This window comes from Apis cerana, linkage group LG14 (assembly GCF_029169275.1).
Source record: "Apis cerana isolate GH-2021 linkage group LG14, AcerK_1.0, whole genome shotgun sequence".
NCBI lineage: Eukaryota > Metazoa > Arthropoda > Insecta > Hymenoptera > Apidae > Apis > Apis cerana.
Genome location: NC_083865.1, coordinates 1315001 through 1552556, shown reverse-complemented (window position 1 = coordinate 1552556; position 237556 = coordinate 1315001). Strand labels below are relative to the sequence as shown.

At 17.8% G+C, this 237556-nt stretch overlaps 3 protein-coding genes and 2 long non-coding RNA genes across 23 annotated transcripts; 4 read left to right on the top strand and 1 right to left on the bottom strand.

The window, feature by feature from the left end:
• The first annotated feature begins 34454 nt into the window (after positions 1 to 34454).
• On the top strand, positions 34455 to 35523 carry LOC133667227 (uncharacterized). Its single transcript, XR_009832529.1, has 2 exons — positions 34455 to 34988; positions 35152 to 35523. It is a non-coding gene; the product is annotated as an uncharacterized LOC133667227 (long non-coding RNA).
• A 20543-nt stretch (positions 35524 to 56066) lies between these two features.
• LOC108004399 (peptidyl-prolyl cis-trans isomerase-like 1) lies at positions 56067 to 155047 on the bottom strand. Of its 9 annotated transcripts, XR_009832709.1 has the most exons (7): positions 154699 to 154859; positions 149989 to 150100; positions 144994 to 145127; positions 143583 to 143672; positions 116153 to 116260; positions 57280 to 58860; positions 56067 to 57167 (listed from the first exon to the last, which is right to left on the bottom strand). XR_009832709.1 is itself a non-coding variant. In XM_062085191.1 (6 exons), exons 2-6 carry the CDS (start codon positions 150057 to 150059, stop codon positions 58814 to 58816), a joined length of 450 nt encoding a protein of 149 aa, XP_061941175.1. In that variant the 5' UTR covers positions 150060 to 150100; positions 154906 to 155047; the 3' UTR covers positions 56067 to 58813. The 9 variants fall into 9 exon arrangements, 8 of the variants coding, with proteins under 8 accessions (XP_061941175.1, XP_061941174.1, XP_061941172.1 ...); XM_062085191.1 differs by lacking the exon at positions 154699 to 154859 and adding an exon at positions 154906 to 155047 and having other exon boundaries at positions 56067 to 58860; XM_062085190.1 differs by having other exon boundaries at positions 56067 to 58860.
• A 157-nt stretch (positions 155048 to 155204) lies between these two features.
• On the top strand, positions 155205 to 212312 carry LOC108004409 (activin receptor type-1). 11 transcript variants are annotated; one of them, XM_062085175.1, is made up of 8 exons: positions 204199 to 204285; positions 204394 to 204505; positions 204771 to 204952; positions 205036 to 205276; positions 205377 to 205648; positions 207596 to 208236; positions 210447 to 210678; positions 211222 to 212312. In XM_062085175.1, the coding sequence occupies exons 1-8, from the start codon at positions 204277 to 204279 to the stop codon at positions 211357 to 211359; spliced, it is 1827 nt and encodes a 608-aa protein (XP_061941159.1). In that variant the 5' UTR covers positions 204199 to 204276; the 3' UTR covers positions 211360 to 212312. The 11 variants fall into 11 exon arrangements, with proteins under 11 accessions (XP_061941161.1, XP_061941166.1, XP_061941163.1 ...); XM_062085176.1 differs by having other exon boundaries at positions 204200 to 204285; positions 204394 to 204481; XM_062085178.1 differs by having other exon boundaries at positions 204214 to 204289.
• Positions 168351 to 172082, top strand: LOC114576790 (uncharacterized). Its single transcript, XR_003696219.2, has 2 exons — positions 168351 to 171364; positions 171479 to 172082. It is a non-coding gene; the product is annotated as an uncharacterized LOC114576790 (long non-coding RNA).
• LOC108004426 (uncharacterized) lies at positions 190503 to 199477 on the top strand. Its single transcript, XM_062085113.1, is given in 5 exon segments — positions 190503 to 190543; positions 198907 to 199106; positions 199109 to 199233; positions 199236 to 199389; positions 199392 to 199477. Coding segments are annotated over 5 exon segments (606 nt in total).
• Positions 212313 to 237556: the final 25244 nt, after the last annotated feature.

The following is a 237556-nucleotide window of genomic DNA, read 5'->3' as shown; positions in this document are numbered from 1 at the left end:
CCTGATTTATAACATTTCTATTGAATATAAAAATGGAGAAATTTTTTGAGACATCTGATTTATTGTTAAAAATCTTCTAAAAACTTTCATTTAAAAATAACTTTATATACTCGTATTATAAATCTTCATGTTTCACTCACGAGGTTTCAAGATCGGATGACCTAGTACGCATACAACACTGTTTTTTATTTATAATATGAATGTGATATTCATTGAATTAATGATTAATTTTTTCATGTATCAACATAATCATGTAAAATGGACTAAGTAACAAAAAAATTAATACGTAATTAATATTTAACAATTTAATTTTACTTACTTTGGATCTTCTCTTTGCATATCCATACGTGGAATTTCTCTTCTACAAAAATTCTATAAATAAAATAATTTTACTTTTCATTTAAAAAATGGAAGATCAATTCGAATATTATTTTTTAACATTTCATATTTACTTTTTAAATCTTATAATATATGTTTGAAATATTGAAATATTAAAATATCCTTCTTCTTCTATACAATAATATTCTTGTTATAGAATTCTTCTTATTTTTTTCATTAATCTTTCGTTTTATATTTCAATTTTTATTTACAAAGCCTTTTTAATTGATTTTTATCTTATATGTCAAAATTATTTCAGATAATTTTATATATAGAAATCTTCATATGAGCTCTTTAGTTAACAAGTGAATTAAATCTTTTTTCTTAATATTATAGAAATTGGAAATTTTCGTATAATATCGTACAAATGAAATAACACAATGTAACTTTATTGTAATTAGATAAATTGAAAGAATATGTCATTATAAAATTTAAAATATTATTAATTTTAAAATTTAAAATTTAAAATTTAAAATAAAATTTATATTTTTTTTATTAATAGTAAACAAATAGTAACGTAACGAATAATGAAGTATCACTATTGCATTGATGTGATACTCTTTTATGAGAAAATGACTTACGCCATAATATAATGCTAATATTACGCTATTAATATATTAATAATATATTAATATGATTATTAATATGATTATAATATGATTATAATATATATTAATATATTAATAATCATAAGTTATACAAATGTTATTTTATTTATTTATTTTATTTACAAATGCACTACAAGTTTGCTATATACTATATATTAAAGAAACTTATTCGTTACTGGATTCTTCTCCAATTATACTGGTCTTTATGAAAAAATACATGATGAATTGGAGGGATAAATTTCAATAAATCTAACATGTCCTTCTTTTTGACCGCAGAAATAGGATATATAGATGGATATAAATTTTCCTGCATTATATTTTTCAACTGCAATTGCCTGCCACACCGAACATACTAAATATGTAATATTTCAAACTTAACATCCTAGATATAGAAATCTTAGTTATATCTTTATATCTTTAATTATATCTTTATACTTTATAAAAAATATTAAACTTTTCCGTGTTCATAGTGTAATCATTGAATGATGTGCTAATTTACAGTTTATAGTATTTTTCTTACGCTTTGTTATTGACCGTTCTAACTGTTTAATTGAAAAAATATTAAGAACTTCTTTTCTTCGTTACAATATCATCACTTTGCACTAATTTTAACAGAGACAAAGCTATTTTTACATTACGATTTTGTCCAGTACAAGAATCATTATAAATAATTATCTTATGCTTATTACCAGCAGCAGATTTAATATATTTAACTAAACACATATTTTTTGCGATTTTCTAAATGCTAATGTTTCATCCCAAATATAAAAGATATATATCTTTTATTTTCACGTAAATCATGAATACTGGGATTATATACATACGTATTTCTTTTATAGTACGCATCAAAAACTGTTATTTGAACAATTGAGAAATTGAAAATGGTAATGGTTTCTCTAAATCAATATTATATACATAAATATTATTTGAACATTGCATTTTTTTATATCCTCTTTCATAGAATTACATCTGCTTTTCGTAAATGTAATTCATATTCATCTTTAAATTTTTTAATAGCGTTTTAATCATTTTCTGCATCTACTTCAATTTTATTTTCATTACATCTTTTGCATGTATTTTTCTATAGTACTTTAAAATAAAGATTAAAATGCGCATTAAATATATGATGATACATATATTCTTTTACTATATTTAGTATGTTTAATTCATTTTTCTTTATACAACATATACATTTTTCGAATATTGAGATTTTCATTTAGATATTATCAGTTTGGATTGTGTTCATGTGTGTAATGAGATATATTAGTAGGAAAACTTTAAATATGATAACTTTAAATATTTTTGCTGAATTTACGGACGGATTTGGTGCTTTATCTCTATCGTCATTTCCAGTAAATTTACTTTCTGCATGTTTTTTTAGCTTTGTTCATGCATTCCTTACTGACATCAAAAGTTTGCAAAAAATATTTCTTACATAAAAATGGTAGAGTCACCAATATTGTTATAATACGTATAAACAATATACGTTATTGTTACTTTTCATACATTTACTTTCATTTCGTGATTGTCTTCTTTTTATAGATACAGTTTATATACATCCACAGATATGCATTTTGTTCTTCAAAAAATCTTATTTTCAAAAATTATAGAAAACTCTTCTGTGTTTTTTCATCAACTTTGTTTATACATATTTTCTGGCATCCATAATCTTTTGTTTTCAAACTTTTTTGCAACTATATTATAGTTCCGGTTTATATATTCTATACTCGAATTACGAAGTTGTTTTGCAACATTCCTAGCTCAAGCATCAGTATTTCTTATTCTTTTCCAACTTTTTGTAAGATTTGCATTAACATTTATTGGAGCAAATATAATATAACACAATATTATATTATAACTAATATAGAACCTAATAAGATACTAAACAATTCTAAAAGTTAATAAAAATATGATAATAACTTTTATGATGAATAAATACGAAACGATTATGGCATATACATGTACTAATTTCCTTTAAATTAGACATTAACAGTAGAGTAAGTTCTGTGGAATAATGAAGTAAATCCAAGAGAACTTATGCTATTGTTTAAGATATTTTTACAATCATTTCATTGACATTTTTAATAAAATTGATTTGTTTTTTATTAATATAAAATAAAATATATACAAGATAATGTATTAAGTAAAACAAGTATTCTTAATATTTACTATTTTTGTAAAAATTCCATGTTTCGTAATTTTGGACTTATGTCATTTGTCTACTAAAGAGCTCATATATAGTTGATGATTTATCTCTAAAGATCTAGATAAAATCATCTTATTGATTCTCCAATAGACGGATCCACTTATTATTAAATTTTTTATTCAAAATTTTTTTACGTTATCATAAAAATGAATCAATGTCCCATCGTGCATAAATCATAACTTCTATATTAAATTTAAATTAACTTCTGTAAGAAAAAAAATTTTTTAAAAATATTAAATAATAATTAATAATAATGCATATGCTTTTCAGATATATTGATAAGGAATGTAGTTCTATTAATTTATCATCCAATATATTCAGTCAATTTTACGTTCACTAAAAATTGTTTTTTTCAAGTATATAATGTGAATTTTCATTTACATATATTAGATCGTATCACATAAAATTGTTTTTATTAATTGGGAGAAAAACAATACATTTTAAAAACTATAATCTTTATTCAAAATATGAATCATTGGCTTAATGATCTTTTGCCAATGAGATTGCAATTAACATATTCCATTTTTATAAAAGTTCATGATTTTAATGTGAAAAAATTCTTTGAATGCTGTAACTTCTTAAATATTTTATTTTTTAAAATTATAAATAGTGAAACAAGTGATTGATGAAATATTTGGTGATTATGATGGATGGATTAAGATTTCATATTTTAATTCAGCTAATTTTTGTAGAGTGATTTGTGATGTATGCAGTCGAATGTTGTGATGCAAAAGAATAAGTCTATGTCTATTGACTAATGCGGCTTGTTTCATAATCAATTTCTGATGCATGATAACAATTTGGCAGTAAGATGCTGTTATAATATTTGCTTTTTTTTAATTAAAATTTAGGATTTTATGTCGCATTAACTTTTAAAAGTTAATAGCAATATCATAGAATAAGCAAATAATTATATTATTTGATTTATCAATTTATCCTTAATAAAGTCAATTAAATCTTGCATTTTCTTGTCTTCTAAGTTGTTTTTGGATATGGTTTCTAATTTGTACTTATTATAGAAAAAATTGTATTTGATACAATGGAGAATTAAATATTCAATGGATACAATGGATACAATAGAATCACATTTCTCGCATTGAGAAATTGACATTTTTTTAGTCTGTAAAAGTATATAACCCTGAAATATCAAATTTTTATTGTGGAAATAGCAACTTGTTCTCTTCTTCTCAAGACAAAGATCGTCTTCTTATCTTCAAAGAACATCGCAGATACTCTTGATATGATTAAAAGCCTTTTGTTTTTATTCATCTTTCATCTTCATTGAGAGTTTTTTTCTGTTTTTTGTTATTAGATTATTATGGTATGGGAATTAGCTGCTTTCTTAGTCGCTTGATCTGCTTTATTATTGCCAGTTATTTCTGCATGGTTAATTATTTCTACATAGCTATAGATTCAGATTTGAATTATAATTTCGTTATTTGATTCTGAATTTTTGATAACTGTTGTTTGAAATTAGTGAGTATGATTTTTTGATAAATTTTGTCGAGATTTTAAAAGCTTGATAAATGAAGTTCTGCAATATAGATTGTTATTATCTGGAAGTTTTGTTTTGATATAGAATTCTATGGAATAAACTACATGTGTAGTAACATAACATGTGCCTATGTTTGTTTTTGATCTATCTGTATAGATTTGTTCATCCAAATATAATTTATACTCATTTATTATTATTATTATTATTATTTTTATTTCGTAATCTCGATGTCAATCAAGATATCAAAAATTTCCGCTGTTACTGTTCAGAATATTTCCGACGGTGTGTCGTTTTTTACATAGTTTTTTAGCGTCAAGTCTATTTCAATATGGATATAACTTTCAAAGAGGAACCGTGAATGATTTTCATAAGCTGAAGAAATTTTAGTTACTTATAATTCTTCTTGGTATTTATGGATTTTATAATAAAAAAGTTTCGGAGATTCCCGATATTTTGTATATTTATTAATCATTGAGAAAAAAATATTTAAATATGTCGACTTATTATGTGTAGATTTTAGTTGCCGAGTTAAACTGAGAAGCTTTCTTCTAAAATGTAGGATTGGTTCTTTTAATTGTTTCTTTTAGTGCTATAGATAGGATTAGTTTTAAATGCAGAAATTATTCTTAAATGTTGCATTGTGAATGGGATCCAATGTATTGTTTGTTAATTCATAAATGAATTAAATAATCTAATTTGGGTCTAATGATTGATTTGTATGTATCCATTAAAGTTTGCTTGTATTTGCTAAGAATTTGTTATTATTTTAAGAATGCTAAATCGAAAATTGCAATCTTTTTTAAGCATTGAAATATGTATCTGCGATAAGAATTTGTAAAAACTTAATTCTAAAATTTTGAGTTAACTTCTTCAAGCTCAAAATTTTCTAGATAGAATTTAATTTTTGATCAATTATGTTATCTATAGAAGATGATAAATTTTGTATAATAAATTTTTAATAGTGAAAAATTTAAATTCTAATCTTTTTGACAAATCTAGAATATTGTTTAACAAATCTTATGGAATTCTTTATATTATATTTAGTGTTTTGCTTTCATATAAGATGGTAAGATCATTTGTAAATAAATATGCTTTAATTGGAATTAATTGTAATTTTATTTATCGCTAATATAAATAATAAAAAAAGTGTAATACTCAGTATAGATCTTTAAGATACGTTATTTTTTTATTCTATTTCATTTTCTGATAAGATATTATTTAATTTTACTCTTAAATTTCTTGTTTTGAGGAAGTTTTTAATAAAAATAAAAATGTTTCCTCGCAGATTTAAAAGTTCTAGAATTTTAATAATTTTCTTTCTATATATCATGTCATAAACCTTTTCAATATCCATTGAAATTAAAATTATATATTATTTATTCAATAAGTTATCGTATTAGTGATTTAATGTTTATTAATTGATCTAATATGGAATGAAAAAATCTGAATCCACTTTGATGGAAAAATTATGTTATTTGTTTTTAGGATCCATTTAAGTCATCAATTAATTAATTTTTCTATAAATTTGCATAATATATTTGTAATATGTTATATTATATTGTATATTTGTAATATATTTGTAATATAGATATAAATATAGTATATTTGTAACATAGATCTGTAGCTATCTGATAATGATTTTTTCGAGATTTAACAATTGATATTACTATAGCTTCTTTTCAGGAAGCTGGAAATATTCTGTTATTCCAAATAAAGTTAAAGATTTTAAATATTCATTTCCATTTTCTGATCTAATTTAATGATCAATATATTTAATATTTTGTTTGGATCAGAACTAGTATTTTTAAATTTCTTAATGATATTAACTAATTCCTTAGTTCTAAAAAGTTTATTTATTGTCGTCAATATTGTTCTTGATAATAGGATATAGAATTAATATAGTATGTTTTATTAATAAGAAATTCACTATTGTAATTTGAATTGCTGGAGTTATTGACAAATGCTTCAATTAATAAATTAGAAGTTTCTTTATTGTTTAAAATTATTGAATTATTTGGTCTGGTTAATATGATGGGTTTAGATCAAATAATTTCTTGAATAGCTTTTACTTTGTTCCACAATTCTTTTAAAGTTCCATAATGTTATTAAGGGATACTTAGAAATTTGTCCATGATTGTTCTTTAAGTTGGTGTATGGTTTTCCTTGCTATTTTATATTTTTTAAATATAATTAGATTTTCTGGAATTCTATGTTTTTTATACATATTAAAAGGCTCCGCTTAGTCTTTTTAATCGTAGCTTTATATTCATCATTCCACTAAGGTATTTTGTGCATTTTTATTAGTTCGGGTTGTTTTAAGAATTGATCAGCTGATATTTTTAAGATTTTTTTAAGAGATTAATTTTCAATTAGATTATCAATTAGATCTTATTAAATGTTATAGTCGAGATAAATATCTCATGGAGATGATTTTAAATCAATTAATCGTCGATATTCATTCTAATTGGCCAATTTTCCAATCAAGGGATATCAAGAAATTCATTTTGATTGTTGTTTTAGTAATAATTGGAAAATGATCACTGTGATATAAATCCGAGAGTGTACTAGTTTCATATTTATAGGCAATATTTGAGCTACATAAAGTAGATTAATTGTATTAAATGATCCACTGGAAAGACTAAAGACTAAGGAAAGACTATGTTGGTTTACTATCATTCAATAGAATTATGATCAAGTATAATTTTTTCTCATATTTTTTCTCTTACATTGATTTGATTGATTTTTTTTTTCAAATCGATTTGAACAAAGAATTGTAACTATTAAAGTTTTCTAAAATAATAAAAAATTTTGATAACTTGAATTTTGTTAAAAAGAGAAAAAAGAATTTATTAAAGAGTTTTTAATCAATGTAGCTACTCCTCCATTAGCATTTTGCGAATTTTGTAACAAAAATATTATTAAAACAGTCTTTTATTTGTATTGTTTGATTTGGTTTGAAATTTCTTTCTTGTAAACAAATTATATCTGATTGATATTAATGATATTTATAATTAATATAATATATTAATTATAGTTGAAATGAAGTCAGTCGAGGAGAGACATCATTTAGATTTATGTAAAATAATTATTGACATATTAATTTTATTTATTTATTAATATATAATATTAATATTAATTTATTTGTGATAATAAATATGAATCATTATTCGATATTCGATTCGTAATCAATCGATACACGGGAAGGGAAAGAAGATGTTGATGTTTGCTATCAATAGAATTAATATTCAATTTTTTAATTGTTCTGTGAATTCTGTTTTTGATACTATGATGAATTTGGATCAGATTTATTAGATAGTGGATAGTTTCATTCAGGATTATTTATTTTATTTTCGACAGGTTCTATCATTTCATTTATGTTATTGATTCTAGAAATTTTTTTACATTTGATAGTTTTGATTATAGGCATATCATATTATCAATCTTGGATAGAAAAAAGTTAATGTTTTATACTATCTTATTTTCTGTGGTGTTGGAATCTACTGATGTTTCTATAGAGAAAGAGTATAGAGAGTATAGAAGAGTCTTTTGTTTATTATAATAGTATTACAGTTTGTTAAGAAATTTCAGTATGAATCACTGTATAATATTGTTACGAAAATTATTTGTGAAATTTGCATTTATATTACTTGTTTTGGGTTTATGTGTTTTTGTTACTGTTTGGTGTTATTGCTTAGTAATATTATCACATTGATTCGTTACATGATTCTCTTATTTACATATGAAACATGAAATTTTGTTTGTAGATGCGAATATTCTATATTGTGTTAATAATATAATATAATAATAAAGAATTATTCTTTTTACAATATATAATACATACAGTCACTATAATTTTTTCGATCGTAATGATGATTTTAGCATTTATTTAGGATTTTCATTAGTATTCAATCATTGTCCACATTGTGTATAATTCGATTAGAATATTCATTTCTCATGTTGTTATAATTCTTTTCAAAAATGAATTTCTACTTTTTAAAGTTTTATGTAATAAGCACATTTTCCGCAATTTTTGTTCCTGTGACAGTTGATACGGTACTTACTTTTCCAATTTTTTCACTTTACCCATTACACTCAAATGTCTAAAAATTATCATTGGAAATAATTCTGCAGATGTTTGTTTGTGGATTAATTTTCACTTTAGCTTTCAGATTATCTTTAATATAGATTTTGGTATATCTCGGAGTTCATTTTTAGAGATTCTCATTTCTATATCTGAATTTTTAAACATCGAACAGTTCTCTCATTGATAGAATCTTTTCTCAAAGTTAATATTTCGATGTTTCAGCCATACTGTGATCCATATTAAACTCATACAAAGAATAATATTTTAAATTAAAAATAGTTAAATTAATACAAAAAAAAATTTATTACACAAAGAAAATATAAAAGGATAACGTAAAAATATACTAAACAAAATATAAGTTAAGCAAAGTTTAGAAGTCGCAGTTGATCCTCATTTATTCCAAAATTGACAATTTCATATGATACAATCTAATAGATATTATATTAAATATTATTTCGTGATGATGTGATAAACGTGACTTCGTAAAATAGTATTATAATATATATTATAATATTCCTGAATAATATTTGTTTAGTAAATTGTATTTTTAATATATTTCTTTCGTACTTCTGTAGTAAACAATTTTTTGCTAAATTATTGTGGAATTAATTTTTACATTTTTTTGCTGATAAAAGTGTAATTTTTCTTCAATATTTATCATGCGAAAGATTGAACATTATCTTTTTTTTATTTTTCTCGTGTTTTAGGTTATCTAGAATTTAAGTTATTTTCCATATTCAAAACATTATTTCCTCTATATCAAATTTGTTAGTTTTCAGTCTTTTTACGTTCGTTTAATACAAGCATATAATCGTTGGAATATTTTTTCATTCAATGAAATAAAAAATTATCTATATATTTTTTTGATATAATGATTTTCATCCGTAAATTTTGATCATGTCATTTTTTTATAAGAATACACTTATATAAATTTATATAAATTTATACAAATATTTATAGAAATTATACATAATATTTACAAATATTTATAATGCTTTTTATGACATATTGTTTTTCTTCTGGATTTATACTATTTTTTTTTTAATAAAATAATATTTTGTTTTTATAAGAAAAATATATGAAACTATATGAAAAATTTGTTGAAAATATATCTTAATGATTCAAGTTCGGCACATTTTACTTTTTTCATTTTTCTTTTTTTAAACTTTATTTTATCAAAATTATTTTAGCATTAACATAAAATTTTATGAATTTTATTCCTTAACATTTATTCATTAATTTATTCGTAAGTAAGATTTTAAACAAAAGCATCATTCGTATACAAATGTACAATCTAATACTTAATAAATAATTACAATACTTAATAAATAAATGATTTAATTATTCAAATATTGAATAGATGATACAAGCTGATACTATAAGAACAATGCTGTTTTTGATAAAAGAATTTGAAAGATCTTTTGAATTATATATTTCCTAGAAACAATTCAACATAGCTAATGTCAATATGGTTTTAGAACTTAAGGCCATATTTTTTAACCATGCTAATTTCAACGATATTCGATATCATTCTTAAGAAGAATTGTAACATTTCAGTTTTCTGGCACTGTATATATATCCTTCTCATTCTAGGAATTTTTCTTAAATTGAAAATGTCACTCAATTCAAATCCACAGCATTATTGTCGCTTCACCTAAGACCCGCAATCTAGTGAGATGAACATAAGGGACTTTAGAAAATACGAGCATTTTGGGAAAACTTTTTGAACAGAATTGTTTGGAACTTTTTAAACTTCAAATTGTTTAAACATCAGAACTATTTCAACTTTAGAACTATTTGAATCTCAAAATTCTCTCGAAATCGGAACTTTAAAAACTTATGAATTTAGTGACAAACGCAAACATTCATTAGCATATAAACTTTGCTATTGATTGAATAGAATTTTGTTGATAGCGAGCAATAAGTTAATTGTAAATAATTGTTAAAAAAAAATAAATATAATTGTGAGTAATTCTTAATAATTGTAATTGTAAATAATTATGTAAATAATTAAATATGATCATTTTTGTGCAAAATATCATATAAAAAAATTATGAATAAATTGGAAAATTTTTGTATAATTTTTATATAAAAGAAATTATTATATTCATATAATGTAAGAATGTTTGTGATATATATAAGTAGAAAAATAAAAATAAAATCAGAAAAATTTTGAAACTTAAAATTAATAATAAATTTGTTAACGAAAATATTTTAACAATGGCAACATAAGTTTATATCTGCTTTCTTTTTCATATCTTTTATTAAAGTTTATTTTATCAATTCTTAACATATTCTATTCCACGAACTATTCATTAATATATTCATTCATGCGCGAAATAAGATTTAATAAATAACACAATGTGAAATTGAATTATATATGCAAGAATATATTGTATACATGTTTTGTTATGTCTGCTTATAGAAAAAAATAAAATGAAAAACGAAAAGAGATTAGAAGAAATTTTGAAAGATCAAAAGAATAAAAATAAAAAAATATCTTTGCGATGATAACGCGAATCTAGTCCATTTTTTTATTAAACTTTTATTATTATTTCTTATTTATTACTATTATTTTTTATTTATTTTATTCAAGTCATTCAATAATTAACATTATAACAATTTACTCGTTAATTTCGATTGTTTCTTCGAAATAAAATTGTTATCAAAAATTAATACAATAGAAGAATTATCTTTGAACTGAAATTATCTTTGAAGTGAAAAAATTGATGGAACATGCATACTAATATTTTATATTATTATATTCAATTTTATAAAGTGCAAAAGAAATTTTGTGAAATAAAAAAGATAAGAATAATAATCTCTTATCATAACATTTTAAATTTGCTATTAATACTTAGTTTATCTTTTGCATATATTAAAAATGATAAAAAAATATGAAATATGAATGAAATAAAAAGAAACGTTCATGAATTGTGATTATTGTAATTATAATTATTGAATTGTAATTATTGTATTGTAATTATTTAATTTTTATTAATGAAAGATAGAAATAGAATTAAATGAAAGTTTTAAATAGAAATTATAAAACAAAATTTTTCAAAAGAAATTCCAAAAATTCCAAAAATAATAATATATATAATATACAATTTTAAATCATAATGCTTTACGTGGATAATGCTTTGGAAAAAGAAATGAATTTCATTTTAGTATGTTTATTTAAAAGATTATTTTTAAATCATTAACAATAGAATTGTAAGCAATGACTTAGTACAAAAATACAGAAAAAATGTGATGTTTAATATACAATACTGAACAAAAATGATAGCACAATATATAATTCCAATACATACACTATTGAAATAATAAATTTTTATCAATTTATTTTGCATGTTTCTTTTCAATACCTTACTTGTTTATATATCAAAATAGAGATAAAATATAGAATTTGTATATAAAAATATCTGTAACAGTTATTTTATATCTGAATAAAAATATTTCCATATATTTGAAAATTTATGTTTTCAAATACTATATTATTATAGAAATTGTATAATTTTCGTTTTAATAAATAAAGATCATTTTTATAGTCATTATATATTATTTTCTATCAATGCGAAAAGTTGAAGTGATTAATTCAAAAAAAAAAAAAAAATTTAAACGTTAAAAATGCATAGAAATGATGGGATATGTTATCATCAGGCATCGGAAAATTAATATTTCTTGGAATACTATGTTTATAATGAATGCTAAATTTATTTTAATAGATATTTTAATAAATATTTTAAAAGATAATTTAAAAAAGAATGTAGAAAAATTAAATATCGGATTTTCTGAATAAAATTCTCTTACTTATATGAATATAAATTCAGCAATGAATCGTATATAATATACTATATATTTTAGATATATTTTTTCAAACTTTTCAAAGGTTTAACTTTAATCCAATAAAAAATTTATGGCAGGAATTAAAAAAAATGTTAAAACATAATATTTCTAATAAATTATAATTGAAATAAGCAATATTAAAAAAATAATATAAAATTACTAAAACTCCATTGAATTCATAAAATTCCAATAAACTGTAAAAAATAAAACGAAGAGGACATGTGACAAAATATTAATTTAACATATATTTATTATAAATGTGCGAATACTTTTGTTGTAAAATGACTATTACAAATATTTTTATATATTTCAAGTTTTATATTTTATTTATATATCTCTATTTCAATTTATACTATAAAATAATACTATAAATAAGTTTTGAAAATAAAAATATATGCAAAATAAATTGAATAATTATTTCAATATTTATAAATGTTTATATTTATTTATATTAGAATTGCATATTTTTGCCAATATCATTGCCAATATTTTTGTCCAGCACTATATTAATAAAATATATTTGATATTTTTTAAATTCACAGAAATTCCAAATAATAAAATTCTATTTAATAATTTGAAAGCTTTATTTCCTTCTGAATTTCTTCCTTTATTTATTCCTTCTGAAACTAATATTATTGTAAAATAATTTAATAAATATTATAATATATAATATTATAATTTAATAAATATTATAAATAATATTATATTATATAAATTAAACATTAAATAGGCATGTGACATTAATGATTCGATCTTCACTAGAAAATTAATCGATCTATGATAATGATTCACACAATTTTCCACACAAAACTTTGTAGAAACTTGACATCGATATTGACAGTATATAATTAATCATAATTCTTTGTTGTTTTTTAAAATTATTGTTGTTTAAAATTATAGTTGAAATTTAGGCTATGATAGAAAATATTCTTGAACAATTATCATTAGATGAATCATGAAAAAAAAAAATATCATGAGAATAAAATATTTAACGAATAAACAAAATCGTCAGATATACACAGAAATTTATAAAAAAATTAACACATAATATGTCCTTACAATACAAATTACATTATACTTATATGTATATAACATGTATATAATATAATAATCAATAAAGTTGTGATATAATAACTTTTAGAACTTTTAGAATTTTAATATATATAAATATTTTCGACGAACTCGATGTTGGTGAAATCATGACGATAAAAACATTGACAATTAACTCTTATTTGAGACATTCACATGAAAAAAATTTGCAATGAATGCGAATATTTTATATCGCTTATAGATCAATCCATAAATCAATTGCGATTTTTTTCAATTTTTTTAATTCAATCACTAAAATGATTTAAGAATGACTAAGATATAATAATAATCAGTTGATTTGCTAGCCAAAATTCATTGATCTATATTTGTTAATTTGTGTGTATATAATTCAAATTACTTTGAAGGATTACTTTTTATCGAAAAAATCTAATTCAAGATATAAAAAATTTTCAAAAAAATCTAATTCAAAATATAAAAAATTTTCAAAAAATCTAATTCAAGATATAAAAAATTTTCGAAAAAATCTGATTCAAAATACAAACAATTTTTTTAATTTAAACAATTTCAGTATATGCAGTTTTTATGGATATTTATAGATATTTATATGTGCTTTTTTAATGCGAAATTATTGAAAAATCAAATTATGTGCAAAAAAATTTTCAATTTTTCTAATTTAAAATTTTATAGAGATGAATTTTGATTTGTCTCTGTATATTTTAGATTAAATGTAATACAACGATTTAATTATTGTTTTAAATCAAATATGCAATGTCAAATACAATAGATTTCCTAATTTGTTTCAAATGTTAAAAATAAGCAGCACAAATATATTATACAATAAATTTTTCAGCAGCAGATATCAAAATTATTTCCAATTACGATTTTTTTTAATGATTGAAAATTATTAATCATTCATTATTAAAGATAATGATAAATTCAAAAATTTTTAACGTTTTGATACATAATATTTTTTCGTAAAAACAGCATATATAAAATATTGTTTATATAAATGAATGAAGAAATGTTATGAAACATTATACTTTTGTAATTAAGTTATTTAATTTTACTCTCTTTATACATATTTTTTTTTTAAATATCTTTTATATATTTCAAAAGGATAGAAAATTAAGAAATGGCAATTATGGAAAAAAAAGTAAAAAATAGAAATTCCAAATAAGGATGAGTTGGAAGTTATTTCAGAAATTTAGGAATCAAATAAGATTTCTTCTGATATTGTTAAACATGAATTCGAAACCACAAACGATAGCAATACTACCAAATATTTTTTTGTATATCCATTTTTGCAGAAGTTACTAATATAAATATCTTAATAATATAATAGCATATTTCAATTTTACAGTTATATTAAAACTTATTTTGAAGAACTTTTCATCAACTTTTTGTAAATATATTTTTGACACCATTAAACTATTTTAGATTTATATCTATGGTTACACGTATATTATTACATATTGACTATTGTCCACATTATATATAATATTATATAATAATGTAATGGAAAACACTATAATCAAGAAATTTTTCAAGATGCAGAAAAGGCCAAATTCAAAGGCAATCATTACAGATTTTTCACACAAGATATTTTACACGAAAAACTCGATAAACAATTAATAAAGATTTATTAAATAAATTTTTTTTTCTTTTTGTTTTTAATAAAAATTACTTTTAACTACTTAATTAATAATTTAATAAATACTTAAAAATAATTTTTTTTTAACCTTTAAAATAAATATAGTAATTGTCATTTAAAATTATCACTCAAATCACAAGATGAATAGTTTATAAGAAATATATTTTCATTTAAATTTTCATGTAATATTTTCATCTAAAATATTATAAGTAAAAAATTGTTTATAAATTGTTGTAAATAAAAATAGACTAAAAAGCATAAATATTGTGATTTGCACATAATGGATATTTTAATATGACAAATATTTTATTAATATCTATATAAAATAAACAGTTTCATAAATTTAATACTTTCTCTTATTTATCAATTTGCTATCTATTGTTTCATATATTTTAATAATTAGAAGCAATTATTATCAACAAAGCAATAATTATAAAAAATGTGAAATTATAATTTTATATTATAAAATTAAAAAAAAATTATTGAAAAGTGCTTAACAGAAATATAAATATTATATAATATATCATTAAAACATATAAAATTATATGATTATGTTATAAATTAAAAATGAAATTAAATAAAATATTAAATGAATAAGATGAATATTGGATTATTAAAAAAATTAAATTAAATTCTAATTTTAATAATAACAATTTAAAAAATATTAAAATCTATTATTATACTCGAAATTAATAATATATCTGTAAACATTGTAGGAAAAAATAAATTTTTTTCACGATACTAAATTATCATCTATTTTTCGTGTCAATTTAACACACTTTTTATATAGATATTATTAGAATATTATATAAAAGATATTATTATTCTATCATTAATAAAAAAATTGATCTAAATTTGTAATTTTTATTTTTTTAACATGAAATATATGGATGAGGATGTTTTAATTAATTTAATCATCTCAAATAAGTATTAAATTGTATATTTTATGAAAATTGTAAGAATTGTAATTGGAATTTATATAGAATTTAAACGACTTCATAAAGTTACATTTCATAAAGTTACGATAAAGTTACTTTTAAAGTATTTTTACGAAATACTAAAGTATTTTTACGAATAGATTTAAAAGATTTCAAAATCTATTTTGATTTTTTTAATGTATGATCTATTTTCGCAAATTAATAGTGTATCAAATTCTGAATAAATATATATATTTTAATTTAGTTTAAAATAGAGAGATAGAAATATTAATAAAATAATTTTTAATTCAAATTTATATGAAAACTAAATAAATAATATCTTTTAATTTCAATATAGAATTTTTAATTTATAACATATAAGAAAAATAATCTTAGTCCTCTTGCATAGAAGAAAAAAAATTTTTTTATAATATTTAGCACTTAAAATCTGTTACAAGAATATCATGTGACAAATATTAATTAATTAATAAACCTGAAATAATTCTAAATTATATTGCAAATAAATAAATCATATAAGTTAATATTTTTTCATATTACTTTTTGCGAAAATTTATAAAATGATGAAATAAATTAATTTTTGAAAAAGAGATATGTATTATTAACTTATACAACTTAATTTTGAACTTAATTTTATTACAGGTAAAGTTTTCGATTGAAAAAATCATCACAAATTATTGTTTTTACATAAGTTATTCTTGTTTACAGTACATCTCTGACTATTGAACGCAGAAAATTTAATAAAAACATTCATTCATTATTAAATTTTTAAAAGATTATCAACTCAGAAAAGCTTTATGCACCTATGATATAAACCCATGTAAAACTCATGAATTTCTAAAAAAAATATAGTAATGAGTTATTGTGACGCAATAGACTTATTTCCTTAACTAATATATATATATATTATATATTTATTTATATAGATTTATTATGTAATATATATATATATATATATATATGAATTATCAATATCAGAGAATTTTCCCTTAATTACAAACATTTATCTTGCAATCAGTTAATATACGTGTAATATAAAAAAAAATAAATTATTGATAAATTTTTCTTAAATATTTTTAAAATGTTTAATGAATATTTAACTAATGCTAATACATTTTTTCAATTTTAATTTATAATTTTAATTTAAATAATAAAGGATAAAAAAAGGATAAAATTAAAATAGCAAAAAAACATATTTCAAATTTTTCACTTCATTTAAAATCCATTATGTTAGAATATATTATTCATTTTTTCAGATCGAAAATATTTAAATTATAAAATATTTATCTCAGATTTAGATATTCAAAAAACATAGAACATTTTGTTTTTTTACTTAATGTCTTAAAAAAGAATAAAATATGGTAATTAATAAACAGAAAAATACAGAAATTTAATTTATATAATTTTATATATAATATATAAATTTTATATATAATTTTCATATAAATCAAAAATATTCTTTATTTATTAAAAATTAAAATTTGAATATTTTTTATTTGATAAAAGGCATGCAAAAGATCTTTATAATCAAAACTTCTTATTTCCATAACATAATACAAGCGAAATTTGTAACACATTAAACATGGGTTTCTAATTTTCATAATAATAATATTAATATTATCTATATTTGAAATCATTATATCAAAAAGAATATTAAAAAATTCTATTATATTGTAAGTATGGAAAATATTAAAAATACCATGACAAAATAATATCATTTCATAATTATAAAATCAGTAAAAAAATTTTAATTTTTTTATATTATAAATTATTGAACCAAAAATATATGAATACATATTAAAATAATATTAAAAAAAATAATATTTTCCTAAAAAACAACCGTTAAATTTTTTTTTGCTTTCGTTAAATATGGAAATAAAAAAAAATGTCATTTCTCTGTTTTATAATTATAATAATTATAATATTTATTTAATGAAAATAGTGAGAAATCAATATGTTTTGTTAATATAAATATCAACAATCGCAGAATTTTCCTCACTTGTTTTAATATTTTATTTTTTAGATAAAATATGACTAATTTATAGTATAATCATCTGAATTCAATTCATTACATTTGAAACCGAAATGCAAAAACAAACATTAAGACAGAAAAAAATAGAAGAATAATCCGAACTGGAATTATTTAAAATTTGAAATTACCATTTCAATCGTTTTTAAAAGTATGCTGAATTCGTTAAAAATAGTAAGCCATTAAATATATTACATTTAAAAAAGAAGAAAATTAAATTAATCTTCATATGATTATTTAACTCAGCGATAACGTATCCAAAATGAAGAAATATTTATCCATACATCAGAAATAATAGAAAGAATAAAAGAAATGTTTACATCATTATAACATCAAAAAAAAATCTTATTATTGGTACAGTAATAAAATATGAGATAATCAATATAAATATAAACATAATATAATAATATATATATTATAATAATAACTATAAATAATAAAGTGAATATATTTAAAATGATGAATATACTTCAAAAAAAAATAAACTTTGGTCAATATTATAAATAATAAAAATAATGATTTCGAATTTTTATATAAAAAAATTTTATTTAATACATGAAAGTGTTTATGCAATATGGAAATAAGATTTTTTAAAAATCTTATCTACAGATAACACCTTTTAACATTAATATTTTCAGTTACACATGCCACAATTGCGTATAATGTCATATGAATTCATGCATTTTATCTAATACTTTATCTGATAATGCAATTAATAGGTTAAAATGTAAAAATGATAAAATAAATGTAAGATTAGTAAAATATTTATTAATCTAAAATTTTATTAATCTTCAAAATTTTAATATGGCTTCAAAAAATTCAACGGATATTGTATATAATACTTGAGAATGATCAAGAATAGAGGCATCGTTTTATTTTATTTACATGATTAATTTCTGCTATCTCTCAAGTCGAATTTTAACGAATTTAATCTATTCTTAGCAATATATTCATCGCCTAATCTGTGTAATTTTTTATAGAAATTACGAAGACAATTGTCATCTGGCAACTGTCGAATATCAAATAAAATATATATATATATATAATACATACAACTAATCCACATACTTAGTTGATATCAAATTTTGATTTTCACATCCTAATTGAATCATAAATCAGTAATAAAAAATGTAATTTATAGCATTTTTCAACATATATATATATATATATGTTGTATTGTGAAAAAGCTCTTTTATTTAATAATATATTCATAAGAAATATGAAATTAAACCTATTTTAGATTATCCTACATGATTAAATATTTAATATGTAATTATAAATTTTATATATTACAAAGATTATTATATTGAAAATATAATAATTTAAATAATTTTTTAATCGAGATGAAAAGATGAATATTGAAAATATATATAAAATATATTAGATAATTGAACTTGTAAAAATTGCAATGATTACAATATATTTACTTATTGGACAACTTATTGGCGATTTTTTTAGTTTGGTTCTAATGCAAAACGGAAATATTTGATATAAAATAAAAACAGAATTACGTCTTTTTTATAATTTTGAATATTTCAAATAAAAAAATAGATATACAGTATCTATTTTCGGCAAATATTTTCGGCAAATATACATTTAATGTAAAAAACTGAGAATTTATAAATACATACAAATAGGAATATTCTGAAAAGTAAAAAATAATTAATATGCATCAGAGTTTTATTAAAAAATAACAAACTTATAGTTTTAAATAAAAAAAAGAATTAATATTATAATAATAAAATTATATACTTACCATATTTATATTATTATATATACTACATACCTGAAATTAAAAAACTTCGTATATGTTCTATTAAAAATCACAATCTTATTTATTTTTTCTTCATGTTTCTAAATGGAATTCTGTAATAGATAGTATATATATATATACACATATACTTCCAATATTAGCATTAAAAATTCTAAAAATAAAATAATTTTATATTATTATAAAATAAAAAATCATTTCATAATTTGTAATATTATTATTAATGTCATATACTTACTTTTTAAATTTTTTAATAATTTCATTTAAAATATTTTATCTTCGCTTATATAATGATATGCTTTTCATAAAATTTATTTTATTATATATTATATAACGACGAAATTTTTTTGATTATATATTATAATTATTTCTCTTCATCCATTTTTTTTTAATTATTTATAATCAATCAGAAACATCGATTTGAAATCATTATTTGAACATTACAAAATAAATTAAAGAAAGATATATTTTTAATTTACAGGAATATTCAAATATATCATAAATATGAGAATCATTCTAAGATAAGTTTTATTTTTCAATTAACAAATAAATAAAAATTACTTAGAAGAGAGGTGAATTTACAAGCATTGTAAATTTTTTAAAGATGGAAAATCTGTCTAAGATGATTATCTTTTTATTTTTTAGCAACATTTGTACATATTTGAATCCAGTTTTAAATTATTATCGTATCAATCGTATAATAATAATATAGGATAGTAATAATAATTTTTTAATTTTAAATTTTAGTAATAATATGTGAATTTTTTCAATATCAAAAATAAAATTTTTAATACTTTTTCAAAACATTTTACGTAATATTTATTATAGTATATAACATAATAATAGTCATTAATAACTAATTTCTTTCTCACTATTAATATATTAATTGAATAAATAAATAAAAATATTTATTCAACAATAACATGAATTATTTTTCATTTAATAGTATACTAGTTGATTGTTCTCCACTTATTTGCTAAATTTATTAAAAATTTATAACATTTGTTCTTTCCAAAATTATTCCGATTGAGTTATATATGTTATTATATATTAAAAAACATAGATATAACATAAACATAGATAAACATAGAATAAATAAATTTTATTAATATGTTACTATATGTTAAGAAACTTTTCTTTTGAATATTTTTTTTCATTTCTTTCAATTTAAATATCATTACAAAATCATGTTAGTTAAAATACAAGAAGCAATAAATAAAACTATACAGAAAAAATACAGAATAAAATTAATCAATCAAATTTATAAAATCATTTAACACATCTAAATTATATTTATTAATAATTAACTTATAAATAGATAGTCTAATTTGAAGAAACTTGTTTATTTATGAACTAAATATATTGGTAATAAAAGAATAAAAATTCTTTGTCACAGATGCAGAATCTTGTCTTTTGAATTATTTAAAAATTTTAACAAAAATATGCTGTGAATTAACTACTATCCAGATTAGAGAATTGGTATATCAATATTCTATATATTTAAAAAAAAAGTAGAATAAAAAATATTAAGCAAACAAATATTGACTAGTTTAAAAAGTTATTAAAAAAAGGATATTATATTGATAATAACATAACATTTATGTTGACGATAAAATAAATCAACAATATAATTTTGATCTGAAAAAATAATTAATAAAATAATATTAATGTTATTCTTTTTTATTATATTATCATTTTATTATTCAATACAATTAGTTTATAAATAAATAAGAAATAAAAAATACATTTTTTTAAAAACAAAAAGAAACACATAAATATAGAAGAAAATTATTATTATGTACACTTACAATTAAGATAGTTAATTTTTCAATGTTATCAATTAAAAATAAAATAGTTTTTTTATATCTTGTTTGAAATAAAAATATTATTTTCAAATCGGCTCTACTAGAAAAATAATAAAGAAAGAAAAATAATAAATTCATTTAAAATAAAAGTAAAATATAAAATATATCGTTACATAAAAAATAATTTTTAACAATTTAAAATATTTAAAATATGTTATAGAACCAAGGAAATATCAAAATTAATATTTAACTTTTGTAAAATATTTTAATTATTTACCATAAATTTTTTAATATTTTTTAATATTCTTTAATATTCTTGTGATCATAAAATTACAAGTAATTTTATTTTTTTATTATTTAAATAATTATATAATATACGATAAATATATATCTATAAATAAATAATTTATATATTTTTTATTAATTAAAAGATATATAAAAGATATATTTACATTCAACACATTCATATATATATATATTAGATGTACAAGTTCTTTCCTCTTTTTTTTCCAAATTCAAGATTTTATTATATAAATCAGATACAAGATTACGTTTCAAAGTATTCACTCTCATTCTCTAATCTTTTCTCATCTGGTAAATTATAAATTCCATGCCTGAAGAATAAGCTACTTGCTAGTTATAAAGTCATTAATACATTTTCAGATATTTTCTTCCAAATTGAAATGCTTCCCCGACAATTGATATTGCAAATTCCGAAAAAGATGGTCTGACGGAATCAGATCTGGAGACTATGCCCACGTAGTAAAACTTCCCATCCCAACGTATAAATTATGTCTCACGTTTCTTTTGCAACGTATGACCGAACATCGTTCTCTTTTTTATGTCAAGTCTTTTTTTGTCCAATAAACGGCCGTTTCTGTTTTAGTTGATCATATAAATTCATTAATTGATTTTGATAATATTCGACAGTTGTCCTTCCAGGTAAAAACAGTTCACAATGAATGATTCCTCGGAAATCCCACATAGACAACAAAATTTTTTGCAATGTAAATTCAGTTTTGCTACTAAAATCGACAATTCTCCGGAATTAACCTATGATTTCTATCGTTTGGAATATTGTTATATGAGAGTGAGTTTTCATCGCCAGTAACAATTTTGCGCAGAAAACTTTATACCGTAAAAACAAGGTAATACAAATCTCGATTCTGTTTTTCTTATTCATTTCATTTAATTCATTCTATCAATCTATTTCAGATCTATTGTTCTAATTTCTGAATCTTACTTAATTGATTGTTTCAATCGGATAGATACTGCTTGTCTGGTGATTCCCAATCTTTTTGTCAATTCTTTCTCTTTTGTCAATTCTTCTTGCGTCTGAATTGGATTTTCGTTGAACAATTCCTTTAATTCATTATCATCAAAATTCGTAAATGCACCTGAACGATTGTCGTCTTTTAAATTAAGATTTTCAGCTTTAAATACCATTTTTTGCATGTTTTATAAAATAATTCCCATTATTTACATGTTTTGTAAAATACATTATTCCCAGTGCCGCATAAATCATTTCAGTAACTTCAACAGCTGATTTCTTAAGCTGGAATGTAAAATAAGCAGTGATGCAAATAATGTTTCTCGCACGCCATTGCTTGAAATTATTATATATTATTATATAATTATTATATAATAGGACTGGAAACTTTTAGAGCACTTATCACAACTTTTTTTAAAAACAAAAAAATGCTCTTTCAGATGGCATCACAAACGAGAAGTAATTCGAATTCAATCAGAAGTTATGATCGTAGAAAAAACGAGGAAAGAACTTATTTGCATATCATATATATATATATATATATATAACATTAGTATAATTTTGGATAAAATATATATATATATATATATATATTTTATCCAAAATTATACTAATGTTATACATCTTTATAATTGTTTATATTATTTAAATAATTATATTTAAATAATTTGTGAGAAGAGATCAATTTCGCTAAAAATATTCCATAATCCTTTTTTTTTCAAATGCACCAGAAAAAATTTCGATCACATTAAATTATTTTTTTTATTCGTTCGAAAATATTCAAAAAATTTCTTTTTATTATGCAATCTATACTTTTTTCTCACATGAATATTAAATATTTATTTTCGTGTAAATATAATTTCATCCATAAATAATATATGCTCAGTGTTTTATTTCAATGATATTATTTTGAGACTTTCTATGAATAATCTGCTAAAGTTAATTCTTGTGAACTTATTAGCAACAAAATTCTTTTTCTTTTAATATTTATTATGCAAAAGAATGTTCAATCATTTGCCTTTTTTCTTTTTCTTTCATATTAATATTTAAATTATTTTATACTTTTCGTATTGTTTTCTTGATAATTTCAGATATTTTTTATTTTTTCATTACATTAGTCATATGTATATTAATTATTCAATTAAGCATTAAAATATTTCTTCATTGATATTTAATGAGATGGAAAATCTACATATAAATTCTTCTTACTTTATATCAGTTCGCTTTCTCATAAACTTAAACGAACATATTTCCATAAAAATAAATATTTTATAATAAAAGAAAAATAATAAAACAATAATAATATTAACATAATAATAATAAATAATAATTAATAACAATAGCTAAATCAATAACTAAGAAATTAAAAAATAAATAACAATAATAATAATTAAAAATAATAAACCATAATTTCTCAATGCCTTTTTTTTTATAATTAATATTCTTTGGATTTTGTTTACAAAATTGATTTTTGATTTGAATTGTTATGAATTAGTTTTTGATTTTGTTTTTATAAGATTTTGTTTTTGTAATAAATGTATGAAGATATGTGAAAAATTCATAGAAAAAGAATTTAGCAATGATAATACGAGTTTTCATTATAAATTTTTATCAAAATTACTTCATTAGGTTATTCTATTCTATTAACTTTATTTCTCAATACTTATTCATTACATGAAATATAATATAAGATTGTTAGCAACAGTGATGAGTGAAACATAATATATAAGTGTATATATATATATATCCAAAGATGTATTTATATATTCTTGTGTAAAAATAAAATAAAAGAAAAAAAAAGAGAAATTTTAAAATAGTGGATTAATTAAAAAAATACTTTTATAAAGATAATACAAAAAGTATATGATAATCTAACAAATATTTCGAGAAAATAATTTAGGTATCAACAACAGAATTTTGATATATATAACAAAATATTAATATTAAAATATATGACAAATATTATATATAAATATATAAACAAATATGAATTGCAATATTTTGCGACGTACGGAAAGAAAAGAAAAAAAATAAATATGTACAATATAAGTATAAATAATTATAAATATAAATATAATTAAAAATAATATGAAATCGCTTGCAGTTTTAAGTAAAAAAATTAATATCGTAATAATATAATTTATAGATTGGATGGTATTTATATTTAAATTATATTTATATTAAAAAACTTCATACATATTTCATTTAAAAACTATTTTACTTTCATTTATTTTGTATTTATTTTATGTATTTTGCTATAAAAATAAAATAAATATGGAATTTTATTATAAAAAAAAAAAATATATTCTCAATTCTCAACAGCATCAAACATTTCAAAAACATTCTAAAATTATAATAATTTTATTATTAATTTATAATTTTATTAATAAATTATTAATATAATAATTTTATTATTATATATAATAATTTACTATAAAACAAAAAAATGAAAGATTATTTTGTTTTAATTTTTTTTTATTTCATATTTACTTTTTAAATTTTATAATGAATGTTTCAAATATAGTCCATCTTCGTTTATATATTTTTTTCTTCAAATTTTTTCTATTTCGATTACTTAGATTATTCTATTAGATTCTATTTAGATTATTCTATTAGATTGTTTCTCTTCATAGCAACATATTTTTCGATTATATTCGATCAATTAAAATCTATAGTATAGCATAAGCATTAAGAAAAAAAAAAATACATTTTTAATTTAAATAAGAATATTCGCAAAAAACACATCGCAAATTTTGTATCATTTTAAAATAATAATTTTGTACAATCGTATTTTAACTAACGAATGAGAAAAAAAATATACATTAACCAAAAGTGATAAAATGTTCAAAATAATTTTTATTTTTGTTAATTAAAAAATATAATATAATACACTTTTTTTTATTTTTTCAATATATAAAGCATAATACAAAAAAATTATATTATTTTTGTATTTGATTTTTATAACGAGTAATATCAATTCTTCTTGTAAAAATATTACATAATCATCTCTTCTTTACGCACCATCAAAAATTGTGATCCTATTATTGTATTATTATTTTTTTTCATTACTTTTATTCAAAAATATTTTTAAAAATTTCTTTTTATCATGCAGTATTTTCTTGTTATATAAATAATGGGTATTAAATATTCCACTTTCGCGTGAATATGGTTTCGTCCATAAATAATATATATTAATATTTGTAAAAGTATCTTAATGATACTTGTTTTTTATTTATTTCTTAGAGCTAATTCTTAAACTCGATACCAACAAAAAGAATGAAATCTTTTTTCTTTTCTTTAATATTTGTTAATAGAAAGTATGATAAACTTTGTCTTTTTCTTCTTTCTTTGGTAATGGTATTTGAATAATTTTTTATTTCTCAATATTTTTTTACCTTTTTTAATAATTATTAATTAATTATAATTACTTTTTTTATTTGTACAAATTTTTTATTTGTACATGTTATATGATAGTCTCGATCTTTTTATTTTCTTATATTAATTATATTATATTAATTGTATATTTGGCGAAAATATATTAATTATTCAACGGAATATTTTGTTCCATTGGAATATTTTTTCATTTGATATTTGATGAAATGGAAAATCTATGTATAAATTCTTCTTATTTCATTTCTTTTTTCTTATAAATAATAAATCCATTATTTCCGCAAAAAATAAATAAATATTGTATAATGTAAAAAATTAAAAAAAAACAATAATAATAATTGATTAAAATATAATAATTAAATAATAATTAAGTAAATAAATTGACTAAATAATAAACTAATAAAAAACATTAAATAACATTAATTAAAAATAATGAATCATGTTCTCTCAATGTCTTTTTTTTTATTTTCATAATTTATATTATTTGGATTTTATTTATAAAATTAATTATGATTATTGATTATGAATTAATTTTTTTTATTTTTTTATAATATACAATAAAATATATAAAAATATATAAAAATAATATTTGCTGATAAAATATTTTAGCAACAATGATATAAGTTGCGTGCATTCTGGTGTTTTTTTATTTTGTAAAATTTTTATATCAATTATTTCAGCATTAATTCTACAAAATTTATTCAATATCTGTTTATCACAGAAAATGCGAAAATGCGTGTATTTTTATATAAAAAAATAAATTAAAAAAGTAAAAATGAAAAGAAATAAGATAAAAATTTGTGAAACAGCAATTAATTAAAAAAATATATTTATAATGATAATGTGAATCTCGTATCGTTATATATATTAAACTTTATTCAAATCATTCCAATATATTTCATATTATAATAGCTTATTCATTAATTTATTCTTCGAAATAACATTTTATTAAAAATAAAACTATTAAAAGTATATATTAGTATATACTTTTAGTATATATAGTAGTATAAAAGTATATATTATATATTTATATATTTATATTTATAAATATGAAATATTTCTTATTAAGATTATTATTTTACAAAATTTGCTCGAAGGAATCAATGTTATTGTGACTAGCATTATGCATTTTTTATTTCAATACTTATTTTATTTATAATATGTGATTATAAAATTAGTGAAATTATTAATATAATTTTAATTCTGAAAATGTCATTAAAATTATAGAATAATATGAATGTATTGAAAAAGATTTTTTGTTTCTGTCATTTGATTCATATAAGATTTTTATGTATTAGTCAAGAAAATTTGCAATACAAACATCATAAATATTTACAAGAAATAGTTTAAATTTTTAAACTTTTTAAATTTTCATATCAAGCAAATAAAAATAGTGCATACTAACCAAATATTATAGTTAAATCATTTTCTATGTACAATTTTTTGCATCAATAATAAATTTATTAATACATGCATTCAGTTCTTATTTTGTAAAGTTTTTTTAAATTATAGAAAAAAATTCTTTTATTAAGAAAATTAAAATAGTTAATTTGCATTCAATTTTTATATAAGTTATTGGTACAAGGAAAAAATTGCTAATATTACTTATATTTTTTATTATAGAATCTTATAAGTGAATTTTCAATTTAATATTTTCTTATATATTTTTATTTTGATTTAAAGTTTTTTTAAAATCGTTTTTGAAAACCTGAAAAAAAATGCAAGAAAAGAAAAAATTCTAAGTTTCTCCTTCAAATTTAAAAATAAGTTAATCTTATCCATATTTTACAAATTAGATTTTAGAAGTACCAATAATTGTAATTATAATAAGAAATATTACAAATATTACAAATTATCAAATAAAATAATATATATAGATTTAGAACTAATATAAAGTTTGATTAAATATAAAATATAATATGTAAGAATTAAAAATTATTTCAAATGATTATAATATTGATACAACAAATTTTATATCTTATGCTACACAGTAAAATTTTACATTAGATTATATTTTTTAATGTCTTCAGTCACATGATTTTTATATATAGTATAATTATTAAGAATTTTTTATTAGCTATTGAATTTTTCTGTTATGAAGTAGCAACAGAAGAAACAAACATTTTCGTCTATATTTAAAATTTTTTTAAAAAACTTTTAGGAGAATTTTGCAATTATGATATTTTAAATCTATTATTGTTAATTTTAAATCCATGTAATTAAAAAAGATTCCTAAAATTCAAAATAATTTTTTATCAAAAAAAACTTTTAATATATTGTTATTTATGTCTTTTGCTCAATCTTAAAAATCTGACTCGTTTTTTTTTCAAAAATGTTTTTGAATTAGAAGATAAATATAAAAATAAATAAATAAAATATTTCTCAAAAATTTTAAAAATTTAATCAAATGATATTGAAAAATTTTATATAATTGAATTACAATATGTTGAAAATTGAAGTTTACAATTTATATAATTTTCAAATTATTATTAACATAGCTAAAAATAAATTTTTGTAATTTCTATTCTTCTTATTCTAATTCTTATATTTAAAATTCAATAATTTAGTAAAAAAAATAGTAAGTTTTATTTATAAAAGAAATTGTATTTCAACTTTTAAATTTTTTCTTTAAAATAAACCAATTAAATTATAAATAGAATAAAATAATAATTACTAATAATTTAAAAAAAAATCTTACAAAATTAATATTTAAAAAAAAGCATAATATTAATATTATTTAATATTAATACTTTACGAGTATTTTGTGTCTCTAAAATGTTACTGTTACGAATTTTTAAATTATATGTTTTTATTATAATTTTTAATTTTGTCAAGTATTATATTTACATTTTGTTTTTGTATATTTAGTTTGTATTTATATATAATATATGTGTTATTTGCAAATGATAGTAAATGAAATATAAGAAGTGGCTTTTTCCCACAAAACAAAAACTTAAGATTTATACATATATAAATATTTATAACAATTTTTATAGTTCTATAGTCAGAAAACAAAAAATTAATTTATAAAAGAAATTATATTCAATTCATCAAAATAAGCAAATATAATTATCAACAACCGAAAAAGTCATGATAAAAAAATTTAATCGAAATTACAATATTCGAGTTACTTATAATAGTTTAACAATAAGAATCTCACAAAAATGTATTGATATCAAATTAAAAATTTATAGATGTAAAAAAAAATTTCAAAAAATATAATTTTTTTAAACAAGTGTTTGAACGAATCAAAATATAAAATTTAATTTCAGCCAATTATTAATTTTCCGCAATATTAACTTTCAACTCAATATATATTGAATATAATATTCTAATACAAATACGATTAAATACATTGAATATTGTCTATCTAGATATTATTAATATAATTATATATATTCATTGGTAATTATTAAGTAACCGTTAATGATATTTCACTATTTACAAAATGTCCTATATAAAATTTCGATAATAGATATTATAAATAAATAGAACTTTCAAAAATATGTATGTATTTATATGTGTATATGAAATATAATATATATGCGAGACATTTGGAAAATTAGATTTTAGAAATCATATTCTAACAATATGTTGGAATGCCATTCTTGAATTCCTTTTTTAAATCATGTTGATAATGAATATAACAAAAATATAAGTATAATATAATATAAATATAACAAAAAAAAATCGATTATATATTCTGGTAAATTTATCAGTTATAAGAATATAATATGTAGATATTGTCTATGCAAACTTATGTATATATCATCAACTTTTGTCTTTGTAGATAATTGAAACGAAATCGACATATTTGAATCAAAAAATTAAAATTTGTATTCGAAATATGCAATAATAATGCAATAAAATACGAAATAATTAAATATATGAAATTATGTTCCATCAAGAATTTATAAAAATTTGCAAAATTGAAATTAAATAAAGTTCAAAAATTATAAAAATTAATCTTATAAGAATAATATTATAAAACAAGAAATAGTATATATAAAATTTATAAATAAAGAAATAAATAAATAAGAAATTACTGCGAATAAAAAATGTAAATAACAAAATAAAGAACGTTTGAAGCAGTTACCGGAAAAAATTTTAAAAAGTGAAAAAATTTTATAAAACTCATTTACCAAATTTAAGTAAAACTAAAAAGTAAAACTTAATTAATGTACCAACGTACAATGTACAACGTATAATATGTTACTCAAAACAAATTAAGTAGGGAAAAAATGAGACAAGATACTATTATCTGGATGCAATATGGAATTATATATCCAATGTTTCAAAATTTATTAGGCAATGAAATTATTGAATAGAAATTTTGAATACTTGTTTGCAAAAAATTAAATATTTTTATTTTTGTATACAAGTATATATATTTATAATTTTTAAATAGTTTTTAGAGGTTTCTTTAACGTATCGTAATGAAAGTAATCTAAAAAATAGGATTGTTGTTTTTACATTTATTTTTAATACAATGAAAGAAAATGATATATATTTTTATATTTATAAATATAATTTTATAAAAAATTTTGCTGTAATTTAAATAAAATAAATAAATATCTGATTAATTTCAATAGTTTATAAGAAATATCATGATCGTTGACAGCATCAAAAATATTGACATTTATTATTCGAAAATAGTAATATTATTCTTTAAGTTTTAAACGTCTATATTTATATTAGATAAATTAAAAAAAATCAATGATTAAAACAATCTATATAAGGAAATGAATCAAAAAATAATGCACGCAACATTTATGGTAGCATAAACAAGATTACAAAAATTTAGCTATTATTTTAGATGAAACAATAAAAAGTTGGAAAAGCGAAAAATAAAATTACTTTCTTTAAGTAAAAAAAAAAAAAAAAATTTTCTATCTTTTCGAAACTGTTTTTATGTGATAATAATTTAAGTAAAAAACAATATATAAATATTAGATTAATTGCAATAAATACTGATAATATGTTTGAATTATATACTGATAATATATTCAAAAATTATTTGATATAATAATAAAAATAATTAAATTGGCATATAAAATTTTCTGATTGATTCATTTTATAATTAAAATAATATTGATTTCATTTTATAATAATTTTCTAAATATTAATATTACAAATAATATTGAATAATCTTTGCTATAATAATTGTGACACAATGACAGATTTAATTAATTATATGATGTAATCATAAGGAATTTTATCATTTTTCTTTCAATATATTCTTGAAGTAATATTGTTATATTTATTGTTATATATTGTTATATTTAAATATATGCTTCCCAACTTGTTATTATATCTCTTCAGAACTGTTTCAGTAGATTCAACTGATAATTAAGACTAGATAAAAAAGATTATTAGTAATTTTTATTTTGTTTTATAATATAGAAAAGCTTTTACTAGCTTTGATAATATACATTCGAAGTTGTTATTATAATGAAATATATCTTCGTGATATTATTCTTTATATGTAAATTAATTTTTAAAATATTTCTGTATAATAATGTTTGTTATTCTTTCAATTTTTTTACAAATAGATTATTTCAATTAGAAGAAAGTCTCTAGATCATAATGTTATTATCAACTAAACATAATATCTAACATTGAACATAATATCTTAAATGTCCTAATGTTGTTTTAAAATTAATTTAAGATTAACTAGAAAAATATGTTTCCTAATTTCAACAAACCAGTGTTATATTTTTTTTTAATGATTAAAAATTTTATTTTTATTTAATTAACATACAATATTATTAATGTAATGATTAACATTAGCAATATTTTTTTGTAATTTATTGACAATAGTTCTTTTTCTTGGATTTATAATTAATATATATCTGATTTGATCAATATATCTTTTTCTTTTAAATAATTCACTTCATAAGCTGTGATTTTATAATACTATATACAATATTTTTACATTATCTTCATTTTGCAGTAGAAATGAAATATTTATCTTGAACCTTATGTGTTGCTATTGTAAATTTTGTAATTTGATAATTGTATTTCTTTTTGAATTTCTCTTTTTGATATTTCATAATTAATCATTATTAATTCTCTTCGACAAATTAAATAATTTGTGAGTATTGTAAATCAAGAATCAAGTAAATCTGTTATCTGTATTACTCGTGAAATTGCATTTTGTTTTAAATGTATGCATCACATAAAATATCAACTTTTTAATTATTTATTGGATTGTTTATCGAGTGATTCTTCCATTATTTCTATTTCGTCTATTTTCTCATGCTTTTGCAATAAATTTGCGTATTATTCATCTTAATAATTTTAAGTTGAATCTTCAGATAGAATCTGTATTATAATTATAAAATTTGTATAAAAAAAAAATCTCAGATTATCAACAAAGTTAAATCAAAGAAGTTAAAAATCAAATATTGATTTAATAGATTTTATTTTTTATTTATTGATGGATTTTATCCTTTATTTATTGCGAGATTAGCAACTGAAAAATATATCATCATGAAGCTAAAGAAATTTCTATATATCATATTGATCATTTAATCAAAGAAAATAGTGATGCATAACATGCAATAACATCGGTGATATCTTGAAATAAATTTATTTTCTTGGGATTTTGAATGCAAACTTTATTGCATTAAACTTTGAAAATGATTTAGATCCTTAGAAACTATTTTTAAACCAAAAGAAGATATTTTTTTCTATGGTATGGAGCATTAAGAATTACAACAATCCAAAATTAGTGAGGATCTCAACATCTCGTATAGATTTAGAAGTATTTTATCTTCAAGATTTTGAAATTACATTAAATTTTGTTACACATTTAAAATATTTAAAATTAAATAATTAAGTATTAATCTCTTTCCACTCAAAATGTCAAAAGAATGATATTTCAAAATCATGTTTCCATTGTGTCTTCTATGAAATTTTTCTAGAAATATTATGTCGATTGAAACTTGATTTTATAATGATATCAATAACTTTGAGTTTAATTAAAAACATATAACATTTATAGAAATGATAAATATAATTTCGATATTCATTAATCTTTATAGATAACAGTAATTTCATTACTGAGATATGTGCATAACTTCATTTAATCATTTTTAATCACTTTCATTCTCGTGTATGTAAAATATTTTATTATTTTTTCAGAAATCTATTGATATAAAACTATTATCATCAAATTAATTATCTTTAATCAATAATTTTAATTAATGTATAAAACATTACGAATATATTAAAATTTTATTATCATCTTAAAACATAAATATTTTTTAGATCTTTAATTAAATAAAAAACTTTTCCAATACCAGCTCAATAAAAATTTTGTAAATAAACATGGTAAATACATAGCATAAATTATTTCTTTTTTTTTTATATTCATATTTCATATGATTTTGTATATTAATTTATAAAGTAGTAATTTATAGAATAATTTATAGAATATTAATTAGAATATTAAGAATTCGTTAAGATTTTACTTTTTTAAAAAAGAAATGAAAACATCAATTAATTGAAAACTTCTGTATAAAATTCTATTTATTCCTAATATTATTTTTTAATATTATTAAACTAAAATTAATTATTTAATAATTGTTTAAAGTCATATAACAATTTTGTAAAAAATTGTTATTATCCAGAAAAATAATAGCTATTTTTTATATTTTTATATTTCTTTTTTTATATTTTCTAAATATTAATAAAAAAATTTATCCCCCCTCTCTCCCCTTAACGTTATAATTATAATTTTAAAATTAATAAAATCAAAAAATTTTCATCGTCTAATTAACACTCGATTAATAATAGATCATCAATTAGAATCTTCAAGATTTTCATTGTATATAACATATATTTCATTGAGTATAACATATCACATTAATCGCATTACATTTATCACATTAAATTAAAGAAAAATCTTACTGATAAATATCGCGTTTTATTTTATATGCGTGAGTCGCGACTGAATCGGTAAAATCGTCAACAAAATTATGACATTAGATATATTAGATATATGTCATATCTAGAAATATAAAAATATAGAATATGTTTTATATAAATTAAAGTAAAAAATACAGATTTTTTATATTAAATTAATTAATTTTTATATTATTTTAATTTTTATATTAAATTAAATTAATTTTTATATTAAAATAAAGATTTTGTAGATTTATACTAATAATAAGAATAAAATTTTATTCTCTCCAATCAATTATAAATATTCAACATTTCATAAACAATTATAAATGAATTGGTAATATCAATACATTTCATGAATGCGTATCGTTCACACATATCAATATTGCCAACTTTTAATAAAGCTAAAAGGTTGGCAACCTAACGAAACTAACCTGTTATTTGTTGTTTATTTTCTGCATGTATGTCTCACAACTAAATCGGTAAAATCATCAATAAAATTATAAAATTATCGATGGAAATATGTTTTGTAAATTAATAAAAATTTTATAAATATATGGTAATATAATTTTCATTCTTATTTCTCTGCACTTATCTTGATACATTTATTATACAACTTTATTCTTTTAATAAAGTTCTACAACTATTTAACTAAATAATAAGTTCTATAGATAAACAATTTCTTACAATTGTTTATTAATAATAATTTTTCATCGTTTTAGAAATACATAGATTTATATGAAGCAATTTACATAAGACATAACTTTTTATGTCTATTTGAATGCAGGATCCGGTGCAAAAAACAATTAGTTTGCATAAATCAGTGATAGTGACAACATCTACAATTCACAATTTATTCGCATTATAAAAAAAAATTATTCTTACAAAAATACAAGAGAACAATAAATAATGAGAAATATTGATAAGATTAAGTAGAATTTAATATACTACTTTTTTTATTTTAATTTGATTATTTTTTTATTTTGATAATTACTTTATTTTAGTTTATTTCATTTTATTTTTTATTTTAAAATAAAACTATATTAATATTTATAACTACTGAATAAATAATAAAAATGAATGAGAAAGAAACATTTATATGACTTTTTTTATATTTAAAGAAAATTTCTTTTTTTTTTTTTGATAAGCATAATTTTTGTACCCTGTTATAACTTAGATTAATTTTTTTCAAGAAATAGTAATAAAAAAAGAAATAAAAGAAGAAAAAACAATATTATTTGATTTTGCAGCGTTACAGACAAACAAATATACATATTATCTTTATTATTTCCACACTCGTTTCATTATCTGTTTTTTAATCTTTCATTTCATTTAATATATTCACTAGACATTTTGTTCTTTTCAATTTTTTGTATTGAATTATTTCAGATTTGAACAATTTCCCTGCTATTGTTTTATAACTCCCACTATGAATGTATCGATTCTCCAATTATTAACGATTACATGTTTTTCTATTGTTTGCTTGATTGCAAATGTATAATACATGTATAATGATATAAATTCCTAATCATCATTCTTTAAGAATCAGACCCAAGAGTGGAAAGAGCTTCTCGTGAGTCTAATATATATAACAATATAGATTTTTACAGTCTCAACATTAAGTGTAATGAAGAAAAACTTAAAAATGAAAAGAAGAATCTCATATGACTTGCTGAGATCTACTTTATTGTTTGAGTGAGAATTTATTTTCTTTTTATATATTACGAAGAAATATTTCTGTTTTGATTAATAGAATGTTGAAAGATTTTCAATCATCATTTTCAGAAATAAAATTAAAATATATTTTTTATTTTCTTTAATATTTTCGATTGTGTGGTTTTTATTTTCTTTATGTATGTGATAGTTATTGTCTAGAATAGAGTTCCATATATCTAAATTGATTTAATTAATTAATGAAACATTTAAACTTATTAATTTGAACTTCGATTTTCTTTTAATAGCCAATATAGTTGGTCTATTATTTTTTTGTTTTATCATCTTTCTAGATGAGTTTTCTATCTAAAATTCAACATATTTAATATATTCTTTTATAGAAATTATTTTTTTACTAATTTTTATTTTAAGAAAAATTTATTGAATGTAGAATATACTTATATATTTTTGAATAGATTAATTTTAATTTTCTTTTCATTTATTCAGTTTATGAATTTTTATTAATCATTTAACTGATTCTATGATATTATTTTTTTTACTATTATTGTGTTATCAATAAAAATGCTGTTTTTGTTCAAATTTGATATATCTGTTATGTATAACGGATATAAGATCGATCCAAGTATATATAAAAAAAAAATAATAATAAATAAATATCACTTGCTATAAGAAATATGCTTATTCTTTAAAGATACAAAATAATTAATAATTGATAACATAATTGCAAAGAAAATAATCAAAAAATAAATCGAAAATATAAAATAAAATTTTTTTCACATGAAACTTTGTTTTTAAAAAGAAAATTGATTTTAAATTTTCATCAAATATATTTGATTATGCTTTCATCTAACATATCTTACTGTACTTTATCTCGATTTAAATTTAAATTGTATTGGATATTGTATTATATAAATAACAGAATATTAACTTATGATAAATTTAATTATTATAGAAATTATTGAAAATATTTTGTTCTACAGAATAAAAAATTGCATTTTACAAACTAAATTTGAATATTTTTTACTTTTTAATTGTATAATTGTCTTTCAAATTAGATTAGTCATATTCTTGATTAATAGTTTGATTAAATTAAATTCTTTTAATTTCACATTATTACTTATATATCAAATCCGTTGTTTTTTTTTTTCGAAGAAATTATAAGTTTTGATTACTTCAAAGAAAGAATTAGTTTTATGTTCAATTAATTAAAATAGCAGAAAACATTCACAGAAATTTAATTCTATAGTAGAACACAATTGTGTATTCGACATAACATATAATATTTTTAACAATTTCTATACAAAATGATTTTTTCATTTTAAAAAAGTAAACAAATAATAAATGGCATTATAATAGAATTTCATCAGATTTCAAAAAGATTCCAAAAAACTCTTATATTTAATAATCTACAATGATTTTAGAAATTAGCTGAAAAAATAATTCTCATCAAACAGTGATTCAATATTTAAATAAAAAATAAAATAAAGTATAGTAATATGTTTTAAATGAGAAGAACAAAAATCAACAAATGATTAAGTTTCGTGTAAAAAAATAAATATTGTTTATTTTTTTGTTTGACTGTACATTATGTACATACAAAATAATGTACATAATGATGCACATTAATTTAAAATAAAGGAAAAAATAAAAAAGTAAGAATGAACAAATGATACCATATGCAAAATTTAAAATCCAGCCTAAAAATATATTTGATTTTGTATCTGGTTTTTTTTTCACATTTGACAAAATTACACGATTTTATGGATTAATCCAATATAAAGAAATAAAGAATAATATAAAATAAAGAATAATAATTGATCTGAACAATAATATAATCTATGATCTAACATTTAAAAAACTAATATTATCATTATGATAATGGATTTTACATATTTAGAAAACAAAACCTAATTTTAGTATCAAATATATAATGAACAAGTAAAGGATGTTTCAAAATTTAAATTTAAACTACATAAATCTTACAATACATAAGTAAAATTTAATAATAATGATTAATAATATTGTATGGTATATCCTGTTAAATATCTTGCACTTTTTTTTATTACTTCATTTTAATAATCTGTTTATAAATATTAAATCTATCAAATGTCAAAATTATAAAGAGGATGCAGTTTTATGAAATTATGCAAGAAAATTCGACGAAAAACTTGATTTTTTGCAATCGACATTAGATTTTGAAGAATATTTAATGTAGAAATGAAATAATTTGATAATCAAATAAAAAAATTTAAGACATTGTTTAAAACAGATAAAAATCAACAATAAAACGCGATTTATTCTTAAGTCAAAATCAAAGTTAATTTACAAGAACTATAAATCTAAAAAAATAGTCGAAAAAAATTTTTTAATGCATTAAATAAACGCGGAAAACGAAAAAGAAAAGAAAAGAATAATGAAGAAGTTTGGATAATAAAAAATTAAAATTTTAAAATCGAAATTATACAAATCAGATCACTTCTAAATGGATGCATAAAATAATATCTTCAACAAAAAAAATTAAAAAATGGATATTAAGAAATATATATGAAGAAAGTTTAAAAAGTAAAAGAGAAAAATTATTATTATTGAAAATTTTTAGCGATTTATGTAGATGCCGATTTATAAACACAATATGAAATAATTCAAAACAAATAATAAAAAATATTTTTTTTATATAAAAATTAAAGTAGTAAAAAGAAATTGTTATTCGATTAAAGAAGCATTTAAAATAATAATCTGACAAAGTGAAATTATAATATTTATTAAATTATACTATAAATTATTAGCATGTTTAAACGAAATAATCGAAAATTTTCATGAAAATGAATTGCGTTTCTAATGAAATATATTTCATTAGAAATGAATATTGAAATGAAAATTTTATAAATCTTTATCTTTTTTATAATCTATGATATATTTATCTTTTAAAATTTTGTAATTTATAAAAATGTTAAAAGAAAAGTTTTTAAATTATTAATATATATTGAAAATTATTAAGGATAGAAAAAATAGGATAATAAAGAAATATGATGAAGAAATATGCAAAAGTATATAATGCTATTATCAATATTATATTATATAAATATAACAATTAATTATATAATAAAATTTAATCTATCTATTTTACACACTAAAATAAGATTCTTTAAAAATTTATTATATTTGTAGAGTAGAAATTGTCTCTCAAAAAATAGCAAGTAAAACAAATTCAAAGAAAAAAATCCAGAACATAAATGGATTTAAAATTTTAAAATAAATGAATTTAATAATTAATATATCAAAACAAGAATATGGTAATATTTCAAAAATGTATTATTTATTAAACACATATAAATATAATTTACATTAAAATGATTTTGTAAAAAAAACATGGCTTATAATATAATTGAAGATTTTTCATAAATTGTGAACTATCAGATGAGATAAGTATTGATTTATTGTTAATAACGAAATATACGTATATAACTAAAATAAAAAAATTAAAGAATTTTTTCAATAATTTTTTCATTAAAAAATTTTTTATCCCTATTTTATTTGTCTTAAAATAATTATTTTTATTTAAAGGTTTAAAAATTATTTTTAAAATAATATTAATATTGAGAGATTAATTTTATGTTAACAAATAGCAAATTATTGGTTTATATTTATTGCTCTAATACTACAAAATATTAACAGGTCAATGGTAATACAAAATGCATTAATATTATATAATTGCATTATAAATGCATTAATTAATTGTTTAAATAAACAATAAGGAACATGATATAAACATATTTATTCGTTTCGTTCGCATTGAAATTCTCCAAAGAACAATGTAACAATGATATTTTATTTATAGCTAATTAAATATCTATCAATTTCATGTTAATTTTTTTAATTATTTTATTCAATATTCATAAGATCATAAATAATTTAAATAAAACAAATAAAAATAAATATATAACTTCAATCAAAATAGTTTTTAATGGGCAAATATTTCATTGTGCAATATTATTTATAGGCATCATTCATAGAAAATGCAAGACTTTAAAAACATTCAAGAATCAAAAATAGAAATAAAAAAAAAAAGAAGAAAAGAATTAAGAAGAAAAAGAAATATATAAAAAGGCATAAAAAGAAAAGAGTTTCCGAAAAAAACATCTGTTTAAACTTATAATCCCATTCCTTTATATTTAGTATATAGTTTCATATATAATTTTATTTTATAATAGGACTTTAAAATTGTCCCTCATAAAAATGTCCCTCACAAGCTTTTAAAACCAAAAATCATCGAAAATTATAATTTCAGCATAATTTAACATTTTATTTTTTATCAATATTTGGTATTTTCAACATCTATTTCTTCAAAAATATCACTTCTAATTAATTTATTTGATTTACGTTTGGTGCACGTTTTCAATTTATTCGAAGCATTTTCTAACCTAATTATTCTTTTCATTTTTGTTTGAGAATTTGTAGATTTTCTTTACATTTACTCTAGAATATGACTAATAGCTTGGAAATGATCAAGTTATATCAATAAGATATAACTATTTAGAGAATATGTGAAATATTTTACTAGTGATAAATGATAAGTAATCATTAAAGAATGAAGATTTTGTTTTTGATCTGGCTATGGAATGTAAAAGCAATTATACTTTTTTGATATTGTATTTTATAAAAATTATATATATTAGATTAATTAATTTAAAATTATTAATTAGATTATTAATAATTAATTTAGATTAATTAATTGAAAATATATTGATATGACGCATAATTTCTACTTCAAAATTCTGACTACTATATATATAATAGTAAACATCTGATGAGCATTTAATGAATGAGTTAGAATTTTAAATTCTATTCTATTTTCTATCGATTAATTATTTCCACATTTATTTTGATCTAGAGAAATTCAATCAAAGAAACCAAATAATAAATGATTTTTTTTAAATAACAAAATAATAAATTTTTATTTTAATTAAATCATTCTTAAAATCTGATTAAAATGCAGAATTATATGAAAACAAGAAAATAATTTTGAATTAAATACTTCAATATTAACTTTAGAATTGAAGAAATCGAAAAGAAAATATATGGAGAGTTTATCAAGTTTATCAAGTTTTATACGATATTTATAAAATATAAATCGATTTATTTTCATGTTTATTTTCATTTTTTCTTCTCTATCAGAATAAATTTTATTAAAAACAATGATCCAACAATTGTAATCTTTCCTTGTCAAAGTTAAAAAATCGAAAGTTTATTAAAAAATTTATTTGTTAAGAAAATTTCCAAAATTAATAAGAGAAGAACATAATAATTTGAAAAAATTAATATTAAATTTTATTTCCACAAATGTCTGTCAAGTAATTTTAATCCAACAATGAATAAGAAATCATGTAAAAATTGAATTCTATTTCAAAATGAATAAGTTAAATAAATAAATAAATAAAAGATATAATTTTAAACAATCTTAGATGTCTAAGACGCAAATATAATAAGAGAACGTATAGAATTAATTTGTTTGAAAAAAGTTATCTTCATGAAAAAGAAGTAAAGAACAAATTTCATTCAGTTATAACATTGCTTTGTTTAAAGAAAATAAAATTATAATAAAAAATATTATAAGTGAATTTTATATTGAAAACAAAATTATTTTCTGATTTATCATCAGTAAAAAAAATTATTTTATTGCAAAAATTATATACATTTAATAATATTTAATTATTAAAAATATAGTATATAAATATGGTATATAAATAGAGAATTAACAAAAATAAAAATTCAAAATATGGCTTGATAATATTTTGTTTTTTCGAAATATTGGCAGAAAAGTGACATACTCAGCATATTAAAAAATATCTTCTTTCCATCCATAATAATTCCCTACATTCGAAATTATTTATACTAATTAGAAGAATGAATTCGTAATACATGCTGTATTAATTTTTAAAACTAAAAGCATTAGTGATGATTATCATTGACAAATGAATATTTTCAATTTTGAGAAATAGATCATAAAAAAATTATTCCCAAATTTATTTTAATAGTGTAGTCATGATGTTTGTCTTGATATATCATTCTCTATAAATAAATAAACTACTATCAAAAAAATGATAAGTAATGATAGAATAATTTATTCAATACGAATATTGTTCCAACAAAATAAATAAAAGTGAAATTTTTCAATTAATACAATGATATAAATCTATTGAAAAAAAGTTATAAAATAGATAAGATTATAAAATTGTATAAATTATATAAATGTAAATAAATTACAATGTTATAAGATGTATGTTATAAGATTATTTCCTTACATGTAATTTAAATTCTATTGAATTAGTATGGGCAAATGAATAAAATGAAAATAAAAATATAAAAAATAAAATAATTCTTTCATTTAATAAATTTTTATTCTTAAGAAACTTTTAAAAAACAATAAAATAAATAACAGCAAATGAGTGAAAAAATTTTTATAAATATATATATATAATAGAGAAAAATTATTAGGAAAAAATAATATAATAATAATTACTATAAGAATTACTATAGATAATTTTAATAGATAATATATATCTATTAAATAATTTTATAGATAATTAATACTATAGATCTCAAAATACATGATTATTGTTTTAGAATTAAAATGATAACAAACTTAAAAAGAAAAATAGCCCAGAAGATTTTTAGGATAAAAACATAATATATTCTGCTAATAGTTGAAATTCTGAATCTATATCTATAACAATGCATTCGAATTGCACTTTCTATCACGTAATTAATTTGTAAATGTGATAAATTCAGACAATAATAAAAATACGAATGTAATTTTCTGACTCATCGGCAACTTACAATTTCCAAATAATATATATAAATGAATGTAACGATAATCGCTTATTTCCTCATAAGTAATTATTCATAAATAAGTCAAAAATTTTTATTGAAATTTTATAATAAATTTTTAAAAAATTAAAAGAAATGAGCTATTTTTTAAAAATTATCTTTTATTTCTAGTCTTTTTGCTTTTGATCAAATCATTATTCTTAAGAAACTTTGTTTAATTCTAATTTGATGTATTTATTGACTAGTTTTTTTTTTTAATTGTATTTCTATTCTAATTTTATTCTCAAAGCTTTATGATATATATGGTTTTTGATATTATTTTTGAGACTAAATTAAACTAATTATTTGATTGATTGAGAAAACTAATTGATATCATAAATGCTATAATAAGTTTATAAATAAAAATACATTTTATTGCCATAAACAAATACTATTATTTTTTTATCTATATCATTAAAATTATTATATTATCATATTTATTATATTAGTAATTATTATATTAATAATATTATTGAATTTAAATATTTATATGTATTTATAAATTTTCAAAAATTTTTAAATTATAATATCTAACATATACGACAAATATTATTAACAATTGCATAACGAATTTATATTGAATAGAATATTTACGATTATTTTATTATTTAATTGAAAAAAATATATAAGATGATTTGAATATATGTGTTGCATAAATGTGTTGCTTATTATGAGTTTATAAATTTATGCATATGAGTTTATGTAATTTTATGCACAAAAAATATATAAAAATACAGTATAATAATCATATAAAAATATATGAGATACAGTAGCTTGATGAAAAATGAAATTAAATTAAAATTTTGTAAAAAATTATCTTGTATGCAGTATTTTTAAATTATTTATTCTAGTTTCAAAATTGCTAATATTGGATTAATATTGGATGACATAAATAAGAAATAAATAAAATTATTATAAGCTATCATTTAATGATACATCTGTGAATCCTCAAAAAAAAAATCCTTCTTAAAAAAAAATTGAATGATACCAAAATTGCCGGAATTACGCTATCTTCTTTATCTCTAAAAGTGACTGAATTCTCTTGCAGCGAATTTCGCAGAAAGAGAATATATGATGCGATTATTCCCATTATCATTTCTAAACTACATAAAATCAAATCTATATCAAATTAGATTTCCGCCAAAGCCAAGCATTGCATTATATAAAATTAAAAATTTTTTAATAAATAGAATTATTTTGTCTTCTGAATAGTTTTTATTATTTGAATGAATAAATTTTTTTTAAAATTTATAGTTTCTAGATATTAGTTTAAATAATAAAAATGTTTTCGAATCTCAATTCTCAATCTCAATTTCGAATATATTTATTTCTTCGATTTTTCGAATATTTATATATATATATTTATTTATTATCATTTCGAATAAAATGATTAAGAAGAAAAAAGCAAATATTCAAATACTTTTTTTGAAAGTTTTTAAAAAAAATGTACTACTAGTTAAAAACACACTATTGGATAAAAGAAAATTTAAAATTGATTTTTTATATGTATATTGATATATTGATAAAAAAAGCTATATATATTAGATTTATTAGATATATTAGATTGATTTTAATATTATATGATATATATTAGATATATTAGATAGATTTTAATATTGAATATTAATATATAATATTAAATATTTTCTTAATATTGATAATATTCATTTATTTTTGGATATTTCGTCCTTCTATTGTTTTATATTATTTTGTTTATTTATTCATTGTTTTCATGTAATAATCCATTTATACATTAGCAATCTATTTTCTAGCAATATTAGCAACGGATAAAAATAAATAAAATCAGTTATAACAATTTTGTTATAATTATAATAATTTTATAAATTACAAAAATATTCGTAGATTTTTTCTTATATACATTTTTATATATTCTTATATATAATAATTTATATACTTTATATATTTATTTTGATGATAATTTATACTTTCGCAGATGAATAAAAATAATAAAAAACCTGTCGTTATTTTTTTAGTTATTAAAGATAAAAAAAATAAATTCACATTTAAAAAAATTTTAGAATGATATGAAATTTTAATAATGGACTTCAAAAAGATTTATTATAAATAAATAAAAAAATGATAAAAATTTTAAGCAAATCTGATACATCCAGAAAAACATTGATAAAAGATGATAAAATGAAAATTTGGCAAATAAAAAAGATTCTTTTTTATTAACTTTTTTTTTATTAAAATATGAAAAAAAATTTTAATTTTAATACATGATTGTCAAAATCAGATTCCAATAGATTAAAAACAAATTAAAAAATTATATAGCAAACAAGAAGCATTCATTAATATAAAACATATAAAAAGAAAACGTTATTTGCTAAATAGCATTTTATAAAGGATTAAATAATCCGATAAATTTATAATAATAAATAGGAAGAAATAAAAAAAAATATAATATAAATCATTCAATTGTTTCAAGAAACAAATATGCAAATGTTAATACTATCATAATGTTTTAGGATTGCTTTTTAAAAAACTATGCTAACTGAAAAAATTATTTTGAAAAAATTAATAAAATAATAATACATATTAATTATATTAATATTTTACACAATATAGAAAGACAGCAGACATCTTCTTGAATATGTTAAACTTATATATATATATAAGAAACAAATTAAGAACTTTAAACAAATATAACAAAAAAAATCAATAAATATTCTTGAACTTTCCCGAATTCGTAAGAGCATATAAAAGAATGTGTATGTGTGTTTGTTAATGATGTTTATTTGCGAAGAAACACCTATAGGATGCTATATGACCGTTAAATGAGGACAAACAGTAGAAATTCAAAAAAAAATCTGAAACATTTAACTCAAAAGAAACATTAACGTCTGTAAAATATTATGTGACCTTTAGATGAACGTTAGAACGAACGTTAAAAATTTGAAAAAAATCTAGAACGTTTGACTCAAAACCAATGAAAACGGATATTCAAGGAAAAGATATATGGAATATATATGAGCGCAAATAAAAATACGAATGTGATTTATTACATGATTATTACATGATTATTATGATTACGAATTAAGAACTATTTTCGGTTTATAATTACAAGCAAGATTTATAGAAATTGCAAGATATAATATACCGAATTGCTATTATTATTCAGAAATAATTTTTGAATAAAATTCTATTTCTATAATAATATTATAATCAATGATAATCAAGAAATATATATGATGAAAAAAAATGTAGATATGTTAGCTTTTATTTTCCAACAAAATAATAATTTCAAGCACAGTTCGAAAATAGCAGATAATTTTTGTAATAAAAATAAGAAATAATATAGAATAATATAGAATAATCTAGAAAAATTCGATAGATTATTTTCATTTCATATTAATAAATTTCAATCCAATTGAAAATCGATAGACATTTCTTTGAAAAACAAATTTCTTTGAATGATAGAAAGATATTTCGGAAAAAGAAGTATAAAAAAGACAAATTTTTAGAAAATATTGCTACAAGAATATATTTATATTTTTCTATACAAATATAGAAAATTTAGATAATATATCAAAATAATTAAAAACTATTACAAATAATAACAAACAAACAAAAATAGTATTAAAATTAATAAAACATATAAATATAGATTATAATAAATATAAAAATCTAAAATTAAATTTTTATCCATTTAATTTCTTCAATTATTTTATTATTTTGAATAAACTATTATTTTATTCTTGAGTAATTTTTTTGTTTTTGTGACAATTTAATATTTTCATATTCATAAAATAATCATTAATATTTTCAAATAAATTTTTGTTTTTTATAAATCATAAAGTTTTACGCATATTTTATTTAAATTTAAAATTTTTTTTCTGTATCATTGTATTTCCTTCCAAAACAGAATAATTGTTTATTTTAGGAACATACTAATGTCTTTAATTTTGATATATATATTAAGAATATGATTCTGAATAACTTTTTTTTATAAATCGATATTTAATCAGTGTTTAATAAGTTAGTTTTTAAAATAATTGCAATAAATGATTGCTATTATTACATTAAATATTGCATATATATGTGTATATAATATAATCATCATTTATTTATAATTTTTACAAATATATCATAGTATTGCTATTCAAAATATATAACTGATTTTAAAAAGTTATAAAAAAATAAAAATATAAATAAATATAAGTATAATAATATTAGCTTATATTTTAAATACTTTATCCTAAACAATAGACAAATAGTGATTGTATAGACTATATAGCTGATATAGACATCATATATTGTCATGAATTCATGCATATATATGAAATCGATATATTTATTTAATATATCACTTTTATATTATAATATCACTTTTTATAAATATCACAAAAATTGTAATTGTAATCAAGAAAAAGTTACTCAGAATTTTGACAATACATGTTAAAATTAAGATCATCAGCATGATTTTTCCTTAAAATAAATAATTATTCAAAAATATAATTTATTTATTTAACTTCATAAATTCTATATGGGAATAGTAAATAAATTTGCTATTTAATCATTTACTTATTTTTATTATCAATCTGTATAAATTCGAAAATTAATATATACATAAAATTATGAAAAATGAAGCTTTTAATCTTTAATAACTTGTTATTATAAAAATTAATTTTATTAAAGATTTAACAAAAAATTAGTTAATAAACACAATAAAATCAATTTTTATTAATATTGAACATTTATATTATTATATATAATAATATTATATATTATATATTAATATATATATATTAATATTTTATAAAATTTATAAAAAAAATTGTAATTATTATATAGTTATGTAATTTCAAATATTACAAATAATTTATTATTTTTTATCAGAAATATCAAATACATTTGTAAAAAACATTTATATTATTTATATTTTTACTAATGTTTATTCTTTAAATTTTACAAAATAATATAAAAAGTATTAATATGAAATTTGTAATTATTATAAAAAATTTTTATATCCAGTAATAATTTACGATAAATATTTACAAAAAAATACTATTCTTATTTCAATGATTTTTTAATATGTCATGAGATCATCACAATGTTTATTATATATATATCATATCATCACAACAGTCGTTTTCATTAAAAAATTATTAACAAAAATAATTTAAATTGCATAACTTAGATAATTAACATAGTTAATTTTTTACTAAAAAATTAAATATAATCTAAATTAATATAATATAAATTAATAAATTTTTGTTTGACATCAATAATTTTATATTTTAATTCTAAAATTAATTTTATCTCAATCCAAATTAAATAAAATTAAATAAAAACTCATTTAAATATTAAATTTAATAATTTAATTATTAATAATTTAATAGATTTGAATTTTCTTAATCTAATTATTATTAAGACGGTTAACCATCAATTTTCCATCCTAATAAATTTGATTAAAATTAATTTGATTAAACTTTAACCTAACTTAAATTATTTAAAAAAAAAGTTTCAGTTAATGAACAACAATCACTAAATAAAATCTTTATAACACTATCAGGTATAATTATCGAATAGATATTAAAAAAACATCAAGATCAGAGAGTAATATCTTTTTATAAATAATTGTTATAAATTAAATATTTTTTATTAATTTATTCTAATAGTTTTCTTAATAAAATGTTCATTTACTATCTTAAATTATTATAAAAAAAGATAAAAAGTTTCTTTTCCATTGAAAGTTTTATTTATAATTATTATAACAGAATATTATAATATATATTATAATAATATGAGTTTTGGGGCAAAAAAAATATACATAATATTCTAAACTTCATGTTATTCAAAAATTTTCTATATTTAAAATAATATATAAATAATCTATACAGAAATGTTAAATAATTACAATAATATTGAATTCAATTTAATAATTTCTTTAGAAAATTTGTATATTTAATTATTTCTTTAAAAATTTTTAATTAAATAACTATAATAATTCTAATTTATTTTGATATTATTTATATTCATATATATATATATATATATATATATTTATTTATTTATTTATTTATTATATTTCATATATTATAAATATATTTTTAAATAAAAATTTTTAAACTTGTTATTGAATAACTTATACTATAAATTACAAAACTATTATAATGTGCAAAGATTTTTTTTTAAAAATTAAATAAATTAAAATAAAAATGATATAATAAAAAAACATTATATATTTTTTATTTAAAATGTATTAGTTCAAATTTTAATTATCTATCATGAAATAATAAAATTATATAAAAATAAAATTATGATTTCCAATTATATAAAATTATAAAATAAAATGTAATAAATATTTGCAATTTAGAAAGAGGTCACAAATTAGTAAATATATATATATATATATACATATATAATATATTATATACATATGTATGTATGTATATAATATGTATATATATATTATATATATAAAATATATTGTATATATTATATATTATATATATATATTAATATATAATATAAATTAAATTCTATAGTTCTGATTTTTTCATATTTTTCCATTTTATTTTATAAATTCAATATGTAATGTATTATATAATATATATAGTATATTATGTAGTTCAATTAAATCATTACTGTCAATTGCTTATTATATAGAAATCAATAAAAAGATATATACGTATCAATTTAAATATAAGAAATTTAAAAATTTAAATTTATTGAAAAAATTACATAGAAATTAGAATTATTATATAAAAATTACTATATAAGAATTAAATAAAATTAAATAAAATAATATTGAAAATATGATTAAAAAATTAAAATTAAAAAATTAAAACTTAATTAAAATGGAATATAAAATAAAATTAATAGTTATAAAATTTAAATAGAAAAGTGATAATACAATCATTTTGATGTAAAAAAAGAAAATTACATTCTATTATTATAATAGTATGAAATATTTAAATAATTTGCACAGCAATTTATATAAAATAAATATTTTTCTTTAATCCATGTATATATTAATAATAATTATATATTAATAATAAATAATAATGATTACTAAATATTTATATAAAAATATCTAAAAATTACATCAAGAAATTTAAATCTTATTGAACTGAATAAATAGAGTTTATTTTTTATATTTTAATATGAAACTTCTTCTTTCATTTAATGAAAAAATATGTATAAAAAATATAAACACTAAAAAAATTAAAGTAATTACAATTAATTAATTAGAACACATTTTATAAAATAATAATAATTAAAATATTAATAAGATTATTAAGTTTTATGAAATATAGTGCTGATTTTATGATTTGAATTCAATTAATTCAAGAAATATTACAATTTATTATATATAAATCATAATTTTATCATTAAATTTTGATCATTTAATTCATCATTTTATTTAAGTTTCATCAATTGAAAATACATATTATCCTTATTTTATATTATTTTTTAAATAAATAATAAATAGATTTAAATATTTTCTTTTTTATATTAATTATAGACATTGATTCTATAACTCACTATGTATAAATAAATGTATAAATAACTGCTTTCATAACAATTATAAATATTTTATAAAATACTAGCTTCTTAAGTTATTAATTTTTTATTATAATTATAAGTATTTGATAAATTAAATATTATAAATTAAATATTATAAGTTATTTGATAAATGTAGCATATTTTCACTTTATCACATAACATTAGTTAATTAAAATTATTTAAACATAAAAATATTTTGATATTTATAAATGACAATTTTATATTATGAATATTTTTCACTACTTTAATTATCATCAAAAATATATATAGCAAAAAATATTAATAAGTATATTTTCATAAAAATATTTTAATAATTTTTTGTGAAAATATTTTAATTAATTATTAATTACTATTATAATATTATAATATTATAATATTCTACAATATTCTAAATATTGTTATTAATCTTTTATTATAAAACATTTGAGTTATTAATATGAAAAATACAAATAATTAATATAATAAAAAATAATTCATAATTTATTAATAATTTTTTTAAATATCAAAATAATTAAGGATATAAAATTATTTTTATACAATAATAAATTTATTGTAAAAATAAATTAACTTATTTCTGTAAATTTATGAAATTTTTCAAAATTTTAAATTAACATTTATTTATTTATTTTTTAACATTTACAAGTCATCAAAGAAATCACATAATCACTTAAAAGTTAATTAATTTCGGTAATTAATCTTTATTAAAAGGAGTAATTTATATTTAAATTAATAATATTAATAAAAATTATAATATTAAAAATAATTAAAAGTTAATAATTATAGTTATAATTTCTATTATAAAAAACTTCATAAAAAATTATAAAAAATTTTGCATGCTATTTTTAAAATATAAAAAAGATAACTTTATGTGATGAAATTCATCATAAACATAAAGTTATTTATTGTAAATTTAATATTATACTAACAAAATATGGTAGTAATTTTATATTGAAATATTTAAAAAAATATTATTTAATAAATGTTTAAAAAATATATAATTTAATGTCTCTGAATTATTTCCTTCAATATATATGTATATTATACATATATATATGTATATACATATATATACATAATATTATGTATATTTATATATATTTTTTATATATATTTTATATATATTATTTTATATTATCTTTTAATAATATTCTACAATAATATCCTTTTATAATTCTTTAATATTTTTTAAATAATTTTTTTTAATAATTCTTTCAATAATCTTTTAATAGTATGTTATATTAATCTAATAATATTATTTTAAAATAATACAAAATTGTTTAATTTACTTTATATTTTATGTAATTCATAATTAATTTAATTGTATGTGTACCTTTATTAATTTCTTGTAAATACTCCAACGTTCATTTATACGTACGTTTATTTATAATTACAATATTGCAATTAATTTAAATTTTTGTATATTTTTTAACGCAAAAATATTAGAATCTAACCACAATGTTCAACTAGTTCAACGTGCAAAGCTAATAGTGGCACTTGGAAAAGCCACATGAGTTAAATACTCTCTTCTATTGTTTATTGACATGCGATATATAGAATCTTGAAATATGATATTTCCAAACAATGTGCATGCTTATTATTATGAATATTGAATTTAAAATTATAAAAAAATTTATATTGTTTCAATATATCTCTTAAATTTTTTGACATTATAAACTATTATGTTTTTATAAAAAATTTAAAAATTATAAAAATACATTATACAAAAAATACAAAAAATATCCCATATTTTACTTCGAAAGATATATTACTAATTATAATACGCGTATTATATCTATATGTTATCATTTATGATAGTGTATTGTAAATAAGTTAAAATACGATAATATATATAATCAATATAAATTAATATAATTTAAATAATATAATGTAATTAAAATATTTATATATTGTTATATTATATAATATGTAATATATAATATTATATAATAATATAATATTTAACATAAATATCAGTATATTATAAAAACAATAATTAGTATATTATAAAAGAATAATAATTAATATAAAAATAACATTTAATATATTTATATTAGTAATTTAAAATGACTTATTTTCAAATAATTTGATGTTATTGTTAATGTAATCGATCAAATGAATAATAATTTTCAAATGACTTGATTGTTAATATAACCAACCAAATAAATAACATTTGCATAATTAATTTTAATTAGAATTACTAGAATATTACTTTTATTATCTTTTAAAGAGATCATATCCTTTTTTTTTGTTCCGATTTTTTTTATACTTTTTTTTATTTTATATATTCTATTTTTCTTTTCTTTGTACAATATTCTCTTTTGTTAGTTAAAAATATTTATATTAATTATTATCTTTTTATCAATTATTATTTATTCAATTTTCAAGAAATTGATCTTAAGTTAATTAAGATCAATGCTTTCAAAATAGTAAATTTAAAATTTTAGATTTTTAATTATATTAATAAAATTTCATGCTTTTAACAGAAATCAATTTTTATAGATAAAAAAATTTTATACTTTTTATGCAATAGCTAAGGTTAAATTTCTAATGTGGCATTTACATTTTATTAACTCAAAAAATATGAAACTGAAGAATATATAATCTTTATCATGATTTTTTTTACATTACATAATTATTAATATGTTTATACTATTACGAATTAAAAATTGTTTTATTTTTTATTTATAAATATTTAGTTTTACTTGAACAATTGAATATTTAAATATATTTTTTTTTCAGAAATTTTATTTATGTAATAAATATAATGTAATAAATATAAATGATTATTGATGGGTGTCAATAGATACTATATTTGAATATTTTTATATATACCATTTTCTTTATGAAAAAATTCTTTATATTTTTAATTTTCCATAAATTTTTAGTTTTAATATATTAATATATCTTATAATTATTTATGAATTACTTATAAATTCAAAAATATTATTATTTCAAAATATTAATATAATAATATTTTGCATATATTAGATTTCAAATGTCATTAGGATTTCCCAAATTTTAAAAAAAATCATTATTTCCTATATTACAAATATTTCAAAATATTATTGATTAATTCAAAATAAATTAATTATTTCAAAATATAATCATTTCATCAATATTATTCTTAATGATTTATATTTACTGATATAATAAAATTATTAATAATATTTTTCATTATCTCTTATTTTACAATGAAAATATTTTTAATAATTTTATAAATATTATAAAAGTTAGTTGTTATTATATTTTTTGTAAATATTTATTTTTATATTATATTATTATTATTTACAATGAGGTTTTCTCATTATATTTATTTTTTTCTATAAAAAATATGAAAAATATCAAAATGTTTTTAAATCACAAGTAATTTTATATGTAATTTTTACATTTTAATAATCTAATTATTCCAATTTTTCCAATTGAAATCAGTAAATAAAAAAAATAAATCTAAATTGTTATTAGCTATAATATAATATTTTATAATTTTAATATATTATAATTGTGTATTATATATAGTTAATGAAATTATTTACATTTTGAATATTTATATTATATTTTTTAGATATAATATATGATATATAAATTGATATTTCTTGTTGAAGAAATTATATTTAGAAGTTCAAAATTAGAAATTGTATTTCTCAGACATTTTTCTTTATTAACTTTGTTTATTAAACTTCTGAAATTTTATAATAACTATGAAATTGTATAATAAAATTTTTGATGTTTTGTTACATTCATAAATATTTATTTATATATATGTATAATCTAAACTGTACACTTTATTGAATTTAATAATAATTTGAATATTATTTATCTTTGTTATATTAGAATTTTTTTATTTATATTGTAGAAAAGAATCTTATATTTTTTTGAGTTATAAAAGACTAGAATATAATATTTTGTATTGTAGATAATTAATATAAAATTTCAAATAAAAATTTCAAATAAATCTAATAATAATTTATATCATATAATAATAATGAAGAAGCTTATTATTAAGAATCAAATAATTGTATTTAATATTACTTATAATATTTTTTTTAATGATTGTTATGTTTAACATTATAATTTAAATTTATTTTGAGAATAAAACAAAATATCTTTTTAAATTTAAATAAATGAAATCATAATTTTGATAATTTTAATAATTTTCTAATAATTGTTTCTTATCTTTTTACAAACTTTTATTTATAAATTATAGTTATTTTAAAAGCATTTTTTAAAAGTATAGCATTTTTTGCAATATAATATTTAAAATAATGTCATTAAAATCTAGGAATTTGTTATTTTATTGCGTATAATTTATAATTGCTTCTTTACTATAAAATTATAATTTTCAATTTCACATACATAATAATAATAATTTTTTATTAAAATCAGATATAAAAACAAATTATAAAAACAGAAATATTGTATTATAATATTATATTATAATATATATTATTCTAAATAATTTTTTTAAAGTTGTTGAATATTTTTTTGTTTTCTTATAATAAGAATAACTTTATATAATATTTTTAGCAATAATAGATTTTATCTTGTCTTTTTTTTTTTTTTTTAAGATCTTATTATTTAAGCTCAATAGATAACATGTTTTGACTAATATATTTTATATTTATTTCATGTTTTTTATCTTTATTAATTATTTTTTAAATTTCTTAAATTTTATTCTTGCTAATTTTTTTTTCTTTTTTTTTAGTTTGATTTTAATCAACACTACTAATTTATTATTTAATATTTATTATTATAATTTATAATTTATTATATTCTTAATTATAATAAATTATTATTATAATATATTATTGTTATAATTAGATATATTTTAATTATAGATTAAAAATACTAATATAGTTATAATATATCAAAATATACAAATTTTATATAAAACATATCTGAAAAATATTCAAAATATAAACAAAATATAAACATAATATAAAATTTTATATTTGGAGTCTACTTCTTTCTTTATTATCTCATCAAATTTGACTACCTTTATTTTTAATTTTATTTATTAATTTAATTTATAATATATTTACATTATTAAAGAGCCAATAGTGCAATAAAGAACTATTATACATGAAAACAATGATGTGATATTTATGTTATAATAATATCTTGCAAAAAAGGTTAGACAATCTAGAAAATCGAAAAATTAAAACAAACAAATAAAACAAACAAATAGAATGAATTATTTCTAATATGTTTAATCTTATTCTTCATTAGTGTAATAATTTGGTTAAAAGAATGATTAAAAAATTGGTTTAAAGAATGAAATCATCTCTTTAAATAAATTCAAAATTTTTTTGTGAAATATTTTAAGAACATATTTTAAAGTTTTATCAAAAAATTTAAATAAAAATTGCATCATTTTATTGTGCCTATTACATTTTTATATAACAAAATTATATAAAAAAATTTTTTAAAAAATTTAATTTTCAATTATCTTCATTCTGATTTCATTTCTAAATATTCTTTTACTATATATATTTTTAAATTTTTTTAAATAAATATATTTTTAAAAATTTCTAATTTAATTTGCAATTAGAACAAAATATATATATATATATTATAACAGTTTTTATTAATAAAATGAATATTTAAACATTTACATTTTCTTTTTTATTTTTACATATAAAATATCATATGTTATATAAATAACAAATGATAAAACCAATAAATATAATGATATATAATTGATATAATAATAATATTATAGAATAATATTGCTTTATATTCCTATATATTGCTATAATTGCTAATTTTATAGAAATATTTAAAACAAAAATAGTCACCTATTACGTATATTTCATAAAATTTAATGTTTCACTATACTATAACTTAGTAAAAAAAATTTTGTACACAATTTATATATATTAAAAAAATATAAAAAACCGAATATCATATTATACGTAATATGTATGTAATCATAGTATACGTAATCATTTTATATGATTTTTCATATAATTTAAATTAAAATATTTTCTAAATTAACATTTTTTTATCTAAAAATAGATCAATACATATTTATTATTATAGAAAACAATATATTAAGTCGAATCATAAATAATTTTTTTTTATTAGATACTTATTTTGCTTTTATAACATTAATGATAATTTGCTTAAATAATAAAGTTATATTAATTTATTACATATTCACTATTATGTATGATCTTTTCCCAATTTCTTGACAACTTATCAATTCTTGTAAAATGTGATTAGTTTGAATTAAAAGAAATTTTTGACAGCTTGACTGACTTGCTCTTCAGAATTGAAAGTTTTTTCATTCAAAAAGTTTTACAAGAAACAGAAAAAGTTATAGTTTATTGGGACAAAATCCAGAAAATAAGATGGATGTAATAAAACTGATCATCCAAGTTCAAGAATTATCTTAAGTTGCTCTTGCTACATATGGTCACTCATTGGTATGTAAAAGAATGATGTTTTTGCAATTGATGAGTGCATGACGCTTTTCATAGAATTTTTCTTTCACTCTTTGCAGCTGTTAAATATATATATCCGCAGTAATATTCAATTTGACTTCAAAAACTCGTAATTATATCTCGACAATCCTATCACATACACAATAAATCTTTTTTCCATAGATGTTTGTTTTCAGATCTGGTAGGAATGGTTGATTTATTTTTTATCACCTGTTATAATCCTGTTTAAAAAAACTCGATTTTTACTTGTGATAGCAGACTTATAGTAATTGATATAATAATTGACATGCGATCTTTTTTATTCCATTCACTAAGATTATGAAGTATTCATACTTCTAACTTGCTAACTTTTCCTAATTTTTTCAAGTGACGGCAAACAGTTGATTGTGATGTATTCAATCTTCCTGCTTTAACCTCTTTTGTTGATTGACGTGAATTTTGCTCCAATATTGTCTTTAAAAGGTTTTCGTCAAGATCGGAAGGACGTTCTGCTCTCGGTTCATTCTTAAATCATCTCCAGAATGAAATTTGACAAACCAATTTCTAACTTTCAGGTTACTTATTAGACTTTCACTATATACAGTGCATATTTTTTTAACTGTCGCTTTAACATTATTTCTTTGTTTAAATTCTCAAAATACATGTATTTTTTTACTTTTTTAGGTATTTTTTATGAACAACATAAATTCACATGATTCACTTTTTCTTTTAGGGGTTATGAACAACAATTTAATGAAACATGCATCACACAAAATAGTTGTTAGAAGACTAACTGAACCCTTATTTATTTAGTAAAAACAAAAACTCGTTTGTCCCGGTGACTTATAGTGAGTAGATATGAACATGGATTCTATTTAACTGAATCGGAAATTATTTATGACTCAATGTAATACTATATTTGTTAATATAATAAGAATTATATGATTTCAAAGAAAAAAAATTAAATCTTATATGAAAAAAAAATTTACTTATCCTAAAATTTAAAATATCGATTTATATTTCTGTTATGTTTAGATGATAATTTGCTTTATAGTAATAGTAGAATAGTAGTAATATAGTAATAGTAGAATATGTATATGCTATGTTTTAATATAAACATCAAAGTTTATTTTTTATTATTTTAAAATGTATTTAAGATTAATGTTTAAAACTGTAACTGATTATAATACATTAAAAACTATGTATTAAAAAAGATTTATTGCTTTAAATTCAAAGATGTTTGAAAAAACTTATCTGAAAATTTACTTTTGAGATCAAACAGATTATAATTAAAAATATAATAAGAACATACATGATGTATTTAGCTTCTTGTGGATAACATTAAATAATTCGTATTGATATTACAGAAATTGATTGAATTACAGCACAAATGCAAAATGAACAATTATTAAATGAAATAAATTAGATAAAAGTTTATCTAACGTTTAACGTTTAATCACGTTTCATTATTAAAACATTGCCTAATATGATTTATTTGTTCAAATCAACTCCCACAAGAATTATTAACAATCGGGAAAATCAAAATTTTTTATGTCAAAAATATTTCACATATTTTATAACATATATAACATATAGAATAATTCTATGTTAGATATTCTATATAGATAGTATTCTATATACTAATTTATAAAATATACGGCGGAAATAATTATAATTTTCTTAAATTATAATAATGGCATAAAAGGATGAAGTATCAGTTTACCTGAAATCATAACGATTAAAAAGTGATCGTTTGAGATGTCTTTTGTTCCTTATCTAAAAGTAAGATATCTTAGTTTAGCAAGCTGCTATATTTAAATTATTTTTTATTATAATATCCTTTATTTCTTTTGAAGAAGAAAAAGAGTCATCTCTGCGAACAATGGTCTTATCGGGTTGCCAATTCACTCGAATGGAATTTTATTGGTCCATTATCTAAAAAAATAAAAATATTTTTAAATCTAAATAGATTTGCAAGGTTTATTGGTTTAACAAATAATCTTGATAAAATGAATTTAAGTACAGGTGAAGTCTTTCAGAGAATATTTAAAAGAATTGTTATATATAACAATCAAATTTTTTTTATCTCTAAAAATAAAAAGATGCATGAGCAGAACTTACAAAAATGATGATACAGATTAATAATATTGTTAATAAGAAAATACTATTCTTCAGCATTATTTTATATGCTGAAGAATATGTAAAATGATATATAAATGAATATGTACTTGAATGATCAATTTAGAAAAGAAATTAAAAAGTTATGAAATTATTTAACTAATATAAAGAAAGCATATAATAGAAAACAAATTTCATAGGATAAGAAAAATCTATTATCAAAGGCAAAATATTGGTCAATCTATCTATCTATAAAATAGATACAATTCTGATAAACTATAATGACGGTTGGATCTAGATCGAGATAGAAATAATATATTTTCGACCAATCATCGAAAATCTATGGAAATCTATAGAAATTGATAATTTATGTCCTGCCCAGATCCTAATGACATGAATAGTCGCTAATTAAAAACAATCCCACTATAGATTCCAATAAGAATGTTCAACTGTTTAAATAAGAAATAAATTATATATCTTTAAGCAAAAATTAAAAGCAAAAATAGTCGTAAAAAAAAAATAGAATAAAAAGAATTAAGGATTATAAACCAATAATAATCTATTAATAATGATGAAGACATAATGATGAACATGATGTAGATAAAATTTCTAAAGATAAAAAAACAAGAAATATATTTAAATTAGACAAATGTTATAATATTTCAAATCTTTATATCCATGAAATATTATATATATATTATTAAAGCGTTTGATTCGATTTTATATAATATCAGAGATACGTTTAAAGTCATAAAAATGCCTATTAAGAATTGAATATAATAAATATATGTGATTCAATAATTCTGAATCAGACACAATACAATTCAAATTAGAAAATCTCAGGCAAGGAGATCGATTGTCATCCATAATTTTTACCATAATCGTCAATTGATTCTTAAGATTTTTGTCTTCTGATACTGGGATTAATAAATAACAAATTATGTTAAATTTGATTTATATATATTTAAATTAAAATTATGAAATCTTTCATGATTGTCATACATAATAAACAAATATGCACACAAAAAAGTTGTGAATAGACGAAAAGAGTGATTTATTTAAAATTCGAAACTATTATCATTGAGCAGAAAAAACAAATATAAATATTTTAATGTTCTATGTACACTAGAAGGTTAAACAATAACTTATCTGAAAGTACAGAGGCGGATAAACTTATGAAAATATCATGAAACTATTTATATATATAGCTATTTGCCTTGAAAGTAATGGTTTCATCGAGGCTGCACGTGGAAAATATAACATTAAGTGAATAGAGATTAATTTATTTTATAGGATTTTATAATTCTATAATAAATAATAAGAAATTTTTGCACATATCATTTCGATAATAATTCTTCAAGTAAATATAAATTATGAATACATAAATATTTATTTATTTTTATTATTATTATTTTGCACAATATATAACTTTATGGAATATTATGGAATAATTCCTTGAAAATATTATAATAATAAATAAATAATTTATAATTTTTTTTGCTTTGGAATAAAAATTAAAAATATCAATTCATCGAGAACTTTTACACAATTATATTAATTTTTAATTAATATAATTATTTTAATTATTTTATCATTATTAAATAGAAATATATAATATCATTATTAAATAGAAATTAATTTTTTAATAGCAATTTTGAAATCATATATAACAATAAATAATTTTTTTTGAAAATAATAATGTAAATTAACAAATAACAATTATATTTTTTATATTTTCTTTTAATTATTATTAAAAATGATTAATAATCATTATATTTTTGAAGTAACGGATTTAATGACTTCCCTTAATTATTATTATATTATTATAATTTTAAAAATTCAATAATAAAAAATTTTCATGGTTATAATAATTTATTTAGTGCTTAAACATTAATTAATGATATATTTCAATTAACAATTGAACATTATAGCATGATTAACGTTTCACTAAAAAAGAATTCATTCTATTAGTTGGAGTAAATTTTCACATTTATTCTAAATTTCATTTTAATACATTATGAAAATATTTTAGTAACAAAAAAATTATTAAGAACATCATTAATTCTTTATTAGATAATTATATAATTATAATTTTGTATAAATCAAATTTTTCAAAATCACGACAAATCAATAATTGAAAATATCAATAATTTTGTCCAATAAAGTAACGTGAATATTAATTTTGAAAGCCGAAATATTATCGAAAGTGAAGAAGTATGTGGAAGAAGGAAGTGTTGACAACAAAAATGTTGATTGAAGAGAAAATTTTATTGAAAACGCATTTGTTGCTGAAAGAGATGATTAAAATAACGGAATAAAAAATGAAAATGGATCGACGTCATATCTAACGAACTGCGACTATACCCAAAACTTAGTGAGCCATACCCAATTTAGTGAAAATATGTTGATGCCATCGCGTTGAATACACGAAATTAATTTTACATGGATACTTTCACATTTTTTACAAATATTAAATACATTGATGTGAGTCGGTTTTAATAACTTACTTCATAATGATAAATCATGCAAGCAAAATTTGTTATTTAATCACAATAATTCACCAACAAAATAAAATATGTCGTCATTGAAATGAACCAAAGTAAAAAAGTCGCTATCGAATATAATGAAAACTATAACAATTTATGACCTTGCAATCGTTAAAATTGCTCTATAAATTCAATGCAGTAATAAACCACAATTTGATCAATTATTTATTCATATTGGTGCTTTTCATATTATGATGGCTGTTTTCAAGCAATAAATAAATCCATCAATAACTGTGGCATTATGGACATCATGGTTAAGGCTAAGATGCTTGCTAACGGATCGATTAATAGTTTTATACTGGCAAGCATTTCAATACTTGGCAATGCAAGTGTTTACATTCAATTATAAGAAGCTGATATTAAAATTATTTACTACGTATGTAAAATCGATTATGACAAATGTAACGACTCGATGTTCTTACACTGATGTTATAATTATAATGCTGGCAAATATGAAAGCAATGAAAAAAAGTTTTTAAATTTCAATGAAAGTTAGGTAGGCAATCATCAGCGATTCATTAATATTGCACAGCTATATCATATCAGCGATTCATATATTGCACAGACTTTAGAGTACAAACTAAGCGAAGCGCTGTCAATCTTTCACGTAATATAGACTGCAATTACAATCCAGCATTTTTCCAAAAAAGATAAAAATATTTTTGCTAAGTAATTTGGGAAGTTACATATAAAGTTTTGTGGAAATGAATAATTTATCAAAAGTTCGCGAACAAGTTTTCGAAAATATCGAGGAATTCATCTGTTGAATTTATGGATTCAAAGTTATAAACAACATTATTCAAACTTGAATCACAATATTTTTGAAGACTTACAAAATGATGATATATTTTGATTAAAAAAGCAAGACTGATAGTTCAATATCTTTACCATGCAAAATGAAATTGCATCCATATTTTTTATAAGTTTGGTAGATTGCGAAAATTTGAGCCCACGTGCATTTAAAAATTTCAATCAAAGCATCTTTCCTTGACTATGATTAGAAAGAAGAAAATGATAAATACGACTTCAAATATTTTAATAATGAGCATTCGTCTAAACCGTAACAATTGAATCAGATAAATTAGCAATATTTTTATAAACAATTTTAATTATTAATTTATTATTAACTTTATTATACATTAATTTAATCAAGTAATATTTCATTAATAATGTATTAATTAATATTAATGATAAATAATTAATTGTAAATCATCTTTGACAGTGTAATATAAGCTAATTTATAATTGATTGTCACATTTTTTGAATTTTTATTACTTAGTCTGTACTAGAAAACTTTTTTATATATATTTTTTGCATATGAATAATCCATAATTATTATATCTATTTACAGATGATGATGAAAAGATTATAGGGAATTGCAAAAGCTATTCTAATAGCGAATCGGAGACATGATAAATGCATACCGAATCAGTTTAAAGATGATTAAAAACTATCTTTTTATTTTAAATGACATCGATTTTATATATCTTATATTTAATATTTATTTATGTTTATATTATTTTATTTATTTCATTGTTCAACAATCATTAAAGCGTAAAATGCATATTGCGCAGAATAACTTTATATATTTATATGATAATTTATTATAATAATACTTGACATAACAGTTTAAATAAAAAAACAATCAGTTTACTATATGATGAGAAAAAGATTGTCAAGTGATATAGTGAAAATTGATCGCGGTACGATAACTATTACGATAACTATGTATCGTAAACGCACCACATCTTTGACTATCATCATTGACGGTCTTTCACTCGATATACAATTAGTTGATTATTTTTTTTTGTTTAAACTATCATGCTAACTATTAATTACTCAAATTTCAGTTTTTGCAATATGAACTTAATGATTGTTTATACATGTTTATATAAATAGCTGACGCTTAACGATTCACGTTTCAATTAGCTAATTATATTTTATTTTTGGATTATTTTCAACATTAATAATTAACGCATAAATTTTCAGCTTTGGAGGTTTATCTTTTTTTTAATTATTAATTATTAATTTACATGCGTGGTGTGCCGCAGCTGATATTCACGAGACTACATTATAATGTCATTATTTATCAAATAAATAAAAATCAATTTTGGCACTTTTTTGGTCATAAAAATCTATTACTGAATCCGGGACTATAATTATTTATAATTATTTAAAATAATACTGAAAATAATTGTTTATAAACCAACTTTTATATGAGTGTATTTTAATTATTTACAATTAACCGATTTATTTAATTTTTCCTTTTTTTTTAAATGTTTAATATGTATAAATATTAGAATTCTTTTACGTCCGATATATAAAAATTTTAGAATCAAATATAGTATCAAATTTGAATTTTATGCTCTTTTTATTAATTATATTGTAATTATATATTATTTATTTTCCCATAAAGAAGTGATATTGTTCTTCTTCTAATGTGTTAATATTAAGAGGAGCATTTACTTAAAACCATAAATGATTGAAATATTTGATTTCACAATCATTAATAAGTTATAAGAATAACATACATGCAAGAAATTGATTTTCTTATTTTTTATGTTATTATTAATTTGATTAGAATATATAATATAAAAAAATTATTATTTAATCTTAATATTCGATAACAAACAACTCAAAATCATGTTCTTAATAGACTAATTAATTAAAAATTCAAAAGTATTTATATTACAATGATATCTTTTTTAAAAATAAAGAAGTATATTGATTAATAATAAAAGATTGAGAGCATTACTCTTCTCAAAATAATTCTCCAATGAGTATAGTACAATTTTATATATAATATTATATTTTTCATTATTTAATTTAATATATTTTTTTTTATAATTTTATATAGTTTAGTTTAACATCAGTATTAATTTAGTGCTAATTTATTAATCTAATTTTTTTTATTTTAATATTTTTATACAGCTTAGTTTAATGTTAATTTAATACTTTAGTTATTGTTAATTATTTATGATTTATTTATTTTATGATTAATTTATTTTTAATTTATTGTTAATGTAATATTGTAATTTTAGTATTGAAATTAAATGTTTTTTTTTTAAATTAAATATATTAAATATAATATTATGAAGTATAGAATATGCAAAATTTTATTAAAAAATATGGAAAATACTAATAATGGAAATTTTCTCCATTTATTCTTCATATTAAGCAAATTGTCGCATATACTATCTATTCAAAAATATACCTATTCATAAGTGAAATTTGAAGACAAGTTTTAAAACTAAAAAAAGAATATTTATTTAAAAAGTAATATAGAGTGATTGAGAAGTTGCATTATTTAAAAAAAAAACAATAATAAGAAAAATTGTTAAAAAATTGCTTATATATAAAAAAAAACACTAACTTTACGAAAATTATTCTCTGTATCCGCGAAAAAATGAATTTTTCAGCAAAAAATTTTCTAGTAAAAAACGATTTTATATTTTTTTTAAAAAATATAAAGTTTATATAGAAAAAAATATTAATTGAAAATATAATAATAATTGAAAAATAATGTTATAAATTGAAAAGAAATGTTTGAAAACAATAGGATTATTATAGAAGAACAGAAAAATATTATATACATTGATAAATATTATATACATATGAAACATAAATAAATAATATGATCTGCTTTAGCAAAGTAAAAACAATCCAGATATTTCGAATTCTTCTCATCAGCTAATAATTTCATATTTGTAAAAAGAATGAATTTGTGTAAGTGTTATCTTAATTTTTAAAAAGATAGCACAAAAGATATTATATGATATTATATTACATTATATTATTTTATATTATATTATATTATATTATTATATTAATTATATTATATTATATTATTATATTATATTATGTGGATTTCATGAATGTTACAAACTGTCAAAAATGAATACAAAAAATATTGCTATCTAATATTTTATCAAATTTGGGAAAAAAGCCATATTTATCAAAAAAAAAAATTCATTCTTATATTTATCAACACATTATCATGCAAATAAATAAAGCAAAAATTATTAATTAAGTTCAATTTACTTTCTCATCTTGTTTACTTTCCAGATTTGATTCTCTCAGATTATTTATTTCCAAAAAAAAAAAATAATTTTTTGTTTATTTATTATTATTATTAAAAGATTTTCATTAAATGATGTATTGCTTGCAATAAACAACTAATTTGAAAATCTTCAAGAAACGGATTTTATGAGATAGAATAAAAACTTATCTAGAATATTGCGGAATGAATTGTATATTAATGGAGATTATAAAAAATAAAAAAAAATTTTTTAAAAAATATATATTTTAATTTTTCAAAGCACAAACTTTTCAAATGATTCAATAATTTTAATATTAAATTAAATAATATTATAAACAATATGAAATCATGAAAAAGGAATTAAACAATAATAATAAAATAATAAAGCTCATATTTCAAATATAATTAGAAGTTATATCAAAATGATGAAAAGTTAATTAAAAAATAACTCCTTTATTAATTGCAATAATTTATACTTCAAATTTTTGTTTACACTGATGAATCAATTAGAACAGTCAAAAATATTCAAAAATAAAATTCTAATCTGATTAAAATCTGAAAAAAAAATGTCAATTATCTCCAGACAAAAAAAAAACTGATCTCCAATTTTTGGTAGAAAATTTAAGAAAGAAAATAAAATGATTATAAAAGATATTCTTTATGATTTTTCATTGCAAATCTAATACTTCAAAAAGTGTTGAAGAATCTGAGATACAAATGGAAAAAAAGCAATAGGTTTAGAAGAAAGTAATTTTGAGAAATTATTTATATATTATATTTAATTCCATAATTATAATGGATAAGTTTATTATTTGACAATAAATCACTTCATAAATATGCAAAGATTGATCAAATAATTAATTAGAAAAAAATATTTTCCATACAAATTTTATAAGAAAAAATGAATTATATAAGATTATTGAAAAATATTATATTTATATACATTTAAATTTATATATATTTATATACAATATTTATATTATATACATTTGAAAAATATAAAAATCATATAAAAATAATAGATAAAATAATAAAATTACAAAATCATATATATTTCGATTTCTGTCTTATATAAATTTAATTCAATTGAACTGATTTGGGAATAAATCAAATATAATTAGAAAAGAATTCATGAAATTAACATATTAACTTTAAATAATTGAATTAGAAAAATGACATATGATGCAATAGGACATTGAGTTTAATTGAAAAAATTAAAAAAATCCAAAATTAATATTAGAATAAAGATGTTAGAAAAAATTATTAATATTAATATTAAATATTTAGAATAATGATTATATAATAATAATTTCTGATAATAATATTAAGAAGATAAGAATAACAATATTAATATAATTTCTGATACATAAATTAAGTAAAAAAATTTTTTATAAAAGTTAAGATAAAAGTTTTAAGATAAAAATTTTCTCAATTTGTTAGTTAAATTTTGTTAATAAATAATATTTAATATTCAAATAGTTACGTCAATTTTAAAATTATTCATTCCATCTTACAGTACAAATATTTCCTCTTTTCATTATATTCGAATTAATAGATAGAATTAATAGATGTTTTTTTATCAATAGATATGCGTGACATTAAATTAATTCAAGCAATCTGCATTCTATCTAAATTCATATAAACATATTTTTAAACATATATTTCACTTAATTTCAAATTCATTTTTCCATTACTAAAAATGTTTCATTCTATTGGAGATGGACTCTTATATGCTGATCAATGTATTCTGTTGTACGAATAACTGATTTGAGCATATATTTTTTTCGAATGTTCTGAATCGATTTTGTCTCATTTCAATTAATAATAACTAGACAAAATTTACATCTTACTTTTATAGAAAATAAATGCTCACTATATAAAATATCACCATCTAAACAAGAAATAATATTTCTTTATTTATGAAATAATTCTTCAAATCTGTTTTATCTACAAAAACTAGTATTTAAACAATACATTTTAATATAATAAATTTAATGTAAGAAATTGTTACAAGCAGTTATCTAAAATTAATATTAAATATTATTAAAATAATTTTTATATGGGAATTCTCTAGAAAGAAATGAATTAAATATATAACTGATAAAAATAATCATTTAATGATCATCATTAGAGAATCTCAAATATATAATCCTCGAATCTATAAGAATTTTTATTTTTTTAAATTCATAAATAAAATACAAATGAATTTGGAACAATGTTGTATTATCAAATTCAATTCATGAAATTCAACAAAAGCAACAAAACATTTCAAGTTAAAGACAATTTATAAAGATACATTATGTCTACTTATATAAATTTTCAAAGAAAACCACAACGAACAATGTTATAGATGCTCTTTTACATCAAAAAATGATAATAATATAAGTCCAATTATAATAGTCATAATCAATAATAATTCAAATATGCCATAAGTATATTATGTGAGAGGAACTGAGAATATGATTAAGAAATACATAAAAGCCATGTAAATGAAATATAAATTAAAGATTACTAACTAATAAAAAAAACTAAACTAATAGAAAAATAAATTATATAAAATTATAAAATATAATTTTTGTTTTATTTATCATTAAAAAATAAAAATATAATAAAGAATACAGTAAATTTATTTTTATATATAAAAAAGCATTACAAAAAAAAAAATAAATTTAAATTATGATTTTTATGCTAGTTGAGAAAATAATGGAATTTAATGAAATTTTTTAATGGAATTCAAATACTAAAAAATATTCAAAATAGAAAGCTTTCAGTAGATTCCAAAAGTAATTGAAATATTTAAAAAACAAGATATTATAAATAAAAAAATTATTCTTAAAATTTTATTTATAGTTATAAGAGCAACTGATGACAGATAAAAAGAAAAATTTTAAATTTTCAGAGAATATTATAATTCTTGTAATTTTTTAATGCCATTTTTTAATTCTCTATAAAGAAAAACGAGTGATCTTATCTTTTGTGTCTTTTAGGAAATTGATTCTATATCTCAGAATAATTGTGCAGAGAAAATACTTATCTGTTATTCTTTTACATGAATTCTTTATAGTGGCGCATCCACAAATCTAAGTTTATCTAGAGATTAGTTCTTAATCTCATAAAGTTATACTTAAATCAATTGGAGCCAAGCTCACGTCAATACTTGGAAACACAATTGCAAAAAAATTGAAAATGATATATTTTCTACATCAAAATCTGAATCTAATAATGAAGATATTAATTTATAATCGAATATTATATATATCATATATATTATGATAATAAAAATATGAAAATATGTTGTTCTTAAACGTTATTATTGCGAATATGAAATAGTGAATTGTCAGAAAAAAATATAGTATTTTCGCCAGAAAATAGCTAGATAAATGTGCTCTCATTTTGTTCTCTATCTCTATTACTATATTGTCATTATCAGCCGAGAATGGTGATAAAGAATGCCAATAGATATTAAGATAGTGAAATAAAACGGTTTCGCATAGTCTCTCGATCCAAGTATCAATTAAAAACTGTAAACAAACTTTATTTTCTTACTTTTATCTACTATCGCTGATTAAATGAGATTCTTATTAAACGCACTTTTACAATCTTAAAAAATTTTTATAATTAATGTCTTGAAATTTATAATTAAAGAAATTAATTTTAATTTTACTTTAACATTTCAAAAAAATATGATATAAATAGATGACCTTAAAAATATTCTCAGCATATTAATTCAAAAAATATATTTATATATTATACTAAACACTTCTCTATTAAACTAAACTATTATCCATACTAAACACTTTTCTATATTACTTTTTCCATACTAAACAATCATGAAATTTTTTTCATATTGTCACGAATAAGATATTCAAATAAATAAAATTATTAGATCACTTATATAATTTAATTTAATGCTATGTATATTTAATTATGAAATTTTTTTTCTCATTAGCTAATAATTATTCATATTAAAATGAAAAATGAATTTGTTGAAAATGCTGTCTATGCTAATTTTTAAAGAGAAAAAAAAATAAATATCATGGAGAAATAAATACTATAAACATCAAGAAATGAATGCAAAAAATATCGTTAATATTTTATTAAATACAATAATAATAAACGAGTAACGATCCTCATCATTCAATTCAATTAAATGAATCACTTGAAATATATCAAGGAAAAATATATGATAAATTGACAATTAAGGAATAAAATATTTTATATTTATAAATTATATATATATATTTTTGCAAATATGTGAAAATTTATGTTACAAAAAAATTTATTAATATAATTAATAAATAAAAAATAAAAATCAAAACAAAAAAAAATACAAGCAAAAAAACTTATAATGCGGATTAAATTGCATAATATATATATATATATATATATTGCCATATTAGATATATCAATTAAATCAATTAAATTATATAGAATTATATAGAATTGGTATATAGAATTAATATGGACTGAAATAAATACATCAATACATTAATGCTGTCATAAACAAAATTATTATTAATATATGAAAAATATTAAAAAAAAATATTAGAATAACATAATATTAAAAAGAATGTAATATCTTAAATCATTGTTAAGAAAGTAAACACCAATTAAGTAATTTTACCAATAAACCAAATTTCTTTTTGTATTATTAAATTTTTGTAACATTTATTGCTCGAATAATGTAATTCTGTGTAAACAGCAGAATCTACTAAACTATAATTATATATTAATAGTTTTTTTAAATAAATATCTGTTAAATAAAACTATTTGTTTGAAATTTTATTATATAGATTGATATGTATATATATATATAAATTTTATCATATAGATTGATTGATAACAAAAACAGAAGATTCTTCCAATTCAAAAAATAGTTTTTTTCAAAAAATTAATAATATAAGAAAATTTATTTATTTTATATTTATATAAAATTATATTTATTTCAATTTCAACATTTCGATTTTAATTTTAAAAATTAAAATTATGTTATTATCATTTTTGCATGCATTTTAATGTCAATTAAAAATACAAAGGAAAAAAATATATACTTATATGCAAAATCTGTAATTTTGAAAATTGAAAAAAAAAAGATCTTGGAAAAAATGTTCTTTGCAAAGTTTTGAGAATATCACAGAAATTCTGAAAAATATTTTTTATATTATCACAATTGAAGCAGATATTAGCTATTTTTAGATGGCTATCTTCTATTATTATTAATTCATTTTCTTAATTTTATAAATTGTATAAAAGATTATAACACATTGTTAATATTAGAAAAATATATGAATCAATCGCGTGGATTTGATGCTTTTTTAATTATATATCAATAACAATGATAATATCGAAACTCATATGATTCCTGATAATCATCTCTGAAATCATATCTCTAAGAAAAGCATAAAAAAAATGTAATATAAATGACAATAAATTATAAAATTGTTAAAAAATTTTGCAATTTTAATCTTTTTTTCAAAAATTTGGTCAAGTCATTAAATATGTATAAAAAAATCATTATTATTTTATTTAATTCTCTGAAGATTTATTGATTTGAATTAATTTCAATTTCATTTTTTTTTCATCTCAATAATATTTTTAGTAATTCATGATATATATTTTCAATATTCTTTCATGCATAATGCTGCACTATTACATTTCATTAATTCGAGAATTTTAAAATTTTATACATGAATGGTAAATCAGTAGAACCAATATTATATTTATCATTACTTAATACTAACTACAAATTTAAGTTAGATTTCTTTTCTTTTTAAAATAAGCATCACGTTTATATTGACTCGATAAATAACTTTCACAAACTAAAAATTCACACAATTTAACTTTAAATATAATAGTTTTGACTATTATAAAAATATTATAGGTTGACAATTAAGCAAAGTAAATAAAGAAATTGAATGTAAGAACGAATTCAAAATATGTGAGATATGCGATTTAAGATATATTGGAGAGAAAATAAAAAAAAGATTGTAAAATTGAAGATTTCAGTAATTATTTTATTATATTATTTATTGTATTCATATTTATTATATTTATTCTTAATTTTACTTTTTTATATTTCTTTATTTATACTTCTTTATTTTTTATATTTTATTATTTTTTTAGTTATGAAAGTTATATCGACATTTACCATTAAGTTAATATTGTAAATTTTATGCGAATCAAATTGATGATTGATTAGTAAAATTATATTAAATACCGTATGCATTTCAATTTAAAAAATTTTCTATCATATAAAAGAGTAAATGTCATATAAAAGACTAAATTCATACAAAATGAAGAAATATATCCATATTGTATGTAAAATGAAGCAATATTGCAATAAAAAATAATAATAATAATAATTATAATATTAAAATTATTAATAATAATAATTAATAATATTAATAATATTTATCCTAAATGTTTGAAAATGTCAACATTATTTGCGAAATTTCGAAACAGAAATTTTAATTTACAAAATGATAAGAAATTGGAAAATTTGTCTTTTTTTAAAGACAATGATTTGACAGTAAATATAAATAATCCGTATGTTCGACTCTATTTGCGAGATTTATAAATGTTATATATAGAGAAATTTTTCATATAATATAATTTTTGTTCTTCCCACACGCGGACTTCTATTAAGCTTAAACAAAGAACAGTGTTATCTGAGAAGACTCTCTAAAAACTTAGCCGACATTTATAATTGTATATTTCTAACGTCCTTTAGACGAACTGAATTGATCTTAATGATATATTCCAGACGCGGCTAATTCAAAGACAAATAATATTGCTCTGGTTCGAGGAATATCGAGAATCTATAAAAGAAATGTACTGATCAGTTGCTGTTTATCGTGAGAACTTTGTAAACAAATCACCACTCAAATAAGGAAATTCTCGAATTTGGTTGGGTATCGCGAAACGGGCAATAGTGATATTATTGGTATGTTCCACCGAGAAACTGTGATTCTGCCAATTGAATCAAAAAGGGATTTTTCTGAAGGTATAAATATCACTTGCTAAGATCTTATTGTGAACAGGTTGTAATCCAACCCCCAGATACAATTAATTTTGTTCTAACATTTCATTGTGCTCTGATCGTGAAACACGATTATCTGCTGCAACTTTGTGAAAGACCTTTTTCTCTAATAGACACTGCTTCACACGTGTAACCATTAATGCAGTCCATTCATTTTTAAGAAGCGTACCATTTGTTACGATATCTGTCGAATAAGTATCCACTAAAACCAATACTACAATATTATCATTGCAGGTGCAAACATAGTATATAATTGAAGAGATTTCAGAAATGTTTAGTATATTATTTCAGAAAGTAAGAATACTTTAAAAAAATTAGGAAATTTTTTTTTGCGAAAATGAATCCAACATTTTTTCAATACAGAGAATTGAACAACAGGATTTTTGTATACAATTCGTTACTTGTTAACATGACATGAAATTCTTTTTCAATTGTTTATTGACAAGTAATGAAAAATAGCTTACATATGATAATCTAAAACGAAAATTATAATCGTTATCTCGAATTAAAATAATCAGAAAAACTTTGAAATCGAATATTCAAGGCAATAAAATGTTATTCTAAATGATGAAATTTAAATAGAATTATTCATTTTGAATTTTTAAAATTTTAAATATTAATTGACTAAATTAATTAAATTAAATATCATTAATATTATCATATTATGAACAATTTAAATGCTTGAATATTTTAATTGCATAAAAATACAATAGAAAAAAAATATATTTTACGTTTCAAAAATTATATGATAAAAAATTAGAAAATTTGATTGTGAAACTTTACAGCATCCGCCATATTTTTCCATTATTATTTTATCTGATGATTTCTTCAGATACCTATACAGCACATATATATATATATTATGTTATTTAAATTATTTTACTTTTTTATTTAATTAATTTGCTTATTTATTTTTGACAAGATTTATTCTTTAATATGTTTTTTATTAATTTATTAGGTTTGATGATTTAGATTCTTCAAATGATGTATAATCGTAAATCAATTTTTTGCAAAATAGTCTTTATCATTTTCTGAAGTAATAGTTTGACAATTCTATAGGAATAGCAATTTTATCTATTTAATTTTTGTTTTGTAGTTTTAGAACAGATTTTTAGTCAATATTTATTGCAATAGTTTGAAAATCATTCCATTGATACGGATGCATATTACACTTTCTTTTTCACAAAAAAAGCCATTTGAAACAAGCGAAAAATTTATAAATAAGCAAAAATATAATCTAGATAAATTTCTAGAATATTTATATTATTATATTTTTTTATAATAATAAATATAATATAAAATATGAAAAATAATAGATTAACAGAACAACAAATTTATACATCACAATTATATATAACTTTTTTTAAAAATTTGTTAAATTAAATTTAATAAATTTTATTAAACATTTTTTAAATTTTCTATGTAATTAATATTGTATAATACTATATTGTATTTATATAATGTAAATATTTATTTATTCATGTATATATTATTCAATTCGCGATATCTATTAACTTACCTAATTATCATTTTTAAAATTGTCATTTATGAATGAAATAATCTTTTTCTTTATCTTTTCTTGAGCTTTATAAGAGCATGCTCGAGAGATAACAAAGAAAAAAATATTAATATTAATAAACTATTAATAATCCAAAACCTGTATCTAACAATTATTATATATATATTTATAATATTTTAAACAAGAATTTTTTTCTCATTTTTATCAGAAAAATCTTTGTTATGATTCATATAGATCCTATATTTAGAATATTGCCAAGTGAGGATTAAATACTAATTATTAATATTATTTTTTTATCGATATATATATATCAAATAAAATTAAATGATATATTTTTAATGCTATTTGTTAATACATAATAATAAAGACATCTATTAGAAATTATATCATTAAGCGACATTTATTGAAAACAATAAATAATAATTGAATATATAAAATATATAAAATTGAATACAAAATCTTTTGATTTTATTTCCTTTTTAAATTTGTAGTATTCAATATAAATAATACTTTCTATTCATAAAATAAAGCCCCTATATTATTTTCATATAAGTCTATAACACTATTTTAAAATTTTTAAAATATCGGAATTAAATTATGAAGCAAAAGCAAATGCATTAAATGGTAAAGCAGAAAACGAGAAAGAAAAACAAATCAAACAGATTTTCATAATTCTTATTTTTAAATGTATCATAATTTAACTGAAATTTTATTTTATTATTTTGATTTTATAATTTTTATTATTTTATTATTTTATGATTTCAGTTACTTTCAGAATTTTCTGATAGCGAAATATTTTTTATTAAAAAAGAAATTTATCTTAATTATTTAAGATCTGGTTAAGAATTATCTAAGTAGTTTAAAGGTCATTATTAAACATTTAGAAAAGCAATTGGCTAAAAAACTAAATTCTAAAATAAATTTTTTTTTTCAAATTTTTTTCTGAAGCATTATCTTATATCACTTATATGAAACTCAAAAAAAGAATATTTCAGAAATTATCGAAATATAATATCAATGAGCTAAATAAAAACTAATTGAGAATATGTTATTTACAAAAGATTATTTAACATTATGAAATAAGATGAATAGAAGTGAAACTTTCTTAGATTATTTTATCGGGTTTTTTAAATGATAGTAAAATGATATTACAAAAAACATATCCAGCAAAAATATAATATATTTCATTTGCAAATAGAGATATAATAACTTTTGATCAAAATATACAAACAAACATTTATTGATGATGAAAAATCAGATTCTGATATTTTTTTAATATTGTTTACAATATTGTTTATATTTGCAAGAAATTATTAGAAAAAAACAAAATCAAATTTAATTTACAATTACATAAAAATATACAAATATAATAAACTAAATAGCTTAAATATTGAAAAATAAATATACAAGTACTTGTTTTTTTTAATAAAATTACAGATGACAAGATTTTTACATCCATATAGACTTACATTAAATATGATTTATGTAATAAATATGCAATATAATTTTATTCATCTTATCTACAAAGCACCAATTAAAGATTTCAATAATAATGATATTAGAACAAGAAATTAATGAAATCTATTTTTAAAATGATCAACATTACATATATGGACATATTTTTGTACTTATACAAATTCCTAATATAAAAGTAGTAAATGCATAATATAGGAGAAAAATAAAATATGAAAAAATGTAAGATTATAATTCAACAGGATTTCTATACATAATTAAAACTACTACTGTATCCAAAATTTAGATTTAATAATACAATGAATTCTATTTATGTGAATTCCATTTATATGAAAGAATCTGATTATCCAAACTCTAAATAAGTTCTTATCATTTGGCATAACATCATTCCACTTTCATGAATATCTTTGCAATATAATAAAATTAAAAATATAAATTAATTATTCAGAAAGTTATTATATATGCAAATTTTTTTTAAATCTATAATATATGATACATTATTAATTTAATAATGAGATAAAAAAGAGATATATATGTTATCTAAGAGATATATATGTTATCTAAATTTCTACACATTAAAGATTATTGCATAAATAAAAATAATTATAAAATTTAAATATATCATGAATTACAATCAATTGAGGAAAATAGTGAATAAAATAAATGTCATATTATTCATTTTCAAAGATAAAATCATAAATGATATAAACAATATTTCTTTTATTTACTTTATTTATTTATTTTTTATATTAATTAAAAAATAGAAAACATACATTGATAGCAAAATTCCACTAATAATTCTAATTAATTCAAAAAATTTTAAAATACTGTCAATAATCGAATTAATCTAATAAATCTAATATAAATCTGCATCTTATTGCAAGGTATTTTCCATCTATTTATGATAAAACGAAAAGAAAATATTCAAATATTCAAGTAAATATGTTGTATATACAAAAAGTCATAAAATATTAAATATTCCAAAATCTGCAATGTTGGATTGTGTCTTTTTGTTTTAAAAATTTTCATACAAAATATTATTATATTGTTACTAAAATTACTATTATATATTATATTTATATATGAATGCTTAATGTTATTTATAGAAATATTTAATGTGTAATTATTTCTTAATAAATTTATTAAGAAATTATAAATATCTTGTTTTAAAAATAAAAAATAAAAAATTTATTGCTATTAGCAATTTATATCATAAAAATTTAACTCATAATAAAATTTTATAATAGGAAAAAGAATATTGAAAATTAGAAAAGCTTTTATCAAAGTTTTATTGCAATCGTTGTTAGAAATATCTTCTTAGAATATATAATAAGAAAAATTTGTTTAATACAAGATATATAATAATAAATAATACAATACAAAGATGCTTCAAAATATAAAATTTATTTAATTATAAGTTTATATTATATTAATTATAAATTAATTATAAATTTATTTAAAAGTGATAGTGTGATAAAAAGCTCTTCTCAATATAAATAATATTTCAGTGAAATTTTTAATAAAAATTAATTAGATTTTGTCATATTTAAATATTGCTTATTTTTATATAATTATATGAAAAAGCGGAAAAGTCATATTGATAAAATTATTTATTTCAGATACAAAATTATTAGAATTAATTTGTAATTTTTAAATTACATATTAAAAAATATTAATAATCAAATAGAAAACTTAATATTCATTAGAATATTGATTCAATAATAAATATTGGTGTGGCAATTTATATTTCATTATATCAAACAATTCTTTTCTATTAATTATATTTTTTTCCATTGCCACTATATATCACTATATTATATTTTTTATTTGTAAGTTATTGTGTAATAATTTTTTTTCTATTTTGAATAAGTTAATAATAATTAAGCTTAATAATTTTTCCTTCATTATGTTTGTATTTTTATATTTTGTTATTCTATGATAGTTATTATTTTCTGAATTTTTCATTTGTATTTATAAATCATAATCTAGTTTCAATTATTGTCAAATTTTTATTTATTTTTTCAAAAATGGATTTTTTATCAAATTAATTTATAATTATATCTTGTCAGAAAAAACAATTCTATTTGATTTTTATAAAAAAAAAAAATAACTTGTATGTATTTGAGTTGGATGAATATAATCAATAAATTTAATGAATCTAATATAGAGAAACTTTTTTTAGATCTAATTAAAGATATAGAAAACTATAATGAATAAAATATAATGACAACAAGAAACATTGAATTTAGAATATGAGTATATACAAAACATAGATCTAATAACAATCTGATAAAATATTGACTACAATAATTTTTTTTTTCATTTATAAATTATACTTGTCTGAAAATATATTGCAACTGATGATTCAAAGAAGAAAAGAAAAAAAAAATAGATATATCCTCTAATGTACTAGAAATAAATCAGAATACAGTACTAGAAAGCAAATACATACTAAAAATCCGTTGATTGAATGAAACCAAATTTTTCAATATAATATTTATTATGAATATATTTATTATGAATATATTAAATTACATATATCAAAAATAAATATTATACAAATACTATTTAATTTAATAAAAACAATAATTCATAAAAAAATATTTCATTTTTAAAAATGACAAAAAATATAAAATAAATAGTAATATATAAATAATAGTAATAGTATGTTAGAATAATATGAATTGAACAATGAAAAAAAGGCAGATATGATAAATTAACTTCAAAAAACGTATAAAATATATAAAAAAGGACTGTGAAATGCAATTATCTTCTGATCATTTTTGTATTTTTTGTATTCAAAGAATTCCAGAATAAAGTATTAAACGAATGAAAAAATTTTATTATCTATTTAATAGAATTACAAAAGAATGAATTATTAAGATTTTTTATCTCATCACGTAATTAAATTCAAAAAATATTATATTTAATTAAATTAATTAAAAGCATTTAAATAAGAGAAATGGTTATTATTCATATATATTCTGAAAAAAAGCAATTTGATTAAAATGTCATTTTTATTATTCTTATACATTATAAGAATTATCATCAAACATTATGATTTATTTAACTTTCATATTGTTTTATATATTTTTGAAAAATTTCAATGAAAAATAAGACGTTGAAAAAATAATATTTTATTTATTAAAAAAAAAAATATATAAAACAAATCATGATTTTTTGTAATATTTTAATAATAAAACAAATCGATGATATATAAATTGAAAAAAGTAGACTGCATTCATTATATAATTTACAAGAATCTCAAAAACTATAATTCTATTAAAATATTATTTAATAAATTATTTAATTTTATGTTAATTTTATTTAACATAAAAAGAACAATGGTTTATGACAAAATCATAGAAATTGTTCAGACATTGAATAAATGATACTGCGGGGACAATGCTGTTTTAAAATAAGAATTTGGAAGTCTCTTTGAATTATATATTTGTTAGAAACAATTGGCATGACTAGAGTGTTAATATGGTCTTGAGGCTTGAGTTGACATTTTTCAGCCATGCCAGTCTCAATGGCAATCAGCATTATCCTTAAGAAAAATTATTACAAATACACTTCAGTTTCCTGGAAACAGTGGATTCTACAAGTGACTAGTGCCCCTTAATTTCATTCTAAGAATTTTCTTTAGATTGGGAATATCAAGGAGCTAGTCTATGATATTATTGGTCGTTTGTATATCGCCAATCTCGCGAGATAAGTATGGAAAGGTTTTAAGAGAACTGTTTGAACTTCAGAATTTTTGGAACTTCAAAACTTTTTGAACTTCAGAATTTGGACCTTAAAACTCTTTAAAATTAAAATTTTAAAATCTTGTGAAATTACTGATAAACGTAAATTTTCATTAACATATGAACTTTACTCTTAATCGATTTAGAATAGAACTTTGTTGACAACGAACTTTTTTTAATAAATTAATTTTATTACATATAGCTCCAAGAAGGTTACAGTTAATAAAAAATTAAATATCTAATTTCAGTTAATTTCACAAAAAATTAATAGAAATTAAATATCTAATTTCAATTAATTTTACAAGAAAATTCTTTCCCATCATTAATTCAAATGCATTTAATTCAATAAAGTATTGATTTATTAAAAAAAGATTTAAATATTACAAATCCAATGAAGATTTAGGATTGAAATTGTCTAAATTATAATCTCAAATAAAAATTTTTTTGCATGCATCAAACAAAGAAAAATTAATTTGGATATTATTTTCTCAATTTTTTTATATTTTATGATATGAGATATAAATTTTATATTTTATAATATACCAATTGTAATATATAATATATATTTGTTAAAAAAAATCATATTAAAAACAATATCTTTCTTATTTGAAGCATTTTTATTAATGTTCAATTTTTCAAAACTTTACTACTATGAAAGGATGGATAACATCAAAATTTTTTATTTTAAAATAATGCATGGATGCAAAAAAGATTTGATGACTACATAATGTGATTAATAATTTCATATTGTATATTATAATTCAATTCTTATACATAATTGTTATATGCTTATTCAAAATATAAAACTTAAAAAAATTATAATAGTTCTAAATATTTTTTTAATCGATTGTTTATGAATACAAAAAATAATACAAAAATAATAAGTAATATAAAAAATACAAATGATGGCTTTAACACAATTAAATAGAATCGAGAAATAATATTAAGTCGATAATTAAAGAAAATTAATTAAATTAATTAAAGAAAAAGATAGATGCAATAAAAAAAAAACATTGACGCATATGATAATAATAACAATGACATACTTATACTATAATGATTTATGAAAAATAAAATTCGATCCTAATAGTAGTAATTAAGATATAGAATAAAATTTAAAATGAGATTTTTCAGTAGTAAATGCTACAAATGAAAAAAAATCAAAAATAAGTATCATTTAATAATAAATCCAAATACTCTTTAATTTTTGTGAATTATATATCATAGTCTCGTGACATTAATATCCACAATATACGACAATTAATTTTCTTGAATTTAATAATTATCATAGCTAAAATTTTATTTTTACTTTGTAAATTTTCAAATTTATGAAATTATCTATATTAATAATTTGATGATTAATTTATTATATTATTATATTTTATTATATTGAATAAATTTATATAATAAATAGTTATAGCTACAATGTTACATGTTAGATGTTTCATTGTAATAGATGCATTTAAGACGAATAAAAATATTTTTTTAAATAATGATTATATTATGATTATATTTTGTTAATGAAAATCTTTTTAAATTGTTATCTTTCATTAATTGAAAATCAAATTGAATTAAAGAATCAATTTCCACTTTTTTATGTACGATCTAAAAAATCGGCAAAATTAAGTAAGTATTAATTATTAATTAACATAAATAAAAAAATTATAAAAGTAATAATAAATTTGCCATTTAATTATTTATTTATTTTGTTATTTCTTGTTATCAATTTTGGATTTGAAAATTACAATATATATTTTATGTTAAAATATGTATTTAATTTATGAAAAGCTTTCATTTTTAATTGTCGATGATTTATAAAAAACTTTAACATTTAATTGGAAAAATTATTTGATAAATAAAACGAAAAATAAATTTTTATTATTGTAAATATTTTATCTTATAAAAATATTATATTTTATGAACTTTATAAAATTTAAGAAAGAAATGAAAATAATAATTTTTACATACTCATATGCGTTATTTCAATGTTAATATTACAAATATTATAGAAAGAAATAAAAATAATATTCTAATGCACTTACTGTTATTCCAAATGCTACAAATAATGATTACCACTATTTATCAGAAATAAGAAATGTTACAAACATTGTATTCGCAAATATTTATTTATAGCAATGTTTCTTCATCCTATAAAAACAAATAAGATTATAAGTATTTTGTAAACTGTCATTATATATTTGTATATTTATTAATTATTAATTATAATTATTACTTACATTTATTACTTACATATAAAATATATAATATGTAATATATAATTAATTATAATAATTGAATGAAAATCATTGACTCAAAATATAAAAAATATTTTGATATAATGCTTCAATTATTATTGTCTATGCTTTCAATATTCTTAAACTACTGTAAATAAGTTAAATCTTACAAAATTTATAGTTAACTATTTCTTAATTTATTATTATTTATTATTTTTATTATTACAATCAAAATAAACTAAATCTTACTTATAATTGAGCTGTTAGTATATTTTAATTAGTCAATTCTGAACTTTTCCCATTTTTCAAATTTTACTCTTTTTACTCTTACAAATTTTTATATAGGATTTCTGAAAGTTATATACAATGAAGATATCATGTGATTCCTTATAAAAAAAGAAAAAAAACATAGCACACAAATCTATTATCATTATATCCAAACATTTACAAAATATTAGATTCAAGAAAAAATATAATTGAAACTTTTCATTAAATATATAATTTTGTTATATTACAAAAGACATTATGCATTGCATATAATAAATAGTATTTTAAAATGAATTATAAATACATATGAGTGCAGATCTTCAAAAATTAAACTTTAAATGAAAAAATTTCATATTTTTTTACTTTTATATGTAAAAGTAATGATGATTTATATATATTTATATATAATTTATATATAATTTTTGGTAGAAATAAAATGTATAAATATATATTCTATAGCATATTATATTTAATTTAATTATAATATTAAAATATATATAATTAATAATAATTAATAATAATAATCCTTTGTAATTATAAATTCAACAAATTTTTTTATAATAACATAAATACATTATAAGATGCCATAACAATTATAAATATTTTTTTATAATATATAATATATATACAATACAATATATTATATATATAATATAAATATAAATAATATAATATATATAATAATATAATATATAATAATTAATATCCATATTTTTATAATTTAACATTTTATATATTTTATATATATTTATATTTATATTATTTATATTTTATATTATTTTATATATTTTTATTATTTTATTTTCATATATTTTTCTGTAAATTTAAATTTATATCAAACATATTTTTTTTCTTAAATTTTTGATTATTTATTTCTAATAGTTAAATTTTCCAAAGCTTGCAATTCACATTCTCTACCACATTAAGCATTACATTCACATACAATTCATTTTGAATTTAATCAAAAAATATTAAAAACCAATTTGTTTTATCAATTTATAACATTAAAGTTGAAAGGATTTTTTAGAATACTCCTATCAACCCAACTATCAATTCAACAAAAAAATAATTTTGAACAGAGTTTGGAATTTATTGTTGTAATTTACATGAATCTCGATTTCAAAACACCATTGAAGACTTAATATAAAATTGAACATTTATGCAGCAAGCGATATTTTGTATATTGATTTTTATTTTTATTTTGATTTAGATTCTATAAAAATATTTCACAAATATGTAAATACAATTACTTGCAAAAATTCTATACTAACATATGGTTTAATTTAACAATCTATATTTATTAATTGTAGAAAAAACAAACTCAAATTTGTTTTTTTCGATAGAACATTTATTATATATTACAAATATGAGCAACTTAACTAATTTGATTTGATAATAAAATAATATTTAAAAAATAAAATAAAATGACAATTATTTTTCATGTTAGAAAAATTTTTCAGATATGTTATAAAAGTTTATAATAAAATAATTTACTAAAATAGCAATTTTTTGTAAATAAATAAGTAGTGCTTTTGATAATTTCTTGAATTTATAGCATATTTTAAATAGTTTATGATATTAAAAATCAAATTTTTAATTTAATTTATTCTATATTTTATTCTTATTTTAAATAAATTTATTATTTTTAGTGTGTACTGCTGTTTTTTGTTTATTTAATGATTTAATTATTTAACTAAAACATTTTTTTTCGATTTATTTTGTGCTCAATGCTGAAATAATAAATCAGATTTTTTTAAAGAAAAATAACAAAATTTGTTAATTATTTTCAGTTATATTATACGCCCAAAATGAAAACTGCTAATTTACTACTTGAGAATTATAAAATAAATTAAAATATATATTTAGTTTACATATTTTTAATTTAAATGTACAAATATAATGAAACATATTGCAAATTTAAATTATCAAATTAATGACTTTCATTACATGCATATCCTCATGATAATAATAAAAATATTGAAAAAACAAGAATATACATTAAAAATGATAAATTCATTTAAAAATAAAATATAGAATAAATTAACTTAAAAAAATAATTTTTAACATCTAAAATTATCTAAAATATGCTAGAACCATGAAAATATCAAAATATCAATACTTATTTTTATAAAAAATTACTATTTTAGTATATTATTTTATTTTTTAAATATTATTTTATTAAATCAAATTAATTAAATAAGTTATGTATTTGTAATATATAATAAATTTTCTATAAAAAAAAACAAATTTGAATTTGTTTTTTTTATAATTAATAAAGATATTGATTAAATTAAACTATATATATTGAATATTTTTTTAATTATATTAACATTTTGTATATTTTTGTCATTATATTTAATATAATTTTACATAAAAAATATAAAAAATATTATTTCATCCATTTTGTTAATAAGTTACAATTTAAAATTATTATAAATATTTGTGAATTTGTATTTATATAAATACATAACACATGATGTATATCATTTCAATTTTAAAAGATTCTATTTAAAAGATTATATTTTCCATTATCATCTATATTTTTTGATATGTTATATTTTTAATTTAAATATTTTTTTATATCTTCTATATTTTTTAATATAATCTGTTAAAAAAAAATAAACTAAAATATATTGTATGATAAATAAATTATAAAAAATTAAACGTTTCTTTTTTTATCAATTAATTTTGATTTGATTTCTCCAATAAAATTTTTTTTAGTTACCTTAATCTATTAGAACATGTTATCTATGAAAAGTTTTATTTTGTATATATATATATATATGAGGATATTCAAAGAATAGATATAGATTCAGTCATATAATTATATCTCTATCAGAATCTCAATCTTAATATATATCTCAAATCTTATATTAATAATCTTATTTAAGAAATTGTTATATTTATAAGAATATATAAATAGAATATATACCATAGAATTTGTATTGTGAATGGAAGACTTTATAATTTGAAAGATTTTAAACAGAAATGTAAAATAATAAATCTAATTTAATAATTTAAATTTAATAATTTCTTCATAAAATATATAAGAAATGCCTTATTCTTAATTGTAATTTTGATATATGATTGATATTTTTAAAGAAAAAAAATCTTAAACTCATTATTTAATAATCTAATTAAATTAATATGAAATATTAATAACATAAATTTATAATAAAATATAAAATTATTATTACAAGCAAAATTTTATAAAAAAGTAAAGTTTTATACTAAAGATAAAGAAAAAAAAATAAAGATAAAGAAATATTTTCTATAGTTTATGTGAGAATTGAAATAATAAAATTATATAATAAAATAACAAAATTATGATTTACAATTATAAAAAAATCAAATAAAACAATTATTTTTATTAATTTAAGGAAATCATAAATTTGTGTTTATATATATGTATATATATTGTATATGTATTAAATAAATAATTCTGATTTTCCCATCTTTCTCTATATCATAAATTTAACATTATATAACAATTTATTTAAATTAATTAAAATAATAAATCATTTATTAAAAATCAATAAAATAATGATGGAAAGAAAAATATATATATATCAATTTGCATGTAAGAAATTTAAATATATTTCTTTTGAAAAAAATGAAAAGTTATATAATTATATAGAAATTATAAAATTATATAAAAATATTATATATAAAGATATTAATTAAAATATACATAAGAACTACATACATATAAAGACTATATACAATTAGAACTACAATAAAATTGTTATTATAATATTATAATATAAAATTATAATATTATTATAATGACTATAATATTATTAAAAATATATATCAAATTACATAATGATATTATTACATAAGATATTATTAAAAAAATATAAAAAAATCATGAATATAAAAGAATATAAAATAAAAATAAAATTTATGAAAATCACATTTCATAAATTATAATTATACATATATATAATTAAAATAAATAATTATATATTTTATATATATGAAATAAAATTATTAAGTTTTATATTATTAATTTAGTAAGTAATTACTAGTAATTTAATTCATGACTTAATTTAATTCAAAAAATTTGTATATTTATATATTTGTATAAATCATAATTTTGTTATATTTCGTAGTTTTATTATGTCAAAATAGATATTATTTTAGATATTATTCTTATTATATAATATTTTTCATTGATATAAAAATAATAAAAATTAATAAATTTTCTGAAATATTAACTAAAAATATAAAATTTTTTTTTATATTAAAGATTGTTAAAGAAGAAATTTACTATCAAAACAATATTAAACTTATATTAAAATAATATTCTAAATTGAAATTTCATTGTTAATATGATTAATATATAATTAATAATTTATATTTAAATATGTATATAAATCAATTTACATATATTAAATTTTATTATATTATATTAATTATTATATTAATTATTCGATTAAAGTCAATCAATTAAATTATTAAAAAACTAAATTATTTAGTTATAAGAAATTTATTTAAAGAAAAATTCTTATTACTTATATCATTTCTAAAATATTCAATTTATATAATATAATATGATTCATTAAAGATACAATTATTTGTTATTATTTGTTATAATATATATATATACTACTATTTTAATTGAATTATTTTTTTCAATATGTATTTTTGTATGTATATTTAATATGTTTTTTCAATGATATTTTTTATAATATGTTATATTATAATATAATACAAAATTAATTACTTTAATTTGTCTTATATTTATTATTAATTTAATTATATTTTTTTAATTAATTTTTGTACTATAATTTATATATATATTATATTGTTTATTGCAATTACATTAATTTAATTTTTTTAATAAAAATTTAACTTATATACTCTTTAAATACTTAATCATATTACAATTATAAGATCACATATTCGAATTTATATGGAATAGAAGCAATGCGAATATTTTTTTTCATTGTTTATCTATACACAACACATGATTTTATTTAATAATAAAAATTTATATTAATAATAATTTTCAAACTATAAGCATGCTTATTATTATGAATATATAAAAATATATAATTTGCCAATTACACGATTTCTTTATTATATATAAATCCACAATTCATTTATGAGACTGTGTATATATATATTATAATACATATATATTTAATTTTTATGACAACTCGTAAATACACTATGGAAAAAATGATATAGCATGTAAAAATATGATAATAATACAATAAAACTATATAATTAATATAAATGTTTGTAAATATAAAAAATAAATAATATTTAATAGAAATATTAACATATTATAAAAACGGCAATAGAAAAAGAATTTAACATATAATATAATTTAACATTAAGGCATTATTTTTTAATGATTTAATATATAACATCATAAATATATTCTTTAACCAATATATAATTTTAATTCAATATATCATATAATAAAACTTATATTGGAAAACTTAACAATCTCATATTTTAAAATATTTATAAAAACATTTTGCATGTACCTTTCAGATATTTCTTGAATTTTAAATAAATCGTTATTTATCATAAAGAAAGTCTGGGCAGTGAATTGTATTCAATTTCTCTCCTACTTTTACGTTCTTTTAACATTCCTACAAAAGAAGATAGGAACTAGCATCACTATATTCGCAGTTATAAGAGAATAAAATATGGAATATGAATTTATAGTGGGGGAACTCATATTAAGGATCGCGTAACATGATTATCCAAACCTGCCAAAAGCAATTATGAAATGTTCTCATAAGTTATTTATTTCATTTTACTAATAATTTCATCGATATTATTTTGTTCATAACAAAGTAAATCAAAAATAAGTAATTAAATTTAAAATATTTTTTATCATCTTTTATTTTATATTGAAAAGATTTGCATTAATACTAAAATCATTGATATTTTTTTTTATCGATATTTATATCACTGATATTAGATTGTTATTACATCTACAGTAAGTTTTTTTCATTATATTTATTATTTCTATAAGGAATAATATTATGCGAATAATATTATTTATAATTTTTATATTTATTAATATAATAATAATGAAATTATTTAATATTTTAAATTAATAAATAAAAAAATAAATTTAAATTATATTATTAATGAATATGATATATATTTTTGTACATTATAATTTATATATTTTTTGTATATTATATTATATATTATATTATACATTATATTTATATTATTATACATTATATTACATTATACATTATACATTATAGTACTATAAAATTAATAAAATTATTTATATTTATTTATTTATATTACTTTTTTTAGATATAAAATATGTATATATAAATTGATATTTGTTTGAAAAAATAAAAGAATTTTAAAAATTTTTTATTTTTCAGATAATTCTCTTCATTAATTTTATTCATTTTTATTGATTGAATCACTGTGAAATTGTATAATAGGCTTTTGATTTTTTGGTCAAAGATATAATCATAATTTTAAATAAGGTAAATAAATTGAATGTTTTAATTACATTTAGTTTAATTAATTAATTACTTTAATTAATTTAGTTTAATTTGACTATTGTTTATCTTTTTAAAAATAAAATTTTAATTTGTTTATAACAAAAAAGTAAATTTGTTTATAACATAAAGTATATATATAATATAAAGTAAAAAATTTCATGTTTTTTTTGTTAGCAAAGACTAGAATTATAATATGTATATAATTATAAATAAATTTCATAGTAATCTATTTGTCATACAATAATAATGAAAAAGTTTATGATTAATATTCTACATTATAGTTTATAGTTATATAGTTTAACATAGTTTATTTAAAAATAAAATAAATATCTTTTTAAATTAAGTATGAAATCATGGCTTTGATAATATTTTTCTAATTGAAGTATTAATTATTTTAATATTAATTTATACACTTTTATTTTTATATGAATATTATAAATATATTATAAATATATGTTTCATAATATATGTTTTAATAAAGAAATCATATATTATCATAAATCAGAATTAATATTATAAAAAATATTAAAATCAAATATCAATCAAAATTAAAATTAGATAGAAGAAATTTTATTAATTTAAAAGCATTTATTATAATAATAGAATGTATTCCAAAATCTGATAAAAATAATATATTTACATAATGACAATATGTGGTAATATACATTAAGAATGAATAATTTTTTTGTATATATATGAAATATATGAAATATATGAATGAATTTCATGTTTTAATAATGTGAATTTTTCATATAAAATTTTAGATTTCGAACACAATTAAACAGATATTATTATTTATTGACACTTAAATAAAAGAAAGCAATTTAAAAATGATATTATTACATTTACAAATTGAAAATGTATGAATATCCTTTTTTTTTTCTTCTTTTTGAATATATTAAAATATGATATATGATATATGATATAATATAAATATAATATAATATAATATAAATATAATATAATATAATTTAAATATAATATAATATAATATAATATTATATAATATAATAATATGATATAATAAAATATAATAATTAGTTTTATTTTATATCACTATATTTTTATTAATAGAAATTGATAGTACATTTTTTACATTTTTTTTTGAATGTATATTTCCGTAAACAAACGTTTTTTACAAAAACGATTTGGCCGAATTTTTAATTATTTGTTGTCAGATATAAAAAATTTCAATTATTGGAAACCTTATGGTTATCTCTACAGTCTTTATTTAGTTTTTTAGCCAATTGAAAAATAAAATGTTTTTTCGATATATTTATATATTCTAACCTTATACAATATCCATATATTGATATTTAATAATTAATGTAAAATGAATAATTTTCTGAGATATTCTGTTCATAATTCTTTGGAAAGAAAATATGTTAGGAAATGTTTTTTATAAATAAATTTCAGATTAATAACTTTAGAAGTTTTCATCAATATTTTTAAAATTCAGAAACAGAAATAAAAATAGAAATAAAATTCTTATTATATGAAATAAAATTCTTATTATATGAAATAAAATTCTTATTATATGAAATAAAATTCTAATTATATGAAATAACACCCTATGCTTTCATAATAAAAAAAAAGTTTTTAAAATATTACAAATTTTACTCATTAAATCATAATTTAAAAAAATAATGAGCCAAAATATGAAAACATAACTTTTATTCTTCTTTCCATTAATCAATGTTTTCTATTATTTTTTATAAGTTTTACACAAATTGACAATACAATTGTTTCAATTCGATATTCTTTTGTATTGATTTTTTTTTCTAATGTAAATATGTATTATGTTTCTACTATTACATATCGTAAATAATGAATAGTGGTATAAAAAATGAAATACGATATTTACTTTTATATTTTCATTCTTTTTTATCTTGTACAGTATAAGCATATATCGTGATTTTACTTGATAATGTGATAAGATATTTTTAGCATATTTAACTTAAAATTTATTATTTTGTCAGTTTTTGGGAAACATATACTACTGAGACATAAAAATAAATATATTATACAATATGCGAAAATATAAAGCTGATGAATAAATTGAGATATACATACATAAATTTATATTATTATATCAATAAAAATTAATATAATATTAACAAAATTTTATTAGTTTTATATATTTTAAATATGGAATTTTAATTTCATCAAATTAATAGATAAATTTAGCGTTGGAAAAAACTTTTCTCATGAAAAGTGTTTTTAAATATTTAATTTTGTTTTTTATTTTTAATTATTTTTTCACAAATTTATTATTAAAAATTTATTATTAAAAAATTTTTTTCTTCACACATTGTGATCATCTAGTTAATAAGTTGTGGTATAATGAACAATATTGTAATATTTTTTGTTTTTTATTTTTTCCTTACATTCTTTACTATTATTTTATATGTTTATATTTTTTTTTAATAAAGTGGAAATCTGTATTTAATTAATATTTATTAAACAAGTCTAAAAATTTAATGCATTAATTAAGATTAGACATACTAAAATTGCAAATCAAAATTATACTACGTAAGTTATAAGAATGATATTTTTATAACATTCAGGTATTAAAATTTTGAATAAAATTTTAGATCTGTTTAAATGAAATAAGTCTGATCAAAATAATAATAATAATCAACAATAATCAACAGTAATAATAAAAAATTATATTTTTTATTAGAAAAGAAATTTTTTTTTTTGATTTTTCAAAATATATCTTATTAAGAATAATTTAATATCTTATTAAAAATAATTTATTAAAATATAATTTTTTTAATTTCTGATAATTAAGTTTTATGAAAATTAAGCTGATATGATAATTAAGCTTAATGTGGTAATTATGAGTTATTATTAAAAGAAAATAAGTATAAAAATTATGAAGAACTTATAAATTATCTGAAAAATATATTCGGCTGTAAAACGAAATGTAACAAGCTTGTCGTTCAAATTTTTAGCAAAAGAATTTTGCATTATATAATATAATAAAAATAATGCAATAGTTTTTTTTCTTTTTTTTTGAATAATTTAAATAATCTGTTTAATTATTTACAATGAATATGTGATGTAAATTGTTTAGAAAATTTGTTCTTTGTTTTACGAATATTGCAGTGATATTTATAATTATAATTTTTCGATAAAAATAATCTATATTTCAAAAAAAATATATTATTCATTTTGAATTGTATTAAAAAGTTATTAATTATCTTTATTAATTATTTACTAAAATATTATAATTGTTATTATACGTAATTTATTTTGTAAACTAATAAATGCTTTATAATATAAACAAAATAAATAAATTAAAACAATGATTTATAATTTGTTTATCTATATTAAAATGCAATAACTTATGCATCTTTATTTATCTTCATATTACATTTTGATATATAGCAATGCAGTATTTCTTTGTGACATTGATAAGCAACAAATATTACATCATAAATGAATATGTAATAATAATAGTAATTTTTTCGTAAGAAAAGATTTGAAATATTTTAATTAAAATTTAATTTTTTTCGATTCTAAAAAAAAAATTTTCGCATAAGTTAATTAAATTTATTACAAATAATTGTAATTTTTTAAAAATCTATTTTGATATTGAAATTTTTATACATTTCATTTAAATTCTATTATTACAATAATTATTAATATTTTATTTTAAATTATGGATTTAATGTAATATATTTGTGTATATACAGAGTATTTTATTTTTAAATAAATAAGAGTATTTTATAATTTCATAACTGAAATTATAAAAAAAATTATCATTACTATTGCTTCAAAGACACGAAAAATTTTATAAAATATGTTAAATCAAATATTCAAAACATTTTTTTGATAACTTTAATTCTTCGTGAAATATTTGATTTAATTAAATGAAATACTTTCTATAATTAAATATATCGATTTTAGCAAAAACTTCTATATTAATTCTATATAAATCAAAGAACTTCATATTTTGATTAATTTCTTTTGTAATTCCGATTATTACTTCATTTTATTACCATCTTTTTATCTAACGTAACTTGAAAATTACTTACGAATAAATTGCGAATATTTATGCATTTATAAAATTATAAAATTTGAATATACAAAAACTTGTATAAAATATTTAAAAAATATAAAATATCCAATTATGATTTGTTATTATTCAAATTTATTATTCAAATTATAATTATATTTATTATTGAATATTAATTAAAAAATTTATTTTATTTTTTAAATATTATAATTGGCTATTTTGTACTTTTTAGATATATTTACAATAATTAATTTTATATAAAAATCTACAGTTTATTTATAAGTTAATAAATAAGTTTTGACCTTAGAAAGAAAAAAAGAAATATAAAAATATAAATAATTAGATTAGGAATTTAATTTATTAATGGATTATTATAATTTTCATTTATAATTTATTATATAAATGATTTCAAACAATTAAATAAAACAATTAAATATTTCAATTTGAAATTTTATATATGTAGAGTATGTATACATTTATTATAATTTATTGTAATAATTTATAATTATAATATTTATGTATAATAATAAGTTTTTTATTTTTTCATAGTTAAAAATTATATAATATATAATATATACAAATATATTATAAAATATATTATATTATAAATATATATTATACAATAATTACGAAAAAAATTAAACATTTATAATAGTTAAACAATTAATATTTTTAAATTCACTGTTATCGAACTTTATCATATTTTCACGCTTTTTCTCAGATGGTTTTTTCTAGATTTTCGAAAAATTATCATATAAATTTAGTCCTTTCCTTTTAAAAAAAAAGGTTAGTATTTTATATAGTTTCTTATATTTTTTACATTTCTTAAATAAATAAATATTACGTTATTTCATTATTCATTATATTTCATTTTTGTTTTTTGTTTTTTTTATCTCTTCTGTCCTTTCTTCTTTATTTTCTATTTTTTATATTTTCTTTACGAAAATATTTATGGATATTTTGTCAATTTCTTTTATTACAAAATATTATAATTTAATATTATGGAAATTTTATAGTACAAAATATTAAAATTAATATTACTGACATTTGTATTAGTTTAATTTTCACAATATCTTTTTTTCCATTAGAAAAGGACTTTAAAGTTGATATTTTGATATTTTTATGATATTTTTTTGATATTTTGATATTTTTGTAGCTATTTCTATCTTCTTCTTGTAATTTCTTCAGTTTTTTCTCGAAAATAGACCGCTTATTAATGTAATCTATTTTCAATTTCCTTATAAACAAAATATAATTTAATATCAAGGAAAGTATATTCTAGAAATTATTAAACTTAATATAAAATCCATATTACTTAATGTTCGTGTTAACCTCAAAATATCAAAATAAAATTTCATGCTTTTCTATTTTCAGAAATTCTGCTTCTTTTCATATCATTGCCATTAGCAATATTTCTTCAATATCACAAAACAAAATGTTTTTGATGTATTTCTTATAATTAGACATAAAAATATATATATATATATTCGTATTATTAAAAATTAATCTAAGTAAATGTCATAAATGTGATAAAAGAGCTTCTTATTCAAAAGATTCAAGAATTAAATTCAGATATTATAATCATCTTCGAATAAACTTTAGAAATCTTAGATAATGGAAATTTTTATTGATTAACATATTGAATTACATAAACAGATGATAAAAACTTCGGATTTAAATTCTATTAAAAATTTACTAAATTCTTATTTCTTATTAGATAAATGAAAAAATATAGTGGATTTTTTAAACAATTTAAGATGAACGTTTAAAAATTTTGACAAAGATTAAGTAAAAAGTCTAATAAAAAGTAAAAATATATTATATATAATATTGATAGTATTTATAATTAAATTAATAATATTAATCATTAATTTAAAAATTTTTTGTAGTATTATTTTGTTCATTTGTAATTAGTTATTTTTTCCAGAAATTTTTTGTACAAATATAATTTATTTTTATATATTATATTATTTTTATACTTAAATATTAATTTTAATTATTAACAAAATAATTTATATATCATAAAGATGTAAAAAATAGAACTTAAATATAGAATAATGATTTGACTTTGATTAAACTTTTCAATTTTCTATATGTCTATTTGGTTTTGCCATCAATTCTATTTGTATTTTATTTATATGGATATTCTATATATTCTATATATTATATGGATATGAATATTCTACAGACAATAATATAATTATAACATAAATGTAAAATATAGAATTACAAAAGTGGAATAAGATTTAAAATATAAATATTATATTTATTTATAAATGTATTAAATATATATATATATATATGTGTGTGTGTATATATATATACACATGTATATATAGATATTAATACAGATTGTTATTTGTAAAATAAATTCATCATTTTTATTTCTAATAGAAAGTTAAATTTTGTACAATGATTATTTTCATTTTCTATATTTATGGCATGCAAAAATTATTTCTTTTTCTATAATTAATATAACTATTACTATATATCTTATTAATATTAATTTATTTTGATTTTCTTTTTCAGATTAATGATTCACCAGTTTAGAGAAAGAAAGAGAAGAATATCAAACAAAAAATTTCTCATACAATAGCTAAAAAAAAACGAATGATTCAAAAGAAAATCTTTCTGACAAAGAACTATAAAAAAATTATTGCAATATAAAGCTGAAGAATTAATTAGAAAATTAATTTGCAGTAAAAAAGCTGAAGAATTAATAAAAAAATTAAAATAAAACTATTTATATAACAAGAGTATAAAGTTGAAGAATTAATTAGAAAGTTAAAATAGAATTATTTGCACTTGAATTAGAAATTGGAATTATATAATCTTAATTATAATGTTAATAACTTATTATATATATATATATATATATTGATAAAAAAAATAAATAATTGCTTAAATAATATTTCATATATTCTATTTATATCCCAAAAATATTTCTGAATTAAATTATTTAAATGGTATAACTTTTAGAATTGTAAACCACAGAAAACAACTTTTGCTGTGGTATTCATTTATAAGATTTATTTTATATGTATTATTTTATACAGTATGATGTCTATTATGATTACAAATTTTATTTTTGTGCAAAAGACATCAAGATATAATCTGTTTTTACAAATTATTATTTTTGGTAATGATAAATGATATTTGGTAAATTTAACATCATAAAATAGATATAAAATATACAATATACATAGATATAAAATATACATAGATATAAAATAAACAAAATTTATTAGCTAATAATTTATTAAAATTAAATTAAAATTTTAAATCAAATTTAACATCAATTTTAATATCAAAACTTTAATCACTGAAGTTAAGACAGAATTATAAATCAAAGAAATTTGTCAAAATTCAAGTAATGGATGATAGTTATATAGATAGACGTATAAAAACCTAAGACTATACATCTCCACAAAAGAATAAGGTAATTTACATTCTTCAAATTATTATGATTTTCAGGCTACAAAATGCATTATAAGTGCAAATTTTTTTGGGTTTATGAAAAAAGATACCCACAAATAATGTAAATCTTGTCTTCAGTGTCTTAAAAAAATAAGATAACGAAATACAATCTTTTAATAAAACAGTTCATGTACAAAGGAAAAAATTCATACATATATATATAAAGATCAAAATAACCTCGTTAAAATAACTTCGTTATTCCAACTATTATAAATTTTGATTTATCAGATAACTTAAAGTCATTTTATTCAAAGATATATTCATAAATAATTGCAAATGCAATAATAAAATACAGGATTCAATGTTTTGATTGTCCAATATTCATCATCGCTGATCATAAAGTTCAAATCAAAATTATTTAAATAGTTATGTGAAATATTGGGAGTAAAAAAGTATAGAACAAATTAAAATTTTTAATATTCAAGGATCTAAATAATTTATGCATTTTTATAAATGACATTATTAAATTGCTTTTACAAATTTTTCATAAAAAATCAATTTTATAGAAAGATCATAAAAAATCTAATAAAATATTTATTATTTTAGTTAAAAAAAACAAAAAAACATTGATTAATAAATTGAATCAATATCAACATAATATCATTACTAAACTAATACACAAGAAAATTATTAAAAAGATAATGAAATATCTCTTTCGTATTAGAGGAGAATTTTTATAATGACAATACAAGATTTATCTAGATGAGCATCTCAAGAAAACAGGTAGGAAAAATATTTCAAATAATTATTAAAATTGTTAAAATAATTATACTTAATGAAAAAAATATATTTTTAAAAATATTTTTGATTTATTTAATTATTAAATATTTCTTTAAAAATTCCTTCAATTTTTATCAATCAAATTTATCAATATTATTGATAAAATATAGCTAAACAATAGCTAAACAGAAACAATATTTTTTTCATCTTATAATCTATTATTTCGATAATTAATGTTATATATTTTAAATGTTTTTTATTATACAACATTTCGATATATTAGATATATATCAAAAGAATATTCTTGACATTAAGGATTTTAATTTATGTTTTCTTCAATTGACATTTGATATAATAAGAAAGAAATTTCATTGATCTGATCTGATATAACTAATCTTTTTCTTTTTTTTTTTTTTTGATTTTGCTGCTGCTTTTACAATATTTTATTTCATTCACTTTGATGATTAGCATTATGTCTGAAATTACAATATATTTAATAATAAAGATATCAAAGGAGGTAATATTTTGTTTTGTTTTCTATTCTGATCGATTTGTCAAATATTTTGAAAATCTTTCAAAAACTATTCATAATATAATTGAAATTAACAACAATATGATTGTTTTTCAATAGATGAGCAATCATATTAAAGAAATGTGATTTATAAAACGATTAAGTGAGCATCGTGAATATTCATTTTGTTATATTGAAAAAACTCTCAATCAAATGTCAATTCTTATACAAACAAACATACTGTTCTCTTCTTTTATAATACATGATTATTTGATAAGCAGTCATCAAATTTTTCATTTATTACTTATTATTTTGCAGCTAATAATATTTCGATGTATTCGAATATTTAAATTTTGAGTGAAATAACAATCGCTTGAACCGAGTCAAAAAATATTAATTTGAAAATAGTTCAAATATTCCAACTTTCATGAAATTTAGAATTAATCAGAGATAAATTTTCAATTTATATTTAGTTCTAGATAATTTATAGAATTCGTAAAATTCAACTTATGATATTATATATAATTATACTGAAGACTATTTTTGAGCCGAGAAAATCAAAAAATCCAAAAGAAAATAGGATTAAACAGGATTAAATAAGAAACTCAAGATTTATCAGTAATCCTATTATCTATTAAGCTTATTAGAACGTTATATTGAAAAAATGTAACGTTCTGAAAAACTAAAAGAATGTTAGGAAAATAAGGTAGGAACACATTCTCATTATTTATAAAAAATATAAAATCTCTTAAGATCGTTCAAGATTTTCGAAATATATAAAACTATACAAATAAGTAACATTAATTTATTAGTTCTACAAAAGATATAAAATCCCTTGAGATCACAAAAAATTTGTGAAATACTACCGAAAAAAGATCAAGATAGGTGATAAAATTAAGTGTACAGTAAACAAGACTTATTTATTAGTTCTTGTAGTTTAACATATGGTATAATTTTTCTTACGAAAGAATTATAAACATGACAATAAATATCCGCTATAGTTAGAAAATAATTTATTTCTATAAATAAATTAAATAAATATAATCTAATCTAGATCTTTTAATTCAAAATTTTTATGATGTTCATTAGATGTTCGACTTAGATCTTATTTCAAAACAATATAGGATTTCAAAAAATTGATCAACGGATCTTCAAGGGAAAGATCATGGCAATTTTTATTATTAAAAATTATCATATACAAGAAGATAGCATCCAAATCAAAAATTTTTGATGATGTGATGGATGATATATTATTTAACGTTATTATAACGCTCTTAATATGAATAAATTTCAATATATATTAAAAAAATTTTTTGTCAATTATTCGTGTTTGGAAAAAATATTATTGAGGAATTTTAATGAAAATTAAAAATTTTTGTACAATTTCATTCTTTTTACATGAAGCAGATATAAATGTTGGTTCAAAAAAAATAACCACGACTTTTTTAAAAATAAAAAATTATTTATAATTTTAAATTTTATAATTTTAAATTAATATAATATAAATACTTTTAATGAATTATTCTGAAGTTATCATATCATCTAAAATATAATAGGTATTGAAATGATTGACATATCAATAGTCAAAAGAATAAAAAACCTAACATAGAGGCCTGGGATATGGAGGCTCGGAAATTAAATAAATAAAATAGATTAAAAACCTAAAAGAATTTCAAAATCATTAGAGGCCTTGATCTTCGAAGATTAAACAAATAAAATAGATTAAAAATTCAAAAAAAATTTCAAGATCATTAGAGACTAGGGCTTTGATGCTCGGAGATTAAATAAATGAAATGAATAAAAGTTCAAGTAGAGAATTTCAAAACTATTTTCCAGGATATTATGATTTTTTTAGATTTTAGCAGCATATAAAAAAAAAATACAAAAATTATTTTAGTCTTAAATATGATAAGAATTTAAATAATCTTTCAACATTCCATTTTATTAATACTAATAATTTTCAAAAAAGTTGAAAGAAGCTTGATTGAAAAAGAAATCGGATATCAGTTCATTAATCATATCAACTAATTTTATTTTAAGAGAGAAAGAATTATAGTCAAAACCGTGATGCGAGTCACGAAATTTGCGCACAAATTAAATAAGAAATGTTTGCATTCTATATTTTAGTATCCTATATATTTCAAGAATTTGATATTCTATTGGAATATCATTCTAAACAAATTATAAAATATTGACATATAGGATATTGGCATTTAAATTGTTTATGAAGTGTTAGAAAATTATTTTAGGAATAAAAATATTACTATTATCTTGACAAGATCTTACAAATTTATGTGATTATTTATAGGACTGTTATTGGCCTATTTCTATGAAATTCCATATCTCATAAAATAATCAAATTCGTTTATAATATTTCCGCTTTATAGCAAAGCAATAGATTACAATTAATAAAAAATTCTTTTCTTTGAAAAAGCAAATATCAATAAGAAAATATCAATGATTTAATTAAACTTGGTTTAAGCCTTTGGAGATTGAAATTGGCTTTTAGCAAAACGATTTCCTGTTAAAAAAATGATTCAATAAAAAATTATTATTAATATAAATAATTGAACTTGATTTAAGTTTTTGGAGATTGAAATTGGCTATTAGCAAAACAAAAGCGACTTCTTGTTAAAAATTAATTCTAAAAAAAATTATTATTAATAAAAATAAATTCGATTATTAAGAAAGATTGTTAATCTTTTGATTTTAAATAATATCTAATGCGGGATGCTCATTTGTAGAGAATAGTATTTGTAGACGTCATTTCATACGCTGGCATTATACGCTTCTTGCTAAAAATTCTTCCAATTCATAAAGATCAAAGAATCTTTAATATTTAAAAATCTTATTTCAAAGATCAAATAAAGAATAAGTATTTTATTTCATTTATTTCGTAGTTAAAGTTTGAATTCTTTCTTAGCTCTCTATTTTTTTTTCATGTCGATGCATTAAGAGTTTGATCATAATATTATGCAGTCATTGCTTCCGGTGATCACCTGGGCTTGATGTCTCACGGATGCATTGAACTCACAGAAAGTAAACAAAACTCCTTCGAGGAGTAACTTGTATTTTATAAAATCAATAAGCGAGATTATAAAAATAAGAAATCCATCTTCGATCATCTTATCCGATGCAACTTCAAATGCTCTCAATAAACAACAAAGGCACATTTGATACATTTGATATTTATATATATTGAAAAGAGATTTTTCTTTTTTGCTATTGTTCTTCGTACGCGTTTCAAAACTTTAAGATAAAATTGTTATTTATTTTACAAAAACCAGAAAAACAAAAGAAATAAACAATGAAAATGTTTAAACATTGATTTTAGATTAAATAATTATATAAATTATGTAAATAAACATAATCTATATTTTAAAATAGAATCTAAAAAAAAATAAATATATAATTTAATATTAATAATCTATAAATATTACTTATTATACATTATAAGTTATATAGCTACTATTATAATATATTATATATTATATTTACAAAACAAAAATCTATGGTGTGATAAATGTAAATAATATAGAACCACTCTCTATCATTAAAAAATTAATTTTTCTGCAACAAAATTCCACAAGAAGAGAATATGTGATGTCACGTTATTTTCATTACCATTGCTAAATTAGAGGAAGCATCATGTAATAATGCAATGCTTCTTTCTAACGAAAATTTAGATCTATTATTTTTATCGAAATTTTTAAGATATGCAACTTAAATTTTGTAATTTTATATTTCTTGTAATTAATATATTAAATTTTTTTAAAATTTTTACTGTTTTTAGTAATTTGTAGTTTTTAAAGAGTAAAGTAATACGAATTATCTCATCAAGAGATAATATTTAATATTTTTGTATTAATTTAATTTAAAAAATAATTTAAAATTTATATATATAATACATAATATATAATAAAAATATTGAGTCTCAAACTTATGTATAAATTGAATACAAATATGATTAATTCAAAAGGAATTCAAAAAAAGAAGAAGAAATGAAATTTTCAACTTTTCATAAATGAAAAGTATAAAAAAGATAAAGATAAGAATTTACCTGGACATTATTGAACATAATAGAAGTTTTCATTTATTTTAATATTTTATTAAAATATATAAAATAGCATGGTTTGATTCAAGCATAGTAAAAAATATGTTATTGAAAAAATAAGAATAATATTAATAAATCTATTATAATAAAAAGAATAAAAATAGTATAAAATAAATTTTTTTCATTAATAATATTAATATTAAATACTGATCCATCCAAAGTATTATATATTTTGATATAATATATCAATAAAGATGAAATATAGACATATTCATACTTCATCCGATTTGATCAGGGTTCAAAATGGCACTGTAGAAAATTTATAAAAGTGTATATAGTCTATATTATAAGAATGCAATTTACCATTGGAAAATATAGATAGAATATGAATGGATAATATACATGTGATATTGAAAAGATAAAATTCATTGATTTCTCGCTTAATGCAAGCTAATAAGAAAATTTCTCTTCCCATGCATTTGTTATTCATTATGCATTTATACATCATGCAAGCAATAATTTGACATTGAATTATTAATCAGTTAGTTTATTTATATATTTTTCATAAAGTTCAAAAGATAAGCAATTAGAAAATAGTAAAAAAAATATTATTTTATTTAAGAAATAAAATAAAATGTTTATTCATGATGCGATAGTTAAAATTGTCAGAGTATGTGAAAATATATAAAATAATGAACTGTCATTTAATAATTTTTATAATTTGTATGATCTATATAAAATTAATATTAATAATAAAAAATAAAGAAAATTTATTTAATTGTACATTTATTTTAACTATAGAATTTATAATTAATAAATAATAATAAATATCAATATCGAAGCTGTAAAAATAAAAAAGAAATTAAAAATTTTTATATTCATTGTAGTTTTTAACAATAGAAATAGCTTTGAAAAATAAATATAAATAAATATAGATATGATAGATTTAGTCAAATACTTTATTATTAAATAAATATAAAATAAAATTTCATAAATTTTTAATATTTTTGATGATAAAATAAATAATAGATGTTGCCATTTTATTTTTTTAAAAATGAAAAGCAAGAATTATTATAATTAAATTTAAAAAATTTTTAATAATAAAATTAGTACCATTAAGATTCTTAAAAAAGAATTTATTTATAACAAAATTTTCATTTATTTATAACAAAAGATATATTTTTAAAATGTCTCTAAATAATTTAATTTCATATTAAATTATTTAGAAACATTTTATTTCATATAATCTCAACGAAATCTTATACAATTCCCAAATCACAAGATAAATATCACTTATTATATTCTATTCTATACATAATAATATCTTCGTTTAATCTGCAATGTGCAATACAAGTGCGATAATCGCAAATTTTTCTTTTATAGAAATTTACCATAGAGAAATCATACCGCATTTTTTAAAGTATATCATACTTGTTCGACAATTGTGTATAATAAATACTGACTGGAAATAGCGCTGAAAATATAAAAATCTGTATACATACAAATTTGAATTCAAATCAAATGAAACATTTTATATAAAATATTTTATAAGTAATCTTGTGAAAATATGTAACAAAAGAACTTTACTTAATTTCATGTTATATTTTGTTTCATATTAGGATTTAATTTTATTATTTTATATTATTTTATATATGTATATTTACATTATATAATATATAGAAAATTAATAAATATTATAGATTAATAAAAAATATATATAGATTAATAAAAAAGTTAACATAATTTTTATTACTAAAAATTTCGTTTCTTTTTCGATCAAGTCGTCAAAATTTAATTAAGTATAATATATTTAAGTTCACGTAGATTCTTTTTTGTTCTTATTTTTTTAATTCTAGCGTTCAAATTTTTAGAAATTTTTTGATTTCGTTAATAAATATTTCAATATATTAATATTAATTTTAATGTTTAAAACCTAAATATGAATTGCTCGATTAAAAACAACAACAAAATTAAAAAATCATTTTATTCGTAACGTAGCATTCATATGTGGATGGATTAGTTACTACTAAAAATTGTGTCTTGTATAACGTAACATCGCAATTTTTTTTCTTTCTATAAAAATTTCTTCAATGCAATAGCGAATTATTGCCATAGAGATTTATTATTGTTTGCGATTAAAAATTTATCTCAAGAAATTACGACTCGTATAAATTGCTTCATATAAATCTATATATATTTCTGAATAGTGACATTATATTAAACACAACTTTTTTTTATTGTGCTAATTGGAATACAAAATCATAGAAAACAGGATTTCAATATAAAAACAGCGAATATTTTTCTTAGGATTCTAGATTGAGAAATAAACAATACAATATATTATTGAATGTTCTTTTTAATCCACGCGATCGAAATAATATTCGAAGCATAAACGACCATTCAATCAAAAGAGATGAAGAATTATTTCTTATAATTGTTCGATATAATTCTTATATAATTCTTTGATTATTAATGGAAATTCATATTGTGCTAATTGTTAGATTTTTCGGTATACCGTTATTAACTAACTAAACGATAGAATGACTGAAATATAAAATATCTAATTTCGCAAATGTCATTGTGTTAGAATTAATACTGTATATATTAGTTCATATGTCTAATGTTTTGATTATTCCAAATTATTATAGACAGTCAATTTTTCATTTATTTAATTTTGTTAGTTTTATAGAATAAATAGATATTCTTATACATATTAAATTTTTGTCATATTAAATGTTTTAGATTTAGATTATTAGATTATGTATATTTGATTTTCACTAAATATTTTTATTCTCTGTAAATTCTGACTTTTTTCTTGATTATAGTACTGGATATTTTTTTTTCTTATCAAACAGAGTTTCACTAATGAAATCGATAAAACCTAATGGTGAGCTTTTTATCATCCGAATTTGTGGATATTTCAAACTGTTTTTCCATCCATGAATACTTGATGTTATTTGATTTTTATTTGATTTTTTATTTAAAATCGTTGAATCTGGTCATTTAGCTTACTTTTCAAAAATTTTGTATTTTCTAAAGTGAAATTTTTGAAAAACTTAACAATTTTTGAAAAATTAAGTTATCAATTTTTATTTATTAGTATGAAATATCGATAAAGAATTGATTTATAATTTAATATAGAAATGTTTACATCTGGACATAATTATTTTTTAAGTTTTCATTAGCTGCTAAAATTCTTAATAATCCAATAACAAATATCCAATTAAGGATTATGATTTTTATTCATTTTTATTTATTATTCTATAATTATTGCGCGAATTATTGAGGTTGTGACTGAATTAAATAAATAAGTTAATAAATATTTCAGAGATTTTGTTGATTGAAATATTTCCAAAATAAGTTATATCACGATTTTTCTTACATTTTATACAATATGTGTGTGTTTTAGTTTGTCCAGATGTTTTATAATTTTTTTAAGATTTTAAAATTGACTGATTGAAAAAAATTGAAATTATTATTTTCATTAGTAAGCAAATTTTATACAATTCTTTTATAGAATTCGTCATAGACAAAGATTTCTTTAATGATGATTTCTTTAATATTAAAATTATAATTTTCGGTTTTAATTTATTATTTTCATGTTAATTGTTGTTTTATTTAAATATTTCTTTTCAATTTAAAATATTATTTATTATTTCATAAGATTGAGTATTTCTAGGATACGAATAAATCCGTATTTATAGTATTTACAATTACGGAATAAACTATTACATATCTAATATATACATATATCTTACTATGTTTTAATTACAATTTTATTTCTTTAAATATTAATGGTGAATTATATAAAATAAATTTTTTTTTAATAATATTATATAATATATAATGTATAATTATATAATACAATTATATAAATTTCGTGAAAATTATTTATTTTAAATTGATTTTTATTTTTTTTTGTAAATATAAAATATAATTAGTAATTAGTTCGTAATTATGTAAAACAGATCACAATATTAGCATTTTAGATATAGTAATTCCTATATCCGCTCAGCCGGTCCGCCAAAAAATACATTTTCAATAGTAATAAAAGAACAATAATAATGATATTTTTTTGTGACAAAAATAATCAATGTTTTTTATTTTTTCCAAAAAAACTTTTTTTTCAACTTGATTGTCATATCATTATACATTCAAATTAACAGCAAAAAATTAATGGCGTTTGATCAGCGATCTTTATAATAGTTTTAATATTTATGTATATAATCAATATATAAATTAAAGCTTCATAACTAGCTTTAATTATTATAAATATATGTATATAATATAATATAAAATAGTATTCAGAAATATGGTGAAATTAAACTTTGAATAAAACAATTTTATTAAATTTATCCATATCGATTTAATCCATTATCTTCAGGAATTAATAAAATAATTTATCGAAGAATAAGATACTCTACATGGGTCCAATAGTGGATACAATGTTCCTTTCACTATTTTGAAAGAAATACTTAAAATTGAAATATCATTTCGCTAAAAAATAAAATTTCATGTGATTGAAATTAACAATATTTTGAATAGCTAATAACATATTTGAATTATATCGCACACTTACTCTTTCGAGAAAGAATGTTAACAAATTTATGAAAATATAAAAATATAAAATAAAATTAAGAAAAATATACAATAAAATTATACATAATAAATGCATTTATAACGACCAAAGTGCAACTTTTCCTTTAGAGAAAAATTGCATATATGTAATATAATATACTCTAGCATCTGAGAAATTTAACTGACATAGAATTTAACCTTGTATTGCTATTTTTGTTTCTGAACATATTAGAAACATTTTTTTGATCATTTTTCAATCAATAAAATTTACAAAATTCACATTTCAAATTAACAAAATCATAAAGATAAATTCCTTTAACATTTTTACCAACCAAATTAAAGCGTATCGGTGCAATGACAAAACGGTATCGGTACAATCGCAGAATTTATCAACAGAATTATTTTTAATAATTAGTAATCGTTAATATATTAAATAAAAAATTAATAGTAAGACTCATTAGAAGATAAAATAATTTCGCAATCATAATAGAAACATTATTAAGTTATATCAGAAAAAAGAATCAAAATAGCAATCTTAATCCTTATTAAAAATAAACTCGCTAAAAGAAAACTCCGGATTAAGAGAAATCCATAATTTTTTTTATTATTATAAATTTGACAAAAAATAAAACACTAAATAAAATCTATCATTGATTAGTAACCATCAACTAATAAGAAAACTAAAATTATATCTCCAAATCGAAATAAGGCAATCAATCAGATTGCCATCTAATTATCAAAAATAAAAACATAGTGTAATAATCTATTTAATAGAAATTGAAAATATCTCTGTTATTATTAAAAAAAGATAAGAATTTAAAACGATTATAAATTCTAAAATATACAATGAAAAAAATATGGCATATCTATATATGATACGATAATATTGAATATAAGATTACAATATATTTTGATGCGAAAATTTACCATGGCAAAAATCCAATATTCAATCATAGAAATACATTTTTAAAAAATTATGATTTTTTGATAGATTTACATAATACAGAATAAACAATCAATTGTATTAAATTATATATATATAATTTCTTAATAATTAATTACTGTTTGTAAATTATATATATATATATATATATATATAATATATAATATATAACATTAATATGATGGATAAATCGATGATAACTATCATACATTGCAATAATAAATACTAATAATTACTAAAAAAATTTATAAAAATTATATATATAATTTATATAAATTATAAAAATTATTATTATAAATTTATAAAATGAATTTTGGTTTAGGAGTATAATAGTACTTTCAATACGAGTAAACATGATATTTCCAGTTTAAATTTTACTATATCAATAATACCTTGATTGTTTTCGCCAATCAACTTCCGAGAATGAATTAAAAGCATTAAAAGCTCCAATCAAGTATTTGAGCGTCTCAAAAAGAACAGAAAACAGTAATTAATTATTAAGAAATTTTGCATTGAAAAAAATTATAACGGAAATTGAAATAATTAAAGAATATGAAAAAATGAAAAAGCTTCAATAATATTAAAAAAAATGATTTTTAATATAATTCATAATATATTATTATAAACTATCCCATAAGTTTCTTTTTTTTTTTTTGATACGAAATGAATACATGTTATTTGTTGTTTAAGGGTAATTTATTCTTTATGTATGAATCGTTCTGCTCCATCATTTTCTTCCATCTTTCAGGAAGCTTCATTATTCCCTTTTTCCAAAATAAAAAGAATTTTTTAAATAAGAGAAACAAGTAATAATTGGATAGAGCAAGATCTGGGGAATGTAGAAGATACGATAGAATATCCCAATCAAACTGTAATAGCTTTTCTTTTATAGTCAATGCAACATATGGTTTTGTATTATCGTGATGACCTCATCAGTTCGCCAATTTTGGCCGTTTTTTTGCTATGGTGTCTTTCAATTTATTAAGCTGATTGTAATATTTTCTAAAATTGATGGTTTTACTTGAAAAAAGAACTCATAATAAACTATACCTTTTCAATCCTACTAAATTATATAAAAGAATCTTTTTCGAGTAAAGTCCATGCTTCGCAACAGTTGAAGTCTATTGTCTTAAATCAAGTACTTTCGATACTCATTTTAATATAAAATCCAAATTTCATCTTTGGTGACAAATCTCTTTCACAAAAAATCTTTTTCATTCGCTAGAAAAGAAAATCGCACATAGAGACGCGATTCATAAAGTCGATCTCTATCAATAGCTGTGAAATCCAAACATCGATTGGCATCTCATTTTGATCAAGTGATTATATATATATATATATATATATATATATATATATATATATATATATATTGTTTTCCTAAAAATGTTAATGGCATTCATTATCTCTTGCATATTATATCGCGGATTTTCAGTGACCATAGTCTTGATAAAGTCCGTATTTATCGTTGTTTAGTGACTGCTGCGATTTTCATCTTTCAAATCAAAATTGCCAACTTTAAAACTTTTAAACCAATTGCAAATGATCGTAATTATAGCCGTAAAAATGCTTCTTTTGGCTATCCATATTGAACGGTATATAAAATAGTTTTAAAAGAGACTGTGTCATCAATGAAACATTCTTTAAAAGAACTCTGAGATGACTGAAATCGGTGCCATAAACAACTAATAGATAAGTGTACATGTTCATATAAAAAAAACCAGTTAAAGTCATTCTTAGCAAAAGAAACTTATGGATACAGAATACAAACATCAGATTCGTCTGACTAAAGATATAAATATGTAATAGATCAGAAATCTAGCAAAATCATGGTTATTCTGGAAAACTATTCTAAATTTCAACATATACATTTAAATTTGATAGATTTTTTTTTCAACAATAGAGATATTCTCTTTCAGATTTTCTCAAGTCAGAGGCAATTTTTTATTAAGAGATACAATTTAAATTTGAAATTTAATGTTTCAATGAATATTAGATAGAGAAAGATAATTAAAATTCAGTTATTTGCAGCATAGAATAAGAGTTACTATCAATATAATAAATTTTTAAAAATAACGTATTTTTAAAAATAATGTATCACAAAATGAGACTATATTTTTATAATTATTTTATATATATATATATATAGTATTATATATATAGTATTATATATATATAGTATTATTCAAATTAATATGAACACAACATTATTTGATATTTTTATGAATGATTATATTATTACATTACGATTACTAATTGTCTAATTTGTCTAAAACATAACTTATATATATTAAAGAGATATATTATATGTTATATATGTATGTATGATTGTAATTATTCAATGCACTCTTAATATAAAAAATATTATAAATATTTAGTAAATAAAATATTATCATCGAGTACTTGATTGTAATTATGATTAACCCAAAAACGATAATGATATTATTTAAATAATTATACTTGAATGATATAAAAAGATATTGTTATAGAATATGGTGTGAATTTAAATGTAGTTAATAAGACTTTAAAATAGAAGAGAGAAATTAGATCGAATGATTGATGGAAACAAAAAAGAAAAATATGATAGAAAAAGAAGAAGTACTTTTTGCGATGAAGAATTATAGAATTAGTAAAATACACACAACAGAATACATATAGTTTCAGCAAGATTTTATTAATAATCTATCTAATGCTGGAATTATTTTAACAAATCACTTTGAAAATTATTTACTATCGATACAAAAAAGGCCTCTAGAGCTTGAGTAATTAACTTATGAGTCTCATGTGATTCTTAAATATTTTTTTGAAGGAAAATTAAAAGGATTAAGAATCTATATATATTTGCAATTATGAGACAAAGTATAATAGGGAAATATAGAATGATAAAAGAATCAGTACACTGATAATGAACAAATAACAAAAAAGTTGGTTAGATTTGTTCTAAAATATGGATGAAAAGATTCTAATCATAGGAAAAGCAACTTTTAATAATTAATTGAATGAAGAAACTATTGTGGATTATTATATTAAAAAATATATTAGATGTTTGATATGTATAATATTAAATTATTGAAAATTGAAAAAAAATATTATTTTCTGATGAGACTCATATTTTAGTTCAGAAGCAACGATAAAAAAAGAATATCAACGAAAAATTAACTATAATTCACATCCAAGCGACCAAATGATGAAACATACCAGAAAATAAAGTTTTTCATATAAGGAAATCTGGATCAGTTGAATGAAAAAAATAAATATTTAACATATCAGAATAACATTTGGATAAAAAATTGAAAAATATTTGTTTTAATGACGAAATTAACAGAATCGGTTTTATACCATTTATAAAAAAATATTATCAAGAAAAAAAAATTACTTCGATAGCATAAGAATTCATTACAATTGAAAATTTATAGACTATTCTCAAAAACAAAATAGTCAGAATGATTTTATCTGTATTATAAATAATATTATAAATTGATACTCATATATGATACCAAGATGAAAAAATTTTGATAGATTACCAAAAGTTATAAATTAATTCTATGTCAAAGCAAGTATAAAAATTCATTGAAAATACATTTTTTTATTAAGAAATGTGCAATTTAAAAATTTCATGTAAAATTAATTTCATGATTAATAATAAATTAAATAATAAATTAATAAATTAGACAAAATAAATTAATAAAGAATATTAATAAAATAATTCAAATTATATTGAATAATATTGTAAACAATGTAATCGATATGTTTAAAAATATGATACAATAGCTAAATTTTGATCAAAATTGTTTTATAGTATAACTAAAATGATCCGATCTATCGCTCTTTGGACTCGATAATATAAAACAATACAATATTGTGATAAAATAGCACAAAAAAATATATTACTAATGTAATAATTATATTGTTATAATATATACATGAATTTGGTTTTAGTAATGTTATAAATCTGCATGAATCTTGATGTTCATGATCGATATATAAAACGAGAGCATTTTTTTAATCGACTGATATAAACACAATATTATTTGAAGGTTGTAAAAGAATTTTATGAAAGATAAAAAATACGTGAAAAAATATTATATTATCCATCACATTTCTTATGTATTTTCTAAAATTATTCGATTCTTATTTAAAAATTTTTTGTCGTAATTTAAAGATATTCGAGTAAATTAATTTAAATGAAATATCCAATATATATCCCAAAAATGTTGGAATATTTCAACATATAAACTAGAGATTCCTTAAGTAATTTCAAGCAATATTTTTCTTTGCAAAAACTTCCGTTATAGTTTTGTCAATAAATTATTAACAAAAAACACTGGTGCCAATAACGTTAACTACGTATTACAGATTGAACACGAACAAGTTTAAGCAATATCTCGAAGAAAAAATGTGTTAAATATAATAAATAATTTTTTATCGATAAAAAAAATATATCAAATTATGAATAATAAATAAATAAAATATAATATAATATATAATATAATGTTCAATTGTAAAGTGAGATCTTGAGCTTTTTTATACGTATATTACATGTATATTTGTATATTTCTTTTAATAACATTAATAATTAATAACATTAATAACATTAATAATAACATTATGTATATTTCTTTAATTAAAAATATATAACATTAAGATCTATTTTGAGCATACAATTCCAAAAATTGGGCGGTTAATCAATCAACAAAAATAACTGATTACATTCGGATATTTTTTGGTTATATATGTACAAATATAGTTCCAAAAATGAAGTTTAACTGATGATTTCCAAAGTGATTTTGAACAATTTTTTTTCTTTGTAAAAATTTTCATTTCAGTTTTATAATTTTATTAATATTGGCTAATTATAAAATATAGTAACTTATTGAAGTGCAAGTATCATTGAATGTATAATGTCAGTTAGACAAACAAATCTAAATAATATATATTAGAGCAAATTATTGGACAGAATTATATTCAATTGTATGTATTTACAAACAATATATAATTGTTATTCACGTACGATAAATAAATAAATTTTTTATTCGATTCAAAATGAATAATGCAAAATTGTGATATAAAATGATAAATATAAAGTTTTTTGAAATTTAGAATTTAGAATGAAATTAGAATTAAAAAAATAATAAATCTCTATATTGAAAAAATTAAAAAAAATTATCAATTAGATTAAATTCAGTTATTTATCTAAAAATTCAATTTGAGTTTTAAAATATGTCAATTGATTAATGAACTAATTTATGATAAATTAACACAAATCTGATTAGAAATAATCACCAAACGACAATCAATTTTTGAATCAATTGTATTGTTCATTTTACTACATAATCATCTCTATTGATTAGTTAATGATTTATAACCTAATTAAATAAGAAAATTGATCATTTGTAATCTATCAAATACAAATTTATGTCAAATAAGACAAGATTGTTTTCCATATGCATGTTTCTACTAAAGAAACATCTTATCACTTCCCTCTATTCATGCGGTGATATTTATTATTACATGAATTTTTATAATTTCTCTGTTAATATCAATGGATAACGATATTTCTTATTCTGGAATAAAAAAAGAATTATTTCTAAAAATAAAAATAAAAAATATTTAAAATAAGTAATATTAAAATAATGTGAAAAACAGTATTAATAATAAAATTACCTTTAAGTAATTTTAGAAGAAAAAATCCAAATTTATATCCGATATTTACGAGAACATAAAATTATCGTGTTATTTGTATTCAAAAGATTTAAATAAGTTTGGATTTAAAGTGATAGGAATTATAACATTATCATGCTCTTACGGATCTCCAATGGAATTTCTTTCAGGAGCTTCAGAAGAACATTTTCCAAAAATGCTTTATGAAGTACTTTATAAAGCTTTATACTTTATAAAGTGATGAAGTATTGGGCATTAGGGATTATTGGCCCATAAAGTGATTGACCAGCGGACTTGAGCATAAAGTCGAAATGCAAAAGTATTTTTTTTTGCTTCATAAATAATATTATTTTTATATTTTTCTCTTGTAAAAAAGGCTTCATCTGTTCACAATACGAGTTAGATTCCATTTTTTTTAATAACTATCTTGAATTGAATGTTGCAAATAATTATATGTACTTGGAGTACAATACTATATTTCATCAGAATGCATGAATGACTTAATTGATATTAAAGCGAAAGAAAAATATCCAATATTAAAAAACTATTTCAATTATTAAACAAATATTTTTCATTATTTATTTTTTCAATAATAATTAATCAATTATTTTATTCGTATAAAAAACTCATTTTAGATAACAATTTATGTTGATATTGTTTTCTTGCATTATATCGTCGAAATAATTCATTTCTATATCTGTGGAAATTAATCTATTATCTATTATTATCTGAATTGTATCATATGCATAAATAGCTAATATCTAGAAACGAAATTACGACTTTGATTATTAGGATGAAATTCTAACAACAGTGAGCAATCATAGTCAATATATTCACAACTCCTTATAATTCTTATAACTGTTATGATATATTCCTTATAACTGTTATGATAACTTTATAATAACTTGTTTATAGTGTTCTTTAATCGCTAGCGGTAAAAAATTTATTGTAATACTAATTATGCAACAAATTTTAACGTAATAACATTATGCGTCAGTAAACTTTTCATATTTAAAAATATTAAAAATTAAAACAAGTCAAAAAAAACAGAAAAAAAAGAAAAAAATATTAAAGAAAAAACAGAAAGAGAAATAGATTTGATTAATAATTAATATCAGTTTCAAGCGAAACATGGCAAACTACTAAAATAGAAATAGAAATAAAAAAAATAGTAACAACGTACGCTAATTGATAATCAAATAATTAAAATGATTTACTCTAATATTTATTGAATTTAAGAAATTTGTTTATTGCTTTTTTTGTCGCAATTTGTTGATAATCGATCATAATTAAATTACATTTGCGGCGGCAAAAATTTTTTTCTATAACTTTTACAATAGTAGCTAGTAACAGCTAATTATTTTTAATAAATAAAAGATAAAATTTCATTTAAGATACAATCAAAACGAACAGTATTACATTACAGTACATTACATTACAGTATTACATTATATTCAACTGAAAAAATAAAATGAAAATTAATATTTAATTAGATATAATTCAAAAATATTAGAAATATAAAAATATAATTTTATTATTCATCATTTAAAAAAAAAAGAAATTTTTATTTTAGAGAATGATGAGGGTGATCATTTTAAAATTATAATCGTATTAAAAATATATTTCTTTATTAACTGATAAATAAATTTTTTATTATGGGAATTTTTAAAAAATGTTTATTTATGATTTAACGCGTAGTGGACAGAAATGAATGATAAATTGCATTAGAACTTTTTATTTAATACAAAAAATTAAAAAACTTTTTATGTTCCAAAAAAATATTATAGAATCTTTATAAAAATCTTTTTTCTTTAAAAACATTTATATCAGATTATATTAATTCATAATTTATAATTCATTAATCATGGGGATTCAAATAATATTTTTCAAAAATAATTTTTCAAAATAAAAAGTTTTATATGTTCAAATATGTAACAAAAACATTCTTAATATCAATTCATATTGAAAATATATTTGATGATTTAATAACGAATTATTTTAAAGAAATAATGAAATTGTACATATTAAAATTTATTTCATAAACACTGTTTATGAAATAAAAGACAATTAAAACAAAAGACAATTTAGAATTAAAAAACACAAAAACAATTCTAAATCCAATAAAATTACAATAAAATACAAAATTTAATTATAAAAATAAAAAATAAAAAAATTAGCATATATATTATATCTATAATTAGAAATTTTTTGATCCAAACACGAAACACGCATATCTCTAAAATCACTACTTCACAATTTTGAAAAGGATGGAATTATCATTCAAATATGGAATAATCAATGTCAATTAATTGACGTCCAAGATTGTATTTTTAAATATGTAATAAATAATATGTATGTATAAGAAATGTATAAGAAAACAAAAAATAATTTCCAGATATTTAACGAATGTAAATTTTGAATAATAATAAGTAAAATAATATTTATATTATTATTCATTATTTATATTTTAAATAATTTTTAAAAATAATCATATTATAGATCAATGAATTCGTCTTGAAATAGATTATATGTCTAAATCTAAATAAAAATATTAAAAATTAAAGTTAGAATGAAATCTTGATATCCTTCTTGATAAAATTTATAATCATTTATGTTCATACGATCATAAGATCGCCCTCAAAATAATATTTCAAACATTTTTTACGATGTTTTAAGGGATAATTGAAAGATTGTATATATACAAAGTTTGTTAATATTTTTAATATTTTCTTTGCAGGATCAAGTCTAGAAGTTATTATATATAAAAGTATATATATAAAGTTTGTTAATATTTTTAATATTTTCTTTGGAGGATCAATTCTAGAAGTTATTGATATAAAAATATCCATCTCTTGTTTTATTTAACATGAAATTCCTTCTAACGTAATAAATAATTAATAATAAATAAATAATCTTAATTTTTATATATGAATTTATGTCATCTTTAAAATTGATTAATGATATTTTATGAATATATTAATAGCCTATATATGAATTATAAATAAAGTTTATACGAAAGTACACATAATTCTTAAAAAGATAAATTTTTATCTTTATTATATTTATTTTATCTTTTAATTTTTAATATTTAATATTGATTCTAAAAATATATTTTAATATGTATATATAAATATATACATATTATATATTTTTAATGATATTTATTTTTTTTTAAATAAGTTTATTATTATTAATACGAAAAATAAATTTTTAAATTTTTATCAAAGAAAAGTATATTTTAAATTATATTTTATACTTTTTTTTGCATTTGTTATGTTGTAATTTTTTTTATATAAAATTTAAAGGATAGTAAATATAAATTACCAAGAAGATATTTATTTCGTTATGCATTCCTTATGGAACCTTTAACAATTTTTATGTCATCAACGGGTCTATCATTTTTGTCAGTTTCTACCAATCCAATTCTTTTTACTATTGCCATACCAGAATGAACTCTACCTGTATAAAAGAAAAGATGCAAGTTTGTAAAAAATTTTTTGGTAAATTTATTTATTATCATTATCATTGTTTAAATTAAGCTTTAATTTATATCAGGGATCAAAAATAATTATTCTAAAAATTTATATAAAAAAATATGTAAAAAGTTGTTTGTTATTTAAATTGAAAATGATTTGAACAAGATTGTGTATTTTTAATTATTGAAATACAATGTAATAAATATATTAAATTGAAATCAGTAATTTTTATTAATTAATATTGTAATATACATATAAAATATATAATACTTCTAAAGTAAAATTAATAAAATTTAACTTACCAAAAATTGTATGTTTTCCATCAAGCCATTGCGTAGGTGCTAATGTAATGAAAAATTGTGATCCATTACTATTTGGTCCTGAATTGGCCATAGAAATAACACCAGCACCTAAATTCACATTTCTTTTAATAATTTAACAAATTTAATAATAAATCATATTTACATAAATTCAGAAATGTAATACTTCAGCATATACACACATATATACACATATAAATTGTAATAATTGTAAAGATTTTACTACTGTACTACTGTAAAGTAAAAAAATATTAATTGTAAAGATCTATTTAAAATATCTACTTTTTGTATATTCGCGTGTTGTATCGAAACCATTAAAAAAAAATAAAGTATTTAAAAAATTGTCATTCGATTTTGGCAATATCCAAATTCATGTTTATCTATTGACTGTATTTGTTATTACATTAGATATAATATTATATATTAATATTCAATTATTAAATTTGCTGGATAGACACATCGGATATGCTAGATTCTTATCATCATAGATTCTTATCATTAGAAATGATAGCATCAATTCTTCTTCAATGAATTTCCGAAAAAAATCTTAACATTACAACTATCATTGCTAAATTAAATAGAATTACGTAACACGATTGCTAGTTTTAGCCAGTTTGGTGCATCATTTTTGTCAAAATTTCTACATAAAGTTTATAGTCTTATGTTACATCGAACATTTTTAATTTTACTGTTTCTATGAATTTGTAATTTTAAATAAAAATAAAACAAAAAAATGGGAATTCAAATAAAACAAATTTACTTTTATTATATTTATTTTTGCATTAATATAATTTAAAGAATTATTTAAAATTTATATATATATAAATTTTTATACATTATAATAATGGATATTTTATACGTAAATAATAGCGAAAGTTACATGTTTTCTTCTTCTCTTCGAAGAACAAGAGAAAACAATAATTTCGCAATACATAATTTGAAAATTTAAAAGTTTTGGCTTAAACAATGCAATGATAATTCGTAAATTTTGCAATGAAATTTTGTATTAAAAATGATAGTAGAAAAAAATTTTAAAATATAAGAATATAAAATTAATTATAATATAAATATAAAAAATGCAGAAAAACAATCAATTTTTAATAAAAAAAGTTAATATTAATAAAAAGTATGAAAAAAATTAAATTAAGAATTTGTTCGAATATTATTAAATATTATTGAAAAGCTTCCACTTATTTTAATTTTATTGAAATGTAAAAAATAGCATAGTTTGATTCAAATATAGTTGACATATGTAATAATGCATACATATTGAAAAAATAGAATTCATTAATTTCTTATTTAATACAAGCTAATTATTAGTTTTACATGAATTTATATTTTTTTTATCTAATTATACATTATACATCACGGCATTGAAAAATTATTATACATATAATTTATAGATATTTCTCACGAAATCGAAAAAGATAAGGAATTTAAAATATTCAAAAATCTATGCAAAAAGAAAAAAACAAAAAAAAATGCTTTAACTATTCATAATATGGTTAGTGTCTGCAAAATGATACAATAACAGATAGTTTTCTATATATTTATATATAATATTTTTGTCAAAGCAAGCATTGAGGATAAATCTAGGATGCATAATTAATATCTGTTTCAATTACCAATTACAAAAATACATTTAGAATTTTTAAAATTACAAATATTTATAGGCTTTAATATATTATTTCAAAGTAATAAAATTTTAATACATTCTATGACTATTTTCTGGATTTTAGATTTTTAAGATTAGACAGCAAATTCATAAAGAAATTTTGCATAACTAATGATTTATAACTAATGTCAATAATAAAAATTTAATTCCTTTAAAAAATCCATTATTATTGATAACAAAGCTTTAAAAATAATAAAATTTGTATTAATATTCAAATATTTTTTTAAACTGCTTTTAAAAAAGCATTAAAGAATCTCAAGAATGAGAGGTTTTTATATCTATAGTTTATAATCAAATATAAATAAATATTACAATTTTTAATAGAGAAATATCTTTAAATATAAGCAAATGAGAGATTTATAAAAACATATATTACATAAATATAAAGAACGGCAAATTTTTCTATAACTGAAGAAAAAAAATTATTTATTAATCTATAAATTTCTAAAAATCTATAAATTTTATCAATAATTAAAAAATATTGATAAAATTTTTGAAATAAAATTAATATTAATGATTTTAAAGAAGAATTGATTTTCAAAAATATTGCTAATATAAAATTTTATATTTAACATTATCACATTTCCAATATAGATGTAGAAAGATTTTTATGATTTTTCAACCATAATGCAAACAAAAACGAATTTATGATTGCTAGAAATAAATTAAAAAATAGAAACAATAAGTTAATTAAATAATAAAAGAATACAATTAGAATAAAAACAAATAAAAATTATTAAATATAAAATTATAAAATATAATTAAATTAATAAATATATATATATAAATATATTATAAAATATAATAAAATTAAATATATAATTATAAAATAAACAAAAATATATTAGAATTATTTAATTTTAACATATACAAAAAATATGAAGAGAATTAACTAAGATTTTATTTTCTGATGTTTTTGTAGAAAAGATCCATTCGGACAGAGACGAATTTAATGTTTGTAAACTGCATAAAATTTTTTTCTCTTTCGTATCTTACAAATTAAAATTAAAAATCTTAATGAAAAATTTAATGTTTGAAATAAGCAATGTTTGAAACAAGGAAGAAATAATATTATATATCATTTACAAGTAATGGTAACACTGTTAAGAAATTTTTTGATAATTCAGAACTATTAGACATAATATTAGACATAAAATTAGAAGATTTGATATCATTCTCAAAATGTATATTATTATATATATTTATAAAATAAATACATAATTATACTTATGAAATAAAAAATTTGAAAAATATTGTTTATTAATAACATAAAGATAATTGCAATTGATACTATATGTCTACTTCATTCATAAATATTTTATAAAATAATTATTTTATAAAATATAGATTAAATATGTGATTAGCGCATATATATTAAGGAAATTATAATTTCTATAAAAAAAAATTTCTAAAAAGGCTCAAAAGATTAAAAGTAAAGACATCAGATTTTTTAAAGAATACATGTGAGATACCGAATCAAAAATACTTAATTAATTTATTTAAAATTTATTTAAATAATTTTAAGATCTATATTTAAGTTCATTTAATTATAAATAAAAAAAGAAATAAATAAATATGTTAAATTTAATCGACCACTAAAAAAAAAATCAGAAATTGAGATATAATCAATTATTGAAATATAAAAAAATAGTATAGTGATTTTTATTTAATTTTGATAATAATTTTTATTTAAAATCTTTTACTTAAAGAATAAAATTAAAATTAAAATTTAAAATTTAAGGAAGCTTTATTTATTTAAAATTCATTTAATATCAAAATCTAACAAAAATTTTAACTTTTTATTAATTATAATTCTTTAATTATTAAATTCCAAAGGCATGTTTATTTAACATTATTTGCTTAAAATCAAAGTTTTATTTTCATGATTTGGAAAATTTTCTATAAGAATAGTTTTTTGAAATATAAAAACAAAAATCGTATTTTATGATTTCAAAAACTTAGTCCAGATTTTGGATAATTGTGCGGCTATATATAGAACATTCCATATTTGATATCAAAGTGGACATAGAGTAAAAAATAGGTAAGTCACAATATAGATTCTGTTCGAATTTATGAATGTTTTGAATATATTCGAATCATAAGCCGATTTGAATCTTTTCTTCGAACTGCAACGAGATAATAGGGATACGGTAATCGGTCCTCTACATTCCACTTGTGTTAATTAAAGAAGAGATGATTGTTTTTGATTCCCTTTCTGTTTTGAAATAGTGCAATTAGCGCATATATAAAAATACATCATACATGTAATTCCATAAATCATAGTTCATAGTTAGTAAGTAATATGTAGTTAGTAAGCAAGTATACAATGTCTAATAATTAATACTGACAATATAAACTTTAAAAATTAATAATTCAATACTAGCTAACTACATAACAATAGCTTATAGAAAATACATGTATAAATAGTGTTTTGAATAGTTTTTAATGAACTAAAAAAATATGCAATAAAAAATACATATGATATTTCTAAGATTTTCCAGCATTATCAAATCATTAAAATCAATAAAAAATACATACGATATTACTAAGATTTTTCAGCATTATCATGATATATTTCCTACAATATTATATAACTTTCATTTTAATTGCATTTTTTACATTTTTTGTTACTTAAAAAATAATTATATGAATATATTTAAAATGTGAATATATTAAAATACTGTATAAAAATTACATATAAAAACATAAAGAAGTAAAGTTAATTTTTTGAAATAAATAAAGTTATTATTAGATTATAATTGTGAATTAAAATTATAATTCCTGTTTTTGCTCTTATACCGAATCCTGCTAAGCCAATCTCTTAGCAAACAAATGCAAGTCTCCGACGAATTGTAATCACAGTTTATTATATTATATAAAATATAAAATAATAATTTAATAAAGAAATATGGAACAAGTTAAGAATTTAATTTATTAATTAGACAAATTCTTAATTTTTTATCTATTCTGAAATTACAAATTTAATAATTGCAATTAAAAATTAAAAATTGAGACATTGATCAATATTCTGAAAAATATTATATATACAGTATCATTTAGCATAAATTAAATGACTTGTTCTTCACGATTTTCGATAGATATATCCTTTGTATCCACAAATATAAAACAAATCATTCATTAATAGAAAAAAATGGAAAAAACATCTACTATTTACTAAAGTACATCAATATATAAATAAGCTTTAATTTTTTTTGAGAAAAAATTATATAGTTCGATAATTAAAACAATGAACAAGAAAACGAAAAAAAATATAACATAATAATATACGATCAGAATCTAAACAAAAAAAACATATAAATTAAATCGTTAAAGATAGTGGCGATACAATAATGCTTTAAAATAATTTTTCCAAAAATAATAAAAATGACAATAAAGTGATATCAATTATATTAATATTTTATATAATAATTTATTAATCAATAGAACATATATTTGGTATTTTATTTTCTCTACATTTTGAAAGTAGCAGCCAAATTTTTTAATGAAAATAATGCAGAAAAACTCGATTTTAATCCAATATTCAATCCAATTAAGAATGTATAGACAATTTGACATATGGATAGACAATTTGATATATGGATGATTAGATTCCTTTTGTTCATACAAAAATTTTTTTAAAAATATTGCAAAAAAAAGTATATTTTCTTCATAAATATATAAATTCAATCTATACGAATTTATGTCACACCACATTTGAAGTTTTGACAATTATGGTAATGTTTTTAATTCTGAATAATATAAGTAACTGACTTCGTGTTATTCATATACTGTTATATTGAAGCTTACATGCTTGAAATTAATTTTTTTAATTGTATATTTGTACATTGAATAGAATTTGGCGTAATAAAAGAAAAGAAAATATAATACAAATGAAATTAAAAAAAATAGACATTCTGATATTCTAAAATTCGGATATGGAACAATAATAAAAAGTTCTTTTTGACTGTAAATATTATCAAAAATTACATAACAATGAAATTTATAGTTTTTCTATTCTATAGTTTTTCTATTATTTTGAAAGCAACATCAAATAATTATACAATAAATAAAGCAATTCTTAATATAATTAAAATTATATAGAATATAAGATATGATATTTCTTGTCATAAACAATATATAAAATATTAATTCCTTGAAATAAAATAAAATAAAATAAATTAAAATAAAATTGAAATTAAAATAAAATTCTTAATTTTTATTGGATAATTTGTTGGAAAAACTCTGGAACAAAGTAATAAAATAAATATTAAAATATTTTAAAAAATAATCTCAGAACATTTTTATTTTTGGAATGCCAATATTAAATTTATTTCAAATGTTGTATATTATGTCATTGTAATAATTTTGTAAAAAATTCAAAAAAATTCAAAAAAATCAAGATACAATCAAAATATAATGATGATATATAAATATGTATTTTTGCCTTCTTTATTTACTTATCTTATTTTCTTATTTTATTTTTACTTATTTATTTATGTTAATCTTCTTATCTATCGGATTCGTATTATATTATTTATCAATAATTTATAAGTTTTGCATATTGCTTTACAATCTATCGCGTATTATTATTATTGGTTTCATGGAATAGTTTTTTTTTAATTAAAAAAAGAAATATCATGTTTAATAATGATATTAAATCATTATGAAATAAGAACTATATATTAATTATATTTATTTATGAAGATAAAAGATACATTTAATTTTATTATTTACTAAGAAAGTAAATTTTCAAATAATACTGAATTTTGATTCATTTTTTAGAATAATCAACCACTGTGCGATCACTCTCTTACTACAAATTATTGTATATGAGTTATATGTATATGACATGAATTATATACAATCAATGAATTCATCACCATTGGTATATTTATACAAAATGTTCCTTATAGAGAATATAAGATCATCAAAGTTACATATGTTCACAATCAAACTATCCAAAATAAAAAACGAAAAAACGAAAAAACGAATCTAATTAGTTCATTGAAAAATAATAATAATGAAAAAAAATTAAAAATGAAATTAAAGTTAAATTATACAACATAATAACGAAATTAATAATAAAATTATAAATAGGAATAGTTCTAAAACATTTAATATATTTGTGATAATTTTTAATAGAAATAATAAAAAAGGATTTAAATTAGTTTTAAATTTAACATTCTTAATCACATTTTTGTATTTTTAAGCTTAAATTGATAATTGATATTAGAGATTATAATTTATCATATTATATCATATTATTATATTGTTTCAGCGAAATTAATATTTCACTAGAAAAAAAATCAAAATCAAAAGCTTGAATGATTTCTATTATAGTTTTTTTTTCATTATAATGTTTCTTCTTTCATTTTTATAGAATCGAATCCAGATTAATCACAAATTAATTATTGATTTTGACAGTGATTTTTCGTCCTTTGAAAAGAGAATATCTTCAAACTATTTAATAAATTATTTTTGATTATTTTTTATTTTAAATTATTTTTCAGATGAAAAATTAAATTAATTTAAATAGATGTCTTTCTGTAATTTTTTCTCTTGAATTATTAGAGAAATTTCCATTACATTCTTGTAGACAAATGAAATGAATAAAATACAATTCCATCATATGAATCATTGTTTGTTCTTTTACATTGAACAAATAATATAAATTTTTAAATTTCTTTCTAATATAATTTTGGACGTTTCAGTTGATTTTTTGATCAAAGATCTGAGTTGAAATATTGGAAACTTTAAAATTATCAAGTTTAAAAATTTCATTTTATAAATTCAATTATGTACAATTTGTAATTATTTTTGGCTTCTTAAAATTTTCACAATGTAATTATGAATTATTTCATTATTTTCCAAATAATGCATATATTTTTGGAAATGTTTAGTTTATTTAAAACATCTCTTTTTATTGAGCAGTCTTTAAAGATAATTCAAAATCTTAATTCAACAATTTTTCAAGATTTGTCAATATTTTTATAATAGTAATAATCAATAACTATTTATATTATTTTTAATATTTTTGATTTTTATTTCAGAATATCTTTTTGTTTGATATATATTCTGATTTTTGTTAAAAAAGAAATATTACTTTCATTATCAAATTTTATTAAATTATGAAATTTTTTTATAAAATAATAAATAATTTCATCTTCAATAAATCGAAATCTTCTTCTGATTCTTCGCTAATTGTGCAAAAATAATGTATATTGTAAATAATTCCTCGAGTTGGAGAACTCTTATTAAATATTATTCTTCTATTATTTTTGTTCAATAACATTGCTATTTCGAAGACATCAAAGAGAATAATAATTTAAAATATTCTTGAAATTCATGATGAAATATTCAAAAGAAATAAAAAGCGATTAATAATTAACAATTAATTTAAATTTCTTTTATAATCAAATTTGTACATAATCGAGAAAATATATTTCAAAATCACCTTCTTGCAAAATATCAATTATTTATAATATTCAAAATTGTGTTTTGATTTGTATGATCTGGGTTGATTATTCTTTAGAATGATATTGGAGATCGATTTGTGTTATTTTTATAACTTAAATATTTATTGTTTTATAAAGTTTTGCAAGGAATAAATGATAATTCGAAGATGTCAAGTCCAGGAAATATGCTGAGATATGTTACTTGAATTATATCAATTTTTATCTACTGAGCAAAGATATGATCTTGCTTTATCTTGATGGAAGACAATATCTGATTAATTCCAAGCGTTTTTCTTTTAATTTTAATTGTAAATAATTATATATTCAAATTTATTTAATTCCTTAAAAGGAATTTATAATGCAGGATTTCCTTGTAGTCTTACTACAATGTAATGTTTTTTGTTTGAAGATTCACTTTTGATTGTGGCTTGTTAACTTTATTTATTTTATGACTTTCAAGTTATATATATTAGTATATTAAATTCAATATTCGTTCAATAATAATCCATCTCAAAATCATGAATCATTTTTATTTTATTTAATTAAAGAATTGCACATGGAAATTTCATTATATATATATTCGTTATATATATTTTTTTCAATAGTGTATGCGATACAAGACAGTTTATGTATCCAAATTGATATAAATTATCTATGATAGATCTTTGTGATATTGATTTACAATGATATTGAATTACAATCTTCTCCTACATAGCAAACATTTTTATTCGAGAGATATTTTAGTATTCTAGAAATTAAATTTCAGTTCCTTTCAATTTCATTTTTTAACAAAAAGCGAACGAATAATATGAAATCTGTTCAACAATATGAAATTAAAAGAGATGATATTATTTTCAAAACAGTCATATTTTGAAAATATTATTTCAATTATATAATTATTGTTTCAAAATACTGTCAAATTATAAATATTTATTTTATCTTATATTAAGATATAAAAGAAATAGATTCGTTTGTAGAATTATTGAAAAAATTATTTTAATTATCTTTTTATATATTCTAATCATCAAAATTATTTAATTTGTTTCTAATTGTAATAGTTAACTATTTTCATTTATAATTTCATTATTATTATTTCAGTTTTTTTTAATACTAATTTCTTAATTTTAAAATTGAGATTTTTTAATTATATTTTTAATTATATATATTTAAATTATATTTTTGTAACTTTTATATATATATTTATAATTTAAATAAAAAAATAGATTAAAAAAGAAGATCAAATTAAAATTTATTATAATCTTATAAGTTTGAAATTTATAATTTTAAATTTATATTAAAATAAAAATCATTCAGAATACTATTCAATTGATGTCAATAAAATAAGAAAGTAAATAAAATACGTAAATCTTCGTCAGTCAAAATCGCACAGTAGTCAATTTTTTCAAATTTTCAAGCATCTTTTGATTTATATAAAATCAAAATATTATATTATATTATACATATATACCAAAATATTAAAACATTTTTTAATTTATACGAAAATTCTTGAAATTTTTGAAATAATTGATTATGAATTTAAAATCAAAATTACAAAATAAAATGATAGATGAATGTTATTTTTGTCTTACAGATTAAAAAATTTAAAAAATAAGAAAGTAATTCTTTATCAATTATTATATTAATTAAGATACACATAGTAAATAAAGCTTCTTCAATATTTTCAAAAGTTATCATTGCTATTGTAATTTTAAATTTCGTTAAAAACAAGTTAAAAAAAAAAGCCAAGCAAAAATTTTAGATGTATTGGTATTCATTTGATTAAGATTAAAATAAGATTAAAATAGATTTGAATAACTTGGTATATGATTTAATTATTAATTGATTAATTTGCAATTCAAAAATTAAATTGCAACAATTAAAATTTTATCAAAAATTATTATTTATTTAATTATTATTATGAAAAGAATGTAAGGAATTTCAAAAATACTTTCATGTAATATATATAATAAATATATATTATTATCATGACATTAAAATTCTATTTATCAAATTAACTAATGAATCTCATTTATTATCCTAAAGATATAAATGTTTGCAGATATAAATTCTTCAAAAATAAATTTAAAGGCAATATTAGTACATAACAAGAATTTATATTATATATAATCTCTAATATTAATTATTTCTCAATGCCAAATTACATATGATGATATATATGTAAAAGTAGAAAAAAATATATTATAAAAATAGTTTTATATAAAATTAATCATGAAAAATATGAAAAATAAAATTCCTTCTAAGTTTTTACTTGTACTATCATTGAAAATCGTTATTTCTGCCATCCAAATTCCATAAAATACATGATTTCCATAGCTTTTATGAATTCTATTATATTTAAGTTTTATTTTATATTATATTATATTTAAGTTTTGTTTTATATATGCAATAATTCATTGTTTTCTAAATTATAATGTAATGAAAGCTTTATATTGAATATAAAAAACAAAATCTATGTATATGAATAATTATGAATGATATATACATATATTATTTTTCAGTCTGCATAATCTTCAAATTTTCTTTGATTTGGTTCATGATTATTTTTACATCAATAGTTCCTTTTTAACATAGAATATACTATATATTCTAATTTATATAATTATATTGACTTAAAATAAGCAATACTTATAACCATACTTATATTATATTATTTATATTAACTTAATATTAATTATTATATTACTTATATTAATTAATACTTATATTATAGCAGTCATAATCTCAAATTTATTTAAATGAAGTCTTCTACAAAAAAAGGAATTGTTCCTATAGCGTAACTCCCATAAATATGAATATATATTAGATTTTGATTTTTAATATGGATATGAATCCGTTGAATTTTGTTTTTTTAAGGAATGAAATATATCCGCTAATATTCGCTAATATCATAGAAAGCATGTGAATGAAAATATATGATAAATATCACAATGCTCAATGTGATATGTGTCCATAATATACACAGCATATAAGATACAGAAAGAATTGTAAGAGAATAAATGTTATTATATAAATGTTATAAATAAAACCATAAATTAATTCAGTTTTCTTCTGGATATTAAATTACTATATTAATTACTATATTAAATTATTATTAAGTAATTAATGTAATTATATTTCAAAATTAAGTAATTATATTTCAAAGTTCGAGTTGAATTTTTAATGAATAATTGACTCTACTGATCTAATTTTATTTACTTATTTGATAAATAATATTTGATAAATAAAAAATTTCATAAAAATTTATTTGATAAATTTTCCAATTTAATATTTCTAATATAGATTGTAATTTATCATTATTTTTTTTATTTTAAATACATATTATTTATTATTCATTTATTAATAAAGTTTTATATTGGCTTATATTATAATATATATATATATATATACAATTTTATATTATTTAGTTTGAATGATGAATTAATTTGATTTATTCGTCCTATGCGAATAGTAAATAATTAATTTATTCCTTATTTGTGAATGAAATATAATTTCATATAATTTTTTTTTTATGAAAAAATATATTATATTCAATATAATTTTCTTTGATATGTTTTTGGATTTATTTAGTGAATTCAGCACTATATCCAACAATCACTCAAAATCATCAAATATAGAAAAAATTTATAGATTATTTAAGTAGATTTCTAGTAACTATTTTTATATAGAGTATTATAATAATTAATTGATTTATTATAAAACAAATTGTCTAATTGTAAAATATATTAATAAATATAGTAATTAATTAAAATTATTATATTTATTTTTATTATTATAATTATTTAACTGATTATAATTAGAATTAATATATATTTAATATATATATAATTAATTATAATTAAAAATATTATAATTAATTATATTAATAATATTAATATAATATATTAAATGTTAATTTAAAAAAAATATATTATTTCTTCATATTAATTTTATTTGTATAAAAAAATGAATTTTTCAATGCGAATAATCAAAAATAAAAATAATTATTGAAATATAAAATTTTGTAAAACAACGAAACAAAATTTTAATTTATTCTTACAATTTAAGCAATAAATTATTGTTTCAAAAAAAAAATTTCATATATGGCTATCAATGTTCGTAACATAATTTATTAAGCATTATTAAGCATTCAGTAAATAATTTTTTTTACTAATTTTTAATGTAAAAAATACTATACTATATATTATATAATTATACTATTATATAATTATAATTTAAAACCGATTTATTTTACTTTCATCAGATCATATTATTGTCTTTTAATTATATATAGTTCACTTTCTATAGATATTAAATTTTTTATTATTATTTATTTTAAATAGTATTATGGTAATTATAGTAAAATCACTAAAAAAATTGCTAAGAAATATAAATATATATCATAACAAAATTATATGAATTTCTAAATGTATACGATAAATAGTTACGATAATTTAATATAATTTTTAATCAAAAAAGTAATTCATGCCATCACATTATGTAAACTATAAATTATGTAAACTATAATAAATCAATAATCTATACTAACTTATTAATTTATTAATTTTTTTCTTTTTTTGTTTAGAGCTATGTAAAAATGTAATTGCTATAATCAATAAATCAATAAATATCAATAACTTAAACATAATCTAATTTAACCTAATCTATCAATTTTTTTTAAATTATATAGTAATCATGATTAACTGATTAGATTAGATTTGGTTTATGCCAAAATTCATATCAGGATGATTCATATCTTGAAAATTAAAATCGAACAATATATATAAAAAAGAAAAAGTCGTATATAAAAAAGAAAAAGAATAATTTGACAATATATTTCAAGAACATTTTGTATAATTACCAATTTTGTATAGTTTTATTTTTCAATTCTCTTAATTGTTGTAAAAAAAGCAGATTTATTTTATTTTTTCTTTTTTTCTTTAACTTTCAAATAAATTTTTTTCAAAAAATTTATTTATTTATTAATTAAAAATTATCTATTTAGTTCTTATTTCTAATTCTTAGAAATTATAATTACAATTACGATTATAATTAAAATTACAATTACAATAATAATCTGATGAACAATCAAAATATATTTTTAAAAAATAAAGCATTAAATAAAACTATGTTATATAAAATCATCTTAATAAATAAAAATAAAGAAACACAAAAACAAAAAAAATAATAAAAATAATAAAAGAAGGAAATTTTACTTTAATTTTAAATTATTTTAATTTATAAAACATATATGTATAAAAATATATAATAAAAATAATACATAATATATAATAATATATAATATATTTTTAAATATATTTTATACATAATATAAAATATATAATAAAAATAAGAATAGCCAATTTTACAGATGATAAGAATCATATTAATCATATTAATTAATCATATTAATCATATTTATCATATTAATTAATCATATTATATCAAATCAGCATTAATTAAAATTAGAAACGAGATTTTATTATATTGATTTTTTATATATTCATAATGAATACGTATGAAATTTCACGTATTCTTTCGAAAATAATTCAATTTATTATATTTTTTATCGAAATTAAACACAGACAACCACATATGATTTTTTTATTTTAGTTATTATTATGTGTCACTATTTTGTACATTACATTTACTTGAAATTTTATATAATTATTATTTTATATAATTATAAATTATATGAATTTTAAATTATTTTCTTTCCTATGATTTTATGTTGAGTTTCGCCCAAACTTAAAGGATTGGAAAAATATGGATTTTACTTGGATAAAATTATTATTTTTAATCATGAATAGATAATAATTATTATCTGTTATTATATAATAATTATTGTTCTATTTTCTATTTTTCATTATCTTTTTTATTCATTTTTTTTATACAAAGTTTATAATACAGAAAATTTTTATAAATAGATTTTTTTGATATATCAATATAAATATTATTAAAATAGAATATATCTTTTAACATTCAAGAAATCCAAGCCTTATTTGTTTTATTATTGATTAGATACATTAAAAAAACAATTTCTTGAATTCTTCTTGAGCTTGAGAATTTTTTAATCAAATTTAATTTTAATTTTAATCGAATTTATGTACGTACCAAATTAATTTATATCATGAAATTATGTATGGAAAAATCGAACAAAAGTAAGTCTTTATTATTTAGATTATCACGTTGAATATTAGAAAAGCATATGTCAAAAGCACGAAAATAGGCACTATAAAAGAGTGCATTTCATTAAATTTGAATTTGCAAAATTGATAAAAAATGAAATTATAGAAAAAATTTTTTTAATTCTAAACAAACAATTTAAAATTTTACAACGAAATTCGGTTACTATTTGTGACGGAATTTATAACAAAAATATAAAGTAGATTAAAAAACGAATTCAGGAATAAAACGAAACAATATTCACGATATTTGTTGAGAATGTTTTTATTTTACACAATGGTTTCAGAGATATTCTTCTTTTACAGGAACATCACTATTATTTAGTGATAATACAATTATTTGTATCAGTAAGAGAAAAAGAAATATAATTATTAATATTAATGTAAATGAGTTATTGAATATGTTCAACAGTTCGATCAATACTATTAAAAATGTTAAACTGATGCTTTGAGAACTTCTTTCACTTTTAGCTCTTTCTTCTTTTTATAGAATCCTAGGAGAATAAATTCCTCGATATCTCTAAGAAATTTCTTCTTTGAATGTCGTATAAACAATTATCATCAAAGACTATACAGAAATCAATCAACGAGGTTTAATTGATTGATTTTTGAAATGATTGCAAATATTATGACAATAGCATTGAATATAACAAACCACATTTATTTGTTTAAATAAATAATTAAAGTAAATAAAAAAAACTCACTGACGATACAAATCTATTGTGACAATAGTTTTATGATTGATCAATGAATTGTGTTATGTTATTTTTTCAAGAAATGTGAAAGAAAAAAAAATTTTAAGTAAATTATAATTTATATATAATAAAAATAAAATAAATAATATTTTTAAAAATCTGCATAATATATAAAAATCTTTATTATATATCAATGACATCAATCATAAATTTATTATGATAATTATGATTATATCAGTGGAAAGATGTATAAATTACTTGTGATTTTGATGCATTATACATATTAATTATTAATACATATTATAATTATTAATATTTTGTAGTTTCATATCTGTTTTTAACTATTGACACAAACTTATTACTTAAAACAAATACAAAATTGTAAAAGATTTATTTTAATTTAATATTAAATTATTCTCATATTTCAATTTATTTTAATTTATTGATAATATAAAGTCTAATTGTATTTATTGCGTAAAATAAACTGAATTTTTCCACCTTCAACATTCTTTTTACAACTTTAAATATGGCGATTGTGCACAATTCGGAAAATGAAGATCAATTCTAAAAACATATTTTATTTTCCAATATTATCTTCATATACAATCTCTGACTGAAAAAATAAAATTCAAAATTTATAATATTTTTCGTTTTTTAATAAAATATTGGCTTTTAATCATGATTCAATAACTGAAATTTCTGATTATCACAAAAAGTCATGAATGAAGGTCATTTTGAGACAATAAATTTTTATTCGCACATGATTTACAAATATTACACATTTGCAAAAAAACTACATTTTCGCAAAAAAAGATGTTTTTATTAAATAATATCTTCGATAATAATTTAATAAATTGATTAGAATAGAATTTTCTTAATAGAATAGAAATTAGCTGGAATAACTAATTCCAGCAATGATTAAATGCAAATTTTAATTTTGGGAATCAAGTTTCAATTCAAAAACATGTATTTTTATTACTTCATATTTTTTGTTTTTTGTCTTTTTCTATTATTTCATAATTTTTTTTATAATTATTTTATAATTTTTTTTTAGAATTTGCAATTCATTCGTCCACTTCTATTTCCCGAGTATAGTTACGTTTTCTTCATTTTATTTTATTTTTTTTTTTTTGGGAGAGATATTTTGTTTGTTTTTTCTTTATATTTTACTTTATTTAAAATAATAGAACTTGAAATGGAATTTGTGCAATTTATTCATTCAAAAAAAGCGATTATTGAGAACAAAAGCGAAATACGAGTACAAATTTTTACGTACAAATCAAATCTAATCTGTTTATATTAAGTAAAACTAAATTTATGACATTGTTTTTAAGAAAACATATTTTTTAAAATTTCCACTCATTTAAATTATGGATGATAAATTTTAATTAGCTAATCGAACATGCAGTTTTTAGTTTTTACAAATAACGAAGAACATGCTAAACTTTATCCCTGCCAAAAATGTTTTGATGATTTATTAGGTTGGATAAAATAGTAGATACTTAAAAACCTTCATTTTTTAGAAAATAGATAAAGTCAATACTTTCATACATTGGATTTATATTCTTTTTATTCTTTTTTTTAAATATAGCATGCAAAAGTTAGTAAGTAGAAATTAGAATATTATTAATATTAATATTTTCTTTTTCGAGAAATTTTTTGGTGACAATCGCAAAACATTATCTAGTATTCATATATATATTAGGATAGTCCTATAAGTTTATTTCTTTTTTTTTTTGATACGAAATCAATATATGTTATTTGTTGTTTAAGGATAATTTATTGTTTATATGAACCGTTCTGATCTATCATTTTCTTCCATCTCTCAGGAAGCTTTATTATTCCCTTTTTTCAAAATTATTATCGTTTATTTGCAAAATATTGCTCGAAGTGTCTTTTTATTTTGCTTACGGATTGGAATCATTTATCATGGAGAGAATTTTTTAATAAGAAGGACAAGTAATAACTGGCAAAATCTGGAGATGCGATAGAATATTCCAATTAAACTATAACAGCTTTTTTCTTACAATCAATGCAACATGCGATTTTGTATTATATAATATTTTGTGATGGCCTCGTCCATTCGCCAATTTTGGCTGTTTTTCTGTTATAGCATCTTTCAATTTATCAAGCTGATCAATATTTTTCAAAATTGATAGTTTCATTTTGAGAAAAAAGCTCATAATAGATTAAACCATTCCAATCTCATTAAATAAATAAAAAAATCTTTTTCGAGTGAAATCCAGATTTCGCAACAGTTATTGTTATTGAAAGTCTATTGTTCTTAAATCAAACGCATTTTCGATACACATTTTGATACAAAATCCAAATTTCATCTCCAGTGACAAATTTCCTTAAAAAAGAATCTCTTTCATGTCGTTGGAAAAGAAAATTGCACGTAGAAATGCGGTTTATAAAGTCGATATCCGTCAATAGTGAATCAAACTTCACATCTATTGACATATCCCATCTTAGTCAAATGATTATGTAATGTTTTCCTGGAAATGTTATGTTATGGCATCCACTATTTCTTGCATACTATATCGTGGATTTTCAACGAGCATAGCCTTGATAAAGTCCGTATTTATCGTTGCTACTAAATCATTGCGATCTTCATCTTTCAAGTCAAAATTGCCAGTTCTAAATCTCTTAAACCAATTACGGATGATCGTAATAGTTGTAATACCATTTCCGTAAAAATGTTTCTTTTGGTTATTCATATTCAATGGTAAAAAGTTTTAAAAGAGATTGTGTTATCAACAAAACGTACTTCAAAAGTTTTGGGATAACTGAAACGAATAACGACTAATAGATAAGTCTGTATGTTCATATAAAAATAATCAGTTAATGTCATTCCTAGCATGCGAAAAAAAACTTATGGGATACCTTAATACATCAATTGTTTAAAAAAATAAATAATTACCAGAAAATACTATTTCAAGTCATTAGTATAGTTATGACAACTTTCAATCAAGAAGAATATCGATATATAAGAATATCGATCAACTGATTCGAAATGATCGTTGTCCTATAATAATTGTTCATATAATGTGTATGTAAGCACATTCGGTATAGATTCATTTTTTGAAGAAATATTTTCCTTTAGATAAAACGATCAAGTTTTTAAAGTGATTTGTATAATTTCATTAATGTATACTTTAAATTATTAAAAAAATTATTCAATTTAAAATTGATTTATGATCTTTCATTTTCATATAAAAATAACTCATACAAATTGTACAATTTCACATTGAAGAGCGATTCTACGATAAATCGTAGAAAATTAATTTCTTCACAATTGCGATAAAATTTTATTATTGTCGGGAGATGATAATGGATCATTTTTTAAAGTAATAAATTAAAAATATATAGAATTTCGAAATTCAGTTTGTTGAGCTTCTTCGATTCTTCAATATCTTAACAATTATCTTAACAATTTAATATTTTTGTATTCTTGTATTACATTTTATTTTTCTTTCAATTTAATTATTTCAATTATTTTTTGTTTATTATTTCAATATTATTTAAAATTGAAAAAATATAATTTAGAAAATTAATTACAACAAAATAATTAAACGATATTGAATCCTAAATATTCGATACAAATAATGATTTAATCATGAAATTATAGTATGACGAAAAAAAATTAGCAAATATATTCATTGCAGTTGAAAAATATTATTCTACATATATTCGATATCAAAATCAATGCTAGGTATGATGGTATAAAAGCGTAACATAATTTCCTTATATTTTTAATAAATGTTGTTGCTGGTATATATGCCGATGTGCCATAGAACAGTACATTCACGAAATTATAATTTCATAATAGGAATCTGAATGAAATCTAGATAAATAATTTAATTTTCGGTTGAATTAGATTTATATTTTTGTTGAATTTGGGTTAAATTTAGCTTAAATTAGTTTTATGAAAAAAAGGAAAGCTTATGCATTTATTTTTCAATTTTATAAATAATTCAATTATAGATAAGATTATATTAATTATATTCAAAAAATATAATTCAATTGACAAAAAATTGAAGGAGAGAAAAAAATTCTATCATAATTTGCCGACTACTTTTATGACATTTTATAACGTCAATTTTATAATACCATAAAATTAATTTATTGATTTATCAATGATACAAACGATTCAAAATCAAAATAATATATGGATCAATCAAATTACGATAAAAATAATATAATGTCATTAATGAGTAAAATACATTAAAAACGCTATGCATAGTTTTTGAACTTTTTAAATTTTTTAACATTTGCATTTTTTGATTCATACATTGGAAAATATTAAATAGAAAAAAAAAAGATCAATAATTCTATCTCTTAAAGTAATGTTTAAATGCTTAGTATATGAATTTAGGAAATGTATATGATATAAACGAAAATTGTTTGGAAATCCCTGCCAACAAAAACATTCATAGAAGAAAAAGAAAAAAATATATTTGGATACAAAATCTGCAAAAATAGAATCATTGTTAAATTTTATGAAATGTAACAGGAACAAATAATATAAAGCTTTTAATTATATAGGATGATAAAAACAAAAGAAGTGCGATACTTATATTAAAGTAAATGTATTATAAAGAACTTACAACATTTGTCAAGAAAAATAAAAAAATTTATTACAATATAAAAGCAACTCTAGTTCTATAAAATCAATTTTTGTTTTATATTAATTATATAATCGATTTCAATAATGTTTCATATTACAATCGATTCTCTTCATAATATATTGAATTGAATTTACATATTTATTTATTATTTCTACAATAGAATAATGAATGAAAATTGTTAATAATATAAAAGCAATATTTTTTGAATTGAATGAATATTGAACATATTTATTAGATTTGCGACGAAGTAATTTTTGCAGACATTTTTGCATACATGATATCAACTAATATTTTTTTGTATAAAATGGAAATATATTTTGGAAAATATATAATTATGATTTGGAACTAAATAATAAAGATTGATTTTACCAGGAAAGAATTATTTTTGGGATCTATGTTTAATGATTAAACATTTTTTATTCTTTTTTTGTAAAGATTTAAATAAATATTATATATAAATATTTTTTTGTAAATATTTAAATCAATTCACAATCAATTTTTTTTCATCATTTCTTATAGATATAAAAATCCAAATATTTTAAAACATTGAAAATTTTTGAAATTATTAAAATCATAAAGGAATGTCTGAATAAATAAAAAATGAATTTTATAAATATAAATATTTTTATATATATTATTATTATAAATATTTTTTTTTTAAAAATCAATACAAAATCTTAATTCATAATAATTTACATAATACTTTTTAAGTTTATCAATAAGTGATTTTTTTATACAATTATATTATAAAAATGCTTTTATTAAAATGATTAAGATTTTCAATGAAATTTTTTATAAACAAAATTTTGACATTTACTGGTTAAAATCATGTCTTAATTATTTTTGAGATTGTTTTGATTATTATGCAGAAAGATCAATATATGGTTCATTAATTCTGTTATCATATTCAAATAATTTTTTATATTTTTCAGCATTAATTAATTGTAAAAAATAGCAATATATAAAATGTGGGAATCTTAGAAAAAATTGTAAAATGATTTAATTATAACAAAAAATACGCAATAAGAAAAAATATATTTAATAAAAAGAAAAATAATAAAAATAAACTGCCTTATACATATATATGTGGATAATGATAATATTTATATTGTATTATCTTAAGCTTGTTACGGCAATTTAAAAAGCGAAGATAATAAAATAAAAAGAAACAGCGATGTTCAATGACATCCAATCTACAAAAAAATTACATTTTTATATATATAAATTTAACAGATCCATGAATTTTTCCTGTAATTTTTCTGTTGAAAATATATCTTTAAAAATAACGATTAATTTCTTTTCATGATTATTTAATGATTTTTCACGTCTCATTATATTTAAAAGATATTAAATAAATATAATTTATTTTGAAATATTTAAATATAAAAGAAATTATAAAGTTTCTTCTATGAACTTAAAATTATTTTGCTTTCAATACGATTTTTCAATAAATTTCTTAATAAATTATATTTGAACATTGATACTGTTAAGTAACTGCTGATAGTTATATTTATTCAAAATAATAATAAATACCATTAGATACTTTAAACAATGCATAAACCATGAAAAAAAAGCAAGTTCGATAGTATCATTATTTCGGCTATGTAAATTTTAAATTAAATAATTTGTAAATAATTACAATATTTTAAGATAAAAAAATCCAAGATAAAAATTATTTCCTATATATTTGACGACTTCGAATATAACTTACATGAATAAATTAAAAATAAATATTCTTGTTATTATTTTTTCATCTTCTTCATATTTTTGTTATTTTTGTTTTTAATAAAACTTGAATATTATATTTAATAACACTATATTTAGAACATTTTTTCTTATTTATATTATATTATATTATATTTATATATTATATATTATCTTATTTATATAGAACTGACAACATGGCTATAAAAATCTATATTTTCTATAATAAAACATGTTTCTTATATAACGAAAATTCAAAAAAGTTTCGCATTAACGACTGAATTAACGTTTTATAAATTTATGTATTGATATTAATTTTAAATATTATATAGCAGGTTAACTTCATATGTAAATGTGTATTGATATATGTAAAAACTTATTGTTTTTTACGTTTCAATTTTATAGTAGATACATAAAATTGTATCATATTATAGATATATAATAAGATGTTATACACGTTATAAAGAATGTTTTCAATTCTATGGAATCAACGAGTTCATTCTGAAATAATGTGTTAGTTTTTCTAATTATCATCTAATTCACGTTGAAATTGATATACAAACTGATATACAAATTGATATAATTGATTACTACTTATTATCAGCATTCATCAGCATTCTCTATATTAGAATAAAATCTTTTAAAAAAATAACATTAAATGTGATTTTTTTATTTTTGTATTATGTTTTGTATTTTGTATTATTTTGTATTACTAACTATTATTATTTATTACTAACTATTTTATTATTTATTAATAGTAAGTACGATCTGATTGATCGTACTTACTATTAATAAATAATAAAATAATAACTACTAACTACTAACTTTAATTCAAATATAAGTATTTAAAAATAAAGTTAATAATAGAATTTTTGTAATATTTTAAAAAATAAATATAGAAAGATATTAGATATATTATTATATAAAATAAGAATATATTAATAAAATTCTATATAGAATAGATTAAAACGAGCGTTAAATATAAAAATCATAAAATCAACGGCGTTTTATCGTATTATATATAAATCAACGCTGCTGAATCAATTCTAACTTATAAATAATGAACTGATAAATAAAAAAACATTTTATTGCAAGAAAGCATGAATTTTCTTAATCTTTTCTTTTTTTTTTTTAGCAAAAACTTTAAGCAATTAGCAATATTTTGAAGATATTGCATATAAAAATATTCTCATTTTCAATTTGTCATATGATTGATTATATATATGATTTATCAATTTTATATTCAATTTTATATTTTATGTATTATATTATATTATATTCTATGTAAGAATTTGCAAACATATTTTACTTTGAAAAAGCATTTTAGAATTCTAAAAATATTTCATTTGCTTATGCAAAAAAATCGTCTTAAATTCATCAATTTTTCATATTTAAATTATTATTAGATTTATAAGTGATAAATTATAAACTTATTTTGTTGCAATATTGGCGTCCAACTAATAATGAACAAAACATGAATTAAAAATGGTAAGTAAAAAATTCACTCATAATCTGCGATGTTCTATAATTAATTCAAATACTAGATAATAAATTAAGACAATTTTTAATTTGAAATAAATACATTGTTGTTATAAAAGTATATAATTTATTTATAATTATTTATTTAAATTCAACATAAACTATTACTATTAATTTTGATAATTATTGTTTAATATGTTATAATTTACATATAATATTTATTGCATATAATTCATAATATATTTTTTTCTGTTATATTTATAAACTCGATTGCATTTATAACATGTTTTTATATATATAAATAATTATTTTTCGATTTTCGAATATCACAAAGGCATATTTACGTAAAATTCTCTAAGAATTTTTGAATGATCATGAAACAAACACATTATATATTACAATATAATAAAATTCATAAATAGTGACAATGACCAATATCTTGTACATTTTCGGCATGAATATTTGCGAATTATTTTGTCTAATATATAATATTTTTATTACATTATATTTATTTCATTACATAACATGAAATAATTTTTGGTTTATAATAATTTTTTTAAAATATATATATATATTTTTAAATATAATAACTTTTAAAAATATTGTGATCATTACACAACTTGAAAAAAGAAGACACATTTTCTAGATTTAGCAATACATGATACAAATATGATTCTGTATAAATAGAAATTTAAAAATTGCTGAATATGTGCAAGTAATTTTGATTGTCATATTGTATCAATAAGATAAAATTTTTTCATAATAATTCTGCTATAATTTTTATGAAGAGATTGTCATTTGTAATTGATCATTCCAATTGTTTCCAAAAATCAAACAATTATTTGACAAATTATTCTTGATTCTTTTTACGGAGTTCTAATTTTTCTTAAATGCACATCCAAATTACCCAAATAAAATATTTTCGTGTTATATAATGTCGCATATTTATCAATTTTATTCTATATTTTTAGATTTATTAAATATATATATTTTGAATAAACATCTTTCATAAAATATTATTAATTGTGTATCCATATTTGTTGTGTCATTATCACAAAAATATCTGTTATGATTGCAAATGATTTTATTCTCTTTTCATTTATATTATATTATATTTATATTATTTATATTATATTCTTATCATTGAAATTCATATCACATAAAGCATAAAATTTCTTTGAAATTATAACTTGCAACCGTGTAAATTTGATATGAAAATCTCATATTTTTTCTTTTTAAAAATGTATATTTTCTCAAGATTTTATGAATCTGCTATAGTCAATAAAAGTCTAAAAATAAATTAATTTGATTTATAAAATTTATAAAATAAGAAATTTCTATTTCTTATTTGATTCATATTAATAATTTATAAATTTTTGTTTTTTGATTTGTATTGTTATTTTATAAAAAAATTTTATCGAAATAATATTTTCGATAATCAAATTATCGTTATACAGTGCAATCTGTACTTCATGTGTAAATGTGTAGGATTATATTACTTACAAATGAAATGTTGATTTATTTTTATTCAATATAAACTTTCTTCTTTGATTCATAAAATAAAAATTATTATTTTATTAAAAATGAATTAATATAAAATATTACGAAATATGTTATCTAATTGATAAAAAATAAAAATTTATATAATATCTTTTAATTCCATATTATATTATAATAATTATCAAAAACTAAAAATTAGTCACTTGTATAAGAAATATACTATGTTAGAGAATTAAGTCCATTTATTTATATAGATTCCAATAGTAAACAAATATTTTTAATATTTTTAATATTAATATAATATTTTAGTATTTTATATTTTAAATGTACATATATATGTATTTCGATATAAAAATGCTTTTAAAATTATCGTTTTTACAAATAACATTAATTTATTTATTATTAAAAATGATATCACATTTTCTCAATAATTTTGTATAATTATGCATTTATATTAAGCACTAAATAAGTATTTTTATAAAATAATTTAAATTTTTTTCCTTTATTTTCTTCAATATTTATATTTTTAAATTTTTGCAAATAAAATGAAATACAAAAAAATTTTTTGAAATACAAAAATACAACAAATTATTACAATATGTATATATATTACAAATTAATTACAAATAAGTATTTTAATAAATTATAAATTAATTAATAAGTAGATTAATTATATATAAATGAATAATCTATGAATCATTGATACCAATGAAGATAGATATATAAAATTGGAAATAAGAATATTTTATAAGAAATAATATAAAACATGCAAATATGAAAAAATATGAATTAATACAATTAATAAAACAACATAAGCCAAATAAAAAAGAAATACAAAATAAATCAAATTTTAAAATCACGAACCTTAACTTATTAAGATTGTTTTATATATGTTCAATATAATAGAACTTTTCTAAATCATAATGAAAATGAAAAAATTTCACAATCCGTGTGAAAAACATATTGTAAATATATTGAAGATATTGAAATGATGAACTAAATTTTATATGCATTTATATTATTAATATAATATAAAACAAAAAATATTTTTTTCTTTATAATAATATAGAAGAAAGTCATAGCAATTATAATATACTAGTATATTTTTATTTATAAAATCAGTTTATATGCGACAAAATGATAGCATATATATAAAGAAATCAAAGATCAAAGATTTTTTTCATTTAAAAATACAATTTTTTATATATTCTTGTGATTGATATTTTTTAATTGATATTTTTGTGAATCTGAATTTGACCATAAAAATTGCTTATTATATTAAGTTTAGAAGATAAAAAAATAAATATAAAAATTTAGAGCAAAAAATATCGATTTCTGCTATATTTACCCATATATTTACGAGAATATATTTCTAAAAAATAATATATTTGCTAACTACATCATATAATTATCTTTCTCTTCTAAAGTCGAATTTGATAGTATTTTTTATAGCATTCTTTTTTACTTTTTTTTCAAATTCGAAGTTTAAAATTTTTTTTATTATTAAATTCATTAATTCATTAACTCATTAATTCATAAAAGGAAAGTTTTTCAAAGATTTAAGTTTATTTTTTTCAAGTAAAGGAATTAATAGAATATAAAGATATAGTTTTTCGAAAATCAAGGCAAAATATATTTTAATAAAATTTTATTTATTATTATATTTTATAAAATTTTAATAAAATTATATAATATTAGAAGAATCAATTTGTAATGTATTCTCATAATTATATTTTAATCTTCAAATAGTATAATCAGATAAATATTAATATTTTATTTAAATATCATACTACATCCTAACGTTTTCTAATTCTAAAAAAATTTAATAAATTTTATCTATCAATTTTTTTGTTTCAAATTTTATAATATATATTTTATACATATATAAATCTAATTACGAAATCTATGTACTTGGAAAATTTTCTGATTGTTAATGCCTACTTTTTATGAATATAATCTTAATATAATAATATAATATAGAATTTTAATTATATTATTACAATGAATTTGTAAATCATTTTTTCCCAAAATCCGCAGTTATTAAAAAATCAATTTTAAAAAAAATTTTAATTTTTCAACTTTCAAAATATTTTGTGCTACTACATTAATAGTTATTCAATTGCTCTTGACACAAAATGATTCTGTAAACTTTCTCAAATGATATAAAAAATTATAAATATATAAATATTTTAAATAATAATTTGAATAAAAAGAATATTTATTTGTTAATATCTTTTAATTTATTTAAAAAATTAAAGATTTAAGAGAAAATCTAATAACATATAATAGAGCAGATTTTTTTACTAAAGCTATAAAATTATTTTTATTTTTAATTTAGATAATCAAAATAAAAGTGATGCAATAAAAAAGCATAAAATATTTCCTGTTCCTAAAAGCTGAAAAATAACAATTGCATAAAGATATGATTACGATTACAAATTATAGGTTATTCATGATTTGCGATTTGAAATTACAAATAGAAGATTTATAAAAATCGCGAGCTTCTTAATATCTTAGTATCGTTAATCGCGTTACTCTTATTCAGAGAATTCTATTCCTATATGAATATATGTATATGCGAATTTTCTAGAGAATTTTAAAAGTTTCAATTTCTCTTTTATTTTTTAAAACATAATTTTATAATATATGAAATATATTATAAAATTGTAAAACTATAAAACTTTCAGATTTTATATAATATATGTATATTTTAAATTATGATTATGTATATTTGTGTATTATAAAAAATATTTTTAGAAGAAATTATATTCATAAAAAATAAAAAAATTTTAAATTTTGAGGGTATATTTCATCCTTTCTAAAAGATTTTCCTAAAAAAAATAAATTGTTCCACATACATGTATAATTTATACATGTACATATGTATAATTTATTTTATAGATAAACTTTTATAATAATAAACTTTAAGATTAAAACTTTTGATGTATTTCTCTATAAAATTTTTGAATGCTTTCATGAGCTATTATATATTTAAATATTCTAAATATTAAATTATATGTTATAGTATAATAAAATATAAATAAAATATAAATAAAATTATATAATTTATTAAACATATAATTAAACATACCAGTATGTTTTAAGTCATCATGAATTTCATCATCAAAACATTCTCCATAAATAGATACACCACCTTTCCCAGTTCCAGTAGGATCACCGCCTAAAATAAAGTAAATAAATATATCTACTTTTAGATTTTTAATTTTTACATTGATGTAATAAGAGATATAATAAAAGATTACTTATTATGTAAGATTATTTGTTATTACATTATATTGTATTATATTTAAATTATTTTAAAATACATTATTATTACGTTTCATATTTAGCTTTTATATTAATCAGTTGTCTGAAATAATGGATATATGTATATATGCATGATTTGATTTATAAACATAAATTTATTATGTCAAATATGTTAAATATATATTGAATCGACAGATACAATATAAATAATTTATAATAATTTATAATAAAAACAAAACTATACTATCTTTACACTTGTATCAGAGAAAATGTATTAATATTGTAAAAAGTCATATTTCTTTCAAATTTTCTAGCATTATAATAAAGAAGATCAATTTTTCAATTTTTAATTTTTAATAAATTATATGTTCGACTAAGTCTGATTAAATAATTAAAAATAATCTAATAATAATTAATTATAATTTTAATGTTTTTCTAACATTTTGCATATTAATCTCAAGAATATGATTAATTGTAAATATAATAAATTAAAAAAATATTATTAGCAATTTATTTTAATGATAATAAAATAATACAATGTCAAGAAAATTGTATTGATAAAATATTAATTATCTAATTTTTATATTTTATTAATAAACTAAAAATTTTTTAATTAAACATAAATTATAATATAACTAATAAGCTTAAACAGAACATAAAAATTTTTTTGTTGACAACAAACAATAATTTATAAAAATAATAAAAACTTAAAATAAAATATATAATAAAAATAAAATAAAATTATTATAATAAAATAATAAATAAATATATATATGTAAATATAATGTTTAATAATAATAAAATAATTAAACATAAAATTTGAATTATAAAAAAACATACAATCGAATGTTAATTAATCGACTTCAAATACTCATTTCGATTTGAATATCCTTAAATTACTTATAAAAAAAATAATGTTGCAATTTAATAAATAAACTTTAAAATATTCATTTAATACTTACACAAACTATGTAAAATATAAAAATATAAAATGCCAAAAAAAGAATATTTATTTAAATAATCAATTTTTCAATAAACGTTAATAATTCACTAATAATTTATAAGCACAGCAAAAATAAATAAGTGGTATAATAAAAGTTATTTTTTTCTTCTATATACGTTTCTGTGATAATACAGATATATAGAATATTATTAATGATTAACTTATTCTTATAAATTCTCTGTCTTCATTATATTATATTTTTAAAATTAAAGTAATTTAAGAAAAATGATACCTTGTATCATAAAATCTCGAATAACTCTATGAAACTTCGTTCCATTGTAATATCCACGTCGTGTAAGTTCAGCAAAATTTCTACATGTAATTGGCACATGCTTCCAGTAGAGTTCAATTACTATTTCACCCATGCTATAATAATAATAGAGAAATATATTAATATAAAAAAATTAATAAGAAAATAGAAAACTATTATATTATAATAGTTGAATTTGTAATGAATGATTATGGTATGACAATATGAATTATAATTTGAAAAATTTACTTGAATTAGTATTTAATTTGAAAATGTTAAAAAATTTAACAAGTAACATAACAAGTTACATAAATCATCAAAAATATATGGATAATATATACAAATTAGGTCAATGATATGCTAATAGTATTAGTTTATGTAATAAATTAATTATAAACATGATGAATATATATGTATTTACTGAACTCGGAAATGATTGATTCATCTGTATCTTATATACATATATATAATTAAAAAAAAAAAAGGAAATGTTCAAAAATTATCTTGCTTCGTATATTTTATGTATTTTAATGTAAAAATTTTATAAAAATATTATTATAATAATAATTTATTATTTTATTTTATTTATGTTATTATATTATTTTATTATATTTTTATTTGAATAAATTTTTTAAAGAACTTTTTAAATAATTAATTTTCTTAATTAAAAACAAACAATTTCTATGCTTAAATTATTTTTCAATTAAACCAGAAATTTCTAATTCTATAAGTACAATTGCTTATTAAAGCATTTGAATGTTATTAAAATTTTAAACAATTGTTAATAATTTTAAAAATATATAAAATTTAATTCAAAGATAGTAACATAATTATTACAAAAAAGATTAAAATTATTCATATAAAATCTAAAAAAATCTAAAGAAAAATAATGGATAAATTTATAACAATTGTAAAACATTAACTGTTGAGTTTTAGATGAATTCGAAATAATACAAAAGTATTTAATTGTATATATTATTATTAATTATTTTTATGAACTTACATCAATATTTATTTTTTTCTTTTTAATAATGTCTTTAAGATAATATTTTAAAATATAAACTATTTTATTAATTTATTTTTGTATAAAATTTATATAAAATTTACATAAAATTTTATGTTTTTATTTTATGTTTAAATTTTAAGTTTAATATTAATAATATTTTATTATTTATATTATAATTATTTAATTTTTTATTAATTATTTATATTTTTTAGTTATTTAATTTATTTCAAACAATAAATAATAAAATTAATAAGATTAATATATATATTTTTCGATGAAATATGTTATATAAATATATAAAATAAAAAATTTATTTTTTTCGAAATATTGAAATCTTTCCATTAAAATTTAAAAAAAATTAAAAAAATTTTTTTTTCTATTTAAAAAAAATAAATTGTCCGTAATTGTATGAATTTAATTCAATAATAAGATTTGAACACATTGAATGTATTTTTTTAAATCTTATAAACTTTGATTAAAACATTTTTTTCTTCATAAAGTCTATTTAAAGACTATTTTCTGAAATATTCGCTGTCTATCTTAAAGTCTATGAATTTGATACATATATATTTATTGAAAATTGTATTTATAAATATTATTTTAAAATTATAAATTATTTCATAATCATATTATATTATATGTTGAATTTTTTTCTATATTAAATTATGTTCATCAAAATTAAAAATATTACATTTATTTTTATTAGAGAATATTAAATTCTTAAAATATATTACTTTTTAAAATATTTTTTATAAAATTTAATATATCTCACCGATTAATTTTATTAATGTATAATTTCTTTTTTGCAACTTTAAAAAGTTAAACGTAAAAATTATATTCTCGCTAGAATTCAAAAGTTTTAGATTTTTTCCAGATGTATGTAAAATCATGTCTACATGTTTTAAAGTTATCAAATTATTTATATTTTTTCATATTAAATTATTAACTTATTTTTACCAAATCAACAATTTTTTATAAGATTTTTCTTTTTCATTAAATTCTAATATCAATTCCATTTCACTTTTGTGATATTATTCTCATTTGTTGATATTATTCATTTTAATAATGATAACTTGAAATTCACTGAACAATGTTCTACCATCAACTGAGTTCCACCATCATAATATTTGCTAAAGAAACTTAGTATAAACATCGTTCACCTCTAGGTTCGAATACTTTTGAAATCCAACGCATACAGTTATAATAACTGGATAATAATTTGGATACTATACTTAATTTTAAAAATCCATATCTTTGTTAATTATAGAAAAAATAAAATTAAATTGTTTCGTTATTGAGTATTTATTAGTTTATTATTAGTTTATCTACATGTACAATTTATTTAATTTAACTTTATATAATTAAATATTAAAAACTAAATCACAGCTATTTTATATTAAAATATTTTTAATTTAAAAATTTGTAGTAAAATAATAAAATAAAACTAAAAATAGTAATTTATTACAAAAATGAAGTTAGATTGATCTTGATATTTTTTAAAATATATGATATAAAATATATAATATATAATCTATGATTTAAAATATAAAACTATTATATTATTATTTTAAAATAGGATAAATATAGAGTATAAGAGTATATAGAGTATATTATTTTTATTATTATTTTAAAACAAATATAAAACATCAATTTAAATAAGTTGTATATATATATAAAATATAATTTTAACCAAAGTTTCTATATTCTATAATATATTTCTATATTCTATATTCTATAATATTCTATCAAAACATTTGAATTCATTTTTTTTGTAATTAATAAAGATAGATTGTTAAATATATATTAATGTCCGATTATTTTTGTGATTCGTATTCAGCATATTATGTATATTTCGTTTATTTCAGTCAAAAAATATATGCACATATATATATATATTAAAATATATTTACAAATATTGTTAGACATAATAAAGATAGAAAATATTGGTTCGTTTTGACAGATTTCATCTAAATATTCATAATTTATATTATATTCTATATTATATTCTATATTACTTATCATTTACTTACTTATCGGAAATGTATCCGATAGTTATAATGAACAAATTCCAAAAAAAATGCATTTTTAAAAACGAATATATCTGAACTATATAAAATCGCAAATTAATTAATAATACTAAATTGTATAATAATTATATTGATATAAGATACATTGATATAATATATCAGAAAAATATGCAAATATAAATATGCATCACAATTTCAATTAACAAACTGAAATATTTAAAATTAATTTCTTTACAAATATTAAAGAAATTATTTATTGTAATATCAATTACATTAAAATTAAATTATGAAAATTCATGATAAATAAATTATTAATTAAAATAAAATAAATATCTATTAAATTCAATAAGTTATATACGATATATCTGAATATTGAACAATATTCATGATATTTTTTGTTATATAAAAATATTTTTTCTACATAAATTTCATATATTATATATTTGTATATTTTATTATTATTAACAATTTTTTTATGATAAATATTCGAATATTTTTATAAGTCAGTATATATCATTTTGAAATTACCGAAAATATCAAATTATCTTGAAAATATAAGTTTAATACATAATATTTAATATATAAATTTTTTTATAAATATTTAATATATAAATATTCAATATAAATATTGAATATTTTTAGCTAAAAATCAACTATATTTCTGTGTAAAAAAATAATTCCTTACCATGTATATATTATACTTATAACATAATCTAATTTTGCAATTTTCAATAAATATTTCTTTTCATAAATTTTTACGTGTTGAATATATAATTTAAAAACGATACTTTTTGAAAGAATTAATTTAAAAAAAAATTTCAATTTTAATAATGCTAGTCTTGAGGCAAAATAATTTTATAAATTCTTCTAAATAAAATTATATAAACAGCTCTTTATAATCAAGGTTAAATAGATATCTAAAATTTAATATTTTTTTTTTATTGATTTTCAATTTATTTTAAAAACTAATAATCTAAGAGAAAATTTAATCATATATCATGTGATAGAACAAAAGTTTTTATTGAAAAAAACATTAAGGAACGTTATAAAATTAATTTTTAATAATATTATAAAATTATTTTTAATTTCAATATAGAAGAAAAATAATTTGTTAACATGCTATTCAATAATAGCAATTACCTTATCTTAGTATATCGAAATCATGATTTGTATCAAGAGAAATTGAATAACTATTATTAAAAAAATACAAAATTGAAAATTTGTATTTTTTTTCTTTTTTAATTGGATTTTTTTCAGATTCGTATTTAATTATTCATGTTAAAATGGTTAGAATTTAAAATGATTATAAAATCACAAGAAAATTAAAATTTATAGATAATATTATTAAATTCAAATACCTATTTGCTACTTAATTGTTTATTTATTTCTATTATTAATTTATTATAATAAAAATTTAGAATAGAATAATAGAAAAATTATAATACATATTTAATATCAAAATATATAACTTACAAAAAATACATCGTCTATTTTTAATTATTAGTCATAATTTATAAAAAAATTTAATATTTTGACATTTTAACAAAAATTTAGGAGCAAAAAATTTTATCATTAAAAGTTTACAAATATTAGAAAAAGGAAAAGTTCTTGCCAATATTTTTTTAATTCTTTATTTGAAAAATAGCAAAAACTTTTCTAAATATTTAATATAAGATTAATTTTATCAACATTTCAAATATTTTGTCTTATAAATAATAATAATATTTTGTAAAAATTATAAAAATTTATAAAAAAAAAATACCAATATATACTTACGTTGTTTTTTTATTTGACTACTTTATTTGAAAAATAGCAAAAACTTTTCTAAATATTTAATATAAGATTAATTTTATCAACATTTCAAATATTTTGTCTTATAAATAATAATAATATTTTGTAAAAATTATAAAAATTTATAAAAAAAAAATACCAATATATACTTACGTTGTTTCAAATGCTACAAATGGCGGTTGCCAATGTTTATCAGGAATACCAGATATATTTGTAAGAGCCATATTTATATAATGTTTTTAATGACGACTATTTCACCGTTATCCTATAAAGATAAATAATATGAAAAATACTTGTAAATTATTTTATCCAAATGCTTATAGAAACAATTTAGTTATTATATAATATAATATAATATATATTTTTTGTTATATAATAATAATATAATAATAATTTGATACAAATCTTCAATTGAAAATGTAGAAAATACTTTGATAAAATAATTAAATTGTCATTTTTTTATACTTATTATTTTCAATATTCTCAAATTATTTTAAATATTTCTATTGAATTATATTATATTAAATCATATATATAAGATTTATATTCGACTATTTTTTAATTTATTTTATGTATTGTTGATTAAATCTTATTTTTATAATTATTAAAATTTTCATTATACAATATTTTTACAATTCATTCCTTTAAATATTTTCTTTTTCTTTTGTTTTCTCCAAATATTTGATATTATTTTATATAAAATTATATAAGATTTTCTATTCATATTAATAAATTTAATAATTAATATATATAAATCTGAATCTCTACGCATTTATTGTAAATACTTTAAATATGCAATCTCTGTCAGATATATATATATCTATCAATTTTTTATTTGTTTCGAGAATAACTAAATAAAGATAATTTAGATAATTTAGAAAATATTTAGACAATGTATTGAAAATCATATTGATGATAAAATATATTATAAAATATATTATATAAGTAAAATTATATAAGTATATTATATAAGTAAAATATTATATAGAATATAATTAAAACATTCAAAATTTCGCAAAATATTTAAAAAAATCACTAAAAATCATTAAAAAATCGAAGAAATAATGATGTATTTTTTTTTAATATTCTATAACTTTCATTTGAAACATATTTTTTACCTTTCATATTTTTTAAGATTAAAAAACAAATATTGAATGTTGATTAATTTCTTTAATTAATTTAATATAATAAATATATTTTTTAATACTTTTTTTAAATTTTCTTTCCATATCTTTTATTTTATTATAAAATATATAATATAAAAGTAAAATAGAAGTATATAATATAATGTATAAAATAAGATTTTCAATGAATAATACCATCGACGATTTAATTAAACGATGACAATTGTACAAAAAAATATAATTATGTTAATAATTAATAGACAGCATTATAACATCTATATATACTGTGTTATATTGAATGTTTTTCATTAATATTTTGGAAATCAATAAATTTCCCAAATTAAAATTTTATATTTCGTATATTATAAAATAATTTAATTTAATTTTATATCATATTATATATTATATAATAATTTATATCATTTATTATAAAATTATTGCTACAAGCAAAAATTTAAAAAAATTAAAGAAAAAGATAATGAAATATTTCATATTTTTTATAATAATATTTTTTATAATAAATACGCAATATATTATATAAATATATTTTTTTTTAATATATATATTCAATAGAAATATATAATTTATGCTGTGAAATAAAAAATTTATACAATAAAACGATAAAATTATAATTTATAATTATTATAGATAAAATGTAACCAAATTTTTTCATTTAATTTTTTATTAATTTAGATTAGAAATTGTAAAATATATATGCATAACAAATTCTAAAATATGTAATTCTGATTTTTTTATGTTTCTATCTTATTTTATAAATTCAATATATTGTATTATATAAATCACATTACATATATATAGTTAAATATTTATAATTAGTAATTATTTATATTTATAATTGGTAGTTAAAATAATAACAAAAAAAAATAATATATATAATTCGTCTAAAAAGCAAGGCAATATAAAATACATTACAAATACATTATAATTTAGTTTATATACTTTCTTTCTTTCTACTTTAGACTATGTTTAGACTATGCTCACAAAAAGATTTTATCATAAATTTCTCTTATCACATATTCAATTTCTATTAAATTTATATTATTTTGATTTAAAATTAAAGCTTAAAATATACAAAAAAAATTGATATAGTTAATAACTGAAGAAATGATTAACTATAAACACTTTCTTTTCGCGAACGAATTATATTGGATATGATGAATATAAAAAATGTAAATATTTTTCACTCAATATAGAATCTTACAAGGAAACTAAAAACATTACATATACAATTATTCACAAAAATATTTGGATATTTAATATATATTTAACTTTAACGATTTATATTTTTGTTAATTATAGAAGAAATGAATTCAAATTTATTTTCATAGAATATTTATTGTATTTTATAAATATTATAATTATATTATAATAACTTGTTTAACTATATAATAAATAATATATAATAAATAATATTATATATATCATATATAATATATAATATCATAAAATGAAATCACAATTATTTTTTGCATAATAAAAATATTCGAATGTTTTAAAAATTTATAATAAAATAATTAAAATAGTAGCTTTTTATAAAAATTAGATATTATTTTTGATATTTTTTTGATTTTCAAATGCATTTCAATTCTAAGATATAAATATTTTTTTAGTAACAATATATCTATAAATATATTTATATAATATATTATAATTAATGTATAATAATATAAATATATATATATATAAATAATAATTAATGTAATTAATTAATATTCTTATATTTTAAGTTATTATAAGAAAAATTAAAAAAAATATAAAAATTAATATTTAATTTATTTAAAGAAATTGCTATTTTAACTTTACTATAAGTTTTTACATTCAATATAACACATAAAATAATTGTAGTATTAATTTTTAATATTATTTTATTACATCAATAAGTTGTTCGTATTTATAAAGTACAATAAATATCTATTTAAAGGAATAATTGAATGAATTTTTATTGAATTTTTAATGAATTTTTTGAAATTCTTCTGTAATTAATAAAGACAAATTATTAAACTTAAACATTATTAGTGCTCAAATATTTTTATAAGTAACTCGATAAGAATTATATAATGATATAAAATATCATTAAAAAATATAAAAATAAAATATGAAATAAAATCAACAATAAAATTTAAATAGTAATAATAAGAGTAATAGTATAATTATATATATATATATATAATTATATTCAGAATATTCATATATATATATATATATATATATATATATATATATTCAGAATTTATATAATTATAGTTTCATGAAAATGAGTTGTTTTAACACATTTATTATAAAAGGTTTTATAAAATAAATAAAATTATCAAATTATTTAGATACTTTCAATTTTAATTACAATATAATATTATATTATTGTTTTACAAAAATATAACAAATATTATTTAATATTATTTTAATTTTTAATATTATTCATTGAATAATATTCAATATTTGTTACAATAATAGAGAAATTAAAAATTTTTTAATATTGATATTTAAAATACTCTTAATAAAACGTATTTTATTTTTATATTTTATAAATTTTATTCAAATTAAAATTTTTTTCAAAAAATTCTGTTTATTTATTTTCATATAAAACATTCATAAAGAAACATAATACCAGATCTTTTTAAAAAAAATTTTGTGATCTATATAAAATTAGAATCTATAAAGAAGTTTTATGTATCGCACCATAGAAAAATGAAATAAAATTAAAAAAATAACTTATGAAATATTAATTACATTAAAATTATTAAATTTTACAAAATATATTACTAATTTAAAGATTTAAATTAATGTAATTGTTTCTTATTCTTATAAATCATAATTTTATATTTTTTAGTCATTAGATAACTTAGATAATATATATGATAATAATAATAAGAATTATAAATATCTTATAAAATATTTATTTTTTAAATTACTACAATTTTTTATGATTATCTTCTAAATTCCTTATTTTTAATTTTTTTAATTTTAAATATTAATTTATAATTAATAATATAAAAATTTTATATAAAATTCTTTTTATATAATCTTATATAAAACTCATAATCTTATATAAATCTTTTATATAATATATAATTCTTTTTATATAATCAAAAATTTATTTAATTTATAATTTGTTTATTTAATATATATATTTATAAAATATATGTTATAAAATTAATTTAAATTATTTATTTCTATAAATCATAAAATTATAAAAACTAAGTTTTTTTAATAAAAAACTTTTCAGGATGCAAAAGTTGTCAAGGAAACTCGAATGAAACATTGGAATTAATTTAATTAATTTTTATAAAAAAAGTATCTGATCTATATTTAAATATATAAATTAATATTGAATTATTAAAAGTTATGTTTCATATTTGTATATAATTTGTATAGTAAAAAATTCATCTATAAAAAATTACAAATAATTTTTATATATTATTTTCAAATATTTATATATATTTTTCAATATTTTTATATTATTTCTTAATCAAAAGATTTTACTTTAAAGAAATATATAATTCATTCATTATTCAGTTATTGTATTATAAAATTATTATAAATATAAAATTATTTATTGTAAATATAATATCATATTGAAAAAATAATACTAATATTTTATTAAAATATTAAAAAAAAAGATTAAATTAAATTCAATAAATTGAATTATCATTCTATTATGTTTTCTCAATAATTTTTTTTTCTTACAACAATATAATACAATTAGAATTATTTGATTTACCTTGTTTTTTAGTTAATTCAATTATATTTTTTTAGTAATGTCTTTCTGATTTAATTTTAATATCTATCACTTATTATAAGAAATTAAATTAGATGAAAATATCAAAATCTAACCTCACATGTACTGTGTAACTTTTATCACGTGTAAATATAAAAATATCTTGGTAGAAGGATAAGGAGAATATTTAGTATTCCTCTCTATACTCACCGATACGATGTTATTATTTGTAAATGTAATTTTTAACCAATTGTAAGCCTATTTATAAAAGTATTGAATTTGTTAAAATCAATCAGTTTCAATTCAAATTTGAATTTCTTACGAACGCAAATGTATCAGTTTTACAAAACTCATAATTTAAATCGATCATTATTTTTTGTATAAATACTTTAAAATTCGGAATATTCTTCTTATAAATAAATAGGTTACTTAAGATTATTATTAATAATTTCATTAATGGTATTTAATCAACGATTTATATTTATTGATTCGATGAAATATCGTTTGATGATATTTTTTATTGATTTTTGTTTAATAGTAAGATTTATTTATTTTTGACACATGATTTTTGAAATTATGAAGAATATTTTTCATTTTGTCTATACTTCTCTCATTAATATCAAGTTATGTGTATTATTTACGGTAAGTTTTTCTCGTCAAATTTATTTCTTGTTGTAAAAAATAATGCAGAAAATATTATCAAAATGTTATGAAATCATATATTTTTTACATTTATTCTAGTGTTATATTTTAATAATTAAATTATTTTATCTTTTAAATTAATAAATAAAAAAAATAAATTTAAATTATTTCTATAAATTTAAATATATCAATATTTAATACAATTTTATATATTGTTATAATTAATGAAATTATTTCTGTTTCATTCTATTTCTGTAATATTTATTTATTATTTTTGATTAATATTATAATATATATGTACGTATAAATATATATAATATATTTAATATAATTAATATATAAAAATATAATTAATATTTTTTGGAAGATAGGAAAATTTTGAAAGTCATACTAAACATGTAATTTTGTTCATTTTTATTTATTCAATTACTATTTATTTTTATTTATTCAATTATATACTATACAAGTAATATTCTTTTACTTTTTGAACATAGAGTTATATTTTTAAATATCTTTATGTATATAGTTTTCATATTTATAACAAAATGTTTCTACAATGAATTTAATAGATTTGAACATTGTTTTTTCTTATCAAACTAAAATAATTTTAGTAATATTGAAAAGAATATTATATATTTTTCTATTAGAAAAAGATTATATTATTTTTAGCTAATTTTAAATTATTAATTTTAAATAATTTTAATAATTTTTAATATTTCAAACAATAACAATAATAAAGATAAAAAATAAAAAGATAATAAAAATAAGATAATAAAAGAGTTTATAATTAAGGTTCTATTATGGTTTTATATAAGATTCTATATTGGATAACTACAATTCAAATTTCAAATTGATTCTTACGTTTTTTCTATATATATAATTATTATATTTAATATAATTTGATTTTATTTTGAAGTTAATATAATTTATCTGTCATTTTAACTCAAATTTGTGTAATTATGGTTTCAATTTAAATACTTTCCTAATGATTAAAATATTTCTTATTTTTATGTAAACTTTTATTGATAAACTTTTTATCTATTATATTTAAATTCTTGTAATTTTCTATTTTAAAAAAATTATGTTTAAGTTATAATATTAAATCTTTTTATAAAAATATTCAGAATTAGAAATTCCATTTTCAAATATGTGATGTTTTATTTTCTATAATTTTATAATTGTTAAAGCTACATAAATAGAATGCAAATATTTGATGATGAATTTATCATATCAAATAAATCATTTTTTATTAATATACAAAGTATACAAAAAATAAATATAACAAAAATATTTTGCATATATTTTAAATAATTTTTTTAAAGTTATAATAAGAAAAAATTTAAAAAAATATATAATATAGTTTTGCATAATTTTTAACGTTTACTTTATGTTTGTCATGATACAAATATAACAGTTAAATAAGATTTTCTTCTCATTTTTTATTTTTAGTTTAATCTTATTAGTTAAGCTTATTATAGTAGATTGTTGCTTTTTTTTAGTTAGTTTGTTATTATAATTTATTTCAAACAATAAATAATAAAATTAATAAGATTAATATATATATTTTTCGATGAAATATATTATAATATAAATATATAAAACAAAAAATTTATTTTTTTCAAAATATTGAAATCTTTCCATCAAAATTTGGAAAAAATTAAAAAAATTTTTTTTTCTATTTAAAAAAATTAAATTGTCCGTAGTTATATCAATTTAATTCAATAATAAGATTTGAACACATTGAATGTATTTTTTTAAATCTTATACTTCGATTAAAACATTTCTTTCTTCATAAATCTATTTAAAGACTATTTTCTGAAATATTCGCTATCTATCTTAAAGTCTATGAATTTGATACATATATATTTATTGAAAATTGTATTTATAAATATTATTTTAAAATTATAAATTATTTCCATATTATATTATATGTTGAATTCTTCTCTATATTAAATTATGTTCATCAAAATTAAAAATATTACATTTATTTTCATTAGAGAATATTAAATTCTTAAAATATATTACTTTTTTAAATTTTATTATTTTTTTAATCAGCTTATTGTTATTTTTATCTATTATTATTTTTTTATTTTTTTTCTATTATTTCTGTCATTTTCTATTATTCATTATTTTTTTTAGTTTGGTTTTTAAAAGTTTTTATCAATTTAATATTCTTGATTGTATTGTAATTGTTTTACTTCACATTATTATGTATCTATTATAAATTATTATATATATATTTATCTATTTAGAGAAAAAAATATGAAACATTTTTTTTTCTAAATTTTATCATTTTAATATTAGTTTTATCATTTTATACTTAGAGTATAAAAATTGAATATTACTACTATGACTTTCTTTGTTCACTATTTTATTTGTTTAATATTAATAATTTTTAATATGAAACAATTATATAATAATCTGTAAAAATTATTTATATATTATTTATTAGAAAAATAATAATTTTTAAATTTTCTGAATTCACATAATTTAATTCTAATGTTATATTTTTAATATAAAAAATGAAAAATTCCAAATACATCAAATTTTAACAAAATCAAATAAATAATAATAAGAATATATTATTTTTATAGATGATCATTATAGATGATGTTTGATGTTTACGATTATTTTTGATTGTATGCAAAATAATGTATTACATTAAATTATTTATTGGTTCTTCTTAGATTGCTTAATGATCAAAATAGTCAGATCGAAGCAAACAAAATATCTAATTTTCAAAGGCAATCCAATAACTCATACTCTATATTATATAGAGTGATTTACATAATTATTTTTATTTTTCTCTTATTTTTTAAAATAAGTAAAATATTTGAAAATTGTTTGCTTTAATGAATAATAATTTGCTATTATATTATAGAAAATATATTTTCTCAAATGCATATGTTCACAAATTTTGAAATTACTTTAACGTTTTTAAATAGAATTATATACTTATAAATTTGAATGTATTATATATTATATACTTAATGTATTAATTGATGTATTAATTGATTTCTATATAAAAATAATTTAATTTATTTATATTGAAAAACCATTGATTTAGCAGATTATTTCAATTTAAATTGAATTCCATATTATTAAAACTCAAAAGATGATAATATGATTGATTTTACAGTTCGTTCAATGAATCGAGTCATTAATTGTAAATAAAACAGTCATATGTTAATATATATAAGAGAGATAATTATTATCTGATATTAATTAGAAATTCATAAAACATATTATTATTTTTGCTTGTTTCTTATTTTCTTATTTTATTTATTTATATATAAAATTATTATATGTATATAATTAATTAGAATAACTTTCATGAACAGCAGATTAAAAATATATATATTCCTTATTTACCAAATACATGCAATCATGTTTATTATTGTTTAATTCATGTATTGTGTATGATATATATATTATTAAATATAAATTTATTATCTCTGATAATTTTGGGATTCTTGAAGAAGTTTTAATTAATGTTATTAATTTATAATTAATATATTATATTATAAGTTTTATTTTGTAAAATTATTTGAAAATTTTATTATATGAAAATGTATATTTATTTTCATACTAACAAATAATATATTTTTGGAATATTATCCTATTGTTTTAATCCTATCGATTATTAAATTCATTTATTTTTTAAATTTTTCATTTATCTCTTTCTTTTTTAAGTTAATTATATTTTTATTTTTTATTTTTATTTATTTAAAGATGAATTGTATATAATATAATAAACTTTATATATATAAACTTTATATATATAAAGTTTATTATATTATATTATATTATATTATATTATATTATATTATATTATATTATAATTTTATTATATTATATAAGATTATTATATGTATATATATGTATATATATATACATGTATATAATGGCATATAAAATCAATAAGTCCAATTTTATTATATTAGGATTAATTTCTTTTTTTTTTTTTTTTTTGACAAATTGTTAAAATTTATAGAAATATTATCTTATTCCGTATCATTTGATAACATAAATTTAAATTTTTTATAATGAATAAATAAACTTCAATCAATATTTTTAAATATTAATTTTTTATTTCGAGATTTGGAGTTGATGTAAAAATAAAAGTGTTGCAAATATATAAACAATATAGTATATAATATAAAAGAATTAATTAAAACATAAAAAAAATTAATATAATTTTGGAAATATTGATAATACTTGATTGAATAATTTAAAAATGGAAAAATATATTAATAAATAATAATTACAATATTTATAAAAAATAAAATAAACATCAATTATATTATTCAACAAATTTTAACTTTTTTTGATTTTATAAATATAAATAGATATTTTTTTATAGATTTTAATGTAATGAATACGAATCTTTAATCTTTTTTTTACAGATTTTAGATTTTTGAAATCAATTTTAAAAAATATTGGAAAATTTCAATTATGGAATTATTTTTAATAATAAGTATTTTTTTAGTAATAATTATTTAATTATTTTTGATACGGAATGATTTTTTGAATCCGAATAAAATGTTGTAAGTAGATATTAGATTATAAATATTTAAATATGTTTAAATACTGACCAAAATTAAACGAATATTAAAAATATGTCTATTTTTACTGATATTTTTCAATTTATATAAAAAATTACAGACAAATTTAAGAAAAAATTTACTTATATCATGCGATAGAATAGATTTTTTATTTATTTCCTTTCCTTTCTGAATATACACTCGTTGATTTCTTCACATAGGATTAATGGGAAAATAATTTATCTTATTCTATTAAAAATAAATTAATTAATAGAGAAATAAATAATAATACAATTATCTTTCTAGAAATCTTTGAAAATTAAAAATGTTATTCTTTTTAAACAAAGATATTTATAATATAATATTTGTTATATTGTTTTTAATTGTTAACAGTTATCTGTTAGTAATGCAACATTTTTTTTTCTACATAATGTTTTTCAATCACATTAATGTCTTGATAAAATTATTTATCTTGACATTGTTTTTATCTCTAAAATTTTCAGAAAAAAATTTTCAGATATGAAAATTTTAAATGACATTACATTTAATTTTTTGCAAACTTAGTTAGATTAATTTAAATATAATTCCAACAATAATAATCTATATAATTTAATAAATATTTCAAATATCTTTTTGAGTATTTTCCACATTTTTTATATAATTTTTTCTTTTTATCAAATTCTTCATCTTGCATTATTATATGAATTTATTATTTTATAAAAATATTTCTTCTTTTTTTGTCTCTAATAAAGTAAATATCTTTGATTTTAAATTTAAATATTTGAATTCTATTCAATATTTTTATCTATAGTTATAAAAAGATTTTTTATAATTTCATAAATTTTTCTAATTTAATTTAATTAATATAGAATGACGAATAAATATTTTTGTCAACTAAATTAATATTAAATTTAGTAAAATAAAAATTTTTTTGTGCTGATCTTTTTTTTTGATATTATAAATAGTTTACTTGTTTGATAATTTTATTCGCATAAAAAGCAACAATATTTCGTGTACTCACTTTACTTCCAATATACCTGTAACTTTTAAATCTTTATATATATGTCAATTTTACTTTTTATAATTAATTTTATATAAAATTAATATAAAATATTATTATAAAATATATAATTTAAAAATATTATATATTTTTTTTAGTCTCTTACTATATAATTAGTATTCAATAATATAAATTTCCAATATATAAAAATATTGTTTTCAAATTTTTGAAGAATCTATGAACAATCTTTATTCTTTAAGTTGATGCTCATAATTTGACAAATTTTAATATCACGATAATAATATTTTTACGTAAATATAATGAATTATATAAAATAGTTAAAAATATTGGATTTTAACATTTATATATTATTATATATTCTTGGAATTAATATTAGTTATATATCATAATTAAAGAATCTTAACTTTCTTTACGCGTTAATCTTATTTTGATCCAAAAATTGGACCGATCAATAATTTTAGTTATAAAATCTTTTTAATATTCATATATTTTTTAGAAATGAATAATAATTGTTTCTGATGTGAGTAGATTCCATTATTGTAATTTAAACAAAAAAAAATTTAGACATCAGGATAAAAGTTCTATTTTATTTTTTAGTTAATTTAAAATCATTCAAATTTATTTAATCAATGTGTAAATAAAAATAAATAATAATAAAAATAAATGCAACCATCGAAAATTTTTATTCACTTTCATCGGACATGTTTTTATTAGAATTTGAAAATATAATAACAAATGAAACTTTAGGAAATATTGAAAGTGATTTATCTATTATCTTCATCAGCTTTTCTTAGCTTTATTGACACATTGATTTTATAATCGATGAAATAGATAAAATTATTTCATCATTTTTGAAAATGCATTCATGTAAAATAACAATTTATGATTTGTTAAAATAGTGAATTAAATCATTAATATTAAATCATAGACATGAAATTGTTGTTTTTGTTATTCATAAGAAAAACAATATATTTTCGAAGTTATAATCTTTATTTAATCAAAATATGAACTATTGACTTTAATGATTTTTTTCTAACGAAATTCCAACTAACATATTCTATTTTTATAAAACTAGTAAAAAAATTCTTCGAATATTGTGATTACAACTTCTCGAATATCGAATATTTTATTTTTTAAAAATAACAATATAAGTGACAATGAAACAAATGATAATCAATTGAGTATGGATTGATGAGTGGATAGATTTCGAAATTTCATATTTTATTTCAGCTAATTTTTGTAAAGTGATTTGTAATATATGCAGTCGAGCTTTGTTATGCAAAAGAATGGGTCTATGTCTATTGACTAATATAAATTGTTTCTTAATCAATTTTTGATGCATAATAACCAATTTCTTGGCAGAAGAATGCATATTATGTCCTTGTTTCAAAATAAATAATGAATTTTTTTTTACAGATCACTAATATAATCATCATAACTTTTTTTGGCCGTAATAATGGTTTCAATGTTTGTGTAAGATTTTTATTAATATCCAATCATTGTTCAGATTGTGTAAGATTATCATATATTCATTTTCTATTACAGATTATATTATGAATATTCTGAATACATAATTCAGATATATTATGATAGTATATTATGAATACATAATTCTATTATGAAATAAAATAATTCTATTATAAAATAAAATGAATTTCTACTGTTTCGAGTTTTATATGATAAGTATATTTCCAAACATCACAATTTTTGATTTTCTATCAATTAATGCAGTATCTATTTTTCCAATTTTTTATCCATTCAAATATCTGAAAACTGTCATTGGAGATACAACTCTGCGGATGTTAGATGTTGTTTGTAGATTAGTTTCCATTTTAATTTTCAATTTATCTTTGTTTAATATGGATCTACTTCAGAGTTCATTTTCAAGATTCTCATTTAAGAATCTGAATTTTTGAAACCATCATCACCGATTCTTTCATTAATTAAGAATCTTTTCCGAAAGCTAATCTAATATTTCGATATGTTTCAGTTGTACTGTGGCTCAGTTTAAATTTATACAAAATAATATTCTGAATTCGTTCGGTAATTCTATATTCTTAAAAAACTTCTTAAAAAACAATTAAACTAATATAAAAAAAGAATTTATTTCACAAAGAAAATATAAGAGGGAAACGTCAAAATATAATTTAAATAGAGTAAACAAGTCGCAGTTGATTGTCATTTATTCATATAGTACAATCTAATATATCAAAGAAATCTTTTTTTTTTCCAGAATTTGAATTTTTTTTAAATTTCAAGCTATCTGTATTCGTTCAGTAATCATTTTTTAATAAAGATTCATATTTAATTCATTAAAATTTAAGAAGCATCTATTGAAAATTAAAAAATCGTTCGCGTTGAAATATTACTAACAATAATTAAAAAATTTAATAATAAACAATTATAAAAAATAATTATAAAATTAATAAATATAATAATTAAATTAAATAATTAATTTCTAATTAAATTAAAATTGTAAATATATATAAGATGGATAAATTTTAATATAATATTTTATTTTATTTTAATTTTAATTTTATAGATTTTATATCATTAATTTAAAAATTTTTTTTTTATTTTTTCTTTTATATTTTTCTACATATTAAAGAAGTGTAAACTTCTTTATATTCTTATTATATTGAATTCTTATTATATTAATTAGTTAATCTTATATTAACTAGTAAAGTTTTTCTTTATATATTCTATTGTATTTAATTGTATTTATTCATTTCTTTTAATTTTTTAAATCATATCTTTTGCTTTTGTTATATCTTTTCATTGTCTTTGTCGAACTGATCAAGTTTTTTCTTCGTTAATTTAAACATGTTCTAAAAAGATCAAATTTCTAAGCTATATTTCTAAGTTATATATCGAATATATTATTATAGGTTACAATATTGTAAAATATATTAAAAAATTAATTAATTGTATTAAATATATTAAACAATTGATTGATTTATTTATTTTTTATTGCTAATAATCTCTTTTCCTTTGATTATTAATATATTATTATATGATATATTATTATTATATTATTAATAGTCTAATATTTTTCAATTACTATTTCTATTATTACTTCATAATACGTAATATTATTACTTTAAATTTTATTTTTAATTATTTTCTAGAATATTTTAACATAATATGTGTTTTAAAAGTTCTTGTCATTAATAATTATTATATTTATTCCAAAAAATTTATGATAAAATATTCGAATTATTTATTATATTTGATATAATGAACTGTTCAATATTATTTATACGCACGAAAAATGTATGATTTACTTGAAGCTATTATTTTAAGCTAAATAAATATTTAAGCACGCTGTCAATGTATTATTTTTTTGATTTATTTGAAAATATTTCTTTGATTGTTATATTTCATGATAAATCTGATTAAAATTGATAGATTCGTATTTTTTAATATATCAATAATTTTTTTTATTTTTCAATAATATTAGTTAATGTGTTATTTATTCATATTCATGAGTGTACAATAAATGATTAAATTATTATGAACGCTTCGAAATTGAATATATTTATGAATACATTTATTTGAAATTTGATCAATGATGAATTAAAGTTGATGAACAATGAGTCTCATAATGATATCTAATATTTTATATTTAGTATAATTATATTTACATAGAATAGCAATAATATGTGACATGTATATTTTCTTTTTGACAAATAATAGCAAATTAATAGCAAATTATCTTTATTTATTATATTATATCAAATTTCAATGATCTGTTTTGTAAAAGTGTATACTAAATTATATGTTAAATAATAAAATATTTTTTTTAAATTTCAATATTTAGATTCCACTTTGTTTAAAATATTGCAAAGAAAAAATCTAATGCAATTAGTAAATGATTAACAATAAATAAACGATTATTTCATATGACAATATCAAGATTTCATTGTTTAAAATGATGAAATGAAGTATCTTTGAAATGAAATTTGAATTCAAATATCTTTTGAATTATGAATAATTCTCGAAAAAATGAACAAAAAAGGCAATTTTATTAAATGAAAAGAGGGATCGATATTCTTAAATATATATTTATATATTTATTTTATTGTTTTATATTTTAATCAGAATATTTAAAATTCAATTATACAATTAATATTTAAAATTGAATCTTTAAAAAATCTTCTTAATCATCTCTTTTTATTTATTATATTCCACTACTTACACTACTTATTTTAAATTTTAAAATATTAATTTTTTCTACAATTTCAGATAAATTTGTTATTGTGCAATAAGATCAAATATTGATATATGTTTTTATAAGTTATAAAAATTTTATAATCATTATAATGTATATTAAAAATATAAAAATATATTTTATAATAAAGAAATTTAGAAATTTAGAAATCACCTAAAATATACATATTTTGAATTCCGATTTTGATAAATTTCAAATAACAATTTCAAAGTATTTTAATGATTTGATCACTTTATATATTTTTCTTTTTCTATATTTTTAGATAGGTTAAGACAGTTAAAAAATTTTTTTATAATCCACTTTCAATCAATATTAGGTTTTTAATTAAATTTCTTTTAATGTTGGTGAATTTTATTTGAAACTTATATTGTTTATAGAGGCCATAAATGATTATGATTTTGATTTAAAAAATTTATTTTTTGTCAAATAATCATTGATAATTTTTAACAAATATTATAACAAAATTTTTTTTTCTATTTTATATGTTCAGAAATAATTAATAATAGTTCATTGATGTCACTATTTGAAATCTTTTTCCCCTTATTTTATATATTGTCATTGCAATGATTTAAATTGGAAATAAATTTTTTGATAAAAATGGAAAAATCTATTCTTTTCAATACGATATGTTGAAATAATAAAAAATCATTTGAAATTCGTTATATACTAAAAGATATCTCTTGTACAATACATAAAATCGATTCTTTTTAATACAAATACTACCATAATGTTTGATTAAGCATTATAAATTGAAAATTTGATTAAGATATATAGAAATTAAAGATTTTAGCATATTTTACATATTTTGCATTATAGCATAATTTTACATATTTGGATTAGTGAAAATTTGTACATAAAAGTTTGTCTAAAAATGATTTTATTTTTGAAGCCACTTTTTTTTTATTGCATTGTATTCTAATTATCACAAGAATATAAAATTTCAAAAAAGTTATTCAATAACTCAATCGTTCTCTTGGAAAAAATATTAAAATTCGATTAATTTTCAATTGATTTATATCAAGTTGACAGAATCAATTTTAGTTTTGTTAATTATTATCTTAAATCTATTACTTGAGTTGATGCATAAAAAATATTTTAATTTTTAATTAACGTATAATATTTTAACATATATGAGGATCTTTAGAAATGCAATTGATGACATAAATAGCCAGAAAAAAAAAAAGGTAGTAAAAGAAAAATCTCGGATATCTATATGCTACAATAAATTCTCTATGGTTAATCGAAGAAAAAAAAATTACAAAAAAAAATTCGAAAATTCGTGGAATTTTAATATGGTTTTTTTTAAATTTTTTATAATGACTAGAATATAATGCAATAAAAAAATTTAAGGATCTAAATTTTTGTATGAATTTTTATTTACAAATTTTTATCGATCCAATAAAATATTTTTTTGTTAAATAATAAAATTGTATTTAACATTTTCTTTTACTAATTTAAAGAAAGATCAACGAGTTTTTTTGTTTAAAAATGAAAAGATTTTTTATATATTTTTGTTTGTTGAATTTAGTAAAAATGTTTATTTTAGATTTAAAAAATAAATAAATACAAAATATCAATTTTTATGAATTTTATTATTTATATTTATGTGATATAACTAAAGAAAGTAATTTTTTTTCAATTTTTTTGTCAATTATAATATAATATTATAAATCACAATGAGTTTTATTTTAAAAAATAAAATTAAAATAGAAAAAGAAAAATAATATGTCACATTATTAAAAATAATATATTACATTATTTTAATAGATGTTTAAAATGCTATATCAAGATATATTTGTATATTATATGTGTAAAGATTTAACGACATCATTAATTTTTAATGATTATAATATATTCCGCGAATCATATAAATAATGTAACGTTTTTTTGTTTCTTCTTTCTTATTATTATTTAAATATTATGAAAATTTCATTATAGTTGATTTTTATTAGTTGATTTCAAAATTTTTTACATGTAATCTATTAATAATAAAGATGAAAAAATTATATAATGCATATACTAAAACCTATTCGTGTTGAAAAATATTATTTAAAAGATTTTTTCTTATTTTTGATATTATGAGTCATTATGTTGATATCATATTGGTATTCGTTAATTATTAAGATATTCAATTTTATATGATTTTTTAGTAAGAAATTTTTTGTAATTTTTACTATTCGTTGTGAATTTTCTTAATAAATATAGATTAATTTTGTTTTTCAGTATATCATAAAAGATATTGATATTTTAAGAATATTATAATTTTGTTATGTAGTGAGAATTCTTAGTATATTATTATGTTATATTTTATGTTTCATATATAATATATATATATATATGTGTATATATATATATATACATATATATATTATATATATGCATATTATATTTTATTCTTTGTGATTAGTAAAAGTTAATATATTGAAATCCATTCACAAAAATGAATTCGGTTTTGAAAATTATGAATATATAAAATTATTTATATATTTATATATAATTTGATGATAATTAATTTTTGAATATTTTTTTGAATATTTTATATAACTCTAATATAATAATTTCTAATTTTTCATGTTATATGTCTATTATTATACTTCTTTTTTTTTACGAGATTAATACAGTTTATTTATTTATAATACAATGATTAAATAATATTCATAATATAGAAATGTAATTAAATGTATCATTTAATTATTCAATTATTGTACATAAATATCTTGATATAGTCAAGTTTTTAAACATTTATTAGTATTAAAATAATATGATATTATTCTTTTCTTTTATTATTTTCATCATCACATTCTTCAGAATAAAATTTATTTGCTTTCAAGATTATTAAATTTGTCTTAACATCGGCTGAATTTGATATCATATTATAAAAAATGGATTAATGGATTAATTTGCAAAAAAAAAAAAAATATATATACAATAATCTTTAGAAAATAAAATGATTTTTAAAATATTTTTTGTCACCATCAGATATACGTCTCGAAATCATTTAAATCCTATTAAATACTCAATTTAAAATTAATATTTTATATATAAATATAAATTCTGTACGAAAAATTTTTATGAAATTTTATATATATTTCATTTGGGATTAATTTAAAATTTGAATTAATTTAAATTAAAATTAAAATTTAATAATCTATAAGAATTCAAAACATCTTTATGCTTATATTTTTAACTATAATGTTTATATTTTTATGTTTAAATTTTACATATTTGTTTCAAATAGTTTGACAAAAAAGTAAAAAATCATATAAAATATACTGCTCTTTTAATAAGTTATTTAAGATTTAATAAGTGAAAATGTTTATTATCCTTTCGTTAAATATTTGTTTATTTTGTTTCTAATTGAAAAATTATCTTCGATGTTTGAAATCAGATTTTTAATTTTTGAATCATATTTTGCATTACTCGCTAGAATCATATTTTGCATTACTCGACAATGTAGAAACTTCATTTTAAGATCTCCATGGAATGGGATTATTCGAACTTCATGAATTTGAACTTCTTATCTTCGATGTTTGAAATCAGATTTTTAATTTTTGAATCATATTTTGTATTACTTACTAGAATCATATTCTGCATTACTCGACAATATAGAAACTTCATTTTAAGATCTCCATGGAATGGGATTATTCGAACTTCATGAATTTGAACTTCTTATCTTCGATGTTTGAAATCAGATTTTTAATTTTTGAATCATATTTTGCATTACTCACTAGAATCATATTTTACTCGATTACATTACTCGACAATATAGAAACTTCATTTTAAGATCTCCATGGAATGGGATTATTCGAACTTTATGAATTTGAACTTCTTATATTCTAATGCATATACATATTTGTAATGACATTTACATACATTTAAAATAGATCATCTGAATAATTCGTTTATTTTTGATGATAAAAAAAAATACTCAAATATGTTTGGTTTCTAAAAACAAATAATCTGATTACTAATTTTTTTATAGATGAAGATATAAAAAAAGTATAAAGATCAACTTTTTTTTTTTAAGTAAAATATAATCTTTTATTTACATTTTGATTAAACGATTCAAAGCGAATAATGAATCATAATAAAAGTCGTTTAGGATCACTTGAGAACAATAATAAGAAATATTTAATATTATTTAAAAATATTCTGAATATTATTTATAATATAATAATATAAATAAATATTTATGTATTCATACTTGTTATCACAAGTATTTAATTAATGATCTAAAATGCGATACATATAATATTATGTAATAAATTTTATTTTTAAAATTATTTGAATTTATCATAGAGAAGTTCTTTTTGTAAATTTTTGCATGTTATCTTTGATTGTTAATATTTTCTCTAATGTACTTGTTCCTTTAATTTTTTATATAAATAGAAATCTGGAGATATTAATTCTGAAAAATTTACTAATTAATTGATATTTCTGATCAAAAAATTCAGCGATCTTCAAATTTCTCAGAAGTTGCTATTGAGCTAGAATAAATTACCTCTTTGAATATGATCATATTGCTTAAGATAGCAATTGTTTCTTTAAATCAATAATGGGTTACACTTGTCATCTTTATTTCATTTTATATTCATTGTGTATTTCATTTGATAATAGTAGATTTCGCAATTATTCTTTAGTTCAGTATTTTCATCATTTTATATCATACTATATTTATTGATAATAGTTTTCTTGCTTTTCTTTCTATCAGTTCTTCCTTCGACAGGTCAAATTCTTTTGTATTTTTTTGATTTTTCATTTAATTGTTGAAAAATCTTGATAAATTTAACTCGAAATCATTATTTGCTCTAATTTCAAAATTTCTTCGAAGAAATTCCCAAAGAATTTGTTTTCAAACTTTTTGTTAAATTATAATTTGTCAAGTCGAAATTTAATTATATTTGATTATTTTAGATAAAAACCTGATTCGCAAATTTATATATGTATTGAACATCTCTATTATTTAAAAGCCGTCATTTCTATTTAAATGGTTCTTAGTGGTTGCAGATGATTATCCCTTTCTTCGTATATATTAATATTTTATATATATGTTTTTTGTGTACATCATTCTGCATATTTCAGCGCGAACTGAGTATTTTATTTTGAATATTATATTTAATATTGAGTTTAATTGATAGTGCCCAATTGGTAATATCTACGCTTCATCACGAAATTTCTAATCATTGTGTTTCTGTCGTGGCATTTGAGATTATAAAATTTTTACTGCTAGAGTCATTCCAACAGAAAAGGCTATGTAGTTTCATAACTGTCATATATAAACTCTGTCATATAATTTTGCGTGGATCCATAGATCTGAGATGTTATTTAAAGATTCGCTTTAATTCGTTTTACAATGATTTTCATCAGTAATTGAAACACATATCTGATAATTTATGACATTATATATGAATGCCATTATATATGAACGGCAATTTGTGTTTCAAAATTTCTGTTTTTTTCTTGAAAATATTTTTGCATAAAAATATTTTTTCTGATTGTTACATATATTGCGTAATTTTTAATATATATTTTTATTAATTTTTTTCCTTGATATAATTTAATATAATATTTAATATTATATATTAATATTATATATATATACAATGTAATATATACATAATATTTAAAATATTTAAGCGATATTCACAACTGATTTAATTTATATTAATCACAAAACAAATTAATTTTTAATAATGTTTATTATTTGTTTTTGGAAAAATATCGAAGCAAAAATATTTTTTAAAGTATTACATTTTCTGTTTCTTACATATTAAAATGTCCCATAAGTTTCTTTCGCATTACGCTAGGAATGATTTTAACTAATTATTTTTATATGAACATGTAGGATTATTTATTAGCCATTTATGGCATCAGTTTCAATCGTTTCAGAGCTCTTTTAAAGTATATTTCGTACACGATCTCTTTTAAAACTTTTTTCTATATCGTTCAATATAAATAGCCAAAAGAAGCATTTGTGGCATATTATGTTTCATTGTTTTAAAAAAGGCAAATGACAAATGCATGCAAATACTGCAGATGAGATTTATATTGTTTACAAGAGTGGTGTTATAACTATTATGACTATCCGCAATTGGTTTAAGAGATTTAAAGCTAGCAATTTTGACTTAAAAGTCATCACAACAACGAATATGGATCTTTATCAAGCTCTCGCTGAAAATCCGCGATATAATGTGCAAGAAATAAATGAATGCTGATATTTCCAGGAAAATGGTAAATAATCGTCTAACCATGAGATATGACAATCGATGTGAATTTTGAGTTCCATAGCTATTGATTGATGGAGACCGGATTTTATGAATCGCGTCATGTGATTTCTTTTTCCAGCGACATGAAAGAGATTCTTTTTTAAAGAGGCTTGTCACTGAAGATAGGATTTAGATTTTGTATCAAAATACATCGAAAACGCATTTAATTTACGGACAATAGACCTTCAACTGTTACGAAGCTTGGACTTCATCCGAAGAAAGTTCTTTTATCCATTTAATGGGATTCAAAAAGTAATCTACTATGAGCTTCTTTCTCAAGGTGAAACTATCAACTTTGGAAAATATTGCAATCAATTTGCCATATTTGATGTCATAGCAGAAAAACGGCCAAAATTGATGAACCGATGAGGCTATTACGATAATGCAAAACCGCATGTTGCATTGACTATAAGAGAAAAACTATTACAGTTTGATTGGAACATTCTATCACATCTACTCCCCAGATCTTGCTCTGTCTGATTATTATTTATTTCTGTTATTAAAAAAATTCTCTTTATGATAAATCCGTAAGCGAAATAAAAACGCACCTCGAGAAATATTTTGCAAATAAACCCTAACAATTTTGAAAAAAAGAAATAATGAAACTTTCTAAGAGATAGAAGAAGGTGATGAACGGTTCATATGTAATAATGCAATGCAATAAATAAATTTTAAATAACAAATATCATGTATTCATTTCATATCAAAAAAAAGAAAGAAATTATGAGACACTTTAATATAAGAAAATAATCACTATAAATATACTATTCAATTTTTTACTTCTTTTTTTTATTTCTTAACGAAACATAACTATGTAATGCATCCTATATAAAAAATCATAGCATATAAAAATACATTCTATATAAAAAATAATAGCATATAAAAACCATAATATAAAATAAATGAAGATGTAATATATAGTAAAAATTAATGCATTACGTGATATTTGATTTGAAAATATATGTACAATAATTCGATATATTTATTAATATATTAATAATAAATATTAATAAATATATCGATATATTTATTACATATTAACATAATCATTTTGACAGATTTTCCAACAGACATTCTTAATATAAGAATTAAACATTCCTACAATCGATTAAGAAAGTGCAAGAAAAACTTATTATTAAGCAATATTTGAAGAAATAAAATATTATAACAAATAATTTTTGTTTGACTTATTGAGAATATTAGAAATAAAAGAATAAAAGTTGCAAAATATTACTTGCTTAATATACATATATATATATATATGGATTTAATCAAAAATTGAATGTAGAATAGCTGATAATACAATAGCGTTATCGATATTATGTATGTATATATATCCTATCTCCAATACGATCGTTTTGTTTTAAATTGCGTTATATTTTTTTAAAGTTAATCTATTAATTAACTTTTTCATTAAATAAGTATTCATTGAAATATATTGTTCTACATAATAAACGATATAACAAATTTTTTACAGTTTTTACAAAAATTTTTTAATAATGTTATTAATAATGTTGTTAATTATACTGAATGATTTTAACGTTTTTATCCAAATTTGTGAAATTAATATAAATACGACAATGCTTTGGATTAACTTGCTAAAAATAATATATAGTTAGTAATATTAGAAGAATTTCGGTTCATATTTGATATTCGATTTGAAATAAAAGCATAAAATATAAATTTGAATTGAATTTTATATAGTATCTTTCAAATTCTAAATTCAAATTTTGTTATTTGTGAGAATATATTTGTGCATATATGTGTGTATTTTCTGTGCGATTAACAGTATATAAAATTTTTTCATTGGATCGCAATTAATCACAATTGATCATAAAAGTTAACATTATTAATTATTTAGCACAAAAATTAAGATTATTTCATTATTTCATTAAAATGCCGAAATTTAATCAAAGAATTGATTATAATAGTATCATTGATGATGAAGAAAATAATAAAAAAGAAAAAAGAAATATTGGATGTATACTAGTTCGAAATTAAAAAAAAAGTAAAGATGAATTTCATATATAAACAACTAAAAATCGTAAATTATCAACGAATCAGATTAATTACATTGCTTTGAGTCATATTCTCATTAGCTGAATCCACAAATGAATAAATGATAAAAAAAAATATTAAAATAAAATGATATAAATCGATAGAAAATGATGATTTGAATGCATTGGCGTAGATTCAAAATTAATGCAATATATCTTACATTAAATCTATAGCCAACAAATCTTCTGAAAAACTGTTTTCATTATGTTTCTTCATTATTTTGATTTCGAATTAATTTTTAGACTTAAATTATCTTTTTTCCAATAGTCTTTCTACATGTTTACAAAAATTTTTTCATTCATTTGCTTATATTTCTATCATTATTTGAATAAGAAATTTAATTCGTTAAATGATAAAATAAATGATAAAATAAAAGTATTTTTTTTATTTGTCCATGCTAATTCTACAGAATTTAAATTATATATGGAAATAATTTTATAACGTTATTCGTGTAATTTTATAATTTGCTCTGTTTTATAAATTTTTTAGTAGATTTGTAATTTGTAAATTTGTTCTATTTATTGAAAAAATTCGTTATATTTAAATACTGTTATTGAGTAAATTAATTTATCATTATCTTTTTTTTAATATATTTTGATAGTAATTTATTTATTTTTCAAAAAGGATTCATTTATAATCATCACTATTTTTTCATACTTTAAAAATTAATCCAGTATCTGTTACCAATTCATTCTTGCCATAATATGAACAATTATAAATGTGGAAAAAAATAATGAAAAAATAAATTTATATTTTTTAATACATGAAATGTGTCATTTTTATTAACATTTTGAAAAACATAATAATATTTCTTATTTTCATTCTATAATATGCAATTACTTTTCTCTCCATGCTATGATATTAAATTTTTCAATAAGAACTTTTCTAATTTTATTTATATCTCATATTTTTTAATAATTTGTTTAATGTATGCAATTTTAAAAAAAAACAATTTTTTTATGGATCGTAAACAATAATCTTGGATCACATGACACAATTCTTTTTAATATAAAATTCACATTTTTTTATTGTAATTTTATCTTCTTCAAAGCAATAAAATTTGTTTTTATTTTTGTCTATTTATTATTCTTAAGTAATCCACTTGAGTATTGATTTATTTAAAAAAAATTTATATATAATATATAATTATATTATATCTTAATTTTTTGGTGCTTGTGCAGATTTTATGTAAAAGTTCATTTAAAAATCAATTTTATCAATCGTGAATGAGATCTGATACAATTGTTTATGTATGCACGTAAGATTTCGCAAATTTATTTACTAGGAAAATTGATATATAATAATAATATACATATTAATAATATATAATAATATATAGATAATATATTATATAATATATAATATATAGATAAATCAATAATATATATAGTATGGTTTCATAGATAAGTAAAATTGTAAAACAAAAATAAAAATTAATTTATAAAAATAAATAAAAAATAATAAATTCAAAAAATAACAAAAAGCAAATTACTAATAATTATGAAGAATATGGAAGTAGATAAATATAGTAATATTGCTTGCACTATTAAATAATTTCTTTTCTAATTTAAATTTATAACAAAATAGCATTTTTTTTGTAGAGTTGTTCAATCGATGGAATATTCTCTTTCATTAAAACATTTGTTATCATTTTCGAAATATGTTCTTTATTTTTGACATTATGAAAAATATTCTTATTGATATAATATATAATATATATAATAAAGTATAAATAAGTTCGAAATAGCGTAATTGTTGCAATTGATGCAAACTATTTTAAAATAAACAAGAATGTATATGTTAAATATTATCTTAACGCTAACGACATTGAGACTTATTATCTTATATTTTTTTTTTCTTTTGATATTCACTTTAAAATCAAAATCTTATAAATATATTTATTATCTTATTATATGTGATTTCTTTTTTTTTTTATTTTTTTATTTTTTTTTTGATATTGTTAATTTAACTGCTTCGCAATCGTGAATGAGATCTGATACAATTGTTTATGTACGCATGTAAGATTTCGTAAATTTATTTACTAGGAAAATTGATATTAATTTTATTCTTAATTCAATGAACAATATTTAAATCGAGATATCTCATCTGCAATATTATATTGTAAAATACAGTGAATATATAAAACATTCATAAATATATTCATGAATGCATAAATATATTCATAAATATATTAATCAATTTCAATTTATGATATAACATATGTTGGCGCATTATGCAGTATCCATATGTATGCAATGTGATCATTATTTTGCATAAAAATAAAATTATTTTTAATATTCCATTTTTTTTGCATTAAAAAAAATTGCATTTTAAAATATCAATATAATTTATGTAATTCATTATTCCATCAATAAATTATAATTTTTCAATTAGCGACGTTCATATAGTTTCAAACTTTATTATGAAACTTTCATTAAACTTTCGTTATAAATTACAAATTTTTGATTTTAGTTCTTCATTTTTTTCCTTTTTAAATAATGCATATCCATCAAATGTAAAATATTAAATTTATTTTCATTCATGAAGATCACTTTATTCTAATAAATTTTCTAATAAATTTTTACATTAGTCTAATAAATTAGCGTATTGATATTATTTATTAATTATATTATTATATATATTATTTGCAGCTTTTTTTTATTTGATTCACTTAGAAGATATGAATTAATTGACTGTAATATCTTCCATTTCGGACAAAACTAATGAATTAATAAATATATCAATATTTAAATTATTTAACTAATGCTTTATTGCATTTATTTTTAGATTTTGTTTTGTAATCATCCATTACTTGAATTATTTTGTGTTTTTTTTATAATCTGAATATGGATATATATATAGATATTCTCAATTATACTTTACATTAATAATTTATTTTAATAAATCTGTTTATAATCTATGAAATTTCTGCTAAACTTTCATACTGATTGTAAATATAAATTAATAATAATTTTTTTATTATATTTATATCTTTTTATTTATTTTCATTCCATTTTTGAAAAACAATCGAACATGAGAATTTCTTCTGTTGTAATGCTACTTGCTAATTTCCAACAGCGCTACAATCCATCTAAATGTGAAGCATATGATGGAATGAATTTCCAGTCGATATCTTCACGATCACGTCAAAGTCATAAAGTCATAAATTTTATTCAAAGAATTCGTAATAGATTCTAGTCATCAATTCATTCTGAATATCCACGAAATTTATCTCATCATGCGAATAAATTTCCTTACTCTTAAATCATTCAAAAAGGAATTTATTGAGATTTGCCTTTATAGCTAAATAAATACATGCAAATAAATCTTTATCATCACATCATTGTACAATCGTTTCTTAATGAAAAATAATCTAGCATAGTTCACGCCTGAAGTAAAACGGGATTTACAAGCAATTGATCCATCAAATAGATCATATTTTTAGATTTTGCGTATGTTTTATATGATGCTTTTAACAATAAATAAAGTTTATGAATATATTATAATGTTTCATAACCGATTGTTTCTATCCGCAACGCAGAATCTGGTAATAAACTTTTTCTTTAAAAATATAATAAGATATATGCTGTTGTATGCATATTTGCTCGATTGAACCTGTTATTCATTTTCAGAGATTTAGACACTATTACATTAATTCATAAAATTTCTCTTTCCGCGAATATACAAAATTATAATCATTAGTAAGTATTCATCATCATTAATAAGTATTTTTCATGATCGAATGCGCTGAGGATATGATTTTTTTTGTCTGAATCAATTGTAAAAATTTATGGATTTTGTTGAATGCGAACTGATCGATAAAAGCAATTATCCATATTAATCATATATAGTTCAAATACTTATTGAAAGTTATGAATTTTTCTTTTACTATCATGTTAATTACGACTTGTTTCTTGAATAATCTACAAGATAAAATCAATGATTGTATATAATAGATCACATATTAGCAATATGTCCTTGTTAATCAATTTTGTTATATCTCTGTCTTGAGGAGAACGATTTGCGATTTATTATGTAATAATGGATTGTTATAATCGCCTTCTCAAATCATTAAAAGCATCGCAAAACTCATGCAAATTTCATCATATTCATTGAATAGCAATATGTTATATAAACTTCAAAATTCAATTGATATATTTCTTAAATTCATTGTAGATATTTTGAAGTACAGATTTATTTTAAAGAATTTTCAAAGAATTGTTAAAGAATTTAAATTCTTGTAGACAACAGGATCTATTAATATCGAGATACAAACGGAACATTTATTTTACCTGTTTCACTTTCATAATTGCAAATTAATCGATCTATTTTCTCTCTAATTATAATAGCTTATACGATATCTGTATCTGTTAATCAAGTACAGATCATCGACGTAAAAGTCACGTAATATTGATCGATTCGTGATCGGATGCAACTATTACCCATTGTAAATCTGATGTAATACTCGTGATTAAAAAGGGAATCATATGATATAACTATCAATTGTATATAATTGTATTTAATTCATGTATTATGATATGTTCTTGTGAATTTTTTCTTCACAGAATGCATTGCAGATATTGCTGATGAGATATATGATACGATTATACAATTAAAATCGAATGAACTATCGACACGATATGTATATTATATATTTGTTTTTCAACGATAATGATGTTTGTTGCCTTAATGGTAAAAATTGGGTTTTGCATTGATTTGCGAACTTATCTTATCAAATGCAGTATATTCTTATACGAAAAGTTATAATTTTGCCCAGTTGTAATACAGGCAATTTAGAAAATTTTTGTTTAAGATTACAAAATTGATTTTTCCTTGATTACGATCATCATAGATGCCATCTATAAAAGAAAGAATGTAGTGATTATCTAGATCCTTTTTGATTATTTGTGAAATAATTTTCTACTTTACTTTAAAATGACTATTTTATTTAACTTTAAATGTTGTTATCTATCAATTGCTGTTATTCAATTGCCAATATCGGAAATAGCTCATGAATACCGAAATAACCATATCCATGATAATCAATGAATTATTATTAGTATTCTCATAACTTCTATAGTAATTGTTATCTAATTGATATTGAATAGTAATTTTACGCATAAGAAAGTAATTTTTCTTTTCAATGCAAAATTCAGGTAATGGAATCTCTCGATGTTTGTAAAAAATTTATTATATTTTATTATAAACTCGAAACTGTCATAGAAAAAGATCCATTCTTTAAGTTCATCATAAAAACTTGGTAGAAGAAAATAAAACCATGAAAAATAATTGAAAGCACGTGAAATTTGTGAATCTCAGGAATAAATTCGAGACTAATTGTGAAAATATTCATAAATTTTATCGATAACATCAAAATATATGTTTTCATTGATGATGCACTTTCTTATGAGAAGGCTTTGTTATGAATGATTCAATGTGATTATGTACAGATTGTCAAATTTATTAATCCATATCACATTTTAGTTTAATCATTCTTGAAATCGATTAAATTACTTCTCTTATGCGTAAAATGGAAATTTTTAAATTTTGTTAACATTCAGACAGTCATCAACTAATTTTAAACTTATTGAGTTTGCCATTTCTAATATGAGTTAAAATTCAATAAAAACTTGGTTTATTGGAAGAATTGAGATCAAAATTATCATTTAGTTGATCCTCAGTTTAGAGTTTGATAATCATTAACTTTGAATCAACTAATGGATTCATATGAAAATTTGTATTCAGAAAAATTTCAATTCTTCTCAAACTTCAAGAAAAATTTGTATTCAGATCTATTTTCGTTAAAAAGAATAAAATTATTTTTTTTTACATGGAGTATATGCTGGAATATATTCGTTCCAAGCTGAATTATGCCAATAGCTATCTTCTTAGAAACTTATGCACTTTCAAATCTATTCAATATTCAATTAATGATTGAATAAAATTGATGGTAGATGAAAGATAAATGTGTATATATGAATAAATCCTTAGATTCTGTTGGATGTTTGTAAAAGATATTTTGTCATGTATTTATGTATTTTTTCATAATTATTATAACAATTTATGGTGCGCTTAATCTATATCTGGATTTCTCACAATAAGTCATAGTAAATCATGTCAGAACTCGATCAGTATTTATGGAAAAGTTATTTACTATATCTGGTTAAAATATATCTTGTTTATTATGAAGTGTTAATCGTATTTAATTTTTTCTTATTTTTTAGCAAGGATTCGTGCAAAAATTTTTTTCATAAGTCCAAGAAAATCATAAGTCCAGAAAAATCATAATCCAAGAAAAATTTCTAATTAATATCACATAAAAATACTGTTATATTCAGGAATTGATCGATGTATGTTTGTCATAAATTTTTTCGATGTTAATGTCATTGTTAAAGTTATTATCACTATATTATCTTCGAGATTATATTGCACTCTAATCAAATTAAAGTATTTAAATTATATTAAAAGTAAATTATATATAATTTAATTTTATATATATATATATAAAATTTTTTAAAATATATAAATTTAAATATCATCTAAATATTTTTCTCAAAAATAATATTGCCTCAAGCAATGTTATTTCATATTTTTTATTTAATATAATGTTAACATCTAAAAATAATGGAAAAAAATGTACGAAGAAATTTTCCTTGGATAAATAGATTTAATAGATAAATCTCATGAATATAAAAAATTATTTTGCAAATTGAGTTTTTGATTTATAATTATAAAAATTTTTATAACTATGTTCAAAATTGGCTTATGTATCATATGAATTTTGAATGATATATATTGTTACCAACATTATCATCATAGCGACATAGAAAATGACAAGATCGATTCTCATTAATATCAATGATATTGATTAAACGGAAATTATTTTTCGGATATATCCATTTCTCTTTGAATAATAATTATTTCACTATATAAACAATGGACTTATTATATATATGGAATAAATTAAAATGGAAATAATTATAAACAAATAAATCAAATAAAGTATCAAATGCCCATCATATGTAACATTGATATCAGGAATAGGAATTCGGGGGATTTTATTTCTAGAAGTAGAGAAGAATTATGAGCTTCCTTGGAAATATTCCATTAAAATTCAGTTTGCTCAGAGTAATGCCAATTCTAGAATCATCACAGCAATGTATTTTATAAAATAACACTATTATGTAAAAGCTGAAATGCAACGAATGTTAATTAGAATTATTTAAATTCTTGAAAAACAACTTCAAAAACTTAACGATTCATTATTTTCAATTAATAGTAATTTTAGAATTATAAAACAACAAGAATGGATAGGCGATCCTCTCTATAATACTATAAAGAATATGTAATATGTATTTATATAAGTAGAAAAATTTATATGGTTGAATTCAAATGGTTTTTTATTAATGGTTTTTTACTAACATTCTATTTTTCTTTTTATCTGCGCTTTCTAATATTAACCGCATATCATTCCACGTTTTGAAGTTTTTTTCTTGGAGAATTTCGCATACAATTTGAGATAATTGTGCAAACGTTCGGAATGAACGACTAAGAATATATTTTTGATTTTATTCAAGAAGTCAACATGAAGTGTGACTTCAAAGAAAAAAAAAGATGGTAGTACAAATTTAACTTTTCTCTTCGTTAATCAGATTATTTAAAATTGATTTCAGATATATAGATTTTCGCTTCAATGGGATAATCTTTCAAATTTAAATTATGTTTAAAATTACAATGGAAAGGAGAGCCAATCTCGATATTAACTATTGAAAAGTTGTACAAATGGCTTTTGTTGATTGTTCCCAAAAATAATCGATTCAATTAGTAATTTTTCAATTCGTTAGCTAATGAAGAATTTAAGAAATCTCGATAAGTTTTTGTTTTTAAAAATTCCCATCACTAGAGATAGAATTTGTCGAGACTGTCTCGAGATTTTGATTAATAGTAAACGGGCATAAAAACAAATCAATTTTTATTTCAGTAAGAATCAAAAATAAAGAAAAAAATAACAAACATTAGTGGAAACAAAATCATTTTCAAAAGAATTGTCATAAAAAAAAAAATAATAATAATAATAAGATCGGCATAAACGGAAAATTGCTAACTTCCATTTCTACTCCTGCTAAAGTTATGCTAAAGAGGTCCATCTTTGAATTTATTGATCATCAAAATCAATGATAGAAAAATTAAATTATGAATATAGATTCAGCTTTAAATCTTTTGAGAATGGATTATGTTCTTAAGATAAATTTTATCGATATAGTTTTTTGTTAAAAATACGAAACTTAAAAAATGAAAAATATTTTCTGCTGAATAAAAATTGTTTTTTAGATATGAACTTTCTTAAGAAATGTCGATTAGATTTTTAAATTGAAAAAATATTTGTTAATAAAATAGAAATTATTTTTCAAAAAAAAAAAAACGAAGAAAAGATAAAAATAAAAGAAAAATTCTTGAACATTTATAGAAACTTTATAAGCATTATGCACAAAGATTATAACGGCAAACAGTTGAATTTTAAAAATTATTTATTGATTTATGAAATTTTCGCAAAAACTTGGGAAATGTGATAATATTCAGTATAAAATTAAGATTGAAGAACACAGATCTATTAATCACGACAGATCTTTTAATTATTGCTAATAAAATGATGAAACAAGAATTAATAGAAAAGTCGAATAGTTTTCTGTTTATGTAATATTTGTTAAAAAGAAAGATGATCGTATAAGATTTTATATTGACTATAACTGATTAAACGAAATTATTACTTTTATTGTCAAGAATAGAAGATATTCTCAATATTTTATTTGATTCCTTCCAATTATTATTGATTTCTAAAATAGTAAATTTGAATGGACGAAAAAGATAAAAAAAAACTATTTTTTGTGTGGAAATTGGATTACAATATTTTAAAATAATGTATTAGAATAATGTTTGAATTCTATAATGCTACATTTGAATATTTAATGAATATCTGTTGGTAAATCTTATTTGGAAAATTTATTTGCTATTTAGATGATATAATAATCTTTGGAAAAATATTTTTAAAAAAATGATAAATTTAAAAAAAATATTTTTTCTATTTGCATTAAATGAATTTATTTATGATCTTGAAGAATACTTTCTTTGTAAAAAAAGTAAGATACTTGTTATACTGATACGTGTTATACTATACTTAACGAAAGAATAGATTTGAACAAAATAAAGATATTTAAAAATAGCCAATTTTAAAAAATCATCATCCAATTCTAAATTCATCAATTTAAAAATTTCCTAGAGTTTTGTACTTATTATAAGAAATTTGTCAAGAATTTTTAATTTGCATTGCTTAATTGAAAATAAAATGCAATACAGTTGAATCAATAAATGTCAAAAGATATTCTAAAATTTAAAAATAAAATTGATGCTATTTCTATTTTTTAAAAGACGGTAAATTTATCTTAAATATAAATACATCATATTTTACAATTGGAACAAGAAGATCAAAAAAAATCGCTTATTTTTTGAAAACATTGAGAAAGATAGAAATTAATTATTATGTAATTAAAAAATTGCTAATAATGATGAACTCGGTAAAATATTTTCAATGTTATCTAACAAATAGAAATTCTTGTTGGAGGTGGATTACATAGCTTTATTAGTGGTTGATGTTCAAAAATGTGAATGATGAAAAAAAAGTCTACAATAATATGACTGGAATTCAAAGAAAAAGCATATATATAATCAATGATTTGTCAATAATATATTGCATCGAAATAAATTGTCAGAATTATTTATGCTAGAAAAAAAAGACAGATATAAGAAAGAAGAAAATGAATGTTTTCTCTACATTGTGAATGATTTGTGAAGTTTTAAAATTTAAAAGATTAGAAAATGAAGTTGAAAAATATAGAAATCGAATTCATATTTAATAAGAAAAAGGAAAACAAAAACCAATTTAATTAAGACATAGTTTTTATTAATTTTTAATTTGTCACAAAATATTATTGAAATGTATGAAATTCCCTGAAATTAAAATTAAAGAAATTATTATTTCGAAAATGAAAATTGAAAAATTATAAAATGCTGATGCTACTGGTATCTCGAAAAAAGATGAAATTTATAAAGATGCCATGTCATTACAAAATAATAGAAGATTGATATCGATAACGCAATACTTGAATTGACAACACAATTTTTAAATGGAGAAAAAATCAAAAACTCTAAAAATTTATAATTTTGAAATTACTTTAAAACTCAATATATATTAGCACTCAATATATTCACTATATTTCTCGAAAATCGACAATTAATATGATCAACTATTTCACAAAATAATTTAAAATAAAATCTAATCAAACCAACAAAATCACAATCTTCTGGAAATTTATTTCTATCAAAGATAAAATTTCGAGTCAAGAGTTTTTTAAAAATTCTGGTTTGAAGGACTAATATTCGCATTGGATCAATGAAAAATGAATATGTATGTGATTTAATTGAATATTTGTAATAAATAATATTTTTCTTTAATAAGTAAGGTTTTTTTTTTAATAATTTATTTGTCTTTATTTGAATCTTTCATAAAAAATAGATGATTCGATTATTATTTCTCGAAAATCGACAATTAATATGATCAACTATTTCACAAAATAATTTAAAATAAAATCTAATCAAACCAACAAAATCACAATCTTCTGGAAATTTATTTCTATCAAAGATAAAATTTCGAGTCAAGAGTTTTTTAAAAATTCTGGTTTGAAGGACTAATATTCGCATTGGATCAATGAAAAATGAATATGTATGTGATTTAATTGAATATTTGTAATAAATAATATTTTTCTTTAATAAGTAAGGTTTTTTTTTAATAATTTATTTGTCTTTATTTGAATCTTTCATAAAAAATAGATGATTCGATTATCAAAATAGAGCTAGTATTTACTAACAAAGTTTGAAAATATTTTTTTATAGAATATTTTTTAAAGATATGGAAATTATCATGATAATGTTTTGAAGATAACAGATTTGATAATTATCATAAAATAAACATCTATGAGAAAATATACAAATTTATATAGATTTATTTTAATATAAATGATATAAAGGTATATTTGATAATGATATATTTCTAAAATAGAAATGATTGTATTAATTGATATTTTGAGAATTAGTGAATTGAATTTAATCATTAAATAAATAAAATAAATAAATATAAATACTTCAACTTTTATCTTTTACATTCATGAAAAATATCTAAAATGAAAAAAATGTAAATTCGTTTTGATTATTGGAATACATTCGGATGAAATTGTTTTTACAATAACTATTTTTAATAATTATTTTTTCAATAATTGTTAATTCAATAATTTCAATAAAATTGTTTTTTCATATGTACATTTTCATTTAATATAATTCATATTTTAAATATATATAAATTTAATCTAATAAATTATTCACATTCTTTAGATTCTTAATGAATTCTTATAAAAAAATTATTTTCTATTGAAGATTAGTTAAATTAAATAAATTAGTTAAATATTATATTAATTAAAGAATTGAATAACGATTTAATGTAATTAATTTTTCTATAAATGGATTTTCTATAAATTTTCTGGAGAAATCATATCAAAGTCATTGATTTTTTTAATGGAATCATATAATTTTTAATCTATTTATTGGCGCAGCTCTTTATTTTCTATAAAAAAAATATTAAACTATTTATGCAAAAAAAAATTAATTTGAAGATTAATTTAGAATAATTTATATTAATTTTATAAAATTTGATATAAATTTTATATAAAAGATAAAGAAATGTATGAAGATTTTATATATTTCTGTAATAAGTTAAACTTTAAATTTAAAAATGAAACTGAGTTTTTATTTAACTTTTATTTATAATTATAAAAATTAAATATATTCCTTATGCATAAAGGATTTATATTATATTAATATTATAATATTCATTTTTTATTCTTTTGATATATAAAAATGATTTAACTGGACAAAGAAATACTAATCTATATATCGTATAATTGATTTATTATAAGATATTGACAATAAATCCAATATATTTAAAAAAATAAAGATTTATTGATTGAAAATTTTAGATTTATTTTTAAATTATATATCATAATGATATGCGAGGAAAATAATTCTGTATTTCACTATATTCCAAGCAACATGTTTATATAACTTTTTTGTATTGTATTTTATTTCTAATATTTGTAAATTGTAGATGAGCAATATCATTTCAAATCACATTCATATAAATGCTTTCTAAAAAACTTTGCAGTCAATCAAAAAATTATTATAGCATTATAGATATATAAATTGTCTATAAAATAATAATTAAAAATGTGAAATATTATATTTAAGAATAAATCAATGTATTGAAAAAAACAATTTTTAAGTATATAATGAAAGAAAGCTATAAACGATAAATAATAATAAATGATTTTTTTTTTCACTTTCTCGAACGATTGAAATAAATCAATAAATTCGTCTCAAAATAAATATTAGTTTACAGCTAAATATATCAAATATAACCAAATAAACCAAGTAAACATATATTTAGTAAGAAAAGAAAAATTACTTTGAAATCTTGAAAATCATCCATTTAGAAAATATTTGTAAGTATAATATGTTCTCAAAAAAATAAATTTTATTTGAAACATTTTTTGAAACGAACTATATTTTGGAAAATAATTGCATGTGAAACTTCAAATCGAATATTTTATATCAGAAATTAACAAAGTAATTATTATTAATATATACGTTTATATCAGTATATGTCCCAAAATTTACACAAGATTTGAATTTTGTGCGATAAAGTGTTGCCGAAAAAGGAAAAAACAACATGATAACTAACAGTTTAGGATTATTAGTTTAGGATTCTTAAAAATGGAGCGAAAGAATAATGCATTTTCATTGTTGAGCAATATTTTAAAAATAATGAAAGTTTGATAATTCGCAATTTTCATAGAAAATATACATAGAATAGTGATTTAATTTCATCAATTATGAAGAGATTAATTAAAAAATTTAGAGAGATTCAATTAGTAATCTTAAGCATTCTGATTGTCTTTCAAATCATTCAAAACATCGAAGCACTTCGTAAGAGTATTGCTGAGAGTCTAGGAATTCGGCCTATGGTCAAGAATTGGACATTTCGAAAAGTTCTTTATAACATATTCTTACGAAAGATTTGTATCTTAATGCTTACAAAGTTCAATTGACTTAAACTACTACTGAATACGCATGAATAGAGTTCGTTGAATAAATTATGGAACAACAATAAGTGGATGCTGATTTTTTGAACAAAATCATCTTCAGCAATAAGACTTATTTTCATCTTGATGGATTACTTAATCGACAAAATTGACGTATTTGTCATAAACAAATGCATCCATAACTGTTTGATGTTCTGAGTTCGAGACATTATTGGACCATACTTCTTCGAAAATTGATCAGACAATAATAGTTAGATATGAATGATATATCTAATTTCAACAAGACAGTCCTACCAGTTCAAGAAACAATTATTGCATAAGTCATTTCCTGATGTAATTTCATTTTGATCATCAGAATTGGCCTCCCAAATCATGCGATTTAACGGTCTTGGATTTATTTCTTTGGGATTTTTTTGAAGTCTAAGATTTGCCAATAATTCCATTCATACCTTAAAGAAGGAAATTGAGCGCTGTATCAATGAAATTCAGCCACATTTATGCAAAACGGTCATGGAAAATTTCAATAAAAGAATGCATATATATCAAAAGCCATTTATCATGAATATGTTATTCCATACATAATCCTATATTGTATACTTCATGAATCAATAAAAAATTTACAATTTTTAATTAACTTTATTATAAACTTGTTTTTTCTATCAAAACTTACTTTTTGCGTGAATTTTGGAATATCCTTTATAAATGTGTATATATATGAAATTATATATATATACATATATATATATATATATATATACATATATATATATATGAAATTTGTAATGCGAATATGCATTCATTGCATTAGAGCATTTTCTTACTTGCTATAATAGATATTATTCTGCAGCACTCATTGAATTAATAAATTTGATATGCAATTGAAAACAAGAAATTTTAATTAAGATTAAGGTTTTATAAATCTTATATATTTTATATAATATATATTATTAATGTATACAATTCTTATAAACTTAATTATAATTTTAAAGATAATTTATTATTATGAATATGTAGTATCTTTATTGTCTTACAGTCATCGATACATTTAATGTTTGAAGATGAAGTTTATGATTACTCATCTCAACAATTTTAAAAAGTTGGATTTATACTGAACTTATATTTTTATTATTTTGATGTGAAGAAAATCAAGTGGAGATTACGATAAAATCAATACACGGTAATTAATCGTTGCAGTTTAATAATAATATACAATGGCGGAAACAATACCAATAAAAATCTGTTCAGAATAATTGCCGAATCACTTAAGCCGTTTATCCATTGTAACAATCATGATTGCGGCCATATAACGATAACGGATATTATAGTCGGCAGATGATCTATCAAAAATATATTGATAAGATGTATTATTATTATTACGTCATAAGCTTAATAGAACTTTTAGCTTAATAGAATGGAATAACTTAAAAATATTTGTTAGACAGAAGGATAATAATATGAGAAAAAATTAATATTTCTGATTAATAATTGAAAGCGAATTTTGATATAATTAAATAATAAAGAATGCATAAATAAGAAAAGAGAGATTAAGAAAAAAATGCGTTTTGGAATAACATTAATGGAGTAGGCGAGAAAGAATTTTATAAGAATAAACGAAATAATAGAACAAAGTATTGGGAAAAATTATTAAAAAACTATTGTTTTATTTATTTATTTTTATTATTTTTATTGATTTATTGATTTTAGAAATCATATAATAAAATTATAAATTATATTCTTTTTTCTTAATCTTCAATTGAAAATAAATTGAGAATAATATCTTTAATAAGATAACTAAAAAAATTTTATATAGAAATCATTTTTGAATTGCAAAATAATATCGAAAATCAATTTTTTGTTATATATTAAATAATATAATTGTAAGATGTAAGATTTGCGTAATATTATACAATGAATTTAAAAAAGAGGTTATAATATGAAATGAAATTTTCAGAGAAATTTATGGTTAACATATACACAACGGATAGCTTGATTTGGCACTGAAAAGTTACAAGGTTTTTTAGATATGAATAATAAACAATCTTGAACAATAATGAGATCTTGGTTAACCGCATGTTGGTTATGCAAGTTGTTTAAATGTTGTTTAAAGAAAATAGTCAAGAAATTTATTGGAGCTAAATTATTTATGGATATACTCAGAATAATGAATTTATAGAACTAACAACAATTTCAAAGAAATATTTTTTGGGAAAAAATGTTTTTGTAAGAAACTATTTCAATTTTTAGAAACATTTCGTTCTGAAAAGTTCATTGCGATTCAGTATTGAATTGTTTTTGAACGAACGAATGAAAAAATATTATAAGTAATTTTATAAGTAATATTCTTGAAGTTTAATGAAGTTTAATTAAATAAAACAATGACAGAAATAAAAATTATATGTATAATAAAATTATCAAATTAATAGATACAGGAAAAAAGAAGTAATTTATTTAATTACTTAATGTAAATTTTTTCCATCAAGGATAATAAAAATAATAAAAAAATAATAAAAATATAATAAAAAATTTAATAATAATAAAAAAATTAATAAAAAATAATAAAAAAGGACAAGTAAAGAAAAGTATATTAAATTTATTATTAGAAAATTAAAAACAATTTTCTTTAATTATTTCAAATCTATAAAATATAAAAGAACTAACACAATTTATAAATAATTTTTTAAGAAAATATAATAAATCAAAAGATTGTATTTTTGAAAAAGTCATACAATATTTTCCTGAATATCAAGAAGAAGATGGATATTAAAAAGTTTTGAAAATTGTTCTGAAACAAAATGGAAAAAATCAAAAGAATTTCAATATCTTCATTTTTTCACAGAAATTGTTTATGCAGCTTCTATAAAACTTAGAAAAAAAAATCAGACAGTTACTACAAAATTATTAATAAAACACATATGTTCGCTAATCACATCTTCCCCGATTTTAAAATATGATAAATTTGAAATTTTACAGTCACAAATGTCATCCGAAGAAACATTATCTTTAATAATAACATTGGATTTATTGAGAGAAACATATGATAATTTGCATTCAACTAAAATGCACGAACATTAATTGTATCTATCATATTATATCTAATAATTGTATCTAATATATTATAAAATATTAATAAAATTAAAGAAGCTTTATTGAAGAAGAAATTTTTATAAATAAACAAAAATGTAAAGTAAAGACTTTATAAAATTATTTATTAAATAAAATATATAAAAATATAATAAAAATAATTGATTCATTTTTATCAATTAATAAAAATAATTTAACTTTATTTTGTAAGTGGGATTTCGACGGAAATTCTAGTTTTACAAATTATAAACAAAAATTAGAAACAAATGAATTTAATGGTAAATAATGAACATAATGAAATCTTTTTATTATTTCTTGTGTTTTAATTGATATATAAAAACAATAATTCCATTTTATGAAAAAATTTTATATATGATCAAACAAATTCAAAATTTACAGTTATACTTTGTAAAAATAAAAAAAATAAATTTTTTTTAATTAGAAAATAAATAAATGGAAAAATATATTATATATATTTATTAGTATCCATATCTGTAGTATTAAGATTTTTGAAAAATAATTGATTTGTACAGAAAAAAACCTATTCAAATGTAAATTCAGGCAATTATGAATTTTACATGCTTATATTCGGTTTTTTGGAATGTTTATTCCACATTTTGACTAAAATTAACAAAAAAAGAAATTTATATTATATTATTCTATAAAATAAAAGATCAATTTTTGAAAAAAGAAAAAAGATTAAAAACAGATTTCAACAAAATAGAATTATTATTATAATCGATATTTCAAAACAAAAATATGGAACAACAAATGATGGAAATACTACCAGAAAATTTTTTGTAAATTTTATAATGTAAATTAATTTCGAGAGATATAACTATAAGAAAATTTAATGTTATTGCACGAATAACATAAAAGAATTAAAAAATTACTGCTTATTAATTGCAGAAAAATATTACAATTATAGTAGTATTATATGATATTATGATTCATTTTTGTACAAAATATTTATTCAGAGAAAATATATTCAAAATAATATTTTATTGGAGATTACCAAAGAAACTTAAGAAGCCAATAATAAATATAAACATAATAATAATAGGGATAACATTATACAAGAAATATTATGACGAATAAAGATTTATTGCACAAATAAATTTTAAGTTCAGATCCATATCTAAGTTTTTTTTCATAATAAAAAACAAAAAAAAAGGTAATAATAATGTAAAACGAAGATATATTGAATTTGATATTTTTACCGGCAAATATGAATAAATCAAAAAATGAAACAGATTCTAATATTGAAGAGTTTGAGATATAATATAATGCATTTAATAATTATTTATTATTATTAAATATATTATAATTAATCATTTTTTAAATTATTAATTTTAACGAATAATAATAATATACTAATATATAATCATCATCATCATCATCATCATCATCATCATCATCATCATCATCATCATCATCATCATCATCATCATCATTATTATTATTATTATTATTATTATTTATATTTACAAGAATTACATTTTAAATCAAAAGTCTTTCAAGAATTGATAAGATTTTTGCTTGGAATCAAGAAATGGAGAATAATCCCATTTATATCTCCAATCATATAGATTAATAAAACAAAATATTACTCTAATATAAAAATATTTAATATTTATTGCAGAAAATCAATATGATCAAAATGAATCGATTGTTTTTCGATATGCCAATATAAGTCAAAAAAATTATCGTCAGTAATAATTTTGTGTGAACAGAAGCTGCGTTTGCTTACACAATATAAAAGATTTTTTTCTATTCAATAAGAAAATAACATAAAATGGATACTGAAAGGATAAAAAAGAAAATGATTAGATAAGATTCATTAGTAAAATAAGAACATTAATAAAAAAAAAAAATTGAAAATTTCCTCGGCAAAAATGAAGTGTGCTATAATAACCGTGTTTATTTAATAAATTTTCAAAAGAAAAAATATGATTTGAAAGTATGGTATCAATCACATAAAATAAAAAAAAATCCGAAATTATAATTAAATTGAAAAAGATCATACACAATTATATTAAATTAAAGATGTAATTTATCGAATTCGACATTCACTAAAATAAAAATAAAAAGATAAAATATAAAATTGTACATATAAATCAATTGGTGAAATATGAAGGCTATAAATAAAATATTGAAAAGAAATATAATATTCACGATTAATTCTCTTTCAAGAAAGAATATTTTTTCAAAATCAAGATATAAATTAAAGTTCTTAATTTTTGGCCATGTTTTATTTTCGATTTTAGAGGAAATAGTTTTGATAAGAAAATCAAGAATGGATTCTTTTGCAGAAGTGCTTTTTCGAATCTAAATTGAAAAAAATTACAACAAGACCTCATAGCATATAAAAGTTTAATAATTTAAAACAATCATTAAAAAAAGATAAAGAGCTATATTGAAACTTGGTTCATTTTAAGAGAAGTGGTGATATTCATCTGATATAAGAGAAATGCTTTTGATGAGAAGTTAGAGAGGATTTCTCATTTTAGAGAGAGGATTTAATTGCTAATGTTTGAAATTCATCTGAAAAAATGTCAAGAAAGAAGGATGCAATTCAAAAATAGACAACAAAATTCAAATTTGTTGAATTTGGGAAAGAATATATTTGGATATCTGTTCATGATGTGATTTTTTTTTAGAATGTATGTACAAATGTCGAAGTATTAATTATCTAGAAAAAAACCATTCAAACATACAATAAACTTTTTTAGATAACAAATAAATCGAAACCATTGTATTATTTGAAATTGAAATGAGTACTCAACTGTTGCAAAATATTCATCTTCTTCCGAAAGAAAAAAAATGTAATAGATCATAATCAACGTGAACCATGAATAAAAAGTGATAAGAAAATGTTGTCATCAATTGTCAACGATATCAAAAATATTTATTAGATTTATTAGAATTATTTTCTGGAATACGAAGTAAAATGCAATTGTTTCCAATGTAAAAATATCACTATGTAAAATATTGAAATGTAAATAATAATACATAAATTGATGGAGAGCAAGTTTTTGAGCTTTCATAACATATATAAAAAATCATAATTTCTTCATTAATCTTTTATAATTAAAATCTTTATGATTGCATTATTATTATAAACATCTATAAATACATCTATACTTACAATAGCAAACTTTATTTAAGATAAATGTTGAGATTGTTAAGAATTATAATACTAATAATATACAATATATAATAATAATATATAATAATAATAATTATTTAGAAAAAATACAACATTACTATATTTTATATTTTATAATCTATTATGAAAAAAACAATTTTATTTTGTATTCTAGAATCTGATTTTTAATAACTATTTTTATACAAGAGATCCATTTATAATTATTTTTTATTAAGATTTATAATATTTATAAATATAATTAATTATAATTATAATAAATTAAATACATATATAATTATAATTATAGAAATAAGTATGATAATTTTAATTAATTAGTTAATTTTTAAAAGACTTATTTTATAATTATAATTAATTACTTATTATATTAATATAATATTACTTATTTATTTATATAATTTAACTTATTTTATTTTTATTTTGACATTGATACTATTTTATTTAAGCAAGATTAATTTTTAATATAAAATTATTATAATTTAAAATATATTTACTACTATAACTTTTATGCATGATTATTTATTGGAGTACTATTTTGTATTTTAGGAAAGTTTTGTTTAATTTCTTTTAATATTTGATTTTCTGAATTTTTTGTAATATAAAAATATCATTTTGGAAAAAACATTTTAGATGTTAATGACATGTTTATTTTTAAAATTCTGCTTTTATAACATTTTGAGTATTCCATTTTATTATTGTTGGTCTTTATTGGTCTCTTATCTATTTCAATAAAATTATTTTTATTTGTTTATTTTAAATTCTTTATATTTTTGTTTAATTTTCTGATTTCGAAATTGATTCATTATATTTTTTGTGTTATAATTTATTTGAAATTTTTTGAAAAGTTCTTTTCGTATAGTATCTAAGAATTGAGATTTTAAATTCTTTTTATTCCAGATATTTGTTTTGAATGAAAGCATTTCTTCTTGATCTCTGATTTTGATAATCTGATTCGATAATATCCTTTATTATAGAATCAATTCTTTCATAGTTGCTTTGAATTTATTTTTTTAGCTATGGCGAACAAGTTTTATCTAAATATCTTGATCTTTGTTTTTTTCTTTTGTTTCAATTATGATATAAACATGAAATATTCGGATAAGTGTAAATATTATAAAAAAATTTTGTCTTTATTATCAGTATTTATTCGTATTTATTCGTATATAATTCAAGTATCCAGCTTATCAAATTATTGCTCTTTTTTCTTTTTAGAATTCTTTCAACTGCTTTCAAATTATATTTATTCAAATGTTTTTGTTTTGTAGGTTTTCTATTAGAATTTATTGTTATGGCGATAACATTATCCATGTTAAGGAATATATAATTATGAATTAAAAATCTCTTATCATTGGATTTTTTTTTATTGTATTTCAATTGTTTCAATTTTTTTAGAAAATGTTTATAAGAATACTATTTATAATATTATTTAATAGATGAATTAGTTTTGTCAAATTTTGTATTATTAATTTATCTGATTTGTACATTAGAATAGAAAAATATCACTGTGATCTTCTAATTCTTATGTAATCGCCTTAGTTCTCTTAATTATTCTATTTAACAATGATTTATTTATTAATAATTATGATTTAAATATTATTAGCAATATTTATTTTTTTATTATAATAAGATAAATTGTCCAATTCTTTTACAATATAATTTTAATAATATTATTTTAGAAATTATTTTTCATTGTATATAATATGTACAATTTTTTGTAACAATTTTCGATTATATTCATTTGGATGATTAAGTAGATTATGACAAAAATAATATTTTTCCAATTATAAAATATATTTCTATAATTTTTCTATATGTATATTACATAGTATTACCATATTGAAAAATAAATATTTATTTATTTATGTGATTAATTTCAAATATTTTTTATTATTCATTTTTTCAAAAAAAAATATAAATCGGTTTTATTCGATTTTACTCCAGATCATCATTCTATTGCTAATTACTTGTTATTTTTTTACAATTTTTGCTTTTATCTTTATTTTGCATATTTAAATCATGATAACAATATATAAATCAAAATCGTCCACATTAAATTTTTTTTGTTGGTAAATAAAGTTCTTTCTTCAATGAAAGATCAATTATCAATTGATCAATTATTCTTTCTTGTATTCTATTATTAATGGAAATTTCATCTCCCAGAAATGAATAAACTTGCACTTCTAAAGAATATAACTTAACAAAAAAATTTACATGATGTTAATTTGAAATTTGAGGCTATATATTGATTATATTATATATAATCAATAATTTATTTTTTCCATAATGTTAATAATCTTTCACAAATCTTTCTTTTTTCATAATTTATTTGTTTTAATAATTTTTACAAATTCAAAAATAATAATAATTTTGATTATTTAACCTAATTTATTATTACTCATATTAATGAATTTGCTTATGTAAGACATCATACTTATTGATAAATCACAAAAAGATATTATGAATAATATCGATACAAAAAGTGTTAAGTATGCTATTATTTTTTCAACTCTCTTTTTTCTTTGTAATATGAATATTAATGAAAATATCTTTGCTTAATAAAAAATTTTTCCTTTTTAGAACAAAAAATTTATGTTTTATTTACTATATTTACATTGTGTCATACGTGTGTTATTATATACGTATATATATCTGATTCATAATGAGCAGCAGTCTCAAGCGAATTTCAAAATAAAAATATATGCATAATATATTACAGAAATTCTTGCTATTAAATTAATTGTAAGTCATTTACATAGATTAAAATACTTTTAAAAATTATTTTAAAAATATTTATTAAACAACGAAAATATTAAAAATACAGATACTAAATACTTCTTAGATTTTGATGATCAGTAATAAGATTATTAGAATTAAATAATAATTAAATATTGATGTCCATAAGTATACAGAATTATAATTTTTAAAGTGTAGGAAATAGAAAAATTTAAATTTTGTTCAGATTAATAAAATTATTCAAATTCTATTTGAAGCAAATGTTTTGAATAATGTGAATTGCTAGAAACTTGAAAGAATATTTCAAATTAGTGAAATGAAATAAATTCATGTTATTCAAATTATTATTGTAAATTATTCGAATTTAAACGAATTCATGTTTCATTTATCTAACCCAGATTTGACGAAATGATTTTGATGTTCTTTCGATATGAATGAGAAAACTTATCAAAATTTTATCGTGAGTAAGAAAGAAAAATAGAAAATAATACAAATAATTTTGAAAAGTTAAAAATGTATTAAAATATCAACGAAATTATTAAACATATTGTAAAAATTAGTGTATAAAGTAGAACATTTAAATTCATTAAATGTAATAGCGGAAATATTAGTTTTTAATATTATGAATATAGTTTTTTTATTTTAATTTAGTCAATTTTCATCTTTTCTAAAAATTTAATAAAGAGAAGTTGTTTTTATTCTTATAATATAAATTTTATTGTACTTCTGTACATTAAATTATTATTATTATTATTTTATTTATAATATAAATAAAATAGCTTTTTTTAGTTCTAAATATTATTTTTTATTTTTTATTATTCCTTACTTATTTCCGAATTTTTATTTAATAATATTAATAATAATATTTTTATTTTATTTTTATTTTTTTCATAATAATATTAATATTTTAATTTAATAAATAATTTTTTTAATAATGATATTAACCTAAAATATTTTATGAAAGATTGTAATGTTCTTATTTTCATTCAATTACTATATTTGAAGTGATTGAAATTATTAGGCCATATTAAATTATAATCATGTATATAAAAAATAATATATATGCATAATATAGACACAATAATATTGAATTTTAAATACTATCCATTCTAGAAAACGATTTCATTATCAAATTGATTCAATTTTAAATTATCTACTTTATTTAAAATAATGTAAATTAAATAAATTTATTTCAAATTAAAAATTTTTATTTCAAATTAAAATTTATATAATATAAAATATTTTATTACATTTTCTATTTTAAAAGAATATATTAATAAATAATAATAAAAGAATAATAATAACAATTAAAAATAATTGAATATTTTTATTTATAATATTACAAAATAGAAAAATATTTTATAATAATCAATTAATTAACAATTACTCTTTGTAATAATTAATGAATCATTAATATTATTCATTAACATAATCATTACTAGATTTTGTTTTAATAAAATAAAATTTAATATATTAAAATGAAATATTATTTTATATATTTATATTTATATTGTCTTTCATAAAAATAATTAATAAATAATTATTTATAATTAATTTTTTAAAAAAATAAAAAATTATAATAATGAATCATTAATATTATTAGGAATCATTAATACATATAAAATAGTACAATAAAATATAAATTAACGAAAATATTGAAGATATGAATAAATAGAAAAATTATTATTATGAAAATATTGGTTAAGACAAAAATTCCATCAAAGATGGAAAATTTTAATATTGACTATGACTTACCTTCATTTATTGTTTGTTAGGTTTAATGAATTAATTAAAATTCAGTTTGTCATTCTACTTTCAATAGTACAGTTCATAATTTCATGTTATAATTACAATTTTTGAGTTTTTATTGAATATATATCGTCAGTTATCTTTTTATTGCAATTATTTTTTAATATTTTTTTAAATATATCTATTCAATTTATAATGTATTGTGAAATGTTATACAACGACTATGTAATAATTTTCTTTATGTGAAGCATATAATGAAATACTAGTGTATATAATACTATATATAATAATAGTATATCTATATGTACAATATTATATGTTGTTTTCATATTTAATAATTAATGTTCAATTAATTTCTATAATTATTGAATTAATGAAATGATTAATATTGTTTTTATGTGTTTTTTATATTAGATATTGAAATTCGATATATCTTTACATCAAATCATCTATTATTCAAGTTTAATTAATAATTAATAAGTTTAATTAACAATAATTTAAATATTTGTTAGATTTTCAAAATATAAGAAAATTAATACTACGATTTATTTCAATCAATTTAATAATTATTCATAGATTATATAGAAATATTAATTGATTCGTAACAATAATGAATTTTACAAGATCATTTAATTGATTATGAAATATAGAAAATTTTTTAGAAATATTTTACAAAAATATTGATAATAATAGCTATTATTTCGAAAAATATAATTATATACACATTAATTATTACATATATACACATTTTATATGTGTATTATAACATATTTGTTAACTTTTTTAAAAATATAAATTAACTTCTATATCTAATAAAATATATTCAAATATTGTTTAAGAAATTTTTTATTCTAGTTAAAGTAATTTGATTTAAAATTTTTGATTTAAAATTATAAAATTATAAGAAATATAAAATTATTATGTCGTTATATCATAAATGTTCAAATTTATATAAAATTTTAATAACTATTAATTGTTTTTAAATATTTGTAATAATATTTCAATGAATATTAAGAATATTAGATTCTCCTGCAATAAAAAATTATAACTTATAATTTTTAATTTGTATTTTATTTTATTTCAAAGAATTAAAGTATTATTTATTATTCAAGTATATTGTTTGAATCTATGATTCTAGAAGAAGAAAAGAAAAATGATATGTCACAATAAAAATCAAATATATCTAAAATAGTTGAAAAATCAACATTATATCTAGTTTTATTGTGAATGTTTTATTATGAATTTATTTTTATATCAAATTAATAATAACAGATTTTAATTTTAACAATTTTCAAAACAATTATCATGTATCATAATATTTTTATATAAGAATATTTTTAACATGAGAAAAAAATAATATATTTACAATAATATATTTATATATATAATTTTAATTGTAAAATTTTATAGACTTCATCTTAATTGAACTCTTCAATTAAATCATCTCCAATTAAATTAATAATAAATGTAAAAATATATAATATAAATATTAAAATTTTTATATTTCTATTTTAGGACAAATCTACGAAAATTAGATAAGCATGTTTCTGAATCTAGCAACACTTCCATTTTCTATAGCATGTAACAATTTATTCGAACAGTACACGAAATGGAAGATACAATTTTAATTCCCAAACGGCTTCTAGATTTAACTGTAAACGATTTACAAGATACAATTTATTTGGAAGACAAATATATTTCTATCATTAAAGCAATTATGCAGATTTGTATCATCTTTATAATATTATTAATCAAATGAAAGTCGAAATGTTATGGTCACATGATCATATGAACAATTGTCATGATTCAGAAGAAGATTCTATTTTAATGCAAAGATTTAATGCAAACATACTAAGAGTTTAAATAACACATCAGTTTATAATATAAAAAGTATTGGTACTTCTTTTAATTCAGAATCAGATATAATCATTAAAAATCATCCTGAAATGATAAATGAAGACGATGCTAATACTATTATACAATCTTTTAAAAAACATTTGAATTATATTTTAATATTCAAAAAATGACATTAGCTGCTGAATATTTGATATTAACATATCAAAGAATGGTCAATCACCAAACATAATTTTTTAAATAATTAAAAATATAGTAACATATTAAAAAGTCATATTATATTACATCATATTATAAATTTATTGAAATATATTGAACAAATTAATACGAACAAATAAATATATTATCACTTAGATAAACTGTATTTATTTTAATAGTACTTTCTAATTTATATTATATATTATATATAGGAATTACATATAAAAGAAGAAACTGAATAATATAATATAATAAAAAAATTTTTTAAAAATTAACAAAATGATATTTTTTTATAATTTTTTATTTCTTTTTGAAATCATTTTCTTTTTGGAATCATATTAAATATTTATTTCTTAATACATTTAAATATCTCTATTGACAAATATTACTTATATAAAAATATACATAAATATTACTTATTTTTAAAAAAATATAATATATTAGAAAACAATAACAATTTTTAAAAAGATAGGAGATATATTTATTGTAATATTAAAAAAAACAACTAAAAAATATAAAAAACAATAAATTTTTATATGAAAAATTATAAAATATAAAATATTTGCTATTTATTAATATAATAATTATTAAAAATTTAGACATAATGTATCTACAAAATTGAATTTCTTTACGATTTTTTTTTATATTAAAAATTAAAAATCGAAATTATCAAAAAGTCTTCAAAATTATCCTTCGCATAATTATGTAATTATAAAAAATTTTGAATTTTGTCAATAGAGATATTTAAATTAGTTTTTTTCTATTTAATCGAAGATAAAATTGTTATCAGTTCTTAAAGTTGTTATTATTATACATGAAATGTCAAATTTCAAAAATATAAACTATTCAAAAATTTAGATTTAATGTGCCGTTAAATTATATTTATACATGTCAATTTAAAGTTTGAAATTTGCTAATTATAAAATTGTCTAATAATTATAAATGTTTAATAATTAAATATTATAATTAAATATCACTTTTTTAATCAAATGAGAATTTTTTAAATATTTATAAAATTTATTTAAAAATAAAAAAGTTATGTTTAATTTTTTTTATAATTTATTTTTTAAAGAAGATTTGGACAATTTTGAATAACAATTTTAATATATATATATAACTTTTATAAATATATGTATATATGTATATGTATATAAATAACTTACTTTTTGTAATTGAATTCATAAAGAATATATGAAGGTTAAATATATATATTTTTTTATGAAATTATTTTTTTTTATTGTATTATGCGATTCAATAGTTTTCTATAAAAATATTAATTTATTCGTATGAAAAACTATTAGTTTACGAGATATTTTAATTTAATTTTTTAAAATTTATTATATGAAAAACGAGAAAAATATTAACAGAAGATTATTTCTTGTTTCTCTTATGCTAAGTTCTAAAATTTAAATTAAAATTAATTTTATTAAATTGAAATTTAAAAAAAAAATTTTTTTCTACTAATCATTAGAGTAATTGTCAAAAAAATCTGAAAACAAATGAAAGAACTTAATTTAATTATATAAATGTGTCGGTGAAATGATAAAATTAATTATATGATTTATTCAAAATATAAAAATCATTAATAATAGTAAAAGTAATTGACTTAAATAATTTTTTTTTTATTATTTATGATGAGGACAATTAAATTGTGATAAATAATAAGTTTGATTTACAGGATATAATATATGGGATTAAAAAAAAAATTTGACTTTAAATTTCGATATCAAGATCGAAGCAAGTTTTTTTGAGATTTTCACTAATTTGAAAATATTTAATTTATTTAGAACCACAATAAAACATTTTTTATTCTTTGTATTACTAAATCAAATCCAATACAAAAGATTTATGAAATGTTATTATTATGCATAAAAAATAATGTTTATATATATATATATATAAAACATTATTTTATATATATTTTATATATATATAATATTTATAATTATGTATAATATATATAATATATTATATATATATTATATATTATATATAATATATATATATATATATACATATATATAAAACATTATTTTTTAATATATATATATATATAATATTGGAATTGTAGTATATAAAATTTATAACATAATATTCAGAATTTTTAATATTTTTCATAAAATTTAAAAATTTGAATAAAGTTCTAAATTACAAATTTTATTAATTATTAATGTATTTTATACGTACATATTAATAATTTATATTTTATGATATATATTATGATATATATTATTTTTTACTATCCTTCTATATGATCAAGCAATTCTTTTGTGAATCTAATTGAGAATATTGAAATTCATAGTTATATACAAATATTGCACACAAATCAACCGTTAAAGATAAAACCAGCACTAATTTGGAATCATCCTAACACTTATTAATTTTTTTTAACTTTTTTTAATTTGTATTTTCACAGAAAATATGATATGATTGAAAAAAAAACTAAAATATATGATAATTTTCCAGATAGAATTCAACATATAGTTCAAATCAGAGTTAGAATCTAGTTAGGTAGAATTGTTAATTAGCTAATTCTAAATAGTTAAAATCAATTACTAATAGACTAATAATACAATTAGTAATAAACTAATAATTCACTCAAAGCTCACAGTACAAACAATTGTAATTTTAAATACTTCATTGAATAATATTCAAAATCTTATTATAATATCTTATTATTAAATCTTATTATAAATTGGATTTTAACATCATCCAAAAATAAAATATGATAAAATACAGAACAAATCAGAAAGAATATATAAGTAATTATAAAAATACTTAATAATAATAAATATTATTAAATGTTAATGTATTAAAAATAATATAATAATGTATTAAAAAATTTTTTAAATTGTAAATAATCTTAATTTTTTGATTAAAAATTATAAAACTCGAATATTTATTTGTAAATAGTTTGACATTTAAAAGAATCGAATTTGATGAATTTAAATTTGAAAAATCATAATGAAATTACACATTTGAAAAATTGTGATTTTATTTAAAATTTGATTAGGTTATTTCTTAAATTATAAATATAATAAAATTATTAATTAATAGTATTTATTATTATTAATAATAAAATAATTGTTAAAAAGATATAATTAATGATAATAATGTAATTATAATATAGCTTATAAATTATATAAACTAGCTTATAGATATTATGTAATATTTTAATTGATTACTTAAATTTTTCGAATTAAATAAAGTCACTTTTATAAAATATTGAACAGAAATTGGGTAATTTTACGTGACGTTGGTTACCGGCAATTTGAAAACAATTAGTATAACATGAATCAAATTGGTAACTCGTCATCATATCTAATATTAATATATCTAATATTATATTTAATATTGCAACGCAATAGATTTACACATTTAGTGATTAGTTAATGTTTTTTATTTATAATTCGTTAAAATCGTTTGTCGAAATAAAGGAAAAAATTTTTCACAAATTGTTAGAGCCTTATATTATATAATTGATTTTTAATCTTCTATATTAATTCTTTTAACAATTTATAAAATTGGAAAATCTAAAAAATATATTTCATTTTCAAATATTTAATATATTTTTTTAATTGTGTTGATTAGTTTATAATAAGTATCATTTTTTGATTATATATTATAATTTTATAAATTCTTATAAAGTAATATAATATATTTTAAGTAATATAATAAGATCTTTAAAAAAACTTTTTTAAAAAAATTGCAAATTAAAAATTTATTTATAATTTTTAAATAATAAAAAATTCTTATATTTAAAGAATAATTATTTAGAGAAATTAATAATATGAATAAATAAATTTTTATTTACTATTATATGATATTTTACATTTTACACTTTGATGTAATTAATGTTTTTATCAATTTTCTTTTATGTTATATATATTGTTTTGTTAATATTATTTTTTTTTCGAAATCATGAACATTTGAAACAAATGATTTCCTATTTTTCATAATCTACATTATTTATTTTATTTGCTTCCTTTATAATGTTTAAATAAATTCATAAATATATTACTTATTTATATATATATATATATATATATATATATATATATATATATATATAATTGTAAAATACTATAATATAATTTATTTTTTTTATTGTATTTTATTATATTTTACACATGTTTATATTTATTCTTATATTTTTTTTATACATGAAGCGATTAAGAAAGAAAATAATATTATGATAATGATTTTTTTAATTAATTTTTATTAATTATTAATAAATGATTTAATAAATGATGTTATAATATTAATTGTATGATATGGAATTCTTTGAGTGAAAAATAATTTAAATTTGTACGTTGATATTTTCTATATATAACTCTAAATAGATTGAATAAAAATTCAATATAACATAAATTTATAAAAATTTCTAAGAATATAGAACTTTGCATATAAATAATTTTTAAATCATTGAATTTTTAAAATTAAAATACACATTTTAATTTTATCAAAATCTGTTAAAAACTTATAAAAAAAATTAAACAATTATAATATTTTTTTTTAAATTTGAGCTATTTAGTTTTAAACTTAATATTTTTTACATTTTAATTTTTTTTGTCATATCAATCACACTCAACAATGAACAAATTTCATATATATAGAAATGACTTCCTATTTCATTCTCAATTTATACATTGATGTTACTAAACCTAAATATACTAAAGTCAAGTTCACGTGATAACATACCAAGCATATATGCTATATTTTTGTACATACAATATATATAGTTAAATGCATCATATGAATGGAATAAAACGATGATAGTGCCATCTGTAGATATTTCTTTTTTTAATATGAAAATAAAATACCGCCAATTCAATGTTGATCGTATGTATGTTAAATTTTTCATTGATGTTTTAGATTTAGAAGTTTTTATTTTATTATAGATAAACATATATAAAAGAAAATTTTGAAAAAACGTCGAATTGATTTTAGTTCTTCAATGTTTTGACTTGCATGACAATGGCGGATTTTATGTTTATCACATATTTTATATTATCGTTGACACTAAAATTATGTCCAGGTGTGCAATATATTTTTCAATTAAGTAAATATTTTATTTGGATAATAATATAACAATTTAAGAATAAAATTTTAATTTTATCTTTAACATTTTGCAGTAATATCTAACATTTATTTATTGTTATTCTTTAAATTGAATTTTTTCTGTTATTTTTTTTTTTATTAATTTAATATATAATATATCTTATATCTAAATATATATAATATAAATACACATTTGCTTCATCAAAAAAACAATACTTCATAATGTCTTGAAATATATTTCAATGGTTAACAGGAATCGTTTTTAGGAGAAGAAGAGAAGTTTACTTTATTAGAACATGATTTTTCTATTGAAAGTGAAGAATCACAAAAATCTGTAGATATTATGGCTTTTAATAATATCAGTTCAATGGGACAACAGCGTTTTAAATGTCATACTTGCGAGGGGCCAGATTGTTTACATTCTGATATCTGTTATAATGCAGTTACTGTAATGTTTCTTATATTATTGTAGATAAAATGATTGAATTAAAGAATATTAGAGAAAATAACATATTTTTTAATGTCTAATAGTGCTGGAAATCTAGAGTAAGACAATCAGATGGTATGGAAAGTGTAAGTAGAGGATGTACATCATCAATAGATCAAATGTTATTGATATGTAATAAACAATTACCACCACGTATAATTCAAAATGATAATAAAAAAAGACATGTTAGTGGATCCTTAAAAGGTGTACAATATTATGTTGAATGTTGTCAAACAGATTTCTGTAATGGTGGGCCATTTCCAATATTACATGGTTTTAATGGAGGTAAAATATATATATATATATATATAATGTTGCATCATATTCAGATTTTATTTATATATTTATTTCCTATAATCTATTTTCTATTTTAATATTTTTTTAGATATTGTTGAAGAAAATTATGCAGTTAAATTAACATTGGCAATTTTGGGTCCTATGGTTGGATTCTGTATAATTGCTGGAATAATATTGTTTTATTTATTGGTGTGTAGGACTCGTAGAAAAAGAACTTTGACTGCAAGGCGTAATAAACTTGTTATAGATTCTGAAATGGAGTCATCTATCTTACATTTTTCATTTTCTTCTCCAACATCTACTAATATGTATCATTCTCATGAACTAAAAGCAACTGCAGCTGGTGATAGTACATTAAAGGTATGTTATGTTGTCAATATTATTTGTAATAGTTATTTAAACTTAAAAATAAATTAGTAAAAAAGAGATATTTCAAAATGAATTATATATAGAATTTTATATATACGTAAAAATAATTGGAAAAAAAAACTAAAATTCTTAAATAAAATCATCTTCTATGATATTTGATATCTGAAATATCATAATGAAAATGTTATAATATATAGATATATATTATATATATGTAATATATGTATACATATTTATATATTGTATATATATATGTATACAATATATACATACATATAGAAACTAAATGATATATAACTAAAATATGTATAAAATAAGTAATCATATATAATCAGTAAAAAATATTAAAGAGTTAATATATTTATTAACTTTTGATTCTAAAGATAAAAAAAATATATATTAATATATAAAAATATCAAATGACTCTATCTTTTGTTTTCCGCTTCATTCCATAAAAACTTCTAATGCTTGTAATGGTTAAAACTTCAATTGCTTATAATTTAATAAATAAATTTTAAGCAATATTTTTATATTTATTTTGACTTCTAAAATTAATTCTATATAAGTATCTCACAAATATATTAACGTTATAATCCTGATAAATTTTTTTTAAATATTGTTGAAAAAAATTATACAATTAAGTTAATATTGATAATTTTGAATCTTATGATTAGATTCTGTATTATTGCTGGAATATAGGATGATATAATATCTTGCAATTTATTTTTTGTTAATAAAAAATAGATCAATTATATAAATATTTTAATAAATTTCATTAGAAATAATTTTGAATGAGAAATTTCATAGAAAATATACATTTATTTAGATATTCATTTAATATATTTTTGTTAATATTTTTCATTGATCAAAATGTTTAGATTTTAAATTATTTTTAAATTAGAAAAAATAAATTATAAATTGCTTTTATATTTTATGAAAGATATAATAGCATTATTTCTTTTATATGAATACTTAAGTATCAAGAAATTTTCTTTAATATTAATACAATAAAATACAATGAAATATTAAATAGTAAGTACATAATTCAATTTAAATTTAATAGTTTATATAGTACATTAAATATTATAATCAAAATGAAATATATTAATTGTCAATAATAAACCATCTAAACATAAAATAAATAAAAAATTTATTAGAAATAAGAAATTAATAAAAATGTAACATTTATAAAAAATATTTTGAAAATAGCAATTAGAAATATTAAGTTTAAATTTTCCATTCAAAAATTTTTCATTCTATTAGCTGAAATTGAAACAAAATGTTATATATATTATATGTAAATATTTTTTAAAACATTTCAAACTTTCAAATAAAAATGATATTAGATATGAAAAAATATAATATAAATAATTTAAGTTATAAAAATATTATATAATTTAGATGCTTTAAAGATTTGAAATCCAAAAATAATTTTATAATTTAATATTATAAAATTTATTTTTTTATTAATACTATTAAATCATATTTAATTCTATTATTGTTTAATTTTATTATTAATGTTATGTTTATTCTTTAAAATAAAATTTAAGCATATCCCAAAATTTTTTTAATCAAATTATGAAAATGTTTTATGAACAAAAATAAGAAAAAAATATTATATAAGTTTTTGAAACATTTCATTTAAAAATAAATTCATTTAAAATCATTTAAAAATAAAAATATGAAGTTATAAGCAATTTATTCTTTGTTCAATATAACATAAAAATAAAATTTTTTAATTTTTAGAAATAAATAATTATAATTATAAATAATTATAAATAATTATAAATAATTAAATAATTAAAGTAAAAGTTTCTAGATATAATTGATAAATAAATTGAGTTTCTTTTTTTTATTTTACATTATTTTTTTTATTTTATTTAAAAGTTTTCTATGAAATTTAAATATTATATAAATTGTATATTATGAAATATGTAGGAATATTTGGATGGAAGAAGTTTAACCAGTGGATCAGGATCTGGATTACCATTATTAGTACAACGAACATTAGCTAAACAAGTAGCATTAGTAGAATGTCTTGGTAGTGGTGGTAATGGTGGATTTGGTGGAGAAGTTTGGAGAGGAATATGGCATGGTGAAAATGTTGCTGTAAAAATATATTTTTCACGTGACGAAGCAGCTTGGGCTCGTGAAACAGAAGTTTATTCTCAATTATTACCATCAAGACATGATAACATTCTTGGATATGTTGGGAGTGATATGACAAGTAGAGCAAGTTGTACTCAACTTTGGCTAGTAACACATTATCATCCAATAGGCTCACTTTTCGATTATTTAAATCGAACACCTCATTCTTTAACACATCATCAAACACTCAATATCTGTTTGAGTGTTGTGAATGGATTACTTTATTTACATACAGAAATTCATGGAACAAGAGGAAAACCTGCTATGGCACATCGTAATTTGAAATCTAAAAATATTCTTGTTAAAACTAATGGTAGTTGTGTAATTGCTGATTTTGCATTAGCAGTAACACAAGATCGATTAGCTACAGATAGGATTGATTTAAAACAAGGTACAAAACGATATATGAGTCCAGAAATTCTTGAACAAACGTATGTAATATTTTTTATTATATTATATTTTTCCCACTTATTTTATTTTATTTTATTATTAGAAAAAGATAAATAACTTAATTTTTTTGAATGGAATTATATAATTTTTAAATTATAAAATTAATAAATAAATTTCTATAAAAAAATAATATATTTTTAATAAAATTAAATTAATTATTAAATTTAATAAAATTATTTTAAAAGATATTTATAGAGATATTTTAATTTTTTAACAAACATATTGAATTTAAAAATAAGAAATTCAAATATTAATTTCGATTTCAAATTAAAATATTTTCTAAACTAACTATGTTTGTTGAAAATAGATTAATATTTCAATACATATCTCTTTTCTATATTTTTTCTATATATATATATATATATATATATATTTTTAAATGGAACATTTGATGTATGAATTAATATAATATATATATATTAATTCATACATCAAATGTTCCATTTAAAAAAATCTAATGAACTTTCATAAATCATTTGTAGATATGTATAAAAAAAAATAACATTCATCTATTTATATTATATCTACTTATAAATTTATACTTATTATATATTAACTATTTAAAATAACTTTTACATAAAATTTGTTTTATACAACAAGTTATTATGAATTATTATGAATTATTTAAAATTTTCACATTAGGAAATTCACTTTTTATATTTTTTATATTTTTTATATTATTAGTTAATAGTTAATAATTATATCCTATATAATAGTTTTTTGAGTATAGAACAAATATAAACTTGTCTATTTTTTTAATTAAATAATATAAAAGAAGATACATTTAACATAAAATAAAATTAAAGGCATAAAAATAATTTTTTTACATTTTTTAAAATAAAATGACAGAAATAATTTTATATTATATTCTTAAATTATTTAAAATATTTCTTTTCAATTTTTACTATTATTGAACATAATAATATTTATTTGAAACATTCTTTTTTATTCTATTTAATTAAAGCATTTTGTAACAATTTTTCTTATTAAAAAATAATAAAATGAACATGTTCTGAATTAAGAATTATTTCATTAAAATATTCACTATATGATTGTGCAAAATTATGCAAAACAAAGAAAAATGTTTTAAATAAATATTAGATAGTAGATTTGTATAATAACATAAATATTAGATTGTAGATTGTAGATTGTAGATTTAATAACAACTAAAAACAAAAATTTAATCAAGTAATGAAAAATGAAAAATTAATGTGATATACAATTTAATTTTATTTATATATTGAAAAAATCAGAAAATATATTTTCATTCTTAAAATATTTTTCAAATTTTTTACAATTCAAATTATTAAAACTCAGTTAACTCTAATCTATAATTTTTTAAATGTAATTTAAAAATTAAATTTTTTTTTAATTCTTAATGAAATTTTTTACTATATAAAACATAATTGATTATATTTTTTTTAGTGGAATATTACTTTAAAAAAGTAAAATATTATTTTAAGAAAGTGTTCAAAGTTTCAATATTTTTTATTTTTTTAAATATAATTTTATAATAATATAAAATTTTAAATTATAAAGTAAAAATTTAAATTATAAAATATTTCGTTTTTAATATTTTATTATTTTTATAAAAAATACTGACTTTCAGGAATTGATTTTATTTCTTCAAAGAAATTTTTTATCACTAAAAGAAAATTGCTCCATATATAATTTATTATGTCATATATATACATGTAAACTTTTAATAAAATCAGAAATTTTGAGTAAAATAAATTACCTAATGTAATAAACAGAACAAATATTTTTATAATTGATTGTGAGCCAGTAATATATTTTTTAATTAACATTATTTTAGATATTTAACTTTATTTAAGATATTTATTAAGATATTCGAGTCTGTTAAAAATAATAATAAATCTATTATTAATCTTGTCTATTAATAAATAAAATTAAATATTATAAATATAATAAAATTAATTTCAAACCATTTAAATATTAGTAACAATTATCAAATTATAAAACTAGATATTTATTAATATAATTTGTTACTTATACATAATAATAATAATCAAAATAAAAAAAATTTTTTATTTGATATATTTGATATAAAAGAAAAATGAGAAATATACATATCAATATATATTTGATACAATTAATTTTGATTTATATTTACAATTTAAATAATAAATATTTAAGTTGAAAGATAAATATTTATTTTAAATGTTTTTAGGATAAATATTGAGTGCCTCGAGAATTTTCGACGTGCAGATATATATAGTTTAGGACTGATATTATGGGAAGTTTGTAGAAAGTGTATAAGCAATGGTGTTGCATTAGAATATGTAGCACCATATTCTGAATGGCTTTCTAATAATCAAGAACCATCTATTGAAGAAATGAAAAAATTAGTATGTTTGGATCAACATAGACCACCTCTTCCTAATAGATGGCATTCTGATCCAGTAAATATCTTATTAATTATTAATTATTTATTAATTATTTAAATTTTAAGGAAAAATTTTATTTATAGTTTATAATGAAAATTGTTATAAAATGCTTATTATTTTTTTTTAATATTGTTATTTTTATTAATATTTGTTTGCAGAATATTTGAAAAAAATAGAAAATTTAAAAAATGAAACTAAAATAAATATGAAAGTTAATATATAAAAATATCTATTAAAGTTTATTTTTCAAGTCATAAGCAATTTAAAATTGCATTAGATAAAAATAGAGTATGATAGATCCTTTTATCTAATGCAAGTTTAATATTTGTAATTTGAAAAATAAGTTTTAAAGGAATTTTTTAAAGTTACTCCTTAGATCTTTTACTTATATTAAAACTTATTTTATTTTCATCAAAACATACTGTATATTAATAAGTAATTTATTTTTGCATTTTAATATTATCTTCTGTTTTAGCATCTTCTAAGAGATTATATATAATAAATATTGTTTATATAGTTTATATAAAAATATATTAAATAATAATATATATTTTGCAGACATTGGCTGGTTTGGGAAAATTAATGAAAGAATGTTGGCATGGGAAACCTGCAGCACGTCTACCTGTTCTTAGAGTAAAAAAAACACTTGTTAAATTAGCAGCTAATGACACACGTGTTCATTTATCTCTTGATTAAGTAGCATGTTTGAATACGTATTATTTTATGCAGATATTTATTAATATGAGTACAATAAGCTGTGTGGCTTCTTTTGTAAATTTTTTTTTTTTTTTTTTTGCGAAATATGAAAGACAATTATATAATATTTGTGCTATCATTTATTTTATTATTCATATATTTATAATCTTCTTAAGTTAAACAAAAAACATCAAACAAGAAATTAATTCTCGTTTAATATGATTTTAGGATCATAAATTATAATTTTTATAGGTTAATATTTATGTATATTTTATAGTAGTTTTTATAATGTATTTAGTAATTAATATTGTGAAAATATTGTTTTTTTTAATTAAAAATAGTAAAATCATACTATTTTAGATAATTTAATTATATTAAATAAAATTATGTTTATTTCTTGAAAATAATTAACATAATTGATTTTATATATTTATATATTTGATATTTCAATTACATGAATTAGTATTCACATGATCAATATGTTTTTTTTTAACTTAATTATTATAATATAACAATTCATAATTGAAAAATTCAAAAATACATTTTTATTAGAAAAATTTTATAACATTAATTATTGATATTGGAATAGTCTTATAATTATTCATGTATATACATATATATATATATATTATATATATTATATATATATATATTATATATATATATATATATATATATATATATATATATATATATATATATGTATGTATGTATACAATTGATGACAATTGGTAAAAATTTTATCAAAATAAATATAAAGTTTTTACATCATATTAATTATTAAAAAATATTTTGCAAATAAAACAATCGTATTCAAAACATTAATAAATTGATAATTACTATTAATTATTACTACTAATTGATAATTAATATATTTCTTCACTATACTATTATTTTTGTACATGTATAAACGTTAACAAAATGTGTAATAAAACTTATAATTAGTACCGTTATTTATTCTTAAAATTTATCAGTATTTTGGTTATATTCACATTTAGCATTCTACTTTTTATAAAAAATTATCTATTTTTAGAGTTATTTTTTGTTAAATAAAATAAAGAATATTTTCATATTTTTACATGAAATTTTTAATATTCAAAAAAAAGATTCAAACTCTATTTAACTATAAATATTTAAAAAATTATATTTTTGTTGTCAATAATGTAATATAAGAATTTTGAAATAAAAAATATAAAATACCTATTGAATAAATTAAAAATAAACTTTTTCGATGCTAAAATATTTTTTGAACGACTTCTTTATCTCTTTTTTACGAATGTATTTTTGGTCTGATTTTTATTTTTTAAGTTTTCAATTAAATCTTACTGAATTTATTAGTTACGCATTAGAAACGCATTTTTTTTTATTATAGAATTAGAATGATGATTTTAATCAAATTTATTAATTCCCTATATAATAACACACAAAAAAAATCAAAGTAGCATCATAATGTCATAGACAACATAATTCGTTAGATTTTAATGAATATAATATAATTATTAAAAATATAATTCTTGAACATGAATAATTATTAAGATAGGAAAAAGTTTTCGCATTAATAAAATTTAATTTGAAAATATAAAAAATTTTTTTTAGAAAAATCGTGAAAATGATTTTTCAAAAAAATTTTTTATATTTTCAAATTAAATTTTATTATTAATACTTTTTACTTTGAAGATCTAATAAGCAAAAATATCTATGTTATTAAAATTATAGAATTAGAATGATGATTTTAATCAATATATATGTTAAAAAAAAGAATATTTTAAAGCATATTTCATAATGTTATAAAATAATAATTCTATATTATATATATTATAGAGTATTAATATATTAATATTATATATATATATATTATATATATTATTATATATTATATATATATATATTATTATTATTATATATATATATTATATTTATTATTATATATATTATTATTATTATATATAATATATATATATATATATTATAGAATATTAAATATATAAATAATAATTACAAAAAAAATGTTCAATTACATAGATTTTACAGTCAATTCTTTTAATCTAAAATGGAGTTTTATTATTTATAAATATTTAATATCGAGTTTCTTTATTAAATATAAAGATAAACATAAAAATTGATTCAAGAGCAAAAAAATTAATTCAAAATTATCAATATAAGATTATTATTAATAGAGAATATTAACAGAGATTATTTAAATAAAATACAAATTTTTAGTATTTATTTAGCATTGAATGAGAAAAATGTTATTGGATCAATAATATTTATTTGGACATAAAATAGTAAATGTACAATTTTGTGAATAGCATTGTCAATAATTTTTTCTTCTTTTATGTAGATTTATGAAATAATCTCTGTGATGTTTTAATAATTTTTGAATTAATATCTTTTTATTTATTTCTTCGTTTAATAAAGAAACTCATAATGTCGAATCTTCATAAATAATAAAAGTCAATTTTATATTAAAAGGATTGAAGAAATTCGATATCGAATATTCATAAATTATAAAAATTGATTTTTGATTGGAAAAATTGATTATAAGACTAATTGATTAGATATTTTTTACACCTCTTAATATTTTTTTTTTTTAATTTTAGTATTTCCTTTTAGTATTACAAGATCTTAAAAACTTGCAATCTCTTTTTAATATATTTTAATATATTTTAAATTTCATTTCAGAATATTCACTCAAGATTTAAAATTTGTTATATTAATTTTTACTAAACTTTTTTTTCCATTTTTTTTCGTAAAAAAGTTTAGTAGCAGTAAAAGATAATGTTTTTTTTAACGTTTTCTAATCATCGATAATCATATCGATAACCATATGAATAATCACCATGAATTTTGCTTATTTTAGCTCATGTCAAAAAAAAAGAGCATGTTTTAATAAAATGAATTATCTTGTTATATCTCAAAGATATGATTTTTCAATTTTTGATGTATAAAAATCAATAATTATTTGAAATGTATTTAAACAATTTATTTAAATACCAATAAATATATTTTTTATAGATTATTTTTTAATACAATTAATATATAATTAATATATATATTATTATAATATATCTAATATGTAGATGTATTATGAGTTTTAACATACTCTATGAATAAAATATTTTTAATTAAAAAATAAGCTATATATATCAATGAAAAGTTTTTAAAGACATTTTAAATTTTAAAATTAAAAAATTTGTTAATTCATTCATAAATTATAATTAATAAGATATATATATATAGCACATTTATATTAAGTTATAATTTATATATCGAATAATTATTGATCTATTGTTGTAATTGAAAATATATATTATATTATATATGTATATATTTATAAATAAAGTTAATTTAAATAAATTAAAAATTAGAAACATAACGAAGAATTTTTAAGATAGTATAAAATTTATTTAATTAATATAATTACAAAATATAATTCATGATTATAAATATATTCCATAAAATAATAATAATTTAAAAATATTATTTTATAAATGTTTTTTACAAATTAATTTTGACAAATATTAATTCTTTTTTAAATTATTTATTTTTAATTAAAAAAAAATCTAAATTTTCTAATCTTAATCTTTTAATTTAATATAATTTTTTATTTATTTATTACACTTACTATATAACTATTATATTATACATATATGTAAAACAAAAGTATAAATCTACCAATTAAAAGAATAACTTTTTCAAAATTAGATCAAATCATTTTAAATTTTTTGAGAAGTTAGAAAAATTAATTTATTACATGATATATAAAAAAATTTTTGAAAAAATTACAATTTATCGGAATTTTGAAGAAAATGGTAAAAGATGTTTTTTCTTAAAAATCTCTTTATCTAATGAAAATTTAAGATTTAGATTTATATCAATTATATATATATAAAATTCTCTCTTTAAAATTTCATCAATTGATATAAAAACAAGTGATAAATATGGAATAATATAAAAATTTTTAGATGAATGTTCTGAAAAATTGCGATTTTAAATTTTAATTGTTTATAATTCATAGTAATTGATTTCAATTTTTTAATATGTATATAATTGATATAAATTTATAAAATTTATATTTTTAATTTTCATTATTAAATTTGGATCAAAATCATTAAAAAAGTATCAAATCATCGTAAAATTCTTTCTATTTTCTTCGTAATTCTGATTAATTACAATTTTAAAAAAGTAAATTTTATAGATCATATGCTTTTAAAAAAAAATTAAGTCATTTGTTTTAATTTTAAAAAAATTATTCTCTTTTAATTGGTAACTTTTATCCGTTATTAATTTATATTCTATACTAATTTGTTGAATACATTTTTATTTATTACTTTTTCTTTTTGTTAATTTGCACTGCAGATTTTTAAAAACATTAAAATAACTTTTTGATTTGTATCTTAGCTTAAGTTATTCAGAATGATTAAACGCAAACTGCAATCTATTACATTTTACATATATTATAAATTATTTTGTGGTATATCTAAATTGAGTTAGAGAGCAATAAAAAAATGAATTTTGAAATTTTATTATTTAAAAAACTTATTAAAATTTATTATAATATTAATATTATAAAAATTCTGATTATAATTAATAATTTTAAGTTTTATGACATACTATTTATATCAATAATAATAAAAATCATTGTAGCTACTATCTCAATAATAGTTAGTAATAGTTAATTTTTTTTTTATTTTAAAGCTAAGTTATCAACCTATTCCTAGAGCTATGGAATATAATAATGAAAATAACTATTACAAAGTTTGCTGTTAATAAATTCGATTCATCGGGCGATCAAAAGCAAAATCCATATATCAATGACATTCCACAATATCATTAAAGTTCGAAGTTCAAAGAGTTCTGAAGGTACTTGTTATTTTGATAGTTCTTTCTTGCTTTTTGTAATTCTCGGTTTTCACATGTTTTTAAGGGTTCTCTTCCAGATTGGTATCTTCTAAAACTTCTATCATGTTCCACTCGTAAGCTTGTGAATCTTCATTGGGGGGTATACAAGTGCCTAATAACATTGCGGATCAACCCCAAAGAAAACTCCCTAGAATGAGTCTGAGGGATTATGCTATTATATATCACAAGTCCGTTGTTTTCTCAGGAAACTGTTTCATGTTTGCAGTAATTCCTTTTAAGTAGAATGACGCCGATAACCGTTGACATGACTATAAATGTTGTCTCAGGTATTAAGACTATATTGACACTCCACTTATGCCTAATTATTTCTAAATATGCAAAGCATATAGTTAGTCAAATTTTTCTCTCAAAAACGGCATTGTCTTTGCAATATCGTTCTAAACCACTTGTGTATGTCTGGATATAATGTTCAGTGTCTGAACAATAAGGCTTGATCTTTATAATGATGATACCAGAAAGAACATTAAACTCTATTAAACATCTTTTTAAAATTAAGATTGAAAATAAAAAAATATTAAATAATATATAATTCTAAAAATATAATTCTAATAATATTAAAATGAAATTCCGTACAAAACAAATACATGCTTAATATATTTAATCCAATCAAAAATTAATAAAATTAAAAAGACAACAAAAGACAAAAAAAGACAAAAATATAATAATAATTATATTTTTTAGTAATTTGGAAATTGATTTCTGTAAAGCCATGTATGTTAACAATTAAAAAATATGAAAAAAAATTATATCATATTGTGAATCAAATGTTTAATTAATTATTTGTTACAAATTTTTTCATTTTGAAAATATTTATGAAAAGAAAGTTTTTTTTGCTTTTGAGAGATAAATACTTTATTGTGTGGCGGTTTTAAAGCCATATAGATATAAAGAACTATGGATATTAATCTAAGGACCGAATATGAATCCTTCGGATTTTTTCCAAAAATAGAATAGAGATATTATTATAAAAATGATTGTACATATCAGCAAGAAATAATCATAAAATGCATACTGTATTCAATATTGATCAGAAGATTATACAAAGATATTGTATTTTTGTAACAGCAGAGAAATATATTGAATTTTTTATCATAAAACAATTGATTCTTTTCAATATTTTTACATAGGAATAATTCAAAAATTTCTTTTGACAAACAATAAACAATAGATGATAATATGCATAAAAATATTTTGTTTGTATAAAATGTTTTATTTATAATCTATTTAATTTTATTTTATTAATTAATAATTTTATTTTATTTGTAAATCTATCAAAAAATTATCTGTCAATATTAAGAAAAGATATTTAAAAGAAAATGATACAAAACTCGAATTAAATTTTATATATAATATAAAATTATATAAAATAAATTATATATAAAATAATATATAATATAAAATAAATTATATAAAATAAAAATATTAAAGTCCAATTAAGTATCATTTTGAATATTAATTTTGAATATTAAATTTTTCAATCTTAATTATATATATAAAAAAAATATTTGAACTGAAAATTATCGCTCGAAAGACAACTTATAGGATTATACAATTATTTGTATTATAAACTTTGAATTATAATGATAATTAACTCTAACTATTTGTGATTGAATGAATTTTATTTAATTTTAATTGTGATTTGCACTAAATTTTAATTACAGATTTGATCTGAATTCTATTTCGGCTAAATTCTAACTGTCGATATGATTTAAGTTAAATTCTAATTGTGATTTTGAGAAATTATTGATTCTTCCTCTAATAATCATTATCTCTTGCGAAAATGCAAATTAAGAAGAAATTTAAAAAAACTGATAATCTCTTTAGAGGGCAGTTTTTAAGAATAAATCTTCGCGAAATCCCATCTATTAATTAGATTAATCAGATCAGAAGCTTTGCGTTTCTATAATGATCCGTTGTAAGATATTTGATGCAAATGTGATTTGTGAAGTGGTTATCACTATTGTATCTTAATATCGATTACTATTAAGTGTTTGAAAAAAATATAAAAAAACTGTATGGTTTATAAATTACAACTAAAATCTAAATTGAAAATGCTGAAATTATTGAAAATGAAATTCAAACTTTTAACTGCTTCATAAGTTAATAAATTAGATTTATTTATCCTAATAAATAATAATTAATTAGTTTATTCATTTTTCATGATGTAATTCAATATAATAAAAAAATATTTTTATTAATAAAAAAATATTTATTATATTTCCTATATTTTTTCCAACTTGTATTGAATTTATTTGGATTTGTTCAATTGATGACTCATAATTAATATTATAGTATAACAAATTGTAATCCATTAATAAAAGCGTAATAAAAGCTTTTGCAAAGGAAAATGTTGCTCGAAATTATTTCAGAAATTTTCAATTAAAATATTTGGAACATTTAATTATTAAACATTTTAACAATTTCTATATATTTAATTTTTATTTAAAAAACTATTACAGATTATTATATATAGTATCCATTTTGAATTTTTGATATCATATTCGTTATCAATGATTTCAAAAACATTTAATTAATAATTTTTAAAAAATTTCGATGAAATTTTGAATTTTTATTTTTTGCAATTTCTTAGTTACATGACGTAGTATTCAATACGTTAAACATTTTTTGAAATATTATATAAAAAGAATTTTATTTTAATGATTTTAATAATTCTAAATTATATTATATTCAAAAACAATTTTTTCTTATTTAACTATTGCTTATATGTTTTCGAAATATCAATTGATGATATATGAAATTATAAATGATATATTTTTATTTTTGATTGCAAAATTTATTTTTAAACTTAAATACTTGCAACGTAGTGAAATTGTAAAGAAAATTATTTGATTTTATTTTTTAGTACTCTATAAATATAAAAATTTAGTGAGAAAATTATCTATGTTAAATTATTTGAGCAAAGAGAAATTATAACATTTAGATTAAAACTAGCTTAATATTTGTAAACCATACTTAGATTGAAACTTAATAATTTTAATGATTTCATACTCACAATAAGTTTAAATATATTTATATCTTTTTATTTTAAATATATGGACTAAATTATTTAATCTTTGAACTAATAATAATAAAATATAATAATAATAATATATAATAATAATAAAATAATAATAAATAAATAATAATAAAATACAAAAAATAATAAAATAAATAATATTATAATTTATATTATTTATATGACCATTAAAAAATATCTGCTTTTTTCGAAAACAATGTTTTAACGAAAAAATATGGAATTAAACATTAGGAATTAAACATTTATAATACATATATAGTTAATTTATTTATAAAATGATTAAGATTTAAAATTTAAATATATATATTATATATAGGTATAGAAATATTAATGAAAGTATAAGTGGGATAGGATTTCGAAAATTTAGCGAGTATTTATGATACTCAACGTTAGAAAGTGCAATATTATTATTATCTTCTGATAAAATTTAATATATTTTATATAAAAAAAGACATAATAGAAGATAATAATAATAATATAGTAATAATGTATAAATTAAATAATAATTGCTGAGGGCAATTATTCAATTATCGTAGCGCACCCAATTTCAATTTAATGACACTGAATCTTATTGAAATGATTGCGACTCGTTGATGAGAAGTTAATATTTAAAAGAATTTGTGATCTTGTTCTCATGGTTAAATTTATCTTCTAAATTTGTCTTCACTTCGTTCGCTTATCTCATTGCTGTATCCCTGATTGATGATTTAATTTTTAAAAAAAGAAGACATCATTGATAATTATGTTCATTTCTTCTGTAGTGTCAAACGCTTCTAATAGAAAGAATAGGATAACGTCCGGAATGAAACCTGCAAGATTTCGAAATCGTCTTCAGGGATTGCGATCAAAAGAATAATGACAAAATAGTCAGAATTATCTCATCAAATTAGTCTCAGAATTATTTTTTAGAATACTTGATTTATAATATCTGCGGTTATTAAATATAGAAAAGAAATCTTAAGTATAGAAACAAAAACATTGTTAAAGATGTTAAAACATTGTTAAAACAGTTCATTGTTAAAAATCTTCTAAAAACTTTCAAAAATAATCTTATGCGCTCGTGTTATAAATTAATCTCACGTATTTCGTTTCAAAATCAAATGATCTAACATACTGTTGCGATGCAATAATATTATATCTCATTAGTTTTTTAAATTATTTAAAAGAAACCCCTATACTATATTATATTATATTAGAAAATCTGAATAAAAAGTATAGATAATGAATGTAAAATTATATAAAATTTAAATTTAGTAAAACACTATTTAATAGATTTGAAATTATATGTATATATGTATATGAAATTTTTAAAATGAAATTCATCGATTTAAGAAAATGAACTGTTGTACATAATAAGAGTAGAAATCATAATAAATTTGAAATTAGTAAATAATATAATCATTACGAGCGTGCCATAAAACTAATAACTTATGATAACTTATTATACAAAGATGATGCAAATTAACAATATATTTTGTAGATATTAAATATTAATAATATTATGTAAATAAATAAAAAAAATAAATTAATAATGTTATGAGAAAAATAATTGAAAATAATAATTTCATGTATTATATTATAAGATTTATACATATTATTTTATTTATATTTTATATTGTATAAATAATTGTATTCTCTAAATACAATCTATAATAAATAATTAACTTTTTAATATAAAATGTAATATAGTTTTAATTTCTGTTTAACATGTACAATAATTCAAATGTTACATACTATATGTATATAGTTTAATAATAAAATTTAAGGACTTTAAATCCAATATTAAAAATCATGCATATATGTTATTATTATAATATAATAGTATAAATAACAATTATTTATCGACATATATTTGATTTCTTTTATTAAAAAATATTAATAAAAAATGAATCCAAAATGAAGAAACTCAAATATGTTCAAAATTAACGTAATAATGCAATAAACAATATCATAAACAATATATCTGAAGATGTTTCAAAAATAAAAATTTGATGTTATAAATGAAATGAATTAAAATAAATATTTGATCAATATAAAAGAAAAAACAAAATAATAATAAATTAAATAATATTTAAATAACATAAAATATTATATAATATATAATTTAATATAAATTTATTTAATATAAAATATAAATATATAAAATATTTATAAAAAATATATAAAGATATAAAATAACATAATAAATAATAGATAACTTTAATATGCACTTATTATTTATTTTTATTTCTAAGCTTTGTTTTTATTTGTATTTATTTCAATATCTTTTTATATGTGCATTGAAACATAAATTTAACATAAAATTAAACATAACGCAACATAAAGTATAACATAAAGTTAAATATAAAATTGCTATATCAACAATATTTTTCTTTAAGATTTGTAATTGTACTAATTTTATATCAAAAATTATCTTTAATCTATATATTTATATTTATATTATATTATAATTATTATAATATTATCTATAATATATATTATATCTATAATCTATTAATTGTAATAATTTTTCCTTTTTATTTATAAAAAAAATAAAATGGCAATATGTGCTATGTACAATATCCAAAATTAAAACTTTATAAAATTTTGTTTTATATTTATTTAATATATATTCTAATCTGTAATGTTTGTATGTTTAAATCAATCCGAAATTATTTTTGGTATTAAAAACTATAATGAATTAAAAAGAATTCTTAATAAATGATTGTCTTTTAATGCTTTTATTAAAAGTTATTGAAATTTTTAAATATCATATAACATGATATATATTATATTACATAATTATATATATAATATATATATATATAACACAAAAAAATATAAAATTTATAATATGACCATAAGCATAAAATTCTATAACATTTTATCATTTTTAAGTAAATTTAAATTCGTAATTTCTTTTATAATTTCTAAAACTTCGTTACCAATAACAATGAATTCTAAAGGAAGATTTCCTTTATTATTAATTATATATGAATCATTATATATGAATCATTCTTTTGTAGAATTTTTTTAAAAATGTATTATCCAATAATTTTAAAAATCTAAAACATAATCTAAAACATTTCAGAAAATAGACAATGTATTACATATATTTTATTATTTATTATTACAATTATTTTAAAATCATATTAAAATTCATAAATATTTGTAATATAAACTTTAAAAATTTTAAATATATTTTGGTATTAAAAGCCAAAAAATATTATTAATTGAAAGTAGAAAATATTAACTGTTAATATTTAATTGTAAATATTAATTGTTTTAGATTTATTCTTAAATAAAAATATTATATAAAACTATCCATTATATTAGCACTCTTTTTATATACTTCGTCAGCCATCATGCTATGAATAGTTGAAGCATTTTGTTTTTTTTGTTTTTTACAATTTTTGGAAATTTTCTAAAATTTTTTATTTTTTTAGACTTATTGAGACATACATATAATTAAATAATTGTAATAATTTTTCAATGTTATTAGATAAATTATTATTTGTATAATATGTAATTAATTGCATAAAAATAGCAAATACTTGAAAAGCAATTTCTTTATTAACTTGCATTAATTAATAAGTTTTATCTTTCCAATATCATATATACATTTTTCCCCAATATCATGTGTATACATATATTCCAATTATATTTTGCAATAATAAATTTCTCTAATATATATATAAAATGTTTATATAAGTTTTCTGCAATGTCATTTCAAATCTTAATCAAATTAAGTTCATATATTTATATGTCATTTTCGCATTAATATACATCGCATATAATCATATATATCGCACTAAAATACATAAGTTTCCCTGTTTATAATATTATTGTAGATTTTATATTTTGCTTTGAATCATCATTGTATTATTTTCAGTAGAGTTTCAAATATTAAATATTGTAATATCTAAATCCTTCAATCATCATGAAATAATTTTCTCTTTTTCCTCAAAAAAGGTTGAGAAAACTATCATTATTATTTATATATAAAATATTCGTTATTATTATGTTAAATTTTAAATAATTTTAAATTATACTAATATAAAAATATTAAATATTTGTTTTATCTGATAAATTCTTATTACTCATTTTAAAATTGCAAATTATTAGAAACAACAAAATTAAAAAATTAAACATACAATATAGATTATAAATTATATATTTCAAAAGATTTGATAAAAATGGTATAACAATATGACAAAATTAAGTGCATTGAGTTACCAGATGAACATAATTAGTTCTTCTATCACTAAAATTAGCTTAATTCCCTTATAATGATTTCCACAAGCAAAATACACGACATATCATATTATCTTCATTGCCACTGTTAAATTAGTAAAAAAATATTAGATGAATAAATTTTTACCAAAGCCAAGCATTGCATTGTTCCATTGTATCGCCTTTTCGTCTTATTTAATAATAGTGGGGATAATATGACATCTTTCTATGAAATTTGGCGTAGGAAAATAAGACCATTTTTAGTAGTAGCGTATTCATCTAAACGTAATTACTTCATATATAGTGTCCTTGTTTATCAAATTTTATAGATTTTTGTCTTTATAAACAATTAAAAATAATGTTTATCGTTTAAGTTTATAATTTAGATGAAAAAACATTCCGTTACCTACAAGAAATTCTAAATAGAAGAAAACTAGAAAAAACCAAAAAATTGAAATCGGAATGTAGCAATGTCAAAAAATAATAACAGTTATTCAGAAACTAGAGAATATCATTGCGATAAGAAATAAAGCAAAATGATATCATTTTATGAATTAAAAGAGAAACATACAAAAAAATTAAAAATTTTAAAAATACAATATTAATCTGAAACGTTTATTAGTTTTGAAATTAAAAAAAATCTAACTCTCATTATAAAAATTTAACATAATTTTACAATAATAAATGTAATATTAGCTAGCTTTATATTTATAAAATTCAAAATACTTATTTTTCATAGATTTTCTTTATGTCATGAATTATTATAATATATTATAAAGTATTTTTTAAAAAAATTTTTGTTATACATTTAGATAGAAAAAAGTTTTTGAAAATAAAAATTTTAATTTATTATAATTTGTAAATATTATAAGAACTGATATTTTGTTCAAAATTTTTCTAAAAAAGTATACTTATAATAAACACTGTATACTGTTCGATGAATAATATTATAATAATATTAATATCTATCTCATTTTTTATTCTATATAAACATATTAATATGATATATTGTTTAAATAAAATCAATACTTAGTTTGATAATTTCATTTATTTTATGGAATTTTTTTAGTTATTTATTTTTTTATTTATTTTTTATATTTATTTTTTTTAATTGTTATTATAATTATAAGTTATTATAACTATTATAATTATTATATAAATTCTAAAATATTTATTCCTCACGAATATTTTTTAAAAAAATTTCTAATGATAACATTTTTTTATAAAAATTCCATAAAATTAAATATTCTTTTAAAATTTTATTTGAAATATACATGTTAATAATATTAATGAATATATTAATGGTAGAATATCTTTAAAGACCAATTGATTTTAGAAATTAAAATAAACATAAAAGTTGATAAAACAAAAAAAATTATATCAGTCATTAAATTATAAAAAATTATAAATAATATTAATTTATAATAAAATTACAAATTATAAAAATAAATTAATGTCAAGTAAAAGAAACAAAATAAAATAGGGATATAATGATGCAATGCAAACTTTTCTTTTTGTTTCGTTTTATCTAACACAAATTTCAATTGTTTATAATTTAATAAATAAGTTTAACAAAAAATTATGCTCCATAACATACTGAAAATGTGGACAAATTATTTAAAATTCTATAATTTTATAATAAATTTATAAACATTTATTAAATATTGTAAATAATAATATTGTAATAAAATTGTTCAAATACTGTAATAATTAATACTGTTAATATAAAGAAAATTCAAATAGAATTCTTTTTTAAGAATGAAAAAAAGTTTATTTCGATATTTGATTAGAAAGATTTTAAAAAATTATTGCAACTTTATGTTATTGTTTATTTAAAAACATATTACTTGGTTTGACAAATTTGATCTTCATTTTTTAATGAGTAAAATACGAAAAAAACAATATATATACATATATATATATCATAAATACAAAAATCTGAAAATGAATCTAATATATTGATATATAAAATTGTTTATCTTTCATATTTTTAAAAATTTTTTTTACATAAATTTATTTTACTATATTCATTAAATTTCTAAAATTAAAAATTTATCAATAAAAATTTTCATTTTTTCTTATTATTTATATTTTTTTTAAATTATCATAATATACTATTAAAAATTATGAAACAAATAGGTATATATATATATATATATATATATATATATATAAAATGAATCTAATATATTGATATATAAAATTGTTTATCTTTCATATTTTTAAAAATTTTTTTTACATAAATTTATTTTACTATATTCATTAAATTTCTAAAATTAAAAATTTATCAATAAAAATTTTCATTTTTTCTTATTATTTATATTTTTTTTAAATTATCATAATATACTATTAAAAATTATGAAACAAATAGGTATATATATATATATATATGTAAATCATAATTTTTTTCCTATATTCATTAAAAAACAATGGTTATTATAATATAAAATATATATTATATATATATATATAATATAAAAACAAGTATTTATAATTATTTAATAACAATAATTATATATCTTTAATACAATTATTTTTAAAACTAATAAAAGATTTTATGTATCGTTTCATTCATATGTTTTAATTATAATATTTAAATATAAAATAGATATGCATAAGATTATATGTCATAATGCATTTTCTTAAAGTAAATATCAATTACAATGCAATCTTTTGATATTAATCTTAATATTTCATTTGCTTAATGTGCACAAGGATATTTTCTATTTGAAAGTATTTATTAGAAATGTTATGTGTTATTCGTTAGATATTAATTTTTTTATGGAAATTCTATGTTTTATGTAAATTTTTAATATTTGGATATTTTTTAAGATAAAAATGTATATTATATATTACATATTATATATTATATATATTTTTAAAGTTATTTATTAAATTAAATATTAAATATTAAAATATAAAATATTTATTGACTTTCTATCTAATTTTTATATCTTATGAAATATTATTAATTATTGTAATTTTTTTCATATAAAATAGTGACAATTGTTTGAATTTTATTTTAAAAATATAGTATTTTAAAGTTCGTCTTATATGTATGGTTCCATGGTTGTAGATTTTAATAAATTTTAGTTTTAACGCTATTTTATTAAAGAAAACTTTAGTTTATAAAAATAAATTTAAATCATAAATAAATAAATATTCATTTAATAGATAATACATTTTTATATTCTGCATTCAATGAATTTTTCTTTTTGATATATTTTTATATTATATTCTTTTATCTCATATATATAAGTTTAAAATTGAGATTCATTCTTAATCTATAGATATGTATTCATTTTTAATTTGTTTTGCATATTATATGATATTATATTATAATATAATATACATAATATATATCATATATATATATAAATATATATAAATATGATATAATAATATAAATATAATAAATATAATATATATATACTTCTAATAAGTTATTTAAAAATCACACTAATGTTATATTATACTACTAATATTAGTATATAGTATTAATATTATATGTTCATGATCTGAAATTCTGTTTTCTTTTTTAAAATTTATTAATAATTCTAATAATTTATTTTTGTTCTTTTAAATGTCATTCCATTTTTGTCAGGATATACATCATACAGAAAAATTTTGTACTGTATAATATTTTATCAAATTATTATACAACTTTTTTTCATTTTATTTTGAATATTTACAAAAAACTTTTTATCATTATGTTTTAAACATTTTTTATACCTTTTTTTATCATTTTGCATTACATAATTTAGTTGTTATTTATTAATTTTAAGAATAAATAATTTAAGAAACTTGAAAAATTTTTTCCAATTTTTTAAAGAATATACTACTTTTTAAAAGGAAATTTTACAAAAAGAAGGATTTAAAAAAGTTTAATTGATGTAAATATAATGATTAAAGTAAATTTAAATAAATATATTTTATAATTTATTTAAGTAATTTAAATAAATTTAATTAAATATAATCTTTTATTTTTATGATATAAAAAAAGAATTATTAATAGCTTTTTTATATTATTTTTTTATTATTCTTTTTTTCATAAATTACAATAATGTATTATAATCATAAACCATAATTCTGACAATAATAAACATCATTAATCATTTGAAGTATGGAACAAGAATTTCATCATATCTGGCGACCAAGTTAATTGTACTAATATAGGTAAATATGTTGCTATAATACTAAAAAACTAAAACGCAAATTAAATTTTTAATAGTTTTAAATTAAGTGTTATACTTACTGAACTTACCAATGTTGACAATCTATTGTTAAGAATAGAAGCTCCAACAGTAAAATGTAAAGGATGAAGAAGAATTTGTAATAAAAATTGCTGTGTCTGAAATCATGGTTATTATAGCATATATATATATATATATATATATATATATATATATTCTTTTATATACATATATATTATTGATACTAATTAAAATTATTTTTTCATATTTCATATTTATTTTGAAATAAAATCATTTTGAAATAGATTGATATTGTAAATAATAAAAAAAAATTATTTAATATTTATATAATTTGTATAAATTTATAATTATTTAGTTGAAAATTATATGACAATTTAAGATAATAAAAACAGAATAAACAATGAATAGAATATAGATGATAAAAAATATTTATCTATATATAAATATAATTAATTATTTAAATATTTTTTTGCTTAATGATTTTGTATCATATATAATTAATGTTATGTAATATTAATATTTATAAAATTTCTAATGTGTACTTAATAAATAATACATTCTATTTATTTCGTTAAGCATCTTGGAATGAGAAAAATTTATTTTTAACAATTTTTGAAAACTATAAAATATTATACAATAATTTTTATTTATAATATTAAAAAAATATATTAAATGAAAAAAATATATTTTTAATATAATACTTATTGTAAAAATATAAAAACATAAAAATAAAAAAATAATAAAATAATAAAATATAAAAAAGTGAATATAAAAAATTTTTTAATTCATTTTTTAACAATAAAAAATAAAACACATAATTTATTAATTTATTTTTATTTAATTAATCAAAATGTTATTTTCTGTTATATGCAAGAGAAAAATAAATCTAATAAATTTATTTTTTTCGACATCTATATATAACTTAAAACCATAATTTTTTTTAATATATATAATTTTTTAATGTATAATTTATATTAATATTTTTCTTTCATATATATTACATGTAATAAAAATATATATGAAAAATATATATATATTATTATTAAAATATGTATAATATATATTAAATGTAATAAAAATGATTAAAAATGGTCTTATCTTTTTTTTCGAATGTAATTGAACATTTTAATTTTCAATTATTTTATAATAATCAAACTATAATCAAAAAGCAATTCAAATGACTGTAATTGAACATTAAGATATAGTTTTATCACTTGAATGTATTAAAATTTAATAAAAGAATTATTTAATATTTTCTATAGTTTATGTTCTTTCGAAATATTTAAATACAATATATTTTACAATGTTATTTACAATTATTTACAATTCAACGATTTTTTAATTTTATGTTAAATTATGAATATTAATTATTTTTCGATTTTTTAATTACATATTAAATTTATGCACATATGATTCTATTTTTGAAAAATTTTTACTTATGAAATCTATTTTTTATTTAATATTAACATATATAAAAAATTATAAATACTTATTTCATTAAACAATCATGAAATAATTTAAAAATTATTGCAAAATGTGATAATCACAATAGTTATTGAAATAATAATTATTTAAAATTTCAGTTTTATCCCCAATTTTAATAACTTTGTATAATATAATAAGTATAATAACTTGTATATATAATTGTGATTAAATCTAAATTATGTTATTTTATATTACTCTATTTATAATTATTATTTATTATTTGAGCTTATAAAAATTTACAGTAAATTTAATCAAAAATGATTTTAAATTTTATAATACGAATATTAATTTGATTCAAATTTAATTAATTTAAATTCAATCAAAATCAATTCTTTTTTATATATTTATAAAATCAATTCCTTTTTTATTATTGAGTTATATAAGATGTTTTAATAAATTTGACTATTTCGAATAAGTACTAAACGATATATTTTATAAAAATTGGATATAGAATTTAAATGATTTCAAGAGATACATCCTATAATTTTTTATGGAGATTTTAAGATCATCTTAAATTTTTTAATTTTTTAATAATGACCTATTTTTTTTATATCAATTATATTAATTCTGCATTTTTTTATATAAATTGATTATCAGATAGAGTATTAAATTTTGAGATACAAATAAAATATATTGTCATATACGTTCTAATCTAATAATTAACGAAATATAACTTAATAGTTAACGAAATAATATATATAATATTTATTATCTGAAAATTAATATAAATGATAGAATGATATTTTTCAACATCATGATATTTAATACAATTTAATACAATGTGATATAATGTATTTCTTAATATTAAAAAATAGTATTTTTAATTATTTGTATAAATATACCGTATGCTTTTTGAATTCTTTGTTTGATATTTTTTTATGTCATTAATGGGTTAAAATATATATGTTATCTGAAAAAATAATAAGATATGGAATAATCATAAAAATTCCATAACGATCGACCCATCGATTAGAAAATTATGTGTACTTATCATGATTCTTTAATATATAATGTATAAGATAATCATTATGCTGAACTTATATTGATAACTAATTATATTGTAATACATCTTGTATAAATTTATTAATGTCTTTTTAGAAAAAAACTTACATATTTTTGTTTTGTTAAATATATCAACGAAATATGGTCCAATTATCTTATCATTGAGTATATCATATTACTATTTATTATATTACCATATTAATATTTCATCGTTGATGTTGATTCATATTTCTAATGCAATAAAAATTGCTTTGTATAATAATACATTTTAAATTAATGTGTTTGTAATTAATTATTAAAAAAAAATTTTATGGAAAAAAATTATTTCTGTCAATTTGTTGCAAAATTATAATAATTTGACAAATTAAATAAAAAACAAATAAATCTAGTTTATTGAAGAGATGTCAATTTGAGCAGTAAGTGTGTATGAAAAATTATTTCGTCAATTATTAAAATATTTCGTTAAAATATTAGATTTAGAATATATGAAACCAATTTTTAATTTTCTTTTGATAATAAATTCTTTTGATAAAAAAATATAAATTATTGGAAACATATTGTATCATTGAATGATACTTAACTGATAATGTAATATAAAGATATGTAACAAATATGTATCTACTTTTAAACAATTTGAGCTTATTTAAAAATATATTTGTTTAAAAAATAAACATACTGTCTAATAAATATGATTTACAATATGATTTACAATTTACAATAAAAAAACAAATAATAATATATAATAATATATAATATATAATAAATAATTTAGTAATTAAAGTAAATCTTAAATATTTTTGATCAAAAATTATAATAGATTTAAATTTAAATGCTATATATAAAATTTAAAATTTACCTCATCTCTAATGCAATTATCCATATAGCAACTTTCTAATTCTTGAAGCAATTGTATTGTTATTTTTACCTATAAAATAATAATATTATGTGTAGATTAATACATATATTTAATTCTTCCTTATAATACAAAAAAATATAACTTACTTCGTGATAAAAATTATTACAATGATTATTTACGAAAATAATTCTTGCAGAATGTATGAAAATCCACAAGAATGCTAATATAATTTTTTTATTTATTAATCCTTTTGTCATACTTGATATTATTTCATAATATAAAGTATAAAGTGCACCCATTAAAAATGTAAATTGCGCTATTAAATCTAAGAGAATTTGATAAGTATATGATCTATTAAGTTCACATGTAAGTTTAAAAATCTCAAAATGAATATGCCTTTAATAGATAAAAAAAAATTAGTTAATAATATTAAATTAATAGTTAATTGCTATAAAATTATTAAATATATACCTTATAACTTGAACAAGATGCTGAATAAAACATTTTGCATTATAATAGTCAAGTACAATTATAAACTTATGTGCAATATGTGATTGCATTTTATATTTTGTATTAATATTATTTGTATTTGATAATTCACGTACTTCTTTTATAATATCATTCATTTTATGCAATTTTTCTTGTAAAATACTTAACAAAAATTCAATAACATGCAAATTAAAGAATGTAATTAAAATAAATAGATATAAAATCAATGTGATAAAAGTTAATGAATTCAGAGTACAAAAATTCTTGTAAACTTAATCTTTTATGAAAAGATATTTATAAGATTTTTATAAAATTGTTAATAGATATTATTTTATTAGATTTTTAATAATTATAAAAAATTATAATTATAAAAAATAAGTAATTTTTATAATAAATATAAAAAAATAATATTTATTTTTTGTTAGTTTATTTAATTTTTAGTCCACAAGCACGTTTTTTTTGTTTAATTTACCTTACAAATATGGTGAAAGTAAAAATTCCCAAACAAGTAATTATGATCGGTAAATATGTTAAAACACTTAAATTAAATGCTTGTGTAGTATCAAATTGTTTTTGATTTGCGAACCAAAACCAATTTAATCCGAAAGTACTTAACATTAGTATGTTCCATATAATTAAATATTGTGTGACAAGATGAAAAGTTTTTTTATAATTTTTTTTAATGCCGAATGATTTTAAAGTATTGTCTATTTCTTCACATCTTGCAATAAATTTCTTCAAACGCTACAATAAAAAAAATAAATTAAATTAATTAAAATTTTTATTAAATTATAATTTTCAAAAGAATCTTTGAAGTGATATTACATATAGTAAGAAAAATAATTGTTAATGTATTTTTGAAAAATTAAATAATAGTAATATTTTAATAATAGATTGAATATAACAAATTTTTTTTATTAGATGAAATTTGTGTATTAAAATATTAATTAAGATTTGAAATGACATTTCCTAAATATTCTGAAGAATATTTCTTTCATAATTATTTCAAAAAAGTTATATTATATTGATTTTAATGATTATAAAATACATTCAAAAATAATATTCTGAACATGTTTTTCGTATAATCATTTCTCAATTTTAGTTTTTAAAATATAAAATATTTCTAATAACGCATATCATTTATACATTTTTAGAAAACTCAGTTGATTTTGATTTTATTATAGATTTATTCTTCTAATTAAAAGATTTAATCATTGTTCATTGTTTAATTCCAATATAAATTAGCAATTTTTTGTTTGCGATTGTACATTTAAATCTGTCAATTAAAAAAACAAGAAAAAATATATAATTTACAATGACATTATATCACTTATGTGAATTAAATCTTATTTCTTTCTTAATTAATATTAATTCAGAAAAAGATAAAGTAGTATTTTCATCTTAAATTGCCTTTTATGAATTAGTATGAATTTACTAGTTAATTGAATTAAAATCTATATCGAATTCGAATGTTACAAATTCAATGACATTACATCATTTATTATTCAATAAATAATAGTATATTTTAATAATTATATTATAAAGTATATTTTAAAGTTGTACACTATTAAAATATGCTATTATTAATTAGAATGCTATTATTATTATTATTACAGTAAGTATTAGCATATGCAACTTTGATAAATAATAATATTTATTATACTATATTAATACTTATATTACAATCGCTATCATTGTAAGATTATAACAAGATTATATTATAAGATTATAAGCAAGTATTCGGAAATTTAATATCTATATATATAATTATTTATAATTTATAATCAGTATTAACATATTAAATCTAAACTTATATCAAATCTTCGAAAAACGACATTAAAAATATTTTTGCAAATATTTCAGAAATTAAGATTGAGAGACGGTTATATTATATATATAAAATTCATAGAATTGATCTTAGTAATATATTTGAAATTAATAACATATATTTATATATATTTCACTTAATATTGATATCTTAATTTCATTATTATTTATATCATAAAAATATTTCAAATAAAAATTGAATGTTCTCAATAATATATAAGTATTATAAGCTTTTTTGTAAGTGAATATAAAGATCATATAAAAGTCAATTTTGCTTTTTTAAATAAAATCATCTTTTATTACAATTATATTAATATTTGTAATATGATTAGAAATAATTGCTATTTTTAAGAAATATCATTTTTCATTATTTTGGCTATCCAGATAATGACTCAATTGTAACTTATAAAATGAAAATTTAATAAAATGAAAAAAATCTCCAATTTTTTTAACTTTGATCAATTTCATTCCTTAATAAATATTGTATTATAAACTTTACAAAATCAAATAATATCACATGTTATATTATTCTAATATTACATTTAATTTGTATTGTATTGTTGTAATTACGTAGAATATAAATGAAACTGCAAAGAAATTATATCCTCTTTGATTTTGATGATTTTTAAAAATATTTAAATATGTTTTTAAATATTATTATAAATATATATAAATATATATAATATATATAATATATAAAATATATACAATATATATATATATATATATATATATATATATATATAATAAATATATATAATAAGAGAATAATATTTTCAACTATTAACAATTTTCTATATATAGTCAACGGCTTTAGTTTTTAAGATAAAAAAAATTGCTACTATTAAATAGTATTAAATAGTATTAATATAATATAAATATTATATATATTATATTATATATTATATTATATTATATTATATATAATATAAATATTAAATAGTATTTATTTATATTTATTATATTATATTTGTAGAAATATCTATATCTATACATATATTAAAAACTGTTGACAAACAAAGTATGTCAATATGTAAAAATCATCAAAATCAGAAAATTTTTTTGCAATTTTATCCAAATATGTTTTCTAACATTAATAAGAAATTTAAAAAAATAAATATGTTCAAAACATTAAAAACAATTATAAACATTATAAAATAGTTATAAAACAAAAAATTGAATTTTTGAAAGCGAGAGAAAGAAGAAAAAATATATATATTTTTTAAACATTATTTCAATTTAAAAATTTATTTCGTTAAATAATCGATTTATAATTAATAGAATAGAATAAAAAGTATATTAAAAGATTTTATTATAATTTTACATATTTTTTAATTCTTATATGTATGAAAATATATAAAATTATAAATGTCAATGTTACCTATAATTGAAATTATATTTTAATAAAAAAATAACATTTACTTTGTAATTTATAATGAATATAAGCTCGCTTTACACATTACAACTGATCGTAATGTGATTATAATTTTAAATGATTACATTTTTTAAATTTATTATTATCATTTAATTTATTGAAAATATGAATTAGTTTCAATTTAATGTGAAATTAATATATATTTTTCTTTTTTTGTTTTTTTTTAAATAAAAATAATTATTAATTGTTACATATTTATTTCTATTTTATTTTCCTTTTTTAGTTTATAAGAAAATTTGATAATTTGATAATGAAATATAGTACTATTTTATAGCAGTCAATTCAATAATTCTTTATTATAATAAATGATCGTATTATATCTAATTATTTTTTTTGTTGCTAATTTAAAATATATTATTTAAAGTAAATTATAAAATATATTAATTATAAGATTAATTGTAAAATTATAATAATATATTTTAAAGATTTATTATTGATAATATTTTTTATTTAACTACTGAATTTGACAGATGTATTAGCACAACTAACTCACAATTAAAAATTATATACTAATTAAAAAAAAATTTATTTTCCTATCATTTTTGTTTAATTTCTTTATATTTTTTAATTCTGGATACTATATACATTAACATTATATGATATTATATAATCTTTTATATAACTATATAATTTTTTATATTATATTATAATCTTTTTATTATATTATTATAATTATAATATTATAATTATAATGGAAATACTTACTTTTGTATTTATGATACCAAAGATTATAAAAGACATAATGACTGCAATTTTAACATATGAAATAAGTGTAATACCAATTTTTCGATATATAAGCATATTTTTATGATTTTTTTTCATTATTATTTTGAAATGTGTAATATATAAAATAAGCCATATATTAACATATATTATACTCCAACTATATCGTAAACGTCCTTTTATTTCAAATACATGTAAACCAAATATTTCATTAATGATAATTAGAGGTATTAATGAACCATGTTGAGTTTTTGGTATCCACACTATATTTTTTATATTAATTGCTTTCATTATTTTATCTAAAAATATAGTTTATTATATACATTATTATATATAATAAAATTGCAATAAATAGAATTATGATAAATATGGTTATTCCGAGAAAAATATAATAAATTATAAAACATCTTAATATAAATATAATTTTATATTTATAAATATATTATATATTATATATTATAAATATATTATAATTTTATATTATAAATATAATTTTTAAAAGTGTTCAATATTATTTTTTTCAATATTATTTTTTTTAATGACAAAGTTCTTTCTTAAATTATAAGTTATGAAATATTACTTTTCCTAATTTGCTAATAAAGTTCTTTCCCAAATTATAAATTATGAAATTACATAAATTATGACACAATATCTTTATAAATAATCATAGAATATATATAAAAAAAAAGATAGAATATAGAATATATAATAGAATATATAATAAAAATATATAATAGAAAAAAAAAAAGAATTTTAGATAAAATAAATCAATATCTATAACTATCGATAAGATGTAATATTTCAAAAAAAGTCATAATTCTTTGCCATTATTAAATAATTATTTTATTACATAAATAGCTATTTTACATATTAATAAATGTACATATTAATAAGTGTAATTCGCTTACCTTTCATATTGTTTTTAATTTCGTTTATGTCAAAAATTTTATTTAATATATTTATTTTAAATCTTTTCTTATTACATTTTTTTTCTTATTACACATTTATTAATATATTTTATATTTTTTCTAACTTGACACATATTTATATTACATTGCAAATTATAAAATGACTAGATAACTATTTGTACTATTTGTACTATTACCATTATAATTTATTTTTCATTTTATTGATTAATATGTTGAAAAATACTTATCATATTATTCAGAATGACAATATTTATAATTATCCTTAACACGATAATTTTTTAAAACTGATAAAAGATCTCACATGTCATTTCTTATTATTTTCGCTTATTACTTATTTCTTAAGTAATGAATTAAAGTGTTATGTGCGAATTCTTTTTCCACTTGGCTCTCCATATTATATTTTTGTGAAGTATAGGAAGAGAGAAATCTAAAAATCTATATCATTGTATATGTACACTTGTAGTAACTTGAGACAAAATAGTAGGGAAATAATGGAAATGAAATAATAACAAAGAAAAAATTTTTTCTTAAATAATAAATATATTATTAATACAAATATAAATATAATATAAATATATTATTAATACAATATTTGAAAATAAGATAAAGAATAATTTTGTTTTTTTTTTTAAAGAATATTAACTAAAATGTAATCTTTTTGATTTTATATTAATCAATTCATTATTAATGCATATGTGTACTTAATATTGTTCCATTGAAAGTTTCTCGTTAGAAATATCATATATCATTTATGATAACATTGTTTTCATTTTGTTTCTTATTTTTCAATCTAAGAAATTTCATATTTTGTATAAATTTTAATACTTCAATATTTGATTTTTTATGTGTAAATTATTTTGTTTTATTTACATTAAATATATTTTTAATTTTTTTTAATTTTAAAATTTGAATATTTAGGATGTTAATATATATAAATATATAGATATTTAGAATATCGATTTTAGAAGTCAAGATAAATACAAATTGGTATATAAAAATATTGATTGAGAATTATTAAATTATAAGTAGAATTTTATTAAGTTTTAAGTATTTTAATATGTAATT

Coding starts and splice junctions, on each gene's coding strand:
- LOC108004399 (XM_062085188.1), bottom strand. CDS start 150,059: ATGGCTCTTACAAATATATCTGGTATTCCTGATAAACATTGGCAACCG. Junction 143,673..144,993: donor TCGAGATTTTATGATACAAG/GTATCATTTTTC, acceptor ACTTTATTTTAG/GCGGTGATCCTACTGGAACT. Junction 115,834..116,152: donor TGGAAAACATACAATTTTTG/GTAAGTTAAATT, acceptor TCTTTTATACAG/GTAGAGTTCATTCTGGTATG.
- LOC108004409 (XM_062085175.1), top strand. Junction 208,237..210,446: donor CCAGAAATTCTTGAACAAAC/GTATGTAATATT, acceptor AAATGTTTTTAG/GATAAATATTGAGTGCCTCG. Junction 210,679..211,221: donor ATAGATGGCATTCTGATCCA/GTAAATATCTTA, acceptor TATATTTTGCAG/ACATTGGCTGGTTTGGGAAA.